This window comes from Ranitomeya imitator, chromosome 2 (assembly GCF_032444005.1).
Source record: "Ranitomeya imitator isolate aRanImi1 chromosome 2, aRanImi1.pri, whole genome shotgun sequence".
In the NCBI taxonomy this organism is placed as follows: domain Eukaryota; kingdom Metazoa; phylum Chordata; class Amphibia; order Anura; family Dendrobatidae; genus Ranitomeya; species Ranitomeya imitator.
The window spans coordinates 797,022,602-797,277,784 of record NC_091283.1 but is presented as its reverse complement, the minus strand read 5'-3'; the positions used below and the strand labels follow the sequence as shown (position 1 = coordinate 797,277,784).

Below are 255,183 nucleotides of genomic sequence, written 5' to 3'. Positions count from 1 at the left end.
TTCCTCTATTATTCCTCAGGAAATGTATTCATAAATTGGGGGTTACCATTCCTTTTGTCAAAGAGATGTATCTCTCCAGAATTTGGCATAAATTGGGCACAGTTGGAGTGTGTAGCGAGACGTGCATTCCCTCAACATCATGTTGTCAATTTATTCATAAATTTCTAAGGAACAATGTATCCAGAATTGTTATTTCATGTAGAATACAAGTTTTTGCTAAAACAGACAGGTCAGGAGTAGAGATGAGCAAATATTTCAATGTTCGGTTCGGATTATCATTGCCGAATTTGCAATATTCGCCGGTTAATTAGTCGAATATTCACCGAACATAACCGAACGCCATTCAGGTCAATGAGAGGCAAAAACAAAAGCATGCACAACACGTTATAACAGCCCCTAATGCTGCCAAAACACATCAAATTAGGGACAGATACCAGGAAAGTGGCCTCAATTCACCCACAGTACTAATTGTAGCATGGCACTGCAGCAATCAGCCAGGCATGAGGTATCGGGGTCTGGGACAGCATTTACAGCTTTCAGTTGAACGTCACAGTAAGACAAAGTGGGTGCGGGATCGGTGCAGGCCTCCTGTGCTGGGAGCCCTGATACCACATGCAATAGTTCATCCTGCTTTCATACTCAGCTACACTCAGGTGGCACAAATATATAAATTTCGTAGACTACTATTGTCAGAAAAATATAAGGATAGTAACCCGGGTAGTTGACTCCAAGGAAGTGGAGACCTGACGGTCTTGGGGCCTGCTGCTACAGGCAACACGCATGAAGGAGACCCAACCAGGAGTCTACACATTTACAAAAATTAGTGGCAGACACCAACAAAGTGGCACCATTGCAATAAAGTAGAATTAGTATAGTGGGAACCGACACCTCTTCCACTACAGCCAACCCAGCAGATGAAGACTGTAACGGGCAAGGTGGTGAAATCACTGTTCCTTATTCCTCTGAAAGTGTGGAAGGGGCGTAACTAGGTGGCCTCCCAAATCCCTACTCGGACAAGTGTCAGCAGGTGAAAACTGCGACCCAAGGAGGGACAAAGAGGTGGCAACAGGTCCTACTCCATGGCTGACCTACAGAAGGTGGCAGCTGACCCCCTACAGTGGGCAAGCTGCTATGGCCCGAACGAGGGATGAAAAATGCAGGAAAGCACTGTAGGGACTCTGGAACCACGGGTGCAGATGGGACCGGTTGAGGAACAGAGAAGAACTGGCAGGTGCGGGCTGGACCAGGTGTTAGACAGATGGGCACTGGCAGGTGCGATCTGGACCAGCTGATGGAGAGAAGAGCACAGACAGGTATGAGCAGATGGGCACAGACAGGTAAGAGCAGACAGGTACAGGGTAGACAAGTAGACAGGTGAACCTGGGGAACCTGACAACTAGCAAGCATGCAAGGCAAACTAACAACGTAGCTCAGGTACTTCCAAATTGGAGAAACCTTAAATAAAAGGTGTCGCCCAGCTATAGGTTGAGAATACCTTATGTTGATGCGGGCGATCTCTTTAAGAGGGAGGGAGCACACGCATGCACCCTCTAACCATAGTTCCCAGTCCTGCAACTTAACCTTGGTGGACACTGACACTTGGGGGTGAGATGAGGAGGTGGTGTGTGAGCGGGAGACACTGAATGTCCTGTCTGTTAGGTACAAGGAGATCCAGCAAAGGGCCAAGTCTTTAATGTCAACAGATCAGAAAGTCAGTAGTAAGAGGGAATGGTCCACTATGTCAAAGACAGATACCAGGTCCAGGAGAAGGACAAACTCGCATAACTCTCATTTGGCAGTTAGTAGGTCGTCGGTGACTTTAGTTAGAGCAGTTTCAGTGGAATGGTGCAGTCTGAAGTCAGATTGTAAGCCGTCAAAGAGGAAGCAAGAGGAGAGATGGGAGGACAGTTCAAAATGGACATGTTCCAGTAGTTTGGAGGCATAGTGAAGAAATGATATGGGATGATAGGTAGACACAGAGGATGGGTCAAGGGTGGGCTTTTTGAGGATGCGTGTGATCGAGAAATGTTTCAATCAGGATGGAAGACACCAGTTAGTGACAGGTTGAAGAGGTGGGTTAGGCTTGTGATGAAGACTGTGGTAAAGTTTGGAATGAGGTGGGACGTTATTGTGTCAAGTTCACAGGTGGTGAGGCAAAGTATTCAGCTGAGATGAGAGGAGAGGGAGGGGGAACTGGTGGATGCAGGAAAGAATTGAAAGTACTGAATAGCTGTTCAGGGTTGTGAGACAGGTATGATATGAGGGATAAGAAGTTGGTTTAATTTGCTGCAGTCAGAATTTGCACAGCATTTTTACAACTTTTGTTACTGGACAGGCAACTCCCCTCCCTTTCTTTGGCAGCTGTACAACGGTACTTTTTGTAGATGAGGGCCAGAAAGAACATGTGCTCCAGTAGATGGCAAGCGCTATAGCAAGGGGCCTCTGCTCCTCTTCCTCCACCTTAACATCACACACAGTACAGTCCTCAGTGGTGGCACCCCAATTACCCTTTTTTTTCCCACATCACAGCTCTCCAAGCACCTAACTGACTCTTGGGAACTAGAGATGGCTGAGTCTGTAGATTTCTTCACACATTGTATGCCATGGGCATAGGAATTGTACTCTAAAGATTCACAGAGTCAAGAGGAGGAAATCATCTGCACCGATGGCCAAATTTTTTCTCACTTTGATCCATGGCCGGACGAAGTTTTGTCCAAGCATAAACCAAACCTTCATCAACGTTAACCCCGTTGGGTGAAGGTGATCCATTTGTATCGAGACTCAGATATTTGAGGCGCCTGTGGACTGTACTGTGCTGTCAAGGCAGGAAGAGGAGGACGGTGACTCAGGGCGAGGAGTGGGAGTAGCTCAGCAGAGGAGGAGAAGGAAGACGAGTTACGTACACACAGAGTTATGCAACTATGACAACCAATGCATCCTGCGGCCCAACTCTGGCAGTGGACAGCAGCGTTCGCAGTTCTGCAGTTGGCTATCTTGGGTCTTTTTTTCAGACCGGCAATAATTGAAAAAATTGTCTTATCTGTCAACTTTTTTTTAAAAACAACCTAGTAGAGTAAAAAAAATGAAATAACTTCAGTACTACATGCATGACCTGACACATGCGCAATCAACATGCGTTAATCTGAGAATGTCACTGTGCTAAAATGCAGACTAGCAGGTCTCGCCAACCACCGTCCACCCCATCACTCGCATCTTCTGATTCTTCCTCACCAAGGCAAGTGTTGTCACACAGGTCTCCGGCTGAAGAACCTCCACTTGTTTACCCCCTACAGTTGGGGTGACTGAGAGCCTGTCAGCTGATGCGGAATTGGACATGCCTGCCACCATAGGGGTGGAGCCGAATAATCATTATTGTAATGAGCGGTACCATGTGACCGCTCAATACAGGAAGAAGGTGCCGGGGAACAGACGTGCAGGGACACCGTGCCAGGAGCAGGTAAGTATAACTCAGTGCGCGATATTCACCTACTCCCCGTTCCACCGTCGGCGCCATGGCGTCTTCTGCGTCCTCTGCAGTGACGCTCAGGTCAGAGGGCACGATGACGTGATTGGTGTGCGCTGCCCTCTGCCTGGACGTCAGTGCAGAGCACGGTGAAGACACAGCGGCAGTCGGTGGTGGAACGGGGAGCTGGTGAATATAGCAAGTGCCGGGGGCCTGAGAGGTGAGTATGTCATTTTTTATTATTTTAATCGCAGCATATGGGGTAAATGTCTGTATGGAGCATCTTATGGTGCCATGTGCAGCACTATATGGCGCAGGTGTCTGTATGGAGCATCTTATGGGGCCATGTGCAGCATTATATGGGGCAAATATCTGTATGGAGCATCTTATGGGACCATGTGCAGCATTATATGGGGCAAATATCTGTATGGGGCCATGTGCAGAATTATATGGGGCAAATATCTGTATGGAGCATCTTATGTGGCCATGTGCAGCATTATATGGGGCAATTATCTGTATGGAGCATCTTATGGGGCCATGTGCAGCATTATATGGGGCAAATATCTGTATGGGGCCATGTGCAGAATTATATGGGGCAAATATCTGTATGGAGCATCTTATGTGGCCATGTGCAGCATTATATGTGGCAAAAATCTGTATAGAGCATCTTATGGTGCCATGTGCAGCATTATATGGCGCAGGTGTCTGTATGGAGCATCTTATGTGGCCATGTGCAGCATTATTATTATTATTATTATTATACATTTTTATAGCGCCATTTATTCCATGGCGCTTTACATGTGAATACGGGGCAAATATAGACAAATACATTAAACATGAGCAGATAACAAGGCACACGAGTACATAAGGAGGGAGGACCCTGCCCGCGAGGGCTCACAGTCTGCAGGGGGTGGGTGAGGATACACTAGGAGAGGGAAGAGCTGGCTGTGCGGCTGTTCAGTAGGTTGAGGATCACTGCAGGCTGTAGGCTTGTCGGAAGAGATGAGTCTTCAGGTTCTTTTTGAAGGTTTCTATGGTAGGCGCAAGTCTGATGTGTTGGGGTAGAGAGTTCCAGAGTATGGGGGAAGCACGGGAGAAGTCTTGGATGCGGTTATGGGAAGAAGAGATGAGAGGGGAGTAGAGAAGGAGGTCTTGGGAGGATCGGAGGTCGCGTGTAGGTAGGTACCGGGAGACCATGTCACAGATGTATGGAGGAGACAGGTTGTGGATGGCTTTGTATGTCAGTGTGAGGGTTTTGAACTGGAGTCTCTGGGCGATAGGAAGCCAGTGAAGGGCTTGACACAGGGGAGAGGCTGGGGAATAGCGGGGGGACAGGTGGATTAGTCGGGAAGCAGAGTGTAGGATGGATTGGAGTGGTGCCAGAGTGCTAGAGGGGAGTCCAGAGAGTAGGAGGTTGCAGTAGTCGAGGCGGGAGATGATAAGGGCATGCACTAGCGTTTTTGCAGTGTTGCGGTCAAGGAAAGCACGGATCCGGGAAATATTTTTGAGTTTGAGACGACAGGAGGAGGCAAGGGCTTGGATATGTGGCTTGAAAGAGAGGGCAGAGTCGAGGATCACCCCGAGGCACCGGGCGTGTGGGACTGGGGATAGTGAGCAGCCATTGACATTGATGGATAGGTCTGGTGGAGGGGTAGAGTGAGATGGGGGAAAGATGATGAATTCTGTTTTGTCCATGTTCAGTTGTAGAAAGCGAGCAGAAAAGAAGGCTGAAATGGCAGACAGACAGTGCGGGATTTTGGTAAGCAAGGAGGAGAGGTCAGGTCCGGAGAGGTAGATCTGCGTGTCGTCAGCGTAGAGATGGTACTGCATACCGTGGGATTCTATGAGCTGTCCCAGGCCGAAAGTGTAGATGGAGAAGAGTAGGGGTCCTAGAACAGAGCCTTGAGGAACACCGACTGACAAGGGGCGAAGTGAGGAGGTGGTGTGGGGGAGGGAGACACTGAATGTTCGGTCTGTCAGATATGACGAGATCCAGGAAAGGGCCAAGTCTGTGATGCCAAGGGATGAGAGGATTTGTAGCAAAAGGGAGTGGTCTACAGTGTCAAAGGCAGAAGACAAGTCCAGGAGAAGGAGGACAGAGTAGTGTCGCTTGCTCCTGGCAGTTAGTAGGTCATTGGTGACTTTAGTTATGGCAGTTTCAGTTGAGTGATGGGAACGGAAGCCTGATTGTAACCGATCAAAGAGGGAGCAGGAGGAGAAGTGGGAGGACAGTTCAAGATGGACGTGTTGCTCCAGCAATTTGGAGGCATAAGGGAGAAGAGATATTGGGCGATAGCTAGACACAGAGGATGGGTCGAGGGAGGGCTTTTTGAGGATGGGTGTGATCTTGGCATGCTTGAAGGATGAGGGAAAGACACCTGTTGTGAGTGAGAGGTTGAAGAGGTGCGTTAGGGTTGGGATGAAGACCGTGGAAAGGTTAGGGATGAGGTGGGATGGGAGCGGGTCAAGCGTGCAGGTGGTGAGGTGTGATCTTGACAGGAGGGTGGAGAGCTGATCTTCTGTCATGGTGGAGAAGCTGGTTTTGGAGGAGCAGGGAGCATTATATGGGGCAATTATCTGTATAGAGCATCTTATGGGGCCATGTGCAGCATTATATGGGGCAAATATCTGTATGGGGCCATGTGCAGCATTATATGGGGCAAATATCTGTATGGAGCATCTTATGAGGCCATGTGCAGCATTATATGTGGCAAAAATCTGTATGGGGCCATGTGTAGCATTATATGGGGCAACTATCTGTATGGCGCTATGTGCAGCATTATATGGGGCAAATATCTGTATGGGGCATCTTATGGGGCCATGTGCAGCATTATATGGGGCAAATATCTGTATGGGGCCATGTGCAGCATTATATGGGGCAAATATCTGTATTGGGCCATGTGCAGCTTTATATGGGGCAAATATCTGTAAGGAGCATCTTATGGGGCTATGTGCAGCATTATATGGGACAAATATCTGTATGGAGCTTCTTATGGGGCCATAATCCACATTTGTGGAGCATTATACGGGGAAAATGTGTCCATGGAGCATCTTATGGGGCCATAATCAACATTTGTGCAACATTATATGGGGCATATTTTAATATGGGGCATCTTATGGAGCCCATCATAAATTGTATGGAGCATTATATGGGGCTCCTGATTCAATATGGATATTCAAAAACACTTAAACTACTGATGTCTCAATTAATTTTCCTTTTTTTTGGTATCTATTTTTATTTTTGAAATTTACCAGTAGCTGCTGCATTTTCCACCCTAAGCTTATACTCGAGTCATTAAGTTTTCCCATTTTTTTGTGGCAAAATTAGGGGGGTCGGCTTATACTCGGGTCGGCTTATACTCGAGTATATACGGTAGTTAATATTTGAGCATTTATTCATATGGTTATATTCATTTTTATATTTTTTAACATATTTATATTTTTTTATATTCAAAATAAGAAATATATTTTTTATACATCCTCCTGCCAATACCATCTACAGCTAACTTTCACCTGGCAATACCATCAACGATTAATTTCAACTTGCCCGCTGCTCCTAGCTTACTTCTGCCAGTGGGCTCTGGGTCCCCCGTTGCCAAGCATATCAGGTAATGTGTGCCACTCTGCCCTGCTACATTTTTGTCGCCTGGTTTGGATATCGGGTCATAGTACCAGCATTATATTATATATATTTCTCTGCCCATACTTATGGATTGATATCCTATATTATTGGAGTATGGTATGCTTTGGCTATGGGTGGGATCTTGGGCCCTTTGTTTTATGTACTATCGTTTGAGTTTCTTTGTCTCCATACTTGTGTCCTCTGTATCTGTTTTGGTATACTTTTTTAATGTATATAAATAAAGGTTATTTTTATGGGATTTATCTGCATTATATGTGGTGATCAGTACCATCTATGCCTAACTATCACCAGCGAATACTATTTACGGCTAATTTCTGCCTGCCAGTTCCATCGATGGCTAACTATCATCAGCCAGTACCAACAACGACTAACTTCCACCAGCCTGTACCATCAATGACTAACTTCCTCCTGCCTGCTCCATCTACACCTAAAGGTACCGTCACACTAAGCGACGCTGCAGCGATACCGACAACGATCCGGATCGCTGCAGCGTCGCTGTTTGGTCGCTGGAGAGCTGTCACACAGACAGCTCTCCAGCGACCAACGATGCCGGTAACCAGGGTAAACATCGGGTTACTAAGCGCAGGGCCGCGCTTAGTAACCCGATGTTTACCCTGGTTACCAGCGTAAAAGTAAAAAAAAAAAAACACTACATACTTACCTTCTGCTGTCTGTCCCCGGCACTGTGCTTTCCTGCACTGACTGTGAGCACAGCGGCCGGAAAGCAGAGCGGTGACGTCACCGCTCTGCTTTCCGGCCGCTGGGCTTACACAGGGCAGAGAAGCAGAGCGCCGAGGGACAGACAGCGGAAGGTAAGTATGTAGTGTTTGTTTTTTTTTACTTTTACGCTGGTAACCAGGGTAAACATCGGGTTACTAAGCGCGGCCCTGCGCTTAGTAACCCGATGTTTGCCCTGGTTACCAGCGAAGACATCGCTGAATCGTCGTCACACACGCCGATTCAGCGATGTCAGCAGGAAGTCCAGCGACAAAATAAAGTTCTGGACTTTCTGCAGCGACCGACGACATCACAGCAGGATTCTGATCGCTGCTGTGTGTCAAACTGAACGATATCGCTAGCCAGGACGCTGCAACGTCATGGATCGCTAGCGATATCGTTTAGTGTGACGATACCTTAACTACCACCAGCCAGTACCAACAACAACTAACTTCCACCAGCCACCTCAAACTACGCCTGTAAATACTGTAAATAAGAGATATATATTTTTATATTTTGTATATAGTGTAAATATTGTAAATACTGTAAATAAGAGATATATATTTTTATATTTTGTATATAGTGTATTCCAATTGTTAACACAACGGCTGATGTGTTAGGCTACTAATGTTGTGTGTCACAGCGCTCTGTGCGATTTGTTCAGCTCGTCCCCATACAGCGGTAACAGTGGTATTCTTCAGCGGTCTTAGTAATAAATTCATTGTCTTTCCCCCATCTCACGCGACCCCCCCCAACGAACCTATCCATTACAGTAAATGGCTGCCCACTCTCCCCAGTCCCACAAGCTCGCTGTCTCGAGGTAATCCTTGACACTGATCTCTCTTTCAAACCGCATATCCAAGCCCTTTCCACCTCCTGCCGCCTTCAACTCAAAAATATTTCACGGATCCGTACATTCCTAAACCAAGAATCTGCAAAAACCCTAGTGTATGCCCTCATCATCTCCCGCCTCAACTACTGTAACCTCCTGCTCTGTGGCCTCCCCTCTAACACTCTCGCACCCCTCCAATCTATTCTAAACTCTGCTGCCCGAATAATCCACCTGTCCCCCCGCTATTCCCCGGGCCTCTCCCCTCTGTCAATCCCTTCACTGGCTCCCCATTACCCAGAGACTCCAGTAAAAAAGCCTAAAGCTTGGTTCCCATTGCGTTAATGGGAAAGCGCTAATGGACAGCGTTGCACGGCGAAATTAATGCCGTGCAACGCGTCCGTTAGCGCGCCCATTCACAGCAATGGGAACGCGCAGCACTAGCGCGTGCCATGTTCGGCACGCGCTAGTGACGCACCGGTGTTTCCTGGCGCGCCGCAGACGCTGCTCGCAGCGTCCGAGGCGCGCCCGTGGTCCGTTCCCCGCTCTCGCAGATCAGGGATCTGCGAGAGCGGGGACGTTACCGCGACCCCGGGACGCGGCCACATTAAAAACATTGCGTTAGCGCAACCCGCTAGCGCTAGCGCTAAACGGGTTGCACTAAAGCAATGTGACCCTAGCCTAACCATGACATACAAAGCCATCCACAACCTGTCTCCTCCATACATCTGTGACCTCGTTTCCCGGTACTTTCCTGCACGCAACCTCTGATCCTCACAAGATCTCCTTCTCTACTCCCCTCTTATCTCCTCTTCCCACAATCGCATACAAGATTTCTCTCGCACATCACCCCTACTCTGCAACTCTCTACCACAACATATCAGACTCTGGCCTACCATCGAAACCTTCAAAAAGAACCTGAAGACCGACCTCTTCCGGCAAGCCTACAACCTGCAGTAATCACCGATCGACCAAACCACTGCACGACCAGCTCTACCCTCGCCTACTGTATCCTCACCCATCCCTTGTAGATTGTGAGCCCTCGCAGGCAGGGTCCTCTCTCCTACCTGTACCAGTTGTGACTTGTATTGTTCAAGATTATTGTACCTGTTTTTATTATGTATACCCCTCCTCAGATGTAAAGCGCCATGGAATAAATGGCACTATAACAATAAATAATAATAATAATAATAATAAATAATACTGCCGATCCCTATTGTTGCTTCCCTGTGAGCTACTCTCAACACAAAATTCCCAAAGCTCTTGCTCTCTGCTCCTGCCAGAGTTAAAGAGAAAAAGATTTCCGAGGGTAAGATAGGGTCATAGCAGATAAGGAGGAGTTACAGCCAAGGCGGTCGGCATGTGCTGCTCCATTCTAATGGGGATACATGTCCCGCGGCGTTGCCCCTACTACTGCTGCAAGTGAGCTAATCAGTTAGCTATACAGGACAATATCCTGTGTGTAATCGATCTTCCAGCATCTAACTAGATTGTGCTAAAACTATGTTGCGGTCTCAGGAGGCCCCATTTACTAATCAAAATCATATAGGCATAAAACTGTGTTGCAGTGAGAAACAAGAAGGCCACATTTCCTGTTAAAAATCGTTAGACCTATAAAAGATCAGCCAGGAGTCCCTATATGCTAATCCAAGTTGTTTGTGATAAAACTGTTGCAGTGAGGAATCAGGAGGACAGATTTCCTCTTAAAGATCGTAAGACCTAATATCGTGGCTCAGCCAGGAGGTCGTATTTGCTAATCCAAATCATTTGGGATAAAACTGTGTTGCAGTGAGGAATCGGAAGTATCGATGAGCAAATTTGTTCGGAAAACGTTCGCCAAACATAAATTCGGCACGAATATGGCACATTCAGATTCTTGATAGGATACACAAGCATTATTTTATAAAATTGTGAAAAATCGGAAACGTTCGGTAAAAAGTGAAGGAAAATATTTACATTGCCACAAAAGTATTTTCTGCACTTTAGCAACGATAATGGTGGTGTATCATGAACGTTTGGCACGTGTTTTGATGAGGAGAGGGGGTTGCAGAGCTCAGAGGGGCGACGTTCTTGTAAACAGTAATTTTTTTTTGTTTTTTCCTAACTGTATGTTCGCACATTGCAGCTAGCCAATCAGGGAGCAGGAAACATCCACAATGTCCTGACACAACAGCTTGTGTCATTGGCTGCTGAAATCATATGTCCCTCTCCATATAAAGAGCGGATATCTTGTCTTAGCGCCATTTTGACACTGTAACTGGCAGTGTTAGCAGCTAGATTTTTTTTTTTAACCGTAAATTTCTATTAAATTTTTCAAGTGTAAAGACTGAAAATAAGGATACAAAAATCCAAGCAAATATATTCAGAAATATTTTCTAGAGATTAAATTGCTCTAAATTAAAGGAGCTACAAGGCAAAACACAGTGCTATAGAGTAGTAGGGATCGCTCCCTCCAGTGGTGAAAAACCAAAATGCAAGATAATGCATTAAAAACTAAAATGTAGCTAGACTTTCTAGTAACGCTTTCGAATGGATATATTGGACACCACTGTATGCTAGCTCCAATGATTAAACCACCAAATAAAACTTATTAAGTTAACTACATACAGTGCCTTGTGAAAGTATTCAGCTCCCTGGAACTTTTCAACCTTTTCCCACATATCATGCTTCAAACATGAAGATACCAAATGTAAATTTTTGATGAAGATTCAACAAGTGGAACACAATTGTGAACTTGAATGAAATGTATTGGTTATTTTAAAGTTTGTGGAAATTCAAAAACTGAAAAGTGGGGCGTGCAATATTATTCGGCCCCTTTACTTTCAGTGCAGCAAACTCACTCCAGAAGATCCTTGTGGATCTCTGAATGATCCAATGTTGTCCTAAATGCCTAATGATGATAAATATAATCCACCTGTGTGTAATCAAGTCTCCGTATAATTGCACCTGCTCTGTGATAGTCTCAGGCTTCTGTTTGAAGCACAGAGAGCATCATGAAGACCAAGGAACACAACAGGCAGGTCCGTGATACTGTTGTGGAGAAGTTTAAAGCTGGATTTGGATACAAAATGATTTCCAAAACTTTAAATATCCCAAGGAGCACTGTGCAAGCAATCATATTGAAATGGAAGGACTTTCATACCACTGCAAATCTACCAAGACCCAGCCGTCCCTCTAAACTTTCATCTCAAACAAGGAAAAGACTGATCAGAGATGCAGCCAAGAGGTCCATGATCACTCTGGATAAACTGCAGAGATCTACAGCTGAGGTGGGACAGTCTGTCCATAGGACAACAATCAGTCGTACACTGCACAAATCTGGCCTTTATCGAAGAGTGGCAAGAAGAAAGCCATTTCTCAAAGATATCCATAAAAAGTGTCGTTTAAAGTTTGCAACAAGCCATCTGGAAGACACACCAAACATGGGGAAGAAGGTCCTCTGGTCAGATGAAACCAAAATCAAACTTTTTGGCAACAATACCAAACGATATGTTTGGTGTAAAGGCAACACAGCTCATCACCCTGAAAACACCATCCTCACTGTCAAACATGGTGGTGGCAGCATCATGGTTTGGGCCTGCTTTACTTCAGCATGGACAAGGAAGATGGTTAAAATTAATGGGATGATGGATGGAGCCAAACACAGGACCATTCTTGAAGAAAACCTGGTGAAGTCTGCAAAAGACCTGAGACTGGGACGGAGATTTATCTTCCAACAAGACAATGATCCCAAACATAAAGCAAAATCTACAATGGAATAGTTCACAAATAAACGTATACAGGTGTTAGAATGGCCATGTCAAAGTCCAGACCTCAATCCAATCGAGAATCTGTGGAAAGAGCTGAAAACTGCTGTTCACAAACGATCTCCATCAAACCTAACTGAGCTCCAGCTGTTTACCAAGGAAGAATGGGCAAGAATTTCAGTCTCTCAATATACAAAACTGATAGAGACATACCCCATGCGACTTGCAGCTGTAATCGCAGAAAAAGGTGGCGCAACAAAGTATTAAGTTAAAGGGGCCGAATAATATTGCACACCCCACTTTTCAGTTTTTGAATTTCCACAAAAAATATAAAATAACCAATAAATTTGGTTCAACTTCACAATTGTGTTCCACTTGTTGATTCTTCACCAAAAATTTACATTTGGTATCTTTATGCTTGAAGCATGATATGTGGGAAAAGGTTGAAAGGTTTCAGGGAGCCGAATACTTTTGCAAGGCATAGTATAAAAAGACAGGACAGGCACAAGGTAGGATGGGAGGGGGAAATGCACAAAACCTGTAGTAATAAGGGGAAAGAAGATGCTTAGGCACTATACTGAACCCAATAATAGTCCAAAGGGGCCAACACAATGTCAAACCTGTCCAAACGCGCATTCATCAAGGCCGTCATATATTCCATCCTACGAATGTCAGCTACTGTGGGTACGGAAAGTATTCAGACCTCTTTAAATGTTTCACTCTTTGTTTCATTGCATCCATTTGGTAAATTTTCTCATTAACCCCTTACCGGCATCGGACGTACTATACCGTCCGATGCCGGCTCCCCTGCTTTGATGCAGGGCTCCGCGGTGAGCCCGCACCAAAGCCGGGACATGTCAGCTGTTTTGAACAGCTGACATGTGCCCGTAATAGGCGCGGGCAGAATCGCGATCTGCCCGCACCTATTAACTAGTTAAATGCCGCTGTCAAACGCAGACAGCGGCATTTAACTACCGCTTCCGACCGGGCGGCCGGAAATGACGTCATCGCCGACCCCCGTCACATGATCGGGGGTCGGCGATGCTTGTGAATGGTAACCATAGACGTCCTTGAGACCTCTATGGTTACTGATTGCCCGTCGCTGTGAGCGCCACCCTGTGGTCGGCGCTCACAGCACACGTGCAATTCTGCTACATAGCAGCGATCAGCAGATCGCTGCTATGTAGCAGAGCCGATCGTGCTATGCCTGCTTCTAGCCTCTCATGGAGGCTATTGAAGCATGGCAAAAGTTAAAAAAAAAAGTTTAAAAAAATGTGAAAAAAATAAAAAAAACATAAAAGTTTAAATCACCCCCCTTTCGCCCCAATCAAAATAAATCAATAAAAAAAATCAAATCTACGCATATTTGGTATCGCCGCGCTCAGAATCGCCCGATCTATCAATTAAAAAAAAGTATTAACCTGATCGCTAAACAGCGTAGCGGGAAAAAAATTCGAAATGCCAGAATTAGGTTTTTTTGGTCGCCGCGACATTGCATTAAAATGCAATAACGGGCGATCAAAAGAACGTATCTGCACCGAAATGCTATCATTAAAAACGTCATCTCGGCACGCAAAAAATAAGCCCTCAACCGACCCCAGATGATGATGGAGACGCTACGTGTATCGGAAAATGGCGCAATTTTTTTTTTTTTTTAGCAAAGTTTGGAATTTTTTTTCACCACTTAGATAAAAAATAACCTAGTCATGTTTGGTGTCTATGAACCCGTACTGACCTGGAGAATCATAATGGCAGGTCAGTTTTAGCATTTAGTGAACCTAGCAAAAAAGCCAAACAAAAAACCAATGTGGGATTGCACTTTTTTGCAATTTCACCGCACTTGGAATTTTTTTCCCGTTTTCTAGTACACGACATGCTAAAACCAATGATGTCGTTCAAAAGTACAACTCGTCCTGCAAAAAATAAGCCCTCACATGGCCAAATTGACAGAAAAATAAAAAAGTTATGGGTCTGGGAAGGAGGGGAGCGAAAAACGAACACGGAAAAACGAAAAATCCCCCGGTCATGAAGGGGTTAATGTACACTCTGCACCCCATCTTGACTGAAAAAAACAGAATTGTAGAAATTTTTGCAAATTTATCAAAAAAGAAAAACTGAAATATCACATGGTCATACAGTTAGGGCCAGAAATATTTGGACAGTGACACAAGTTTTGTTATTTTAGCTGTTTACAAAAACATGTTCAGAAATACAATTATATATATAATATGGGCTGAAAGTGCACACTCCCAGCTGCAATATGATAGTTTCCACATCCAAATCGGAGAAAGGGTTTAGGAATCATAGCTCTGTAATGCATAGCGTCCTCTTTTTCAAGGGACCAAAAGTAATTGGACAATGGACTCTAAGGGCTGCAATTAACTCTGAAGGCGTCTCCCTCGTTAACCTGTAATCAATGAAGTAGTTAAAAGGTCAGGGGTGGATTCCAGGTGTGTGGTTTTGCATTTGGAAGCTGTTGCTGTGAGCAGACAACATGCGGTCAAAGGAACTCTCAATTGAGGTGAAGCAGAACATCCTGAGGCTGAAAAAAAAGAAAAAATCCATCAGAGAGATAGCAGACATGCTTGGAGTAGCAAAATCAACAGTTGGGTACATTCTGAGAAAAAAGGAATTGACTGGTGAGCTTGGGAACTCAAAAAGGCCTGGGCGTCCACGGATGACAACAGTGGTGGATGATCGCCGCATACTTAATTGGGGGAAGAAGAACCCGTTTACAACATCAACTGAAGTCCAGAACACTCTCAGTGAAGTAGGTGTATCTGTCTCTAAGTCAACAGTAAAGAGAAGACTCCATGACAGTAAATACAAAGGGTTCACATCTAGATGCAAACCATTCATCAATAACAAAAATAGACAGGCCAGAGTTAAATTTGCAGAAAAACACCTCAAGAAGCCAGCTCAGTTCTGGAAAAGTATTCTATGGACAGATGAGACAAAGATCAACCTGTACCAGAATGATGGGAAGAAAAAAGTTTGGAGAAGAAAGGGAACGGCACATGATCCAAGGCACACCACATCCTCTGTAAAACATGGTGGAGGCAACGTGATGGCATGGGCATGCATGGCTTTCAATGGCACTGGGTCACTTGTGTTTATTGATGACATAAGAGCAGACAAGAGTAGCCGGATGAATTCTGAAGTGTACCGGGATATACTTTCAGCCCAGATTCAGCCAAATGCTGCAAAGTTGATTGGACGGCGCTTCATAGTACAGATGGACAATGACCCCAAGCATACAGCCAAAGCTACCCAGGAGTTCATGAGTGCCAAAAAGTGGAACATTCTGCAATGGCCAAGTCAATCTCCAGATCTAAACCCAATTGAGCATGCATTTCACTTGCTCAAATCCAGACTTAAGACGGAAAGACCCACAAACAAGCAAGACCTGAAGGCTGCGGCTGTAAAGGTCTGGCAAAGCATTAAAAAGGAGGAAACCCAGCGTTTGGTGATGCCCATGGGTTCCAGACTTAAGGCAGTGATTGCCTCCAAAGGATTTGCAACAAAATATTGAAAATAAAAATATTTTGTTTGGGTTATGTTTATTTGTCCAATTACTTTTGACCTCCTAAAATGTGGAGTGTTTGTAAAGAAATGTATACAATTCCTACATTTTCTATCAGATATTTTTGTTCAACCCTTCAAATTAAACGTTACAATCTGCACTTGAATTCTGTTGTAGAGGTTTCATTTCAAATCCAATGTGGTGGCATGCAGAGCCCAAATCGCGAAAATTGTGTCACTGTCCAAATATTTCTGGCCCTAACTGTATGTATTCAGTCCCTTTGCTTAGACACTCGTAATTAAGTCACATGCTGTCCATTTCCTTGTGATCCTCCTTGAGATGGTTCTACTCCTTCATTGGAGTCCAGCTGTGTTTAATTAAACTGATAGGACTTGATTTGGAAAGGCGCACACCTGTCTGTATAAGACCTCACAACTCACAGTGCATGTCAGCCCAAATGAGAATCATGAGGTCAAAGGGCCCAAGGAGCTCAGAGACAGAATTGTGGCAAGGAACACATCTGGCCGAGGTTACAAAAGAATTTCTGAAGTACTCAAGGTTTATAAGAGCACAGTGGCCTCAATAATCCTTAAATGGAAGAAGTTTGGGACCACCAGAAGTCTTCCTAGACCTGGCTGTCCAGCCAAACTGAACAATCGTGGAAGAGCCTTGGTGAGAGAGGTAAAGAAGAACCCCAAGATCACTGTGGCTGAGCTCCAGAGATGCAGTAGGGAGATGGGAGAAAGATCCACAAAGTCAACTATCACTGCAGCCCTCCGCCAGTCAGGCCCTTTTGGCAGAGTGGCCAGACGGAAGCCTCTCCTCAGTGCAAGACATATGAAAGCCAGCATAGTTTACTAAAAAATACATGAAGGACTCGCAGACCATGTGAAATAAGATTCTCTGGTCTGATGAGATGAAGATGGAACTTTTTGGTGATAATTCTAAGCGGTATGTGTGGAGAAAACCAGGCACTGCTCATCACCTGCCCAATACAATCCCAACAGTGAAATATGGTGGTGGCAGCATCATGCTATGGTGTTTTTCAGCAGCAGGGACAGGACGACTGATTGCAATTGAAGGAAACATGAATGCGGCCAAGTACAGAGATATCCTGGATGAAAACCTCTTCCAGAGTGCTCTGGACCTCAGACTTGGCCGAAGGTTCACCTTCCAACAAGACAATGACCCTAAGCACAGAGCTAAAATAACAAAGGAACAACGCTGTGACCATTCTTGACTGGCCCAGCCAGAGCCCTGACCTAAACTCAATTGAGCATCTCTGGAGAGACCTGAAAATGGCTGTCCACCAATGTTCACCACCCACCCTGACGGAACTGGAGAGGATCTGCAAGGAAGAATGGCAGAGGATCCCCAAATCCAGTTGTGAAAAACTTGATGCATCATTCCCAAGAAGACTCATGGCTGTACTAGCTCAAAAGGTGCTTCTACTCAATACTGAGCAAAGGGTCTGACTACTTATGACCATGTGATATTTCATTTTTTTAAAATAAATTTGCAAAAATGTATATATTTCTTGTTTTTTTCAGTCAAGATGGGGTGCAGAGTGTACATTAATGAGAAAAAAATGAACTTTTATGAATTTACCAAATGGCTGCAATGAAACAATGAGTGAAAAATTTTAAGGGGTCTGAATACTTTCCGTACCCACTGTATTCTGTTCAGAAAATGTTGATGAGAAAGAGGGGGGGGGGGTCTGCTTCTAATGAAGAGTTATCAAACACCTTATTGTGGTAAGAATATGAAGTAATAATCTAGCAGAGTTCTTACCCATCCCTTTAGGGGGGATGTTTGGAAGATAAATAGCTGGGTCCAGTCCAACCTCCACAAAAAGGACCCTGCATATCAAAGCTTTCACCTCTTCCCAAAATCCGATGATCTCAGGACAAGACCAAAAGATATGGAATTGTGAGCCTACCTCTAAACCACAACGCCAACAAAGGTTTGAAAGTTAAGGATTTAATATGTGGAAGAGGTCCAGGGTGTGATACCAGAACATCATTATTTTGTACAGATTCTCCTTATAAAGAGTGCAGATAGAGGGCTTAGCCGCTTTTTCTCAAATGATCTGCCAATTTTGAGGTGATAGACCCCTCCCAAGAATAGACTCCCATCTGCTCATATATGGATGCTTTAACTGTTGGCCCTATGGGATAATTTTAAATTCTATAAATATCCGATATGAGACCTTTGGTCGATGGACCCCTTTTACATATCCTTTTGAAGTCAGTTGGTGTAGACACCTTCAACTGGCCAATTGAATGTTTAACTCCTTCATGACCTTGGGATTTTCCGCTTTTCCGTGTTCGTTTTTCACTCCCCTCCTTCCCAGAGCCATAACTTTTTTATGTTTCCGTCAATATGGCCATGTGAGGGCTTATATTTTGTGGGAGGAGTTGTACTTTTGAATAACATCATTGGTTTTACCATGTCGTGTGCTAGAAAACGGGACTGCGATCTCCAAGGTGCATTAATGTAAACAATGCCTGATTGCAGTGATCCCTGGTTGGAACGTGTGTTTCATTAAGGCGGATGTTGACGGCGCAGGTCGAGGCCCTAGCGGAGGTGGAGGAGGCAGAAGCACTCAAGGAACTATTACATACAGAGGTTTGTTCCGCATGCCCTGGGAAATCCAAGACTTGGTGTCTAGTGACTCATTGGTGTCTACTGATTTAGTTCTCCATCCCCTGGTGTGCACTAGTTTAGTTCTCCAACCCAAGGTGTTTAGTAGTTTAGTTCTCCAACCCCTGTTGCCTATTAGTTTAGTTCTCCATGTTTTGGTCTTTATTTCTTTCCTTCTGCAATCATAGCTGTTTACTAGTTTAGTTCTCCACCCCTGTTGTCTATTAGTTTAGTTCTCCATCTTATAGTGTGTAGTGGTTTATTTCTCTATCCCCAAGCACCCTGCAAGCCTTGGGCATTGCAAGATTTGTGAAGCAGCCCCTTCCCCAACTGCTTCCACAGTCACCCAGTGACCAGTCATCGAGATGTAACTTCCTTGTCTATGCTTCGTCATCCAGGTGTCAGAGTTGAAATGCACCTTGACAGACATTGAATTTTTCAGGCAATGGATAATGTTGTCTGCGACTTGCAGTTGTAGTGCAGGCACATCTTTCTTAGGCTAGGTTCACATTGCATTAGTGCAATCTGTTTAGCGCATACGCTAACGGAATGCGCTAACTAAATGTACAAAAAGGGATTGCGTTTAGCGATCCCGCTAGCGCAGTCGCCTGATCTGCGCTAGCAAGAACAGACCCCAAAACGCTGCAAGCAGCGTTTTAGGTCCATCAGAAAATAACGGGACATCGCTATCGCATGCCAAAAATGGCATACGTTAGCGATGCGTTAGATAAATTGCGGTCAACGGGTGCGCTAACGGACCCGTTACACTGCGTTAGTGGAGCTACATAACGGATTCAGTTAGCGGACTGCCACTAACGCAATGTGAACCTAGCCTTAGAAAAGTAATGGTGACTGGGCAACTGGTACTGGGGGACTGTGACGGCCATCAGCTTTCAGAAACCGTCTGTATCCACAAGGCTGAAAGGCTGCATTTCCGTGGTCAACAGATTGGAGTAGCCATGCAATAATCAAAGAAATCACAGGCCGTGAGTGATGCAGAAAAAAAGCTCTGTGATCTTTGTGGCGAACAGCTCTCGGCTGGCCCCTATAGTCCAGACAATGACACAATTGGGCGACGATCATCCTAGGAGGCCGCGGGCTGTTCACAATAATTAGTTCCCTGAAAAGTAATAGCATACGGCTTATCCACCTCCGGATTAAACCACATGGAATATATGTATATCCCACCGTACGATCACTGCTAACTCCACGATAACCAGACACTCTTTGCTGCCAACAACAATCCTGTTTTTAACCAAACCACATAAATACAGGCTGACTGGACCTCATTCTTCTTTTGAGGTCCCACATCAGGGTGTTCTATCTCCTCTCCCTCAGAGTAGCAGTCATATACTGGCCCCCATTCTTACCTGTTATGACCTGGTGGTCAGGACAATAATGGACCTGGTGGTTAAGAGCACACGGAATGACCTGATAGTTACTGATAATAAAGGACGAGCTCTGGGACGTGGGAGCTCTGCTGACCGCAATCCCTAATCCTATCAAACACATTAGAAATAGCCGTGGATTGCTCCTAACGCTTCCTATGCAACTCGGCACAGCCTATGGAACTAGCTAGCCCTGAAGATAGAAAAATAAAGCCTTCCTTGCCTCAGAGAAATTCCCCAAAGGAAAAGGCAGCCCCCCACATATAATGACTGTGAGTAAAGATGAAAATACAAACACAGAGATGAAATAGATTTAGCAAAGTGAGGCCCGACTTACTGAACAGACCGAGGATAGGAAAGGTTGCTTTGCGGTCAGCACAAAAACCTACAAAAAGACCACGCAGAGGGCGCAAAAAGGCGCTCCGCACCGACTCACGGTGCGGAGGCGCTCTCTTTGCGTCCCAGAGCTTCCAGCAAGCAAGACAACAATAAAAATAGCAAGCTGGACAGAAAAATAGCAAACTAAAGAAATACAAGCAGGAACTTAGCTTCTGCTGGGAAGACAGGTCACAAGAACGATCCAGGAGTGAACTAGACCAATACTGGAACATTGACAGGTGGCATGGAGCAAAGATCTAAGTGGAGTTAAATAGAGCAGCCAGCTAACGAATTAACCTCGTCACCTGTGGAAGGAAACTCAGAAACACCCACCAGAGGAAGTCCACGGACAGAACCAGCCGAAGTACCACTCATGACCACAGGAGGGAGCCCGACAACAGAATTCACAACAGTACCCCCCCCTTCAGGAGGGGTCACCGAACCCTCACCAGAGCCCCCAGGCCGACCAGGATGAGCCAAATGAAAGGCACGAACCAGATCGGCAGCATGAACATCAGAGGCAAAAACCCAGGAATTATCTTCCTGACCATAACCCTTCCACTTGACCAGGTACTGGAGTTTCCATCTCGAAACACGAGAATCCAAAATCTTCTCCACCACATACTCCAACTCCCCCTCAACCAACACCGGGGCAGGAGGATCAACGGATGGAACCACAGGCGCCACGTATCTCCGCAATAACGACCTATGGAACACATTATGGATGGCAAAAGAAGCAGGAAGGGCCAAACGAAATGACACAGGATTGATAACCTCAGAAATCTTATACGGACCAATGAAACGAGGCTTAAACTTAGGAGAGGAAACCTTCATAGGAACATAACGAGACGACAACCAAACCAAATCCCCAACACGAAGTCGGGGACCCACACAGCGCTGGCGGTTAGCGAAACGTTGAGCCTTCTCCTGGGACAATGTCAAATTGTCCACCACATGAGTCCAAATCTGCTGCAACCTATCCACCACAGTATCTACACCAGGACAGTCCGAAGACTCAACCTGCCCTGAAAAGAAATGAGGATGGAAACCAGAATTGCAGAAAAACGGCGAAACCAAAGTAGCCGAGCTGGCCCGATTATTAAGGGCGAACTCAGCCAACGGCAAAAAGGACACCCAATCATCCTGATCAGCAGAAACAAAGCATCTCAGATATGTTTCCAAAGTTTGATTAGTTCGTTCGGTTTGGCCATTTGTCTGAGGATGGAAAGCCGAGGAAAAAGACAAATCAATGCCCATCCTTGCACAAAAGGATCGCCAAAACCTCGAAACAAACTGGGAACCTCTGTCAGAAACGATGTTCTCCGGGATACCATGTAAACGAACCACATGCTGGAAAAATAATGGCACCAAATCAGAGGAGGAAGGCAATTTAGACAAAGGTGCCAAATGGACCATCTTAGAAAAGCGATCACAAACCACCCAAATGACCGACATCTTTTGAGAGACGGGGAGATCCGAAATAAAATCCATAGAAATATGCGTCCAGGGCCTCTTCGGGACCGGCAAGGGCAAAAGCAGCCCACTGGCACGAGAACAGCAGGGCTTAGCCCGAGCACAAGTCCCACAGGACTGCACAAAAGAACGCACATCCCGTGACAAAGACGGCCACCAAAAGGATCTAGCCACCAAATCTCTGGTACCAAAGATTCCAGGATGCCCAGCCAACACTGAACAATGAATCTCAGAGATAACTCTACTAGTCCATCTATCAGGGACAAACAGTTTCTCCGCCGGGCAACGGTCAGGTCTATCAGCCTGAAATTTTTGCAGCACCCGCCGCAAATCAGGGGAGATGGCAGACAAAATTACCCCCTCTTTGAGAATACCCGCCGGCTCAGGAACACCCGGAGAGTCAGGCACAAAACTCCTTGACAGGGCATCAGCCTTCACATTCTTAGAGCCCGGAAGGTACAAAACCACAAAATCAAAACGGGAGAAAAATAACGACCATCGAGCCTGTCTCGGATTCAACCATTTGGCAGACTCAAGATAAGTCAAATTCTTGTGATCTGTCAAGACTACCACGCGATGCTTGGCTCCTTCAAGCCAATTACGCCACTCCTCGAATGCCCACTTCATGGCCAACAACTCACGATTACCAACATAATAATTACGCTCAGCAGGCGTAAACTTTCTAGAAAAGAAAGCACATGGCTTCATCACCGAGCCATCAGAACTTCTTTGCGACAAAACAGCCCCTGCTCCAATCTCAGAAGCATCAACCTCAACCTGAAACGGGAGCGAAACATCTGGCTGGCACAACACAGGGGCAGAAGGAAAACGACGCTTCAACTCCTGAAAAGCCTCTACAGCTGCAGAAGACCAATTGACCACATCAGCACCCTTCTTGGTCAAATCAGTCAACGGTTTAGCAACAGTAGAAAAATTAGCGATGAAGCGACGATAAAAATTAGCAAAGCCCAGGAACTTTTGCAGGCTCTTCACAGATGTCGGCTGAGTCCAATCGTAAATGGCATGGACTTTAACAGGGTCCATCTCGATAGTAGAAGGGGAAAAAATGAACCCCAAAAATGAAACCTTCTGAACTCCAAAGAGACACTTTGACCCCTTCACAAACAAGGAATTCGCACGAAGGACCTGGAACACCATTCTGACCTGCTTCACATGAGACTCCCAATCATCCGAAAAGACCAAAATATCATCCAAATACACAATCAGGAATTTATCCAGGTACTCTCGGAAGATGTCATGCATAAAGGACTGAAATACTGATGGAGCATTGGAAAGCCCGAATGGCATAACCAGGTACTCAAAATGGCCCTCGGGTGTATTAAATGCTGTTTTCCATTCATCGCCTTGTTTAATACGCACAAGATTATACGCCCCTCGAAGATCTATCTTGGTGAACCAACTAGCCCCTTTAATACGAGCAAACAAATCAGACAGCAACGGCAAAGGATACTGAAATTTGACTGTAATTTTATTAAGAAGGCGGTAATCAATACAAGGTCTCAAAGAACCATCCTTCTTGGCCACAAAAAAGAACCCTGCTCCTAACGGTGATGACGACGGGCGAATATGGCCTTTCTCAAAGGATTCATTTATATAACTCCGCATAGCAGCGTGTTCTGGCACAGTTTAATTGAACAATCGGCCCTTAGGAAACTTACTACCAGGAATCAAATTAATTGCACAATCGCAATCTCTATGAGGAGGTAGGGCACTGGCTTTGGGCTCATCAAATACATCCCGATAATCCGACAAAAACTCTGGAACTTCAGAAGGAGTGGAAGACGAAATAGACAAAAATGGAACATCACCATGTACCCCCTGGCAACCCCAGCTGGACACAGACATAGATTTCCAGTCCAATACTGGATTATGAGCCTGTAGCCATGGCAACCCCAAAACGACCACATCATGCAGATTATGCAATACCAGAAAGCGGATATCCTCCTGATGTGCAGGAGCCATGCACATGGTCAATTGGGTCCAGTACTGAGGCTTATTCTTGGCCAAAGGCGTAGCATCAATTCCTCTCAAAGGAATAGGATACTGCAAGGGCTCCAAGAAAAAACCACAGCGCTTAGCATACTCCAAGTCCATCAAATTCAGGGCAGCGCCTGAATCCACAAATGCCATAACAGAATAGGATGACAAAGAGCAAATCAGAGTAACGGACAATAGAAATTTAGACTGTACCGTACCAATGGTGGCAGACCTAGCGAACCGCTTAGTGCACTTAGGACAATCGGAGATAGCATGAGTGGAATCACCACAGTAAAAACATAGCCCATTCCGACGTCTGTGTTCTTGCCGTTCAACTCTGGTCAAAGTCCTATCACATTGCATAGGCTCAGGCCCATGCTCAGATAGTACCGCCAAATGGTGCACAGCTTTACGCTCACGCAAGCGTCGATCGATCTGAATGGCCAAGGACATAGACTCATTCAGACCAGCAGGCATGGGAAATCCCACCATGACATCCTTAAGGGCTTCAGAGAGACCCTTTCTGAAGATTGCTGCCAGGGCACATTCATTCCACTGAGTGAGCACAGACCACTTTCTAAACTTCTGACAATATATCTCCGCTTCATCCTGACCCTGACACAGAGCCAGCAAGATTTTCTCTGCCTGATCCACTGAATTAGGTTCGTCATAAAGCAATCCAAGCGCCAGGAAAAACGCATCAACATCACGCAATGCCGGATCTCCTGGCGCAAGGGAAAATGCCCAGTCCTGAGGGTCACCATGTAACAAAGAAATAATGATCTTTACTTGTTGAACAGGGTCACCTGAGGAGCGAGGTTTCAAGGTAAGAAACAATTTACAATTATTTTTGAAATTCAAGAACTTAGATTTATCACCAAAAAACAAATCAGGAATTGGAATCCTAGGCTCTGACATCGGATTCTGAACCACAAAATCTTGAATGCTCTGTACCCTTGTAGTGAGATTATCCATCCAAGAGAACAGACCTTGAATGTCCATGTTTACACCTGTGTCCTGAACCACCCAGAGGTAAAGGGGAAAAGAGAGACAAAACACACTGCAAAGAAAAAAAAAATGGTCTCAGAACTTCTCTTATCCCTCTATTGAGATGCATTAGTACTTTGGGCCACCTGTACTGTTATGACCTGGTGGTCAGGACAATAATGGACCTCGTGGTTAAGAGCACACGGAATGACCTGATAGTTACTGATAATAAAGGACGAGCTCTGGGACGTGGGAGCTCTGCTGACCGCAATCCCTAATCCTATCAAACACACTAGAAATAGCCGTGGATTGCTCCTAACGATTCCTATGCAACTCGGCACAGCCTAAGGAACTAGCTAGCCCTGAAGATAGAAAAATAAAGCCTACCTTGCCTCAGAGAAATTCCCCAAAGGAAAAGGCAGCCCCCCACATATAATGACTGTGAGTAAAGATGAAAATACAAACACAGAGATGAAATAGATTTAGCAAAGTGAGGCCCGACTTACTGAACAGACCGAGGATAGGAAAGGTTGCTTTGCGGTCAGCACAAAAACCTACAAAAAGACCACGCAGAGGGCGCAAAAAGACGCTCCGCACCGACTCACGGTGCGGAGGCGCTCCCTCTGCGTCCCAGAGCTTCCAGCAAGCAAGACAACAATAAAAATAGCAAGCTGGACAGAAAAATAGCAAACCAAAGAAATACAAGCAGGAACTTAGCTTCTTCTGGGAAGACAGGTCACAAGAACGATCCAGTAGTGAACTAGACCAATACTGGAACATTGACAGGTGGCATGGAGCAAAGATCTAAGTGGAGTTAAATAGAGCAGCCAGCTAACGAATTAACCTCGTCACCTGTGGAAGGAAACTCAGAAACACCCACCAGAGGAAGTCCACGGACAGAACCAGCCGAAGTACCACTCATGCCCACAGGAGGGAGCCCGACAACAGAATTCACAACACTTACCCACCCACTTCCTTGACCACTTTTATGTGTTGTTGCCACACTTCATGTCCTCAGAATTGCCAACTCTTATCCTGGGAGACTTTAACAACCCCACCTCCCCAACTGCATCCCAGCTTCTATCTCTAGCCACGTCTTGTGACCTCTCACAACTGTCAACCTCTCAGACACACAAAGACGTTATGAAGGCCTTGTTTGTGCAAAAAAAAAAAAAAAAGAATGTAGAGTGTTACTGCATAAAGTTACCTCCAGATGTCACTATTGCTGCCCATAAAAAAAACCTTGATTTCCTGCAAGTGCTAGAATGAGATGGAATATACACTGCTGTATATAAAGTTGAGCAAGCACAACACAGTGGCGCAATATTCTTAACGGGTCCCGTTTTTTATGCCATTACACTTCCCATATGACTTTTGCTTTGTTTACATTGTAAATCTAGATCTCAATGTGTGCACCTCGAGGATGGTATAAAAACTTTTCTGGTACAAGGGACACCTTCTTATTAATTTCCAAGAACTATAACTTTTTAAAGGGATCTTTCTAAAGCTGGTTTCTTACATTTAGCAACAACGTGAAGGTTGCAGCCAATAAGTGGTTGCTGATTAGCTGCAGTGGTCCCTTAATTCTCTCCACCAATGTTAATGCCCTACAGTCCGGTGTGGGAAGCAGTTTTGAGTGCAGAGGAGGACTACTGGTCCAGGACTGGTGAGAAAAAGTTTTTATTTATCCATTACAATAACTTTTAAAGTACGGGACAACCCTTCTAATTCCTACATAGGCGTCACCCCTAAAGGTCATGTTTTATGTGGAACTTGTATTTTTTATGCCAATATTTTAGGAGACATGAATACCATGAAGGAAATGGGTGTGCCAAACCTTTTGATCAACCTCATTAGCAACCTTTACATCGAACAAGAAGCAACAGAACATGGCGACACAGCATGATTCAAAGTAGAGCGAGCCATCAGACAGGGCTGCATTCTGTCACCATTTCTCTTTAATTTATATGCATAAGCTATTTTCAGGAAGGCTGAACTTGCCAAAAAAGAAGAAGGAATCAAAATTGCTGGACGAATTATTAACAACCTTAAATACGCCGACGATATAACATTGATAGCAACAAGCGTAGATAGAATGAAGGACTTATTACGAAGTGTCAAGATGGAGAGTTTGAACATGGGACTCCTACTCAATACAAGGAAGACAAATATATTGACTGCTGCCAGATATGACTGGGACAAACTGGAAGTTGTAAAGGATTTCAACGTACTTAGCCAATGATCACTCAAGATGCGGCGATGACACCGCATGTCAATAGGAGAATAACTATGGACAAGGTCTTCAAATTGAGGAACATTTCACTGGTGATGAAGTTTGGTCTTTTCAGTAGTAACATACGGATGCGAAACCAGTACGATGAAAAAAAAACAGATAAAGAATCAACGCTTTCAAAATGTGGTGCTCGAGAAGGATGGTATAAATACCGTGGATGGCAAGAAGAACAAACAAATCAAGCCAGGCATGACACTCGAAGCAAGGGTCACCAAGGTACGACTTGCCTACTTTGGACCCAACATACGAAGAGAGCAATCACTGGAGAAAGACATCATGGTCAGAAGAATAGAAGGAACAAGGTGAAGAAGAAAACCAGCAACCTGATGGCTTGATACTATCAAGATTACGGTGGAGAAAACCCTGGTGGACCTACATAGGATTGCACAAAATCAATCTTCCTACAGATCGTTCATCCATCAAGTCGCCTTTCTGGCGCCATGGGAGTGATTCAGAAACGCTTCAGGTACAGTTTGCATTTAATGTAGTCTTGCTTTTAATACATTTAGGAGGCCATAATGGCACAGCGAATATAAAAAAAGTAGAGTAGGACTGCCCCATTATGAGAATGCCGTGACGTGGCAGGGTGGCTCAAAGAATTGATCAATTGTTTGCTAAATGTCTCATTTTGAAATACAGTTAGAAATCAATATGTGCATGTGCACTATATGTTTTGCGTTCTGACCATAAGCAGCGCTGGCTTCTCCCCTTTTTTATTTTAACATAAAAACTCCTTGTAGATGTTAACCCAAGACCCCAGCGCTGCAAGGTTACAGTGCTAACCAGTTTATCTTCCCACCTACTTGTTATCCATCTATCTCTACTCTTCTCTGACTCTATTAATCCCTTTCTGACATATAACGTACTATCCCGTCAAGGTGGTATGGGCCCGTATGACCACCGACGGGATAGTACATCATCACCGATCAGCCGCGCTCACAGGGGAGGTGCGGCCGATCGGGTCTGGGTGTCAGCTGACTATCACACCGCTCCTGGCACATCACGGACCGCTCCTGGCACATTAACCTCTGGAACTCTGCGATCAAACATGATCACAGCGTTCCGGCGGCATAGGGAAGCATTGCGCAGGCAGGGGACTCCCTGTGTGAAAACGTCATCTTGTTCCGCAAAAAAGAGCCGCCAAACAGCATCATCAGCAAAAAATTAAAAAGTTATAGTCCTCAGAATAAAGCGAAGCAAAAATAATTATTTTTTATATAAAATAGTTTTTATCGTATAAAAGCGCCAAAACATAAAAAAAGATATAAATGAGGTATCGCTGTAATCGTACTGACCCGAAAAATAAAACTGCTTTATCAATTTTACCAAACGTGGAACGGTATAAACGCCCCCTCACAAAAATCAGAATAAAAAGCGATCAAAAAATGGCACGTGCCCGAAAATGATACCAATAAAAACGTTAACTCGTCCTGCAAAAAACAAGACCTCACATGACTCTGTGTACCAAAATATGAAAAAATTATAGCTCTCAAAATGTGGAGATTCAAAAACATTTTTTTGCAATAAAAAGTGTCTTTTAGTGTGTGACAGCTGCCAATCATAAAAATTCGCCTAAAAAAACAGCTATAAATAGTAACTCAAACCCCTCTTCATCACCCCCTTAGTTATGGAAAAATAATAAAGTAAAAAAAAGTATTTATTTCCATTTTCCCGTTAGGGTTAGGGTTCAGGCTAAAGTTATGGTTAGGGTAGGGGCTAAAGTTAGCGATGGGGTTAGGGTTAGGGTTGGGGCTAAAGTTAGGGTTAGGGTTGGAGCTAAAGTTAGGGTTGGGGCTAAAGTTAGGGATGGGGCTAAAGTTAGGGATAGGGCTTGGGTTACATTTACCTGTGTGTCAGGGTTAGGGGTGTCGTTGGGGTTATGGTTGGGATTAGGGTTAGGGGTGTGTTGGAGTTAGGGGTGTGGTTAGGGTTGGGGTTTTGGGTGTGTTGGGGTTAGGGGTATGGTTGGGATTAGCATTAGGGGTGTGTTCGGGTTAGGGGTGTGGTTAGGGGTATGGTTAGGGTTGGGATTAGGTTTAGGAGTGTGTTTGGATTAGGGTTTCAGTTAGAATTGGGGGGTTTCCACTGTTTAGGCACATCAGGGGCACTCCAAATGCGACATGGTGTCCTATCTCAATTCCAGTTAATTTTGCATTGAAAAGTCAAATGGCGCTCGTTCCCTTCCAAGCTCTGCCATGCGCCCAAACAGTGGTTTACCCCCACATATGGGGTATCAGCGTACTCAGGACAAATTGGACAACTTTTGGGGTCCAATTTCTCCTGTTACCCATGGTAAAATAAAACATATTGGAGCAGAAGTAAATTTTTTGTGAAGAAAAGTTACATTTTTTGGTAAAAATTCCAAAAAGTCCTGTGAAACACCTGAAGGGTTAATAAACTTCTTGAATGTGGTTTTGAGCACCTTGAGGGGTGCAGTTTTAAAGAATGGTGTTACACTTGGGTATTTTCTATCATATAGACCCCTCAAAGTGACTTCAAATGTGATGTGGTCCCTAAAAAAAATGGTGATGTAAAGTAGACATGTGAGAAATGTTACTTATTAAGTATTTTGTGTGACATATCTCTGTGATTTAAGAGCATAAAAATTCAAAGTTGGAAAATTGCGAAATTTTCAAAATGTTTGCCAAATCTCTGTTTTTTTCACAAATAAATGCAGGTAATATCAAAGAAATTTTACCACTATCATGAAGTATAATATGTCACGAGAAAACAATGTCAGAACCATCATGATCCGTTGAAGCGTTCCAGAGTTATAACCTCATAAAGGGACAGTGGTCAGAATTGTAAAAATTGGCCCGGTCATTAACGTGCAAACCACCCTTGGGGTAAAGGGGTTAAGTCAAAGCTGTCAATCAAAGGAGGAGAGAGGAGATCGAGGGAAAACAAGTAGGTGGGAAGATGCACTCAAATGTATGGCCATGCCAAGGATGCACAGAGCACCTGTGCTTGGTTTGAACAGTCATTCTCTGCTAAAGCCTTTTAAGTTAAAACTGGTTTGGAGTTAACACCTGAAGGTCCATTCCATCTGAGATGTGTATGGCATAGTAACAGTATTTTCTAGATAGGTGTAAGTCTGAAAGGTGTAGGTTGATTTGCAGTGTAGAGAGGAGAAGATGCAGATCTTTCCATTGTAGTCAGGGAACAGCTGAGAATTTCACAAATCTCTCTTTTGTACAGTGCTTAATGGGACCTTCATTTTCCTGATCTGTGCCAGCCACACAGTGCTCCAAAATAACTGTATCAGACCCGGAACAGAGAGCAGAGGACAGAATTGTCTTTTCGAAAATATGGTTTTCTACACTATGAATACACGTGCATATACGTCGGTGTCCTTTCAGAAGCTCCACAGAAAGGCATTGTGGACTATGTATAGTCTCCGGGTCTTGGGTTGCCACTACTGGCCAAAGTGCTTCAGGTGCTAGACAGTTGCTATTCATATCTAGGGTGCTAGATATGAACCATTTTCCAATTAACACAAATAACCTATTAAACTACACCATGTTCCAAATTATTATGCAAATTGGATTTAAGTGTCATAAAGATTTGTTTTGTTGGTCAAATAAACTCTTGGATGGTATTGTGTCTCAGGGCTCAATGAATTACTGAAATCAATCTTAAACACATGTGATAATTAGTTTTCCAGGTGACTCTAATTAAAGAAAAACTAGTTAAAAATGATTTTCCACATTATTAAGCAGTCCACAGGTTTCAGGCAATATCGGAAATAAAAAGGATCTCTCTGCTGCTGAAAAGCGTTAAATAGTGCAATGCCTTGGACAAGGTATGAAAACATTAGATATTTCACGGAAACTTAAGACTGATCATCAAACTGTGAAGAGATTTGTGACTGAAACAGAGCACAGACAGAGTTCATGCAGATAAAGGCATAATGAGGAAGGTTTCTGCCAGACAAAATAGCATTACAAAGCAGCAAACAGTTATTTTAAGCTGCTGGTGCCTCTGGAGTCCCTCGAACCTCAAAGTATAGGCTTGAGGTGGAGCACAAACCTACTATTCGGCCTCCCCTAAACAGTGTTCACAAGCAGAAACAGTTGCAGTGGGCCCAGACATACATGAAGACTAATTTTCAAACAGTCTTGTTTACTGATGAGTGTCGAGCAACCCTGGATGGTCCAGATGGATGGAGTACTGGATGGTTGGTGGATGGCCACCATGTCCCAACAAGGCTGTGACGTCAGCAAGGATGTGGAGGAGTTATGTTTTGGGACAGAATCATGGGGAAACAGCTGGTAAGGCCCTTTAAGGTTCCTGAAGGTATGAAAATGACCTCTGCAAAGTATATAGAGTTTCTGACTGACAACTTTCTTCCATGGCATAAAAAGCAGAAACGTGCCTTCAGGAGCAAAATCATCTTCATGCATGACAATGCACCATCTCATGCTGCAAAGAATACCCCTGAGTAGGGTTGAGCGAAACGGATCGTTCATTTTCAAAAGTCGCCGACTTTTGGCAGAGTCGGGTTTCATGAAACCTGACCCGATCCCTGTGTGGGGTCGGCCATGCAGTACGCGACTTTTGCGCCAAAGTCGCGTTTCGTATGATGCGCTTGGTGCCATTTTTTCAGCCAATGAAGGAGCGTGGGCAGAGTGATGACATAGGTCTTAGGGGCGTGGACGCCTATCGTCATCTTGTCGCTTGTGCGCTGTAGCGATTTGAAATGTGTAACACCAGCTTTTCTGTTCAGGGACGGAGGAGAGAGAGACAGAGAGAGAGAGAGAGACAGAGAGAGAGAGAGAGAGAGAGAGAGAGAGAAAGAAAAAAACCATTGACTTTGCATTGGGTTCGTGTTTCGGTAGATCCCTGACTTTACGCCATAATCGGCCGATTTCACTCGACTCGACTTTAGAGATAGTCGGGTTTTGCGAAACCTGACTCGACCCTAAAAAAGTAAAAGTCGCTCAACCCTACCCCTGAGTCATTGGCTGCTATGGGCATAAAAGGAGATAAACTCATGGTGTGGCCACCATCTTCCCCTGACCTCAACCCTATAGAGAATCTTTGGAGTATCATCAAGCAAAAGATCTATGAGGGTGGGAGGCCGTTCACATCAAAACAGCAGCTCTGGGAGGCTATTCCGAATTCATGCAAAGAAATACAAGCAGAAACTCTCCAAAACTCACAAGTTCAATGGATGCAAGAACTGTGAAGGTGATATCAAAGAAGGGGTCCTAAGTTAACATGGAACTTGGCCTGTTAGGATGTGTTGGAGTTAAATAGCTTTTTTGTTCAGTGAATGTGACCTCCTAATGCTGCAAATTCCACAAATGAGCATTTTCAGTTCTCATATTTTCAGCATGTCACCATCTATCCCTAACCTGTACAACCTCCTCATCCTACTAGTACCCCAATGCTGCTGCCGTACAGTACAGACCAAAAGTTTGGACACACCTTCTCATTTAAAGATTTTTCTGTATTTTCATGACTGAGTATGAAAATTGTACATTCACACTGAAGGCATCAAAACTATGAATTAACACATGTGGAATTATATACTTAACAAAGAAGTGTGAAACAACTGAAATTATGTCTTATATTCTAGGTTCTTCAAAGTAGCCACCTTTTGCTTTGATGACTGCTTTGAGGTGAGGTGGGACGCCGGGTCAGCCGCAGGTAGATATGGCATTTGTCTCCTATAATTGTATATGCTTATTATGCTCACCATGGTCACACTGTTAGTATGCTTAGGCAACTCTGATATTGTTCAATAAGTATATGTGTGGCATTTGCTCCATATTGTGCGGCTATATATGCTTGTAGCAATCTGCACAACTTGGCTTCCCATTTCCTGTTTAGGTGCTTGTGCACTATGGCACTAGATATATGTTTTAATAATAAAGCTTTGATCTAATTAATCACTGGATCTCTTCATTTTATCGGCTGTCTGTATAATATAATGCACTCCCCATAGGCCTGTACAGTATAATGCACCCTCATAGGCAGCCAGTACAGTATAATGTACCCCCATAGGCAACCAGCATAGTATAATGCACCCCCTTAGGCAGACAGTACAGTATAATGCACCCCCATTAGGCAGCCAGTGCAATATAATGCATCCCCTTTAGGCAGTCTGTATAGTATAATGCATTCCCCATAGGTCTGTATAGTATAATGCACTCCCCATAGGTTTGTATAGTATAATGCACTCCCCATAGGTTTGTATAGTATAATGCCCTCCCCATAGGCCTGTACAGTATAATGCACCCTCATAGGCAGCCAGTACAGTATAATGCACCCCCATAGGCAACCAGTACAGTATAATGCACCCCCATAGGCAGACAGTACAGTATAATGCACCCCCATTAGGCAGCCAGTGCAATATAATGCATCCCCTTTAAGCAGTCTGTATAGTATAATGCACCCCCGTTAGGCAGCCAGAACAATATAATACACCCCCATTAGGCAGCCAGTATAGTATAATACACCCCCATTAGGCAGTCAGAATAGTATAATGCACCCCCATTAGGCAATCTGTATAGTATAATGCACCCACATTAGGCAGCCTGTACAGTATAATGCACCCCTATTAGGCAGCCTGTATAGTATAATACACCCCCATTAGGCAGCCAGTACAATATAATGCACCAACATTAGACAGCCAGTACAATATAATGCACCCGATAAAAAAAAAAAAAAAAAAATCCAATACTCACCTTTCTTCTCCCTTGAACCCGCGGTGCTCTGAGCGCCCGCACATCTCCGGACAGCGGGTGCCAAGTACTGACATAATCGCACCCTCTGTCAGTATCGGTGACATCAGACGCTGACAGGGGGATGATGTGAGAAGGAGTGTAACGCTCCATCTCTCATCAATGTGGTCAGCTGTATCGGCATCTAGCTGATACAGCTGACCCTGCGATGACAGGTGGGGGGCCCACTGCTGGCACCGGGCCCCCCGCCTCCTCAGGGGCCACATAGCTCTACCGCAGAGTGTAACTGTATCGGCACGCTGTGCATGCTGCACATCTCGTATCTTCACAGCATAGACAATTGCCTTCAGATGACCCCAAAGATAAAAGTCTAAGGGGGTCAGATTGGTAGACCTTGGTGGCCATTCAACTGGCCCAGAACGACCAATCCACTTTCCAGGAAACTGTTCATATAGGAATTCTCGGACCTGACAACCAAGATGGTGCATCACCACATACAGCTGCGGGGACTCGAACATATTAATCGAGGATGCTCAAGATACACAGATAACACCTGCGCATGTTCTGATAATACGATATCCGAGTACGTTCGCTCATCACTTTTGGTTACTAGCAGCACTCCCTATTAAAAGCATCACAGCTTGTAAACAACAAGTCTTTCAATTCTTGTTGCAGGAATTTTCATCCATCCAATTTTCATCCATTGTTGCTTGGAAAATTCTTCCAGTTCTGTGAAATTCCAAGATCGTCTTGCATTCACTGCATTTGTCTAGTCACAAATTTTCAGTGCTGTTAAGAACAGGGGACTGTGAGGTCCATTGTGAAACCTTCACCGTGCACCTTTTGAGGTAGTCTATTGTGGATTTTTACATGTTTTTAGGACCATTACCTATTTGTAGAATCTATGCTGTTTTCAACTTGAGCTTTTTTTTACAGATGGTGTTATGTTTGCATCAGGAATTAGTTGAAATTTCATTGAATTTATTCTTCCCTCTACCAAAATGTTCCCGTGCCATTGGTTGCAACACAACACAAAAAAACATGATTGATCCACCTCCATGCTTAATGGTTGGTGAGATGTTCTTTTCCTGAAATTATGTGCCCTTTTTCCTCCACACATACCTTTGATCATTGTGGCCAAAGAGCTCTTTTTTATCCTCCTTGGTCCACCGGACTTGTTTCCAAAATGCATCAGACTTGTTTAGATGTTTGATCAGAAAAATTTGAAAGCCATCCCAGCTCGTCACAGCGACCGTACTTGGGACAGTCCTAACTCCAATATTAAAAATCTTACTGTTTGTCAAGTGACATGCATATAGATAAGGGCTGAGAGCGACGGAGCCCAACTAGTGGACACAAAGCCAAGGGAGACCACATCAATAATGCCCAGCTCAAAAGAATGTCAGACCTTTATATCCACATGATGCAAACAGACAGAAAAAACAAAACAAAGGTAGGGATATAAACTGGTGTGCATGCAGCGTGTAAGCGCATGTTCACACTGGCCACTAAACAGAAAAAAATAAAGACAAAAACATGATTAATATCTTACAGTAAATAAATAGCATAGTGCATGAAAATAATGATATAATAATATACAGGACTTAGTTTTTTTATCAAAAATATGCAAAAGTCATCCTGCCTTATTTTCATTTAATTTTGACCAGGGGTTCCCAAACGTTTACATGCCACTGTAGATCAAACTTTTATTGACGGTCGTTTAAAGGGAACTTGTCACCTGAATTTGGCGGGACAGGTTTGCGGTCATATGGGCGGGGTTTTGGGGTGTTTGATTCACCCTTTCCTTACCCGCTGGCTGCATGCTGGCCGCAATATTGGGTTGAAGTTCATGTCCTCCGAAGTACACGCCTGCGCAAGGCGCAAGATTGCCTTGCGCAGGCGTGTACTTCGGAGGACACAGCATGAACTTCAACCCAATATTGCGGCCAGCATGCAGCCAGCGGGTAAGGAAAGGGTGAATCAAACACCCAAAAACCCCGCCCATATGACCGCAAACCTGTCCTGCCAAATTCAGATGACAGGCTCCCTTTAAATGTCTGTTGACCAAAGTAAATGATGCACAGTAAGTGATCTATACTAGATCGCTCAGTGTGTATAGGCTGCCATTGTTCTCAGTAGCTGTTTTCACAAAACAATACATTTTTTGTTCTTCATAAAAGATCATTTCACCCGATGAATGAGCATTTTGCTCGTTCATGGGATGATCAGCAGCCTGTTTACACGGCAAGATAATCATGAATCGAGCGTTTTTAAAAACACGACTATCTTGCAATATAAATGCCCCTTAACACTCTGGTGATGTGGGTACAGATTAGACCTTCAAAGGGCAGGTGTTTGGTATCTGGAAAAAGGGGTACAAGGTGGAGACTATACAATTGAGGCAAAGGGGCCACTGTATGGCCTGTGTACCCAATGGTCTCCATACCGGTGGTCTCTATGCATTTTGATAGCTCTTACTGACCTTTTATTTCTCCGGATATGAACACCTCTCACCTCTCAGCTTAGATTCCAGACTTCATGTCTCTTATAAGACTAAGCAGTGTAAGGAAGTTTATATAACGATTTGCCAGCTCTATAAAAAGCCTTGAATATTTATAAGCCTCTGCTACATTTTCATAATTTACTTTATACCAGTTTACATAGTCTGCTAACATAGCTAAATGCGGGCCTGACTGATCACATTTCCCTTGCATTAACTACCACACTGCAAATTCAATAAGGAACTTTCCACAAGACGCACTTACATCTCAGCGAACGTGTCCCAGAGTTTCCAGAAATAGATCCATCAAGCCGTGGATAGAAGCTGCTCCGAGGATCTTGGGCGAGAAGCTTCAGTCACATGAATGCTCCTCTGGAAAAAACACGTACTCGACAGGACATGACTGCGGTTTACAAACCATCTGCATTTATAGCACCTTTGCTATAGCAAGGATTGATCAACCATTTATCTGCTATCTGATATTCCCTTAGACCATATTTTCAGTGCTTAAAGGGGTTGTCCATCAAATGAAGAATATTTTTAACGGAGATGAACTGGTTTAAAAAAATAATTAAATAATAATACTCTGCCTCACCAATCCCCCACAGCTCTCCTTTCAATGGTTACAGGGTCCTTGCTGGTCTCTACTTCCTTGTCCAGTCTCAACCTACCAGAAATGGCCAGTAATGCCTTCTCAGCCAATCATCAGCCACAGCAGAGACCCGCTTCAGGCAGTGATTGGCTAAACAGGCATTTAAAAACTTTTTCGGTTTGTGAAGTAAAGTAGCAGAAAGTAGAGAAAGCATGGGAAATTGAGTTATGGACGATTGAGGATTAATGCTTTTATTTTTATAAACCAGTAAGAGGTTTTCGAAAAACAATTTTCATTTACTGGACAAGGCATTTAATATGATATGTCATACATGGGGTATTTCAAGGTACTTTTTCTTCTATATACAAAGGACAAATATACCAGTTTATACCCACCTTCGGATAGACTTTCTTAAACTGCAGACTCTGTCCACAGAACATACACACACGGATCAAATTATTAGCACCCTTCTGTTAAAGTGAGAAAAACCCACAATAGTCACTAAAATAACTTGAATCTGACAAAAGTAATTTTCAGACATTGCTTTTGAATTGTGGTTTAACAGAAAAAAACTGCTGAAAGTGGCCTAGACAAAAATGGCCTAGAAAATATTGAATATAATTTGACCATAGGGATATGTGGGACGCCCACCTGGGCCGTGGGGTACTCGGTACCGGGTCCAGTATTAAAGGGGATGTCACGGTGGCTGCGACCCGGTCCGTGGCCCTGGAGGCCCAATTTAAGGGGAATGTCTTTTAGGGGTTTTATGAATAAAGTTTATTGTTCGTGACGCCACCTGTGGTTCTCGGTCAGTAGGGACCGACGCCGCTTAAAGTGATCCTCTGGGTTGATGGTAGGGTGGCTAGATGGTGACGCTTCCCACAGGTGAAGCGGGGTCCCCAGGGCTTTCCAAGTGTATGGCAAGATGATGTAAGCCGATAAATGAGAAAAGAACGAGGACACAGGTTTGCAAAGTCTTTACCAAGTGCAGGGTAGCTGTGGTCCAGCCGGCTTAAAGGTAATAGGAGATCCCTCACCCAGGTGAGGTCCATAAGCCTTTCCTACTTGCGCTGTTTAGTTAGTTAGGTCCCTGCCGCTTGAAGCTCAGTGCAAGTCCCCTCTCTCCTGTCCTGAGACAGATGTCTGTACAATAGGCAGTTCGAGCCTGTTTATAGGGATTCTATCATGCCCCAGGCTCTAAAGTTACTGCTTCACCTCAGACTTGATGCAGGCAATTGACATACATTCTTATGCCTTCCAGTTCTGCTAAGTGTCATAGAGTCCCACTATAGCCTCGGGCTCCCGGTACCCGGTTCTGCGCTCTGGCTTCCAGGGTGTCCTTCCGCTGTTCCCCTGCTGAGCCTCTTCCTTCTCTATGCTTTTTCCCTCTAAGCTCCTCCACAATTCAACTTTTCTTCTGCTTCTCACTCTTTCCAGGGGTAGCAGCTCCCTCGTGGCTGCTCGGCCCCTACGTCTGCTCCAGATGTCCTTCTGCTCTCCTGGAGACCAACTGTCTCCCTCCACTGTCTCCCTCAGACTGGCTCACTCCTCCTCCAGACCAGAATATGTAAAGTGTAAGGAAGCTCCCCTGAATCCGGGTCCTGAGCTCCCCCTCCTGGCCTAGATTCAGATGTGTTGAATGCGAGTGCCTTACCTGATAGAGAATCTCCCTTGCCTCCAAGAGTGACATCACCCTCCCCGAAAGGAAGGCAACATCACTGCAACAGCTGGTTACCTGGGTGTTGCATATGTGCTATAGTAATCAGCATCACAGGTGTCTAAAAACTTGTCATTAGTCAGTCTGCCTATTTGAAGGGTGAAAAGTAGTCATTGTGCTATTTGGTATCATGGTGTGTACCAAACTGAACATGAAACAAAAAAGGTAAGAGAGTTGTCTCAGGAGATTAAAAAGAAAATTATAGCAAAACATGTTAAAGGTAAAGACTATATGACCATCTCCAAAAAGCTTGATACACGGTGACTCAGTGGTTAGCACTGCAGCCTGGAGTCCTGGGTTCAAATCCCACCAAGGACAACATCTGCAAGGAGTTTGTATGTTCTCCCCGTGTTTGCGTGGGTTTACCCAGGGTTCTCCAGTTTCCTCCCACATTCCAAAGACATACTGATAGGGAATTTAGATTGTGAGCCCCATCAGGGACAGCGATGATAATGTGTGCAAACTGTAAAGTGCTGCGGAATATGTTAGCGCTATATAAAGATTATTATTATTATGTTCCTGTTACCACAGTTGCATGTATTATTTAGAAGTTTAAAGTCTACAAGGCACCATCTTGGGTCCGGTATTATTCTACAGTGGTGACTTTTTTCACATCAAAACTCAACCAAAGGATAAGAAAAATAGATGTCATACAGCCGTAACACCAGAGCTCAAAATGTCTATAAGGCGCTTCTATGAGAAGAGGAGAGGGCAGCGGTGTTAAATTGTTCTTGTTTCATTGTTTTATTGCAAACAGCAGAAAGTTTCAAAATGTTGCTAAGAAACCAAATTTGCATGTATAATTTTGAACTCAGCTGTAAAACAGTGGCCATTGTGATGACATCAGAAAGCACTTGACATCATAGACATGACATCACAATTGGTTTAGACTGGGTAAAGTTCCATGCCAGAGCCTACTGGAGTCATTGGAGCCGGTCAGCTTGTCCAGGTAGGTCGCTCTTCCCTCAGGTCTCCAGGGATTTGCAGCTGCTAGACTGCTTGAACACATGTGGGGATTCCCTAGCAACCAGGCAACCCCCACATGTATTGAGGATGGCTAGCAGCCGTAGATCATGCAGCTGCCTCGACAAAAAACTAAATCTCCGAGGACTCACAAATACTCGGAGACCACCCAAGCATGCTCAGGAAAACCTGAGCAACGAGTATACTCGCTCATCGCTAATAAACGTGTTTGCCCCCATGTAATTGAAGCGATGGCCGGGGGACCACCACGGTGCAGGAAGACTACCGTACACAAAATGAGGTGCGAACAACAAAGGGTAGATTTATTGGAAGGCAAGGAATGAAGTGGATGAGGAAGATGCAAACAGGGGTATGCAATGGCAAAACATAATTTACAAGAGTTATATTCTTTAGCTTGTCCGTAAAATAGCACGGTGCTCCAACTATTACAGAATCAACATATGTCATACAAGTAAATGCAAACAAACAAATAATGATGCTACTCTACGTATAACCTCCCTGGCCTTTACTAAGCAGGCCACACGGCTCCCATGTTCTGACTATTGAAGCCTACACTAGGCCCTAACGTGCACAAAACAGGCACAAACTCACAGTGATGTTGGGGACTCAGATCCAAATCCAAACTGAAGAAAAGGACAGCGCTACACCGGATAGTGAAAAGCAGCTCACATATTTATTCTGCCTCCTGCGGCAACGTTTCGGTCTGACTCAGATCCAGTCCCGGGGGGCCCCCAAAAGTCTAGTACGGTGGTGCGCACTACTTTCTGCCAGCTCCGTCAAACGTGGTCTTTTCCTTGCTTCCGGGTCCTGGAGGTATTCCTGGAAACGGTTAATCCCTTTCTTAGTATCTTCGTGGCTTCTCAAACTCACACAGGACAGCCACTCTCGCTGCACATGGAAAAGTCTGTAAAATTTCACAAGTCCACAGGGGCGGATTATAAGAGGGTCAATATGGGCTGTAGCCCAGGGCCCAGTGGTGTGGGGGGTCCTGGGCTACCGCACAGATTGACCCTCTGATAATCCGCCCCTGAGTGTGGTGGTGAATGCCCGCTGCCCGCTGGCATTTGTGTCCCCAGACCCGGTGGGCAGAGAGAGGGGGCCCGCATTGGGCCCCGTCTCGTCTGCTCACCGGGCCCCTTCCGGCGTCGCACATGTCGCCGGCGTCTGACATCATTGTCAGTCGCCGGCAAGTGTAAGCTGCTGGAGGGAGCTCGCCGCTGGAGCGCCAGGTCAGGTGAGGAGACTCGTTTTTTTTTTTTTTTTTTGGTAAGCTAGCGGTGGACACACTGGGGGCAATGCTGGAGGACACACTGGGGCAATGCTGGAGACACTGGGGCAGATTGCTGGACACACTGGGGGCAATACTGGAGGACACACTGGGGCAGATTGGTGGACACACTGGGGCAGATGATTGCTGGAGACACTGGGGCAATGCTGGAGACACTGGGGCAGATTGCTGGACACACTGACGGCAATGCTGGACAGTTGGACATACTCGGGCAGATTCCTGGACAAACATTGGGGGCAATACTGGAGGACACACTGGGGCAGATTGCTGGACACACTGGGGCAGATGATTGCTGGAGACACTGGGGCAATGCTGGAGACACTGGGGCAATGCTGGAGACACTGGGGCAGATTGCTGGACACACTGACGGCAATGCTGGACATACTGGGGCAGATTGCTGGACACTGGGGGCAGATAATTGCTGGAGACACTGGGGCAATGCTGGAGACACTGGGGCAATGCTGGATACACTGGGGCAGATTGCTGGACACACTGGGGGCAGATGATTGCTTGAGACACTGGGGCAATGCTGGAGACACTGGGGCAATGCTGGAGACACTGGGGCAGATTGCTGGACACACTGGGGCAGATGATTGCTGGACACACTGGGGCAATGCTGGAGACACTGGGGCAGATTGCTGGACACACTGACGGCAATGCTGGACATACTGGGGCACATTGATGGACACACTGTGGGCAATGCTGGACAATTGGACATACTGGGGCAGATTGCTGGACATACTGGGGCAGATTGCTGGACACACTGGGGCAGATGATTGCTGGACACACTGGGGCAATGCTGGAGACACTGGGGCAATGCTGGAGACACTGGGGCAGATTGCTGGACACACTGACGGCAATGCTGGACATACTGGGGCAGATTGATGGACACACTGTGGGCAATGCTGGACAATTGTACATACTGGGGCAGATTGCTGGACATACTGGGGCAGATTGCTGGACACACTGGTGGTAATATGCTGGACACACTGGGGCAGATTGCTGGATACACTGTCTGGGGGCAATGCTGGACACTCTGGTGCAGATTGCTGGACACACTGTCTGGGGGCAATGCTGGACACACTGGGGCAATATGCTTAACATACTGGGGAAGATTGCTGGACACACTGGGGCAATGCTGGACACAATGGGGCAATATGCTGGAGTCGGACACACTGGGGGCAATGCTGGACACACTGGGGCAGATTGCTGGACACACTGGGGCAGACTGCTGGACACACTGGGGGCAGGACTGGAGGCATGGGCAGAATGTAGATGCGGGGCATGATTGGAAACACGGGGCAAAATGAAAGACATGGGGCAGGATTGGATCATGGGGCAGGATGGATACGATAGAGACAGATGGGACAGGATGGGGAGATCATATGGGGTAGAAATGTAGAATGGATACTCATGAGTGCAGGATGCGAGAACATATGGCTGGAGCCAGGAATGAGATAAACGGGGCCAGGATGGGGAATATTATTACCATAGGGGGTAATTAAGGGATATTATTACTGCAGTGATGTATTTATTTTATTTTTTGAGGACACTGTTTTAAATGGGGGGCGGTCCTGTTACTGTGCAGAGTGACACTATATCGCCTTTTTTTCTTCATGTGGTGTAATGTAGAAGTTATGAAAAATTAAGTAATGTGTTCTGCAAGCGGAGCTCGAGATAACTGTGTTATTTCCTGCAGAAACGAGTCCTGGCTGGAAGAAATGATGGCGGTCTGTGCTGGATGAAAGATGAAGGACTTCACCTAGAGACGTCACTGGTGAGTCAGTGTTACCTATACACCGACACTATACACTGTATACTATATGCAGAGGTCCTGTGTACAATGTCACCAGTGATCATGTATTACCTATACATTATATACAGAGCTCCTGTGTATAATACCACCAGTAATCTCTGTATTAAATCTACACAGACACTGCATACTAAGTACAGATCTCCTGTAAATACTGGCAGTTATGGTGATAGTATTGTGTTTTTTTTTTTTTTTATTACTGATCAGTATTGTAGAATTCAGTCACTATGTGGTGGTAATATGTGGTCTGGAAATGGTGTTGTGGTATTTGTCCCTTGTATGTGCTATTTGGTCACCAAGTGGTGGTAATATGTGGTCTTGACATGGTGCGGTGGTATTTGTTCCTTGTATGTGATATTATTTGATCACTGTGGTTGTAATTTTTAGTCTGGTCATGGTACGGTGGTATTTGTTCCTTGTATGTGATATTATTGGTCAAAATATACCTAAATTGTATTGCTGATTTTAACAAATATTTAATAGGTTACAGTAAAGTAGGGCCCGGCCATTTTTCTGGAATAATCTGGTTCGGGTATATCATGACCCCCGTCACATGACCCGGGGGGCCCACAGTGTCTGAACAGCCCGGGGCCCTGGCTACCCTTAATCCGCCCCTGGTCAACTCCATTACAGGCTGTGGGTCCTCTCTTGCAGAAAACAGCACAAAGTTCTCTCTGCAGCAGCTTCAGTTCACACACTCAGGCTCCACCCCCACCCTTTGCACAGTCCAGCTCATTCACAGTCTATTGCAGGGGAGAAGCAGAACATTCCAAAACACCAGACAAGGGGGTGCAGTCTCTTAAAGTGACAGCGTGTTCCTTACTGTCCATAACAGCACCACCCTCTTACATAATAATGCCCTCTGTCCTGGCTCCTTCTTGGAATAATCTCCCCAGTCCTGGGCCCCATGCTATAACATTTTTCCTCATCCTGGGCTCCTTCTTGGTATAATATCCCCATTCTGATATAATGTCCCATTGTGGTATAGTAACCCCCATTTTGGCATAGTGTTCCACATTCTGGTATAATATCTCTGATTTTTGTATAATGTCCCCATCCTGGTATAATGTTCCCCATTCTAGTATAATATTACCCATCCTGGTATAATGTACCCAATTCTTTTGTAATATTTTCCATGCTGGTATCCAGGTGAAATTGGCGTCGGCAGGCCCCCTCCTGTACGGGTTCAGTCGCAGATCATTACTCCCACAAGCCTAAGAGAAACTACAAATACCAGCCAGTCTGCAGATGTCAGTGTATACCAAAAGTTGTAGCAGTTTTGTTATGTTTTGGATAATAGGGAAGCAGACCTGTCCCCATACTGTGCTTTCGTTAAGAGAAGAGCATAGTTAGATGACAGATCTGCAAATAGAAGTTATTATCAGGAAAGTCAATAAAATGAATGAAAAAAAGCAGCAATAGTTGTCCTTTCAGTACAGACCTCTCCGGTGCCAACGTTCTGGTGGTCCCCCGTCAGGCTGATACTAGCTGCCCAATCCGTGTACAGCATATATCAGACATGGGCAGTGTGATCTCAGCCCGGTATATTAGACTCTGAAACGCTGCTGTGCTACCCGCTGTCAGACTAGTCTCCCGTGTGGCTTGGTCTCCAGCAGATTTTAAAGGCAAACAACCTGGCTACGATCATGCAGCCAGTGTCCAATAAGCGTTGCCCATGGATCGGACAGTATGGATCGGCTATCAGGTTCCCTTTAAACAGCAGGAGGCGAGTATGTTTCGCGCTTGGGAGATTTGAAGATATCCCCTTTTATGAGAACTGGTAAATAAATTATCTCGCACCCCACACTATACAGACCATAAGGGGGTGATTCCACAAAACATTGACATAAAACGATTTGGAAAGTCATAATATTTTTGAGCAACAATTTTGCACATCAGCTTGAAGACAAAGCTGGGGGAGAATTTGGGGTGGGATGGAGGGTTACCACACCCACTTGTCAAATTAATTAAAAGGCCAGAAATGCTGCTCCTAACATACGGAGGCGCGCCACAGAGAAGATGTGCAGAATTAATTAAGTGTCATGCCCCTCTTAATGAATTCAGTGCATTGTACTCCAGTGAGGGCTTCATTATCCCTGGTGTGTGCATCGGCAATCTTAATGAATTGGCCCCTTAGTATTTTTCAGAATGATCCTTCAACGAAAAAAAAAAAAGAACATGGCACTTCTATCTTGTGCGTCTGCTTCACTACATTTTTGCAGTGGGAATACATTTTGGCAATCTTTTCCTAAGCCTCTGCCAACTCCAGGAACATCACTATCTTCTGTGTCTCATGAAAAGAACTTTATGACCAAAACCAGATAAAAGTCTTCACATAATGAGATGAAAGGGAATCGGTCAGATACAATCAAGCCCTTTAATGTGTGAGAACACATGCTTTATATGACTAAGTATAAACGTGAGATTTGGCAGGAGACCGGGCGGTGCGCATCCTCGGCTCGCAGATGGGAAATGAGTCTTCTGGTTACTGCCGGCCCTGATCCAGCTGCACCGGGGGAACTCTTCAGATCATCACAAAGGTCTCATATAAAAGCAGTTTGGGCCTGTGGCCCTTTATCTGTGCACGGTGTAGTATCACTGTATCATGTTCATACTGGAGCATTGGTCTCACAAATGTCCCATTACTTCACTTTCAAGATGCTCATCGGTTCTCGACACAAGAAGCGAAGTGAACACCTCCATTCCCCTTATCTGAAATGATCTACACTACAATCCTGGAGGAAACCTGCAATAAGATCAGATATCATATTCTTTTCACAGTAATCCCCGATGAGCGCTATTCCCAAAATCACAGTGGTGGGACCTCCGTCTACACTTAATGGAAAAAAGCATTGGGACGCCTGGGCGTAAAATACCTTCATGATCGTTTATGGCATCTCAGCCATTAATCTGGAGGTGGTCCCAACTTTCCAGCTATAACAGTTTCCACTCTTCCGGGAAGGATTCCTACAAGATTTTGGAGGTGTCTGTGGTGGTGTACATTACACTATTCTGACACTTTGGCATTGTGCTTGGTGAGCTAAGGCTGCATGAAGCTGCATGGTCATGGGAACCCATGCCATGAAACTCAGGCATAAGTCATATGGCAAGGCTTATTAAAGGGTCGATATTCACTGTTAGGATTGCTACTTCAAATCGGTATTACTAAAGTTCTAGTCCTCTTCCTCTCTGAAGAGGCAATTTGTATATTTAATTTCCCAGAGGATCAATGCATGGTGCCTATAAGTCTCCTTAGACAGTCATGCCACTCTCCACAAAAAGAAATGTTACCCTTACATCTCAGTCATAAGCCTCTCGTTCAGCCAAATCAGATCTCATGCTTTGCACTAAGGAGGGGCAATACCTCAAAACACGTGTCCGCAGATTGAGATTCTGGTTTGACTTAGTCATGTGGCAAGGCTCGTTAAAGGGTCAGTATTGACTTGTAAGATTGCTACTTCCATTAGGTGGAACTAGAGTTCAAGTCCTCTTCCTCTCTGAAAAGGTAAGTTGCATTTGTAATTTTCAGGAGGATCAATGCATGGCCTAGAAGTCTCCTTACACTGGCATGTCAGGCACACCACACTCTACGAGGAAAAACGTTACCCCTTAGATCAGTGTTCCCCAACTCCGGTCCTCAAGAGCCACCAACAGGTCATGTTTTCAGGATTTCCTTAGTAAGGCACAGGTGATGGAATTATCACCTGTGCAATGCTAAGGAAATCCTGAAAACATGACCTGTTGGTGGCTCTTGAGGACCGGGGTTGGGGAATACTGCCTTAGATGAAACTCACAGGAATGGATTTTGTGCAGATGTTACTGTAACACCAGAGGAACTCTGCAGTTATGGAGTCAGCAGAGCATTGGTGACATTTCTGCCCTTCTGCTCTGTAACTTTACGGGGTCTCCAATTTGTAGCCAAAATAGAACCAGAAAGCAGAGATACATACTGTACCGCAATAGCCCCAGTTTCTGCAATTAGAACGAAATCTTAATTTTTTTTTTTTCATGTTAAGGTCAAGTCTAGAAGCAACTATTTTAAGACGTCTATACACAGCCAAAGCATCTATCCAATAGTGAACCGCTGACATCCCTCTAAGACATTGAGCAGCGATCATTTACACGTGACCTCCCTCCCATTACCTCATCGAGTTCATTTTATACTGGCGTGTGCGTACAACTTCAGATCAATGATTCCATAACCCCAAAGAGCTTACTCCAGTAACCGTAGAGCCCCCCGGGGGATAATCAGCTACTGATGGAAGGCAGACACTAGTAATGAATCACAGACGCGTCATGCTATCGCAGGATAAATTACATCCACAGCAGAACAGTCATCAGCCTTAAATGTCACCACAAGAAAACGACAGCGAAACGAACAAGGACTGATGGAAAATAATATAATAGCTGTTTTCTGGCGGTGAACAGTAAAAGCCATGATGTATTTTTTTCTTCTTAAAGGGAATCTGTCGGCAGTTTTTATTTTTACGACTTTGAAATCTGGAAGCAGCGGAATGTAGGGGGAGAGAGCCCGATTCCTGCGATGTGTTAATTACTGTGCTGTTGATAAAATCCGTTTTCTCTTCTGTAGATTTAACAGTGCTGTGAATGCTGAGCTGTGCATAACCCCGCCTACACCACTGATTGACAGCTTTCTCACAATGTACACAGGAAGCTGCCAACCAGTGGTGGTGGTGGGGTTACAAGATGAGCTGGACTGGCTGGCATGAGACACCCAGTCCTGCAGTGATCATCTCCTGCTGATAAAACCATACCTGTATGGAAATTACAGCAAGCTGTTGAGCAAGTGACACATCGCTGGAATCAAGCTCTCTGCCCCTACATTATGTTGCTAAAGATTCAATAGAAAAAAAACCTGCTGACCGATTAATTTGTATGTCAATAGAAATACTGTAGTCAATGCTACTCATACTCAGAATAGGCCCTCAGTTTCATATCTGCCCATCTACATAGGAGCCTCCTTGTTTCCCACTCTGTGTTCTATATTTAATAGATGCATAGAAGTGAAGAAACAAATGGGTTATTCTGCACCGCCGGGGAGAAAAATGAAGGAAGCCAATCCAATTTCAGGTGCTTTTGTCAACGCGTTTCAACGTATATAACTTCCTCATCAGGACAAATGGCAGCGCAGAATAACCCATTTGTTTCTCAGGTTCTATGCCTTATAAGTGATTCTGTTCACACAACCCATCCAGGAGAGCGCACTCGTGCATATCCTTCTAGTTACCCAGATAAGACCCTATTTGCGCTTTGTCTCCTCTCCAGTTTCTCTCTCTTGGATCTATATGTAATAAGAGTCAGAGTGATCCTTACAAGGGACAGGTTCCGACACGATGATGGACCCTCAGCAGAAGAAAAAAAAACACATTTGGCGGTGACTTGTATGACAAGGGTCTATGTGCCCATGTTCTTTATAGATGAATGGTGGGCAAAGCACATGTAAAATAATTTAAGGTGAGACCAAAAAACCTCTAGAGATCACACTTCTTCAGTCTAGTCCCCTTTCTTAGAAATTCACGTTGCCCTCATCACCAGCTGCGTAGGACAGGTGACCCTTGGTTTGCTATGGTGCACAAGTGACTGAAGTGATTATACACAGCCATAATCATGATGAAGACAAAAAGTGCAAAGTAACGGATTAGGAAAAAAAAAATTGGGAAAAGATAAAAGAAAAATAAAACTCCTGAGAGCTCAAAACCCAAGAAAAAAAAAAATGAGCATATATGTTATAGTAAGTATTAATAGTAGTGCATATAAATAATGGGGTAATTAGCTAACATTATTTTGTTAAAAAAAAGCTAGAAACCACGGGCAGGTGTCTGAACAGTTGGTCCCGGCCCTGCTCTGCCCTTATCTACCTTGGGGTTAGGGGACACTGGGTACATTTTTAATACTAGAGACAGGATAGGACCGTCCAGATCGGGTCACCTTGTCATGGTCGGATGGATTTGACACTTTTTTTTTAATCAAAATCGTGTTAACCAAGTACCCCTACCCCATGTTATTTACATGTACTATTAATGTTTACTTACTACAGGGTATTTGGCCATTTCACAGACAAAACCCAAGAAAAAAAAAATATGAGTAGTGTGAACGTGCTCATATTGCACGTATACCGACTTATGCTCCAGCTCATTTTTTTGGTTTTGCTGTAGTTTTTTTTGTAGGGAAGTCCATGATTTCTGAGCTAGGCAAGGGATCTTTATAGCTTCCCATGGGTAGGTGTCTGAACAGTCAGGTCCCTGTCCTGCTCTGCCTTCATCTGCATTGAGGTCAGGTGACAAGTTAAGGTTTTAACGCAAGAGACCTGATAAAACTGTCCCAACTGGGTAAACCTTGTCGTGGTGTGATGGTCATTACACATTTTTGATCAACACAGTGTTAGCTAAGTACTCTATGCTATTTACATGTACTATTAATATTTACTGCAGGGTATCTGCTCATTTGGGTTTTTTTTTCTTGGGTTTTATCTGGTAAATGACCACAGTGTGAACATGCTCCTACACATCGAGCTCCAGCTCATTTCTTTGGTTTTGACGTATTTCTCAAAAAATGCCTACGTCATTATTTTACTTTGTATATCATGAGTTATTATCCCTTACAATCCAAATCATCTGATCTTGGGTGATTGTTAGCATCTTTACAAAAGTAAAAAAAATTAACAAACAAGGATTTGGGCAGGGTGGTGGCTCAAATCCCACCAAGGACAACATCTGCACGGAGTGTGTAAGCTCTCCAACCCCCTCCTATAGACAGTCATGGAGCAAGTGGCTCAGGTCAGGAGACTTAGCAGTCAGACTAGGTCTTCCGATTCGACTCGAATCGCGTGAAACCGGCGTTAGGCCTATCTAAAGTTTTCCCAAAACTGGGACTCAGCTGTAATCAGTGGGGAAATCTAGGGAAAAATGTACATTTTTCCTGCAGAGCCACAATAGGGAAAATTAAGCATTACCCTATGCCCCATGAAATCAATGGTCTGGATGAGTAATTAAGTACATACATGGTCCTCTAATGGAGGAATAAGCATTTAAAGGGAATCTGCCCATATTAATAGGTTATGTATGTCCCAGGGGGTGACAGGTTCCCTTTAAAGTCGATCTTCATTCTGGCTAACAGATTAAGCCCCTGAATAAGGACAACCCCTTCATTTTCCGCCATTATTTAAGAACCCTCTTAAAGGGTATTTTCACAAAGGAGGTGACACATGAACCATTTTCCACACAAGTAGTTCAATAGAAGACAAAAGACATTTGAATTCATTTCTGGATTTCGCCAGGTTTTATTATTAGGCTCACAAACAAGTAACCCATGAAGTATGGGAATAAGTCTTTGTATTTTGCATTGGCTTTATTACACTCACCTTTGTGAGACTTCGCTCATTCTCTAGCCCTTATCTTATGTCATTACAATGGTATTTAGGAATTTTACTCAAAAGTGTTTTTGTTTTCAGCATTTATTAATCTTAAAGATAATGATGCTGGCCAAAGATATACAATAAAATATAGAAAACCTAATGGGTATAGGGTTCGTTGAATGTAACTAATGGCGGACAGCAACAAAAATAAGGATATAGCGGATTTCCCTTCTTTTGCATATTTTCAACTTTATGATGTGCAATGACTTCGTGTTTGCTGCCGCCAGATTATCACATAGCAGACATTACTAAAAATTACTCTGAATCACGATTCTCCAGTTCAGTATGATTACAGCGATAATAAACTAAGATTTTTTTTTTTCATTTGTTTAGTGTAGAAAAAAAAAGTCAGAAATTTGTAATAAAAAAAATTGAGGGGTTTATGTCACCATTTTTCAAGACACTTAGCTCGATCCACAACATTTGTTATTTTCTGCGTGAGGGCTTGTTTTTTGGTGTGACAAGCTGATTGTTTTATAGAGGGGGTGATGACAGAAAAATTTCAATTCTCCAGTTTTGATCTATTTTCTCACTCCAACGTTTACAGATCGGGTTACTTAATATTTATATTTTGAGAGATCAAAAAGGGATCGAGAGATTGGACTTCTATGAACGTGATGACACCAAATTTTTTCTCTTTTTTTTATTTAATTGGAGAAAACGATAGCGATTTGAACTTTTACATTTTTCTTTTAAATATCTTAAATAAAAAAGAAACCGACGGGAGCTGGTATGGGCGTGCAATGGCGAGTGTTCCATTTAAATGCTGCTGTCAATCTCTAACAGCCGCAACTTAAATGCCGGCTATTTAATATTTACTGAGCCCCTTCGCCCTTCCACACTTAATCACCCCCCGCAATCACGTACATGTGTATGATATTGCGCAAAGAGGTGAAAGTGGTTGAACACTACTATTAAAGTAGAACTTAATGGGCACAGAGTAGTGAAAATAAAAAGTGAACTCACCTCCTTGACCAAAGTTACTCCTTTGCACTTGGTACAGTGTTCCAAGCCAGTCGTCAGCATCCAGCTCCAGCACAGGGTGGGCGGAGGGGTTCCCATCACATTTCATCCAAACAGGAAGAACAAGTTATCTTCCTGTACAGATGGAATGTAAAGGCTGCAGCCAATCTGCGTTTACTGATTGGCAGCAGAGTCGTGTAACGCCAGTCCCTCCTCCTCACCAGATGGTGGTGACCAGTGGGGTTTACAGTATCGAGTGCAAAGGAGTATCTGCGGTTTGGAAAGAGAGTATAGATTTTTTTTTTTTTTTATTACTCTACCCTGGGCCCATTAGGTTTATCATTTTATAGTAGTGGATATCAGCCAAGCTTTCAAGTGATACCAGGCCCATTATTACTTGGGTGCAGCCCTGATTCATAATCAGGACGGAGCAAGAAAAAATGTCATCTTCCTGGTTCTGTGTACGAAGAAAAATTACAGTAAAAAAAACCCCACCATGTTAACAGTCATTGATTTCCCTTTGCAGATGCAGAAACTTTTTTTCATGTTATCACCTTTTCCCAATCACAGCCATTGTCATCTGTTCTTCTGTACAGTCTCCAGTGAGTCAATGGATAAAGGAGGTATTTACAGGAACTTTTCTTCATGTCATCACCTCCCTCGTTACCAACCAGGTAGATTTGCCTTTTGATACATATAGGTCACGTTCAGTATATGGTCAGAATTTTACATCAGTATTTGGAAGCCAAAATCAGGAGTGGGTGAAAAATGCAGAAGTCGTGACGTATTTTTATTCTTCTTTTCCTCCTGTTTCTGGATTACAAATACTGATGTAAAATACTGACCAAATATTGAATGTGTGAAAGTGAGTGGGTAGATAAACTGTTACCCATCTCATTTAGTATCTGAATAGCAGAGATTTTAGTTCTTTTTTAGTTCTGTGATTAGCGTATATATTGTTCTGACAGTGATCATGGTTAAAAGATTATGAATTAAGTTACTGAAGTGTTGTAAAAATTAATTTATTGATAAATACCATTGTAATCACAATAGATAAACTCCGGGAAGAGTCACAAAAAGTAGCATGAGATCCTCTAACTCTCAGCAGACAGAGGGTGGTCCCATATGGCTTAGTTGTATTGTAGTGAGCTACAGACCCTCTGAGAACTTGGAGAAGGACTAGTCTTTCTATTGCAAACGGTATTATTTGACGTCTGTGTAATGATTGTGCTCTAGCGATACGCCTACCTGAGATTGAAAGCGACTACTCTTGTCAGATAAGAAGAAGTAGAGACGAAGGTGCTAGTCGTAGTTTACAAAACCAGTCATTTTGCTTTTTGGGGGGAAACAAAACCTCTTATCTTACATTATTTACAATGAGGTGACCTAAATTTTACCACAGTGTTAATGAAGAGTACAAACCTAAAGCGAATGACGGCTGTTACATGTGAGCCCAAACATTCACAAATATGGCTACAGTAATATTAACAGCGACAAATGAGAAAGAATGCAAGAAAACAGGGTTGCAGCGCCCTAAAATACACTTATAGGCATCCAATGGAAGCATCTTTGCTCGTCACTTCCCGAAATCCTAATCCTTGTGACCACAACAAATATGGCTGTCCTGAGAACAGAGTGTAAAAAAAAAACAAGACCCAAAATGTATAATGTCAACGTTCCTGCCCAATGACATTGCTTTGGTCCATTAGGCAAGGTTAGCATCGCTAGCGAGCGCGGATACGGCTCCTTTCACACATGTCAGATAGAACTTATTAACTCATCTTGGAAATTTTTAGACGTGCATAATGTCCCGTCCATTAGATTTTCGAGTTCCTCTGTCAATAGAAAAGCAAGATATGTTTTATACAATAAATGCAACAGCATATGTGGGCAAGTTGCTTTTTGGCAACACCAACTGTTGGAATGTACCCACCCCCCCAAAACAAAAATAAAAAAAGGCATAAGTGGTACTTTCTTGGCTTCATATTTCTGTGGCTGTGATCTCTTCAAACTGAATCTCAGCAGCATGCAAGTCAAATTCATCAAGTTCCCTCGCCTCCAGCTCCAGAGAAAGCTGCTTAATGTCTCTCTCCAGCTCGCGGTTCTGTTGGTACATCTGGATGTAGTTGTGTTGTAACTGCTTTTGATATCGGATCACCTTCTCTTTTTCTTCTTGCCATATGCGTCGCTCTTCTTCAAAACTTTCGAATTGTTCCTGGTTTCTTCTCCTTTCGATCATCAAGGTCTCCCTTAATCTCTCCATGTACTGCTTTAGGCTCTGGAGGTTGTCAGAATTTTGACGCTGTGCTTTGGCTTCATCGCTTTCGTAAAGCAAGAATGGATCTTCCTTTTCGTAGCAGTGGCAAAGTCCATGTCGAAGACCGGCTACGGCGGCTTCTCGGAGACTAGCCACCTCCTGGTCCAGCTTACTGGCCTTCTCCCGCAGCAGTTCGGCCTCGTTTTTCTTGCGTTGCAGCTCATTCTCGCACACCTCTAACTCCAGCGTCTTCGTGTGAGCAGTGTCCTGAAGTTCCTGAACTTGTTCCTCGCTAATCTGAAGGTCAGATCGAGTGTCTCTCAGCTGGGAACGGAGCAGTATCATGTCATTCGATTTCTGAGACAGCTCAGCTTGAGAATCTTTCAGCTGTTGTTTAAGTAGAGAAATTTCACCCGATTTCTGACAAACCTAGAACAGAAAACATGACAGGTCAGCCATGGACCATCTGCGTCTCTTCCATTCAGGGATTTCGTTTTTATCAATACATATTTTAGGGGAATATGTATATTTTTTTCTGCAAATCTTGTTCTAGCTATACAATCTGAAAAAGAGGAATTCCCAGAATTAAAGGTTATAGCCTATGGATAGGACAGAGGATAACTTTCTAATCCATCTATGGATTGTTGAGAGCTTTCAATTCTGGGACTACCCCTTCAACATAATTATCATTTTTCTAGTATACTCTAAAATACTTATATAATTTTTCAATTAACTAAAGGGGTACTCTAGCAACTAAATTTATATCATAAATGTCCCACTCAATGGCCCGGTGTCTCCTGTTTCCCACTTTGTATGAGGAGCAAAAAGTCCCTTCCAGAGCAGATTTATAGGACACTGACTAAAGACCGTGACTATTGATCAACTGCTTCTGCACTTTCCTTAGACTTTCCTGAGAAGCGCTCCTGCTCGCCTCTCCTTTTACCCAACGTCAGGCCAGCGATGCGAGAAAACTAGCCCCTATTCTGCTGATGGTGGAGGTCCCAAGTGGTAAGCTGTTAGGCAACAATAGAGTATCCCATAAGTGTCCTGTCGACTGCCCACTGTATGTTTAACCTGTGTAGACCTGGTCCTTAGTACTGTTTTATAGTATATTGACGGTGCTACAATAGAAAAATATAATGCAAAGGTGAAAAAAAAAAGAAAAGGTCACCCAATCATTTTTTATGATATTAGAGGTACAGACTATAAAAAATAGTAATATAAAAAAAAACACAAAATAGGCCACACTTTAAGAGTAGCTTTACCCAAGAATCACTTAATTACAGTTACGGTAGTTACCCTAAAATAGTAACGAAACAAATAAAGTAAACAATGTTTTATTATTAATTAATAAAAATTAGATATACCGTATATTTATTTTTATTAATGAAAATAAGTAATCTACGGTACTTATTGAAGAAATCCACTCCTTTCTCCTCCTCGACTGATCTTTAAGCTGAAAATACTCCATTCACAGGTAAACTCTATCATCAGTGAATACAGACTTTCCAATTACTGAGATAGGAGATGACACTTGGTGCTCGTAAAGTTCTTTGGAGAATTATAACTGTCGTTTCAGCAGTAGAATGTCTGTGTCGGCCTCTAGCTCCTCCCCCTCCATAGAATTTAAAAGCACCAACTGTCATCTCCTATCTCAGTAATGGGAAAGTATGTCTTTAATGAACTGAGAGTGGATGACAAATCTAAGAGGAGAAAGAACAGCATTTCTCTGATAAAATATATGACAACGTTGCTTATTCTTGTGTGTAATATTGATTTATGAAATAAGGAAAACAATTATTTAACATAATTAATATAATTTAAGAGTAATGCTATATTGTTACCAGAAGGATCTAAAAAAAAGTTAGAATCGTTAAAACTAAAATGTCGCCTCAGTGCATAGTACAACCCTCATGTGTGGACTGACCATCATACCTCCCATTTGGTCTCCTCCAGTCGTGGCCCGAGCTCGGTTTGCTCTCTCTCGAATGAAGCGCAGCGTTTCTCCAGCAATTCCCTCTCCTGGAGAAGTTGGGAGAAATCCTCCTGCAGCTTTTTCTTCTCTTGCTGGAGCTGGAATATTTGGAGCTGCAGAACCTGCTGCACCCGCTGAGCCTTCTGAGAAGCCTGCTTCATTTTCAGGGCACAGCTTTGTCGGAGATCCTCCATTTCCAGCTCACATCGTTTTTGCTTTTCTTCATAAACCTGTTTGAGACAGAATATATAAAAATGTGTCTGAGCCATTAACTGGCAATTATCCTTGTTACTTATACCAGGAGACCAAGAGTTGAAGCCATGTACAGAAATACAGAATGAATATGTATAGATGTATAGCAACAGGTGCCATTTTTGGAGCCGTGGAGTCACCAATAAAACCTAAAAAGCAGCTGTTGGCTCGTAAAGGCCATTAAACACTCCATATGTATGGTCCGTGCGCGGATAGCACACATGGTGCCTGGTTACCCTAATTGCGCCTCCAAAAGGTGACATGTTACACATATGGTGGACCTGACCAGGGGTATCGAGCTCCTGGTCTCGTGTACAGAATTTAGCTTGTACTATTTCCCATACTTCTCTCACCATCAATCCCTGGAAAGCTTTGGTTACGTTCAGATTTGCGTTGTTGTGTGCTGCGTCGGCGACGCAACGCACACAAAAACGCATGCAAAACGCTGCGTTTTGAGACGCATGCGTTCATTTTTATAGCGCAAAAAAATGCAACAAGCAGCGTCCTCTGCGCCCTGAGGCTTGCGCCAAAAAAACGCAACAAAACGCATGTCCATGCGCCTCCCCGTGTTAAATATAGGGGCGCATGCGTCGCCGCAGTTGCGCCCGACGCACCGCAAATGTGAACGTAGCCTTTGTTGTATCACATATCATCCACACTAACTTGCTCTCAATGTTGACTCCTCAATTCTCTCTTTTTAGCGGCAAATCAAATGATAGCCCCTGCCTGGAGAAAAAAAGCACATCCCATTCCTGGACTTTTTTAGCCCGTAACTTTATGACCAGTGAGCAACTTACAAGTGTCCTGAATGACACTCAAACTATTGTTTGTTTTTTTAAGGTCTAGGTCCTGTAGATAACACATGCACATCCGTAATTGTTGAGAGCAAGTATGTCCTTTGACTAAAGATATAGCATAATACATCATATTCCTGTCTACTTCTGGTTCTTCTTTCTTCAACAAGCACTCCTCCTCCTTCTTCTCCTATCAAAAGTTGTATCCTCTTAATATATTGCAGTCATCACATTATATAGCACTGTGTACTTACAATTGCTCATTTTACCCTTCTACCAAGATAATTATTTTCTTTACCAATAGGTGTATGACATTGTGTGATTAAAAACTGATTAGCTGAATCCTTCTAAGCTCCATGTAGAAACAGGAGGTCAATTTTCCCTGCACGAGTCATAAGTCACTGCAAAAGTCCCTGAGGGGGAGAAGGGAGCAGCTGGGTCAGAAGTTGAACAGGGGAATAATTTTTGCAGGAAAAAAAAAAGAGACTTCCTCTTTCTACATAAAGCAGAGAAAATAAAAGAATTTACTGGGTAGAAAGGCAAAATGAGCAATTGCAAGTACACAGTGCTAAATAATATGATGAATGTAATAAATTAAGAGGATGAAAACTTTGATGGGAGGAGCGCTTCTTTAATTTTCACTTCCTCCCCCTCCCTTATTCCCCTGAACGTTCCCCTTTACATACCACCCCCAAGGCACCATTTTATCATTTTAGTTGTAATCATCCTGATGTTAGATGCCATTGTTTTTCTTGTGATCACTGCAACATATTTTGCATCAACTGCTGCTGTCATATGTTGTATTTCAACTTTGTTATATTGTTAAAAAACATAATTAAATATTTGAATGAGAAAATATGGATATACATATGTATATACATACACACACACGCACACACAAATATATATACACACACATAGACAGTGGGTAAAATAAGTATTGCCCTCAACCTTCATGGCCTGTATGCATGCTCACCGAACAGGACTCTATTGCTGAACAAAAAGCATGTTCAAGCACATTTACAGTTTGTTGAACAACATTTAGACAAGCCTGTGAAATACTGGGAGAATATAGTCTGGTCAGAGACCAAAATTGAACTCTTTGGATGCCATAATACACACCATGTTTGGAGGCCAAAAGACACTGCATATCAACCCAAAAACACCATACCCACAGTGAAAGTGGGAGGTAGAAACATCATGGTGTGGAGCTGTTTTTCAGCAAATGGCACTGACAAGCTTCATATGATTGAAGTATTGATGTATGGACAAATGTACTGAGACATTCTTGATAAATACCCACTGCCATCTACCAGGATGATGAAGATGAAACAAGGGTGGACATTTTCGCAAGACAATGATCCCAAACACACAGCCAAGGTAACACACAACTACTTTCAGAGAAAGAAAAATAGAGCTGATAGGATGGATCAGCCAATCACAGAACCTCAATCCAATAGAAAATTTATGGAAGGAACTAAAGCTCAGAGTTCATGGAAGGAGCCCATGGGACCTTCAGGATGTGAGTGTTTGTGTGAAAGAATGGGCCAAAATCACACCTGAGCAATGCATGCGACTAGTTTTGAACAGCTGACATGTTCCTCTAACAGCCGCAGGTGGAATCGCGAGCCACCCGTGGCTGTTAACCTGTTAAATGCCGGTCAATCTCTGACAGCGGCATTTAATGTGCGCTTACTGGAAGCGCATTGGAAATCACGTGATCGCGGGTCCCCGATGAGTCGGCATGAGAACCAGAGGTCTCCAGCAGACCTCTGTGATTGTCATTCATTGCTGGATTGCTATGAGCGCCACCTGGTGTTCGGCGCTCATAGCACGTGAGCATTTCTACTACATACAGGCAATCTGATCATCGCCTGTGTGCCTAGTCTCCCATGAATAGACTCCCAAGACTATTGAAGCAAATGAGAAGTTAAAAAAAATGTTTTTAAAAATATTGAAAAAAAAAACTAAAAGTTTAAATCACCTCTCTTTCGCCCCATTCAAAATAAAACAATAAAATAAAAATACACATATTTGGTATCACCGCATTCACAATCGCCTGATCTAGCAAGACATACAAAAGTATTAATTCGATCGGTAAACGGTGAAGCAAGTAAAAAAATCAAAATGCCAGAATTACGTTTTTTGGTCTCCGCAACATTGCATAAAAATGCAATAACGGGCAATCAAAAGATTGTATCCACACCAAAATGGTAACATTAAAAACGTCAGCTCGTCACACAAAAAAAAAGCCGTCACCCAGCACCAGATCACAAAAAATGGAGACCCTACGGGTTTCGGAAAATTACGCAATTTTTTTTAAACAAAACTTTGGATTTTTTTTTCAACACTTAAATAAAAAATAACCTATACATGTTTGGGGTCTATGAACCCGTAATGACCTGGAGAATCATAATGACTGGTCAGTTTTAGCATTTGGACAACATAGTAAAAAAAAAATCCAAAAAACAGTTGTGGAATTGCACTTATTTTTTGCTATTTCACCGTACTTGGAATTTTTTCCCCATTTTCAGTACACGATATGGTAAAACCAATGGTGTCGTTCAAAAGTACAACTCATCCCACAAAAAACAAGCCCTCACATGGCCATATTGACCGAAAAATCAAAAAGTTATGGAAATCCACTTGTACTAGACTTTGAGTTTTTGGAATATTTAGTGCCAAGAAGCAGATCAGATACCATTTTTGCTGCTAAATATTCAGATTTGTCATAAGTATAAAAGAATATAAAATATCAGTGGCTTCAATGGTTTAATTCCCAACCTGGCAAATAGCCGCCTCGTTTTCATCCAGATTTTCTTTCAGATGCTGTAGTTCCATCTCCCGGTCTTTTAACTTCTCCTCCAACTCTCTGATAAGAATCTCTTCATTGATGATGGGTGACCTATCACATGAGCCGCTATCTGACGACTGGTTTCCTCTTCCGCTTAATGAGCCAGTGCTTTTACTGGAAGAGGAGCGTCCACTGTCAGAGTTCGAAGGACGTGTCCGTGCTCGGGACACTCGCTCAGAAAAACCATTTATGTTACTGTGATTCTCTAAGTTAATGTGTCCCATGGACATGCTGACTGGCTCTAGCTGCTGACTGCAGCCCGTGCTATAAGTAGGAAGACTAGACAGAGAGTTCCGGCCAGAATCTGACATGGTCCCAGAGATGGAACTGTTCCTGCAGCTAAGAGAGTTGTGCTTGTCGGTCGTCCCCATTGAGTTGCCATTGAAAAGAAGGTGTAAACTTCCTTGGCTGTCAGATAAGTTAGGGCCTCCGTTCCTTTGGACAAGATATTGTAAAGAAGAGTTCCGTTTTTTCGGCACCACTGGTTTGAAAGCTGTTGGTTTTATCAAGGTCTTCTCAATGTTCTGCAAGAAAAAGTAGAATACAATATATATTTGATGGATCATGAATTAAACAATACAACAGCACACAATAGTTTCATCATTTTTAAGGTTACAATAGTTTCATCATTTTTTAAGGTTGAAGGTAGACATCAGTCCATTGAGTTCAACTTATAACCTAACATGCGAAATTAGAAAGTCCACGCAATGAAGATTGAAGGAGCCCAGTAGTGGTTGCCAATCACAATGATGGCCAAATTACACTCTTATCTTAGACATTTACACTCACTACCAATGGTAATGACAAAAGTACAATTATAATACCCAAACCAATGAATGCTATGATAGTAACTGAAAACCCTCATGACATGAATATTTGCCTACTGGTTTAGCTTGTCTGAAACCCCTGCATCAGTGCCATGGCAAACTGCATATTGTAATTATGTTACGAAATGGATTCTAAAATGTGGTGAAAGGCTGTGTATACTGTACTTTGGCACTGATTTTTTATTGTTCATTTGCTTCTTTTATGCAAAAATAGGCAACTTTCTAAATAGTCTTCATTAACTATTACTATACTTGTGCCACAGAAGAGTCCTTCACCTAGATAGCTGGTCTGCAAAATGTGACACAAATCTATCTGACAACTCTTTCTGCTTTCCCTGACCGCTCTCTCAGTGTTAGAGATAACAGAAGGAACAATTCGACTCTTCCTTTCCCGTATATCTGAAGAAAAAAATTAAAAAAAGTTCTCCTAACCTAAAGTTATCTGTGTGAGTCATCCAATCCAGAGATATCGGTCACTCAAGAATTGTTTGGTCTTCCTCTATTAATTATGAATTATGACTTTGGCTGGCCATGAACACAAGATCATTTTAGGAAAAAAATAGCTCATTTCCACCATTTGGGCCAGTCATTATCTTACAAGAGTACAAGAATATTCTCCCTGGCAAACAGCAGATTGCTTTTCTGCCATTTAGTAATCTGTCATTACAGACTACTAGACGTGACTGGTCAATTATGGCAGATTGTTTGCAACTTTGCATAAGCACATTCTGCTTTTCAAGCATTTTTTTTTTTAAAGGGAGCCTGAAAGCCAATACATCCTGTCCGAACCATGAGTTTCACCCATAGATGTTTGATACTGAAACGATGCAGCGCTTCAGAGAAAAACATTCTTTAAAAGCCGTAAGGGAGCAAGCCCCAAGGGTAACTAGTCGGAAAGGTGGATCCGTGATGGCTTCTCCCCACCCACTCCTATAGAGCGTCAGGTCTCTCCCGTGTAAAAAGAGAGACCTAACAGTCACTGACAATGGGCGAGGAGAGTATGTTTTTAAAGTATATTTTTCTCTAAAATGCCAGTGTTTCAGAGTCAAACAAACATGGCTGAAATCATACAGCCATTGTATGATCCTCGGACAGCATGAATCAGCTGTCAGGCTCCCTTTAAACCATGTTCCTGATCTGCCACTTTATTCTTTTTTGTCGGAAAGTGTGCGACTGATGGGCAGAGGTATGACAGACAAATGTCCAACTTTAGTATAGCCTCTGTAGAAGGTTTTAAATGTGTGTTTTGTTTCATTACAGGATCATTACAATGAGGTAGAAGTAGAGTGTAATCCCATCCTGGATCATATGATATTTCTGGGGAACATCTACAAATACACCATTATGTCTTGATTTTGAAAAATAAACATTACATCACTAGAGAGATAATATCACTTAAGAAGATTATGCATTAAGTATTTTTTTCCACTTCTAAAATGCCTTAAGGCCCCGTCACACATAGCGAGATCGCTAGCGAGATCGCTGCTGAGTCACAAGTTTTGTGACGCAACAGCGATCTCAGTAGCGATCTCGCTATGTGTGACACGTACCAGCGATCAGGCCCCTGCTGTGAGATCGCTGGTCGTGTCGGAATGGCCTGGACCTTTTTTTAATCGTTGAGGTCCCGCTGACATCGCTGAATCGGCGTGTGTGACGCCGATTCAGCGATGTCTTCGCTGGTAACCAGGGTAAACATCGGGTAACTTAGCGCAGGGCCGCGCTTAGTAACCCAATGTTTACCCTGGTTACCATCCTAAAAGTAAAAAAACAAACGCTACATACTTACCTATCGCTGTCTGTCCTCGGCGCTATGCTTCTCTGGTCTGGCTGTGAGCGCCGGGCAGCCGGAAAGCAGAGCGGTGACGTCACCGCTCTGCTTTCCGGCCGCTGTGCTCACAGCCAGACCAGAGAAGCAGAGCGCCGAGGACAGACAGCGATAGGTAAGTATGTAGCGTTTGTTTTTTTTACTTTAACGATGGTAACCAGGGTAAACATCGGGTTACTAAGCGCGGCCCTGCGCTTAGTTACCCGATGTTTACCCCGGTTACCGGGGACCTCGGGATCGTTGGTCGCTGGAGAGCTGTCTGTGTGACAGCTCTCCAGCGACCAAACAGCGACGCTGCAGCGATCCGGATCGTTGTCGGTATCGCTGCAGCGTCGCTATGTGTGACGGGGCCTTTAAAGTGCAACTAAATCTGAGACATAAATTGCCTAAGCCATTACTAAAAACTTTAGATATTTTACAATAAAAATAATATACGGAATATGTGTTGTGTAATTGACGGGGTCATTCTAGTGTTCTGTCTGCAAGTCCTATAAAACCATATGAATTTTATTAACGGAGGTTTTCAGCTTGGGACTCCACCATGGACACAGAGAAACCCAGGCCATCCATGTGTTGCATGGATGGCCATGAGCAGCTTGTAATACTATGGCGGTATAGCTGGAAGATCTTACAAAAGCAAAATTAGATCTCTACTATGTGTCCCGAGAGCTGGATTTTAAAGCAGTTGAACAAGAAGAGACTTTCCTCTTACCGGAAACATCATTCTATGTCATCAGCTATTGGAACAGAGTTGACCAAAAAGATTAGCATGATCCTGGTCCAGCGGCCAAGTCAATAGCCACCATACAAGAGCCTTCGCATGATCTTGATCCAGTGGCCCAGTCCGTAGCTACCAGACCAGAGCCTTAGCATGATCTTAGTCCAGTGGCCAAGTCTATAGCCATAAGACCAGAGTCTTCGCATGATCCTGGTCCAGTGGCCAAGTCCATAGCCACCAGACAATAGCCTTCGTATGATTTTGATCCAGTGGCCCAGTCTGTAGCTACCAGACCAAAGCCTTAGCATGATCTTAGTCCAGTGGCCAAGTCCATAGCCTCCAGACCAGAGCCTTCGCATGATCCTGGTCCAGTGGCCAAGTCCATAGCCACCAGACAATTGCCTTCGCATGATTTTGATCCAGTGGCCCAGTCCATAGCTACCAGACCAGAGCCTTAGCATGATCTTAGTCCAGTGGCCAAGTCCATAGCTACCAGACCAGAGCCTTACGAACCTCCTACTATATGTGGCATCTGTAAAGCATGCATGATGCTACATTGAACCTAATTAATAAGAGGCGTAAAGGACGAGGTTCATATCGATCTGGTCCAGAGACCATGGACTACTGACGCAGGCGCTCAGCTCTTATTGGAAGTATGTTGTACTTAATTTTTTACGGTCAGTGGCAGTTATTATTATTTTTAGTGATGCGGAACAGGAAGTTTTGCTTAGTGTGAACTACAAGGCAAAGTCTTGTATATATTTTGGGAGAGGTCAGTAATTATGAAATAAAAATATCTCAGCTAGCATATTAAGTTTTCGGTTTACCCTCAGATCCAACTCGACAGCACAGTTTTTAGACAAGATGTGTGTTTGGAAAGATGACCTCTGACAATTTGACAAACATAGCACACAAGGACTACACTCTTTAAAGCCACAGCAACTTCCTAAAGGTGGTATCGTATATATATTTAACTTGGCAGAGACAAGCAGGGTAGGAAAAAAAACAAAGTTATATGTCCTTGAATGACAACAAGAGATTCTCAGAAAAGTACTACACTGCCTAGTGGAGTCTCATGGCATATCGGTTGGGAGTTATTCCAATTTGATTAGTGCTCTGTGTTTAAAGTTACTCCAGGATGGATGTATTCATAAAATACCACTTAGGGTAAAATACCACTTGCGGATTTGGCTGCGGATCTGCAGCGGATTTGACGCTGCGGATCTGCAGCTGTTTTCCATGCGTTTTACAGTAGCATGTAAAGCTATGGAAAACCAAATCCGCTGTGCACATGCTGCGGAAAATACAGCGCAGATTTGCTGCGGATTATTTTTTGAAGCATGTCAATTCTTTGTGCAGATTCAATAGCGTTTTACACCTATTCCTTAATGGGAATCCGCAGGTGTAAAAAAGCAGGTGAAATCCGCAGCGCGGATTTTCCAGAGTCTGCGCAGAAAAACCTTAGGGTATGTGCACACGTCAGGATTTCTTGCAGAAATTTTCCTGACAAAAACCGGACATTTCTGCCAGAAATCCGCATGCGTTTTTACCGCGATTTTGACGCGTTTTTTCCCAAATGCATAGAATTGCAGGAAAAACGCAGAAAATCCGCAAAAATGATGAACATGCTAATTTTTTTTACCGCGATGCGTTTTTTTTTTTCGCGGATGCAAATGCATTCTAAATGATAGAATACATAATGTATGCGTTTTTAATGAGTTTTTATATCGTTTTTACCGTGAAAAACCGCGAAAAAACCTGAACGTGTGCACATAGCCTTAGACTGCAGTCGGAGGCCTCTTATACAGCTATATCAGATTTCTTACTTTGCACTGATGAGTTGCAAACACCCCGAAACACATGTCTGCAAACAGAGTATCTTGTGTGGATTTTATCCCAAGTCATGCGGCAAGGCTCATTAAAGCGAACATGTCAACAGGTTTTTGCTATGTAATCTGAAGTCAGCAGGAGATAAAGGCTGAAACACAGAATCCGGCAAAGCCCCTTCCCCATGTGATAAGCAGCTCACTGTCTATGGATTTTGGTAGTCCTCTACCTCTGTGAACTAATTTGCATATTTAATTTCCCAGAGGAGAATTGCATGGCCTATAAGTCTCCTTACGCTGATACATCAAGCATGTCACTCTCTCCACAAGGAGAGATGTTAACCCCTTAAACCCAAAAATGAAATACAAAACTTTAAGGCTATGCTCACACACAGAGTTTTTGTCTGCAGCCTAACCCCGCTCTCTTAGCAGTAAAAAGGCAACAAGTTTTATGGCATTTTGGGGGCTTTTTGGTGCAGACTACAGGTGTGATTTGTCTACAGCACATATTTAATAAAATAAGTTTTATTACCCCCAAAACACAGGAAAACCTGATTGCTGCCACGTTTTTTACACTTTCTCAATGCCTTCTATGGGTGAAAAAAACGATTCAAAAAAGCTGAATTGACATCCCTCACGCGGAGTGTGAACCTAGCCTAAAAATCAGAACCAAAAAACGTATAGCCGAAAGTGCCCAGACAGGTTAAGATAGACAATTTGGTGAAAAAGTGATGATTAGTATATATACATTTTCCACTTCTGGTTCTATTTTGAAGCCTAGGTAGAAAAATCCACATGCGAAACCTAACAGTTAGCCATGAATTATCTAGATTTATGGTAACTCATAGGTCTATCATAAAAATGTACCACAGGCAAAAAGATTCCTTACAAACGATACTTCTTTAGGCAGCGGAAGTGAACATTACCTTTTCTAGTTTGCCAGATACGGGAATAAGTTTTGGCGGAGGTCCTCTAATATTCCCATTGAGGGCCTTGTCTTCCCGCACATCATCCACATCACTGCAAGGACTATTGGGCGCTCTGGCTTCATGCCACTCCTCCTTAAAGTCCTCGTTGACATAGGTATAATTCCCATTGCTCCCAGAGGTAGCAGCACAAGTTTTCTTTGTAGGAAGCCCATTAAAAAGTGGGTCTTGGAAGTTACGATTACTTTTTAGGAGTCCTTCCTGCTGTTTAAAAAAGTTTGGCATGCTGGCAGGTTTACGTGGGCACTTGTTACTAAATTCAGACGCCTTGCATTGCTTGTCATGGTAAGGTCTTCCAGAAATAAGACTGCTTACACTTCCCATAGTGTTCTCGGAGTCTGGTGACCTTGAGCTTGGTTGGTCTTGGGGAATATCAACTTCAGGGTTCTGGTCAATGGACAGGGGAAGAGTCTGCACTACAGCCATTGTAGGTGTACTTGGAAGACGTAGGTCTACATAAGCAACCTGAAGAAAAAAAAAGGAGACAACAGAAGAAAAAGGTTACATTTTTTTCCTACTTCTCATTTCAAAGTATTAACTATCTCAAAGAAGTAGTCAACAGATAACCACTAAGCTTCGTTTCACACGGCTGGACACCATCTCTCCTTACATTCTTTTGGCCTGATGTTATTTTTCCACTTTCCAGGACACAGATCAAAGCACAGAAATGATGTTGCTCCTATTACACACAGGGGAGAGACCTGTCAATCATATGTAGCCATGACATTTCAGGGTACAAACATACCTGGCTGCAATTACACACCCAGGCTTGGATTTATGCTGCTATGGTTGGCGCATCAATCGCCCACTACGTTAGCAGAGGTGTGTTTTACGACGCGTCTCATCGAATTCTAATATTCTGTTTTGGTGAGAACAGAACTGGTTCTTATCAAAAATGCAAACAATAAACGAGAGACCATTATCTAAAAGACATTTTTTCTGCGCTACGTTACCAGAGGAAATGTGAAAATTCCAAAATAAGCAAGTGTGGAACATGCACATCAAACACTGAAGGGAACACGAACATGAAGGGTTAGATGATTGCTTAATAGGGGTTTGGCCCATTTTCAAATACTTTTGCCTGCTGACTCAATTCATTGAAAAAAAATCAAAAACACGCCTTACTTACCCTCCGTGGGACCAACACTGTGTCTCTGGGGCTGTTTCGGTGATTGTGAGTAGGCTGCAGAAGTTGCACCATGTCGACAGCACTGCAGCCAATCACAGAGATCAGTGGCTTGTGCCACCTACATTGGTAAGCAAAAACTGAGCCGGAAGGCACAAGTTTTGCGAAAGCAGAAAACCCCTTCAAATGGAACTTGTCACCTCCAAAAACATTTCCAACAGATATAGTGACAATCTCAGGGAAAAATTTTTAACGTCTTGGGTAGCGCTGCCTTACTGGAAGTGCTTACAGGAATTTGGGCGGTGCAGGGAACATTTATAGTCATCGCTCACTGTACAATGAGCACACTGTCATCGCTCCCCCTCCCTTGACTGACAGCCTGACCGGAGAATCGTAATAGTGTGTACAGTCCATTCATTCGGTACAGGACTGGTTGTCTCATGAGACATTTATGGCACATCCTGTGGATAGGTAACTCTTCTCCAACAACAAAGATGGGAAAAATAGGAATTATTATAGCTTTGGAACAAAAGCCTGTGTTCTTTATCTGTTACTACCACAGGTTTGGTAAAAAAAAAATCTAAATAAATAAAAAAGCCAAAGCTCTAGAAAACTAGCATAGAAAGACAGATAATATTGTCTAGTAGTAAACTATGCATCCCCTACATCAAAATTATGGTTTCCAACTGATGGACGGATAGTGTGGTCTACTACTCAAAAAATATATTAGTCCGCCAGTCCAAAGCTAGAAATATTTAGGTTTTAGTCGTTTCCTGCAAGCTGGATCTTGGTTAAATCTGAAATATTGAAGACATTACACGGATTCATGTAACCAGTAGGTGTTTTTTGACTTGTATTCTCTCTCTTGCATGTAACAATAGACATCCAGCCATATTTAGCAGCGAGAAATCGGACCTCAAAAAATGTTATCACTCTATAAAAGGTTGCAATACATATAAAGGAATGTGAACTGCAGATCAACAGTCAGACACCTCTATAAATCTCTTAACCAAACCGGAAAATTGGATTTCCAGAAATATCCTAGTTACCAGACTATGCAGTTGCTACAAGAGCCAAAGTAAATGGAAATAACTGAGCAGAAAAATTATCTAAAGAAGAAAGATTTATTAAGGGTCTAAAACCGGTCCATATAAAAAGAAACAATAATAGGTTACATAACCGGTAAATTTCCAGAGTTTTATATCTGCATAGGAAGATCTTCCATAGCCTGGGTTGCCTGTATGGATGGTGAACAGCCTTGAACACACTGCTGCTTTGCAGGAGTAGAGACAACAAATTAATGTCAATTAGCCGGACATCCAATTCCTGATGCTAAAGACTGCGGACCGTGGTATAAACACAAGTCTGACAGGTATTTTAGAACAACAAGGGGTGAATGACGGCCCTTTTTCCATTCATACGTGCACATCCATTTATCACTTGAGCAGAATTTCAATTAATTTTACTGATAACACTGGCACAATGTAAGCAACGTTTCAGGCCCTTCTTCAGGCTTTAGCTAGTTTCACTGAAAATACGCTTTCCCAACTCCATTCACGTGAGGGGAGAAAGTTATTGCCAGACACGTCTGGTGGCAGCTTATCATCTGAGGGAACTAAATAAGCATGGGGAATTTAATGGGAGAGAAAGTGCAGTGCTCAGCAGCAACTGATCAACCGATCAGTAGCGTAGTTCCGTTCTATACGTTGCTTACATTCAGCCCTGCTAGAGCCCATATTGGCTGACCAGGGGCCTGCCAGGAGTTGCACCCCCACTGATCTCAAATTGATGACCTACAGTAAAGACCAAAAGTTTGGACACACCTTCTCATTTAAAGATTTTTCTGTATTTTCATGACTATGAAAATTGTACATTCACACTGAAGGCATCAAACTTTTGGTCTGTACTGTATATATAGTTCTTCTTAATGTAAAGGTACCTTCACACTGAACGATATCGCTAGCGATCCGTGACGTTGCAGCGTCCTGGCTAGCGATATCGTTCAGTTTGACAGGCAGCAGCGATCAGGATCCTGCTGTGATATCGCTGGTCGGAGCAGAAAGTCCAGAACTTTATTTCGTCGCTGGACTCCCCGTAGACATCGCTGAATCGGCGTGTGTGACACCGATTCAGCGATGTCTTCACTGGTAACCAGGGTAAACATCGGGTTACTAAGCGCAGGGCCGCACTTAGTAACCCGATGTTTACCCTGGTTACCAGCGTAAACGTTAAAAAAAAAAAAAACACTACATACTTACCTTCCGGTGTCTGTCCCCCGGCGCTGTGCTTCTCTGCACTGTGAACGCCGGCCAGCCGGAAAGCACAGCGGTGACGTCACCGCTGTGCTTTCCGGCTGGCGCTCACAGTCAGTGCAGAGAAGCACAGCGCCGGGGGACAGACACCGGAAGGTAAGTATGTAGTGTTTTTTTTTTTTTTTTTTTACTTTTACGCTGGTAACCAGGGTAAACATCGGGTTACTAAGCGCGGCCCTGCGCTTAGTAACCCGATGTTTACCCTGGTTACCAGGGGACCGGCATCATTGGTCGCTGGAGAGCTGTCTATGTGACAGCTCTCCAGCGACCAAACAGCAACGCTGCAGCGATCGGGATCGTTATCTGGATCGCTGCAGCGTCGCTAAATGTGACGGGACCTTAAGTCCAGGACAACACCTTAAAAAAATAAGTTTATCAAGGCTTTTGCATTTTAATGTCCTATATATCTGCAGGTAAGAAATAGTTCTATATCATTTGTAAAATGATTCTTCCCATTACATTTTGGCTTTCGTCATCTGACATCTTGGCTATGCAGCTCAATGCATAAACCAGCAAGTACTGTAGAAACGTGTTCTCTATCCCAGGTCACCAAAATCTAATGTGTACAAGTTGTGACTCTTCGGAGCACTACTACTACTGTGCATGTGCATCTTACAAATCCTAAGGGGGCTCATTCACACGTCAGTTAGGCTAGCTTCATATTTGCGATTAAGTCCGCAGCGTATCATCCTCAACCGCAAATGCATGCAAAAATGCATGCAAATTTCTGATAACGCAGCATTTTTTATCCGCATCAGCTTACACATGATGTTAAAAAAAACGCAGCATTTGCATGCGTTTTTACATGTGTTTGCGCTTTTTATACGCATGCGTTTGATATTTCCAGGAGGGTGTGTTTTTAATGGGCGTGTCTAAATCAGTTCCTGGACATGCGCAGTCCGAAGTATGCAAGCACATCAAACGGATGCGTACGCAAAGATATGTGTACACATGCGTTCCCTTAGACAGTAATGCGTTTTTTTGCCGCATTCATTGCGCTAACAAGCGCATACGTTTCTAGGCGGCAAATTGATGCCTCTAAAACTACTACATGTAGCGTTTACCGCGCCAAGCCGCAGACAATGAAACGACGCATGCGTCGTCAAATGCGGCAAAACGTAACCAATCGCAGACACCTGCATCCCTAATGTTAAAGATAGGAACACCCGACGCATGTGGAAAATTGCGGCACAAACGCTGCGGACCCAACCGCAAATGTGAAACCAGCCTTATTCATGGACAAGTGCTATCCGGTTTTCTTTGCTCAAGGAAAGCACTTACACCTATCACAGTCTATGGGACCTTTCACGTGTCTGTGACTTTTTGCAGACTGAGTGGCCCGTGCAAAATTGTGGAGACCTGTTGGATATGGATCCGACTGTCAGGTCAATTAGACAATGAAAGTCTATGGGTCTGGGGAAAAAATTGGACAGTACTTGGAAGCCATCTGTGATAGATAGTGAGAAGGTGAAGAAACTTTTTTTTGTCATCAGAGAAGAAAAAATGATCAAACTCTGAAAATCACTTTTGAAAAACCAGTCCGCTTTTCACATACGTGAAAAAAACAAAATCTGAATGGGGCCTAAGGTACCTACTAGTTGATGAGCGAATATACTCGTTACTCGAGATTTCCCGAGCACGCTCAGATGTCCACAGAGTATTTTTTAGTGCACAGAGATTTAGTTTTCATCGCCGCAGCTGAATGATTTACAGCTACTAGCCAGCATAAGTACATGTGGGGGTTGCCTGGTTGATAGGGAATCCCCACATGTAATCAAGCTGGCTAAGAGATGTAAATCATTCAGCTGCTTTTGCGAAGAAAACTAAATCTCCGAGCACTAAAAAATACTCGGAGGACTCCCGTGCGTGCTTGGGAAATCTCGAGTAGCGAGTATATTCGCTCATCACTAGTACCTACTACTAGCTGGATACAATTCATGACCGATAGGCCTACATGACCTCTCTATAAAGAACTGGCAGGGACAAAAGTTAACTACAAACAAACCACAAATTCAACAAGATATGTGGGAATATGGTCGATCTTGATAGCGTCTGTGTCTACTTCCTGGAAAGCTGGAACATATCAGGTTGTAAAGTTCTATCGAAATCCAGTTGTATCCCGTCTCTTCTTCTTGGCCATTAATCTTCTTCATTAAACATTGAGCCGCTGTCTAACTTTTCCATCTGATTCCCTCACTAATCCCCCTCCGACTTCTCTCCTTTCATGTCTTCAGATTCCATGGTTCCTCTGACCTCACGGCTGCTTTGAATAGGGATTTATTTTCCCCCTTTTTTTTTCGTTTGTTACTGTCTTTTTGAATGTTGCCAGGAGTTCAAGAAGCCTTGCGTGACTAGCTCACAATTGTGGAAACACTAGACGCCAAGCCTTGCCTTCTACTAATGAAAACCTTTGCTGCCAATGACAGTGAGCTGAGAAATAACACAGCCTACTTCAACACAGAGCTCTTGATAGCAAACACCTGCCGATTGCTCCAAGGGCAACTGAGCCATTCTTCTCTTCTGTTCTCACCTCTGGAGCAAGGTCGCATAACACAAGCGAGGCGCTGATCCTGGGGCAAAACAAACAAGGGAGGGCATAGTACTCAACTACAATGTCATCTAGGAAGGTTGACTGTCTTTCTCAGGTTGCTACAGCAATATTCTTATTCTGCTCTATGAGGAGTCTAACTATAAGGTATTCAAACATATAGATCATTATTTATAATGTGTTCCCTACATTTTTGTTATTTGAAAAATGAACCCATAGTGGTTTTCATTTATTAAAAAAAAGGACCTTCTTACTACTATTCCATGCCTCTTAGCTTTCTCTTCTGGTTGGTGGCATCTGGTGACCACTACAACTTTCTAGGCCAGAAATGGTCATGTCGTCTGAGCTGTGGTCATGTGTCATCTGAGCTGGAAGAAACAGTCCACTATCTCGCTCTTCAAGTTTAGATAGCCCATAACCGCTGCAGCTAATGATTGGCTACACTGGTCATCTGACATCATCCGCTGAAAGAGGAAGCAAGGAGACTGGCAGTGAACAAGGGACGCAACACTGAGGAATTGCAGGGGTAAAGGTGGGTGAATGTGTTTTTTTTTTTTCAAGTATAGTACCTCAATAGGATTATTTTTAATATATTAAAAAGTAGTGGACAACCCCTTCAAGTTAGATTAGGGAAGAAGCTATCTGCATCTCCACACTCCCTCAAAGAGTAAATGATGTGTGGATCTAATGGGGTAAATTTTAGTTAACCGATCCTTTTAGAGGGGAAAATATTTGCCAATGATGGACTTTACTTCACTATATAACTAGTCAATGCTCAATTTAATATGCACAGTTACAAGCATACCCTAAAAAACACATTTCTTTAGCAGGGCTGTCAGAGGGAGCCCATTTTGGTGGAGTCGAAGTTGGTGTCATGGAAATTGAGGAGTCAGAGTCGAAGGTTTGGCTTACCAACTCCACAGCCCTGTTATTTAGTCTGGCCTTTCACCTTCCCTGTATCTCAATAGAATGTAAGCTTCCGAGCAGGGACCCTCACTCCTCTCCGTAGGTGTTGGACTATGTGAGCTTCGGAGCAGGGAGCCTCACTCCTCTCCGTAGGTGTTGGACTATGTGAGCTTCCGAGCAGGGACCCTCACTCCTCTCCGTAGGTGTTGGACTATGTGAGCTTCCGAGCAGGGACCCTCACTCCTCTCCGTAGGTGTTGGACTATGTGAGCTTCCGAGCAGGGACCCTCACTCCTCTCCGTAGGTGTTGGACTATGTGAGCTTCAGAGCAGGGAGCCTCACTCCTCTCCGTAGGTGTTGGACTATGTGTCACAGTGTAATGTCTTATCTTGTTTGCACAATTATCTGAAAGTGTTGCTGAATATGTTGGCACTATAGAAATAAAAATTATTATTATAGCTGTGACATCACCTATTCAGAGTGATGGATCATGTAATATCACCTGTGTATAAGAGTGTTACCTGTTATTGTAATCATGCCTGTGATGGTAATGAAACTTCTGAAAAGTCTTATGTGAAGAATAGTAAGTATGAATCTAAAATAGCCTTAGTGACCAGTGTGAAAGTAGTCAGATTACTATATTTTATGTATATTGTGACAGGGCAAAAAAAAAAACAATAGGTAGATTAAAAAAATATATATTTAACACAAAAACACGATTTAAACAATAGGTCATTTTCTGATGATACCTTCCCTTTAAATAGCTTATCCATAGCAGTAAATAGATTTGTGTCCTCTTCTGCAAAGTCAATCGGACCTATATTTCCAGGTATAATGGTTGGTAATCTATTGTGTTTTACACATTGATGATTGATCATATAACTGATGTTTTAAGGGGGTTTTACTTTATGCACTATTAGGTTAAAAGTGTAAGTTTATTTTTACACAACATATTGTCCCAACTGTAACCTGCCTTAAAAGGGCTTTAAAACACCAAAAAACATGGAACATATCCTCTACAATGTCAAAACGACTTTATGTGCATATGTTCCATCTTTTTCCTACTTCTTTTAATTGCTTTAATTCTCTTTAATCACTTGAGGCTTCGAAAGCCGTACAGAGGCTGAAAAGTGACCTACACATGCCTTCACGAGAAAAAGAAAGAAAAAAAAAAAAGGAGGCAGCAAAGGTGCCATAAGGCCACATTCACACGTTGAGCACTTGGTCAGTATTTGACATCAGGATTTGTAGCCAAAACCAGGAGTGGGTGATAAATACAGAACTGGTGCATATGTTTCTATTATACTTTTCCTCTAATTGTTCCACTCCTGGTTTTGGCATACAAATACTGATGCAAAATACTGACCAAATACTGGCCGTGGCCTAAAAGTCATCAAAGAAGACACTTTATGAAAAACACCTCTAGCTTTTTACTTGAGCTTTTTCCTATAGCAAAAATAATGAGGGTAGTCCGGCATCTAGAAGACATCCTCAGTCAGCTGCTGGACATAGTTGGATGGATTTTTACCGAACTGGAATAAAAGGTGCTCTTCTAATGGAAGGGTCCATCTGATGATGGATTGCATTTTTCCCCATTGTGGTTGTCCACCAGTTTATTCAAAACGGAAAAAAAACTACTAGTGATGAGCAAACGTTCTTGGATAAGGTGTAATCAGAGCATACTCAGGTGCTAACCGAGTGTCTTCGATCAATATGATTGAGACCCAGCGGCTGCATGTCTCGAAGTTGTTAGACAGCCGCAACACATGCAGGGATTGCCTAACAAACAGGCGCGGGATCTAGAACATATTTTTCGAGCACGTCGAAGTTAGCACACAATCATGCTCAGATAACACCTTATCCGAACACATTTGCTCATCACTATTCACTATTTGGAGAGCAACCAAATGTTGTATATTTATTACTGGGGTTTCAAGAAATTATCTTTCTATTGGACCTTTATATTTAAATTACATATTTGTCATTTGCATACAAGATGAGACAAAACAGAACCAATCTCCGGACCCCGGTCTTCACATTCACCATGTTATGGAGGTAGCTACTTCCAAAAACGAACGTCAGCATTTCTGGGAAAGGCTAATGTAGACACCAGAGTTACCGTATATTGATTTTTAATCTTTGTTAGACTTGTAGTAAGCAAGTGCCTACACATACTGTACATATTAAGCTTTTTTAAAAACAGTACTGATGAGTAAAGAGTGTTGCCAAGATTTACTATACACTTTTACCGTAACGTTCACTTTTTAATAAATGTAAATGCATGAGATTACATCAGCTTTTCACCTGTCATTTCCAGCTCTGAACCTTTTGAAGGATAACGCAAAGTGACATTTTGAGGATTCCCGCATTGCCCATATGGTGGTACCCTGCTGGCTATGTTCCCACAGAACCTTCTGGGATATGTTACCTCTGAGAGACGGAGGCATTTTCCAACAGGGCACTGATTATCCCACGCTTCTGCTCTAATAATTGCAAATTACAGTACAGTATACAAGTTCATATACTACATCATCACTCCTACTATGCTGGGTTATTCATTATGTGAATGTTTTATAGAGTTTTTATTTCGGTGAATAACTGTTGAACAAAAAAAATATAAATATATGATCCTCCAAATACTCTATGATGTAGAAGTAATTGGTCACAGGTCAGATCATGCCTAATTTCCATCTCCTTTTCTTTCCATCTGTTGTACAGAACAATGGCTATCATTCACACGTGTTGTTACAGGTGCGCTAGGCTAGCATTCAGGATAACATCTGCACTCCCATTAGCTGATTAGTGGCTACAAAGCCTTGGACCCGACGGGGGAAATCATGTATAAATTAATAAACATGCCATGTGATGTTCCCTGCAAAAATAGTCAACCCTTCCAAGCGTCATAGGAGAAAAATAACTGTGTTCTACAGTCATGCTCACCTTGTGCTTCCTGCTTTATCATTTCCTACAGCGCCACCATTCTCCCTCAGTTTCCTTCCGAAACAAGATTTAGGCAACAAGAGAACATCCCCAGCCCTTCCCCAACACCCAGCTGGATGAAAAATTTCCTGTCCTAACGCTAAGTCCTGCAATTGATACACACAAATGGATAAAAAAGGAAAAACTAGTTACCGTATATGGGTCCTATGGGATTTTCTCTTTGTTTACCTGTTCTGAAGCCACCCAACCAAGAAACCCTATATGTTTGCTGATTGTGAAGAGCATATGTAGATGTCCACTTGACAAAAAAAATGCTACCATCGTAGACCTTTTGGGGAAGTTCACAACATGTCTATTAACGGGTCAGTCCCAGAGAGAAGACCCACACCTATCTCCAAGCAAGCTGGACCTCTAGGTATGAAAATATTACTGGAGAGATCTCTATATTGACTCTCCTTACATTGATCAGCCATAACATAAGACCAGTATTGTCACCAAAATGGCTTTGTTCTATCAAGACATAGGGCCCAATTCATCAAGACTGGCATTGTTCACTTTGGTCTAGATGGTGGGGCGTATTGGGAGTCATAAGCTCCAGATTCATGAAGAAGTATGCACCTCCGTGTGCTACACCAGACATGTCATTCCAGTCAGGTACTGGAATGAGATTTCTGAAGTACAGAACGCCACCACTTGTGATGAATTAGACAAGCTGTGGCATCACGCCTCCTTCCCTCCACTCCTTGTAATGAATGACAGTCTGCTCTCCTGGTATTCATGTCTCACACTGCAGTAATGGGCAACCTCTTGATTTTCTCTTACTTTTCTTGTATGTAGAGAAACTATTCTTTCAGTGAAATATTTCATGCTTACATGTCTTAGCAGCAGCTGCCTGGCATTGGCAGCATTACATTGGCTGTACATCATCTCAGTACTTCCAAACATAGAGATACAAGAAATGCTGTGCTATGTGATGTGTGGGTTTCTAATCCATTAAAACACCATTTGGCAAAATTAAATGTGCGTTTAAAACCTGAGAACACAGCTTTTGAACAGGTCAAAGGTCTCAAAACAGTCTTCCGGGCCCTTATCCGGCTTGTAACACAGCTGGTGACCCAGACAGAGAAAACTGCTGCCTACGGTTCTCTGTAAGTGTATCATGTCCATACAAGATGCTATAAGGCAGGGGTGGGGAACCTCAGGCCCGCGGGCCATTTACGGCCCTGCTGATTCCAGGGACCCGCAGTGCTAGAGACGGCAGCTGTATTTTGCCAGCCCATTTCTTCTCTCTCTTTAAGCACGCGCACGCAATGGTCACTACTGAACGCCGAGGAAAGATTATGTCCTGGTAACAGAACCAGCATCAGGACGTACTTTGTGGGTGGAGTTAGTGAGCAATTTGTACGGCCCCCAAAGGACGGCCTAAATATCCAAATGGCCCTTGGAAGGAAAAAAAAGGAAAAAAAAATATTCCCCTCCCCTGCTATAAGGGATTAGTACATTATTCCTCTTGAATCAAACTTTGAAGATCTGTATATTACACATTTATAACTCTTGGAACTCATGTATATAAGGCTTAAATGTAGAAAGTCTTGTACCCTGTGGAGCCCTGGTAAACACCCCACTGTTTATGCCCTTTCACAAAAGCCCGTCACATATATTTGTAGGAAACAAGCAGCATTTGTGCTAATAATGCCATTCCAGAGACACACACAGTAAACCTGTGTGTCTTAATTGCTTTCACACCTCTCTACATGACTGTCTAGTGCTAACATTTACTACTCCAACTGTCTGATTGCTGGTGAAAGGCTATGTAAGAAGTGTCATGGCGTCAACAGGCACAACGTGCGAAAAAGGTGTGCCAAGTGCTCAGACGTGTCGGCGCACCCCAATGTCCATGCTGTAGGAAGGAACAGGGATTTACATGAGAACGGAGATACGTCAAAGGCCTCATTCATACAACAGTATTTTCCACATTCGAGAAAACCAGACCAATTTTTTTTGTCGGAATTTCTTGTACATGGAGAAAATACCAAAGTGTGAATAAGGCCTCATGTGTAATCCAGCCATAGAGCTGGAGGAAAAGGTCCGCATGGACTGCACACAGAACCCCAATAGGTAGAGTGCCAGAGAACATGACCTATTTTTTACAGGGTCTACATGCAAAAAAAAAAATTTACAGCACGCAGTATTCTTCAACGTTTTATGGACGAGAATAATGCACGTAATGTGAAGGCAGCTTCTGCATCCGTCAGCGATGCGAAAAAGTGCAAGGAACTGCACATTGGACCAGCCACAGATACAAAAGGCATACGGGACTGGCCCGTACGACAGTCTGAACCTGGCCATAACCAAACAGAAAAGACTCGGAACGGTCACCAGAATTGTCCACAAGGCCACACTATCAGTATATAATTTGGATGGTACAATCCCGGGCAACTAAAGTGAGATATAATGGCCAATAGGGCTAACATCCTATACTAGAGCCAATGATCGAGGACGGGAAATTGCAAACCAACCAGAAATTATTTCCCAGTTGTCATCGGTCACATCCGTCAGTATGTCAAGAGAAAATAGGAGGAGTTGTATTCCAGCATAATATCAGAGCATTGTTTTTAGTCCTCCATAATGAACCTATAAGGGCATCTGCCTTCAACTTCTGGCTCAGATTTGCTTTATTTGTGACCTACATGAATCAGGACGGCTCTTTAATATATTTATCTGCTGTTTATCACTACGAAAATCCATACCTAAAATGGGCATATAAATGGCCTCAAGACCCGCTATAAAAAAAAATTAAAATAAATAAAATAAAGACTTCTAAAAACAAACCTGCTCCGGTCGTTTCTCATGGAAAACATTCAAAACATTATGCAAGTCTAATTGACTAAAGGATGATAATGTTACGTGCCAACGTGTGGGGTATAAATAGCAGCAGGGATCTCAGACTGCAGAAATACATGTGAAAAACAAACAAAAAAAACAACAACCCTCCAAAAAAACAAGGTGTAAAAAATATCATCTTAAACCTTAGTTCCCCTGGTCTTATCACATATTGGCACACTGCGGCTAGTCATTCCAGAATCTGCTGGGCACACATTTGTATGGCCATTAATATATTTGATGTAACTGAATCACGTGTATTTTTAGCGTTGTTGGAGATGGATGTCCAGCAGCAACTGTGAAGTACCTAGAGCCCAATCTTATGCCAGCACTATAAGTGCTAGAACAACCACCTGTACTCAGCTTCAGAGCAGAGGTGTAATTGATGTAAAGCTCCGGGGCCTCAAAGTAACATCAGTACCAGGGGCCACATCCACCACTGGTGTCTTTCTACCTGGTATCTTCTATTCCTCCGGGCAGTGATCGTGTGCATTCATGATGACCACCCCATCCACTGTTAATGGGAGCAAGGTGGGACCCATAGAAGTGAATGGAGAGGTGGTCACACATGTGCACTTCTACTATACTGAGACCAGGGTTGACTTTTTATTTTTTTCTGGACAATTTATCGAAAAATCAGACAATATTTTTTTTACAAACACACTAGAAAACCATCATAAATCATTATAATTATGAGAGCTGCATGTCTACATCCCAATAGTCTGCTATGAAGACATTGGCTGAATTCACTGTAAACTGTTGAGTAAAAATAATCTGTACAAGTTCCTGCAGCTTCCAAAAAAATCACAGACATCTTAAATTTTTCTTACAAACAGGGCAAAAAAGTGACCTATTTTTACTGACTGTCCTGGAATTTCTAGACGGTTTGCAACCCTGATTTAGACTGCCGTTGTCATAATTAGTGTGGATGTGATAGGTTGGAGTCCCAGCAATAATGTATTGATCAGCAAGGCTGTGGGTAGGTGCAAAATGTTGGTGTAATAAGGAAGACGGACTAGGGACACGGACTAGGGAAGGGTTGCTGTCTCATAGCTGATAAGAGACGGACAAACACTTTCAATTCTCTCAGCCACTGACCCTAAAGCACCACATGTACCTTAGATGGACGATCTTTTGGGCCGGCAGCTACTTCTTCCATATACCGGAGCGCTCGCTACTGTGCTCTCTATGAAAAAGCTACTGCCAGACATCCCCGACGGTGGCTTTTCTCAGGGAATGTAAAAAGATCAGTAGTCTGAAAGTGCACATGCTGGATCATTATCTCCTCCGCCATCATTTGTTGGGTGTTGCCATACACATTAGACAGCCGGCCGAACCCATCATCGATATCGGCGAGTTCAGCCGACATTAGTCTACTGTATATGGCAGGCCACATACACATTAGATGAAAGTCAACTGAACCTCCCCGACCTTGGTGGACCATCCAACCACCTGATGAGTATGGAGGCCTCCTGACTCTTCCCTGACAGGCAAGAGAAAGATCGGGCAATTGGAATTTCAACATCTGATCATTTTGATGTTACTGGAAGTTGCTCCCCTTTATCCTCTCTCCCCATTGAAACAACATGAGCTGATCGCCCATTGTACTGGGGAGTCAGGATAGAGGACGGTCTGCTGAACAAGCATTTGGCCAGCAGCTATCTCATGTATGGCCAGCAGTTATCAACGCTTGGCAGAAAAAGCCCAGGCCTCAGCATTTCTGTAGAGCTTGTGAGGTTCAGAGAGGACGGGAAATAATAGCTCTGCTTTTGTCTCCAGATTTTTCGTTCTGCTGCCTGCATAAAGGAAAGGAAATACTAGCTGCACAACCTGACAGTGTCTGGATTTAACAAGCATTCACTCGGTATAGCAACACAGATTGAGCACAGTCAACACTTGCAAAAGTTTATTTCCCCCCACTGTGACGCAGTGGTAGAAATTTACTGCCGATTTAATGATGGCAGTGAAACAAACTAATGTCAAGTCTTCTGTAGGGTGGGCTAATACAGCACTACATGGAACGATCATGTTCCTCTGCACTATGTGGCGGCACGTGACATAATATGAATGCAGGGCGCTGTATGCTGCTGTACAAGCTCATGGCTCCGACACGTTCATGGATCCAACGGCTGCGGAAATTTTCATAAACATTTGTGAACGTCAATAGTAAATTATTTAAATAAGCCAATTCCTACATGTATTTCAGTGCTTCGAGTTCAGAAATGCAAAATGGTAAGCAAGTCAGTAATGGTAGGGGTTGCCAGGTGCTCCAAGACAGTAGCAAGGTCCTGCAGTAAGTGGTCTTTGGACGTTATGGTGGCAAGCACACCCTCATGGTCAAACCACGGCATAAATAGAATAAAAGGACCTCATCAAAATCAAGTAGGTCATTGATGGGGATAGATGTTAAAGGAGTTGTTCTACCTTGGACTTTTATGGAAGGTCCCACATGTATCTTCGGAAAGGGGGCCCATTTTGCACTGTCAACAATGGAGAACTGACGGCGCAAGCACATCTCTGTCTTCTCGCTTGTATGGGGGTTCCAAAAATGGCCGAGAAAGCAAAAATTTCCATTCGTGTGTGTGCATATGTATACATATTTAGTTTTATTTGTTTTAAACAGCGGCACGCATATGAGGCCATCTCTCCAGTTTGCCTGTCACATCATTAAAATTTCTCCTCCTTGAAATCATGTGGTAAATAAGAAATGGGGACCCCTATTTTAGTGATTGGCAGGGGTCCCAGTAGTGTGGTGTAAACAGGATTGTGGACGCAACAATGCAGACAATGAGAAAACAAAGGCAAATTAACCAACACTTATTTATTTAATTTATACAACAACTAAAGAGGTGACTATGGAACAATATCAATGAATATAAAAAAAACAACAAAAAATTATGAAAATACTGTAAATTTGACTACGCGGAATATTTATACAATACTAACCGCACACTCCTTTTCCTATTACAACTAAACACTAGTATCACCCGTTCTGCCGTTAAGCCGCAAGCCCCGGATCTAAGAGTCACTTTGCACACCCTTCTTGCTGGCCGGCTCCTTCTCCTGAAGCATGGTCCCGGTCCCTGGTCTTTGTACTGTAAGTCTACACTGGAGATTATAGCTCACAGGTACGTCCCTCTTCAGCGACCTGGTGGTCTTCCTTTCGGCTTGGCTCTGCTAACTCGGTGTGGTCTGCCAGCTCCGGGTCACCAAGTCTGGTCTCTTGGTTCCTTCACTTGGGTCTGATCTCTCTGTTCCTTTACTAAGATTTGCTCTCTCGTAATGGCGGCTATAAGCCAACTCCACGGCTCACACATCTGTTGTGCTACACGTCCAGGCATTGACTGCCCCTCTTCACCGCCCTCCCGAACCTTTTATAATTATTAACTGCACCACAGATACCACCTGACCTGGTGCTTCCTTCTACCTATCCCCCTCAGGAACCTTTTAAGTCATCTAAAAGTTCCTGCTGATGTGGCTCTACAATCTACAACAGTTTGTAGGAAAACCCCTTTACCATAGCAACTACAATACAAAGTATAAGTCAATGATAACTATATGCATTTTTTCTTACTTTTCTACATTTATTTTCGGATAGGATTAATAATCCAGAACACATATATACAACACACATAGTCGTACCCTTGGCTGCCTATTTCCACATGACTGAAGCGCTAGATTGAGTCACACAACAAATCCCACCTGATTGATCACAGATCACATTTCATTGCCTCAGGACAAAAAAAAAAAGAAAGTAACATAAGAAACACAAAAGTGAGAGAAAGTGACCAAGTGGAACATCCTTCCTCATAACTAATCTATAAACCTCTGTTACTTTTATGCACACACTCCATTAATCATGGTGGAAACAAGCTGTTTATGTGAAGCCACTCTTCCATATACAGCTATGGACGAGGCCCTTATATAGGTGTCCTCTTCTCCCGAGTGCACAGATCAGGGTTTTATTCCCAGACATTAAGAAGCACGAGCACATTAAAGGGGTTTAAAAAACTGTAATACTGTATAATGCATTCATCTTTCTAATATAGTCTGTATTTATAGTCTGTGTTCAATTTTATTACTATTTAAAAGATCTCTGTTTGTGGTCAGTGAATGGAAATTAATAATGTATTCCTGAGGTTACAAAGTGTAGGGATAAAAGGGCTAGGGCTCAGAGAAAAAACCTAATAGGGTCTAATCCAGTTAACATTTTAGAGAATAAAAAGATTATGTTAACCTGGTTAGATGGTGTTCACACAACAAGTTTCAAGTATAAAATCCCAGCTCCTGCAGGTCCAGGGGTCTTCAGACCAGATACATATGTAAATGAAGTAATGGTGGATGGTCTGTGCTGCTGGTAAGTGGAAACGCAAGTCCCGGTCACACAAAATAGATTTGCGGTTTTTATTTTGTAGACACGTTTCTAGGTTTACACGCTTCTTCTGGACAAAATACCATTAGATGTTTGTTTTTTTTATCCTGAAGAAGTATGTAAACTTCGAAACGCATTTTGTGCTTGTCACCTATTTTTCGCGTGGAACATCCACAATTCTTTTCTTTACAAAGTGTAGAGAGACTCCTCTGGCAGTGGCTTATCTGAGAAAAACGGGGAGGGGGACACTTGAATTTAACATGGTTGATCCTTCTTGTCCCCGATATCAGTGGGGTCAGGCTTTAATTTGATGTGGGGTCTTAAGAGGTGATAAAGGAGTTAAGGGGTTTGTTGTCCAGTGAAAACAAGTTATCATTAACTATCCATTGGATAGGTGATGAAGCGCTGATCAGCGAGGGTCCGACTGCTGGGACCGATTGAGATCCTGGGGTTCAAATCCCACCAAGAACAACATCTGCAAGGAGTTTGTATGTTCTTCCTGTATTTGCGTGGGTTTCCGCAGGGTTCTCCGGTATCCCCCCCCACACTCCAAAGACATCCTGATAGGAAATCTAGATTGAGAGCACCATTGGGGACAGGGATAATGTCTATAAAGCACTGTAGATTTTGATAACGCTACATAAGGCTAAGTTCACATTTGCGTACATCTGCGCTGCGTATCATCTGCATATGCAAATGAATGCCAAAACGCATGCAAACGCATGTTTACGCAGTGTTTTTTTTATATGCATCAGCTTATGCATGGCGGAAAAAAAACGCTGCATGTGCATGCGTTTGTGTGCCTGTGTTTGCGTTTTTTTATGCACACGCATTTGATATTTCCAGGAGGGCGTGTCTCAATCAGTTCCTGGACATGCGCAGTCCGAAGTACGCAAGCGCATCGAACGCATGCGTACACAAAGACATGATTACGCATGCGTTCCCATAGACAGTAATGCGCTTTTTAACGCACTTCTCCGCATGTGCATGCCTGCGCATTTTTAACTTAGTTTTCACACCTCCAAAAGTGGCCGGACCCCGCCGCACACCTCGAAACGATGCATGCGTACGCATCCGCAAGCAAACGCATGTCCATGCGCACATCATGTTAAAAGGATAGGTACGCATGCGGATGAAACACAGGGCGCACAGACACATGTGAAACCAGCCTAAGCAGATCGGTGTGGGTGCTAGTGATTGGACTTCCCCCATCAAAAAGTTATCACCTACTCCGTGGATAGGTGATAACTTGTTTTCACCAGGCAACATCTTTAGTGACTTGCCCTTTGCATCAGGAATATTGTTTTTTTTTCTCATCTTACATATTAAATATTAATATTCTGATCTTTTATAATATTATTTCTTTATTATCACTTTAGACAGAAATTCAATAATATTAGTAAGGTCTAATATGCGCATTAAAATGACACCACCCTTGGTGGACCGCCCATCCACCACGGCTGTGTACCATTGTACTGGCCTAAAAATAGCATTAAAGTAAAAGCAGATTGTTTGTATGCAAAGAGCTGCAAAAAAAAACAAAAAAACCCCATGCTGAAAATAACCCCCCCTAACTCCATGGCTACTCCTATAATAGCAGCACATACACAGGATTAATTACGCTCATGCTTGTGTAATGCAAATGATTCATGACCGGGTCACCTAAACCTAACACCAGCGGGTGATATCCATGTATACTCACTGCTAGACAAGTTGTTCCTGCGCCACAAAGAAGCAGCGCAAAGTAAAATCTCTTCAACTTATATAAGCAACAAGGCTGCGCTCTACGAAATATGATCTTGGTCCACAAATATGGGCCTCATGTGTCAAACAGTTCAGGTGCTGATAGCAGCTAGTTAACATCATGCATATGTGGATTATCAATGCCCGATCGTATTTTAATGTAATGCCAAACGGTAGGCGATCAGTTGAAAATCCAGGAAACTGCTTTAAATAGGGACCTGTCACCAGGTCAAAAGTGTCCAGTTTTTGAAATTATTTTATTTTCGCTGTTTCAGAGTATCATTTTTTACACCCCCATCTCTTCCCTGACTATGCGTTTCCAGAGATAAGGGCCTGTATATTTAGCACTTATTTTTATGGTCTTTAACATGGAGGTGTGGTGCACAGGGTCCTCTGGGGTGTGTCTCAGGGTCCCCTGGGGTGTGTCGCGCAGGGTCCCCTGGGGTGTGTCGCGCAGGGTCCCCTGGGGTGTGGCGCGCAGGGTCCCCTGGGGTGTGGCGCGCAGGGTCCCCTGGGGTGTGGCGCGCAGGGTCCCCTGGGGTGTGGCGCGCAGGGTCCTCTGGGATGTGTCTCAGGGTCCACTGGGGTGTGGCGCGCAGGGTCCCCTGGGGTGTGGCGCGCAGGGTCCCCTGGGGTGTGGCGCGCAGGGTCCCCTGGGGTGTGGCGCGCAGGGTCCTCTGGGATGTGTCTCAGGGTCCACTGGGGTGTGGCGCGCAGGGTCCCCTGGGGTGTGGCGCGCAGGGTCCCCTGGGGTGTGGCGCGCAGGGTCCCCTGGGGTGTGGCGCGCAGGGTCCTCTGGGGAGTGGCGCACAGGGTCCTCCGGGGTGTGGCGCGCAGGGTCCTCCGGGGTGTGTCTTTAGGCTGCTCTACATTATTACCCTGTGAACCACGCTCCCTCGCAAAGGCCATAAAAATTACCACTAAATATAAAAGGTCCATAGTTCTGGAACAATAGAGCAGATTTTAAAAAAATGGAATACTCTGTGAAGCAACAGGAAAAAAATACGTGCAAAAACTGGCCACTTTTGACCTGCAGACAGGTCCTCTTTGAAGGAGTATTCTCATATATCTATTTATTTACATACAAGCCAACTGTCCTGAATTTGCTGGATCTGTCCCATTCTTTTAGAAACATTCTTGGCATATTTGTAGGGTCCTGGGCGAAAATGGACAAGAATAATGAATCCTTAAAGAAGCCCTCCTCCTATCAAAGTTATTATCCTTTTAATATATTGCAGTCCTCATATTATATAGCACAATGTACTTAAAATTTCTTATTTTCCTTTCTACACAGTCAATTTTTTTCCATTAGGTCTATGACATCATCACGTGATTAAACACAGACTAACTGAATCCTTCTAAGTTCTATGTAGAATCTATGTAGAATCAGGAAGTCTCTTTTCTCTCCATGAGTCATCATTAGAACTACAATTCTACATCGCAGCAAACAAAATCCCTGGCAGGGGGGAGGAAATACGCAGCTGGGTCAGGCATTGAAAAGAAGCTGAGAGGAAATTGCAGAGATGTAGAATTGTAGTTCTAATGATGACTCATGCAAAAACTAGGAGGGAGGAGGAGGGCCTCTTTAAATTGCTAACACCGATGTATTTATCTATCCATCTAACCAAAACATTCTAATATATATGACTTCTCTCTCATATCGATCATTTATCTATCATGTCTACGTAATATTTAGCATCTAATATCTCTCTATCTATCAATCTGTCAAATGGCAGGCTTAATAGGATAAAAAACTGTACATTTTTAGAACATGAAATAAAGATTTTTGGGGCATAATTTGGGATATTAAACACTTTCATTTAGTCTCTGCAGCAGTAAAATACATGTGGCTATATAGAGATGGATGACGTTCCCTTTCCAGCAGTGCTGCAGTGAGTCATTATTATTATTTATTATTATTATTATACATTTTTATAGCGCCATTTATTCCAAGGTGAGGTGTCATCCTCACCCCTGGCTCTCATCCTTTCATCCTCAAGCATGGGGGTTTTTTTTGTTGTTTTTTTTCAGAGCCCTCATGTTGGGTCTGGGATAGAACAAAGTGGATGATTACAATCATGTCACATGGCTACTCAAATATCCCCAAATAACAGCACAACATGAAGCATAACAGCAGAGGAGCATGTCAGGTCTCAAAAAAAGGTGTCAGGAGACGGCTTCCTCCATTACAATAATGCAAGGTCAAGAAAAAAAAAAAAAGAATTGTTTTAGAAACAGGGAATTCCAGCAATCCCTGAGGTTCAGCTGCAAAACCAATCTGCAGAAATATCATTTGAGAGCATTCAGGGCCGGGACGTGGGGAGAGAGTCCGGTACATAACAGGAAATGTTCATCAAGACGCAGCAAGAGACTTCAACACACATTGTTTAAAATTTCAAATAAATACAATATAACGCGGTCAGCGTCGGACTGGAGCACCTTGGGCCCACCGGAGAAAATCATTCTTGGGCCCATCACGTAGCTACACAGAAATAAATACAAGACCACTAATTGTGCGGTAAAACACAATAATATCAGGGTATGAAATAAGGTAGTACAAATCTAAATGATATAGCAGGGGTTGGGGTAACCCACCTCATAGAATATAATGCAGCCCCCCCCCCCATAGAATATAATGTAGCCCCCCCATAGGGTATAATGCTGCTTCCGCCCCTTATAGAATATAATGTAGCCCCCACTGATGTCGATACAGCTGAATTTGAATGTGGCGTGTGCTATGGGGGGATCCCCTGGCGCCAGGCGGGCCCCCTGACTCACAGACCCCATAGCGGCCATGTGGTGTGCTGCTATTAGCGGCACGCCATTGTCCGGGGGCCTCTGAGGGAGCAGAGGCCCTAATCTGCCTGCCCCTAATGCTGGGAGGATAGTGGGCAGCTGCTGCAGGAATAGGCGGCTGCGGCTAACACTGCCCACGATTAATGTGAAATGAATATTCACTGCTCTCCACTTCCATGGGCGTGGGGAGCAGTGAACATTCATTTCTCTTTAGAAACACGCACAGGTTTTAGCTGCAGCAGCCAGCTTCTGCCACCTGTCACCTGCTGCTTCTCTGCTGCTCTACCGGCACCTGGCGCCCGACTCCTGGGCCACATAACAGCTCCAATGGACCCTTCCGTAAAAAGTAGCAATGTACGGTAATTGGATTTCTTTGGACATTGGCTCCACATTGCTCTCCAAAACGTATAATACACGTTTCCGCATTAGGCATGAGCTACATGGCAACTTGCCAAGAGAGCAGAATATGCCACTACTACATTACAATGGCATACAGCATCAGGGGCAGCAAGTCTTAAAAAAAAAAAAAAAAAAAAATCCAATTTTTTCCCCAACTTTTTGCAATTTGCCACTTACAGGTCGCAACGCAATCCCATACACTTGCATTAAGCGGCATACTTCAATCTTTGTCAGCGCAACTTGTGTCGCAGAAAACTCGTTGGGTTGCCCAAGTCTTATTTTTATGGCACTGCAATAATTATAAAACCCTGACATGACAAATTCCTCTCTGCTGCATCTGCCTATGCACATGTGATAGTCTCCCATCCAGCCCGCTGTAAAGTGCTGTTATTTTCCAGCGTTAATAACACGCATGAAAAGCCGCTCTTATTCTACTTTGACTTTCAGTCACTTTCATCAGTGACCTCAATACTGCAAAATAATGAACGCTGCAAACGTTTTATTCCCTGTGGCCATCTCAGACTACAGTAGCCTAATTAAAATCATACATGACCTCAAATATGGGATTTTTTTTTTTTCGTTACAGGGCAGATGTGAAAGTGTGTTATAAAAGGGAAGGCAGGAAATCGCTTTCCCACAAATCTGGCCATTGGTTTGGAGCAGAAAGGGCCTGGATAACATATAAATCTGATCCATTGCTGCACAGCAGCTCCGGGAACGTGCTTTGAACTAAATCGGCCATTGGCTGCGGCTGCCATCAAAAATAAAAATATGAAACAGGAGTCGAGGATTATTGATCCCACATGGCATCGAATGGACTCGCTGAACCATCATCATCCCAGGCTAATCTTATTTTACCAATTGCTTCCATTCTCTCATACACTTTCCAGTGACAGGAAGAAAGAGAAGAGATTATTTACAAATAACATTTCTATGTATTTGATAATAAAAGGTTCTAATAATAAACAGTCCAAGTATCTGCATGTATGTAACATAGTAACATAGTTAGTAAGGCCGAAAAAAGACATTTGTCCATCCAGTTCAGCCTATATTCCATCATAATAAATCCCCAGATCTACGTCCTTCTACAGAACCTAATAATTGTATGATACAATATTGTTCTGCTCCAGGAAGACATCCAGGCCTCTCTTGAACCCCTCGACTGAGTTCGCCATCACCACCTCCTCAGGCAAGCAATTCCAGATTCTCACTGTTGTATGTGCTGTTGTATGTTATGTATGTGCTGTTGTACGTTATGTATGTGCTGTTGTACGTTATGTATGTGCTGTTGTACGTTATGTATGTGCTGTTGCACGTTATGTATGTGCTGTTGTATGTTATGTATGTGCTGTTGCAGGTTATGTATGTGCTGTTGCATGTTATGTATGTGCTGTTGTATGTTATGCATGTGCTGTTGTATGTTATGTATGTGCTGTTGTATGTTATGTATGTGCTGTTGTACGTTATGTATGTACTGTTGTACGTTATGTATGTGCTGTTGTACGTTATGTATGTACTGTTGTACGTTATGTATGTGCTGTTGTATGTTATGTATGTGCTGTTGTACGTTATGTATGTGCTGTTGTACATTATGTATGTGCTGTTGTACGTTATGTATGTACTGTTGTACGTTATGTATGTGCTGTTGTACGTTATGTATGTACTGTTGTACGTTATGTATGTGCTGTTGTACGTTATGTATGTACTGTTGTACGTTATGTATGTGCTGTTGTATGTTATGTATGTGCTGTTGTATGTTATGTATGTGCTGTTGTACGTTATGTATGTGCTGTTGTACGTTATGTATGTACTGTTGTACGTTATATATGTGCTGTTGTACGTTATGTATGTGCTGTTGTACGTTATGTATGTACTGTTGTACGTTATGTATGTGCTGTTGTACGTTATGTATGTGCTGTTGTACCTTTCCGTCCTGATGGGTACAACTTGTCGCGGTGGGATGGCTTTTATCCTTTTTGCATCAAAATAGCGAAGTATGCTGTATTATCAAAATAGCGAAGTATGCTGTATTATTTACATGTCTTTGTACCAGTTACTGATTTACTTGCTGCAGGGTATACGCTCATTGTTGTTCTTTTTCTTGGGGTTTTGTCTATGAAATGACCACAGTGTGAACGTACTCTTACACTTCGCACATATGCCAGTTTATAGTCCAGCTCAGTTTTTTTAGATTGCGTGTATGCGCAGCCAAATCCTCCGAGACGACCATCCAACATTGCATTGGAAAGTGGTCTTCTAGGTGAGGGTGGTCTTCTCAAAGAATATTACCAGCAAAGAAATTACAAAGTGGAAATTAAAATCCGTCACAGGTCTGGAGAAGGTGGTCTTCTCAAAGGGTCGGTCTTTTGGAGAGATTTTCCTATATATGCATTGAGGCATACAAACAGGTGTTATGGACAAAGAGCTTACAATCTAATTGGCAGGTGTCGGTTTTCGAGACAAAAGAATCTCATATCCTGCAATCTAATCTGTGTAATCTGTCAGGCAGCGCTAATAACATTACATTGGTGATACAAAACAGCCTAATCTTCAGATACAATCTGCAACAGTGGATACACAGACCAGACACATGGCTGGAGGGGGGTAAAGGGAGATCCAACAAGTCACTTTTCCTTGACCTAGTATTTAGATTTAGGGTTAAAAACTTCGCCCTACGGGAAAGATAATCTAGCAGTGGCATTGATCTAGCCTGTCAGTGTGATATCATGAAGTGTAATCTTTACAGTGGCCAAATATATCAGGATATAACAATCATAAAGGGAAATGACCCACTCAGCTCTGCTACATCTGTTCTATTATCCACAAGTGCCCATCTAAAAGACACTCGGGATAGTCCATAGACCCCCTCATTCATACTCCCAATATTAGTTTTGGGATGAGCAAAATAGTCTCCTCTTATAAAGAAAGCGCTGGAACCTTAAACTCCGGGGTCCAGACTGGAAACTTGAGACATGAAAGTACTTTCTAATAAGTGATCTCCCAAGTACATATGTAAAGGAGTCACATTTTCCGAGCCCAGCTGTCGGAATGAGACTTTCTTTGTCTCATGGTTCTTTTTTTGTTTTCTTAAAAGCTGTGAAGTTTGTTTTAAAAAGAAAATAAAATAAAATAAAGAAAGTCTCAGTGTCAAAGATTCCGCCATAAATATCCGGAAAATCTGTGTCTGGAGATGGACAGGGAAAATGCAGACATTAGCGCAGACTGCAGGACACTACCCCCATTCAGTGCCATTCTGGCCACCCTGTGCATGCAATGTGCTCCTACCTTGCTTTTCTTCCTCCATGGTCTCCAAGATTTTGGAATTTATAGACTGCTCCCCAATGATCATGTACAGTGCTGTACGGTCTCCCCTATTAGCAGACACACTTTCCTCCAGATAGCAAAGTCTTTGGCTCAGGTTCTTGCTAAACTGATCAAGTTTGAAAATGCTGCTCTCCTCCCTCCCTGCTGTCTGACTCCCACCCCCATCCTCCTGTCAGGACTACCCCCTCCTCCATGGATTGACTGGATATCCAGCCCACTGCCTGGATCTGTCCCTTCAGTGGCCTCAGAGGAGAGAAAAGACAGACAGGCTACCAGGACTAGTCAGTGACCACCAACAGTCAGGCAACTGCAGCCCACAAATACAGCTTTTGTATCATTAGCTGACCCAAACAACTTCAGATCTGCACCAGCCGTATACGCACAATACCGCCCGGTGAGAAATGTGTGGCCAGCCATCAACTAAAGGACATTATAAGCTCAGAATCTAGTACAGACAGGGGCGCTAACATTTTTTTGCTTTTTTTTGCATGTATGCTTAAAATATTTTACAGCTTACAATGTACCGAACGACGGAAGATGATAAGTCTTTATATATACAGTACTGTGCAAAAAGTTTTATGCAGGTGTGAAAAAAATGCAGCAAAGTAAGGCTATGTTCACATGTCCAGTAGTCATCCTTTAGAACGGACTCAACAGCAATCCGTTCACAAAAAAAATTTGCACAACATGGGTGTTTGTCCGGCTTAAAAAAAAAATAAAAGGATTTCAAATGATTCATCTTCTTTTTTTTTTAACATTGAAGTCTATGGAAGACATTAATTAGCCGTCCTTTTCTGAAAAGGATTTGATTTTTGCCAACTGGATCAATTTCAAATGGAAGAAAACAGACGGCAATTTAACGAATGCTAAACCAAAAAACAAAAAAATTAGGTAATATCAACCTTTCTTAGACTGACAAAAAAGTTGTGGACAACTTTTTTTGTTAACAGATTGCTGCTATTCTAACGGATCATTACTGAACATGTGAATAAAGCTTAAGAATGCTTTAAAAAAATAAAGATTTGAGAGACCTAAGTGGTTGATACTTTTTAATGGCTAAGTGAAAAGATGGTAATTGCAAATTGCAAGCTTTCGAGACTACTCCGGTCCTTTCGTCAGGCATAGAAGAGACCTGAGTAGTCTCGAAAACTCAACTTAACACAAAGGTGGACGTTACAATTTTCCACAATGTCTTCGTATGTTGATACAGGAAAGAAATATATCTTGGTACCGTGTTAGCCAGTAGATAGAAAAATATTACATTAAAAGGTATCGACCACTGAGGACTCTCAATTCTAAATATTTTGGTATGTTGAAGTATTAATATTTCCTTTCACTGGAAGTAGAAGGCCAAGGATGAATCCTGAAGAACAACCGCATAGTGTTATTCCTCATCTCCAAACTTTACAGCTGGCGCAATGCAGTCGGGCAGGTGACGTTCTCCCGGCATTCACCAAACCCGAACTCGCCCATCAGACCCCAGATAAAGAAGTGTGATCCATCACTGCCCAGAACACACTTCCTCTGCTCCAGAATCCAGAGGCTTGGGATTGTGCTTTGTTTTGTAAGGCCACGAAGCCCCCTCCTCACAGCTTTTGTACCAAAGGGGTCTTCACGCTCCAGTTATTGATTCAGCAGTGTTCGGTGACTTTTATGCACTATTTACCTTCGCACTCGGCAATCCTGCTCTGTATCATTACGTGGCCTCTAGTTTGTGTGGTTGTTGTGGTTACGAAACGCTTCCACTTGTCATCAGCCGAGCTCAGTGACTGCCTGCAGCGGTCGACGTGATGAGGTCAACATGAAGTCAGAGCTGCAGCCCAAATCCTGAGACTAGAAAAACCGCAAGAGCCGGCGCCAGACCCAGAGGTTTTGTTAGATTACATGATATGAAATGTTTGGGGTCCCCTTTAATGATCAGTTAAAATGAAGGGGGACGGAGAAAACTCCACTGAAAGGGAAAAGCAATTAAATCATTGGATCCACCCAATTAATTAAGGAGGTGAATGTCTCTTCGTGCACATTTCGATTTGCTTATGCTCCACAAACTAAAATCTATGTCATCCAAAAACTGGCCACATCGTGTTTTAGAAAAATGGTGTTGTGGCCCAAAAAGAATAAAAAAGTTCAATTTTTGTTCAAATACTACATTTAGTTATTCTGTAAGGCAGGAAATCGTCAAAAAGCCCATGATAAATTCCCAAAAAAGAGGTCGTATCAGGAGGAGAACCTCTACAAATCTTCAGCACAGTGCAGGGAAAACAGTTGTTCAGGGAAATCGGTGTAAGGCTATGTTCACACATTGTGTTTTTGTTGCGTGTTTTTTACGCAGGCAGAACCTTCACTCTTGGCAGTAAAGAAACTGCATCCAAAAAGCATGTCTTGCTGCAAATCAGGCACATTTGTCTCTTGTGCATGCTGATAAAAGTTTAGTGCCCCCCAAAAAAAACATAATGCAACTTCCTGAGTTTTCTGCAACAAAAACGCAGCAAAATTTGATACCGGCGTTTCACTTTTTTTGCTGCATTTTTGCACTTTCTCATTGCTTTCTATGGATGAAAAAATGCTGCAACAATTCTGAAAGAAGTGACATGCTACAAAAAACGCTGACGTTTTCCATTTCTGAAAGCTCGTAGCTTTTGCTGGTACTGTAAAATGCAGCTTAAAATTTGCATGCAAAATATCAACATGTGAACACAGCCTAAATCCAACATGCTATAATACCATGATGGTGATTAAACGGCACTATCACTATAATAAGGGCTATTTTATGTAAGAATTAGTTGGAACATGCGATCATGTACATTATGGTTGTGCCAATACTGGCGCCTGGGAATAATTAAACTGCAAATGGAATTTACATATTTATTAGTGTTCATAGTTTAGCCTGGCATCTTAGCGGCTTAATGTTCCACTTATGTAATTGTAATTACCCTGCGTATTATGAAGGACGGCAGCGCTAGATAAATATTGATGAGAATAATGAATAACTGGGAGGATGTGCGGTCAGTTCTACTTACACAGCAGCGCGGTGATATTGCAGTGCTCGGCATTACAAGGTGTTTTTAACGGTCATGATTTCTTCTAGGTTAGGGTCACATATACGGAAAAAAAACTGCGCTAGAGATGGTTAGTGCTGCTGTGTCTCTGGCTGGGGGGCAGAATCCTGAAAACCATGAAAGGGTGAAATTCAGCCCCCAAACCAAAAGGCCCTTCCTTTTCATGTAACAACTTTTCAATCCAATCAGACCAATTATTCTTCGGTGGTTTGAAAAGTCTTTGTGAGGATCCTAGATGTCATTATCGTGGGAGGAGTGCGGTAATGTTATATGAACAATGCCCCTCAGGAAAGGTACGCAGATTAACTCCATTCCAGAAGTAAGGATGCTCCTTACAACCCGTGGAGAGGAGGGTCCCCCAGCTGATGAGCAGTCTCATTCTATTCTACCAAAGACTTTCTGAAGTTAAGGACTTGTCCACTACCTTTACTTAAAGTGATTGTCCACTACAAGGGTGCACACATGTCCACAGCAACCAATTACTGGCCTCAGGGGTCTTGTATCATACATGCACATATCTGCTCCAACCAATTACTGGCCTCAGGGGTCTTGTATCATACATGCACATATCTGCTCCAACCAATTACTGGCCTCAGGGGTCTTGTATCATACCTGGACATATCTGCTCCAACCATTACTGGCCTCAGGGGTCTTGTATCATACATGCACATGTCCTCACCAACCATTACTGGCCTCAGGGGTCTTGTATCATACATGCACATGTCCTCACCAACCATTACTGGCCTCAGGGGTCTTGTATCATACATGCACATGTCCTCACCAACCATTACTGGATCCAGGGCTCTTGTATCATACATGCACATGTCCTCTCCAACCATTACTGGCCTCAGGGGTCTTGAATCATACATGCACATATCTGCTCCAACCATTACTGGCTTCAGGGATCTTGTATCATACATGCACATGTCCTCACCAACCATTACTGGACCCAGGGCTCTTGTATCATACATGCACATGTCCTCTCCAACCATTACTGGCCTCAGGGGTCTTGAATCATACATGCACATATCTGCTCCAACCATTACTGGCTTCAGGGGTCTTGTATCATACATGCACATGTCCTCACCAACCATTACTGGCCTCAGGGGTCTTGTATCATACATGCACATGTCCTCACCAACCATTACTGGATCCAGGGCTCTTGTATCATACATGCACATGTCCTCTCCAACCATTACTGGCCTCAGGGGTCTTGAATCATACATGCACATATCTGCTCCAACCATTACTGGCTTCAGGGATCTTGAATCATACATGCACATGTCCTCACCAACCATTACTGGATCCAGGGCTCTTGTATCATACATGCACATGTCCTCTCCAACCATTACTGGCCTCAGGGGTCTTGAATCATACATGCACATATCTGCTCCAACCATTACTGGCTTCAGGGATCTTGTATCATACATGCACATGTCCTCACCAACCATTACTGGACCCAGGGCTCTTGTATCATACATGCACATATCTGCTCCAACCATTACTGGCTTCAGGGGTCTTGTATCGTACATTCACATGTCCTCACCAACCATTACTGGACCCAGGGCTCTTGTATCATACATGCACATGTCCTCACCAACCATTACTGGCCTCAGGGGTCTTCTATCATACATGCACATATCTGCTCCAACCATTACTGGCTTCAGGGGTCTTGTATCGTACATTCACATGTCCTCACCAACCATTACTGGACCCAGGGCTCTTGTATCATACATGCACATGTCCTCACCAACCATTACTGGCCTCAGGGGTCTTGTATCATACATGCACATGTCCTCACCAACCATTACTGGACCCAGGGCTCTTGTATCATACGCTCCAACCATTAGTGGCCTCAGGGGTCTTGTATCATACATGTACATGTTATCTCCAACCATTACTGGCCTCAGGGGTCTTGTATCATACATGCACATGTTCTCTCCAACCATTACTGGACCCAGGGCTCTTGTATCATACATGCACATGTCCTCACCAACCATTACTGGACCCAGGGCTCTTGTATCATACCTGCACATATCTGCTCCAACCATTACTGGCTTCAGGGGTCTTGTATCATACATGCACATGTCCTCTCCAACCATTACTGGCCCCAGGGGTCTTGTATCATACATGCACATGTTCGCTCCAACCATAACTGGCCCCAGGGCTCATGTATCATACATGCACATGTCCGCTCCAACCATTACTGGCCCCAGGGCTCTTGTATCATGTATGCACATGTTCGCTCCAACCATTACTGGACCCAGGGCTCTTGTATCATACATGCACATGTCCTCTCCAACCATTACTGACTCCAGGGCTCGTGTATCATACATGCACATGTTCTCTCCAACCATTACTGGCCCCAGGGCTCTTGTATCATACATGCACATGTCCTCTCCAACCATTACTGGCCTCAGGGGTCTTGTATCATACGTGCACATGTCCTCACCAACCATTACTGGCCTCAGGGGTCTTGTATCATACATGCACATGTCCTCTCCAACCATTACTGGCCTCAGGGGTCTTGTATCATACATGCACATGTCCTCTCCAACCATTACTGACCCCAGGGCTCATGTATCATACATGCACATGTTCTCTCCAACCATTACTGGACCCAGGGCTCGTGCATCATACATGCACATGTCCACTCCAACCATTACTGGCCTCAGGGCTCGTGTATCATACATGCACATGTCCTCTCCAACCATTACTGGCCCCAGGGATCGTGCATCATACATGCACACGTCCGATCCAAACATTACTGGCCTCAGGGCTCGTGTATCATACATGCCTATGTCCGCTCCAACCATTACTGACCCCAGGGGTCTTGTATCATACATGCACATGTCCGCTCCAACCATTACTGGCCTCAGGGCTCTTGTATCGTACATGCACATGTCCGCTCCAACCATTACTGGCCCCAGAGGTCTTGTATCATACATGCACATGTCCGCTCCAACCATTACTGGCCTCAGGGGTCTTGTATCATACATGCACATGTTCTCTCCAACCATTACTGGCCTCAGGGCTCTTGTATCATACATGCACATGTTCTCTCCAACCATTACTGGCCCCAGAGCATAGAAGATGGGTCGTAGCTGGGTCTCCCAGCTTGACAATGTCCCGAAACACACAGCCAGGGGAACTAAGGAGTGGCACCGTCAGAAGCATTTTAAGGACCTGGAGTGGCCTAGCCAGTCTCCAGACCTGAATTCAAAAGAAAATCTTTGGAGGGAGCTGAAACTAGATGTTGTCCAGCATCAGCCCCGAAGCCTGAAAGATCTGGAGAAGATCTGTGTGGAGGAGTGGGCCAAAATCCCTGCTGCAGTGTGTGCAAACTTGGTCAAGAACTACAGGAAACATCTGACCTCTGTAATTGCAAACAAAGGTTTCTGTAAGTTCTGTTTTTCTATTGTATTAAATACTTTTTTCCTGCAATAAAATGCAAATTAATTACGTAAAAATCATAAAAATCATACAATGTGATTTTATGTATGTTTTTTGTTAAGATTTTGTCTCTCACAGTTGAAGTGTACCTACGATAAAAATTACAGACCTCTACATTCTTTGTAGGTGGGAAAACTTGCAAAATCGTCAGTGTATCAAATACTTATTTTTCCCACTGTATAAAATGGGTTAAACTGTCTTCTATTGAAACTGATAAAGCTGGTTCCTATTGAACTCATATACAGCATTCATGAATATTCTTACAAAAATGGCTGCCTTGAGTGAACATGACAGGGAGTCTTCAGTGCTACGAAGAGGAAGCCCTTGACGTATGCATTATTCCAGACAGACCATATTCAATGTACGCCTTACCATACTGAATATTTTGAAAGACTCTTTCATTTACTTTTTATACAACATGAGGACAGTGCTGAAAAGTAAAAGAAAAAAAAAAGTTCTAAATGTGTATTGTCTTCGAAGATACTAGCCCACTTTATAAAATTATACTTAAAAAGATAAATGCAGACTAAATGGCCATCATTACATATCTGTAATTACACATCATGCCAAGATCTGTTATTATCTAATCTTCGCAGTGCGGTGGAGCTGTCACTTAACCACATTGCAAAACATCCATTATTCATGTGGCCTAAAATACAGGAACATATATTATATCCCTGAATGATCTCCATGCAGGCGAACAAATATCTCCTGCAGCTAGTCTCATGTTATTACTTTCACGTGTTTGCATAATCCCTTTCTACAATTTGTAGTCAGAATGAACAAAATACAATAGAAATCCTCCGCGGTGGCCATCGTTCTATAGCTAGCCATACATTCTAGATATAGTGACAACCATATACGTGAATATGCCATGTGATGCATCGTTAGGTTCCCCCAGACCATTACATGTGTAATATGGCGGCTCAATGTCAGCAAGACACAGACCAAGGTTCTAGAATTCTAGACACAATTTGTCACAAATTTTAGAACATCATTGTTGCTCTAGTTTGTACTTCGTAAATTAAGTGTATGCATGAATATGATCAACTTTGTAATATATCTTATCAGAGAAATCTGCTTCTTTCATCTACTGGATTGACCTTCCACTCTCAATTCATGAGTAAAATCTGTATTAATTGAAAACAGATTTCCTCATTACTGAGATAGGAGATGGCAGTTGGTGTTTTTAACCCCTTAGTGATCGCCAATACGTCTTTTAACTGACCTGAGATATAAGAGAATAGCCTCCCCATACAGGTGACAATCCAGCAGCTGTCGGCTGTCCACTATAGCTGACAACTTGCTGCATTAGCCACGATCAGTGTTTGCACCGTCCATATCTGTTTAACCCCTTAGATGCTGCTGTCAATATTGACTACATCATTATAAATGGTTAACAGACTGTGGGGGCTTCCTCTTTGTCCAAACTTGTGCCCTTAGATCATGATTTTGTGGTCCTGATGTTTGCCATGGCAATTCACGACCAAATAGCGGCCTTACAGTCTGACAGCTCTAGTAATCTGTTCAGAAGTTAGAGGCATTTAGGTGGTAAAAATACACATTTTCATTTTTGTCATACCACTTTGCATTAATTCCTGTAAAGCACCTGAAGGGTTAATAAACTTCCTGACAGCAGTTTTCAATATGTCTAGAGGTGCTGTTTTGAAAATGGTATCATGTTTGGGGGTTTCCCAATATATAGGACCCCTAAAGTCACTTCAAACATGGATAGGTCCCTAAAAAAATAAATTTTGTAAATTTCCTTGAAAAAAATGAAAAATTGCTGCTACATTTTTAAACCTCCTAAAATGCTAAAAAAATAAAAGAACATTTTACAAATGGTGCTGATGTAAAGCCGACATGTGGGAAATGTTATTTATTAATGTTTTCCTGTGGTATGACCATCTGGATTAGAGGGATAATCATTCAAATTTAGGAAATTGCTAATTTTTTAACATTTTTCTCAAATTTTTGATATTTTTAATAAATAAACACAAAACATATTGACCTACATTTACCATTACCATAAAGTATAATGTGTCACGAAAAAACAAATCTCAAAATCACTGGGATTTGTTGCAGCGTTGCAGAGTTATTACCAGATAAAGTGACATTGGTCAGATTTCAAAAATTTGGCTCCGTCACTAAGGGGTTAAAGTTCTATGGAGGGAGGAGCTAGAGGCCGACACTGACATCCTGCTGCAAATTCTCCAGTTCTCCATAGAATTTTTTATATAAATATTTCACCCCCGGAGTGGTATTAATTACTGTCTGATGTCTTCTGCTGTTCTCAGTGCCGCTTCGGACCTCTACTGATAATTGTCACTAGCTGGTTCGTTCCAATGTTCGTCGGCTGTACCAGAAGTCACAACTCAATGTGAGTCTATGACAGGCAGAACACAGCCAGAATGAGGGTCTCATAGACTTACATTGAGAGCTTGTGACCACTGTGACATCCATACAGTCAGGGGCTGCGGTCACAAGATGGCGGCGTGGGAACAGAGTGGTGTCAGGAAGAGCAGAAGATGGGGGAATTGTAATTATTTCACTACAGGAAGAGAACAGACATTAGTGATACCAGTCCGGGGGTGAAAAAAAAAACTGCAGAGTGGTGCTTTGAGGAAATATGAATTGGGCCAGAATAGCGGATTATAGCTTCCCACATTCATTTGCTTCAGTAAGGGTCTATTAAGACTGACCAACCATGGATGCTAAATGACTAACGGTTGGCTATACACAAATGAAATTCTGTACGCAAAGCACAATGGTTAATATTGTAGGGAGCACATCACCTTTTTCAATGTGCTACCGACAGCAATAATTTTAATGTCGGCATGAACGATCCAATTACCCAATTACTGAAACCTTGCTCACTCTTTGGGTTGTGTACAGTAGGCGACAACTGGCGAACGAGCGTTCGAACAAGCGCTTGTTCGCATTTATCAGTTGGTCTGAATCAGCGTTAAGTGTATGGCCTATTGGCACGGCAGTGCAGAGGCGAACATCCAAAAATCTGCCCATCAACATCGGACCAATGGCTGGAAGATTATGAAACAAAATTGTGAGACAATTGTTCATCGGGGATGGATGAGATTTGGCCGGATACAACTTAAAGCAGCATCTAGCCCTAGCCTAAAAGATTTGATTATGAGATCCAGTCCATCGTTGGCATGTATGCGAGTCGGACCGTAGGAAACATTGGCAGCACCCATCATTGCAGAAGGAATTTGGCTTAGCTATCTACCAGACGGAAGATATCATGGAAAAGATGGAATTGGCATTTTGACTTACAACATCTAATGATGACACGTGTCTATCTGGTAACATTTCTACAGCTTCCCAGAAAATGTCCTAACCTCCCTCCCATTTTCTATAAGTTATTGCTTCACCTGTCTTAGCACTGAAGAGGGGAGATGGAGAGAAGTAAAATACCGTAGATGCTTCAAAATTCCAGTCTATGAGAGTAATCTTAGAGACCTGCAAGCTGAAGAACCAAAAACTTGAGAGAATACTAGTGCCCGAACTTTCTTTTCATTGGTGGGTGGCCCAGCTTTCAGATCTGAACTGAGGAAGCCTTTTTGAATAGAATTGACCAAAAAGATGAGCAAAATCCTGGTCCTGTGACGACATCGGTAGCCTATGACTGCCGAAATAATGTCTGCGAACCTCCTCCTACAAGTCGACATCCTCCGGCTCCTTTTCTGATCCCTAGGCTGAGCGCAATGCCATGTGTGCAACAGGCCGCAATGGTGACATTGTGACACAGTTATCCAAAGAGAAGTCGGAGTTGTCAACAGGTAGGAAGATTGTGCGGCTCTTGTCAGGAAGCCACGGACTACCGTCATGGCCACCGGAACAGGATCTTGTGGTCTTTTAGCTCAGCTGTCCTTCGGAGTATCATATCCACATGACATGTCAGAAACATTACAAAACCAGAGGAAAACTTCAAAATCTAAAGACATAGGATCAAAATACAAATGCGGTTAGCCATCATCTTGATATAATTAAAAGAAGCTTAAAACGGATCCAGTGCACCTTTGCACAAACACGGTTTCAATATCCAGACCCTCAGAACCGTCCAATACTGAAGTTGTCCATTATCTGTAAATATGATAAAAAGCGCACTTGGCATTTACAGTTATGTGTGGGCAGCCAGGCTGTAACATTGCAATGCGGGGAGGAGAACAAAACATCAGATTCCAACAAGAAGAAAAAGTTAATTACTAGGGACAGAAGTTCATGGACGAGAAGGAGGCGATAAGGAAAATAATAATTACAGAAAAGAACTCCTGCATTAAAAACAGAAATTGTGTTGAAGGTCTTCAGTAAATGTTACATCCATACAGCCCTGAAGAACCCCTGTAACAACATGAGCGTTCATCCTAAATAAGCTTAAAAGGGATTTAACCATTTAAAAAAAACCTCTGTCCCCAGAAAAACAAAAACTGTGCCTTACTCACCCTCCCTGGGTTCAGCGCCGAGTCTCCACCCATTCTCCCATTGTGTGTTATTATCTAATGCCAACGTCACATCGACAGCCTTACAGCCAATAAATGAGCTCAGCGGCTCTGCCCGAGTTAATGACACCCATCACTGAGCTCACACATTTGCTAAAGTGCCGCAGACAAAAACAGACCCCAAGAGCAGCAGTGGAGGTTCAGTGAAGGACCTGGGGATGGTGAGTAATGCATTCTTTGTCTGTTTTTAGACAAACGCCAGCCGATGCACATGGTTTTTCCATAACCATAAAACCATATAGGCCTCATCAAGATATCAGTGATTTTTTCATACACAAAAACCAGTCCGAGTTTATCAGTGTTTGGGCAGTGTTTCAGATTTTTACCAAATACTTAAATCAGTGATTTTCTCGTATGAAAAAAATTAAGTAAATTGCAAAGCTTCTCCTATCTATTACAATATTAAAAACAAACTACAAACTACACACAGATTGCAATGGAAGCTACGAGTGATTTTCACAGATCCATAGACTTGTATGCATAATTTTGATTCATCACTTGGATCAAAAATGGACCTGTCTCTGTTTTTGTGGACACTACACACGAGCACGTGAACAGCCACATAGACTATAACAAGCACATATTCCATCTATGGAAACATGGAACATGTACGTGATTCATGGACGTCTGAATGAGGCCTGAAAAGTTGTCTAAAGATAAGGCAGTTGTTGCCTTATACAGTCATAGCCTAAAATGTTGGCACCCTTGAAATTGTTCCAAAAAAAAAAAGTATTTCTCCCAGAAAATTATTGCAATTGCGCATGTTTTGTTATACACATCTTTATTTCCTTTGTGTGTATTGGAGCAACACAAAAAAAATACACAAAACTCTAAAAATGGGCCGGACAATATTGTTGGCATTTTTCCAAAATTGTGGGTGAACAACAAGTAACAGGTCTGGGCAATATGAAAATCACACCTCAAATCAGAGAGAATGGGGAGAAGCTGACTCAACCTTTGCACTGTGTGTCTGTATGTGCCACACTAACCATGGAGAACAGAAAGAGGAGAAGAGAACTGTCTGAGGACTTGAGAACCAAAATTGTTGAACAATGTCAACAATCTCAAAGTTACAAGTCAATCTCCAGAGATCTTGATGTTCCTTTCTCCACGGTGCGCAACATAATCAAAAGTTTACAACCCATGGCACTGTAGCTTATCTCCCTGGACATGGACGGCAGAGAAAAATTGATGAAACGTTGCAACGCAGGATAGTCCAGATGTTAGATAGGCAACCTCAATCAAGTTCCAAAGAAATTCAAGCTGTCCTGCAGGATCAGAGTGCATCAGTGTCAGCGCAAACTATCCGTTGACATTTGAATAAAGTGAAACACTATGGCAGGAGACCCAAGAGGACACCACTGCTAACACAGACACATACAAAGCTAGAATGCAGTTTGCCAAAATGTACATGAATAAGCCAAAATCCTACTGGGAAGGTGTCTTTTGGACAGATGAGACCAAGATAAGAGTTTTTTAGTGAAGCACATCATTCTACTGTTTTATCGAAAACAGAAAAAACGGAATGAGGCCTACTAAGAAAAGAACACAGTACTTACAGTCAAATATGGTGGAAGTTCAAAGATGTTTTGGGGTTGTATTGCTGCCTCTGGCACTGGGTGACTTGGCTGTGCACAATGCATCATGAAATCTAAAAATTTCCAAAGGATTTTGGGGCGCAATATAGAGCCCAGTGTTAGAAAGCTGGGTTTGCATCCTAAGTCATGGATCTTTAAGTAGGAGAATGACCACAAACATACTGTTGGGAGAAGGCGCCTTCAAATATGAGAGACCTGGAGCAGTTACAAAAGAGTTGACCAAAATTCCAGTTGAGAGGTGTAAGAAGCTTGTTATATAAAGCAACTGAATGCATTTATTTATTCCAAAGGATGTGGAACCAAATATTAGGTTGAAGGTGCCAACAATCCAACAGTTTGTTCTCCCCATTTTTGGAGTTTTGTGTGAAATTATGTCCAATTTGCTTTTTTTTCAGTTTTTTTTGTGTTATTCCAATACCAACAAAGGAAATAAACATGTATAACAAAACATATATATGGTAATTGCAATAATTTTCTGGTACAAATACTTCATTTTCTGGAACAATTTCAAGGGTGCCAACACTTTCGGCCATGACTGTATACTGCCCCCATATTCGACTGGATTTTCCCATAATGAGACTTCATTTAGGAATTCAAAATTCTTTTGTCATATTAAAAGGTTATTTCTTCCCCAATCCACTTGCCCAAAAAAAGAAAAAGTTATCCCCCAAACATGGAATAGATAATACCTTGCTGATTGTTGCATGTCTGTTCGCTATGTTCCCCAGAATGGGATTCTGCCGCTCTATCCAGGGTGGAGCGGAGCCTCCACACCATCTGCTGTCTATGGAATTGACGAATGCAGTCTTGGCTAGTCCAATAAACAATAAATGGAACAGTGGCTACGCAATGAGCACCCCCCATTCAGGACAGAGCCGCAGAACCCCGTTCTCAAGATCATTGGGGTCCCAGTTGTCGGACCTCCAATGCTCAGTAAATTATCCCCTTTTGGGGATAGCTTGCTTTTTAGGGGCGTAACCCTATGTAGCATGAATATGTGCAAGAATGAGGCTCTGGTATAGATCTATGAGATGGAAAAGATTGCATTATCACAGATATTCTGCAGTCCAGCAAAACACTTCAGCCTGACACATGCACAGAGGTATGACTGTAGGGTCTAGGATCAGAAGAGGTCTAATAGTCGCTTTTCTAGATAAGGGAATACTGGGTTTATTTTCCTCATGTTGTGACATCACTGTCTCTATTATCCCTGTATTGTGTCATCACTGTGCTCCCTATCACTGTAATGTGACATCACTGTGTGTAATGTCCCTGAACTGTGCCACTACTGTTTCTGTTACCCCTGTATTGTGACATCACTGTTTCTATTATCCCTCTATTGTGACATCACTGTTTCTATTACCCCTGTATTGTGACATCACTGTTTCTATTACCCCTGTATTGTGACATCACTGTTTCTATTATCCCTGTATTGTGGCATCACTGTTTCTATTACCCCTGTATTGTGACATCACTGTTTCTATTACCCCTGTATTGTGACATCAGTGTTTCTATTACCCCTGTATTGTGACATCACGGTGCTCACTATCTCTGTAGTGTGACATCACTGTGTGTAATGTCCTTGTACTGTGCCATTACTGTTTCTATTACCCCTGTAATGTGACATCACTGTTTCTATAACCCCTGTATTGTGTCATCACTGTGCTCACTATCTCTGTATTGTGTCATCACTGTTTCTATAACCCCTGTATTGTGTCATCACTGTGCTCACTATCTCTGTATTGTGACATCACTGTTTCTATAACCCCTGTATTGTGTCATCACTGTGCTCACTATCTCTGTATTGTGTCATCACTGTTTCTATAACCCCTGTATTGTGTCATCACTGTGCTCACTATCTCTGTATTGTGACATCACTGTTTCTATAACCCCTGTATTGTGTCATCACTGTGCTCACTATCTCTGTATTGTGACATCACTGTTTCTATAACCCCTGTATTGTGTCATCACTGTGCTCACTATCTCTGTATTGTGACATCACTGTTTCTATAACCCCTGTATTGTGTCATCACTGTGCTCACTATCTCTGTATTGTGTCATCACTGTTTCTATAACCCCTGTATTGTGTCATCACGGTGCTCACTATCTCTGTATTGTGACATCACTGTTTCTATAACCCCTGTATTGTGTCATCACTGTGCTCACTATCTCTGTATTGTGTCATCACTGTTTCTATAACCCCTGTATTGTGTCATCACTGTGCTCACTATCTCTGTATTGTGACATCACTGTTTCTATAACCCCTGTATTGTGTCATCACTGTGCTCACTATCTCTGTATTGTGTCATCACTGTTTCTATAACCCCTGTATTGTGTCATCACTGTGCTCACTATCTCTGTATTGTGACATCACTGTTTCTATAACCCCTGTATTGTGTCATCACTGTGCTCACTATCTCTGTATTGTGTCATCACTGTTTCTATAACCCCTGTATTGTGTCATCACGGTGCTCACTATCTCTGTATTGTGACATCACTGTTTCTATAACCCCTGTATTGTGTCATCACTGTGCTCACTATCTCTGTATTGTGTCATCACTGTTTCTATAACCCCTGTATTGTGTCATCACTGTGCTCACTATCTCTGTATTGTGACATCACTGTTTCTATAACCCCTGTATTGTGTCATCACTGTGCTCACTATCTCTGTATTGTGTCATCACTGTTTCTATAACCCCTGTATTGTGTCATCACTGTGCTCACTATCTCTGTATTGTGTCATCACTGTTTCTATAACCCCTGTATTGTGTCATCACGGTGCTCACTATCTCTGTATTGTGTCATCACTGTTTCTATAACCCCTGTATTGTGACATCACTGTGCTCACTATCTCTGTATTGTGACATCACTGTTTCTATAACCCCTGTATTGTGACATCACTGTGCTCACTATCTCTGTATTGTGACATCACTGTTTCTATAACCCCTGTATTGTGTCATCACTGTGCTCACTATCTCTGTATTGTGTCATCACTGTTTCTATAACCCCTGTATTGTGTCATCACTGTGCTCACTATCTCTGTATTGTGTCATCACTGTTTCTATAACCCCTGTATTGTGTCATCACTGTGCTCACTATCTCTGTATTGTGTCATCACTGTTTCTATAACCCCTGTATTGTGACATCACTGTGCTCACTATCTCTGTATTGTGACATCACTGTTTCTATAACCCCTGTATTGTGACATCACTGTGCTCACTATCTCTGTATTGTGACATCACTGTTTCTATAACCCCTGTATTGTGTCATCACTGTGCTCACTATCTCTGTATTGTGTCATCACTGTTTCTATAACCCCTGTATTGTGACATCACGGTGCTCACTATCTCTGTATTGTGACATCACTGTTTCTATAACCCCTGTATTGTGTCATCACTGTGCTCACTATCTCTGTATTGTGACATCACTGTTTCTATAACCCCTGTATTGTGACATCACTGTGCTCACTATCTCTGTATTGTGTCATCACTGTTTCTATAACCCCTGTATTGTGACATCACTGTGCTCACTATCTCTGTATTGTGACATCACTGTTTCTATAACCCCTGTATTGTGACATCACTGTGCTCACTATCTCTGTATTGTGACATCACTGTTTCTATAACCCCTGTATTGTGTCATCGCTGTGCTCACTATCTCTGTATTGTGTCATCACTGTTTCTATAACCCCTGTATTGTGTCATCACTGTGCTCACTATCTCTGTATTGTGACATCACTGTTTCTATAACCCCTGTATTGTGTCATCACGGTGCTCACTATCTCTGTATTGTGACATCACTGTTTCTATAACCCCTGTATTGTCTCATCACTGTGCTCACTATCTCTGTATTGTGTCATCACTGTTTCTATAACCCCTGTATTGTGACATCACGGTGCTCACTATCTCTGTATTGTGTCATCACTGTTTCTATAACCCCTGTATTGTGTCATCGCTGTGCTCACTATCTCTGTATTGTGTCATCACTGTTTCTATAACCCCTGTATTGTGTCATCACGGTGCTCACTATCTCTGTATTGTGACATCACTGTTTCTATAACCCCTGTATTGTCTCATCACTGTGCTCACTATCTCTGTATTGTGTCATCACTGTTTCTATAACCCCTGTATTGTGACATCACGGTGCTCACTATCTCTGTATTGTGTCATCACTGTTTCTATAACCCCTGTATTGTGACATCACGGTGCTCACTATCTCTGTAGTGTGACATCACTGTGTGTAATGTCCTTGTACTGTGCCATTACTGTTTCTATTACCCCGGTATTGTGACATCACCGTGTGTAATGTCCCTGTACTGTGAAATCACCGCGTTCATTATCCTTTATTGCGCATTTTTAGTCTTCTCTCCTTTTTCGATGACAGCTGATAGTTAATGGGCTAGTAATTATCCCACACAACTGTAACTGCTCATCCCCTTTATGTCTCTGTTAGGTTGAATGGTTAACAATTCTTTACTGCCATTTCTTCATTGTATCATTTTCTGATAATCAGCCCCCTAATAAAGCCCTCATCATCACTGTCCTACAACTGTACAACACTTGCGGGAGAGTGAATCTTCATCCTCATTTATGGTCCTACACACCTCTATACAGTTTTGCCTTTGTAGACTTTAGTAAATCTGTGTGATGCCCCATGTGGTTGCAGGAAGGATAGCTACATTAGTTGGCATCCAACTTTCCTAAAAAGAGAAAAGAACTAAAAAGGTTGAAAAGAACTTGTACTCATTTCACAATTTACTAAGGTTTTGTTTTTTTAAATTTTTTAATTTTATTTTTTTTTATCCTATATGGACCGAGGAACACTATTAGTTTTTTTATACAGTTTCATCCCTGTACTTCCTATTAAAATTGATAATATACAATTAAAAAAAAAAAAAAAAAAAAAATCCCAGTGCAGTGATGTAGCAGACCCGAGTGAGCCTGGAAACGCTTTCTCAGGGCTGCGAGTCATTGGTTTTCCGTGCGGATGCAGCAGCAGGAACGCGTTCCATTCATCGGGGAGGCGACTTCAAAGCATGGCTGCCTGGACCGTGGTTGTGTTTATTGTCAGCTCCTTGGAGACAATGAAGATTTCCCAGGCTCTGCTGAGCTGAAAGGAAAGATTTATTTTCCAACCAGCACCAAATAATCACGGCCATTCATCTCTTCCCATTTTCAATTTAGACACTGCTGAGAAATAGAAAGCAGATGAAGGAAGGCGGCCTGGCAGCCTAAGACCTCGGTTTATGTGACCACTCCGGGCATTCATGGCTCACAATTTTTGGTTCACATGAAAGATTTCTTCGCCCTTTCCCCCTAAACACTCCCTGTTCCGTATAATAGACCATTTCATTGGAAGAAGTTACAGCTAATCTGTTCCTGCCACCAAATGAACCCGAAACCAGATATTGTAGCACATAATCTGGGCTTCACTGGAGCCGAGACCATCCTAGCGAAGGGACAGAACGCTATGTACAAGTACTTTCCTTTTTCTACATAACTTTCATGCACACACCTTCTAAAAGTTACAAACTAATTAAAAAAAAATGGAGAGGAAAGCAAGGTCTAGCAGAAAGTAAGCGAATATTCATCCCCCCAAAAATCAAGGGCTAGCAGAAAGTAAGCGAATATTCTTCCCCCCAAAAAATCTTAATTATATTGTAATCACAGTCATCGTTGACAGATAAATTATTCACAAATCAAATATATACTCAAGAAACCATAAACTGTCTGGACCATCCTGCCTCTGTAACTTGCCATCCACTTTTTTTGAGTGGGCAAATCCTCTTCATCAGCACTATAGGTGTTGGAACTTCCTTTTCCCTCACTTATTTTTTCAAAGGGTAAAAAAATATATTTATTTTAGAAAGCGATTTACATATTTTTTATATAATCAAATTAAATTAAGCGGTCTTAAAGTACAGTCACCATTTACAGGTCTATACGAGGACTTATAAACGGCCACTAGGTGGAGCTTAGCACATATGATTTTATTATTTGGCTCCTGGTAGGTGTAACATGAAGTTACTCTTGGCGGTGGCTGGAAACAGCCTTTTTTGGGGGGGGTTATAAATTAAACACAGTTTCTGTTGAAATAAAAGATATTTTCATTAACCAAATCAGCAAAAAACATTGGACTCTTGGCATCTTGAGGGTCATTACTTTCAATGGGGTCTTGTACCAAGCACGTACATAGCGATTCCCCACCGATAATGGGAGCTCAAGATGGTAAATGTTTTTTACAGTATGTTCATATTGCGTTTTCGAGGATGTACTGTAGAGGGAAAGAAATGGCGCACAATAGGGTGAACCTACTGAAGGAGAAAAAACATATTTTACAAATTGGTATTGCTCACATAAGAGGATATGGGATAAAAAGCCTTGTGGCTAGGAGAAAATTCCCAGAGAAAACTTACCAGTATGAAAAAAAAAAACTTTAAATATAGGCTGCGCACATTGATAAGAAATCCTTGCTGCTGTAGTAGTAGAAAACAGTTTAAAAATAAAAAATGAAACAACGCATTTAGATGTCGAACTGGCATCTTTTTCTAGTTCAAAAGAACAACTCAGTTCAGGGTCGCAACATGTTGTTAAATTTAAAAAAAACCTGTTTTACACTATTACACAGTTTTTTCTGGATAAGAATCCTTGGGTTTAAAAAAAAAATTGCTTAAAAACTACTTTAAGTACCGTATTTTTTTCTAACTCAAATAATTCCAAAGACAAATTTTTGAGTTTTTTTCAAGCTGAAATGGCACAAGTATCGAAGTGTTGCTTCGGTTTCTAGGTAGGTGAGGAAAAAACAGCACTATAGGTGCATTTTCCCTTTGAAATTAATGAGAAGCCTAATCAAAAAGTACTTGAAACGGCTTTTGATGTGCAGTTTGGAGCAGAATACTCTTCAAAATGCATGTAAAAAAATCAATGTGAACAAATCCATGGGCTGTTTAGTGTTGGTTTTATTAACACAATACTATGGTTTTTGCGTGTTTTTTTAAAGGGAATCTGTCACCCCCAAAATCGAGGGTGAGCTAAGCCCACCGGCATCAGGGGCTTATCTACAGTATTCTGTAATGCTGCAGATAAGCCCCTGATGTATCTTAAAAGATAAGAAAAAGAGGTTATATTATACTCACCCAGGGGCGGTCCCGGTCTGGTCCGATGGGTGTCGTGGTCCGATCCGGCGCCTCCCATCTTCATCAGATGACGTCCTCTTCTGGTTTTCACTCTGCGGCTCCGGCGTACTTTGTCTGTCCTGTTGAGGGTAGAGCAAAGTACTGCAGTGCGCAGGCGCCGGGAAAGGTCATAGAGGCCCAGCGCCTGCGCACTGCAGTACTTTGCTCTGCCCTCAACAGGGCACTTAAAGTACGCCTGCGCAGGAGCCACAGCGTGAAGACCAGAAGAGGACGTCATCCTATGATGATGGGAGGCCCCGGATCGGACCGCCCACCCAGGTGAGTATAATCTAACCTCTTTTTCTCATCTTTAGGTGTTTTCTGTATGTGGTATGTTCTGCTTTATTCACTACTAGTAGAATACCTGTGGCTTTACTCACGGAAAATATGTGAAATGTTTGGTTATGGTAGCTAAAGTAACATTTTCAGTGTCACCTGAAGGAGCTCACATCTCAGTAATGAAAACCGCCTCACAGGCAGACTAGTTGCCCATAGCAATCAGAGCTCAGCTTTCACTTTACCTCAGCAGCTTCAGTGATGAAAGCTCCCTGTATAGTAAGCAATAATGACAATCTTACTATGAGGCCTGACCAATATTGCTGCTCAGTAATGTTCCTCCATGTGCACAGGGTGCATCCCAGTGTGTTTGCATGCGGTGTGGTCCATGTGTGAGTGCGTGCGTGGGTGGTGTGCATGTGGTATTTGTGGGCTGGGGTTTGTGTTGTGGCATTTGTGTGGTGTTGTGCCCCTTTAGCAGTGACTCTTTGGCGCCGTCGCTATAATCCGTCCCTGTCAGTCACAACTGTTTTCCCCTCAGCACTTATACTTTCACCTTCACATTTCTCCATTATATGTATAGGGCCTAACTTTTTGGGCCCAAATCTCATCACGGGGGACGCTCGTGAGATTTAACGTGTGCAGTATTCTGCTCCTGTGGGTGGAGAGGGGGTGTGCCAAATTTCACCCAAATCGGGCGAGAACTGTGGATTTGTATAGGGCAGGCTACTACGGATTTTGAGTTTTATATATATAGATTCATGTTTCCAATATGTTGTCTAGCAGAAATGCCTCAACAACAGGGATTGTCCAAACAAACAGGCAATCCCTGCATGTGTTGTGGCCATTGAAGAGTTGCGAGACATGCAGCAGCGGGTACTCAAACATAGTATTCGAGCACACCGAGCATGCTCAGATAACACCTTATCCCGGCACGCTCGCTCATGACTAGTCCCTAATCGTCATACACAGAATTACACCATGATGGGCACCTTCTCCACCAATGGATAGGGCTTAGTTAAAAAAAAAAATGGCACTTTATATACGGTGCACACACAGAAGGGAACCATCTCCCAGGACACTACATCGAAGAATTTTGGCAGGATACACTATACATGAATGTGCAGTATATGATCCTTTTCCATGAGTCTTAGGACTGTCTTAGAACCGCAGAAGTCAGTGTTGTTTTCCTGCGATTAGTGAACACTTTCATCATTCTGTATTCTGCCAAGTCTGCTTTATGGAGGCACTTTCCACGCGCAGGCCATCATTCATCAAACATAAGTGGCACTGAGTCATTCCAGTGCCGGGTCTATTTATACGCTATCTGCCATAATGCGCCATGCTCAGATCACAAGCCAGGGGTTCACTCTCCCAGGTACTTTTCACCTCAACAATTTCATACAAAATCCGACATCTATTTCTCTCTATTCAGGTCATCAGGAACATAAAATACTCATTTTCCAGAACAAGTCATAAAATATAGCTTAAGGTCCGGATTCATCATTTGCGGGACTTTTCTTTTTTGACTTTTGTTTTTTGCTCTTGCTTCTTGCACCAAAATCATCAAAATAATTCAAGGAAGTTGCTTTTTTGTCATTTGCGAATTTCCACACAGAGTTATTTAAAATTGGTCTTCAACTGCACAAAAAAAAAAATAAGACAGATTTTCTACTCCTTGTTCTAGAGTACAACTGCAAAAAAAAAAACTGCGACATTTCGGAAAGGAGCAAATGATGAATTAGGCTAAAACACATGGATAACCAAAACTCAGGCCATAATGGTAGACAAAACATATAAATATAGAAAAAGAAAATAAGTGAAGATAACGTAAAGTCACAAATTTAACAATGAACAAATTGCCAACAAAAAGTCACCATTTTTACTTCAGAAAAAGGACGCAAACAAAGAGTGATGAATTAGGATCAATATGTCCATGTAGGCTGGACATAACCCACCAGTAAAGATGGACGGGAAAAGTAGTCTATTAGTAGGGTTCCCTAAATCTGGACATTCACCGACTTATGTTGGCCGAGCTCGCCAATGTCAACAGTCTAATGTCTATGGGGGTGTCAGCTGACTGATGGTCGGGAGAGATGTTGATTGGGCATGTTTGATTTCGACTGCTGAACGCATTGTTCTCCACAAGATGAGCCGCCGTCCGATGCGTCACCCAGCAGCTTTCTCATAGAGAACACAGGAGCACTCAACCAAACGAGCGCTCGTATGTATGGGAGCAATGGCAGAGATGGCTGAAGGCTGAACGAGCTCGTGTTTGAGGGGAGTCGGCTGAGATGGTTGTTCGCTGAACGAGCTCCTGTGTTCAGGAGACTGAGCAGAAATGGCTGTTGGCCAAACGAGTGCTCCTGTGTTCAGGGGAGTCGGCTGAGATGGCTGTTGGCTGAACGAGCTCCTGTGTTCAGGGGAGTCGGCTGAGATGGCTGTTGGCCAAACGAGTGCTCCTGTGTTCCGGGGAGTCAGCTGAGATGGCTGTTGGCTGAATGAGCTCCTGTGTTCAGGGAAGTCGGCTGAGATGGCTGTTGGCTGAACGAGCTCCTGTATTCAGGAGACTGAGCAGAAATGGCTGTTGGCCAAACAATCTTTCAGCCAACAGCCATGTAATGTGTATAGCCAGCTTAAGATAGGTCATCAATAGAAGACTGGTGGTGTCCAACAAGAGGCACTCCCACTAATCAAATGTCTACAAGGTGAAGAAAGTAATAGACGGTATCAAATATTCACAAGGTTAAAAGGAAAAAAAAAGAGAGTCATCCAACAAAAGAACCAAATTAGACCTGACGGGTACAAATAAAACACAGAAGTGAATATATATGGAGATTAGTAACCAATACTCTTTATCATAAACATATAATTAATCCGGTTGTTAATCAGAATAGGAGATGATCTGCAGTACCCTGCAGCAGCCATTAAAGTGAACCTGTCACCCCGAAAATCGCGGGTGAGGTAAGCCCACCAGCATCAGGGGCTTATCTGCAGCATTCTGTACTGCTGTAGATAAGCCCCCGATGTTACCTGAAAAAGGAGAAAAAGACGTTATATTATACTCACCCAGGGGCGGTCCCGCTGCTGGTCAGGTCGGATGTTCGTCTCCGGTCCGCTGCGGCGCCTCCCATCTTCATTACAAGACGTCCTCTTCTGATCTTCAGCCACGGCTCCGGCGCAGGCGTACTTTGCTCTGCCCTGTTGAGGGCAGAGGATAGTACTGCAGTGCGCAGGCGCCGGAAAGGTCAGAGGCCCGGCGCCTGCTCACTGCAGTACTTTGTCTGCTCTCAACAGGGCAGAGCAAAGTATGCCTGCGCCGGAGCCGTGGCTGAAGATCAGAAGAGGACGTCTTGTAATGAAGATGGGAGGCGCCGCAGCGGACCGGAGACGAACATCCGACCTGACCAGCAGCGGGACCGCCCCTGGGTGAGTATAATATAACGTCTTTTTCTCCTCTTTCAGGTAACATCGGGGCTTATCTACAGCATTACAGAATGCTGCAGATAAGCCCCTGATGCCGGTGGGCTTACCTCACCCGCGATTTTCGGGGTGACAGGTTCCCTTTAAACAGTGTATGGAGCTCCGGACATTGCTTGCATCCATTATATTGCTTAAAGAGAACCTGTCAGCAGGATTGTGCACAGTAACCTACAGACAGTGTCAGGTCGGCACCGTTATACTGATTACAATGATGCCTGGTGATGAAATCCGTCTTGTGGTTGTTGTTTAATCTTTATTTTCAGTTTTGAGTTAATGATATGCTTGTGCTCCGGGGTGGCCTGTAGGGTCTTCATGTGGTGCTCTGATTAGGTATTCATAATGAAGATTGCTGACAGGTCACTGCTCCCTCACTGACCTGCCCAAATAGCAGCTATCAGATCTCTACACACACTGATATCTGCTACTGCAGAGGTGCAGCAGGCACCATTTTCAAATGTATTTTTTTTCCTAGCCGAATAACAGCAAGAGCATGTATTATTGGGACATGAAACATTCAATGATGCTGCAGCGCAGGTGTCACGGCCGGCACCTGCCTGCAGAAGTTTTATTTTTTTTTATTAAGTATGCACAGATATTCATTATGCAAACTAGGGGGCAGGTCAGTGAGGGATCAGTGACCTGTCAGAAGCCAAACAGATTAATACCTAAGCAGAGCAGGACATGAAGACCCCCACAGGCCGCCCAGGAGCACGACCATACCATTAACTCAAAACTGAAAAGAAAGATTAAACAACAACCACAAGACGGATTTCATCACCAGGTATCATTGTAATCAGTATAACGGCGCCGACCTGACACTGTCTGTAGGATACTGTGCACAATCCTGCTGGCAGGTTCCCTTCAATGGTAAGTATTATTCCCGTGCTGTGATGTCACTTTGAGCATTTTCAAAGACCTCTATATTTTAGATGCAGTTTCTGCAGTGATAAATGGGGAGTGTTCCTCCGTCACATCAGAGGATATTTGCATCATAAAGTGCCATGTTTAGTTGGCGCCCTATTATAGGCTTTGCATCAGGGCCTATGTCTAAGCACAGGGACAGGGTATAAAACTTTGCACTTAGTTTCTGGCCTTTTTTTTTGTACATAAAGTTTGCAGACTACTTTATTATTATTAGCCAAAGTGTGTGCCTAATTACAAAACCAGGGGATAATCATTTCGGAAAATAATTCTCTGTACATCTATCAAGTCGCCATGGCTTGAGATCGATCCAAAGGCTGCAAAAAAAAACAAAACAAAAGAAAATCGAATACAAACTTATACACCTGCTTTATGTGTAATCCTGTGGTGTTCAGGTCAAGGATTCTTATATGTGAAGATGCTCAGAACGTTCCCTGCTTTGGCGCTGCACTGTCCATGCAGACCTAACTGACCCGATTATTACAATGGCCATCTGAATAGAACCCTGTCACCAACGTCCAGGCAATAATTTGTTATACCCGACTGTCCCCAGACATTAGGTGAGGCAACACAGAATATTGGAATCTCCTCTGATTGTTCGGTACACTCCAGTGCCGCTCTTTACACTTTGCTGTAAATATCTACCTAGAAGATAAAAAATATCTACAGAGCGAGAAAAAAAAAAAAGACACAAATCAGATTTCACGGATACCAGGAGAACATAGCGATGGATAGATAAGGAGGCGAGTAACCAGCACACTTTCTATCACATACAGGATTATATTTCATAACATCTTATACCGGGGAGATCTGTCCCAGATTTGATCAGCTTTCTGCCATTTTCTTGCCATCTGCGTATAAAGGGGCTTATACTGAAGATAATTATTTTCCAAGCTAAAACTCATTGGAAATATACATGTGAATGGTTTTGAGATTACAGGTTTATTTTAAGATCCGTAAAAACATCAGGAATTCTGTCATATAGATTTGTCTCTGTTTGCCTACATGTGCAATGCCATAGGGTACGGCTTACGGATGGGATGTAAACATCACTGTCAACAGGTGTGTAAAGTTGCGTCCATATGGGGGGCTTAACACACAGGAATCAGGGGGTCAATTCACCGCATGTCTGAATAAAAGGGTGTACATAGAGACAACTCATGCAGCTGAAAGAAAAAGGGGGCACAGTAAATCTCAAGCAGGCCATTCATTTTAGATAGCAAACAGGTATTTCTCCAGGACTCTCAAAAGCACAAGCACACTCAGCTCCGTAGAGCGTTTGGGTGGTCTAACTAGGGAAACGTACAGCTGTTTTAAATTTTCCTCCTAATTGCCCACCAAAAATGGTATCCAATACTACAGCAAGTCAGTTGGGTCTTGTCAATTTTATTTTGATCTCTTGGGGGGGGGGTTCATTTGATTGTTTGTACCCCCCTCACTTCCACAGCCATCTGCAGTTTAATCCCTCGTAACACTACTCAATCAGTGTAAAGGGGTATTGAGCTTCCACACTACCCTTTCCCAAGATTTCTGTTGGAGAGGAACAGGGACGTCTAAGTCCCAAACCCCATCTGAGAATGCCCCCTACTCTTCCATGTAACGCTCCTACGCCAACCTGGAACACCAACTTTAGCAAAGGGTTACACATACCCAACCTTCTGAAATGAGCTGTCCCAAATTTGGAGGAATGGTATCTTAAAAATCAGGACAGTCCTTGTAAGTTTGGTAGAGTTAGCAGGTATGGAGCCTCAGTGGTGATGTTGCATGTGAAGCATGTGACTGCTGGGGCCAATGACTGGCTGCAGCGGTCAGGGGACAAAATGTACAGAATGCCATTACTTATAGTTCATGAACTATAGACAATGGGGTCTAACAGGTGCAGTTTGTGTCTGTCATTTGATGGATCCATCTGCTGCATTAACAGAAATATTTTTACTTTTGTGAACATAGCCATTTACTACCCTGTAAGTGCCCAATAAAATCACTAGAGAGGCCAGTAACTGCTCCCAAATAAATGCTTTAACACCGCCAGGAAACAAAGTAACACTGAAAAGGTAAACAGTGTCTTGTGTATTATGGGGTGGTATTCATGGTGTAATATGGTTAGACCCAGATGTTCCTACATTGACCGCAGCAAATAACAACCCAGGCTTAGAACAAAGTAAGCAATGTCTACGTTTGCTGACAAATACCTGCCCTACATACTAGGTATATACTATATGGTATGCAGGAATAGCTGCATTGAGGTTTAAATCAACAGACGTTAAATTGACATCAAGCCCAGAGGTCAGGGAATTTCTCAGATTACGGTAGATGGAGCTTCATTTTGGGAATTACGTGTATTATGTCCCATAAAGTCAATGCAGGTTCTCAAAGTCAACACGTAATAAGCAGGTTTAGAAGATAAGTGGCTTTAAGCCCCTTTCACAATCAATGAAACAGATATAGTAAGATCAAAACACCAACATTTCCATATGTTCCATGCCGTATGTGGGAACTGAGGCGGTCATCATTTCCGGCACAGATCTCTTCTGTGAGGAGCCACCTGCTTATTAGTACAGCCTTCTTCATGGACTACAGAGAGATTCTGCTCTCAAACTGGCCACTGATGAAGGTGCAAGTGACCAGAAGTTGATTGATGGTTAAAACAATCAGTAACTCATGAATTTTTGCTATGTTAACACAGTCATACACATTTTAATCCAGACCTTTAAATCCCTGTTCTTACCATTTTCGGGCCACATGTTCATGACTCAATCAGGTATTCCGTCTGAACCATCCCACCCAAAAAAACATTCAGAAGCATCTTTGATAGAGGTCTTCATCATAATGAGGCATGTAGTCACTTGGTTTTCCGTCCTTGTTCTGGCAGTGTCCATCTTTTTTAGACACAGTAGATTACAAAGATGGACTCCTCTGAAACAGAGGCCAGAGGAAGCCAACTTGTACTTGTACAGTCAAGGGCCAAATCTCGTTTTCCAAAGCTTCAGTCTGAACCTCCAGAGGAGTCACGAACATCTGGCCGTAACGTGATGTGAATAAGGAAAAAAGAAAATGTGACTATATCTGTTCAATGACACCAAACAAAAGTAGGAAAGATCTTTCTGGGAATGTTCTGGGAGTATTTTGGGAATGTTACTTGCCAAAAAAAAAAATGTTTCGTGGACTAGTGAGTAGAAGATGAACATTTTTAACAAAGCCGACCTCTTTCCAGACATTGAAGATCACTCATCAGTCGGCTAAACCATCATTCGCTGTTCAGTTTCATTCAGAGAACAAACATTTTGATCAACTTTAAACTAATATGCTCATCCACTTTTGTTACTAAAGCTAAAAAAAGGAACATGTCCACCAAGTTCAACCTTTATTGGTTCTTAATAAACTATCGTTTTCTGCTTTCAACTTTCTTCTGCCCAAAAGCTTGTTCTAGCTAAAAGTAATGAAATTGGGCCCAGTGATGCCGCACCACCGCCGCTAGTCCGGTCTCTGTAGACAAAGCGGTGGTGATCTACAGCTCGAAGGTGATGGCAATGTAGATGGCAGGAGCCACTGATTGGCTGCAGTGCACGTGACAACTGCAGCCAATCAATCAAAAAAGCCCAGAGTAGTGGCAGAGAGGCAGAACTAAATCTGGAGAGAGTAAAGCTAATTTTATTATTTTTTTTGGCAATTTTATTTAAAGTCTAGGGGCAAAAAAAATGTTGAAAATGGAAAAACCCCTTTGCATGCATCTCTTATTATTTTTATTCTGCGCCCTAATCAAGATGTAATTTTACAAATGGGAGTGTTATATTTCAATCATGGTAGAATTTTTTTTACTCTGTTACCTCTCGGTAGCTGTATTATATGAATATGATTTTAATTAATGTTTTAGACACATGAAGGAAAAGTTGCAGAAGTTTCCGTAGTAGACACAGCTGGCGTAGAGACTTTCCCTTATGCTTGCATGTGGTATTTTCCTTTTCATAGGAGAAAGTATGTCTGCGGATGTCTTTCTGTGGATTACAAGGCATACGAGCGCAGAACAGGCTCATTACCGAGCACTATTCAGCCCACTCTGCTGGCTTGCAGACATAAAAGGCCATCACGATTGATGTTTGATGCTAATAAAAGTGATTAAATGGAGCAAGATAAAAAAGAAGTCGCTTATGTGTATCCATTAACGTGCACCTTCTTTTTTGCCTCTAAAATAAAGACATCACAAGATAATCCCTGCTGTCACTTACAAGCACCCGGCATGACAATATGATAACATCACCCTCATATTCCATATGTGCCGACGCATAATAGCACATGAATTGTGTATCAGCAGAAATGAAAGTGCAGACCCCATTATGGGCTCATGGTAATCACTGCTTTTAACAAATCAGCCCATCATGTCTGTGCAGCCCTGAAAATGACATTTATTGATCAGAGTTTTTTATTTTACAAGTGCATGAAATGAGCATTCACAGCAGTAGAACACTTATCGATAATATCTTAACCAGGGGGATAGGCATTTATGGGGCGAAGGAGACGGCTTCTGAGAACACTGATTGGACTATGTGAAATGCTGACTGATATTATAAAGTGGTGGGCAGATAGTAGCCCACAAGTAAAAATAAATTTTGGTGGGAACTTTACAGTTTTAACTAACATTTTAGGTATAATATATATATTTACATTGTATTAAACGGGTATTCTTTAGCGATGACTGAACGAACTCAGATAAGGTGTTATCTGAGCATGCTCGTGTGCTAACCCAGTGTCTTTAGCATGCTTGAATATTAACTCATTCGAATCCCCGCGGCTGCATGCCTCGCGGTTGTTCGACAGCCGCCACACATGCAGGGATTGCGTGTTTGTTAGGCAATCCCTGCATATCATTCAAGCACGCCAAAGACACTCGGTTAGCACACGAGCATGCTCAGATAACACCTTATCCAAGCACGTTCACTCATCACTAGTATTCATCTTTTCTTCATTTATGGCATATGCATACGTAACGTGGTAGGGTGGTAGCCATGGGCGAGGAACTCGTCTGATGCGTCCCGGCACATTACATGAAAGTGGGGGACCTGGCTGAGTTTGTGGACTTTCTACTCATCTCACGTACTTAGTCCTGTCTAGGCCCGTTACGTTCAAGAGTTATAAACTCTAGGTTTTGTCTGCTAGGCATCCTCTCTCAGAACCAGTCTCCGATCGATCACTCTATCTCTTAGTCACTTCTGCTCCGGATCTCGCCATCTCTTTCCATCGGTCTCCTCTCTCTTTAATCCGGCACTGCTCACATTGGATCTCAGGTCCTTTCACTACGCACTCCAGGCCGCATATGATTTCCTAATAGGAAATTGTCACTTTCCCTTCAACTCAGACCCTCACACTCTGGATCCCAAACATTAACTTTTACAGTCCATGCGGTCAACATACATACTATTAGTCAGGGGTGGACATATCACTGGTGCAACCTGTGCGGCCGCATACGGGCCCAAGAGGTATACATTAGAGTTCACATTGCATCGTATAACATTTCACAACAATAAACTTGTGTCTTTAAGGGGGAATGTGGGCAGCATGTCTTTCTTTATATAGAAGCGATAGCTGTTGGTACCAGATATGATAATACAATTAAAAGCAAAGCCACAGAAAGAGGAACTACAATTCCCTCAAAAATTCAACAGTTAACACAGCAAAAAACAGCGAAGCAATGGTATTTATCTGCTCAGGTCACAGAACTAGTTAGGATGCAGCAAACCCCCTTAATAAAGATGGAGGCAACACAGGTGCAAAATACTGATGAAACAACAACTCACAACCTATCAATTCATGGATGGGGTAATTGTTTAGCATTAAAATTGCACACAAAAAAGGCTTGCATTAGACAAATTATTATTATTATTTTTTTTTTTTTTTTTTGGGGGGGGGGGGAGGTTAATTCATTTTACTGTGGCTTTGCTTTTAATTAAGGGACTCGGGTTGAGGGCTTGCATATTTTGGCCAACATATTGACCAAAGAAGCACTCCTCCTCTCATCAACATTTTTATCTTTTAAATATGTTGCAATCATCATATTGTATAACACTCTGTACTTACAATTGCTCATTTTGCCTTTCTACCCAGCTAATTCTTCTTTTTTCCATTAGATCTATGACATCACATGATTAAAAACAGACTAGCTGAATCCTTCTAAGCTTTATGTAGATACAGGAGGTCAGTCTTCCCTGCATTAAGGTGTGTGTTCACTGCCCGGATTGACGGTGCTTTGGACGGAGTGGAAAACCCGCGCCGCCCCCTTCTGTATGCGTGGGGATTCTGAATGTGTTCATTGCACACATCCGAAATCGCCGCACCCCATACATAGGACCCTGCTATTTACCTTGCAGTGACTGAGCGTTGCCGGAAGGTAAACAGACTTGCTGTATTCTAAAAAGACGCATGTCTGTAAACGAAGGGCCGTCGGATGCGTGTTTCATAAAATCCCCTCCACTGTGCTGTAACAGCTGGACGCTGCAGTTGAACGCTGCAGTTGTTCACAGCGTTCAATCAGCAGCTAATCCGGATGTAATCTGGCCCATGAACACATACCCTTAAAGTCATAAGTCACTGCAAAAGTGCCTGGCAGAGGAAAGAGCAGCTGGGTCAGGAGATAAAGAGGGGAATCATAAATGCAGGAACAAGAGACTTCCTGTTTCTACAAGGAGCAAAGAAAGGAGATGAATACAATGGGTAGAAAGGCAAAATGAGCAATTGTAAGTACACAGTGCTATATAATATGATGATTGCAATATATTAAGAGGAAAAAAAGGAAAAGGTTGATGGGAGTTCTTCTTTAAGGGGGCTGGCTGCATCCTGATCGTGCACTAGTTCTGTGACCTGGCCAGGTAGATATTGTCGCTCTTCTTTTGCTGTGTAAACATCGTACATAACAAAAAAAAAATGTACATGGCAGCAATTTTTAAAGTGTTGCGATGACATTGGAGTAAAGAAAATTGTCTAATATGTCTAGCAAGCTGCACCAAATTTATTACACAACTAAAATTATTTGTATTGAAGCAAAAAAATAGCTCTTTCAGTGATCGGAATGAATTGCTAAATTTGATGATGGTGGTAGTAGTGGTGAAAAATGATAGGAGCTCCATTGTGGTTATTCCCATATTGATAAATGGGAATTGTCGGATAGTGGCTATAAATACAATCAATTTAGCAATTTACTGATTAATAAAATTTTCATCCGTTCTGGAGATATTAACACTTTTCTTTTAGTTAATAGCTTGTTGTCTCAGAGATAGACCATCGCTGCTCCAGAGTTTGCTGGCCGAGCTGGAAGTCACAACTCAACGCAAGTCTATGGGAGTGGAGCGCCCCCAGACACAGGGCCACGCGTTTTGGTACCGGGCCTCTCTGGTTCGGTTCTGAGGCTCTCACGGTGGCTAGACCCGGTCCGCGACCCTGCTAAGGGGCGTCCAATGAAAGTAGTGAAACAGTCTGTCAGGAGTTCGTGACGCCACCTGTGGTGTTCGGTCAGGGTGACCGATGCTGCTATGGGGTCCGCTGGGGTGATGGAATGGCAGCCGGATGGTATATCTTCCCACAGGTGAAGTATGTCCCCAGGGCTTCCCAGTAAGGTGGATGGTAATGGTGTGAAGTGCAGTCAATAATGAGGACACAAGGTTGCAGTCTCTTTACCTCTTTACTAAAGACTTCAGGATCCTCAATCCAGAGTACGTTTAACAGGGCTATCTGAGACCGGCCGGTCCGATGCACACATCCAGAGTTTCCCTCGCAGATGGAAATCGTTGCCTACCAATAGCGCCTGTGTGTTGTAGTCCTATCCTGCTGAGCATTCGGAATAGTCCTCACAACTGCTGTTCTCGTTCGTTCTCTACAGCTCTCTCTCTCGTTCTTTGGTTCCAGATGTTACTAGTTTCTAACGTCCCCCAGGTATGTTTTGGCTAGGACACCACCCGTATGACGGGAAGGCTTGGAGGTCTTCCGGGACCCTAGAGACGCCCCTCTCCCAATGTTGCCCCCTATGTCTTCGTAGGTGTAGTAAGGTAGACAGCCAGCCTATGACTAACTGTCCAGCGGAGTTTGAAGTAAGGCCTGAAGTCAGTTACTCCTACGGTGTTCCGGCCACCGACTACGCACCTCAGTAAGATGTTGCCTCTGTCTCTCACGGCACAACTCTTACTGGCTCTCCTTTGTGCTTGATCTCGTTTACACAATATCCTTCCCTTCGTGTCTCTTTCTTAGGATACCGCCGCAGGGTGTGCAGGCGCGGTTCCGTTACGTTCTGTTCTGTTCGCTAGGCACCTGCCAGGTTCCCACGCCTGACAGGGGCCCCCCTGTGCCTTCTCCCTGCAACACCCCCTGCCACGGGATGTTGCCTGGTTCCAACCCAGTCAGCTTCTGACTAACTTCCTCCCCAGCCCCTAGTTTTACCAGTGTGAGGAGTGGCCCAATAAATAAAGCCTTTTTCTCCCCCTAGTGGCCGGAGTGTGAAGTGTAATGTGTTCTAGTGATACCTGGTCAGGAGAACTCCTTAGTGCCATCAGACGTACCGCTGCTCCCCTTCGCGGCAGAGCGCTATACTGCAACGACCAGGTCTCTGGGGCGCTGCAGGAGCCAGAACGATGGTCTCGTAGACTAACACTGAGCTTGCGACTGTTACTGTACCTCTGACTACCAGTCAGCCAAAAGTTGCAGTCAAAAGATGGTGGTGTGGGACCAGTGCGGCGCCGGGAAGAGAAGAAGACGGCAACTGGCGAGTATAAAACTAGAGTCAGGGAACTTAGATTAGTAACACCAGTCCAGCTCTGAAATAAATAAAAAAAACGCTAAAGTGGAACTTTTAAGAAATTTCAAGAAAGCCTGCAAATTTTAAAGTAGCAAATAGAAGAAGTGCTCATTTTTACAAGCACTATCCAACAAAATCCATCTATTAAGATGAGACTAAACCTTTAATTGTGGTGACTGCTGCTGCCTCCTCTTCCTAAAAAGATCAGTTCTCAGAATCTGTGGGCTGAATTGCAGAGGAAATATATGGTTTCTTCAGAAGGTTGTACAATTAAATCTGAAATACTGGCGGACGAAGGATCCAGACCGGGACCAAAACCAGTTTGCTGGGTTCATATATCTTTCTTGACCAAGGAATAAAAGAAAAGCTTTAATAGTATGACCTTCCGAAAAAAAAAGATACATTTACTTCATCCCTCGAGGACAGTACGCACTAAATCATCATTTTTCCTCTGTAATTACCACTTAGGATACGTTCACATTTGCGTTGTGTGTTGTGTCGGCGACGCAACTCACAACGCACGCAAAAACGCATGCAAAATGCAACAAAACGCTGCGTTTTTTGACGCATGCGTTCATTTTTATAGCACAATAAAATGCAACAAGCAGCGTCCTCTGCGCCCTGACGCTTGCGCCCAAAAAACGCATGCGTCACAAAACGCATGTCCATGCGCCCCCCATGTTAAATATAGGGGCGCATGGAGCATTCGTCGCCGCGGTTGCGCCCGACGCACCGCAAATGTGAACGTAGCCTAACATTGGCACAATCTCCCCCAGAAATTAAAAAGGGTTTTCCACTACTTAGATATTGATGATTCATTCTTAGGATAGGAGATCAATATCAGATTGGTGAAAGTGCCGATTGTCGGACTATCACCAATCAGCTGTTTGCAGCTCTGATAAAGTCAGAACACCGCACAAATGTACACTGTGCAATGGCAGTCAGCAGGTGCAGCTCCTATAGATGTCAATATAAGCAGGGACTCTTTAAAATTCATGCTATATATAATGTGTATAAGTTTTGTACAGTGCTCACCTGTAAGAGAGACGTTCATTGTATTCTATGGCTCAGTACGATTATGGCATTTGCACATCTATATTCCGGCAGAACTCGAGTTGTGAACATCCAGTTTATGTACAACTCGTAGTTATGAACATAAGATGTAAAAAAAACAAAAAAAAAAACCCACCTAACTCACCTTCCTGACCGCCCCGCTTCTCCCCCTATTATTTCCACGGGTGCGTATGTCTCCTGCCTCATCACTATAGACCAGGCCTTTCATCCACATCCAGGCCTCGGAGGTTACGACGTTGTGATGTCAAGACAAACGCTGCGACCTTACGACATGACAACCAAGGCTTGGACGAGGCTGGAAGTCCAGGACTATAGTAAAGAGGCTGGAGAGTCAGCATGAGACAGTGGAAAGAAGAGGACCGGACAGCGAGCAGCCGGCGAAGGCAGTCATGAGGTATTAGGGGGCTTTTTGTTAGTTTGCTTTTCTTATCATTTGCTGGCTCGGTACCGGTTCTAAATTACATACAAATTAAACAAGCCCCAACACTGACAGGCAATGTATTGAGCTACGGTTGCCATTGTTAAGCCTTCCATTGACCTGACAATGCATAGCAAGAGCCACCACCCCCTGACTGTATCAAAGGGGAGGGGAAGGGTGATATGCTAACATAGGGCGCCCCACACATCTGTTAAATCTCTGAGATGCCACTGACGGCGACATCTAAGGCTACTTTCACACTTGCGCTGCGTGACGTACGTCGCAATGCGTCGTTTTGGAGAAAAACCGCATCCTGCAAAGTTGCCCGTAGGATGCGGTTTTTCTCCATAGACTTGCATTAGCGACGCATTGCAACGTATGGCCACACGTCGCATCCCTGGATGTGTCGTGTTTTGGCGGACACTCGGCACAAAAAAAGTTACATGTAACGTTTTTTTGTGCGTGGAGTCCACCATTTCCGACCGTGCATGCGCGGCCGGACCTCCGCCCCCCTCCTCCCCGGACATTACAATGGGGCAGCGGATGCGTTGAAAAACTGCATCCGCTGCCCTCGTTGTTCATTTTTCTCACAACGTGCGTCGGTACGTCGGGCCGACGCATGGCGACGGCCCCGTACCGACGCTAGTGTGAAAGTAGCCTAAGGAGTTAAACATCAGGGTCCAACATGGAGCTGAGCTGCTATGTTACACACAATATATTAAAGGATGTGACATTGTTTTTTTTTTATAGAAGGCAGACATGTTTTTGTTGCTGACCCTTTAAATTGTATATGGAAATTGTGAATAGAAAACCACAAAACCCTATGTACAACCAGGTCGATCTGTGTTTGGGTCCCGCATGAAGCAGCTCTTTATGCCCCTAGCAGCAGGAAGTCCCAGCAGTGCTGTAAATGCTGCAGTTTTCAACATACGATACTTTCCTAATGTTGGATTTTTTTCTTCGTTATTGTAATAATTCTAGGGCGCCACATGTGCCGCATACTGAATGAATGTAACTGAAAAGTAGACCATCAAGATTTGTGTGAGGTTTCATTTTTTTTAAAGAACAAACCTCGCCCGCAATGAAATACAATCTGCGTGAACTAGATTTCTCCCTTCTTAAATAAAACAAAAAGAAAATCAAACAGAGCTCGCCGGGTCATGCGGAAGGCGAGACTGGAGGTAAGTTAAGACTATAAATCCCCGAGTACAAAGTTAAAGGAAACAGAAGGGATAGGTAAATGCCGGTTTATTAATGGAAAACCTGTCAACCGTATTTGCTTTTTCTTCTTGCATGGCTGCCTTCCAATTAGCATTAGATTTAGAAGTAGTGTTTAGAGGAAGACACAGCGAACAAGGAAAGCCGTCCAAATGCAAAGGAGCCAGCGGAAAACCAGCAAGCTGCCAGGGACAACAATAAAAGGCGCTCACAGACGGTGCTGTGAATAAAAGCCCGACAAGGTCTCCAAAGGCCTTAGTTACAAAGTAAGATCCCCCCAAAAACCTATCAAAGCTGCAAAAAGGTCTTTATTAGGATCATTTTATAATTCCACATTTACTGGCGCGGCCGGACAGTTCCTTGGAAGCAGCTGCACACAAGCAGAGATAGATCTTGACTTTGGGGAGAAAGTCCATATTGTTCTTCAGATTTAGTGAAGTCCATCCGTTTCCGTACAGTCACTGGGGCAACACTTCGCTCTTTTTTTTTCTGTTCACAGAAGTCTCGGATCAGAAAAGCTTTCTCCCAGAACCATGTCCTTTGTTAGGTTAAGTCAAGTAATCAAGACCGGGGCTCCCGATGCCCTGTCCCCACCATTCACCCTATAGTGTTACAACATGGGACGGCTGGCCCTACGACCCCTCCGTCACTCTTCCTTTTCACATCTAGCCCTCATCCGAGATGCACTCGGCCAATATCCAATTCTCTTCCCAAGACACTTAAAGCACAAAGCGAAGGAAATGCCCAGTGCTTGAGCGGATGAAGAGACTTTCTCAATAGGACTCTTCAATTGAAAAGTTAAAGTGATTACAAAGAGAAATTACTAAATTATCACTAATTATAATGGTAATGCGACCAATTACCATGCTAATCGAGTGCCTGAATTTATATAGAATTGCAGCTATTGTAATAAGATTTTTGTTTTGTCAAGGCCCTTATAGACGAGCTGATGATCGGTAAAACGAGTGATCGTTGGAACGTAAGCTCCCAATTTAAAAATCGGTCCATGGAAAGACAACGGCAATCACCCACCGAACAAGCACAATGCTCATTGTATAAAACCATTTTTTTAATAAAAATGATTGTCTATATTTGCCTCGTACTCACATGTAAAGCGCCATGGAATAAATGGCGCTATAAAAATGTATAATAATAATAAATAATAATAATAATTGTCATCGGCAGCATACTGCCACAATGTGCTGCCGAGAATGTATATGGGGACAGTGGAATCATACTAGTGATCGTTCTGTCCCCATGACTGCTTGTCGGCCTGTGTAAAGAGGCGCTGAAAAACTTGAATATAGACGATCTGCACATTTTACTCACCTGGAATCGGCCACAGTAAACGGGCCAATACTTGTGAGCTCAAATTACTTGACAGTACTGGACGGTGCAGCACAGAAGACTCTTGATTAGAGTTGAGCGACCTTGACCTTTTTAGAGTCGAGCCGGGTTTCGCGAAACCCGACTATCTCAAAAGTCGGGTCGAGTGAAATCGGCCGATTATGACGTAAAGTCGGGATCGACCGAAACACGAAACCCAATGCAAGTCAATGGGGGAGCATAGTCGGCAGTGAGTGGGGGCCAGGAAAACACCTAGAGTGCCCATTTTAATGTCAAAACCATCCATTCTTCTTAATGAAGCTTGTCAAGCGTAATTTACCTTATAATAATTGGAAGGCATTTGAAATTGGGGGTCATTTGGCTAAAGTTGTGGTGGGTAGGGCTGGTTCAAGTAATTAGTGGGCCCAGGAAATCTGGACCACGTCACGGCAGTGGAGCAGGGAGAGGTAAGTATTTCAACTTTGCAAGTGCTGTGAACCTGAGCAAGCAGGGGGGGCCCACTCGTTGGCATTGGCACTGGCACAGGGCCCCTCAAAGTACAGCGGTGTGTTTGCACGGCGGGGGCGCCTCCCACCGGCAGCAACACTTTTGCGTACTATGAGAGGCCCTGTGCCAGTGACGTCGCCAACTAGTATTCCTCCCCCCCACCTGATGAAGGAACCTGCACTTTCATCTGCACCTTCCTCTTTGTCCCCGTGTAAGGTGGTATGGTATGCGGGAAGAGCAACCTGACTTTCAGCAGGGTCACAATGTTGTTGTGTAGCGTGCACGGGGAATGTTGCGTTATGGGTCAATGTACCAGCAGACTCATCTATCACTGGCTGGGCAATGGGCAGGATGAGGAGGAAACACAGATATAGGCCCAAAGAATAAAGTTGGCTAAATGCAGTTCAAAATTGGTAACACAGGAATAACCAGGGGGCATTGCAGTGGAGGACAACTGGAATGAGAGGCTGACACAGAGAGTAGGCCCAAATCAGTAAGTAGTCGAAATGCAGTTCAAAATTGGCAACCGTAGTAAACAGGCGGCACAGCTTTGTTCAGTGGAGGAGAACAGCAAGGAGTGGCAGACACCGATAGTAGGCCCCAACCCAACTAGTAGGCAAAATGCAGTCTAACATTTACAACTACTTAACGAGCGCCTGAAAACGGAATTTCAGGACAGGAAACCAGGAGAACAGCAAGGAGTGGCAGACACCGATAGTAGGCCCCAAACCAACTAGTACGCCAAATGCAGTTGTTCCGTTTAACCACAATTTAATGAGAGCCTGAAGATAGAAGTTCAGGAAAGGCAACCTGGAGAACACCTTGGAGTGGAACACACCATCTCTCTACACCCCATACCCAATTTGTAGGCCTAATGCAGTGTAGTTTCCAAGAACTACTAAACGAGAGCCGGAAGATCGAAGCTCAGGAAAGGCAACCTGGAGAACACCTTGGAGTGGAACACACCATCTCTCTACACCCCATACCCAATTTGTAGGCCTAATGCAGTGTAGTTTCCAACAACTACTAAACGAGAGCATGAAGATCGAAGCATTGGAGAGGAAACCTGGGGAACACCTTGGAGTGGAACACACCATCTCTCTACACCCCATACCCAATTTGTAGGCCTAATGCAGTGTAGTTTCCAAGAACTACTAAACGAGAGCCGGAAGATCGAAGCTCAGGAAAGGCAACCTGGAGAACACCTTGGAGTGGAACACACCATCTCTCTACACCCCATACCCAATTTGTAGGCCTAATGCAGTGTAGTTTCCAACAACTACTAAACGAGAGCATGAAGATCGAAGCATTGGCGAGGAAACCTGGGGAACACCTTGGAGTGGAACACACCATCTCTCTACGCCCCATACCCAATTTGTAGGCCTAATGCAGTGTAGTTTCCAACAACTACTAAACGAGAGCCGGAAGATCGAAGCTCAGGAAAGGCAACCTGGGGAACACCTTGGAGTGTAACAAACCCTCTCTCTACACCACGGAAGGGCTGATTCTTAGGAAGGAAGGCTGTCGGAAAGAAGCAGGGCGCGTCCGAGGGTGATTATATTCTTATTAGGTATATACTCACCCTCGGACGCGCCCTGCTTCTTTATTTGTAATGAATGTTTATTTGCAATGTGGTTTTGACTTACTCTATTTTTTTGGTAAATAATGATTTTATTATTTTCATTGTTTTGCATCTTCTTGGCAATAATATAAAGAAGACGCGACAGGACAACACTCGGTGGATGCCATATCTGTGTTTAAAATTGAAAAAACCTTTCAGTTAACTACTTGCAGGAGAAAGTTATTGTAGCTGGTGGCCATTTTTAGTACTGTACCAGATTTTTGTTGTATGTGTTTGTTTTTAATGTTAAAATGTCTGCATTTGATATCTCTCCAGTATTTTCTTTTTTATAAGCAAAATACTTATTTTTATTTTTTCTGATGTTGGCTCCAGGGGTACACGGGCAGCAGTGGTGTGGTCAGTGGAGGCCTAGTGAAAGGAGTGACCACAGACAGGCATCGAAGGCCTAAAATAATAACACATGGCTGTAGGCAATTTTAAATTGGTTCCAGGGGTACACGGGCAGCAGTGCCCTGGTCAGTGTAGTAGTAGTTGAAAGAATGGACCGCAGACAGGCATCGAAGGCCTAAAATAAAAAAATTGGGCTGGCTGTAGGCAATTTTAAATTGGTTCCAGGTGTACACGGGCAGCAGTGGTGTGGTCAGTGGAGGCCTAGTGGAAGGAGTGACCGCAGACAGGCATCGAAGGCCTAAAATAATAACACATGGCTGTAGGCAATTTTAAATTGGTTCCAGGGGTACACGGGCAGCAGTGGTGTGGTCAGTGGAGGCCTAGTGGAAGGAGTGACCGCAGACAGGCATCGAAGGCCTAAAATAATAACACATGGCTGTAGGCAATTTTAAATTGGTTCCAGGGGTACACGGGCAGCAGTGGTGTGGTCAGTGGAGGCCTAGTGGAAGGAGTGACCGCAGACAGGCATCGAAGGCCTAAAATAATAACACATGGCTGTAGGCAATTTTAAATTGGTTCCAGGGGTACACGGGCAGCAGTGGTGTGGTCAGTGGAGGCCTAGTGGAAGGAGTGACCACAGACAGGCATCGAAGGCCTAAAATAATAACACATGGCTGTAGGCAATTTTAAATTGGTTCCAGGGGTACACGGGCAGCAGTGCCCTGGTCAGTGTAGTAGTAGTTGAAAGAATGGACCGCAGACAGGCATCGAAGGCCTAAAATAAAAAAATTGGGCTGGCTGTAGGCAATTTTAAATTGATTCCAGGGGTACACGGGCAGCAGTGGTGTGGTCAGTGGAGGCCTAGTGGAAGGAGTGACCGCAGACAGGCATCGAAGGCCTAAAATAATAACACATGGCTGTAGGCAATTTTAAATTGGTTCCAGGGGTACACGGGCAGCAGTGCCCTGGTCAGTGTAGTAGTAGTTGAAAGAATGGACCGCAGACAGGCATCGAAGGCCTAAAATAAAAAAATTGGGCTGGCTGTAGGCAATTTTAAATTGGTTCCAGGTGTACACGGGCAGCAGTGGTGTGGTCAGTGGAGGCCTAGTGGAAGGAGTGACCGCAGACAGGCATCGAAGGCCTAAAATAATAACACATGGCTGTAGGCAAGTTTAAATTGGTTCCAGGGGTACACGGGCAGCAGTGGTGTGGTCAGTGGAGGCCTAGTGGAAGGAGTGACCGCAGACAGGCATCGAAGGCCTAAAATAATAACACATGGCTGTAGGCAATTTTAAATTGGTTCCAGGGGTACACGGGCAGCAGTGGTGTGGTCAGTGGAGGCCTAGTGGAAGGAGTGACCGCAGACAGGCATCGAAGGCCTAAAATAATAACACATGGCTGTAGGCAATTTTAAATTGGTTCCAGGGGTACACGGGCAGCAGTGGTGTGGTCAGTGGAGGCCTAGTGGAAGGAGTGACCGCAGACAGGCATCGAAGGCCTAAAATAATAACACATGGCTGTAGGCAATTTTAAATTGGTTCCAGGGGTACACGGGCAGCAGTGCCCTGGTCAGTGTAGTAGTAGTTGAAAGAATGGACCGCAGACAGGCATCGAAGGCCTAAAATAAAAAAATTGGGCTGGCTGTAGGCAATTTTAAATTGGTTCCAGGGGTACACGGGCAGCAGTGGTGTGGTCAATGGAGGCCTAGTGGAAGGAGTGACCACAGACAGGCATCGAAGGCCTAAAATAATAACACATGGCTGTAGGCAATTTTAAATTGGTTACAGGGGTACACGGGCAGCAGTGGTGTGGTCAGTGGAGGCCTAGTGGAAGGAGTGACCGCAGACAGGCATCGAAGGCCTAAAATAATAACACATGGCTGTAGGCAATTTTAAATTGGTTACAGGGGTACACGGGCAGCAGTGGTGTGGTCAGTGGAGGCCTAGTGGAAGGAGTGACCACAGACCACAGACAGGCATCGAAGGCCTAACATAACAAAAATGTCAATACAATGGTATTGTCAGTGGCAGGCATTGAAGGATGTCAGCGCATAGACTAAACATTGGTGGAGCTGTGAGATAATTTTGCAAGTGGTAGAGCACTGTTTGAGCTGGGGTGGGGGGAAACTGTCTTGTGGCCGGCGGTACAGGCCCAGGGCCCCTCATATTACAACGGTGTGTCTGACGTTGGGTGCGCACCACCACCGCCAGAGACACTTTATTGTACTAGGAGGGACCCAGTGGCAGTGCCGTCGACCAAAAGCGGGCTCACCCACCTCTTCAGACAAACTGCACTCTCACGGGTGCTGTCGCCAAGTGTCGATACCACGGCCCCGTGTGGGGAGTTTGGCCATTTAGTGAGGTGTAAACATGTCGTATGCTGGACAATCAGGTGCAGAAAATTACGAGATTGGAAAAGGCATTCAGAATAGTCCACAGGCAAGACCTTTTCATAGGAAAGCTAGGTGTCAGCCGGGCAAGGTGGGCCAAAAGATTTCGAAATCCAGTTGTGGTTCATTTTAATGAAGGTTAGATCATCTACATTTTGGGTAGCCAGACGAGTCCTTTTTTCTGTTAGTATTGAACCTGCAGCACTGAATACTCTTTCTGATAGGACACTAGCTGCCGGGCAAGCAAGCTCCTGCAATGCATATTCTGCCAATTCTGGCCAGGTTTCTAATTTTGATGCCCAGTAATCAAATGGGAATGACGGTTGAGGGAGAACATCGATAAGGGATGAAAAATAGTTTGTAACCATACTGGACAAATGTTGTCTCCTGTCACTTTGAATTGATGCTGCAGTACCTGTCCTGTCTGCGGTCATAGCAAAATCACTCCACAACCTGGTCAGAAAACCCCTCTGGCCAACGCCACTTCTGATTTCTGCCCCTCTAACTCCTCTGGTCTGCTGGCCCCTGCAGCTCGTGTGAGAACGATCACGGGCGCTGTGTGCAGGGAATGCCAGAAGCAAACGGTCAACAAGAGTTGATTGTTTGGTTGCTAATATTAGTTCCAAGTTCTCATGTGGCATTATATTTTGCAATTTGCCTTTATAGCGAGGATCAAGGAGGCAGGCCAACCAGTAATCGTCATCATTCATCATTTTAGTTATGCGTGTGTCCCTTTTGAGGATTTGTACTGTGTTTTTATGATACCTGAAGAAGGATATATACTGTATCCGAAACGCGTTGTATCTCTTCTATTTTAAGTTATGAAATAAAAAAATATGAAATATCATCTTTGAATGTGAGTCCTGGGAAGCGCTGCCATTCATGGGCTGGATGTGCTTTTCTTGAACTACTCATCCTGTGTGAGCCTTACTCTGGCTCTCTCACTTGGATCCACCCGAGGCAAGCTGCAAGCCCTGTATATTGAAAAGTATCTCAGAGGGAATTTGGAGGATACACGATCTAAAGCCATTTTAGTCTTTTATCAGGTGAGTGCATAAAATTGTGCACCCTTTAAAGACTATAATATTGTGTTTACGCACTTAGGGCGCCGCGATTTGTCTGTTCTTCTCTCCCAAACAGGGTTTTTTTGCCTTTTGAGGATACGTAAGGCATAATCCGCCATGTGGGCCAAAGTTCCAGTTCTCAAATCTGCGGTTGTGCTTGGTTGAGGGGCAGTTTCAGGCAAATCCACGTCACTTGTGTCCCTCAAAAAACCAGAACCCGGCCTTGCCGCGCCACCAATTTCCAGTGGCCCCGGAAAAGCTTCCTCATTAAAAATATAATCATCCCCATCATCCTCCTCGTCCTCCTCCTCCTCTTCGCCCGCTACCTCGTCCTGTACACTGCCCTGGCCAGACAATGGCTGACTGTCATCAAGGCTTTCCTCTTCCTCAGCTGCAGACGCCTGATCCTTTATGTGCGTCAAACTTTGCATCAGCAGACGCATTAGGGGGATGCTCATGCTTATTATGGCGTTGTCTGCACTAACCAGCCGTGTGCATTCCTCAAAACACTGAAGGACTTGACACATGTCTTGAATCTTCGACCACTGCACACCTGACAACTCCATGTCTGCCATCCTACTGCCTGCCCGTGTATGTGTATCCTCCCACAAAAACATAACAGCCCGCCTCTGTTCACACAGTCTCTGAAGCATGTGCAGTGTTGAGTTCCACCTTGTTGCAACGTCTATGATTAGGCGATGCTGGGGAAGGTTCAAAGAACGCTGATAGGTCTGCATACGGCTGGAGTGTACGGGCGAACGGCGGATATGTGAGCAAAGTCCACGCACTTTGAGGAGCAGGTCGGATAACCCCGGATAACTTTTCAGGAAGCACTGCACCACCAGGTTTAAGGTGTGAGCCAGGCAAGGAATGTGTTTCAGTTGGGAAAGGGAGATGGCAGCCATGAAATTCCTTCCGTTATCACTCACTACCTTGCCTGCCTCAAGATCTACAGTGCCCAGCCACGACTGCGTTTCTTTCTGCAAGAACTCGGACAGAACTTCCGCGGTGTGTCTGTTGTCGCCCAAACACTTCATAGCCAATACAGCCTGCTGACGTTTGCCAGTAGCTGCCCCATAATGGGAGACCTGGTGTGCAACAGTGGCAGATGCGGATGGAGTGGTTGTGCGACTGCAGTCTGTGGACGAGCTCTCGCTTCTGCAGGAGGACGAAGAGGAGGAGGAGGGGGTGCGAACGGCTACAGCCAATTGTTTCCTAGACCGTGGGCTAGGCAGAACTGTCCCAAACTTGCTGTCCCCTGTGGACCCTGCATCCACCACATTTACCCAGTGTGCCGTGATGGACACGTAACGTCCCTGGCCATGCCTACTGGTCCATGCATCTGTTGTCAGGTGCACCTTTGTGCTCACAGATTGCCTGAGTGCATGGACGATGCGCTCTTTAACATGCTGGTGGAGGGCTGGGATGGCTTTTCTGGAAAAAAAGTGTCGACTGGGTAGCTCGTAGCGTGGTACAGCGTAGTCCATCAGGGCTTTGAAAGCTTCGCTTTCAACTAACCGGTAGGGCATCATCTCTAACGAGATTAGTCTAGCTATGTGTGCGTTCAAACCCTGTGTACGCGGATGCGAGGCTAAGTACTTCCTTTTTCTAACCATAGTCTCATGTAGGGTGAGCTGGACTGGAGAGCTGGAGATCGTGGAACTAGCGGGGGTGCCGGTGGACATGGCAGACTGAGAGACGGTGGGAGATGGTATTGTTGCCACCGGTGCCCTAGATGCAGTGTTTCCTACTACGAAACTGGTGATTCCCTGACCCTGACGGCTTTGGCCTGGCAAAGAAACCTGCACAGATACTGCAGGTGGTGCGGAAAATGGTGGCCCTACACTGCCGGAAGGGATGTTGCGTTGCTGACTAGCTTCATTGGCCGAGGGTGCTACAACCTTAAGGGACGTTTGGTAGTTAGTCCAGGCTTGCAAATGCATGGTGGTTAAATGTCTATGCATGCAACTTGTATTGAGACTTTTCAGATTCTGTCCTCTGCTTAAGGTAGTTGAACATTTTTGACAGATGACTTTGCGCTGATCAATTGGATGTTGTTTAAAAAAATGCCAGACTGCACTCTTTCTAGCATCGGATACCTTTTCAGGCATTGCAGACTGAGCTTTAACCGGATGGCCACGCTGTCCTCCAACAGGTTTTGGCTTTGCCACGTGTTTTGGGCAAGATACGGGCCCGGCAGATGGAACCTGTTGCGATGTTGATGCCTGCTGCGGCCCCTCCTCCTCCGCTTCAGAACTGCTGCCGCCTGCACCCTGTTCCCCCAATGGCTGCCAATCGGGGTCAAGAACTGGGTCATCTATTACCTCTTCTTGTAGCTCGTGTGCAACTTCGTCTGTGTCACCGTGTCGGTCGGTGGTATAGCGTTCGTGATGGGGCAACATAGTCTCATCAGGGTCTGATTCTTGATCAGCACCCTGCGAGGGCAATGTTGTGGTCTGAGTCAAAGGACCAGCATAGTAGTCTGGCTGTGGCTGTGCATCAGTGCACTCCATGTCAGATTCAACTTGTAATGGGCATGGACTGTTAACTGCTTCACTTTCTAAGCCAGGGACGGTATGTGTAAAGAGCTCCATGGAGTAACCCGTTGTGTCGCCTGCTGCATTCTTCTCTGTTGTTGTTTTTGCTGAAGAGGACAAGGAAGCGACTTGTCCCTGACCGTGAACATCCACTAACGACGCGCTGCTTTGACATTTACCAGTTTCACGAGAGGAGGCAAAAGAGCTAGAGGCTGAGTCAGCAAGATAAGCCAAAACTTGCTCTTGCTGCTCCGGCTTTAAAAGCGGTTTTCCTACTCCCAGAAAAGGGAGCGTTCGAGGCCTTGTGTAGCCAGACGACGAACCTGGCTCCACAGCTCCAGACTTAGGTGCAATATTTTTTTTCCCACGACCAGCTGATGCTCCACCACTACCACTACCCTCATTACCAGCTGACAATGAACGCCCCCGGCCACGACCTCTTCCACCATACTTCCTCATTGTTTTAAAAACGTAAACAAACTAACGGTATTTGTTGCTGTCACACAAATTACACGGTGAGCTATAACTTCAGTATGATTTAGCTACCCCTTTACAGGTGAGTGAGACCACAACGAAAATCAGGCACAATGTTACACACTCTGTTGTTGGTGGCAACAAATGAGAGAGATGCCACACACGCAGGACTGTCACTGAAGCACAAATGTAAATATTAATCTCCCACTGATTTGATTTTTTTTTTTTTTTTCAGGGAGACTTTAGGAAAAAAAAATAGAATAAAATGATTTTTTCAGGAAGAATTTAGAAACCAAAGAAAATAAAATGATTTTTTCAGGGAGAATTTAGAAAACAAATAAAACAAAAAAAGGCTTTCTATGGCCCACTGAGTGAGAGATGACGCACACAGGAGTCAGGAGTGGCACACAAGCCCAGAGGCCAATATTTATCTCCCACTGATTGATGTAGTGATTTTTTCAGGTAGATTTTGGAACCCAAATCAAGCTAAAAAAAATAATAGGCTTTCTATGGCCCACAATTGGAGAGAGAGAGAGAGAGATGGCACACCCAGGAGTCAAGACTGGCACACAAGCAGAAAGGGCAATATTAATCTCCCACTGATTTGTTTTTGTTTTTTGTTTTTTCAGGGAGACTTTAGGAAAAAAAAAATAGAATAAAATCATTTTTTCAGGAAGAATTTAGAAACCAAATAAAATAAAATGATTTTTTCAGGGAGAATTTAGAAAACAAATAAAACAAAAAAAGGCTTTCTATGGCCCACTGAGTGAGAGATGACGCACACAGGAGTCAGGAGTGGCACACAAGCCCAGAGGCCAATATTTATCTCCCACTGATTGATGTAGTGATTTTTTCAGGTAGATTTTGGAACCCAAATCAAGCTAAAAAAAATAATAGGCTTTCTATGGCCCACAATTGGAGAGAGAGAGAGAGATGGCACACCCAGGAGTCAAGACTGGCACACAAGCAGAAAGGGCAATATTAATCTCCCACTGATTTGTTTTTTTTTTTTTTTTTTCAGGGAGACTTTAGGAAAAAAAAAATTGAATAAAATGATTTTTTCAGGAAGAATTTAGAAACCAAATAAAATAAAATGATTTTTTCAGGGAGAATTTAGAAAACAAATAAATCAAAAAAAGGCTTTCTATGGCCCACTGAGTGAGAGATGACGCACACAGGAGTCAGGAGTGGCACACAAGCCCAGAGGCCAATATTTATCTCCCACTGATTGATGTAGTGATTTTTTCAGGTAGATTTTGGAACCCAAATCAAGCTAAAAAAAATAATAGGCTTTCTATGGCCCACAATTGGAGAGAGAGAGAGAGATGGCACACCCAGGAGTCAAGACTGGCACACAAGCAGAAAGGGCAATATTAATCTCCCACTGATTTGTTTTTTTGTTTTTGTTTTTTCAGGGAGACTTTAGGAAAAAAAAAAATAGAATAAAATGATTTTTTCAGGAAGAATTTAGAAACCAAAGAAAATAAAATGATTTTTTCAGGGAGAATTTAGAAAACAAATAAAACAAAAAAAGGCTTTCTATGGCCCACTGAGTGAGAGATGACGCACACAGGAGTCAGGAGTGGCACACAAGCCCAGAGGCCAATATTTATCTCCCACTTTTTTTTTTTTTGTTCCAGGGAAAATTTATAAACCCAATAAAAAAAATAATAAATAGGCTTTCTATGGCCCACTATCTGAGAGACAGAGAGAGATGGCACGCTTAGGACTGGCACACAAGCCCAAAGGCCAATATTAATCTCCCTTTTTTTTTAAGGGAGAATTTATAAAACCAAAAAAAAAAAAAATAAATAGGCTTTCTATGGCCCACTATTTGTGAGAGAGAGATGGCACGCTTAGGACTGGCACACAAGCCCAAAGGCCAATATTAATCTCCCACTGATTGATTTATTGATTTTTTCAGGTAGAATTTAGAACCGAAATAAAGCAAAAAAAAAAAGGGCTTTCTATGGCCCACTGAGTGAGTGATGATGCACACAGGAGTCAGGAGTGGCACACAAGCCCTGAGGCCAATATTTTTCTCCCACTGATTGATGTAGTGATTTTTTCAGGTAGATTTTAGAACCAAAATCAAGCAAAAAAATAAATAGGCTTTCTATGGCCCACTGAGTGAGAGATGGCACAGACAGGGATGGCACTCTAGCAGAAATGTCAATCTTAGGCTATATTCACACTTAGCGGTTTTTACCGCGGAACCGCCGCGATTTTGATGCTGCGGGTCCGCAGCAGTTTCCATAGCGTTTACAGTAACATGTAAACCCTATGGAAACCGCAAACCGCTGTGCACATGCTGCAGGAAAAACCGCGCGGGAACGCAGCGGTTTACAACCCGCAGCATGTCACTTCTTTGTGCAGAATCGCTGCGATTCTGCACCCATAGGAATACATTGAACCGCTTACTTCCCGCATGGGGCTGTGCCCACGTTGCGGGAAGTAAGCGGATAATGTGCGGGTGGTACCCGGGGTGGAGGAGAGGAGACTCTCCTCCAGGCCCTGGGAACCATATTTGGGGTTAAAAAATAAAAAATCTGGTTATACTCACCCTCTGATGTCCTGATCCCTCGGCGCTGCACGCGGCCGTCCGGTCAGAGTTGCTGTGCGACCAGGACCTGCGGTGACGTCGCGGTCACATGACCGTGACGTCACGAAGGGTCCTTCTCTCACAGCATCTTAGGAACTGGACCGCCAGGTGCAGCGCCGAGGGATCGGGACATCAGAGGGTGAGTATAACCAATTTTTATTATTTTTAACATTACTATTGATGCTGCATATTGCTGCATATGCAGCATCAATAGTATAGGCGGAAACCCGCAGCGGAAAACGCGGAACAAACCGCGATAAATCTGCAGGGAGAACCGCAGTTGTTTTGCCCTGCAGATTTATCAAATCCGCTGCGGGAAAACCCGCAGGGACCCGACGCAAGGTGTGAACATAGCCTTAATCTCCCACAAAAAAAAAACAAAAAACAGGGAGTGTCCTTCAATTACTATCTCCCTGCAGTAATCTCAGCCAGGTATGGCAGGCAGCAATAAGGAGTGGACTGATGCACAAATTAAATAAAAAGTGTGGACAAACAAACAAGATAGCTGTGCAGAAAGGAAGGAACAAGAGGATTTGTGCTTTGAAAAAAGCAGTTGGTTTGCACAGCGGCGTACACACAGCAATGCAGCTATCAGGGAGCCTTCTAGGGCAGCCCAATGAGCTACAGCGCTGAGGAAAAAAAAATGTAGCTTCCACTGTCCCTGCACACAGAAAGTGGTGTTGGGCAGTGGAAATCGCTACAGCACAAGCGGTTTGGTGGTTAATGGACCCTGCCTAACGCTATCCCTGCTTCTGACGAAGCGGCAGCAACCTCTCCCTAAGCTCAGATCAGCAGCAGTAACATGGCGGTCGGCGGGGACGCCCCTTTATAGCCCCTGTGACGCCGCAGACAGCAAGCCAATCACTGCAATGCCCTTCTCTAAGATGGTGGGGACCAGGACCTATGTCATCACGCTGCCCACACTCTGCGTTTACCTTCATTGGCTGAGAAATGGCGCTTTTCGCGTCATTGAAACGCGACTTTGGCGCGAAAGTCGCGTACCGCATGGCCGACCCCGCACAGGGGTCGGATCGGGTTTCATGAAACCCGACTTTGCCAAAAGTCGGTGACTTTTGAAAATGAACGACCCGTTTCGCTCAACCCTACTCTTGATCATGTCCTACCAAGGGCACCAACAGAAGTTCTTCACATAAATCATGCTCCTTTTAAATGCCATATTTGAGTGTATGTATATATATATATATATATATATATATATATATATATATATATATATATATATATATATATATATATATATATATATATATATATTTTACACACACTTATTTTTATTATTTTTTATTTTTACTTTTTTTTTTACTTTACCTTAACTTATCCGGATTTACACATTCTGCTATAAATCTGCAGGTAGCATGCAGCAAAAATGTTGACTTTACCACTTTACCTTTACATTTACCACTATTTTACTAATCTGTAAAATAATCTGGCATACTGCAGATTTAACTATCCGTATCACAGGTCAGTTTCTGTTTTCCAATTAAATCTCATTCCACTGAAGATTTTCTGTTATACCAAGGTAACGTCAATTCCATCAACTGTGAACATACCCTATGATCACGCTCTCGCAGACTCCCTTTTTTTTTTTTTCCATGGATAGCCACGAGTTCATTGGCCACACCAGTCTTTTTCTGGGTAATCTTCAAGCCTTCTTTAATGGGAATATATAATCAATTTTTTTGCTACCCCATCTGAGAGAGGTAGAGATGTAGGAGCAGAGATACAGTTTCCAGTGATCTATCACTTACTGGGCTGCTTGCTGTAGCTGTGATAAAATCACTGTGTTCTCTGCTGTGGATCTAGCCATTCTCTAAATGCTGAGCTCTGTAAAACCCCGCCCACACCTCCGACTGGCAGCTGTGTACACTGTGCATAGGCAGAAAGCTGCCAATCGGTGGTGAGGGCGGGGTTATACAGGGCTTACATGGTAGCAGGTTTACCAGTCCTCTAGTGATAATCTGCTGTTGATAAAACTGAAATTTTACCAAACTACAGCAAGCAGTCTAATAATTGATACATCGCTGGAATCAGGGACTCAGTCCCTGCATCATGCTGCTCTCAAATTAGGTGGCAAAATCCTGGTGACAAATTCCTTTACATTTTTAAAACCACTAACTAGCATCTAAACATCAGCACATCACAGATCAGATCTTTGATGCTCGGCCCGTAGTGGAGGACTGGTTAGAAAACATAAGCCTATTTGATTTCCCAAACACTACATCGTTTTTTCTTTTTTTTACCGCTGCAAATGATCCATCAAAACAAACCAGATTACTTCTGAGCATGAAGTGGAAAGTTGCAATGATACGACCTGAAATAATATCATTTATTCATGAAAACATCCCCTGCTTCCTCCGCTGGTTACGTTCCAACCACAATAAAACCAAATTTATCATGTAGTAAAAGAGTTTACCGCCAGACGTGGGGCCTATCCAGCTCATTAGGACGTGTAGACAGAGAGCGCAAGAATGGATTCCGACCGACGGATTTATTAATAGATGTTTTAGACACGTTCTCAGCCTCCCAACATTTGCATCGTTCTGCCGGCCTGGATAGCGCGAGGCTCTAGTCTCCGAGTGCCGGGACGTGACCCCATTGCGGTTCTGCAAGGACTATTGTTTCTCACACGGCTATATGGGCATGAAGTGATTTATGAGTTCTGATATGGTTTTGCTGACAGTGGTTACTTGGTGTCTAATTTTATACTCACAAAAAAAGAAAAATGTGTCCTGCACTGTTAAGACTGGAAGAGCTTTCAGCGCTGAGCCGAATGTTTATGTTGCGAGCAGGAGAAAAAAAAAATCTGTTGAGAACATAACCTGGGGCGCTGCTGGTCAAGACGGATTTATGCTAACAATACAGCCATTCCCGCTGATTTTGTCAAGTCCAAAGGATGCTGCGCATTAACGTGATGGCATTTACATAGAACAGAGCCCTTAAATGAAGTTTACCATTGTGATACTAATGCTTCGAGGCTTAAGGGAAGTTATAAGTACGGAGTTACGCTAGGTAGCAAATGTAATTGTTGTGTGTGTTGGAAGGTGGAGGGGTTACCAAAGATCATCCAGGCCCCTCGATGTAACATTCGTTCCCACCATCAGTAAAGCCGCCGCTCTCAGGATTACTCCATTCTGCTATTCGGCCTGTATAGACTAAACTAGTCCAAGGCAGGTCCCTGACTAGTCCTATGCAGATCCCTAAGTAGCTACTCTCTGCCCAGCTCCACCTGACTGACAGGTCTCTCCCTATGTCTGTACATGACTGCATATACATAGGGGAAGACCTGTTAGTCAAAGGGATTGGGGCAGGGAGCAGTGACAGGGACCCGTCACTGACTAGTCAGGTTGGACACACATTTTGCAATGCCAGCCGGGGGCCATGTTTACACTGAAATGCCACTGTACCCCAATACTGCGACATGGGAGGGTGGATGGGAGCCGGAGTGTACACCCGCCGTCAACCGCTCCATTTAAATGTAGCTGTTAAAGATTAACAGCAGCATGTAAATGGTTGACAGCCAACGCTCAGCTGTTAGACACAGATGCTGGTTATGTAACATAGTCGACATCTGTGTCTATGTGTAGAGGGAGATCAGCTCCTGAGCTCACACTTGTGGACATCTACCCAGGGCATTAATGCACAAGATAATACTGGAAGGGGTTATAGGTGATCTGCCATGGTGACCTGGTGGTGTGACAACAGACCAAAAAGTAAATTATGAAAAAAAAAAAAAATTAAAGTGTATATGTGGATGGCAACTATTTTAAAGGAAAAATGTAAAGACTCAGTGACGCAGACATAATGGTGCTTAGAATAACATATGACATCTGTGTGTGAAGCAGGTGTGTAACCTGACATGCTGGAGCAGACTTGTAGCAACCAATCACAGCCCAGCTTCCAATTTACCAGAGCAATATAAAAAATGAAAGCTGAGCTGTGATTGGTTGCTATCGACAAAAAGAGGATGGGTTTCTTTTAGACAGTTTTGAGAAATGAGAACCATGATGGCCGCTCCTCTCCTGTTTACTTTTTGTGCCATTTTAGTATATACCTGCAACCTCAAAAATGCATTATATAGCAAAAATCAGAATATAAAATTAGCACAAAATACAGAGAGGAGAAAAAAAAAAAAAAAAAAACTTACAGATCCAGTCAGAATCTCTTTGGCAGTGCGACGACTCCAGATAGCGGCGTCTCCTTCAATGCATTGGAACCAAATCAGGCCTATAATGGAAGCGAAATAATGTATAAATGTCAAGAAGGAGAACAGTTTGAATAGGAAATAAAAGTCGAATTTATCACGAGGAACCTCTCTAGTGTTTAGGAGATGATTTGCCATTTTAGCCACCATAAACCTTAAAGGCCGCCAGGTTATAGGAGCTGCCACAAATCTGGAAGTTATTATGGAAAAAAGGCCATTTATAGCCACTATGGGACTATTGGTAGTGGTGTACCGCTAATGGGGGCAGGCCGAGGGGTGCTATGGGGTCTGTGAGTTGGGGGAGACAAAGCTGAAAGTCCCCACACCTTGCAATTAAACAATGTCCACCATAAATGTATGGACTTGTTGTACGGAGTGGGACGGCCAATTTACGCAGCAACTGCTGCGATTGGCACTGGCTCCGATCACGCAGCAGTTTAACCCCTGGCATGCAACTAGGGAATCTAAGGGGTTAGAGAAAGGAGAGGCTCCCTCTGACACCCCCATTCAGTACCCACAAGACAATCATGGGAACCAAATAGGTTGTCGGTATGGCAACCAGGAGCCCACGGGGTCCCAATTTGGACCTCTGCTATGAGACCCCAGGAGTTCTACGAACATCCATGGACAATGGGTGACAAATTCTAAAACATCTGAATTACTTTTTAAGCCCCATACGGCACAGGTGCACCCCTGCCCTCTTCCATTGTATGCAAAAGTCCCAGCAGCCTGTGAATTAAGGTCCATGTAGGCTGCACGGTTATTGAGAACGAGCGTTCTTCTCACTTCTCCATAATCGTGTAGTCTAAACAAGGCGCTGATCACCTGTTAGGTGAAATGATGGTTTGGTTTGCACAAAAAATTAAAAAATTGCCCACCAACATTTTTAGTGGTGGGCAGACGTTAATGTTGTGTATGATTAAGTGTAAATGGACTATTAGGCTTTGCAATACGAGAGTACAGGCAACATGTCTGCCAGACCAAAAACCCACTGTAGATTACAGAAGCAGTGTAGTAAGCGAGATTTCCAGAAATCACATCCACGCGCTGTGGAGAAAATCTGCAGAGTAAATTGGCTTGCGCAGGGAGTTTGCAATCCACAACCTGTCAATTTATGCTGCAGATTTTCACAGCGGGTTTTCTTCCTTGCAAAAGGGCATTCTGCTGTAATACGGAGGCATTTCTGAAGCAAAGTTTGGTGCAGATCTTACTTCAGGATCCATCTTGGATTTTCCATAGCAGTCCTTGTGGACATATCTTAAGACTTTGCTAGGAAAGAATCAGGTTACAACCAACCCATAGCCTAGCGCTTTGTAACTTGAGGTTCTGGAGCCCTATGTGAAATGTAACTTCTTACTATATAGGCTGCTCCGTCCTACAGACTTGTCTCCAAGTGACTCACTGACCGCCGGGTTCATTCTGCCTACAAATATCTGCAGGATTTATGCAAAATCTTGGCAAGGATCTCCGCTCTTTCTATGGGCATATCAAAATGCCTAACGTGCAGCCAAACTATTACTAAGCTCTGGCCCTTACATGGGTGACGGGTGCAGAAATCATTAAGAACTTCTCAGAATCTCACAGTCTAATTCCAACCAGGGCCGGTTTTAGATAAACTGGGGCTACTGGGCAAAAGTTTAAAGTGGGGCCCCAAATGCTCACCTATTGCACCATCGCACAAACATCTACGGTACGTTGAGGTGACATGCGCTGAGTTCCGGCACTTAAACAAGTGCGATCGACAATATTGAACTCCTTCGGTAATTGACTGACCTCTGACCTCTTTACCCAGTGTGAGCAAGAACGATGGGGACAGAAGAACAAATCAGTAAGGCTAGGTTCACATTGCGTTAGTGGGTGTCCGCTAACGGAATCCGTTACATGGCGCAATTAACGCTGTGTAACGGATCCGTTAGCGCACCCATTGACCGCAATGTAACTAACGCATCGCTAACGTATGCCTTTTTTGGCATGCGTCAGCGATGTCCCGTTATTTTCGGAAGGACCTCGAACGCTGCTTACAGTGTTCAGGGTCCGTTCTTTGCTAGCGCAGATCGGTCATCTGCGCTAGCGGGATCGCTAAACGCAATCCCTTTTTGGACATTGCGTTAGCGCATTCCGTTAGTATATGCGCTAAACGGATTGCACTAACGCAATGTGAACATAGCCTAACAGATAAATCTGTCCCCATACAGCATCATATTATCAGCAGCATATCTGCAATCGCCCGATGATGAGCATCCCATCCGTGCTATTGGTGTTTGTGGATGCTGAACAAACCGTATGTGGCATGTGTTTATTAATATATATATATATTACACGCACACACCACGTGTGTGTGTGCGCGTGCTACGCACACACACACACACACTTACATACAGACGCATGCATACACAGAGCACATGCTGTACATACTGAGACATAGTATAATGGCCGCCACACAGCGCTCCACACAGGATCATGGACTCCTCACAAACCTTCACACTGTACAATTCCTTGCATGCAGTGCAATGGACCCCACATAGTCCTTCATAAAGTATATAAGGCTCACATGTAACCCTGCATATACTATAATGGCCACTACTTAGCCTTCCAAAAATTATAATGGCCCTCCAGATAGTACTCCAAATATTATGAGCCCCGCATAGCCCTCTAAATACTATAACGGTTCCCACATTGATTTCCATATAATATAATATAATGGGCCCCACATGGTCTTCCATATAGTATAATGCACAGCCCATAGTCCTCCATATAGTGTAGTGCACTCCTCATAGCCCTACATATGATATAATGCACACCCCGTAGTCCTGCATACAGTACATTAGTATAACGCAGACACCATAGTCCTCCATAGAGTATTATGGCCACCACAATGTACTCACTGATTTAAAGCAGAGGGGAAATAGGGAGAGGTGAGTATTCTATTACCTGTCATGTGCACTACATGTGTTGTCACATGGTGTCCTGTATGATGCCAAAGTGACTTATTAATTTCTAGAAATTATACATACGAGATCCCCAATAATTATGAGGACGGAGGTCACAAAGTCACCAATCATGCAGAGGACTTTAGGTCACTCATTTTCGGGATAGGTGGGGTCTCAGAAGACTACACCCAGTGATAACACATTTATTATCTGTGTAAGGCCAGAGTCACACTACAGCGAGATACGGCCGAGTCTCACTGGTTAAAACCAAGCTCTGGCACCGACACTCCGGAGCGTGCGGCTCCATGTATTGCTGTGCGGCCGCACGCTCCGCTCTGGAGTGCCGGTGCCAGAGCTTGGTTTTAACCAGTGAGACTCGGCCGTATCTTGCTGTGTGTGATCCCGGCCTAAAATGCTGTCTATTAGATAACCCCTTTAATGTTACATTACTGAATAATAATAATAAAAAATACTGAAAAATAAAAATAGCTAACTTAAAAAAAATAATAATAAAAAGTATATATATACATATACACACACACATATATAGTTTTGCAGATTGAATGAAAACTATTTAAATAAAATATTACCATATAGAACATAGATTGTGACTTTGGTAAACTAAACCTAAATATTACATGGACCCTGTAAGATTAACCAGGAAGCAAGTGCCATCTAGTGGTTCTGCAAATTCTAACATGCTAATGAAAAATGGACATAAAACGCTGAAAAAAAGGCATTGTAAATCTTTGTGTAGATACATTATCATAATCCTACAATATGCTGTAACACCATATAATATCCTAAAGCTTGTTGCTAATGAGGTGCATGTTTTGACAATGAAGATCAATGCTATTAACATGGATTTAAAGCGGCAGAGTGTAAATATTCTGGAATAATATTAGTAACTGCGAGTGCTAGTGACTTTTTTCTATATACAGGCAGTGTAAAGTCACTGCAGTGCTGATAAATCTGCGTTTTAGGCCATTCTTTCATTGTGTATTTTGCTTTATATTTTGCACTATGTCCCTGCCCTCCAGTAAAATACAATGTATAGTCATAAATATACACATAAAACATAGCGTCATAAGCCATTTGCTATACATCTCTCCATAAATTGCTCAGTCACAATCCAAGCATAGCTGGTTCTATTTTATTATGTAAAATGAGCCCATAGCATAGCCATGAACCAAATCTGAACCGTCGCACCTGCTCTACATAAACACGGATCCTCAAATCTGCCTGCGCCCCAAGGTAGCGTTCTCAAGCATTTCTAAATTCTTCTTTTTAATTCTCGTCCGTGACCTCAGCACATTGCAGTATATTAAAGGACTACAACAACATCCATATGTGACTGAACTTGCCTTGGGAATAAATACTTTACCTTGGAGCCACTGATTGCTCTGAAATTACCGTAGCTAAATATGGAGGCGATTTTCACTAGAAACCGCTGAACATAAAATGTACGACCGAGTCCTGTGCAGGGAGCAATATGGCAGTACATGCAGTACTCCGAGCCATAGGCGCTCCCGTAAATGGACTATTATGTTTCTAATGTAGTCTCCCCACCATCCACATGATTGGAAGGTGTTTTTTGTTGGATTCATACATCATATTTATTTTTTTAAAGTCTTCAGAAACAGTGTAAACATTCATTTTGGGAATTTTGGAAACGTTTTTCCTTTCCTTAAAAAGTTTTGAAGAAATCTAAAGGGGTTGTCCAATCCAAACCGATAAGTATGCAGTCACTCAGTGTAATTTTCCCACTGTGCGATGCATGATTCGCCGGTTTCTGAGCCAGGGCCGGAGGGCATGTAGGAGTTATACATACTCCCGGGCTGCGAGCGTGGTATCTCTCTCCATACACTTGTATAAATCCTATTAAGAGTTTTGCTCAGGCCCTAAAGGGGACCCTTTTAGGAATGAGCAGATAGTGAGCACAATGATTAACATTTCTGCCTTTCAGCCCTTAAGCTGAGGCCACAAGATGTAACTGGCTGCGTGGCAGACTCTCCACCCACACAAGATGGGCAATGATGGCACCATTGTGTACAGAAAAAAAAAATCAGCTATTGGCTGCTGTGGTGAGCAGAGTTTTGGTTACGTCCGGCCAGCCACAGCTTTTGGTCTCGTGGTAAATGCTATAAGGGAAACAACGCTAATCATTGAGCACTGTGTGTGCATCATACAATTTGCTTATGCGCTTGAGTCTCGCTGGTGGGACACATAGCAGCAAGTACTCAAGCCCCCGAAGTTTATAGTTTAACGCACATCTGTGCCATCTCCTTCCGGTCGAGAGACACTGTTTGTGTCATGATTCCACCCCTCAGCATGTCTTGGATGCAGTTACTGATGGCTCCGCCGTCCAATCTGGTGCAGGAGCGTGCTGAAGCTGTCAGTACTTTAATTGACAGCGCAGTCATCCAGTCTGGTGCAAGGAAGTACTGAGCTATCTGTTTTGAATGACAGCTTGACTGTCCAATTTGAGACTAGTAGGTGCTGACTGTCTCCAGGTGTTCATTGTTCCATATGATTGCCAGGCTACTTATCTGGGCTGTTACTCCCAGACCTCTACCAGACATACATTCATCTTTTGTGTGGTTTGTCTCTCTGTGCCTTGTGCTCTATTTGTCTTTCATTACCTGACCTTGGACCTCGTTCTGACCATCCGTCTGTTTAACCCCTTTGCTCTGATCCGCCATCTTCTTGGCATTTTGACCCTGGACAGTTACCTGACTACGCCTTCTTCTCTTCCTTCTGTTTAGGATATACCCTCCCGGCTTTTGACCTCAGACTTCTTGACTATCCCGACTAATGGCTTGTCCGTGAGAAGTGACTCAGCGTCACAGTTTGCAGCCAATCTCTACTGTGGCTGATAAGAGGGGAGTCTTGGACAAAGTTTTTGGCTATTTTGAAGCCAATGATTGCTACAACTATTTTATACCTTAATTAGGCTCCTTTTTTGGCAATCAGGTTTTGATTGCAGATGTAACCAAGACTTTACAATCCTATGGTCAAGGAACCATCATTCATGATCATCAATCATATCTGGTAGCTCGATAGAGAAGAGTATGAGCTGAGTCTGCAGCCGTATTAAGACAAAGATGAACGTCTTTTTAAATAGCAGACAGCGCATCATCCATTACCCCGATGCAGTCCAGATGGTTCCCGTTACCAGGCGCAGGATTACTGATTGTATAACTTAATTTTACACTCAGATCTGAAGTCATCGGGTCGCCATAATGAAAAAGAATCAAACGCTGCTCATTCAGTTTCCAGCCACTCTGAGCAATTCTGGAGGGAAAAGGACCCTCCTCTTCAAAAGGCTGCGAGACATTCACTAGACTCGTGTAGGGATGGAGAGGAACATTAAGTAAGACTCAGAAGTAACATCTGTTATTAATAACACAGTCTAATAGTCTGCAGAGCCGGGACCTTCATTTATTACAACCATCAGCAGGAAACTAAAATAATTAAATAGGAAAATAACCAACAGAGAAAAAAAAGAAAAAGAAAAGAGGTTCCAGTTTACTCCGGTCCCTGCGAACAACTAGACAGGAAAAATGGTGCCTGGGACTTCTCCAGACGGGATCACTTACATCGTATTGAAGTGAAGGACAGCATCCAATCCAGGTGAAGACAAGAAACACTTTATTGTGCCATATGTGCAACGTTTCAACCTCAGGGGGTCTTTGTCAAGCATACATAATGATCAATATGACGGCCTTATATAGGAAGTAGATCACCACCACCTGGCAGGTCCGCCCACAAAATTTACATATATATTAGCTGGTGATCATAATGACAATAAAAAATGTGTAAACTGTGTGACATACATAGTTAAAAATACATTACAGTATTACTACAATCCCCTATTGTGGATAATACCTTTCATAATCATCATAGCAAGCACATGTAAAAGGTCGAAAATAAACAAACAACATTGCCTGTCATATCCAAGCCTATCAGCAGGCTCAAGGGGGCCATTATATACGTGAGCTGCCTATCACCCCGGGCTTGTATCACATCACTCATGGTGGACCAATCAATACCTAAGGTGAAGATCCAATCTGGGGCACCGGTACATCACCAGCCCCACGCAGTAGAGCCAATCCAGGCTCCATATCTGCTTACCTGGAAACACCTCCCAGGCTAATCACAACACCTCACGTCCGTGGCATCCAGGTTCCCCACTAGAGGCAAGAGTCCTGGAACCAGTGCGCACTGCGTGGGGCTGGTGATGTACCGGTGCCCCAGATTGGATCTTCACCTTAGGTATTGATTGGTCCACCATGAGTGATGTGATACAAGCCCGGGGTGATAGGCAGCTCACGTATATAATGGCCCCCTTGAGCCTGCTGATAGGCTTGGATATGACAGGCAATGTTGTTTGTTTATTTTCGACCTTTTACATGTGCTTGCTATGATGATTATGAAAGGTATTATCCACAATAGGGGATTGTAGTAATACTGTAATGTATTTTTAACTATGTATGTTACACAGTTTACACATTTTTTATTGTCATTATGATCACCAGCTAATATATATGTAAATTTTGTGGGCGGACCTGCCAGGTGGTGGTGATCTACTTCCTATATAAGGCCGTCATATTGATCATTATGTATGCTTGACAAAGACCCCCTGAGGTTGAAACGTTGCACATATGGCACAATAAAGTGTTTCTTGTCTTCACCTGGATTGGATGCTGTCCTTCACTTCAATACGTTGGTATGTACCTCTCCACTTGGGTCCTGTGGAGTTAGGACGAGCAACCATTTTATGCTGCAGTAGTGCTGTCGGCCGCCATTGCATTATTTGGGATCACTTACATGTCCGTTAACATCTAGGTGTAAAATATTGATGAGTTATTTATCACCATGTTTAAAAGAGTTTGAGAATACTATGTAATAAATGGTTGGGGCCCCCTGTTCTGAGCAGAATACACCTACTGGGGGGGGGCATACAGGTTATAACTGTGCACCATGTGGCTGATAATTTATTTTAGCTGCCCATCCAAAAACCAAATTGAAAAACTGTGGCGATCACGTAAAATTACGTGGTTTTCAGCATAACACTTAAGCTGCATTCACACTGCAAGATAATCGAGAACAAGCATTCTTAAAAACGTTGTATGATTATCTGGTGGTGTAAACAGGCTGCCATTTGCACAGTACAAAAGATCATCGCTCTTGGTGGTTCATCATCCTGCTTATTCAGGACTCACACCGTCAGGAACTATATCAGCCTCTGTGCACTCAGCAATCTCTTACAGATCACTCAGCGCACATCGCTTAGGGTACCGTCACACAGTGGCACTTTTGTCGCTACGACGGTACGATTCGTGACGTTCCAGCGATATCCACATGATATCGCTGTGTCTGACACGCAGCAGCGATCAGGGATCCTGCTGAGAATCGTACGTCGTAGCAGATCGTTTGGAACATTCTTTCGTCGCTGGATCTCCCGCTGTCATCGCTAGATCGGTGTGTGTGACACCGATCTAGCGATGCGTTCGCTTGTAACCAGGGTAAACATCGGGTTACTAAGTGCAGGGCCGCGCTTAGTAACCCGATGTTTACCCTGGTTACCAGTGTAAATAAAAAACAAAAAAAACAAACAGTACATACTTACATTCCGGTGTCCGTCAGGTCCCTTGCCGTCTGCTTCCCGCACTCACTGACTGCCGGCCGTAAAGTGAAAGCAGAGCACAGCGGTGACGTCACCGGTGTGCTGTGCTTTCACTTTACGGCCGGCAGTCAGTGAGTGCGGGAAGCAGACAGCAAGGGACAGACACTGGAATGCAAGTATGTACTGTTTGTTTTTTTTACGCTGGTAACCAGGGTAAACATCGGGTTAGTAAGCGCGGTCCTGCGCTTAGTAACCCGATGTTTACCCTGGTTACCCGGGGACCTCGGCATCGTTGGTCGCTGGAGAGCTGTCTGTGTGACAGCTCTCCAGCGACTACACTACGACTTACCAACGATCACGGCCAGGTCGTATCGCTGATCGTGATCGTTGGTAAATCGTATAGTGTGACGGTACCCTTACATTTTCTGCCTGTGTAAACAGGCAATTAAACAAGGTTTACCGATCAGCAATAATGTTGTGCCACTGGTTGCTCGTGTGAGTGGACCCTTAATAATCTTAATAATAATAATCTTTATTTTTACATAGTGCTAACATATTCCGCAGTGCTTTACAGTTTGCACACATTATCATCACTGTCCCCATTGGGGCTCACAATCTAAATTCCCTATCAGTATGTCTTTGGAATGTGGGAGGAAACCAGAGAACCCGGAGGAAACCCACGCAAACACGAGGAGAACATACAAACTCCTTGCAGATGTTGTCCAAGGTGGGATTTGAACACAGGACTCCAGCGCTGCAAGGCTGCAGTGCTAACCACTGAGCCACCGTGCTTAACAGGTACCGGCAGAGAGGATGAGTTTTAACTTAATCCCTTCCACTTACCGCATTTCTTTTTTTTTCGTGCGGAAAAAATTTGTTGCGTTTTTTTTATTTTTTTAAATCCGCAGCATGTCAATTTTTGTTCTAGAAACCCTCTTAATTTTTGCAGATTTTACCCATTCATATGGGGACCATAAATTCACAGGCATGATTAGGGAAGAGAAGAATAGGAAATATATATTGCAACATCTGAGATAAGTTGCAGTCAGAGATTTACTTCACTTTCGCGCTCCGGTGTTCAGAGCATGCATGTGTATGAAGGAATCAGGAGAGAGACGATGTATTAGTTCCCAAAATTCAATAAATAGCACATTATTTCCTGTGCCCTTTTTAGCCAAAAATTGAACAGATCAACCCCTGTAACAAGCTGCCATTTTATAGGGCAGCATATTTACTTGATGGATCCATTATCAATCAAGCATGAGCTTATGGATGGAGAAATATAACTCTATACTCTATTATAGGCCCTAAAACTTTAGGGGAGCCTAGCTTATAACTGCATTTCAAGAACGGCCCCATTATAAATAATATCGGCTGTGTGATGCCCCACATGCCCTGTGGTGGCGCTGCAGAATTTGCGGCCCGGTTGGCCAATAGATTACAGTTGACCACTGGAGGTCCCAGCTGTAAGAGACCATATCAGCTGCCTGGGGGACTTATTGAACAAAATAGAAATTAAGGGGAACAATTAATTTAACTCAATAACAACCAAGGCCCCTAAGGCTACTTTCACACTAGCGTCGTACGACGCACGTCGCAATGTGTCGTTTTGCAGAAAAAACGCATCCTACAAAGTTGTTTGCAGGATGCGTTTTTTCTCCATAGGCTTGTATTAGCGACGCATTGCCACACGTCGCAACTGTCGTGCAACGGTTGCGTCGTGTTGTGGCGGACCGTTGGCACCAAAAAACGTTGCTTGTAACGTTTTTTGGTGCGTTGTGTCGGCCATTTCCGACCGCGCATGCGCGGCCGGAACTCCGCCCGCTCCTCCCCGGAGCTCACAATGGGGCAGCGGATGCGTTGTAATAATGCATCCGCTGCCCCCGTTGTGCTGCATTGGCACAGGATGCGTCGGTACGTCAGCCCGACGGGCCGACGCTAGTGTGAAAGTAGCCTAATTTATGCTTGGCCCTAGGTTTTACACACACACCATTGTAAGTTTTCAGTGCATGGCCGAAGTTCCTAAAATTTAACAAAAGCAGGTCCGGTCCCGCAGGGACTCTGGATAGAAGACAGAAGCAGTTTATTGTAAAAATAAAGCGATAAAGAAAAAAAAAATGTAAAGATCACTTTGGGTACAAAATAAAATATAAATATTTATAAAACATCTGTAAAATATAAAAATTACCTGCTCTAAAAAAAAAAAAAACACGAAAAATATCTGATTTAAAAAAAATAAAATAAATTTTACTAAATAAAAATACTGTACACATATTAGGTATCCACACAACTGTAACAATCTTAAGAATTCATAAAACATTTTATTTGGTGTGAAACAAGGAAGTTAAAAAAAAAAAAAAAATCGAACAAAAAAAAAAATAGCTTTTTTAATTTTTACAATTGCACCGCAAAAAAAAAACCCATAACATTTATCAAGTAATTATAAGGAAGTCATCATCGGAAAATGATCTATTGTTTAACTCAGGTTTTTGTGCTACACTTGGTTTTAAAAATATGTTGGCAATTTTCTTGATTTCATATCAAAATATTTATTGTAAAAAAAAAAAAAATAAAAAAGACGTTATCTTGCAATTTCCACACTGGCCGACGGGCCCTTCTATGTCCCATACTTCCTGGCCTTTCATGAAGAGCAGGCTCCTTTATCAGAAGAGGCAGGACTGGAATTACTGGTATAAGCTGTATATAGCGGTGTCAACAAAGGATCCACCAATCACAATAGTCTGTCACAGCTCCCACTGTTTCCTCTCCCCTCACAATGACCTTTTCACACACTCATCAAATGTTTCAATACAAAAAAGTAAGGTCAGAGTCTGTTCATTGTGGCTAATGTACATGTGTTGTTTCCTGAAACAAAAGGAAGTCTAAATAAAATTAAAAAAAACAACCCAGTGGCCGGTGTGAAAATTACAAGGTTTTTAATTCCTATTAAATTTTTTATATGATATGTTTAAAAAAAATGCCAATAATTAAAAAATAAATATATTTAAAGACAAAAATCAGATATAATCAATAGTTTTTTTTTATAGCTTCCTTTTAAGACACCTTCAGGCTTGGGCAATAAGTTTTGTCACATTTAAAAAGTGAAAGCAGGAAGTGCAGCCATATTTGTTGTCACTTTAACATTACATTTTAGAAATACAACACTTTCATGCAGCAATATAAGGAGGCGTCTCATCTCACTCCTTAGGAAACAAGAGTTTTTACCTAAAACTCAATTCATGCGATCAAGTAACCGAAAAAAGACCGCTGACCCTTCCCAAGTTGTAACTGAGGACCGTCAACCTGAGTAACTAGGAATTATATCATTCCAAGCTACTCGAAAAAGTTGTAATAGTGCTTGTGTTTTCAAATCGGATCCAGATTTCAGGGAGAGGCAGCGGAGGAGGGGGAGGTAATTGAAGCCTCCAGTGCCCACCCTTCCTGCAAGTATCCAGATGTTTCTGCTACATCATTCACAGAATTCTTTCCATTGAATTATTCTCCTAGACTAGGACTGTTAATTAAATGTGGCCGAGTATAGAAAACCTCCCTTCCATCAAAATATGACAACTACAAAGTGTTAAAAACGTTCCGTCAAGACGGGAAGGATCAGGAGAAGCCAAAGCCAGGCATCTGGGCAGGTCAATGGAAGGTCTTCTCCACAGTCTGGGCTACAAAACGAGACATTTTAGGGCACTGTCTGGGTACGTTATTCAGTAGATGTAACACTGCTACGGTATGTGTGTGAGACATATCCAGAGTCAGATTAGGTGCACCAGAAGGTTTCTATATGAAAAAAAGACTGTGGTCCATTTTGGTCCAGCTGAGATAAATCCCATCCAAAGCTCAAGAATAGCAAACTACTTTTTGGTCTATTGGAACGCCCGTCAGGGCCGTGGGGTACTCGGTACCAGGTCCGGTACTTAAAAGGATGTGCCACGGCGGCAATGACCCGGTCCGTGGCCCTGGTCGCCAATGTTAAAGGAAAGGTCTTTAAAGCGGTTTGTAAACTAATAAAAGTGTGTGACGCCACCTGTGGTACTCTGTCAGGGGTGACCGCCGCTGCTTAATGGGGTCCGCTGGGGCGATGTTATGGCAGCTGGGATTGTATGGCTTCCCACAGATGAAGCTGGGTCCCCAGGGCTCCCGGTGTAATAGGGACAGGTGGTAGATGGTGTAGAAAGAAACAGAGGACACAAGTTGCAGTCTCTTTACCTCTTTACTGTAGAGTTCAGGCAACCGCAGTCCAGGGTACCGGATCACAGGTGCTGGTATGGTCCGGCCGGCTTGGAGGCGAATCTGGAATCCCCCTATCCAGGTGAGGTTGGAAGCCTTCCTTCTAGCGCTGTGTTGTAGTCCGTTGCTGCCTTAAGCCTCTCACAAGGTCCTCACGTTCTCTCTGTCCCCCTTTAGGTAGGACACTACCCGCATGACAGGTAACTTGAGCCTTTTTACAGGATCTCTATCACGACCCCGGCTCTATCTCCTACTGTGTCTTTGGGTGTTAATGGTGGACAGGTAACTTGCAATCTGCTGTCCGCCGGTTTCTGCCGTGGGGCATGAAGTCACCCCCACAACCTCGGTCTTCCGGCTACCAGTATCTGCGCTTCAGCGTGGAGGAAGCTCAGTCGCAGCTTCTCTCTCCAGCTCTTCACTCTCCTTTGCTCCTTCCTCCTTCACGTTCTCTACAAACTGTTCCGTCCCTTCTTTCCTTTCCAGGAGCTGCAGCACCTCACGTGGCTGCACGGCCCCGCTGTCTTCCTGACTGCCTTATTCCTCTCTCCTCACTGCTCTGTGACAGACTGCTCTCTTTCCCTGTCTCGGACAGACTAACTCTCCCTCCAGCCACAATATATTTTATATATATATATATATATATATATATATATATATATATACCGTATATACTCGAGTATAAGCCGAGATTTTCAGCCCAAATTTTTGGGCTGAAAGTGCCCCTCTCGGCTTATACTCGAGTCAAGGTGGGTGGCAGGGCGAGGGCGCTGAGGCATACTTACCTGCTTCCAGCGATCCTGGTGCTCCCCGCCTGTCCCACGGTCTTCTGTGCTGCAGCTCTTCCGCTCTTCAGCGGTCACGTGGGACCGCTCATTAGAGAAATGAATAGACGGCTCCACCTCCCATAGGGGTGGAGCCGCCTATTCATTTCTCTAATCAGCGGTGCCGGTGACCACTGATAGAGGAAGAAGCTGCGGCACCGAAGACAGCTGTGCGGGAGAAGGAGCCGGACGCCGGGAGCAGGTAAGTATCGCATATCCACCTGTCCACGTTCCAGCCGCCGGGCGCCGCTCCATCTTCCCGGCGCCGCTGCATCTTCCCGGCGTCGCTCCGCTCTGACTGTTCAGGTCAGAGGGCGCGATGACGTACTAGTGTGCGCGGCGCCCTCTGCCTGATCAGTCAGTGCGCAGAGACGCTGGGACCGGACGCTGGGAGCTGCAAGCAAGAGAGGTGAGTATGGCTTTTTTTTTTTTATTGCAGCGGCAGCAGCGGCACAGATTTATGTGGAGCATCTATGGGGAAATATGAACGGTGCAGAGCATATAGGGCACAGCTATGGGGCAGTATGAACGGTGCAGAGCACTATATGGCACAGCTATGGGGCAGTATGAACGGTGCAGAGCACTATATGGCACAGCTATGGGGCAGTATGAACGGTGCAGAGCATTATATGGTACAGCTATGGGGCAGTATGAACGGTGCAGAGCACTATATGGCACAGCTATGGGGAAATATGAACGGTGCAGAGCACTATATGGCACAGCTATGGGGAAATAATGAACGGTGCAGAGCACTATATAGCACAGCTATGGGGCAATAATGAACGGTGCAGAGCACTATATAGCACAGTTATGGGGCAATAATGAACGGTGCAGAGCACTATACGGCACAGCTATGGGGAAATAATGAACGGTGCAGAGCACTATATGGCACAGCTATGGGGAAATAATGATCTATTTTTATTTTTGAAATTCACCGGTAACACGCTGCATTTCCACCCTAGGCTTATACTCAAGTCAATAAGTTTTCCCAGTTTTTTGTGGCAAAATTAGGGGGGTCGGCTTATATATATAGGAGCCACCCACAAGCTGGATCAGAGCTCCCCCTTCTGGCCTGGAGTAAGAACATGTTGCATGTTTGTGATAGGGATCCTTCCTCACTTCTAAGCATGACATCTCTCTCCCCATGAGGAAAGCAATGCCACTGTAACAACAGGTTACCTGGGGTGTTACACTATCAATTTTACATATTACTGTATGCAAATTACCGCTCATCCAAAAGGATGAAAACAGTTTCTCTACTGCCACCTATAGGTAGATATCATGTATGTCAATATCTGATCTATAAAACAGTCCTAAAGTGGTTGACCAGTAAATAAGAACTATTTATCAAAGGGCTAAAAGAAAAAAATAACAGTAGCAATACACCAACTCAATACGTCAACTCTTGTTCCAACACTACTCTCAGCTTGATCCCATCTTTACAGACACAGGAAATGGCAGTAAATTCTCAGCCAATCACTATGCGGGTCGGGTCACCACTGCAGACATTTCCTGTCATTTTAGGTATGCCAAGACTAGACTAGAAAGGATGGGCCAGCAGGGATTGGGTAAAAGTGCTGGGGTGACAGCTGTGCGATGGTCAGTGTTATCTGCAGAAACTGTTTTTTTCTATGAACGTCACCCAAGCCAGACACTTTAGTTATATTTTAGGCACTTTCATGTTAGACAGATTTACATGGTAGCCTCAGGGCTGTGGAGTTGGAGTTGTCAAGTTGGTGTCCATTTTGGTAGAGTCGGTATAAAATGGACCGAGTGATTCCAGAAATATATAATAAATTGGATGCAGTAGTTCAATGTAGATTGTGGTGTAAATGGTTATATAAGAATTTGGGAAAGTTATAAAATGTCCTATAAATATCCATTCTGTTCCTCATATCAGCTCTTAAGGTAGCATCACACTTAGCGACGCTGCAGCGATATAGACAACGATGCCGATCGCTGCAGTGTCGCTGTTTCGTCGCTGGAGAGCTGTCACACAGACAGCTCTGCAGCAACCAACGATGCCGAAGTCCCCGGGTAACCAGGGTAAACATCGGGTTACTAAGTGCAGGGCCGCGCTTAGTAACCCGATGTTTACCCTGGTTACCATTGTAAATGTAAAAAAAAAAAAAACACTACATACTTACATTCCGGTGTCTGTCGCGTCCCCCGGCGTCAGCTTCCCTGCACTGTGTAAGCGCCGGCCGTAAAGCAGAGCGGTGACGTCACCGCTGTGCTCTGCTTTACTGCCGGCCGGCGCTGACACAGTGCAGGGAGGCGGACGCCGGGGACGTGACAGACACAGGAATGTGAGTATGTAGTGTTTTTTTTTTTTTTACATTTACAATGGTAATCAGGGTAAATATCGGGTTACTAAGCGCGGCCCTGCGCTTAGTAACCCGATGTTTACCCTGGTTACAAGTGAACACATCGCTGGATCGGCGTCACACACGCCGATTCAGCGATGTCTGCGGGAGATCCAGCGACGAAATAAAGTTCCAGACTTTCAGCTCCGACCAGCGATGTCACAGCAGGATCCTGATTGCTGCTGCCTGTCAAACACAACGATATCGCTATCCAGGACGCTGCAACGTCACGGATCGCTATCATTATCGTTCTAAAGTTGCTCAGTGTGAAGGTACCTTTAGTTGAGCTGAATCTGTGCTGCACTTTATGTACATGCTCAGTAGTGACCAGTGCTGTGGAGTCGGAGTCGGGAGTCAGGGAAATTGAAGAGTCGGAGGTTTGGTTTACCGACTCCATAGCCCTGGTAGCCACCTATAGGTGGCACTAGACAACGGATAATTTGTATACTCTTTTCCCCCAGGGAACATTGCCCATTTAATCAGTATGTCTGCTTGATCTCTACAAGTAGAAACAGTATCTGCTAGAGTGTTATATATCACTGATTTTTTTTTTTTTTACCATTTCTTAAGGGTTTTTTCAATTGGGTACATGAGCAGACCCACCTAAAAAAAAAAAAAAGGTAAAGGTCTGTGCAGATGCCCTGAAGTGAAAGGGTACAACTTTGTAGCGCCTAGATATACTTCTTCTGATATGGGCACATTGAAGAATTTTCATATGCATCACAGACAAGCAATCATTATCTTATTTACAACCAAATTAATCAAAATTACAAATATGAGTCAATGGATTTGTGAAAAAATGAACAAACGGCACATGAATACAGTTTGTGTTTCAACTGAATGCTATCCGTCTTTTACTGTTTAAAGAGAATCTGCCAGTGCGATCAACCTTCCTAAGCCATCTATATGGGAATGTAGGTCACAGGAAGATGAATAAAACGATAATTTGATATCGGTGATCCGATGTCTTATTCGAGAGAAATCCACATTTTTCTTATATGTAAATGAGCTGCTAAGATCTATGGGCCGGACATAGATCTCCCTGAGAATCTGCCTCCAGAGCTTATTTTATATAAAAAGGGGGCATTACGAGTGTGAGACATGTAACTAACCCAGGACAGTAGAACTGAACTTTGTCTCAAAACAAACATTAGCAGCTGCAGCTCTCACAGCTCTGCTGTATTGTAACAACAACATTACAAACCTGGCTGCCTGTGAGATGGAAGCTGAAGCGGAGAGGAAGCTGCAGATATGTCAGTTAAGGAAGATTCTGATGGCCGTATAACGTGGACAAGGATCGCAACGCAGTGCTCAACCTGGCCGGTGACCCTCCTGACCAGAATGTGACAACATGTATCTCTATGCAGCGGTCACACTCTGATCAGGAGAGCAGATGGCCAGTCCGAGCATTGTGTTGCATGCCTCGTCCATGTTATACGGCCGACTGAATCTTCCCTTGTAATCACACACAGCTCTGCAGTGAGATCAGGACAGCAAAGAGTGGACATCACATTGGTAACTCCCCGATTTATTTAAAATAACCACTGGAGGCAGATTCTTGGGGAGATCTATGTTCGGCCCATAGATCTTAACAGCTCATTTACATATATGGCAAACGTGAATTTCTCTGGAATAAGACGTCGGACCACAGATATCAAGTTGTCATTTTATTCAGCTTCCTATGACCTACATGCCCATATAGATGGCTTAGGAGGGTTGATCCTACTGACAACTTCCCTTTAATAGGTAAGAGAAGTTGGATTTTTTTCTTTCCTATATGAGGAAAAATGGATGCCATGCTTATGGTAAAAAACGGACACGCGGGCCAAAAATGGGTGAAACTGGATCCTGCACACTGATGAGAAACAGCTGTTTTCCTCCCATACATACAAAGACTCAGATGTCTGAATGAGGCCGACAAGATGAAGACCTCAAAAAAGGGTCCCCCCTCCGAATTCACTAATAAGAGTAAAAATATATTTTTCTTCCCCCAAAAATTGGACATACAGAGTTTAACACACGCTGCTCTCTACCTGAAGGTCACGACCATATGTCAATTAGAGCAGATAATTGGCTCCATATGTTCTTCCTTTTCCCTCATGTGCCATTTCTGAGTGTAGTTTTATGTGAAATCCATCTTTAATTACAGCTCGGCCATTTCAATGCACATTTACAACGCTGGCTCCTAACATTCAGCATAACATTCACCCTCCCTGCTCGCTGCTTATATAATATTGCTGATGCCTAGAGCCATAACATTGTGGTCAACCAATTTCAAATGTTGTAATATTCTGTGAGCCGAATGTGTTTAAATGAGGATTATAATACGCTGTATAAAAAAAAATCTTCAATAGGAGCTCAAAATACAAGAAAATATTCACTTCCCAGCTACACGAATATAATATATCAAGCTTCTACTAACAGTGAGTGGAATGTTATTAAGTAGAATGAGTCATTAGAAAATGACCTATTTATATTAAGTTTTTGTATTCCATGTAAAAATGGCAATTTTTTCCCATATCACAATTTTTAATAAAAAAATTTGAAATGCTGGATTTTTACACTGGCCGGTGGGGTTCCTTTAGACTCTAATTTCTTGTTTCAGGAAATACACATGTACATTAGCAGCAATAAACATACCCTGACCATAGCCTTTGAATTGAAGCCTCTAATGAGCGTGTGTAAATGTTATTATGGAGTAAGGGGAAGCAGGGTCAGATGTGACATCACCTACCATATTTGATGAATTCGGAATCATTTTTTCTCATTCTGAGAATCAAATAATTTTGCCCCTTTTTTTTCCTAATACATATGGCTCTATTTTTATATTCTGTTTTTCTTTATATTTTTTGCCAAATTCAGGGAAGAAAAAGAGAAATACGTGGTCTATTTTTGTTTGTTTCTTTCTTTTTTTTTTGTTTAGGACCAAAGGTCTGCTATAAAAATAAATCATCTAAAATTATGTTGTCATTTCCGTAAATGGGGGGTGGGACTATATACACCAATTCGGATTATCTGTTTTGTTTTTTTTGTTTTTTTTTGACTAATTATTTTTTTCTAGCTTTCAAGTTTTTTTTTCACACATTGTGCCCCTCCCCCCACGTTGTAAAAAACCTTTGGAAAGAATTGTAACTTATTAATACATTAATCTTCATACATTCTTTTTATTGCCAATTCCCCCTGTAACTGAGCTGGTATCGTATCCCCAGTTACAGGGAAAATACAGACTCCTGTCTGCATAGCAAAGCTGATGAAAGTTTCTTCCCTAGGTCCCAATAGGTCTTGCTCCTTCCCTCCACCCAGCAATCACATTGTCACAAGCCATGAGCGCTTCCTACCCTGTATACACAAGAACTTGTTCAGCGTTGTGTACACAGTGATCAATAAGGCAAACATGATAAATCATCTCGGCCTTCTCTGTGGGGAGTCGGCTGCGTGCCACAGCCAGCTTTCTGCCCCTGCAGCTGCACAATTGCCTGCCAACTGCTTACTCTGAACTGACATTTTAGAATGGCAGTGCAGGGTAAAGTGGACCGCCGGGATGTTAAAGTCTATGCACTGTGGAGAAACGGTTAAGAAACATAAAATACTATAAGAGGTGCCCAAACAGCTCAGAAAGTGATAAGACCGACAACTAGAACTCTTCATTCCTAGACATACATGCATGTTCTGCTCAGTTGAATCTGCATGTTTTCCGATGGAGAGAGGTAAAAAAAACAGCTGCCAAGCACCTCTGGCGGCAGCTCATCTCCTGGCAAAATTAAAGAACAGAGTATGCCCCAACTTTCTTTGGTCCGGCGTCACCTGTCGAGTAGGAGAGTAAGGAGGTTGCCAAACACATTAGATAGGCACAAAACTTAAGAAATGGCGCCATCTGTCGAGTTCTATGAAAAATTAGAGCTGGAATTTACCGTAATTGGTGCTGCTAAACCAAGATCAGCAAAGTATATGCTGCATCCTGAAGTCAAGGCACTATATATACACATATACATGAGCTTATTCTGTGATGGGTTATTTATAGATGCATGGTCCAAGGAGACCAATATGTTCACATTCTTCTGATATAAATAAACTGAGAAATTAACAAGACAGATTTCCCCTGGGGTTTCATCTATGATTTTTCCCCCTGCTGTCAGTATCACTTTTAAAGTCAGTTTACTTGGTGCCGTGAGAAATGTCACTTGGTACAAGGCTGCGTCTGATATTCTCCATGCTTTAGAAAAGACAATAAAACAGATAGAGAAAACATACAAACATCACATGGGCTAGATCCCACCCACTTGTCTGCCTTTATAATGACATGCACTCATTTATGCAGAGTTTCCATCCAACATTTTTCCCGTTCCGGAATAGCAATGGAAAACGGATATAGACACAGACCCCCGAATCGTATGTATTCATCCAGACTCTTCAAAGAGCCAGATCAGAGAGTGCTAAATGTTGCATCCTTCAATCAGGAATATCTGCTTTATACAACCCATGACAAAAATTATGGAATCACCGGCCTTGGAGGATGTTTATTCAGTTGTTTCATTTTGTAGAAAAAAAAGTGGATCACAGACATGGCACAAAGCTAAAGTCATTTCAAATGGCAACTTTCTGGCTTTAAGAAACACTAAAAGAAATCAAGAACAAAAAATGTGGTAGTCAGTAATGATTACTTTTTTAACCAAGCATAGGGGAGAAATTATGGAATCACTCAATTCTGAGAAAAAATTATGGAATCACCCTGAAAATTTTCATACCCAAAAATAACACCTGCATCAAATTAGATCTGCTCGTTAGTCTGCATCTAAAAAGGAGTGATCACACCTTGGAGAGCTGTTGCACCAAGTGGACTGACATGAATCATGGCTCCAACACGACAGATGTCAATTGAAACAAAGGAGAGGATTATCAAACTTTTAAGAGAGGGAAAATCATCACGCAATGTTGCAAAAGATGTAGGTTGTTCACAGTCAGCTGTGTCTAAAATCTGGACCAAATACAAACAACATGGGAAGGTTGTTAAAGGCAAACATACTGGTAGACCAAGGAAGACGTCAAAGCGTCAAGACCGGAAACTTCAAGCAATATGTCTCCAAAACAGGAAATGCACAACAAAACAAATGAGGAACAAATGGGAGGAAACTGGAGTCAACGTCTGTGACCGAACTGTAAGAAACCGCCTAAAGGAAATGGGATTTACATACAGAAAAACTAAACGAAAGCCATCATTAACACCTAAACAGAAAAAACAAGGTTACAATGGGCTAAGGAAAAGCAATCGTGGACTGTGGATGACTGGATGAAAGTCATATTCAGTGATGAATCGCGAATCTGCATTGGGCAAGGTGATTATGCTGGAACTTTTGTTTGGTGCCGTTCCAATGAGATTTATAAAGATGACTACCTGAAGAGAACAGGCAAATTTCCACAGTCATTGAAGATATGGGGCTGCATGTCAGGTAAAGGCACTGGGGAGATGGCTGTCATTACATCTTCAATAAATGCACAACTTTATGTTGATATTTTGGACACTTTTCTTAACACATCAATTGAAAGGATGTTTGGGGATGAAGAAATCATTTTTCAAGATGATAATGCATCCTGCCATAGAGCAGAAACTGCAAACATTCCTTGAAAAAAGACACATGAGGTCAATGTCATGGCCTGCAAATAGTCCGGATCTCAATCCAATTGAAAATCTTTGATGGAAGTTGAAGAAAATGGTCCATGACAAGGCTCCAACCTGCAAAGCGGATCTGGCAACAGCAATCAGAGAAAGTTGGAGCCAGATTGATGAGGAGTCCTGTGTGACACTCATTAAGTCCATGCCTCAGAGACTGCAAGCTGTTATAAAAGCCAGAGGTGGTGCAACAAAATACTAGTGATGTTTTGGAGTGTTTTTTTGTTTGTTTGTTTTTCGTGATTCCATAATTTTTTCCTCATGATTGAGTGATTCCATAATTTTTCCCTATGCTTGGTTAAAAAAGTAACCATTACTGACTACCACATTTTTTGTTCTTGATTTCTTTTAGTGTTTCTTAAAGCCAGAAAGTTGCCATTTGAAATGACTTTAGTTTTGTGTCTATGATCTGCTTTTTTTCTACAAAATTAGACAACTGAATGAAAATCCTCCAAGGCCGGTGATTCCATAATTTTTGCCAGGGGTTGTAGTAGAAACTGGTGGAAAAGATGGAGGAAAACTGAACGGATGCCGTTTTGACATCAGTTTTAAATAGATAGGATATAGACGGCCCAGTCATATGGAAACCTAGACTAACCACTCACTGAATTTTCGTATTTTTACATGGTAAAGCTAAACATTATATAAATAAGAAAATATAATAATCATTACTAGTGATGAGCGAACGTGCTCGAATAAGGTGTTATCTGAGCGTCTTCGGAGTGCTCGAAAAATATGTTTGAGTCCCCGCGGCTGCAGGTGTCCCAGCTGTTCAACAGCCGCAACACATGTAGGGATTAGCTGTTTGTTAGGCAACCCCAGCATGTGTTGCGCCTGTTGAACAGCTCTGAGATCTGCAGCCGTGGGGACTCGAACACTTTTTTCGAACACGCCAAAGACACTCAGAACACAAGCATGCTCAGATAACACCTTATCCAAGCAAATTCGCTCATCACTAATTATTACCCTAATCTATTCTTAAAGGGGTCTCCCGAAAGTGTGTTGATTGGGCATGGCAATAATGTCCTATTGGTAAGGTCCGATCATGCATGATAATGGTGCAGAGAAGGCGCTATAGCAGACACATAATTATCATGAATATGCTATACTGAATCGACCACCCTGATGAAGGGAACAGTGGACCAGTAAGATTAACATTCTTGTAAGACACCCTTCAAAGGATTCTTCCATCACTTTAATATTGATGGATTGTCCTTAGAATACATCACCTATATTAGATCAGACAGGGTCCAACTTATAGCCCCCCTGCCATTCTGCTGAACATCCCCTTTATAGTTTACCACAAGTGCGCCATATTTTACAGTGGCGGTACCTGGTACTGCAGCTCGGTACACCTGCAATACTAGGCACAGCTACTGCCAGAAGCAGAGCGCTCTAAACTGGAGTAGAGCTTGATATCTGCATCCTTTGGGAAGCCGGGAATTTAATATACACCGATCTACTATTGATAAGAGTGCCTGAAGGAGAAACCAATAATTTGATCCATTATATACATAGGCGTCTGATATTATTGGCACTAAGGCCTAAAAATAGTGGTGGAAATGTGAATATTCACTTTTGTGAGGACCAAGATGAACATTTAAGGTCTTACAAAACAAAGTGTTAGTACCAAGATTTAGTTTGCAAATTCATCATTTATCCCCCATGTGGCTAATTCAGTGTTCAGGATGCATCGTTTATTTCACAAATTCTACCTACAGTTAAAAAAAAAAAATACATAATAAAAATTGCATCCGGCTAATTTAAACTATTGTTCCTCCTTGTGGCAGGAGATGAGAGGCATGGCTTCTGTGGCGTACCGCTCAGGAATGCAATTATATAGTAGATGAACCTGTAATTAGTCACACAATGGCATCTTTGGGCCATGTAGGATGTGAGCAGATTCCATTACAGAGAAGGTAAAACTCGCTGTCCCCTCCATGACTCCGCTCTCCGCAGCATCCTAAAGGTATATGGAAATCCTGCAGAATAATCCACGGGGCAGAAACTCCAGTGGGGCGGATCGGGTACGGAACAGTACGGATTCCCGTACATTTTACTACAAAAGGTGAAACCTGCAGAGACATCAGTAGTACGAAGAGATAAACTACAGATTATTATCGTATATACTCGAGTATAAAGGTATGTGCACACGTTGCGGATTTGGCTGCGCATCCGTAGCGGATTTGGCCGTACGGATCTGCAGCAGTTTTCCATGCGGTGTACAGTACCATGTAAACCCATGGAAAACCAAATCCGCAGTGCACATGCTGCGGAAAATTCAGCACGGAAACGCAGCGGTCTATTTTCCGCAGCATGTCAATTCTTTGTGCGGATTCTGCAGAGTTTTACACCTGTTCAATAATTGGAATCTGCAAGTGTACAAACGCACGCAAAATCCGCGTAAAAAACCCCACAAAATCTGCAGATAATCCGCGGGTAAAACGCAGAGCGTTTTACCTGCAGATTCTGTAGAAGCCGTGAGGAAAAATCCGCAATGGAATCCACAACGTGTGCACTGCACATAGCCTAAAGCTGACCCAAGTATAAGCCGAGACCCCTACTTTTGCCACAAAAAACTGGGAAAAACCTAAAGGTGGGAAATGCAGCAGCTACTGGTAAGTTTTAAAAATAAAGATACCAATAAAAGTAAAATTAATTGAGACATCAGTAGGTTAAGTGTTTTTGAATATCCATATTGAATCAGGAGCCCCATATAATGCTCCATATAGTTCATGATGGGCCCCATAAGATGTTCCATACAAAATACGCCCCATATAATGCGGCATAAAAGGTTAATGATGGCCCCATAAGATGCTCAATAGAATAGTATGCCCCATATGCTGCTCCATAAAGGTTGATGGGCCCATAAGATGCTCCATAGAATATTATGCCCCATATAATGCTGCATAAAGGTTGATGGCCCCATAAGATGCTCCATATGCCCCGTATGCTGCTGCTGCGATTTAAAAAAAAAAAAAAAAGACATTCACCTCTCGTCGCTGGGAGCCAGGAGCCGGTGTCACCGCTGGCTCAGGCCCCCGACACATGCGATATTCACCTGTCCCTGTTCCACCGCCAAGCGACCTGTGTCTTCCGGGTCTCTGCAGTGACTGTTCAGGCAGAGGGCTCACACTAACCACGTCATCGCGCCCTCTGACCTGAATGTCACAGCCAGAGGATGTGAAAGACAGAGCTCGGCGGTGGAATGAGGACAGGTGAATATCGCATGGCTCACCCTCCCCCGTCATACTCACCCCCTCCTGGCGCGGTCTCTCTGATGGTCTCCGGCGCGCACCGGCAGCTTGTTCCTGTGTTCAGCGGTCAGATGGTACTACTCATTAAAGTAATGAATATGCGCTCCACGACTATGGGAGTGGAGTCGCGTCCATATTCATTAATTTAATAAGCGGTACAATGTGACCGCTGAACACAGGAAGAGCTGCGGGCGCCGGAGACCAGAAGCAGGGAAGTGCAGAGACTATGCCGGGAGCAGGTGAGTATGATGTGACAGCCGCCACTCCTGCCGCTCCCCCTTCCCCGCCAACCCCCTGGGACAATAACTCGAGTATAAGCCGAGAGGGGCACTTTTAGCCTAAAAAAAAAATGGGCTGAAAATCTCGGCTTATACTCGAGTATATACGGTAATCCCCCACGGTCAATTTTTGCTGCAGATTTTCTCTGCTGCATGTGGATGAAAATCTCACTGACAATGCCAGTACCGTAGCGTATTAGTAAAGTATTAACTCAGCAAAAAAAGAGATTACGTGATACGAGACGTGTAAAATTATGTAGGAATGTTTCAATATATCAATTTAAAGTGTTACTCCAGCCAAAAATTAGAGCCTCATCCCAATGTCTCTGTCATGGGTCTTTTTCCAACGCCCAACTGTTTCTTCTCCAGACAGCTCTTGCCGTTAGCACCATGATGTGTGTATAATGTCTTTGTGGCAGACTGACTTCCCAGTCACCAGCATATTCGATGACTACTCCTACTTCCTCTACACATTCGATTATGGTGCCCTGCTCTGCTGAACAGTTCCTGAATACTAGCCATAATATGCACCTTAGATGGTTCAGAAGAACATGGCGGACCACTTCCAAAAACAGTGCCACTCATGTCTACAGACTGTGTGTAATCATCTATCAATCACTTCAATGGAGCGAATCTACAAAACTACACACAAAATGAATTTATGGGAGTTTTGTTTTTATTTTTTCAAACAAGGCAGCCATGTTTTTCTTGTCCTGTACAACCCTCTTAGTAAATCATTTGGTCCAATGGTAATCTAATGTGTATGGAGGACTTGGTGTAGCAAAACATCAGCCATGATGACATTCACGCCCTTCTTTCCCTTGATGTCAACTTTAGAAGAGTCGAGAGGCCCCAATAAATATCAGATAGTCCGTCAATCCCACCAACTTGGAGAGTTTTGTCAACTTTGCTCTCATGTGTGTAAGCACCTTTAAACAAGTTGTCCACTGCTTAGACAACTCCTTCTCACACTCCTATAAAATAGAAAAGCCTATACTCACCTCCCGTGGCGGAGCTGTTCCCGCGGTATCTGCACTCGCCCTCCCTAGGTTTCCCGAGCTGTTGTGGTGACACGTGACCTCGGTGCTCAATCAGTGGTGGAGTCACTGTTTCCGCCTTCTGTCAAACTGAACATGAAGAGGAAGTCAGAGATCAGCTGCAGCTCGGTAACGGCGCCGTCACGGGAGGAGAGTATAGGTCTTTTTTATTTTATTGGGACCAAACATATAGCTCAAGAAGGGGTTGTTCTACAGTGGACAGCCCTTTTAAGTCCTCCATACTCATTAGTCTAATGTCACCCAACCCAGGATGGGCCAACAGTCTAAAGTGTAGGGGGCACCTGTCTCTTCCCCACAATGATGTTTGAAGAGATAAACATCTGGAATGTCGGCTTTTGGACTACCAATCCCTTTGCTCTCGGGGAGATAAGCTGTCGCTAAAAGATCCTCAGCGTCCCCCTGGAAAAGAGCACAAGACCTCTCTGCAGAGCAAGTGCTGCCGAGTATGGAGGATTTGGGGAAAAAGCTGCCAGACGATCGACTGAGCCGATGGTTTGGCGAGCAGTTATTTCTTATAGGGCTCCTTAGATTCTATCCATATCAATACCGGTTCACTTACAAATGGATTTTTTATGTGCCGCAAACCCATTGACTTAGGATAAGCGTCTTTTCAGTGGCTAACACATTTCCACAGAGAGAACATTCTGTACATGAATGGAAAGCTTTCTCCATAGATCACCTATAACCATGAGGTGTCATGGCTTGAGAACACACACACTGGAAGCCACACACCATTGTTTGTACGAGCTAAAGTTTGTTTGACCTAGAACATAAGCTATAAAGTCCGGTGAGAAAAGCAAGATCCTAGAAAACAGGTCCATCATTCTACCTTTCCCCAGCCGGCCAGATTTATGGGCCATGGTACTTACTTCACGAGGATTCCACAGCGCTGAGGCAATGTTAAATAAATGGAAGATAAAAAACACCCGGTAGGAATGTACAGAGAATGCAGTGTGTATACGGTATATACTGGCCGCACTATGGTTCCCGTGCAGCCAGCAGCAGACATCCCTTACTTGGTCATGAATAGGGCCTTTTAGCACTCCATGCTCCGGCATAGCCAACATGTTATTTTCCAAGGATGGACAGCATACATTCCTTTTTCCTATAACCCACGCCAGCATTGAGAGACATAGAAAAAAATATCACTTACAGCTAAAAAACAAGATATTATTCCTCTACTGCATCTCAGTACTTTACCTTACCTTAACTTTTGTAAGGCATTTTTTTTAAAGCAAAAAAATATATAAATGAAGCAATAAAAAAAATAGGCCACTGACAACCAATATAGCCGATGCTTCAACTCTGTTAAAGGGAATCTGTCAGCAGGTTTTTGCTACCTCACCTGAGAGGAGCATGATGTAGGCAAAGAGACCCCAAATCCAACGATGTATCACATAGATTCCTGGGTGCAGCGGTTCTCACACAAAAAGATCTTTTAGATTTAGCAGTGCAGCAGAGCTGAGAAAGCTAGCCCAGCCCACATCAGGCTCTGTACATAGACCATGAGCTGCTTATCACAGTAGGGGGCGGAGTCGGACAAGTGCCAGCAAGTCACCGTACTGATAATCACCAGATGATAAACCCTTAATTGTAAGTAAACAGTACACAGCTTGACATGTGACACATCGTTGAATTCTGTGTTATAACCTCATGCTGTCCTCAGATTACATCTCAAAAATCTGCTGACGGATTCCCTTTAACTTATTAAATATTATTCAAAAGCTATATCAATGGCACCTGCCAAGAAGAAGAATATATTAGGGCAAAAAGTGAACAGTCAGTTCTTAAAGTTGATGTTTAGGAAGCAAGAACCTCTGAAACAACTGTATTCCAATGGAGGTTCTAGTTTGGCTTTATATACCAAGTCACGTGGCAAGGGTCTTTATAGAATCGCTACGCCCATTAGGTGGCACTAGAGTTCCTGCCCTCTACCATGGTGAAGTCTATGTGCAAAGATTACATGATAAATACACAAAATGCAGCCGGTTCTTATGGTTACAGAAGGGAAAGCTTGGGGGGCATCAGCTGGCAACAAAAACCAATGACCCCTGAGACTCCAATTCTAGATGCACAGAGCATAAGTAATGTGTAAGTATCTAATAATGCTCATCAGGGCAGCGCGCGCAACATATGTCTCTCCAGCACATCTATCAGGCGGCACTATACGGAGCAGATACAGCCGCTCTCCCAAAACAAGAAAGGTCATTTTACCACAAAAAATCAATCACAGAGGGGGAATCAGGAGTCATGTTTGTAAATTACTTCCATAAACGGGAACATTGTAGATTTAATACTAAGGATTACTACATCAATGTTCTCTCTAATCTCTTTATGTAGCTGCATCGCTTTAGATCAATCTTTCCCCTAGTTTTATGCAGGGCTGAAAATTACTGCCAGTGTTATCGAAGATTGTTTTCCACAAGACCCAGGCTCCAGAGTGATAAAGCGAACAATAATTAAAAGGGGTTGTCCACTTTCTTCTACAGAGAGCGCCACAACTGTCCACAGGGTGTGTTTGGTATTGCAAGCTCAGCCATATTCACTTAAAGGGAACCCGTCATCAGTATTTGAGCCAAGAACAAATGGCACCACCTTTAACTGCTCCTGTTGTGCATCCCACCAACAAATGTGTCTATTAACTCCTGACTCCGCCTGTATACACCCAAAAATACCATTAGATATGCTCCCAGGCTGTATGTAAATAAGGGTGGTCCGGTCCGATGGGCATCCTCGCTTTGGCATCGGTCCCTCCTCTCTGTTACTAATTGCATCCTCCTGCTTTGATTGATGTGGACGTGTCATCCACATTGAAAACCGAGATATCGCGCCTGCGCAGCATGCTCACAGGAGCATAGAACAGCACAGAGCTGAGAAAGCTAACCCCGCCCACACCACAGCTAACCCCGCCCACAGCAGGCTCCGTATGTACATTGTCTATGAACAGTGAGCTGCTTATCTTTACATGAGGGGGCGGAGTTGAATGAGTGCAGCTAGCCATTTAGTCACAGCAATGATGATGTCCTACTGATAAAACTTGCAGAGTAGGTAAACAACAGAACTCAGCAGGACACTTGACACATCAGTGAGTTCAGTGTTTTAACCCCTGCCTCATGAAGTCCTAAGGTTACATAGCAAAAAAATCTACTGACCGATTCCTTTTAACATAGAAATCAGTAAGTGGTCTTGTAAACTATTAATATTTGCTGCTCTTAAAAAAATGTATATAATATATATTACAAAAAAAAAGTCAAGAGTATTCTGGATGACACTGATGATTCTTTTTATATGGTTGTGTGAATTTAGGGCTAAAACAGAGATTTCCACGTCTCACATGTGGCATCAATAAACCGCTTCCCTATGGGTGAAAAACTGACAATTGTTACAAGACTTCTTGAAATTCTTGAAATAGTCACCCAAAACCTTTTTCCTCATTGATTTAACTGATTACTGAAGTGGAATATCGATGAAACTATGACAAATGCTTCAAAATATGTAAAGTCTAAAATTCCAAAAATATCATTGTAGTCGTAGTCTGATGAGTACACATGAATGGCCAGTGCGAGTCCACAAGGCAGCATAAAACAAGAACTAGATCAGAACAGCGCTGAAAGGATCGAGGTCCGATAGGAGATACGGCCACCACCTTTCAGGGCTGATATACAGCATTCTATAATTCTGTATATCTGCCCCAACCCAACCTGAAGGAGAAGAAAAATACCTTTTATTATACTCACCTGCGGGGTGGAGTGCTCCGGTCGGAGGGGTGTCACTGGTCTTCGTCTGGCGCCTCTCCCTTCTTCTTGCGATGCCGCCCTCCTTGCATACATATTCCAACTAGACATGCTCGGCCTTGCACAATACAAGTGAATTGAGTGAAATCAGAAACGACTAGTCGGAATGTGGCCGGAATTATGCAAATTGCACATTTCCAATCACATGACGGCCCAATCTCTGTGTCTACACCAGAAAATCCTGACAGGGTGCAGTACCTGGCCACGGCCATTACATACTTGATAGTTGTGCTGCTCCAAAACTGATCACATCCATCCAATGGGGGTGAAAGGTGTCACACCCCCAGAGATCGTGTATTAACAAACTATCATAAGATTAGGCAATCAATGCAAAAAGTTAGAAACAAACACTAAGTCCCCTTTAAATGGGTTATTTTTCTGCCAATAAATGAGTGGCAATCACATAATTCTACGTTCACGCATTGCAGTTTTGCAAACCTGCTCTCTTGGCAGGAAAGAAGCAGTTTTGTTTTTTTTTTGTTTTTTGAAAATCAACTTTTGCTGCTTTTTTTTTTGCTGCGGTTTTCATGCTCATACAGTTTACGGCCTGTTGTTGCTGAGTTTTAAGCTACAAAACCGCAGAAAAACCCGATACTTGTGTTTTCTTTCTGCACTTTCTCATTGCTTTGTATGGGTGAAAAACTGCTGCAAAAACGCTGAAAGAAGTGACAAGCTGTAGTTTTCAAAAACGCAGCAGAATTCCAAATCAGTCAGGAAAAACGTGATTGCGCATTTGATAAACATTGTCCAGAAGTCGACCTTATTTTTGGCCCATCTAAATGGGGGGGGGGGAAAAGCAATGATTTTTTTGCCAAGATCAAAATTATTGTTATCGGCAGCACATTGGCGAAGACATGCTGCCGATAACCTGATATTTTACGAGTACAGAACAATCGTAGTAACAATTAGTAACAATCAGAAGTTTACAGTGGTCACTATACACACTCATTACACAAGAACAAACTTCAAAGAGGACAAGAGACGCAAATGGTTTGTATACAAGCAGATCTAATGTAACATGGAATGTTCGCTTATTTTCCAGCCAAGGGGGAAACAATCAGCAGGGATCGCCTCTGTTTATTTTCCTTAATGTGGGCAGAGCACTTTGCATAGTGCAGAGAATGAAAGCGGGTGGGGGTCTCCCTCAAGACAAAGGTCTGTTCTGTAGTATTTGGACACACCTTACCCTCCACCTGAGCGCACCCCTTCATCTCAGAAATCCCTAACTGACCTTGTGCTTCAATACACAAAGCAATATAGTCTGGCTGATAAGTAGTGTAAACTTCAGTGAGGACTGCACAATGGTGTCCATGTGGAGATAATGTGACTACAGAGATGTAGTCTAATAATCTTATCATTATGAAGTGGGGAAAAACCAAAAAGAAATAGCGCCACAGAGTGTCACGTATTGCAGATCATACTCAATGAAAGAAGCCTGTCCAGACCCAAAGTTATAAGATATGGTACATGGGGTGTATGCAGGGCTGGACTGGCCATCTGCCAAATGCCAGAAGGGCCTGTCTGGTCATGGGCCGCCTTGTCTTCTACGTTGTTAACAGAATCGGTGTTCTCAAGAAACCCATACTGTTAAGAGTTGTGACAGAGCACAAAGTAGCTGACTCCGTCACGTACCCCAGCAGGCCACAGGTATCATTAGAAATATTGGTCTTGTAGTAAATCTTGCTTTCCTCCATCCAGGGTAATATTAGTAATGTAGCCCATCTGGTTCTTGGGGACGGGGACAGCATGGGGCTGTGTGATTTCAAATGCCAGGGCTGAATTTCTGCCCCACTCCGTACTTGGGTGTACGTGAATTCTCATAGCTACAGTCATGGCCAAATAAGAATAAATAAGTGCAATTAATTGCTTCCTATCACCATCAACAAGCTTCTTACAGTTCTCAGCTGGAATTTTTGAGCACTCTTCCTTTTCAAACTCTCGGTCTCTCATATCCGAAGGCGCCTTCTTCCAACAGCAACTTTAAGATCTTTCCACAGGTGTTCAATGGGATTTAGATCCAGACTCCTTCCTGGCCACGTCAAAACTCTCCAGAGCTTTGTTTCCACCTATTTCTGGGTGCTTCTTGAAGTATGTTTGGGGTCATTGTCCTACTGGAAGACCCATGAACTAGGAAACAAACAGCTTTCTGACATTGGGCACTATACTGCGACCCAAAATATGGTTGTCAATCTTCAGATTCCATGGTGCCTTGCACAGAGTCAAAGAACCCAGTGCCAGAGGCAGCAAAACAACCTCAAAACATCTTTGAACATCCACCATATTTGACTGCAAGTACTGGATTCTTTTCTTTGTAGGCCTCATTCTTTTTTAGGTAAACAGTAGAAAGACGTGCTTAACCAAAAAGCTCTATGTTGGTCTCATCTGTCCACAAGACCCTCTCCCAAAAGGATTTTGGCTTACGTACATTTTGGCACTCTGCAGTATAGCTGTTTTATGTGTGTGTCAGCAGTGGGATCCTCCTGGGTCTCCTGACATAACGTTTCATTTAATTAAATTTATTCCATGGTGTTTTACATGTGAGGAGGGGCAAACATAAAAAAAAAAATGTTGACGGATAGTTCCCACTGACACCGATGACTCCGAGCCTGTAGGATAGCTTGAATTTCTTTGGAAGTTTTGGGGCTGCTTATCCACCATCCTGCGTTGTAACCAGGGGCGGACATATCATTGGTGCAACCTGTGCAGCCGCACAGGGGCCCAAGGGGTAAGGGGGCCCATTTCAACCTCCAAAGCAGGTGCAATTTTGCACTTTTAGGAGCTCTTGGGCTGCAAAGGGCCTATATATTGTTCTTGCACAGAGGCCCTTTTCTATCTGTGTCCACCAGTGGTTGTAACCTTTCATCAATTTTTCTCTGCCATCTATGTCCAGGGAGATTAGCTACAGTTCTATGTGTTGTAAGCTTCTTGATTATGTTGCGCACCATGGACAAAGGAACATCAATATCTCTGTTGATGGACTTCTAACATCGAGATTGTTGATATTTTTCAATAATTTTGGTTCTCAAGTCCTCAGACAGTTCTCTTGTCCTCTTTCTGTTCTCCATGCTTAGTGTGGCACACACAGAAACACAATACAAAGATTGAGTTAACTTATCCCCTTTTTATCCGGTTTCAGGTGTACCGTATATACTCGAGTATAAGCCGAGATTTTCAGCCCACTTTTTTGGGCTGAAAGTCCCCCTCTCGGCTTATAATTGAGTCATACCCAGGGGTCGGCAGGGGAGGGGGAGCGGGGGCTGTCTAATTATACTCACCTGCTCCCGGCGCGGTCCCTGCATATCCCTGGCGCCCCAGCTTCTTCCTGTACTGAGCAGTCCCATGGTACCGCTCATTACAATAATGAATATGCGGCTCCACCTCCCGCCATAGAGGTGGAGTGGCATATTCATTACTATAATGAGCTGTAACGGTGACCGCTCAATACAGGAAGAAGCTGCCTGTGTCGGGGAAGCAGGGACTGCACCGCACCAGGAGCAGGTGAGTACAACGGGGAGGGAAGTGCTGCGCGATATTCACCTGCTCCTCGTTCCGGCGCCGCTCCGTCTTCAGCGTCTTCTGCAGTGACGCTCAAGTCAGAGGGTGCGGTGACGTGGTTAGTGCGTGCCCCTCTGCCTGAACGTTAGTGCAGAAGACGCTGAAGATGGAGCGGCGCCCAGAACGAAGAGCAGGTGAATATTGAAAGTGCTGGGGGCCTGAGCGACGGAGAGGTGAGTATTTGATTTTTTTTTTTATCGCAGCAACAGCAAATGGGGCAAGTGTGTTATGATCTGGTGGCCTAGGAGCAGCATGAGACGTACTCTGGAGAAGGTGGTACCTGTACTGACCGCAAACCCTGAACTTAGCAGCGCAACTAGAAGTAGCCGTGGGGGGTACCTAACACTCCCTAGACCCCTCGACACAGCCTAAGAACTAACTTCCCCTAAAGACAGAAACGGGAAAACTATCTTGACTCAGAGAAAATCCCCAAAGGATAGACAGCCCCCCACAAATATTGACTGTGAGAGGAGAGGGAAATAACATACGCAGACATGAAATCAGGATTTAGCATAGGAGGCCATACTAGGTAAAAAGAAAGAATAGGACAGAGTACTATGCGGTCAGTATTAAAACACTAGAAAATATCCACCACAGAAAATACAAATCACCACATCTGACTAAAGACATGGAGGGTATATCTGCATCTCCAGAGACACAGCTTGGCTGCAAAAATCCTTCACAGACAAAGTTGGACAAGACAAAACATGAAAATGCACTGAACTATAAGGCCCACAGCATATGGACAGCAAAAACAAAGCCAGGACTTATCTTTGTTGAAAAGCACAGCAAACAGGAGAGACCAGTAAGAGATGTGGATCCTCCAAAAACAATGGACAACTGGCACTGACTAAAGGATCAAGCAGGACTAAATAGCTGAGTCCAAATTGCAAAAAGTGAACACACCTGATAAATGCTGCGATCCAAAGACAGCAGCACTACCACTCATAACCACCGGAGGGAGCCCAAGAGCAGAATTCACAACACAAGTGTCTGTATGGAGCATCTATGGGGCCATAACGTTTGTGCAGCACTATATGGGGCAAGTGTCTGTATGGGGCCATAACGTTTGTGCAGCACTATATGGGGCAAGTGTCTGTATGGGGCCATAATCAACATTTGTGCAGCACTATATTGGGCAAATATCTTTATGGAGCATCTTATGGAGCCATAATCAACATTTGTGCAGCATTATATTGGGCAAATATGTCTATGGAGCATCTTATGGGGCCATTATTAACCTTTATGCAGGATTATATGGGGCATATTTTAATATGGAGCATCTTATGGGGCCATTATTAACCTTTATGCAGGATTATATGGGGCATATTTTAATATGGAGCATCTTATGGGGCCATCATAACCTTCATGGAGCATTATATGGGGCTCCTGATTCAATATGGATATTCAAAAACACTTAACCTACTGATGTCTCAATTAATTTTACTTTTATTGCTATCTATTTTTACTTTTGACATTTACCGGTAGCTGCTGCATTTCCCACCCTAGGCTTATACTCGAGTCATTAAGTTTTCCCAGTTGTTTGTGGCAAAATTAGGGGGGGGTCGGCTTACACTCGGGTCGGCTTATACTCGAGTATATACGGTAATTTCCATGTTGCCCACACCTGTTACTTGCCAGAGGTGAGTGTGAATGAACATCACATGCTTGAAACATTGTCGTTTACCCACAATTTTGGAAAGGTGCCAACAAATTTGTCTGGCCCATTTTTGAGGCTTTATGTAAAGTTATGTACAATTTGCTTTTTTTTGTTCCAAAATACAAAAAGGAAATAAATATGCGTATAACAAAACACGTGCAACTGCAATAATTTTCTGAGAGATTTACTTCATTTTTGGAACAATTTCAAGGGTGCCAACACTTTTGGCCTTGACTCTATTTAGTAAGTATAGTTATTTTTAGGATTTGGGGTGTTATATTCAGCCAAACACATATCAGCCATCTGTGCTATGTGTACGGCGGGCCAGTTAACCATCCTAACACCCATCTTAAAGCGGACCATACACACAGACTAAGGTTGTACTAAATAGACGATTTCAACCAAATAGATACCGTAGTTTGTAGTATGGTTTTTAGGTGGCAAGCAATTGACTTTTCGGCTATGAACGATGGTAGTTGTCCAAAAAGCTCGATCGGGCATGTGTGATATTTTCAAGCAACTATCGTCCATGGCATAATGTGTTTGTCCTGATCTTCAGAAACCTTATTTCATTAACGCCACTATACTGATTATAGAATGTTTTGTTCACTACTAGTAATGAGCGAACGTGCTCAGATAAGGAGTTATCTGAGCATGATCGGATGCTAACAGAGCGTCTTTGGCGTGTTCGAATAATATGTTCAAGTCCTCATATATTAGATCATCAGTTGGGCCCACCAAAATCAGAGGTTCAGCTGTAATATGTACGATCTATGGTCATATGGCTTTTTAGTACATATACTGCCGTGAATATATAGAATCTATAGGCATGATGCAATCCAAAAATGCGGAGATGCCCCTTAAGGGCCATACACATCAGATCAATTCAGGGCTGCCACTAGAAATTTTGGGGCCCCATACTGGCAAAATTTTCGGGGCCCCCTTGAAACTCCGCCCAGGCTCCACCCCAGCCCCGCCTCCAGGCTCCACCCCACGAACTGTCCACAGTCCCACCGCTCTCTCTTGGAAAATCTCCACTTCTCACCTATCACACATTAACAGTTCCCATCACCAGATCACACATATAGCCGGCAGCTTTTGTTTTGGCAAAAAGATTTTTTAAGCCGCCACCATAACACGGTAGACACTTTTGGCCGGGCCCTACTCTACTGTAACCTACTAAATATTTGTTGAAATATGCAATACAATTTAGGTATATTTTTATTTATTTTTAAATTTTTAAAATGACCTATAATATCACATACAAGGAACAAATACCACAGCACTATGACCAGATGACATACAGTTAGGGCCAGAAATATTTGGACAGTGACACAAGTTTTGTTATTTTAGCTGTTTACAAAAACATGTTCAGAAATACAATTATATATGTAATATGGGCTGAAAGTGCACACTCCCAGCTGCAATATGATAGTTTCCACATCCAAATCGGAGAAAGGGTTTAGGAATCATAGCTCTGTAATGCATAGCGTCCTCTTTTTCAAGGGACCAAAAGTAATTGGACAATGGACTCTAAGGGCTGCAATTAACTCTGAAGGCGTCTCCCTCGTTAACCTGTAATCAATGAAGTAGTTAAAAGGTCAGGGGTGGATTCCAGGTGTGTGGTTTTGCATTTGGAAGCTGTTGCTGGGAGCAGACAACATGCGGTCAAAGGAACTCTCAATTGAGGTGAAGCAGAACATCCTGAGGCTGAAAAAAAAGAAAAAATCCATCAGAGAGATAGCAGACATGCTTGGAGTAGCAAAATCAACAGTTGGGTACATTCTGAGAAAAAAGGAATTGACTGGTGAGCTTGGGAACTCAAAAAGGCCTGGGCGTCCACGGATGACAACAGTGGTGGATGATCGCCGCATACTTAATTTGGTGAAGAAGAACCCGTTCACAACATCAACTGAAGTCCAGAACACTCTCAGTGAAGTAGGTGTATCTGTCTCTAAGTCAACAGTAAAGAGAAGACTCCATGACAGTAAATACAAAGGGTTCACATCTAGATGCAAACCATTCATCAATACCAAAAATAGACAGGCCAGAGTTAAATTTGCAGAAAAACACCTCAAGAAGCCAGCTCAGTTCTGGAAAAGTATTCTATGGACAGATGAGACAAAGATCAACCTGTACCAGAATGATGGGAAGAAAAAAGTTTGGAGAAGAAAGGGAACGGCACATGATCCAAGGCACACCACATCCTCTGTAAAACATGGTGGAGGCAACGTGATGGCATGGGCATGCATGGCTTTCAATGGCACTGGGTCACTTGTGTTTATTGATGACATAAGAGCAGACAAGAGTAGCCGGATGAATTCTGAAGTGTACCGGGATATACTTTCAGCCCAGATTCAGCCAAATGCTGCAAAGTTGATTGGACGGCGCTTCATAGTACAGATGGACAATGACCCCAAGCATACAGCCAAAGCTACCCAGGAGTTCATGAGTGCCAAAAAGTGGAACATTCTGCAATGGCCAAGTCAATCTCCAGATCTAAACCCAATTGAGCATGCATTTCACTTGCTCAAATCCAGACTTAAGACGGAAAGACCCACAAATAAGCAAGACCTGAAGGCTGCGGCTGTAAAGGCCTGGCAAAGCATTAAGAAGGAGGAAACCCAGCGTTTGGTGATGTTCATGGGTTCCAGACTTAAGGCAGTGATTGCCTCCAAAGGATTTGCAACAAAATATTGAAAATAAAAATATTTTGTTTGGGTTATGTTTATTTGTCCAATTACTTTTGACCTCCTAAAATGTGGAGTGTTTGTAAAGAAATGTGTACAATTCCTACATTTTCTATCAGATATTTTTGTTCAACCCTTCAAATTAAACGTTACAATCTGCACTTGAATTCTGTTGTAGAGGTTTCATTTCAAATCCAATGTGGTGGCATGCAGAGCCCAACTCGCGAAAATTGTGTCACTGTCCAAATATTTCTGGCCCTAACTGTATTACCACCACAGTGATCGAATAATATAAAATACAAGGAACAAATACCGCTACACCATGACCAGACCGCATATAACCACAAATGACTGAATACTACAATACTGATCAGTAATAAATAAAAAAAACACAATACTATCACCATCAGTGCCATTATACACAGGAGATCTGTAATTAGTAAGCAGTGTCTGTGTAGGTAATACAGTGATCACCGGTGACATTATACACAGGAGCTCTGTATATAATGTATAGGTAATACAGTGATCACTGGTGACATTGTACACAGGACCTCTGTATATAGTATACAGTGTATAGTGTCAGTGTATAGGTAACACTGACTCACCAGTGACGTCTCTAGGTGAAGTCCTTCATCTTTCATCCAGCACAGACCGCCATCACTTCATCCAGCCAGTACTCGTCTCTGCAGGAAATAAAACAGTTATCTCGAGTTCCGCTTGTAGAACACATTACTTAATTTTCCCAACTTCTACATTACACCACATGAAGAAGGCAACATAGTATCACTCTACACAGTAACAGGACCTCCCCCCCATTTAAAACAGTATACTCAAAAAATAAAATAAATACATCACTGCAATAATAATATCCCTTAATTAGCCCCTATGGTAATATTCGCCATCCTAGCCCCCGTGTGTCTCATTCCAGGCTCCAGCCATATGTTCTCCCATCCTGCCCTCATGGGTATCCATTCTGCCCCATATGATCTCCCCATCCTGCCCATCTGTCTCCATCGTATCCATCCTGCCCCATCTGTCTCCAATCTTGCCCCATCTGTCTCCATTCTGCCCCATATGATCTCCCCATCCTGCCCCATCTGTCTCCATCGTATCCATCCTGCCCCATCTGTCTCCAATCTTGCCCCATCTGTCTCCATTCTGCCCCATCTGTTTCCAATCCTGCCCCATCTGTGTCCAGCACTCTGCCCCATCTGTGTCCAATCCTGCCCCATCTGTGTCCAGCACTCTGCCCAGTCTGTGTGCAATCCTGCCCCATCTGTGTCCAGCACTCTGCCCCATCTGTTTCCAATCCTGCCTCATCTCTGTCCAGCACTCTGCCCCATCCCTGTCCAGCACTCTGCCCCATCTCTGTCCAGCACTCTGCCCCATCCCTGTCCAGCACTCTGCCCCATCCCTGTCCAGCACTCTGCCCCATCCCTGTCCAGCACTCTGCCCCATCCCTGTCCAGCACTCTGCCCCATCCCTGTCCAGCACTCTGCCCCATCCCTGTCCAGCACTCTGCCCCATCCCTGTCCAGCACTCTGCCCCATCCCTGTCCAGCACTCTGCCCCATCCCTGTCCAGCACTCTGCCCCATCTCTGTCCAGCACTCTGCCCCATCTCTGTCCAGCACTCTGCCCCATCTCTGTCCAGCACTCTGCCCCATCTCTGTCCAGCACTCTGCCCCATCTCTGTCCAGCACTCTGCCCCATCTCTGTCCAGCACTCTGCCCCATCTCTGTCCAGCACTCTGCCCCATCTCTGTCCAGCACTCTGCCCCATCTCTGTCCAGCACTCTGCCCCATCTCTGTCCAGCACTCTGCCCCATCTCTGTCCAGCACTCTGCCCCATCTCTGTCCAGCACTCTGCCCCATCTCTGTCCAGCACTCTGCCCCATCTCTGTCCAGCACTCTGCCCCATCTCTGTCCAGCACTCTGCCCCATCTCTGTCCAGCACTCTGCCCCATCTCTGTCCAGCACTCTGCCCAGCACTCTGCCCCCCCGCGTCCAGCTTTACTGCCCCCCGGCCCCCACCCTGTGTCCAGCTTTACTGCCCCCCGGCCCCCACCCTGTGTCCAGCTTTACTGCCCCCCGGCCCCCACCCTGTGTCCAGCTTTACTGCCCCCCGGCCCCCACCCTGTGTCCAGCTTTACTGCCCCCCGGCCCCCACCCTGTGTCCAGCTTTACTGCCCCCGGGCCCCCACCCTGTGTCCAGCTTTACTGCCCCCCGGCCCCCACCCTGTGTCCAGCTATACTGCCCCCCGGCCCCCACCCTGTGTCCAGCTTTACTGCCCCCCGGCCCCCACCCTGTGTCCAGCTATACTGCCCCCCGGCCCCCACCCTGTGTCCAGCTTTACTGCCCCCCGGCCCCCACCCTGTGTCCAGCTTTACTGCCCCCCGGCCCCCACCCTGTGTCCAGCTTTACTGCCCCCCGGCCCCCACCCTGTGTCCAGCTTTACTGCCCCCGGGCCCCCACCCTGTGTCCAGCTTTACTGCCCCCCGGCCCCCACCCTGTGTCCAGCTTTACTGCCCCCCGGCCCCCACCCTGTGTCCAGCTTTACTGCCCCCCGGCCCCCACCCTGTGTCCAGCTTTACTGCCCCCCGGCCCCCACCCTGTGTCCAGCTTTACTGCCCCCCGGCCCCCACCCTGTGTCCAGCTTTACTGCCCCCGGGCCCCCACCCTGTGTCCAGCTTTACTGCCCCCGGGCCCCCACCCTGTGTCCAGCTTTACTGCCCCCGGGCCCCCACCCTGTGTCCAGCTTTACTGCCCCCCGGCCCCCACCCTGTGTCCAGCTTTACTGCCCCCGGGCCCCCACCCTGTGTCCAGCTTTACTGCCCCCGGGCCCCCACCCTGTGTCCAGCTTTACTGCCCCCCGGCCCCCACCCTGTGTCCAGCTTTACTGCCCTGGGCCCCCACCCTGTGTCCAGCTTTACTGCCCCCCGGCCCCCACCCTGTGTCCAGCTTTACTGCCCCCGGGCCCCCACCCTGTGTCCAGCTTTACTGCCCCCCGGCCCCCACCCTGTGTCCAGCTTTACTGCCCCCGGGCCCCCACCCTGTGTCCAGCTTTACTGCCCCCGGGCCCCCACCCTGTGTCCAGCTTTACTGCCCCCCGGCCCCCACCCTGTGTCCAGCTTTACTGCCCCCGGGCCCCCACCCTGTGTCCAGCTTTACTGCCCCCCGGCCCCCACCCTGTGTCCAGCTTTACTGCCCCCCGGCCCCCACCCTGTGTCCAGCTTTACTGCCCCCGGGCCCCCACCCTGTGTTAAGCTTTACTGCCCCCCGGCCCCCACCCTGTGTCCAGCTTTACTGCCCCCGGGCCCCCACCCTGTGTCCAGCTTTACTGCCCCCGGGCCCCCACCCTGTGTCCAGCTTTACTGCCCCCCGGCCCCCACCCTGTGTCCAGCTTTACTGCCCCGGGCCCCCACCCTGTGTCCAGCTTTACTGCCCCCGGGCCCCCACCCTGTGTCCAGCTTTACTGCCCCCCGGCCCCCACCCTGTGTCCAGCTTTACTGCCCCCCGGCCCCCACCCTGTGTCCAGCTTTACTGCCCTGGGCACCCCCCCCACCCCACCCCCCCACCCCCTCCGCACGTCAATAGCGTACAGCTGTAGCACCGGCCGCCGCTAAGGGCCCGGTTCAGCCTGCGGCTGCCGGTAGGGGCCCGGTGAGCAGGTAAGAGGGCCCCCTCTGCTCACCGGGCCCCATACGCCAGTCACGGCTGTAATGCCCTGATGGCGGCCCTGGATCAATTCAAGCTGAACCAATCAACTATCTCATATAGAATGGATCATTATGTCTAATATTTTCATCCTGAAAGATCATGGACCACCACCTAGTTGTCCAAGAGCGACTTAGGGCCTCCCAAACACAGAATGAAGTCACCCAAATCTATAGATACTGTCAGGAACAGTCAACTGTTTAATGCTTATGGGGCCTACTGACTCTTCCCCGAAAAATGATATGGGGCGAGATAAATGTTGGGCAGTTTAAAGCGCAATCCTTTTGTTCTCCATTCGACCTTTTGAAAATCTACGAGAGTTTGGCAGAGCCGAAAGTTCATGTGTATGGAGGAGTCTGAAGAGATAGCGGACCGCTGATTGAGCACTCGGCCGTCGGATTCTGTGTGTTTGGGGGCCTTTCCTCCCTTCTCTAGATTGAGCTCAGCCAGTGTTCCTGTATAGGGGTCGGGGGGAGTCCCTGGCTGCAATCTATAGGCCGTAAGATGACTGTTGTCTATAGGCATTGCCTGAATACTTAGAGTTATCAGCATGCGTTGCCCAATACGCAACCTGGATATTCATCTCCAAACAAGCTCTAGGGCAATTCTTCCTCCAAATCCACCGTGCTCACATTACAGGCTGCTCGGAAATGGCCCCTGACGTTGCTGAATTTTTTTGCTTTCTTAAAACCTGTAACCCATTACTGTGAGTTAGGCGCTCTGACACAAAGTCTCCTTTGTATAAAACTGTACAGAAATAGAAAGCTGGATTTTCACGGTGTTCCAGGTTTATGGCTCTGCGCAGAGTTCAGAGGTGCAAAGCAGCAGAAATAAGCAGGTGCTGGGAACTCACAAGGGGCCAAAGTATGTAAGAAACGGGCGGAAAGCAGGAAAAGTCCAGCTGGGTACGGAATACAGATCGCATTATAGGAGAACATATTTTATATCTATTTTAATGTCAAGCCTGCAGATTGATATAACAGATTACAGCAGTAAGTGGTATCGACATCACCTAGAGGGAACTTTTTTGTGTTTTTTCTGAAGACAAACGTTGTACTGACACTCGTCCAACAATAAAAATTATACCTAGCCGATGTGACAGTTATTAGAAATTTGGTGTCAGGGCTCGTGTACATGGCCGTCTTTTCAATCCGAGTGCGACTGATTCAACAAAACATTGGATCCCACTAAACCAATGTTAGGCTATTTTTACACTTACCGTGTTTTTTGCGGCCCGTTATTGCAGGCCTTTTTTGCGGGCCGTAATGCCGCAATTTTCAGTCTGCCACAATAACGGACGGTAAAAAACTTGTACATCGCCGTTTTTCGGGTTCCCAATACTATAGCAAAAGTATTGGGGGAAAAAACGGAAGTCCGTAAAACCGGAATTCACGGTGCACCGCAAAAACAACCCTCTGTTGTTTTTGAGGCCCCATTGATTTATAATGGGGGCCGTGTCCGTAAGCCATGAAAAAGATTGAGCAGGCTCGATCTTTTTTCACGGCCATACGGCGCACGACGGAATTATTGTGGCCCGTTTCTGCGGCCCCATAGAAATCTATTGGGGCCACCAAAACGGGCTGCAAAATCATGGCAAGTGTAAAAGAATCCTAAGTGTATGGTGTTGTGCACGTCAGATTTTTTTTCCCCAGAAAAACGCCAGTCTGAGCGAAAAAATAAAAATTGCTGCATGCCTGAGTTGGATCTCATATTCGGATCCCACTGGGCCATGCAAATCAATGAGTGCGTGGAAACATCTGAGTGCACCTGTACAGCTATACAATGACTACCAATAAGAAGCATTTAGAGTTTACATTGATTAAATCCAAATTCTTAAAAAATTGCCGTAATCCTCCGTTCTAAACTTTTGTTTTAGACCAGAGCTGCATTCACAATTCTGCCGATTGTTAAAAGCCTATTCTCTGATCTGCTATAATGCAGATAGGGGGAAAAGCAGTGGAGTTTTATCATCTTTATGGAGACTTCAGTGTTGCTTATTGTAAAGTTGCTCCATTGTCATAGGCAATGACTTTGGCTCCTGCAGAATGGTAGGAGTATGGAGAATGAATAAGAAGGGGAGGAATCTGCATTAAACTACATGGGGAGGTATCCCTAAACTCTGACCAAATGCAGAATTTTATTTTTTTAAGGCTGCCATACATATTAGACGAATGTAGGAAGACAGACCATCAGACCATGTAATATGGTAGGAAGTATGGTGGTATCACAACTCTCCCCCAATACAATGTCGGAGAAAGGATCGGACATCTTGGTGCCTGATCCTTTGCCCTAGCTTGCACTCTCTGGCAGCTCTCTACTGATAACACCAGTAGGCATAGCTCTGCGTGGGTGGTGCTAAGGTATTTCCATTATCATGGACATTATTAAAGTGTATTTTAAAAAATGAAATTGCTTCAATTATACAAATGGAAACGCTTGGAAATGGAATAGTAGGATTGTATTCTGCCTCTGAAACCCGTTCCTGAGCCGGCTCTACAATTTCCATTCACCAGCAGCGCTCTACATGACTTGCACATGCTCAGAACACACATATTGACTAAAATCAGTTTTATTCACCTAAATGCATCTATTAGGAGACAAAAAGGCTATAGGATGACAGCTTGTTAATAAAACCTAGCAGAAAAAATGATTTGTAGCCCCAATTACATGCATATGAGCAGGAAATAAAAAAAATTGTCCAGAAAGGTGGACAATCCTAAAACTACATAATATTTTTAATTAAAATTGAAAGTAGTTTTCATTTTGAAAAAGACATTTTATCATAAGGCTATGTTCACACATTACGCTTTTGCAACTTTTTTTTTTATTCCGCGTTTGAGCTGCTTACAAAAAAGCAGGTTTTGCTTAGTTTTTGCTGCGTTTTTGTCACGTTATATTTATCTCTAGTGCATGCTGATAAATTTAGAGCATAAAAAAAATCTGAATCAACTTCATCAGGCTTTGGCACCAAAAACGCAGTAAAACCTGCTACCTGCATTTTTTTCCGTCATTTTTTGCACCACCCATTGCTTTCAACGGGTGAAAAACACAGAAAGAAGTGACATGCTGCATTTTGCAAAAACAAAAGAGTCAGGAGAAAAAAAAACCAAGCTGCGTGCATGAGATTTCTGAAATCTCATTGACTTTGCTGGTACTGTGAAACACAGCTGGAAATTTGCATTAAAAAAAGTGGAAAAAAAACCTGCTGCAAAAACGCAACGTGTGAACACAGCCTAAGGGTGGTCAGAGTGATATAATACAGACACACTATTTTTATTTATTTTTTTTTTTTTAAATACTCTAGAAAGAAAGACTTTTGGAGAACTGGGGCAACAAGGGAATAGATAAGGTGGGTATTGCTCCTTTCAGATTTTTTCCATTTAATATCAGCAATTTGTATACCCCTTTAAGGGGTTTTGTAGTGATGGTAAAACTTCTTTAAAGTAGGTATTTCTTTTAATTAGAATACTGATATCCGGGCTGTATATATATGTACTTTCTACTATTAAAGGGATTATCCAAGACCCAATGGCCTATCAACAAGATACAGTAGGTCCTCAATATGAGGTCGATGAGCATCGGACACCTGGGACCTTAACGAGTCGAAAATGACTCCAGCAGAATGTAAGCAACGTAGGGAGTGAATCGCAGCAGCTGACGAATATTGTGCATTCACTCCCGTTCACTTGAATAGGAGATAAAGTGCAATATTTAGCAGCAACCACTAAGCAATGTATGGGGGTTGTTGCGTTTCGCCCTGCACATTGCATCATCCTCCTAGAGCAGTTTTCAACTGATCGGTGAGAGTTCCGGGTGTCGGACGCCCACCAATCTCACATTTCTGACCTTTCCAATGGAAAGATAATCCTGGAAGTTCCTTTAGTGATATGATAAAGGCACAGGGGAAAGCCAATGATTCTAATGTAAATGAACGTCCTGTAGGACTGGTCCTGCCAGACCGGCCTGTTGTTCTGTGCAACCTGCACAGAGCTAATAATCTACCATTGTAATCTGCTACAAGGTGGTTTCTTGTGAATCCTCCCAATCCATTCACTGAGACATGAATATGAGGCTCCCAACAAAGCAAACAAATTCCTCCAACCGTATCTAGAAACGAAAAAAGAATCTACTTTGCAAAGACTTGGAAATTAGGATATGAAAGTATATCAATTAGGATATAAAAGTGGAAAATGCACAACACCTTATTAATGGGCCCAGGGAAGTAAAAAAAAATTATATTCACCTATCGGATTGGTGTTCCTCTTACGTACTTGGTGCAGAGTCCCTTGGTGGTCTACCGAGGATGGAGGAGAGCTGCCGGTCTTTGAGGGAAATCATTTTTTCCCACCTCCCTGGGCTCAATAGTTTTGTTATAGGCTCTACAGGGTTTGTGCCCGAGAGTTTCATTCTGCGCGGTCCTCTACTTCCGGACTCAGACATAAGCATCCTTATTAGTGATGAGCGAGTATACTCACTACTCAGGTGGTCTCCGAGTATTTTTTAGTGCTCGGAGATTTAGTTTTCCTTGTCGCAGCTGGATGATTTACAGCTGCTAGCCACGCTGAGTACATGTGGGGGTTGCCTGGTTGCTAGAGAATCCCCACATGTAATCAAGCTGTCTTGTAGCCGCAAATCATGCAGCTGCGGCAAGGAAAACGAAATCTCCGAGCAGTCATAAATATTTGGAGGTCACCCGAGCATGCTCGGGAAAACCCGAGCAGCGAGTACACTCGCTCATCACTAATCCTTACCCCATCGTCTACATAAATATCTGAGAGCTGCGAGCTTTATCCCTGGTACACCCAAATATTGAGGAAATGGATCACCTGTTTAGCACCCCAGAAAGGATGATATGAGGTAAAGAAGAGGCCATACATAAGTGATGGCTTCTCTTTGGTAGCACTTCCAAATTGACATCCAGATATAAAAGTGACCCCACAAATTGCAATGAAGACAGGAGAACATGTGTGGTAGCCTTCTGTTTGGTGTGCCTAACATGGGAGCAGGGAACCCCATTACCCCGAGAGGTGAGGCACCACTTTTGGAGAACTCATTAAAAAGGGTTGTCCAGCACATCTCACGTCCACATCAGGCATGAAGAGACTTCGGTCTATGGGACACTTTTCAGGTAATGTGCAGTTATATTAGAAGATGGCCATCACGTCAACAGCTTTTCTCAGCACCTAATTCAGAGGTAAGAGGCGCAGCTCTAGACCCTGGACACCTACCTCGTCTGGAAAGTATGCTCGGTGACTTCTGTGACTCCCATAGAAGTGAACAAAGAGCAGTCACCTCTTTATTATTCAGGCTCAATGAAGGCCCAAGGTCTACTTTACTTACGTTACACAGTGGTATCAGGGTTAGGAGAACTCCCATTCTGGAGAAGCCATAACTATCTAAGTTGAAATATCCATTTAAATTGGAACAGGTCAGCAGAAAATAACTGCTCAAGCCAAGCACTCGAGGTAAGCGCACCCTTGGCATGACCGACAGTTTAGTCCACCTTTCTACTTACTTGTTTTGTATCCATCTCTGCCCCCTCTTGCTTGATTGACAGCTCCGTCTTTACAAGATTCAGAAAAGGGTGGAGGTAGATGGAAAACAAATAGAGGGGAAGGCGGACTGAATTCCTTGACCACGACAATGGTCCGCCGGCGCCTGTTTGATTTGAACAGTCATTTTGTGCTGGCAAATTTCATTTAACCCACCATGACCAGTATAAATTAGTGGTACATTTAATATTATGTGTGCATAGTGATGGAGCAGACTGCATCATCCTCTGGTCACTTTACTCCGAGACGTTTTATCAGTGACTGACAGAAATACGATAGCAGATTAGTCATGCATTAAATGCAGAGTCAGCAGTTCCCTTGTTGCCAGCTGTCACTTGTTCATGAGCGTCGTGAATTTGAGAGTCACTGATCATCACAGCTCAACGCTCTCGTTATTCTATCTGCATTATGGCTGCAGAACAAGGAAGACGCCAGACTAAAAAGTGTTTGAGGGATCTTATAAAACACAAATAAGCTGCTGAGGATGACTGGCCCTCCACTGCAGAGCAGTAACAAGGCTGGAACAAGTCATTGTTGGATGCTCCCTTTTGTAAAGCTTAGCTGCATAGTCTGAAAACTACATCCAAATCACGGAGAGAAACATAAAAAATAAAAATTTGTGCATTCCATAAAATTCGAAATTCATGAAGTTGTCACGGTAGTGTCGAGAGACCAGACTACAGTACATGCATTGCAGTCTGATCTAGAACCAATTTGTATGGACAACTGAATGCCCCCTAAGTTAGAACCTTTGGAACCGAGTAAGAAAGTGTTGGTAATTTGAAGCTTGTCTGAGAAATATTAAAACGTTACAGAAGTCTCGATGAAGGTCCACCAAGATAATATAGCCATCGGCCAAACCACTGTGACAAGTTCATGTTTAGCCCTCAGTGGAGGGAGTGAGATAAGGCTACGTTCACATTAGCGTTTTGCGCGTTTGCGTCGGGTGACGCAGCGGCGACGCATGCGTCATGCGCCCCTATATTTAACATGGGGGACGCATGGACATGCGTTGTGCTGCGTTGTGCGACGCATGCGTTTTTTTTGCCGCAAGCGTCGGACGCAGAAAACGCAACAAGTTGCATTTTTCTTGCGTCCAAATTTTGGCAAAAAAGGATGCATGCGTCACAAAACGCAGCGTTTTTGCGTGCGTTTTTATTTGCGTTGTGTCGCCGACGCAGCGGCCCACAACGCAAATGTGAACGTAGCCTTAGTGACTGATTTTCATACAGTTTCTGTAAAAGATTTTTTTTTATCACCGGCTTTTCGGGTCTCACAAAAAAAAAAAGGTATGACTGCCAGGGGAACACGTGTCTATCTATACAGCCATTCTGCTACTTCCACATGTCAAATTTATACCGAATTACATCACAGATTTCCTCCTTTTCAATATAGAAAGTGAAATTGGAGTGAAACTGAGGTGAATTTTGCAGCAGATTTCCCATTAATTAATTTTTTTATCTAAAATATTTCCAGCATGGTCATATGTCATACAAATCGAAGACTTGATGCCGACATTAACATTTTTTAAGTGACATACTGTTGTACAAGTCACTTGCTGCATTACCGTTGTCACATAACGATCATGCCGGAATGCAGTAAAATACAGATTTACAGAGTCACTACGTGACGGACTCACCTCTATCGGCTGTGCAGAGCGACAATCATGCCACTGACTCATGGACTGGAAAGAAACTTGTTCCATACAGAAACACAAACAGCTGGAACCAGAATGTTTTATGCAGAGGGATCTCCACCCAGACACAGACTTGTCATGCTCCTTATTAGCGGTGCTCAGCTTACTGTACAGGTGACTGGACCCCAGGTCTGCACACACCCGCTCTCGTACAAGGGACCTGTACTTACAGTACTCATTTTTCTGGCAGTTTTGCCATGGTCTTTACAAAATTACAATATTTATTAAATCTCCATTTTAACAAAAGTGACGAAAAACCTTCATAAAAAGCAATACATTTAAAAACATTGTTAGGGTATGCGCACATATTAAGTATTTGGTGCGAAAATTTCTGCACCGCTTCTGAATCTCTTTGCAGGAAAAACTTTGTGTAAAATAGGCGCTATTTTATTACATTTTTGGAGCAGATTTTTCCCCACTCATTAGCATGACTGAAATCTGCAACTCAAAAATAAGCACCGTCTGCACAAGACTTCGGGTATGTGCACACGTTCAGGTTTTTTCGTTTTTTTTAGCCTTTTTTGCGCGATAAAAACGCATTAGAAAACACCTACATATGCATCCTATCATTTAGAATGCATTCTGCAATTTTTGGGCACATGATGCGTTTTTTCCACACAAAAAACGCATTGCGGTAAAAAAAAAAAAAGCAGCATGTTCATAAATTTTGTGGATTTTCAGCGTTTTTCTCGCTATTCTATGCATTTGGAAAAAACGCAAGAAAAAACGCATCAAAACCGCAAAAAAAAAAAAATGCGAAAAAAAACGCATTCGGATTTCTGGCAGAAATGTCAGGTTTTTGTCATGAAAATTTCTGCCAGAAATCCTGACGTGTGCACATACCCTTCAAGATTCTCACTCACTTTGCTGGCATCAGGAAGCCCTTCAGGGTTTGTGACAAATCTCTATCATGTGTATGCATGTGAAAGCATCCACTATGTATTTCCTATGAGTAGAGGGCTTTTCGGTCTCTTTCGTCCCGCTACATTTAGCCCAACTTGGGTCTCTCCCTAAGGTGGCTAGCATGTATGTATCGCTTGCTCACCGAGCCCCACTCCATACAGCCAACCAATTCCAGCCCTGTGCTGATGAGGGCCTAAAGCCCGAAACACGTGTCCATAGGTAGGAATTGGTTGGCTGTGTAAATTTAGAAACTAATCCGCAGCATTGCACGCTTGGCGGTTCCAAGCGCTGTGGATTAGACTGGGGTGGAAAGATGATTTGCATAGCTCCGCCTACTGCAAAGGATTCTGGGTAAACCTGCTATTCTTTTTATTATGCTGCTTGCAAGTACTTTCCGTTTTAGGAAAGCATCCACTATGTATTTCCTTTAAGTAGAGGGCTTTTCGGTCTCTTTCGTCCCGCTACATTTAGCCCAACTTGGGTCTCTCCCTAAGGTGGCTAGCATATATGTATCATGTGTATAGGCCCTGTAGTCTTTGTGCAGAATTTATGAAGAGAAGACTGAGCAGCAACTACTACTAGGACAACCCCTACTTGATCAAAATGTTTTGCGTAGATAAAATTATAAAGACTATACTCACCTCCTGTGCCGGACTTCCTCTTCCTGCTCAATTCGACAGTGAGGCGGGGACTGTTAGGCCAGCGCTGAAGGGTGCCAGCGTCACAAGTCACAACAACACGGGAGCCCCGGGAGTCGGCGTACCGACACTGCGGGAACGGCGCCGGTACGGGAGAGGAGTGCAACCCTTATTGTTTAATGGGGGACCAAGCGTGGTGTATGAGAAGAAGTTGTCCAAGTAGTGCACATAACCTTGAAAGGGTTTTCTGGGAATAACATTTTCACTCCCGTTTGGTTTCTGCTCCATTGAAATAATAAGCTCAGACGTTAATCACAGTCACCAAGTTCAGGTTCTCCACTGCTGCCCCGGTCTCTACTGACAGGCTGCAGCGGTGACAGCATGAACTGCCGAGCACAGGGACATGAGCTGTAGTTGTGATATCATCACAGTAGGCTGTCAACAAAGACCGGGGTAACAAAACAAATTCATCACTGGTCCCACGGAGGGTATGTATTACTTTAAAGGGGTTCTCTCAGCACACTTTGGCTTCTGCCAGGTTAAATGGACTTTTTCAGCTCAGAATAACTGTTCAAGCCAGGGGCAAGTGCTCGGGGCCAATCATTTACATACACCTTGTTTTCTCTCCACTCCTCTTCTTTTGTGATCGACATCTCTGATTTCATAAAGCCAAAGAAGTGACGGAAATAGAAGGAAAACAAGTAGGTGGGACGGAGCACTTAAATGACAGGCCCCGCCGTGAAGCACCGAGCGCCTGGACTTGGAGGCAACAGTTATTCTGTGCTGACAGAGACCCGGCAGAAACAAAAGTGGAGGGAAAAGTTATTCCCAGAAAGCCTCCACTATATGTACTTACTTATACAGGCTCTGTTGAAGTTGGAATTATCATAGATTCCGATATTTGTGCTTTAGTGCCTCACAAGCTCCACCTCAACGTTCATGAACATATCAGGATGGCTCTGTTGTGCTCAGATCTTGTTTTTTCATTCTTCCAGAAGTTCGCCCTGATAGAACACCTCCAGTACGTGCCACGGTAAAGGCATACAGTGGGATACATTCGGTGGCATGTAAAAGTTTGTGCACCCTAGTCAAAATTACTGTTATTGTGAACAGTTAAGCAAATTGAAGATTAAATTATCTGTGAAAGGCCTAAAGCTAAACACGTTGTCCACTAATTGGACATCTTGACTATGATAGTAACACACTGGCGCTAAGAAAAGGGGCACCGAAGCTGCTGATACCAAACAGATAAATCAAGACAAAAAGGTCCTTAAATAATTGGTAAGCCCATATTCAAGGGGCAACACTTCATTTCTAAATAAACTACAAAACCATATTCTTTATGCACCAAATTCACTAATAGGTGCAAAAGAAAAATTTAGAAGTGACAACAAATACCCAACAGATGTTGTGCCGCCTCTGTTACTGGTAAAAAATTACAGAAAATTAAAAGTATCGCGCTAAGAGCAATAATTTGTGTCGTACTGGCTGTCAACCATGGGCTACATCATCCAAGGAGACTGATAAACTAACAGATTAATGATAGTAGTAATATGCTGTTAGTAGTGGTCTCCTATATTAAATGATGAACACTTGCTTGTCTGTGAGTTCCCCGAGTCTCAATAGTGGGACGCTGTCCCAATCAGTCAGTAGACCGTGGGTACTGTCGTACTATTATTAGTCTATTAGTTTATCAGTCTTGTTGGTTGATGTAGCCCATGTTTGACAGCCAGTACAACACAAATTATTGCTCTTAGCGTGATACCTTTTAATTGGACATCTTCTTCTCATACCCCATGTAGGTATCTCTGAACAGTAGATAGAACGCAATTCCAGTTTGCTAAGGGTACCGTCACACTATAACATTTCGATCGCTACGACGGTACGATTCGTGACGTTCCAGCGATATCGTTACGATATCGCTGTGTCTGACACGCAGCAGCGATCAGGGATCCTGCTGAGAATCGTACGTCGTAGCAGATCGTATGGAACTTTCTTTCATCGCTGGATCTCCCGCTGTCATCGCTAGATCGGTGTGTGTGACACCGATCTAGCGATGCGATCCAGCGATGCGTTCGCTTGTAACCAGGGTAAACATCGGGTAACTAAGCGCAGGACCGCGCTTAGTTACCTGATGTTTACCCTGGTTACAAGCGTTAAACTAAAAAAAAAAAAACAGCACATACTTACATTCTGGTGTCCGTCAGGTCCCTTGCCGTCTCAGCTTCCCGCACTGTGACTGCCGGCCGTAAAATGAAAGCAGAGCACAGCAACTGTGCTTTCACTTTCACTTTACGGCCGGCAGTCACTGAGTGCGGGAAGCAGACTGCAAGGGACCTGACGGACACCAGAATGTAAGTATGTGCTGTTTGTTTTTTTTTAGTTTAACGCTTGTAACCAGGGTAAACATCGGGTAACTAAGCGCGGTCCTGCGCTTAGTTACCCGATGTTTACCCTGGTTACCCAGGGACCTCGGCATCTTGGTCGCTGGAGAGCGGTCTGTGTGACAGCTCCCCAGCGACCACACTACGATTTACCTACGATCACGGCCAGGTCATATCGCTGGTCGTGATCGTAGGTAAATCGTATAGTGTGACGGTACCCTTAATCTCTCTGAAGGTCTTTTGCAGTCAAGCAGGGGTTCTGATTTCCCTCTCTAGCAATCCTACGAGCAGCTCTCACTGAAATTTTGCTTTGTCTTCCAGACCTTATCTTGACCTCCATTGTTCCTGTTAACTGCCATTTCTTATTTACATTTCGAACTGAGGAAAGGGCAACTTGAAAACGCTTTGCTATCTTCTTATAGTCTTCTCCTGCTTCGTGGGCCTCCACCATTTTCAGAGTGCTGGGTAGCTGCTTAGAAGAACTCATGGCTGCTGATTTTTGGCACAAGGTTAGCGGAGGCTGGGTTTTTATAAAGCTGGGAAATTCGCATCACCTTTCTTTTCGTAACGATGATGGTGAACAAGCCATAATCCTAACAGACTAATTAAGGTCTGAAACCTTGGTCAAAATTTTCTGAGGACACAAGTCTCCAAGGGTGCCCAAACTTTTGCATTGGCCCATTTTCCTTTTTGTATTTTTTAAAATGGGAAAAAAAATGACTACATTTATTTTGTGTGCCTACAATACAAATGAAACGTGTCATTTTTAACTTTAGGCCTTTTACAGATCATTTCATCTTCAACTTGCTTCACTGTTCACAATAACAGTCATTTTGATCAGAGGTGCCCAAACTTTTACATGCCACTGTACATCGCCCATTGATTGCCATTGTAAACAAATGTTAATAGTCTTGCGACAGCTGGATGAGCAGCGCACGCGAGGGTAATCTCTATCTCATGATCAGTCTGAAGGGCATTTGAGCCAACAAATACAAAGCGATTCCCATAGTTCACACAGACGGCGCACCTGTAACTACGGCCTTGGGAGCAGATCTTGGCATCGTGTGCGGTAGGTTACATAATCACTTCATTAAGAACATTTTATAGTCACACCCTGAGCTGTAACATGAGGGTTCGGAAATCAGGCAGCACCTAAGTATAAATACCACCGAAGGCCGAACCTTCCCAATCACACAGCACACTCATGTCCTTTACACGTCTTGCACAATATCCATTAATGACAGCCAACAGGTCAGCTTAGTGGCAGTCCCAGATCTTACAACGTAGGATGACCTTTCTTCAACTATTTTAATACAGAACGAAATTTCAGACCCAGAAATTAAATTCCCTTGTTGGAAATGCCTCCTTTAAAAAAAAAGCCAAAAAAAAGGATTCGGCAATCGACCCTCCAGGGTGGATCCGAATTCAAGCCTCAGGCTCAAGTTCTGTATTATGGGAGGATTTTTTTGCCACAGATTTATTGCAGAAATTTGTGAGACTGAAAATCAATTCCATTCATCTGAATGGGGTTGTTAAGCAGAAAAGACGCATTCAGAGGAATAGGACAGTCGTAGAAATGTCCTCTAATGCAGATAGGCAAATTGCGTTTGCACTGCGGAAGGGGGAAATTTGCAGTAAAATTAGTGACCATTGGGCATTGGCTGGATCTTGTCCGCTGCCCAATATGCACTGGAACTGGTCCCCCAATACATCTGTCATTGGCTAGATCCTGTCCGCTGTCCAATATGCACAGAAACTGGTCCCCAATACATCTGTCATTGGCTGGATCCTGTCTGGTGCCCAATATGCACTGGAACTGGTCCCCCAATACATCTGTCATTGGCTGGGTCTTGTCCAGTGCCCAATATGCACTGGAACTGTTCCCCCAATACATCCGTCATTGGCTGGATCCTGTCTGGTGCCCAATATGCACTGGAATTGTTCCCCCAATACATCCGTCATTGGCTGGATCTTGTCCAGTGCCCAATATGCACTGGAACTGGTCCCCCAATACATCTGTCATTGGCTGGGTCTTGTCCAGTGCCCAATATGCACTGGAACTGTTCCCCCAATACATCCGTCATTGGCTGGATCTTGTCTGGTGCCCAATATGCACTGGAACTGTTCCCCCAATACATCCGTCATTGGCTGGATCCTGTCCGCTGCCCAATATGCACAGGAACTGGTCCCCCAATACATCTGTCATTGGCTGGATCCTGTCTGGTGCCCAAAATGCACTGGAACTGGTCCCCCAATACATCTGTCATTGGCTGGATCCTGTCTGGTGCCCAAAATGCACTGGAACTGGTCCCCCAATACATCTGTCATTGGCTGGATCCTGTCTGGTGCCCAATATGCACTGGAACTGGTCCCCCAATACATCGGTCATTGGCTGGGTCTTGTCCGGTGCCCAGTATGCTCTGGAACTAGTCCCCCAATACATTCGTTTTTCACACACCAGTTGCACACAGATGCTTGGTATACCTCCTACAGGGAACCCTCCTTCCATCTTCTGCAAAATAGACATCCGTGTGGGTATAGAGTAAAGATGCAATACTTTCCTACCCAGGCACACCACTTAAAGTGTACCTGTCCTTTCACAAATATGTCGAAAAATATGGTCTTGCTGTTTTCAACCCAACACTGTGAAAATACCAGTCTGTTATGTGATGATTTTCCTGCTCTGAAGCTTGATATTCTCTCCTTTTCAGCGATGGGTGTCTCTTAAATTATCATTCTACCATTACTATAAGAACTGGAACTTCTTTACCCCGACGTCGCAGCATGCCTTGCTACTGCCATTGTCCAGTGCTGTCTTCTGAATGGATAGTGTGCCTCTCTCTTAGGTCTGTGTGCAGTTTAGTGGACAGAAGATGAGAAGCAGAGTGACCGAAATCCACCCACTTCCCGTAATCCGTCTTGGTGTCGAATTCTGCACTGCATATTATATAGAAGGGAGATGCCTCGTGGTCGCACTTTGCAGTGATTTCTTTTTAGGGTAAGACAACATACAGTAATTCTGAAAGATAATTTGCAGCTTATTTATTACATATTTTTTCCAATAAGATCAAGTTTTATGAAAGTAGAGTTATTTCATTGGGGCTTCAGTATTGTCCCCTCCTGCGGACAATTTCAAAGAAGAGTTCCAAAAAGTGCAGAAGTCATTTGTCAACCACTGATCAGACCTACGACCTTTCCAGGTTTAGCAAAGAAAGGAAAATCCATACTACCTGTTCAATGTTTAAGCAGAGGCTCAAAGAAAAGTTATGTGATTCATTCCACAGCCGCAGCTTCCCCGACCCAAGCGCAACAGCCTCATAGAATATATGACACTGGCATGCTCAAGACTCATGGCCAGTAAGTCTGTGCACTGCGGTTCGACCATCCAAGATAGGGCCAATTTGCACCAACGTCTGCATGAGCCCTTAAGTGTTTTATCTTTCAAAAATGCTGGATTCACAGCAACACTGCACACTTCTGCTTTATAATGTCCATTGCGCTGCTGTTTCTGTGTTTCAGAGAGAGATTACAGCAGGATTGACCATCCGATGTTTGTGGCGACGACACATAAATCAAATAATATCATTTGTTATGCTTTTTTATACAGCATCATCATACTCCACAGAGCTTTATAGACATCATCATCACTGTCCCCATTGGGGCTCATTATCTAAATTCTTTATCATTATGTCTTTGAAGTGTGGGAAGAAATCAGAGAAATCCACACACACAGGGAGAACATACAAACTCCTTGCAGATGTTGTCCTTGGTGGGATTTGAACCCAGGACGCAAACGCAGAAAAGCAACAGTGCTAACCACTGAGCCACCGTACTGGATTTCAACCTTTCCGGACCTATAATTTTTGTGAAATATGTGACTTCTAGTATTTCTGGTATCCACCATTCATATGAATAGCAAAAAGGGAAATCTGGATAGCGATCAGCTGAAATTTTATAGATTTCTATGAAAGTTAACTATGATCAGTAGTGAGGAGCAAACCATTAAAAAGTGCGATAGTGCGAGTGAGCACCAAGAAAGTGATGGCTGCTCTACTTTCTGAATTTCCTCCTTCTCATATACCAATATACAGTAAGCATTTATTGCTGCCATTAAGAATAAGAGCATCGATATTCTGCATATTGGGATATGAGATTCTATTTAGCATCCCAAACCTAAGGAATCAGCAATGAATACTTTGATGAATAGTGATGGCAAACCATCTAGTATCGCGGCCCCAGGCGACGGCCTCTCTTAATGGCTCCACATCCTGGCAGTTTCCCTCTACTTTAAAAGCATTTACGATGATGAGTTGCCAATAGCTGTGAAGTTGCATTTACAGCTAAGAAAAACTTTCAACCAAAGGACGGTCACATAACCGGCCCAGGGGTATATGGGGACAAAGTGGACTATTATCAACCCCAGGTTAAAAGGCTGCAATGAAAAAATATATATGTATGTATTATATATGGAACATGATCGTTTCTGAATTAAAAGTAATAATAAATAAACCAGGTTGATGACCCATAATTTTTAGCTCAGATTACTCCAAACGCTGACGGACCTAAGCAAGCACAGAATAGAATAATGCCGTAATCCAGCACCCATACAAATGTGTGGAGCTTTATATACTTCCCTATGCACCATATGGCGGCACACAGGGGCTTTTACTTTCAGATTCATATGGAATCTGTTGGAAAATAAATTGAGGTTTGTTTAGAGCGGAGACTATGTCCATAATCTGGTGGCATGTACAAGATCTGTAAACTTTCTTGGAGGAAAGAGTTTGCAAATTTAGGGGTTCTACCAAAACCTTCTGGAAATTAAGGATTTCTGCTGATTTTTTTTCTGTCTTGGTAGATGGAGACAGAGACGTTGAGGGAGGGGAGAATTGGAGCAAAGCAGGCACAGAATCAGTTTGGAGAGGGCACGGGCTGCAAGACGTCCGGATGTCAACTTCAAAGACTTCAATAGTGCTGCAGGTGTGCTGCGCTGCTGCAAGGTATGACGTAAGAAGGATCCAAGGACTACTGTAAAATGGCTGCAGTTTTATTTTCAACATGTTTTTAACTATCCCAAACTTCTTTAACAAGAGAAACTATGGAAAGTTTCTGTGGTTTCTCCTGATGAAGAAATTTTGGATACTTCGAAACGCGTTGAGAATTAAAACCGCAACTATTTTGGATATTTCTTATTTCATACCAACCAGCAGCGCGTTTTTTTTCTCAACTTCTGCACGTGTTCTAGAAGGCATTACCACATGTACGGACTCTGTACTGGTATAACTTACAGACCCGCAGATATCTTATATATCACCATATGGTGTCTCCAGTAGGCACTTCATTCTTTCACATGTGCAATACTTGTCTAGAAGGGGAGAATTTCTCATCCAAAAGAACACGTGACATTTTTTCTCCTAAATCTGTATATGACTATGTAAGAAAAAATGGCCACCTAGAAAATTCAGGGTGCCGTATTATATACAGCATGGCTGTGTGTACTAGGGACGTCATGTGGTGTGTAACCCGACTGTTGTGTGACTGCGGTGACCTGATACCTGAGTATTGTCATTCTCATCCAGACTAATTATACACCACATGCTCATCCAACAGCACTTACCCTTTAGTGAGAGTTCTGCAAGACTATCAGACTAATATACAGGTCCTTCTCAAAAAATTAGCATATAGTGTTAAATTTCATTATTTACCATAATGTAATGATTACAATTAAACTTTCATATATTATAGATTCATTATCCACCAACTGAAATTTGTCAGGTCTTTTATTGTTTTAATACTGATGATTTTGGCATACAACTCCTGATAACCCAAAAAACCTGTCTCAATAAATTAGCATATCAAGAAAAGGTTCTCTAAACGACCTATTACCCTAATCTTCTGAATCAACTAATTAACTCTAAACACATGCAAAAGATACCTGAGGCTTTTATAAACTCCCTGCCTGGTTCATTACTCAAAACCCCCATCATGGGTAAAGGTACCTTCACACATAACGATATTGTTAACGATATCGTTGCTATTTGTGACGTAGCAACGATATCGTTAATGAAATCGTTATGTGTGACAGCGACCAACGATCAGGCCCCTGCTGGGAGATCGTTGGTCGCTGAATAAAGTCCAGAACTTTATTTCGTCGCTGGACTCCCTGGAGACATCGCTGGATCGGCGTGTGTGACACCGATCCAGCGATGTCTTCACTGGTAACCAGGGTAAACATCGGGTAACTAAGCGCAGGGCCGCGCTTAGTAACCCGATGTTTACCCTGGTTACCATGCTAAAAGTAAAAAAAAACAAACAGTACATACTTACCTACAGCCGTCTGTCCTCCAGCGCTGTGCTCTGCACTCCTCCTGTACTGGCTGTGAGCCGGAAAGCAGAGCGGTGACGTCACCGATCTGCTTTCCGGCTCCCAGACAGTACAGGAGGAGAGCAGAGAAGCAGAGCGCAGCGCTGGAGGACAGACGGCTGTAGGTAAGTATCTAGTGTTTGTTTTTTTTTACTTTTAGCATGGTAACCAGGGTAAACATCGGGTTACTAAGCGCGGCCCTGCGCTTAGTTACCCGATGTTTACCCTGGTTACCGGCATCGTTGGTCGCTGGAGAGCGGTCTGTGTGACAGCTCTCCAGCGACCAAACAGCGACGCTGCAGCGATTCGGATCGTTGTCGGTATCGCTGCAGCGTCGCTAAATGTGAAGGGGCCTTAAGACTAGCGACCTGACAGATGTCAAGAAGGCCATCATTGACACCCTCAAGCAAGAGGGTAAGACCTAGAAAGAAATTTCTCAACAAATAGGCTGTTCCCAGAGTGCTGTATCAAGGCACCTCAATGGTAAGTCTGTTGGAAGGAAACAATGTGGCAGAAAACGCTGTACAACGAGAAGAGGAGACCGGACCCTGAGGAAGACTGTGGAGAAGGACCGATTCCAGACCTTGGGGAACCTGAGGAAGCAATGGACTGAGTCTGGTGTGGAAACATCCAGAGCCACCGTGCACAGGCGTGTGCAGAAAATGGGCTACAGGTGCCGCATTCCCCAGGTAAAGCCACTTTTGAACCATAAACAGCGGCAGAGGCGCCTGACCTGGGCTACAGAGAAGCAGCACTGGACTGTTGCTAAGTGGTCCCAAGTACTTTTTTCTGCTGAAAGCAAATTTTGCATGTCATTTGGAAATCAATGTGCCAGAGTCTGGAGGAAGACTGGGGAGAAGGAAATGCCAAAATGCCTGAAGTCCAGTGTCAAGTACCCACAGTCAGTGATGGTGTGGGGTGCCATGTCAGCTGCTGGTGTTGGTCCACTGTGTTTCATCAAGGGCAGGGTCAATGCAGCTAGCTATCAGGAGATTTTGGAGCACTTCATGCTTCCATCGGCTGAAATGCTTTATGGAGATGAAGATTTCATTTTTCAGCACGACCTGGCACCTGCTCACAGTGCCAAAACCACTGGTAAATGGTTTACTGACCATGGTATTACTGTGCTCAATTGGCCTGCCAACTCTCCTGACCTGAACCCCATAGAGAATCTGTGGGATATTGTGAAGAGAAAGTTGAGAGTCGCAAGACCCAACACTCTGGATGAGCTTAAGGCCGCTATTGAAGCTGTTATGGCTGGCAATCAGGCAACACAGCGTGCAGTAATCAGCGCACATACAGAGATCTGGCAATAACCAAAAACAATAGGACGAGCTCTGAGACGTGGAATCTCTGTAGACTGCAGTACCTGATCTATCCTCACACAACTATAAGCAGCAGTGGATTGCGCCTAACAACTACCTATGCAACTCGGCACTGCCTGAGGAGCTGACTAGCCTGAAGATAGAAATACAAGCCTGACTTACCTCAGAGAAATACCCCAAAGGAATAGGCAGCCCCCCACATATAATGACTGTTAGCAAGATGAAAAGACAAACGTAGGAATGAAATAGATTCAGCAAAGTGAGGCCCGATATTCTAGACAGAGCGAGGATAGCAAAGAGAACTATGCAGTCTACAAAAAACCCTAAAACGAAAACCACGCAAAGGGGCAAAAAGACCCACCGTGCCGAACTAACAGCACGGCGGTGCACCCCTCTGCTTCTCAGAACTTCCAGCAAAAGACAATAGCAAGCTGGACAGAAAAAAACAGAAAACAAACTAGAAGCACTTATCTAGCAGAGCAGCAGGCCCAAGGAAAGATGCAGTAGCTCAGATCCAACACTGGAACATTGAAAAGGAGCAAGGAAGACAGACTCAGGTGGAGCTAAATAGCAAGGCAGCCAACGAGCTCACCAAAACACGTGAGGGAGGAAGCCCAGAGACTGCAATACCACTTGTGACCACAGAAGTGAACTCAGCCACAGAATTCACAACAGTACCCCCCCCTTGAGGAGGGGTCACCGAACCCTCACCAGAACCCCCAGGCCGACCAGGATGAGCCACATGAAAGGCACGAACAAGATCTGGGGCATGGACATCAGAGGCAAAAACCCAGGAATTATCTTCCTGAGCATAACCCTTCCATTTGACCAGATACTGGAGTTTCCGTCTAGAGACACGAGAATCCAAAATCTTCTCCACAATATACTCCAATTCCCCCTCCACCAAAACAGGGGCAGGAGGCTCCACAGATGGAACCATAGGTGCCACGTATCTCCTCAACAACGACCTATGGAATACATTATGTATGGAAAAGGAGTCTGGGAGGGTCAGACGAAAAGACACCGGATTGAGAATCTCAGAAATCCTATACGGACCAATAAAACGAGGTTTAAATTTAGGAGAGGAAACCTTCATAGGAATATGACGAGAAGATAACCAAACCAAATCCCCAACACGAAGTCGGGGTCCCACACGGCGTCTGCGATTAGCGAAAAGCTGAGCCTTCTCCTGGGACAAGGTCAAATTGTCCACTACCTGAGTCCAGATCTGCTGCAACCTGTCCACCACAGAATCCACACCAGGACAGTCCGAAGACTCAACCTGTCCTGAAGAGAAACGAGGATGGAACCCAGAATTGCAGAAAAATGGAGAGACCAAGGTAGCCGAGCTGGCCCGATTATTAAGGGCGAACTCAGCCAACGGCAAAAATGACACCCAATCATCCTGGTCAGCGGAAACAAAACATCTCAGATATGTTTCCAAGGTCTGATTGGTTCGTTCGGTCTGGCCATTAGTCTGAGGATGGAAGGCCGAGGAGAAAGATAGGTCAATGCCCATCCTACCACAAAAGGCTCGCCAGAACCTCGAGACAAACTGGGAACCTCTGTCAGAAACAATATTCTCAGGAATGCCATGTAAACGAACCACATGCTGGAAGAACAAAGGCACCAAATCAGAGGAGGAAGGCAATTTAACCAAGGGCACCAGATGGACCATTTTAGAAAAGCGATCACAGACCACCCAAATGACCGACATTTTTTGAGAAACGGGAAGGTCAGAAATGAAATCCATCGAAATATGTGTCCAAGGCCTCTTCGGGACCGGCAAGGGCAAAAGCAACCCACTGGCACGTGAACAGCAGGGCTTAGCCCTAGCACAAATTCCACAGGACTGCACAAAAGCACGCACATCCCGTGACAGAGATGGCCACCAGAAGGATCTAGCAACCAACTCCCTGGTACCAAAGATTCCTGGATGACCGGCCAGCACCGAACAATGAAGTTCAGAGATAACTTTACTAGTCCACCTATCAGGGACGAACAGTTTCTCGGCCGGACAACGATCAGGTTTATTAGCCTGAAATTTCTGCAACACTCTCCGCAAATCAGGGGAGATGGCAGACACAATGACTCCTTCCTTGAGGATACTCGCCGGCTCAGATAACCCCGGAGAGTCGGGCACAAAACTCCTAGACAGAGCATCCGCCTTCACATTTTTAGAGCCCGGAAGGTATGAAATCACAAAATCAAAACGAGCAAAAAATAACGACCAACGGGCCTGTCTAGGATTCAAGCGCTTGGCAGACTCGAGATAAGTCAAGTTCTTATGATCAGTCAATACCACCACGCGATGCTTAGCACCCTCAAGCCAATGACGCCACTCCTCGAATGCCCACTTCATGGCCAGCAACTCTCGGTTGCCCACATCATAATTACGCTCAGCAGCAGAAAATTTCCTGGAAAAGAAAGCACATGGTTTGAACACTGAGCAACCAGAACCTCTCTGTGACAAAACCGCCCCTGCACCAATCTCAGAAGCATCAACCTCGACCTGGAACGGAAGAGAAACATCAGGTTGACACAACACAGGGGCACAGCAAAAACGACGCTTCAACTCCTGAAAAGCTTCCACGGCAGCAGAAGACCAATTAACCAAATCAGCACCCTTCTTGGTCAAATCGGTCAATGGTCTGGCAATGCTAGAAAAATTACAGATGAAGCGACGATAAAAATTAGCAAAGCCCAGGAATTTCTGCAGACTTTTTAGAGATGTCGGCTGAGTCCAATCCTGGATGGCCTGAACCTTAACCGGATCCATCTCGATAGTAGAAGGGGAAAAGATGAACCCCAAAAATGAAACTTTCTGCACACCGAAGAGACACTTTGATCCCTTCACGAACAAGGAATTAGCACGCAGTACCTGGAAAACCATTCTGACTTGCTTCACATGAGACTCCCAATCATCTGAGAAGATCAAAATGTCATCCAAGTAAACAATCAAGAATTTATCCAGATACTCACGGAAAATGTCATGCATAAAAGACTGAAAAACAGATGGAGCATTGGCAAGTCCGAACGGCATCACCAGATACTCAAAATGACCCTCGGGCGTATTAAATGCCGTTTTCCATTCATCTCCCTGCCTGATTCTCACCAGATTATACGCACCACGAAGATCAATCTTAGTAAACCAACTAGCCCCCTTAATCCGAGCAAACAAGTCAGAAATCAATGGCAAGGGATACTGAAACTTAACAGTGATCTTATTAAGAAGGCGGTAATCAATACACGGTCTTAGCGAACCATCCTTCTTGGCTACAAAAAAGAACCCTGCTCCCAATGGTGACGACGATGGGCGAATATGTCCCTTCTCCAGGGACTCCTTCACATAACTGCGCATAGCGGTGTGTTCAGGTACGGACAAATTAAATAAACGACCCTTAGGGAATTTACTACCAGGAATCAAATCGATAGCACAATCACAATTCCTATGCGGAGGTAGGGCATCAGACTTGGACTCTTCAAATACATCCTGAAAGTCCGACAAGAACTCTGGGATGTCAGAAGGAATGGATGACGAAATAGACAAAAATGGAACATCACCATGTACTCCCTGACAACCCCAGCTGGTTACCGACATAGAGTTCCAATCCAATACTGGATTATGGGTTTGTAGCCATGGCAACCCCAACACGACCACATCATGCAAATTATGCAGTACCAGAAAGCGAATAACTTCCTGATGTGCAGGAGCCATGCACATGGTCAGCTGGGCCCAGTACTGAGGCTTATTCTTGGCCAAAGGTGTAGCATCAATTCCTCTCAACGGAATAGGACACCGCAAAGGCTCCAAGAAAAATCCACAACGTTTAGCATAATCCAAATCCATCAGATTCAGGGCAGCGCCTGAATCCACAAACGCCATGACAGAATACGATGACAAAGAGCACATTAAGGTAATGGACAAAAGGAATTTGGACTGTACAGTACCAATAACGGCAGAGCTATCGAACCGCCTAGTGCGTTTAGGACAATTAGAAATAGCATGAGTAGAATCACCACAATAGAAACACAGTCTGTTCAGACGTCTGTGTTCTTGCCGTTCTACTTTAGTCATAGTCCTGTCGCACTGCATAGGCTCAGGTTTACTCTCAGGCAGTACCGCCAGATGGTGCACAGATTTACGCTCGCGCAAGCGACGACCGATCTGAATGGCCAAGGACATAGACTCATTCAAACCAGCAGGCATAGGAAATCCCACCATTACATCCTTAAGAGCTTCAGAGAGACCCTTTCTGAACAAAGCCGCTAGTGCAGATTCATTCCACAGAGTGAGTACTGACCATTTCCTAAATTTCTGACAATATACTTCTAGATCATCCTGACCCTGGCATAAAGCCAGCAGATTTTGCTCAGCCTGATCCACTGAATTAGGCTCATCGTAAAGCAATCCCAGCGCCTGGAAAAATGCATCAACATTACTCAATGCAGAATCTCCTGGTGCAAGAGAAAACGCCCAGTCCTGTGGGTCGCCGCGCAAAAAAGAAATAATAATCAAAACCTGTTGAATAGGATTACCAGAAGAATGAGGTTTCAAGGCCAAAAATAGCTTACAATTATTTCTGAAGCTCAGGAACTTAGTTCTGTCACCAAAAAACAAATCAGGAATCGGAATTCTTGGTTCTAGCATCGATTTCTGATCAATAGTATCTTGAATCTTTTGTACATTTACAACGAGATTATCCATTGAGGAGCACAGAGCCTGAATATCCATGTCCACAGCTGTGTCCTGAAGCACTCTAATGTCTAGGGGAAAAAAAAGACTGAAGACAGAGCTAAGAAAAAAAAATGATGTCAGGATTTCTTTTTTCCCTCTATTGGGAATCATTGGTGGGGCTCCTTGTACTGTTATGGCTGGCAATCAGGCAACACAGCGTGCAGTAATCAGCGCACATACAGAGATCTGGCAATAACCAAAAACAATAGGACGAGCTCTGAGACGTGGAATCTCTGTAGACTGCAGTACCTGATCTATCCTCACACAACTATAAGCAGCAGTGGATTGCGCCTAACAACTACCTATGCAACTCGGCACTGCCTGAGGAGCTGACTAGCCTGAAGATAGAAATACAAGCCTGACTTACCTCAGAGAAATACCCCAAAGGAATAGGCAGCCCCCCACATATAATGACTGTTAGCAAGATGAAAAGACAAACGTAGGAATGAAATAGATTCAGCAAAGTGAGGCCCAATATTCTAGACAGAGCGAGGATAGCAAAGAGAACTATGCAGTCTACAAAAAACCCTAAAACGAAAACCACGCAAAGGGGCAAAAAGACCCACCGTGCCGAACTAACAGCACGGCGGTGCACCCCTCTGCTTCTCAGAACTTCCAGCAAAAGACAATAGCAAGCTGGACAGAAAAAAACAGAAAACAAACTAGAAGCACTTATCTAGCAGAGCAGCAGGCCCAAGGAAAGATGCAGTAGCTCAGATCCAACACTGGAACATTGAAAAGGAGCAAGGAAGACAGACTCAGGTGGAGCTAAATAGCAAGGCAGCCAACGAGCTCACCAAAACACCTGAGGGAGGAAGCCCAGAGACTGCAATACCACTTGTGACCACAGAAGTGAACTCAGCCACAGAATTCACAACATGAAGCATCCTGGGCCTCCATAACATCTCAGCAGTGTCACAGGCTGATTGCCTCCATGCCACGCCGCATTGAAGCAGTCATTTCTGCCAAAGGATTCCCGACCAAGTATTGAGTGCATAACTGAACATTATTATTTGATGGTTTTTTTGTTTGTTATTAAAAAACACTTTTATTTGATTGGATGGGTGAAATATGCTAATTTATTGAGACAGGTTTTTTGGGTTATCAGGAGTTGTATGCCAAAATCATCAGTATTAAAACAATAAAAGACCTGACAAATTTCAGTTGGTGGATAATGAATCTATAATATATGAAAGTTTAATTGTAATCATTACATTATGGTAAATAATGAAATTTAACACTATATGCTAATTTTTTGAGAAGGACCTGTAATTCTACTAGACTTTGTGGTAAGATTATAAAGTTAAAAGTGTACCTGTGCTTTTAAACAAAACCTATAGAATTGTCTTGCTGCACTCATCTCACACACAAAGTTTGGTGTAAAAACTTAAGGTACCGTCACACTAGGCGATATCGCTAGCGATCCGTGACGTTGCAGCGTCCTCGCTAGCGATATCGTCCAGTGTGACAGGCAGCAGCGATCAGGCCCCTGCTGTGCTGTCGCTGGTCGGGGAAGAAAGTCCAGAACTTTGTTTCGTCGCTGGATCTCCCCGCAGACATCGCTGAATCGGCGTGTGTGACACCGATTCAGCGATGTCTTCACTGGTAACCAGGGTAAACATCGGGTAACTAAGCGCAGGGCCGCGCTTAGTAACCCGATGTTTACCCTGGTTACCATCGTTAAAGTAAAAAAACAACCGCTACATACTTACCTACCGCTGTCTGTCCCCGGCGCTGTGCTCTGCACTCCTCCTGTACTGGCTGTGAGCGCCGGGCAGCCGGAAAGCAGAGCGGTGACGTCACCGCTCTGCTTTCCGGCCGCTGTGCTCACAGCCAGACCAGAGAAGCAGAGCGCCGAGGACAGACAGCGGTAGGTAAGTATGTAGCGTTTGTTTTTTTACTTTAACGATGGTAACCAGGGTAAACATCGGGTTACTAAGCGCGGCCCTGCGCTTAGTAACCCGATGTTTACCCTGGTTACCGGCATCGTTGGTCGCTGGAGAGCTGTCTGTGTGACAGCTCTCCAGCGACCAAACAGCGACGCTGCAGCGATCCGGATCGTTGTCGGTATCGCTGCAGCGTCGCTTAGTGTGACGGTACCTTTAGTATATTATGTTCAGGTACTGTCTTGATTCATAGACCTTATTAATTGCCAATCCTTTTAAAAAGGAGTGGTGCCTCTTCATCAGCTTTCTTCCAGCACAATAGGTGCTGGAACTTCCTTTTCCATACATTGTCTTTGTTAGGGCTCACTCACATGAGCGCATAACACGGCAGAGTGCTATCCAATGTTTTATCAGATAGCACTAGGACCAAATGTTTTACTACGTGGCAGTGCAGATGTGTTATATACTATGAGCCCATGAGAAAAAAATAAATAAATTGCAGCATGCTGCGAATGACTCCACAATTTGGATCATGTGCGCCTATTCAACTCTATAGGTGCATGACTGCACTCGGATACCATCCAATATATGCTGACACCTACAATGGAGAAATTAAGTTCTCCATCTTCTCCACACCCGATAACACTCGGACCACAGTCTGAGTCAAGTGTTATTAGCAAAATCGATCTGATTCTCTCGCATGAGACAATCTCCGATCGCTTATTGCTTCATACCCAGGAGAACAGAAGCAGAGGGATAAAGGCCAATCACACTTTTTGTAATCCTTCTTTGAGTCTGTTCGGTTACACTAAACAGGCGGTGGACAAAAAGTCACTGTGTGAACACGCTTAATATTTCCAGATTTTTTTCTACAGCAGAACAGTGTTTCCATAAAAAAAAAAACAAAGTGTAAAATAAGCATGTTTGTGCCTCGCTTTTAATTGTGTTTTTTCCCCATTCACTTGAAAGGGGGAAAATTCTGAAAGAAAAAACAATAATGGTTCAAATCTGCGAGGAAGAATAAGCAGTGTGTGCATAAGATTTCAGAGAGCTATTCTATTTGATGGTAATGTACAATGTTAATTTTTGTCTGTGGGAAAAAAGCAGCATGTGAACAAACCCTTAGGCTGCCGTCACACTAGCAGTATTTGGTCAGTATTTTACATCAGTATTTGTAGCCAAAACCAGGAGTGGGTGATAAATGCAGAAGTGGTGACTTATTCGTCAGAGGGAAAGTATAATAGAAACATTTGCACCACTTCTGCATTTATCACCCTCTTCTGGTTTTGGCTCACAAATACTGAGGTAAAAAACTTACCTAATACTCAATGTGTGCATGTGAACAGAGCCTTAGGAGGACTTTTCACCAGCATGTTGTGGAAATATTAAGTTGTAAAGTTTAAAGGGCCACTGTCACCCCCTCCAGCCGTTATAAACTAAAAGAGCCACCTTGTAATGCTGCATTCTAACAAGGTGGCTCTTTTAGTTTTTGGTGCATGTATTCCCAAAATAAAGCATTTTATTACTTCTCCAAAATACCTGTCTTTCGCCAGGGAGGCAGGTCCTCACCCCCCTGCTTGAAACGCCACACTGCCGTCACTCAAATATTCAGGGGCTCCGGGCACCGCCCCCTCCGCGCTGTTTTCGCATGAAATCCGGCGCCTGCACTGTGTACTACTGTGTGGGGCAGGCACAGTTAGCTCTGGCCGTCTGACGTCACAGCCAGGCTTGCAGACTGCGCCTGTGCTGGCAGTGCGGCCACCCACCTTGGGAATCCCAGCCCCGCAGTGTGTTATGCATTATGCACAGTGCGGGGCTGGGATTCATAGGCAGGGCGGTCGCACAGGCGCAGTCTGCAAGCCTGGCTGGGACGTCAGATGGCCAGAGCTCACTGCGCCTGCCCCACACAGTAGTACACAGCGCAGGCGCCGGATTTCAAGCGAAAACAGCGTGGAGGGGGCGGCGCCCGGAGCCCCTGAATATTTGAGTGACGGCAGTGTGGCGTTTCAAGCAGGGGGGTGAGGACCTGCCTCCCTGGCGAAAGACAGGAATTTTGTAGAAGTAACAAAACGCTTTATTTTGGGAATACATGCACCAAAAACTAAAAGAGCATTACTGCTGCACCAGGTGGCTCTTTTAGTTTATAACGGCTGGAGGGGGTGACAGTGGCCCTTTAAGGCTAAGTTCACATTAGCGTTGCGCCGCTGTTGCGTCGGCGACGCAGCGGCGACGCGCCCCTATGTTTAACATAGGGGACGCGTGCGTCTTTTTGTTTGCGTTTTTCGCCGTGTGCGTCGTTTCCGACGCTACAAGTTGCATTTTCTGTGCGTCCGATTTTGGTCAAAAACGACGCACGCGTCGCAAAACGCGCGCGTTTTTGCGCGCGTTTGCGCGCGTTTTTCGATGCGTCGCGCGTTGCGTCGCCGACGCAGGGCGGCGCAACGCTAGTGTGAACGTACCCTAAGGTCTAATTATTAGAGATTCTTCTCCGAGGGTGTGTACTTTCCCCTGCTTGACGTTGACCAATCATAAGCAGGAGGTGTTATGCAGGGGATAAGGAAGAAAACAACCCAAGAGTTCAGAAGAACATGCCTTCTCCTGTGGGATGTAATGGTAGACAGCCCTGATCTCTGCAGCAACTTTGTAGTATAGAGCAGAGCTGACAGTCATTAAAAACACCTCATCTCACAGCAGTCAGTGTGAGGGGCGATACAGCAGAGCTTACAACCACCCCTGCAGCTCTCCTCTCACAGCACTGTAAGTTCTGCTGTATCCCCCCACACTGACTGCTGTGAGGTGAAAGCTATAAGAGGCACTTGTCATGACACTCAGCTCTGCGCTTTACTACAACTGTAGCTGCAGAGATCAAGGCAGTCGTTACATGTCTCACAGAAGAAGGTATGTTCACTGTTCGTATGACCTGATCTCTGGTACCGTCCCCTTGAACTTATAAAATATAACCTAAACTTTACAAAGATAATATCTCCCCAAAGGAGAGGAGAAATTACAAAATAAATGAAAAAAACAAACAAACCTTTTATTCAGTTCTGCAGCCTCTTTTCCATGATGTGACCATGCTCAAACTAATGGAAAGTCCTCGTGAAATCCTCCATCCAGATAAGACTAAAGGCCGAACCGACCGACAGTCTCCTGAATATGGGGGGCTCCTGACAACAATAGGAGGAGATAAGAATCCGGCACGATACTGCGTATGGGGGGCTCGGGAGAGAACCGTTTACAGCCATCTAATATACATGAGGGCTTTAAGAGCAGCACCATGTCTCCTGTCAGTTGATGATTTCTTATTCTTCTCTCAATTGTGCAGCCATGTTGGCCCCCATATAAATGAAGAATATTATCATCAGACCTCCTTTGCCCAAGGTATGAGAATATATACCGTACTTGTATTAATTGTTTTTTTTTCAGAAACGGAAAAATCATCTAAATGATAAGTGATGGATCAGTAAGAGAAACATGGCCAACTTCATAGACACGTGCGTCCCGTATGTGACCACAGAGACCTACCAAGCAGAGGTTAATGGCCACGAATCACAGACTCAAAGACACGGATGTCACTTTTAGCTGTTGGGCCACATGTCAACCATTCAAACAGCGGAAAACATATTTCCTATAGATTAGACCAGGGAGAACTGTAGCCTATGGGTCACCTCCGGCCCTCTGTCCGATGGGCTGAAAACCCTGGCCGCATGATATGGCCGCCCTCACCCTAATTTCACCACTATCGGCATGCTGAGGATGAAGATAACGGTGAATACAATGGCGGAGGATGGAGCCGCCGACTCCTTCCACTAATCAGGGTGTGCGACGTCACTACATAGCGGGACTGCATGTATGGCCTCATGCTGTGAATACGGGGGCTGTGTAGGGGCTCATACTGTGTATAAGGGGACTCATCATGTACATAGGGGGACTTCATCTATGGCCTCATGCTGTGAATACGGGGGCTGTGTAGGGGCTCATACTGTGTATAAGGGGACTCATCATGTACATAGGGGGACTTCATCTATGGCCTCATGCTGTGTATACGGGGGCTGTGTAGGGGCTCATGCTGTGTATACGGGGGCTGTGTAGGGGCTCATACTGTGTATACGGGGACTCATCATGTACATAGGGGAACTTCATCTATGGCCGCATGCTGTGTATACGGGGGCTGTGTAGGGGCGCATGCTGTGTATACGGGGGCTGTGTAGGGGCTCATACTGTGTATAAGGGGACTCATCATGTACATAGGGGGACTTCATCTATGGCTTGATGCTGTGTATACGGGGGCTGTGTAGGGGCTCATGCTGTGTATACGGGGGCTGTGTAGGGGCTCATACTGTGTATAAGGGGACTCATCATGTACATAGGGGGACTTCATCTATGGCCTCATGCTGTGTATACGGGGGCTGTGTAGGGGCTCATGCTGTGTATACGGGGGCTGTGTAGGGGCTACAACTGTATATAGGGGGCTCATCATGTACATAGGGGGACTTCATCTATGGCCTCATGAGGTGTATAAGGGGGTGTGTAGGGGCTCATACTGTGTATAAGGGGACTGTGTGGGGCTCCAACTGTATATAGGGGGCTCATCATATACATAGGGGGACTCACCTATGGCCTCATGCTGTGTATAAGGGGGCTGTGTAGGGGGATCACACTGTATATAGGGGGACTGTGTACGGGCTCAAACTATATACGGGGGACTGCGTGTTTGGCTTCATGCTATATATAGGGGCTGCATTCTTGGCCTCAAATAAAGGGGCACATACAGGGGAGGGTCAGCATAGTTACTTTGGGGCAATATTAAATCATACAATATAAAACAATTATACGTTAATATTAATATTGAGTAGAATTAATTTCTTCCTTTTGGTTCGGCACCCCATGGCAGTCACGGTCTCACATGTGGCCCCTTGGGAAAATTAATCCCCTACCCTTATTATAGAGGAACAGTCTTAATTCAGCAAAAATCCTAACGATTGACTCCACTTTCATCAATTGCCTCAGTCACAGCGACCGTCCTATATATTTGGGCAGATCACGGCCGCCAGGGATCGGATCCCCCGGAGAGCTGCCTCGATCACCGCCCCTGCGGTCGGATTGGCGCAGTGATCTCCCTGATCCATTCCCACGATCACCACTAAACGCGCACCGCTCCCAGGGGCTTCTCCCAACTTTGCAAATGACAAGCTCGGAGACTTGGCTCTGGCCACAACACGCGGGTCGCCTCGTCGTACAATATGTGGAAATTATAGGCGGTTTGTTCACTTTGCAACATAACTATAATTTATGGGACGTATTCGCCAGGGGTTGTTAGAATTGTTAGAAAAGTATAAAACAAAAATTAATTCAAGATTTTTAAATGCATATTTGATCCTGTGCATCCTATAAAGCTGCTGCAGAACCTCTTGGAATGCAAAGATTATCAAAAGTTAGTCTCAAACTGCTGTGATCTATGCTCCACAATGGGAGCAGGGCACTTTAAATCTGTCCCCCCTCCTCTGCCCGCGTCCAGCTGCATCTCATACACAGTGCCAGCCACAAAGTGCAGCATGGAGTGAAGTGCCTACCTGGTAGGAGGGCAGCGCCAGCCGGGCAGCCCGGGCTCCGGGATAATCCAGCAAGTCTCCCGCAGAGTCCCCGGGACCTCACACTCTCCCCGTCTGCTCTATGGTAGCACTGCTGCTGGGACAGTCACACGGACAACCCCCTGCCTCCTCCCCACTGGCTGCAGCACAGGACGCGCCCCCTGCCGTCAGCCGCTCCACACTGGGCCTGGGAGCGCGGAGGGGCCCGCCAGGGACTGCGCGACGGACGACCAGGCCGGAATACGGGGCTAAAGTGCACTGACTACATAACTGTGCCCCGGGCACAACACAGCACTGACCGGGGAGGGCACAGAGCAAGGCGGGCACAGTACTGACCAGGGAGGGCACAGCACAGAGCAAGGAGGGCACAGTACTGACCGGGAAGGGCACAGCACAGAGCAAGGAGGGAACAGTACTGACCAGGAATGGCACAGAGCAAGGAGGGCACAGTACTGACCAGGGAGGGCACAGCACAGAGCAAGGAGGGAACAGTACTGACCAGGGAGGGCACAGCACAGAGCAAGGAGGGAACAGTACTGACCAGGAATGGCACAGAGCAAGGAGGGCACAGTACTGACCTGGGAGGGCACAGAGCAAGGAGGGCACAGTACTGACCTGGGAGGGCACAGAGCAAGGAGGGCACAGTACTGACCAGGAATGGCACAGAGCAAGGAGGGCACAGTACTGACCTGAGAGGGCACAGAGCAAGGAGGGCACAGTACTGACCTGGGAGGGCACAGAGCAAGGAGGGCACAGTACTGACCGGGGAGAGCACAGAGTAAGGAGGGCACAGTACTGACCGGGGAGGGCACAGCACAGAGCAAGGAGGGCACAGTACTGACCTGGGAGGGCACAGCACAGAGCAAGGAGGGCACAGCACAGAGCAAGGAGGGCACAGCACTGACCAAGGAGGGCACAGCACTGACTTGGGAGGGCACAGCACAGAGCAAGGAGGGCACAGTACTGACCGGGGAGGGCACAGCACAGAGCAAGGAGGGCACAGTACTGACCGGGGAGGGCACAGCACAGAGCAAGGAGGGCGCAGTACTGACCGGGGAGGGCACAGCACAGAGCAAGGAGGGCACAGCACTGACCTGAGAGGGCACAGAGCAAGGAGGGCACAGCACTGACCTGGGAGGGCACAGAGCAAGGAGGGCACAGTACTGACCTGGCAGGGCATAGCACAGAGCAAAGCGAGCACAGCACTGACTGACCGGGAATGGCACAGAGCAAGGAGGGCACAGTACTGACCGGGGAGGGCACAGAGCAAGGAGGGCACAGCACAGAGCAAGGAGGGCACACTACTGACCGGGGAGGGCACTGACCTGGCAGGGCACAGCACTGACCGGGAATGGCATAGCACTGACCGGGTAGGGTAGAGACCAAGGAGGGCACAGCACTGACCGGGTACGGCTGAGACCAAGGAGGGCACAGCCCTGACCGGGAATGGCACAGAGCAAGGAGGGCACAGTACTGACCGGGGAGGGCACAGCATTGACCGCGAATGGCACAGCACAGAGCAAGGAGGGCACAGCACTGACCGGGAATGGCACAGAGCAAGGAGGGCACAGCACTGACTGGGGAGGGCACAGCACTGACCGGGAATGGCATAGCACTGACCGGGTAGGGTAGAGACCAAGGAGGGCACAGCACTGACCGGGTACGGCTGAGACCAAGGAGGGCACAGCCCTGACCGGGGAGGGCACAGTACTGACCGGGGAAGGTACAGAGCAAGGAGGGCACAGCATTGACTGGGGAGGGCACAGAGCTCTTAGGAGAGCACAGCACTGACTGAGGAGGGCACAGTACTGACCGGGGAGGGCACAGAGCAAGGAGGGCATAGCATTGACTGGGGAGGACACAGAGCTCTTAGAGCACAGCACTGACTGAGGAGGGCACAGTACTGACTGGGGAGCGCACAGAGCAAAGAGGGCACAGCACTGACTGGGGAGGGCATAGAGCAAGGAGGGCATAGCACTGACCAAGGAGGGCACAACACTGACCGAAGAAGAAATAGCACAGACAAGGAGAGCAGAAAATCGGGGAGGGCACAGCACTGACCAAAGAGAGCACTGATCATGCAGAGCACAGCACTGACCAAGGAGGATCAGAGAAGGCACTGATTGTGCAGAGCAAGGTGGGAACGGCGCTGACCAAGGAGGACTCAGACCTGGGAGGGCACTGCACTGACCAGGGAGGGCACATCATAGACCAAAGAGAGCACTAATCGTGCACAGCACTGACCAGAGATGGCACAGCACAGACCAAGGAGGGTGTCATGGGAATACCGCGACATAGAGGGGTCAGAAGATCGCGGCATCCGGTTTCACGAACGCCTGCACTGCTTAGGCTATGTTCACATTTGCGTTGTTGGGCGCAGCGTCGTCGACGCAACCCACAACGCATATACACAACGCTGCGTTTTTTGACGCATGCGTTGACATAAACTAGTAATGTTCATGAATTTTGGCGCAGGAAAAACGCTACAAGTAGCGTCGTCCGTGCCTTGTCTGGTGCGTCAAATTGACACATGCGTTGTAAAACGCAATACAACGCATACCGGCGCATGTCCATGCGCCCCCCATGTTAAAGATAGGATCGCATGACGTATGCGTCGACGACGCTGCGCCCAACAACGCAAATGTGAACGTAGCCTTAGAAGTACTTCACCATCGTATTAAACTGTGCAGTTGTTTTTTCCGTTGCCCCTCTGCTATGTTTGTTATTCTCTGGCACTTAGAAATTGCCAGTGTTAGTTCTTGCTGCCTGGTTTGGAGTAAGAGGTGGAGTTTGTGGTTGGAGTTGGCGTATGGAGATTGTTCAGGAGATTTTTGCTTGTCGTTTTGTTTGTGTTTACATCTTTATGCTCTCCTATTTAGTTTTTCCTTCCTTTTACTCCCCTGTGTTCCACTCTGCTGTTTGGTGAATGTATTTTGTATGATTGTTATTTTTATTTATCCCTCCTATTTGTCCATCTATCCTATACAGTTGGTCTTCCCACCTCCATGGGTGAGGGAGGGGACATATAAGGGTAGATATAGGAGCATAGCAAGGCACAGGGTCTCCACCTTCAGAAGTAATCTGGGGGGACAGGGATAGACTAGGGCGCCCCTAGTTCAAGGGACCTGGTTAGTGCCCACGGTCCCAAGGCATTGCGTGACAGAGGGCAGAGCACTGACCGGGGAGCCTACAGAAATCGCAGCATGCACTACTGTCATCCAGAGTGAGTGCCGACACCGCGGGAACGGAGCCAGCATGGGAGGTGAGTATAGGTTGTTTTATTTTATTGGGGCCAGATATTTAGATCAAGAAGGGGTTGACCTAGTAGTGGACAACCTCTTTAAGTTTTTGTTTTTTTTTTACTTTTCCTCGACAACTTTGCTTATCCAATTGTTTTAGATTGAGACAGATTCATGAACTGCAGCTTTAACCAAATGTTGCATTTTTGGTGTCTGCCCGCATTAAGGTTTCTGGTGGAGTTTTCATTTTTGGTTTTGCAACAAATTCATAAATCGCATGCGCCATTTTTAAAAATGTTGTCAGTGAATACAAGACAAAGAAAAAGTGACTTTAATAAATTTCAAATGATATAGCAAGGATATTATTTTTTGATGATCTCATGGTTTTGGAAGTGTTTCTGCTCCAAAAACTCAGGGTGAACACGCGAGCATATAAAAATCATTCCGAGTTTAATCCAGATATTTTTTCCTCACTTGTCATCTGTGTGCAGTCTGTTCTACAGAACCAGACCGTGTACAGTTTTGTATGTTACAGTATTGCAATGTATCCATTCAAAAATTGTATGCTGTATGTAGCCACAGTTTTATTTTATTTTTTTTGCACCCATAGATTTGAATGGGCAAATCACATCCGATTTCCGGAAAAAAAAACACAAAAAACTAGTGCATGCTGTGATTTAATTTTTTGTTTCACCCGCAGATTCAGTCAGTGAAAAAGTTGGGCCATCTGCACGGCCCCATTGAATAACACTCAAACCGAAAATACAGTAATGTGAAGGAACCCTGAAAGGTTCAATTACCACACAATGGGTCCGACACATCATTTGCATTTTTTAAAGTCACTTTTTTTTCTTTCATCCTGTGGTATTCGCTGACATTCATCAAATTAGCGCACACAAGAGGGGAACTAGAGGACATTTGTGACAAAATTGACCACTGTTTAAAAAGTTGCAAATGATGAATCACATGAAAACATCTGGAAACCCTAAAGCCTGCCCACAATGGCGAACTAAAAACAACACCAACAACTGGCAAACATATAAAACATATTTAAAAAGGGAGGAAAATGGAAATATAAATTTGGTAAAAACTCACGAGAAAACAGGCACAAATTCAATAATGGGGCCCATTGTGATTGTTTTGCAATTTATGTCAATAGTTCCATCCATCATCAATTGGTTATGATTAGTGATGAGCGGACGTGCTCAGAGAAGGTGTTATCTGAGCATGCTCAGGTGCTAAACGAGTGACTTCGGCGTGCTCGAAAAATATGTTCTGAGTCCCTGCGCCTGCATGTCTCGCTGCTGTCCAACATCCGCAACACAGGCAGGGATTCCCTAACAAACCGGCAATTCCTGCATGAGTTGCGGCTGTCTAACAGTCCTGAGACGTGCAGCCGAGGGGACTCGAACATATTCGAGCACGCCGAAGTCACTCGGTATAACAGCTCATCACTAGCTTAAACTTTGCAGAACGTTAACATTCACAAATGATGGATGTGACTGGTTCACAGCGCAGCTGTACGTGCTTGTCCGGACAGGTGCAGGAGCGGCCTGTTATTTACATGCACTAATTTGCTCAGACTAGCGCATGCTGCGATCTTTTACATGTCTGTAATGGTACGCTTATCTGCATCCATGTTCAGCTTGGATCTTCGCCTCGCCACATACAGTAAGCCTAGGGTCACACATCAGGCGTTTGATGCATCTTGAAAGTCATCAAAGCTTTCAAATGGATTATTACAAGTTGGTTGTAAATTAATCTTATTGTTAATGGTTGTGCAGTCACTAACAATAAGCAAAGAATTGACATTCGGTATCCAGCAATCAATGTGGGAGCCGCTGAGCTTGTCATTACTAGCGCCCCCCAGTGGGCGAGTAGCGGGCGTTACGCGGAAGCTTACTTTTAAGATTTCTCATGCGTTGTACAATTTCTCTTGTTTCATCGGCACCCTGCAATCACGTGACGGGGGCTCCGATATAGTTATGGAATACCAGTCTTGTCAAATCTGTCCCTTAATGTCAATGAAATTGACACTCTCGCCAGCAACAAGACAACTGCCATCCACAAATAGATTGATAACTGCTTCTGGTGACCAAAATACACCTTTTTTTTTTGTAAAATTAAATTTTTTTGTGAAATTTTGTATAAGACACGGCAAAATTGCTTTCCTTTGCTGAGATTTCGCCAAATATGGTAAAAAATGCATATTGGCAAAGTTATGTGAATACAGACTTAATCCCTTCCCGACCTCCGCCGTACTATTACTGCGGAGGTCGGGTCCCCTGCTTTGATGCGGGCACCGGCGGTGAGCCCACCTCAAAGCCGGGACATGTCAGCTGTTTTGTACAGCTGACATGTGCCCGCAATAGCAGCGGGTGAAATCGCGATTCACCTGCCGCTATTAACCGATTAAATGCCGCTGTCAAACGCTGACAGCGGCATTTAACCGGCGCTTCCGGCCGCGCAGCCGGAAATGATCACATCGCCGACCCCCGTCACATGATCGGGGTCAGCGATACGTCAGGATGGTAACCATAGAGGTCCTTGAGACCTCTATGGTTACTGATGCCGGCCTGCTGTGAGCGCCACATTTGATGATAGCTGCTATGTAGCAGAGCCGATCGAGTTATGCCAGCTTCTAGCCTCCCATGGAGGCTATTGAAGCATGGCAAAAGTAAAAAAAAAATATGAAAGTTTAAATCGCCCCCCTTTCACCCCATTCAAAATAAAACAATAAAAAAAATCAAACCTACACATATTTGGTATCACCGCGTTCAGAATCACCCGATCTATCAATAAAAAAAAGGATTAACCTGATCGCTAAATGCCGTAGCGAGAAAAAAATTAGAAACGCCAGAATTACGTTTTTTGGGTCGCCGCGACATTGCATTCAAATGTAATAACAGGCGATCAAAAGAGCATATCTGCACCAAAATGGTATCATTAAAAACGCCAGCTCGGCATGCAAAAAATAAGCTCTCACCCGACCCCAGATCACGAAAAATGGAGACGCTACGGGTACTGGAAAATTGCGCAATTTATTTATATTTTTTTTTATTTTTTTTTTAGCAAAGTTTAGATTTTTTTTTACCACTTAGATAAAACGTAACCTAGACATGTTTGGTGTCTGTGAACTCGTAATGACCTGGAGAATCATAATGGCAGGTCAGTTTTAGCATTTAGTGAATCTAGCAAAAAAGCCAACCAAAAAAAGTGTGGAATTACACTTTTTTTTGCAATTTCACCGCACTTGGAATTTTTTTCCCGTTTTCTAGTACACGACATGCTGAAACCTATGATGTCGTTGAAAAGTGCAACTTGTCCCGCAAAAAATAAGCCCTCACATGGCCATATTGACGGAAAAATAAAAAAGTTATAGCTCTGGGAAGGAGGGGACCAAAAAACGAGAACGCAAAAACGGAAAAAGGCAAGGTCATGAAGGGGTTAAAGGAGTAGTGCCAAGTTTGGAAATTACCCAATATCCATTGGATAGGGCAGAGGCAGACATATGGTGCAACCTGGGAAACAACAGAGGCTCAAAAGTTAAGGGGGCCAATTTCCAACTCCAAAGCAGCACATAAAGGAGTACATTATTAGGAACTATTGGACTGCAAAGGGCCCATATGCAGAGGTGTATCTAGTTTTAATGGCACCCTGGGCGAGAATTTAGTTTGTCACCCCCTCAAGCAGTTGGAGTAGGTGTCATGTGACCAATCATTCATATGGGATTTGCACACTTAGTCACATGCCAACTAGCTGCTCTTTATAATTCTCGCACTGTTCCGTGAAAAGCTGAGATGGAAGAAAAGCTAGTTGTCACTCTAGGTGACTGCAGGCTTCTGAATTCTCGCAGCGCATGTACTTCACAGTTTTACAATTCTCCCTTGCAAGAGTGGATGATCATATGAACATAATTATGAGATTTGCCTAAATTTTAACTAGACGTGTCCTGCTTTGCTCAATTCATTTTCATTGAGCGAGGCCATGCATGTCTAGTCAGCACGTGACCACATGTATGCAAATCGCACACTTGTGGTTTCGTGACCTCTCTCACCGCCAGTACCAGAGAATCTTGACAGCGTGCAGTGCACGCTGTGAGAATTCAGAAGTCTGCAGTCATATAGAATGACTGCCAACTCATCACAAATTTGGACAACCCCTTTAATGTTTAATGTACCTAATATAAAAAGTAACCCATAACTTGTCAGACGGCACAACACTTTATTAACATAGCCATGTATTACGTAATCTTACACATTATGGATTGCAACATGTACAGGATCAGAACCAATAACGGCAGAACAATCCATTACCAGAACCACCATCATTACAGGAATACATCACCAGGACTACAATCAGTACAGGAATGCATCACCAAAGCTACCATTAGTACATGAATATATCACCAGAACACCTATCAGTACATGAATTCAGCACCACAACCACCATCAGTACATTATAAATCAATTGTAATGTCAGGTCAGACACATATGCATTTGTATCACATGAACCTATAACTTCCAGTACGTCCTTAATAATGATAAGGAGATGCTGGGAGTTGTTCCTATCAGTCGTCATAAGACTGCAGACCATACAGGAACAACAGTATTGATGAGAATTTGTATCAGGACACGTTCCCACGTTCAATATTTGGTCAGTATTTTACCTCAGTATTTGTAAGCCAAAACCAAGAGTGGAACAATCAGAGGAATAGTATAATAGAAACATATGCACCACTTCTGTATTTTTCACCGACTCCTGATTTTAGCTTACAAATATTGACCGAAAACTGAAGGTGGGAACGTGGCCTCACAAACAATTTCGTACTTTCAGGTACCTTATAGATAATGTTGTCTCTCTTTGGAGTTGTTCGCTTTCTTTTCATCTTGCTTAGACGCCATTATGACTTTTCACAGCCACAGCTCGTCTCTGCAGGCTTCCATCTTCCTCGGTCTTGTGCAGCACATCCCCACATAATGCCTTAAAAATATCAGTGTCATTATAGTGCTCCAGAATAAAAAATATCTGCCCTATGCTGTGCCGCTGAATAAGTATTTGCTCTTCATTGTGTTCCATGCACAAAATATGACACACACTGTCCCTCTTATGGCACATGCCCTCCACACTACCCTCTGGGCCCCATCTTCACACTGTCCTCTTACTCTGTGTCCCCACATACTGTCCAGTCTCTATACTGTGCTTCCTCATCACATTCCCCCCTCCTCAGCATACTGTCCCCTCCTTGCTGTGGCCTGCCACTGTCACCCCAAACCTCTCCCCCAGTCTCACTCACTACCCAGACTCTATTCTGTGCCCCCTCACATTTTTCTCATCCCATACTGTCTCACACTATTTCCCTCAATAGTCTACTGACACATCCCCCTGCTCCCCATACTGTTTCTGCACCCATCCCCCCTCGCTCTCCATAGTGTCCGCACCCATCCTCCCTCCCCATATGGTGTCCTCAACTTTACTCCTTTGTCCCCATAATGTCCTCAAATTTATCCCCCCTCACTCCCCATACTGTCTTAACCAATCCCTCCCTCAATCCTTATACTGTGTTATCACCCATTTCCCCTTTGCTTCGCATACTGTCCTCAGATTATTTCCCCACCTGTTCGCTCATCATACACTCCCCCCTTGCTCATACTGTGTCTACACCAATACCCCCTTGCTCCTCTGTGCACGCATACATTCCCCTATCCTCTCTCCCCATACTGTGTTCTCAAATTTCTTACCCTTTCCCTAATTACAATAATTATTCTCTGTCTTCAGCTCCATTGGAGCACTTACTATACCAAACTTCTGCCATCTATGTGGCGATGAGGATGAACGTCAGCAGTGTCATCATATGACCTGATCTCACTGCTGACGTCGCCCTGATCCCGAAGTGCTGGTGGTTAGGGTTTCAATTGTACTCACGCCTGAAAGACATGAGTACAATTGATCACTGGGAGGTGGCGCGCTACACCTTCTCTCAGCTGGCTATCAGCTTGACAGCTGGCTCAAAGAACTGACTCGCACTACAGGAGATGACAAAATGCTGCCTCTGGGGATACGCCTAGGACCGCCGCATCAGGTGGCCCAACTGCATCCTCCTGCCGGCTGAGCCTGCCCCCAGCTAGATTCACCTCTGCCATATGTTGTTTTTGCCTCGGGGCCCTCTACTGTCTCTGTAAGCCCCAGGAATAGGAGATAACTTTCTGACAGCTGAACCCCTACTGATCTTGAGAACTCTTCAGATCCCCATGTGAATGGAACGGGTGGTTGAGCATGCACATCTCTGCTCCATTCATCCTGTATAGAAGTGCCGACTGACTCGCTATACATGCACCGTTCTTGTGGCACAATTTTTTTTTGTTTGAACTCAGAGTTTCTACTGGTGAACCACATTAAATGATTTCCTTCACCTATCACGTCACAAAACCACTGCAGTTTGCAGTGGTTTTGTCTCACAGTCCTAGCTGCATTGCACAGTATAATTACGTCTATGGTCACCCTTCAGCTAATGATTCAGATGGCCCCTTCCTGAATGTCTTGTAATTTGTGCTTTGTTCAGCAACACTATAAGTAAAATTGCAAATTGACAATCCATCTATGCCTAAATGTGGGCTTGGCTTCTATTCATAAGGTGCATTTTGTTTGTTTAAGGTCATAAAAAGGCACTAATAATGTTCAGAAAATGGTCTAAAATAGCCTTTTTTGAGGCCTAAAATATCTGGTGAATGGTCGACTTAAATAGTACTGAACAGGAAAGTTCAATTTTAGTTCATGTTTACTTCTGAGTATCATGTAACGTCTTTCAGATGCAAATAAGGTGCTCTGTGCTATGTGAACTGCACTATTCTACAAAAAACACCTTATAAGCCAACTAGAAAAAAAATACAGTAGGCTGTATTTTTAAAGTATTTTTTAACCTTGGAAATACACTCTTTAGCAAAGGTGTTTTGCCACGACAGACCTCGTACAAACAGCCATATAACTGATTTGAGTCTTGATCTCTATTGTGCCATAATAAATAGAAGTCCATGGGGCCATTATGTTAAGTCATTGTCCAAACAAATTGCAGCTCAAATAATCTGTTCTGTGAACTTAAGTATTTTTATAATTTACCATACATCTCTTATAAATTATGCACCTCTTCTGGTCACTTTAGCTGCTAGATTTTTTTCTTTAACTTCCGATGATGTTTAGCTTGAAACCCCATTGTGCCAAGTGTGGGCTTCAGCAGAATATCATCAGTGATGTAAGTTTTTGTATCAAGAAAACCCCTTACCATTACATGTTGTCAGCAATGGCACCACATAGAAGAGAAATGTCACAAGACCTGAGCAACAAAACAATTTATTTACACATCAAGGTTGAAGGCTACAAGGAATTCAGAAAAGCTTTACTTATCAGTCAGAATACTGTAACCAAAGTGATATAAAATATAATCAAGATGGAATTGCACCCATCTCACAGAGACATCCAGACTGACCACGAAAGTCAACATCTAAACAAAAATATCTTCTGAAAAGGTTTGAAGAAAATTGACATGTAAGTTAACTGCAGTTGGCAAGAATGGAGGAGAAAGCCAAATCAGAGTGAATATTTCCAGTGACACAATACAGCATATTCTGCAAAGGAATGGCATGTGCGAGTGTCTGCACGGCAATAGATTTTAGCTGAACAGGTTTACTGCGACAGGAGCCAGAAGACCGCAGCATCTGACTTTTACTCCTGCATTAGAAGCACTTCACCTTCATGTTAAATGGTATAAATTTGTTTTTAGCAGTGCAGGGGTTAATCTGCCCAGTTGAGAGCTCCTGAAAGCTTTCCTGCATTAAGGCTCTCAGCTGTTCACTGTTAGCCACTCCCATCTTCTATATAATCTGGGCCTTGGCTAGCACTCATTTTCAGAGCAGCTTTTGCTGCATGGCTGGAGGTTGGTGGTTGTTGGAGATGTTTGGTGGATTTATCTGTGACTATTGATAGGTTTTGAGTGTGTGATAATTCCCTTCTACTTTTGGTTTAATCCCAACCTCCACTAGCCGGAGTTTACCTCTTGTTTATGTGTGTATATTTGTTTGGTATTTTCCTTTATCAGTGTTCATATTACCTTGTTAGTCTGGTTGGTGTATTACAGTACACTACTACTCCCCTCTTCTGTGGGTGGGGGAAGGGAACAGACTGAGGGCAGATTCAAGAGCTAAGGCAAGGTATGTGGCCTTGGAGTCTTCACTGTTATGACCTGGTGGTCAGGACAATAATGGACCTGGTGGTTAAGAGCACACAGAATGACCTGATAGTTACTGATAATAAAGGACGAGCTCTGGGACGTGGGAACTCTGCTGACCGCAATCCCTAAACCTATCAACCACACTAGAAATAGCCGTGGATTGCGCCTAACGCTCCCTATGCAACTCGGCACAGCCTAAGAAACTAGCTAGCCCTGAAGATAGAAAAATAAAGCCTACCTTGCCTCAGAGAAATTCCCCAAAGGAAAAGGCAGCCCCCCACATGTAATGACTGTGAGTAAAGATGAAAATACAAACACAGAGATTAAATAGATTAAGCAAAGTGAGGCCCGACTTACTGAACAGACCGAGGATAGGAAAGATTACTTTGCGGTCAGCACAAAAACCTACAAAAAGACCACGCAGAGGGCGCAAAAAGACCCTCCGCACCGACTCACGGTGCAGAGGCGCTCCCTCTGCGTCCCAGAGCTTCCAGCAAGCAAGACAACAAATTAAATAGCAAGCTGGACAGAAAAATAGCAAACCAAAGAAATACAAGCTGGAACTTAGCTTCTGATGGGAAGACAGGTCACAAGAACGATCCAGGAGTGAACTAGACCAATACTGGAACATTGACAGGTGGCCTGGAGCAAAGATCTAAGTGGAGTTAAATAGAGCAGCAGCTAACGAATTAACCTCGTCACCTGTGAAAGGAAACTCAGAAACACCCACCAGAGGAAGTCCATGGACAGAACCAGCCGAAGTACCATTCATGACCACAGGAGGGAGCCTGACAACAGAATTCACAACACTTCACCATCAGAAGTAATCCAGAGAACAGGGTGAGCTATGGTGCCCCTAGCGTTAAAAACAGGGAAGAAGCCCCTGGTCCAGGGAAACCTGAAAACAGTCGTGACACACGGTCAGTAAACTGACAGGATCCTCTTGCACCTGGTGCCTGGACCAGCTCATCGGGCCAAATAAGCCAGTAAGGGCATTAAAACCATGATGGCGGCCCTGAGGATGAACATCAAAGGAACATCACAATGTAGATTTGTGAGAAAGATATTCCAGAATTATGTTACAAGCAATACAATGATTTACTAAAACCTCATGTTAATTTGACTCATGACATACCTGACAGATGTGTCACTTGTAAGTAAAACCCGCTTTAATTTTAGGGAAACCCTTTGCTATTATTAGCAGATGTAAAGGAGCTCCATCGGTGACCCACATGTTGCAATCCAACTATTGAGCATCTCTGCAAAAGACAAAATCAGTGAGTAATTGGATTACCGTACCAGATGAACATATTGTTCTGGCACATTTCTTCATATGTTTTGGCCAATAAGTCCTTGTCGGTGTAATGGCAGTCATACATATTAGATTAAAATTGCCTCATAGTTTAACAGAATTATGCTTCTTCGCAGGAGTCTACTGGTTTAACTGTTTTTTTGTCTATGTGTAGTTAAAACCTTTGGTTGCATCTGAAATGAAGCCAGTATATCTCAGTTAAAAGGAATCTGTCACATCAAAATTCGCCTATAAGCTGCGGCCACCGCCATTAGGGGCTTATCTACAGCATTCTGTAATGCTGTAGATAAGCCCCCAATGTAACCTGCACAGGCGTACTTTGACTGCCCTGTTGAGGGCAGAGTTAAGTACTGCAGTGCGCAAGCGCCGGGCCTCTCTGACCTTTCCAGGCGCCTGCGCACTGCAGTACTTTGCTCTGCCCTCAATAGGGCTGACAAAGTACGCCTGCGCCTGAGCCGCGGCAGTAAGAAAAGAAGAGGACATCATCGTATGAAGATGGGAGGCCCCGAGACCGGACCGTGATGCCCATTGGACCGGACCGCCCCTGGGTGAGTATAATATAACCTGTTTTTCTTATCTTGCAGGTTACATTGGGGGCTTATCTACAACATTACAGAATGCTGTATATAAGCCCCTGATGGCGGTGGCCTTAGCTTATTGGCAATTTTTGGGGTGACAGATTCCCTTTAAGCGCAGAAATTTGACTTGCATAAATTTTATGTCTCTAGTGGTGTCCAGAAGAGATTTAAGTTAGCATTTGCTCTTCTGTTCAGTTTTTTTTTCCAAAAATTTCAAGAAAGGTTGGAGTGCAGAAACTACTTGCAAAAAAGCAATGTGCAAAAGTGCAAAAAAAGTGTAAACATACCAAAGATATGAGTCAATATAGAAAATGTGAAATTGTAATGCTAAAAAATAAATAATATAAAGTGAATAAATGCAAAAAAGATATATGATCAAGCTGAGGGCTATCAAATTGAAATAGAATAATGTAGATATATAAATCTACATGCTATATATAAAATGCGCCACGGAGCAAGATCAAAAGAACAGTGATATGTACCTTGTACTATTGAGGGTAAAATCTAATTCAGGGTAAAATAGTATAAATATGTGCCAATGTCCTACATATAAAATGCACCACAGAACAAGTTCTAGAAAAATCAGTGATATATACCTTATGTGTCCGCCACTACCAAGTACAGCACAGAAACGCAGTCTAAAACCTTCTGAAGCATCAGGTTCCCCTATATGCCGGACTTGGGCCAGATTGGTCCAGTCGTTTGGGCATGCATAAGAACAGACATAAAAAATTCATTATATTCTATTTTAAAGAGTGTTCCCTTTTTTATTTTTCTCCAAACTGAAAGAGAGATGACCATGTTCTAAATTTATGGGTCTGTTTAGTACTGGCAGCGTATTTAATTGCATTTAAGTTTGAGCTTTTCAAGTATTAATATTTTTGATTTGCAGCTCAGATATTGTTACCACTTCCATTTTCTCAAGGTCATCCCAAAAATTCCTTATATCCTTTTCGATGCGGTAGAGAAGTCTTGATTAAGGGTGCAGCAATGTATGAAGCACCAAATTCATAATTTAGTGCAGCTTCCATGTGCTAGCGTAAGAAATGGACTCAAGCCAGGGACTGATAAAACTAAACATCTGTCGTTATTTGTGCCACTTTTGTCGTGCAAATTTGACCACATTTTCTTCTGGCTTAACTACTCCTACCTTTAAAAAAAATTAAAAAAAGTCACCTGAGCTGGCCAAGACTTGTGTAAAAATGCCAAAAGCTTTCAAATTTTTGAGCTCCGAGTTACGCAAACATTTTCAGATCTTCAAACAGATGGACATCAGGATTCCAGCATAATGGCCGTAATTTGTGGTGGTCTTTAAGCAAGGGGTTGTTCTGACAAGTTTATAGTTCACCTATTTAAAGAGTACGAGGTTGAACAAACCATTGATAAAATAACCTTTCTAATGACGAGCATCACATTTTATGGATCGCACACTCCCCATTAAAATATCACTGCCTATTTAGATCCACCTGTAATTTAGATGAGGTCATGGTCATCTTATAAAACATTTGTCTGTCTCATATTTGTGGATTCATCATCGAAGAATTAATGAAAGCTGCAGCAATACATTAAATGGGACACAGAACTGATGTCCAAAGCATCTTACAGGCAGCGTTACGTAACCAGCGAGGGGCAAGCGACCGGCATGAGAGAGCGGTGCAGGCGGTCGGATTATCTGCTATTACATTACGGAAGATTAAATGGTCTCGGGATGGCAGGACGAACACAATGTGATTATGGAAAGTAACAGAGTCCTGGAAATATAGTAACGCAGTTCTAAATACCATTTATAGACCTGTGTATACAGTATTTCTACGTCACCGTCTCTAAGGTCTCATGATATAAATAAATCTGTAAGAACACACTGAATTCTCACCTAGATAACATGCTAGTTACTGCAGCAAAGAAGGATTAGTGCGTTGTATGGCACTAGAAACAAAGTTCCGCATTATGCACGTCGCATCCCACGGGCAATAACGATGCTGTCACTGGGGATACAAACTGGAAGACTGTCAGAAGCTCTGCACCATTTTTATGGAGCATATTTGTCCCACTTTTAGAAACTTGTAGTGCCTCTTGGCACTTTTTTTTTAAAGTGGCTAGAAAATAGTTGATGTTTAGCGGGAGGAGGCACGGTCAACCATGACCAAACAAGTTTACCATGATATATGCAAGAAATTGGCGCAAATGAAATCGGAGTATGTGTGCATGCTCCTACCAGACAGAGATTTCAACTTATGGCGCAAGGACAGCCAAATATATATCTTTTTTTTTTTCAGAGATGTGTTGGGGGTGATTCATCAAGATAAATTCTGGTTTTCATGACTTAGGCTTTGTGCACACGATGCGGTTTTTGCTGCGGATCCGCAGCGGATTTCCATGCGGTGTACAGTACAATGTTAATCTATGGAAAACAAAAACCGCAGTGCACATGCGGAAAATTCCGCGCGGAAACGCTGCGGAAAAAAAGAAGTAGCATGTCACTTTCTGCGGATTCCGCAGCGGTTTTCAACCTGCACCAATAGGATAGTGCAGTTGAAAATCCGCAGAAGAAACCGCGTGAAAATCCGCAGTGAAAACCGCAACGTGTGCACATACCCTTAGAGTAGGGTTGAGCGACCTTGACTTTTTTAGGGTCGAGTCGGGTTTCGCGAAACCCGACTATCTCAAAAGTCGAGTTGAGTGAAATCGGCCGACTGTGGCGAAAAGTCGAGGATCGACCGAAACACGAAACCCAATGCAAAGTCAATGGGATTATTTTTTTTTTCTCTCTCTCTCCCTCTCTCTCTCTCTCTCTCTCTCTCTCTCTCTCTCTCTCTCTCTCTCTCCCCCTCCACCCCTGAACTGAAAAGCTAGTGTTACACATTGCAAATCGCTACAGCGCAAAAGCGACAACATAGCGATATGCGTCCACGCCCCTAAGACCTATGTCATCACTCTGCCCACGCTCCTTCATTGGCTGAAAAAATGGCGCCAAGCGTGTCATACGAAACGCGACTTTAGCGCGAAAGTCGCGGTCGCGTACCGCATGGCCGACCCCACACAGGGATCGGGACGGGTTTCATGAAACCCGACTTTGCCAAAAGTCGGCGACTTTTGAAAATGAACGATCCGTTTCGCTCAACCCTACCTTAGAGTATATGTAGCATATGTTTTAGACACTTTCTGTGCCTTCTAAGAGAAAGTGACACGAAAAGAGACATCTAGTAGCGGATAGGGGGCATATCCTAAAATGTGACGTTGGGGGCCAAATTTTCAAGTTTCTGGCACAAAGTAAACCGACTTATAGTTTGTGTATATTTAGCCCCCCCAGCATTTTGTATGGCACCAATGAAGGCGCTGGAGTAAAACGTGTTAAATTTCTTAAGAGGAGCGTGACTATAAAGAAAAATCCTGGGGGGTGTGAGGGGCACCATATGTAAACACAAGGAAGAGTGCACAAAAACTGATGTCAAAAGTAAACAGTTTATAAAAAAGTACACCAGGGGGATTAGTCTTGACACATCCAAAAATATAAGAAATAAGTTTTTATTGGTATCAAAAATGGCATGTTAGGGAAAGACATAAGATAAAACGGCATAAGTAAATGCATAGACACTAATTAGCAGTGATTGATAAAGCCACAAAAATCTTATTGGGCTCAATGTATACACAGCTAAGAACTTAATATGCATCTGAGATAGAACCAAACTCCAATATCATAACATCTAAGGTTGCAAAGAGGTTAAACTTCCAATGATGTTCACTTTAGAACTCCCATTATGCCAAGTACTGGCTTTAGCAGAACCTCATCAGTGATGTCAGTTTGAGGATTCTCCTTTTTTTTTTTTTTTGCCGAGGCCCGATGAACATTAGACTAACATTTATTGCCATCTGCCTCAGTCAGAAATCTACGTCATCTGGGGGCAGACGTACATCTGTAATTTTCACCACTTTGGGCATAACTTATGATGAATTTGTTGGGTGTTTTTGGCCACTCCCTATCCAGTATGAGGTCCACCTACTTTTGAAAAAGTGGGTGGAGCTGGACAAGTTTCTTAATTAAAAAAAAGTCAAATTTTGTGGGGAAAAAACTTTGCAACATTTTAAGCAAGCAGTTTTATTCCAGAATTCTGGCAACAATTACTTAATGAATTTATGCCCTTAGATTAGACTGCTTAAGATGTCCCAGCTTTTTCAAACAGCATGAATCTCAAACAACTGTCTAGTCTAAAAGCCGATTAAGGGCAGAGTCAGACGGCCATATAAATCGGAGTGAGGTCAGAATACAGTGCACAGACTGGCTGGCGGCTCTAAGGACCCAAGCATGACAGCTGCATAGAAACACATGAAGCTGTCACGCTCAGGTTTGTGAGAACTGCCAGCTAGTCCATGCACTGTGTTCCGATCTCGCTCTGATTCATTCGGCTACCTGACTGCGCCCTTACATTTTCTGATCAGCGGCAGTTCAATGGCCTTACGTTAGTGCGATTATTCTGTGCTTGTGGAATATCATCGCTTTTGGCAGGATATTTCACAAGCCCTGTGCCATCTAATCGGGCAGAGCCACTGAGCTCACTTATCCTCTGCAGCACTGTTTCAAATAAGACACTGGGAGCAACTTCAAAGTCTCAGTTGTGGACCCGTTTGTTTTTTTAACAAAGTGCGCCTAGAGATAGGTATTTTCCAAAACCGGAAATCCCTTTAACTTTGCAGTGTCTAAAAACTGTATGTCCGATAATTGACTATGTATCTTCTCCACATAGAAGTCTAAAGTGAGATGTGGCATGTGAACACCTACTACACTGCTCAAAAAAATAAAGGGAACACTAGCATCCCACATCCTAGATATCACTGAATTTTATATTCCAGTTGTGGAATGTGTTGAGGACAATAAAACCTAAAAATGATCAACGTAAATCACAACTAATATCCCACGGAGGTCTGAAGTTGGAATGATGCTCAAAATAAAGGTGGAAAATGATGTTACAGGCTGATCCAACTTCAGTGGAAATGCCTCAAGACAAGGAAATGATGCTCAGTAGTGTGTGGCCTCCAAGTTCTTGTATGATCTCCCTACAATGCCTGGGCATGCTCCTGATGAGGTGGCAGATGGTCTCCTGAGGGATCTCCTCCCAGACCTGGACGAAAGCATCCGCCAACTCCTGGACAGTCTGTGGTGCAACGTGACGTTGGATGGTGGGAGACGTGATGTCCCAGATGTGTTCAAGTGGACTCAGGTCTGGGGAACGGGCGGGCCAGTCCATAGCTTCAATGCCTTCATCTTGCAGGAGCTGCTGACACACTCCAGCCACATGAAGTCTGGCATTGTCCTGCATTAGGAGGAACCCAGGGCCAACCACACCAGCATATGGTCTCACAAGGGGTCTGAGGATCTCATCTCAGTACTTAATGGCAGTCAGGCTACCTCTGGCAAGCACACGGAGGGCTGTGTGGTCCTCCAAAGAAATGCCACCCCACACCATTACTGACCCACTGCCAAACTGTTCATGCTGAAGGATGTGGCAGGCAGCAGATCGTTCTCCACAGCATCTCCAGACTCTGTCACATGTGCTGAGTGTGAACCTACTTTCAACTGTGAAGCGCACAGGGCGCCAGTGGCTAATTTGCCAATCCTGGTGTTCTGTGGCAAATGACAAGCGTTCTGCACGGTGTTGGGGTGTTGGGCTGTTAGCACAACCCCCATCTGTGGACATCGGGCACTCAGACCATCCTCATGGAGTCGGTTTCTAACCATTTGTGCAGACACATGCACATTTGGGGCCTGCTGGAGGTCATTTTGCAGGGCTCTAGCTGTGCTCCTCCTATTCCTCCTTGCACAAAGGCTGATGTACCGGTCCTGCTTCTGGGTTGTTGCCCTCCTACGGCCCCCTCCACATCTCCTGGTGTACTGGCCTGTCTCCTGGTAGCGCCTCCAGCCTCTAGACACTACGCTGACAGACACAGCAAACCTTGTGCCATCCTGGATGAGCTGCACTACCTGAGCCACTTGTGTGGGTTGTAGAGTCCGTCTCATGCTACCACGAGTGTGAAAGCACAACCAACATTCTAAAGTGACCAAAACATCAGCCAGAAAGCATTGGTACTGAGATGTGGTCTGTGGTCCCCAGCTGCAGAACCACTCCTTTATTGAGTGTGTCTTGATAATTGCCAATAATTTCCTTTTTGTACAGCATGTGAAATTGATTGTCAGTGTTGCTTCCTAAGTGGACAGTTTGATTTCACAGAAATTTGAATTACTTGAGTTATATTCTGTTGTTAAATGTTCCCTTTATTTTTTTGAGCAGTGTATTTTATATATACAGTAAATGTATAAAACTTTCAAGAACCTGGAAAAAAACAAAACGATCCTCCTCCAAAAAAAGAAATAAAAATCTACCGTGTGTGGCTTCCGCTAATACAGTATACATATTATTATTATTATTATTTATTTATATAGCACCATTGATTCCATGGTGCTGTACATGAGAAGGGGTTACATACAAGTTACAGATATCACTTACAGTAAACAAACTAACAATGACTGACTGATACAGAGGGGCGAGGACCCTGCCCTTGCGGGCTTACATTCTACATATTCTCTCGCATCCTGCGCTGTTTATTTTATGATGGTTTCTTAGAATAATATTATTGCTTGTTACATTGTAGTGTTTAGTCAGAGACTGATAACTACAGTCAGTAACAATACAGTAAAGGAAAGGAGCGGTAGGAAGAGGTAAGGTGATTCAGCTGGAAAAGTAATGGGTCACCACATTTAGATTCCTCCACCTAGATGAGTAATTTTGTTGTTATTTCTTGATTTACTTTTGTCTGCTTGCTTTGGGTTTTATTACAATACAATGGATTATCCTTGTACTTTCTAGTTTACATTTTTTATTATATTTTGGTAGATCAGGTAGACTTAAACTCTAGAAAAAAAAAACATGGCCTGTGCCTGGGAACAAGTGGTCCTGCACAAGCCCCTGAGTTTAGTATCCCCTTGTATCCCCCCACCATTAATTACACTCCTCTCACACAGACAAACACCAAGCACATGTCACACACACTATGCCGGCCTCTGAACACTGCTCCCCATTCGCCTTGTTATCTTTATCTTTGTCTCCTTAAGGCCAAGTTCAAACAACCATGTTTTTGGTCTTATTAATGTCTGTGAAAAAAACTGAGACCTCTCGGACCAATGTTATGCAATTGGGCTGCTCCGATGCGGTTTTGTTTTTGTTTTTATGGACAGAATCTGCGCATGAAAAAATTGCAGCACGCACGAGCGTCTTAAGTATATCGGATGAGACTCTTCTATTGTAGTCGGTGGGTGCACACAAGATATAACCCATAGGGATCAACCGTAGCATTCCATTTTACGGATAGATTGCAATTGTAGTAACTGCTGATGTAGCTATAGGCACTAGATTTTGTGATGGGACGTTAATCCAGAGAACTAGTCTATGCCGTATATGAAGTCAAGAAGGAATTTTTCCCATAATATTGAACCATTAGTGTCCATTCCGTGAGTTTTTTTTGCCTTCTTCTGGATCAACATGTTAGGCTATGGGTTGAACTAGATCAGTATTTAACAAACTCCAGTCCTCACGGACCCGAACAGGTCATATTTTCAGGATTTCCATAACGCTGCCCAAGTGAGAGTACTCCTGATACTTCCATCACCTGTGCAATACTAAGGAAATCCTGGAAACATGATCTGTCGGGGTCCGTGAGGACTGGAGTTTGGGAAACACTGCACTAGATGGACTTAAGTCAACCTTAAGGCTATGTGCACATGTGCACACGTTGCAGATTATTTGCGTTTTTTTAGCGTTTTTGCGCTATAAAAACTCTATAAAACCGCAAATAATCTGCATACATTAAGCATCCCATCATTTATAATGGAATCCGCAATTTCTGTGCACATGATGTGCGTTTTTCCGCATGAAAAACGCATTGCGGAAAAATAATGAACCTGTTCATTAATTTTGCGTTTTTTTTAGCGGATTTCCCACTGTCTAATGCATTGGGAAATGTCTGGGAAAAACCGCGCAAAAAACGCTCAAAAACCGCATCAAAAACGCGCAAAAACCGCACAAAAAAAACGCATGCAGACTTCATGCGGAAATCTGGCAGAAATGTCCGGATTTCCACAGGAATTTTCTGCATGAATTCCTGAACGTGTGCACATAGCCTAAGGGTATGTGCACACGTCAGGATTTCTTGCAGAAAATTCCTGAAGAAAAACGGACATTTTCTGCAAGAAATCCACATGCGTTTTTAGCACGTTTTTCTCGCATTTTTGATACGTTTTTTGTGCATTTTTTTGCGTCTCTTTGCGGAGCTTCCCAATGCTTTAAATAGCGGGAAAAACGCGAAAAATCCGCAAAATTAATGAACATGCGTTTTTTACCACGATGCTTTTTTGTGTGGAAAAAAACGCATCATGTGCACAAAAATTGCAGAATGCATTATAATTGATGAGATGCATATGTATGCGTTTTTTATGCGTTTTTATAGCGAAAAAAACGCAACGTGTGCACAGCCTGAAAACTATAAAACTATGATATACAAAAACGGATGCAATATAGAATGCAAACAAAGACAATTGAGATGAATATCGACCATTTTTTCTGGATGAAATGTGGACAATTTTTTTTGATGCTCATGTGAACTTAGCCTTACATATTGTAGCTAAGAGCCCCCAAATGGCTATACCTTCCTCCCTCCGATTCAGTCTTCCGTGTTTTTGCATGAGTTCTATCTCTACTTTTCAAGGGTAGCACTTGTACCCATAAAGGCTCATGCAGACTTCAGTGATTTTTGTCATACGCCAAAAAAACGATCTAAGTTTCATCTGTGTTTGTGATCAGAGTATCATTAGAGTTTGGGCAGTTTTTATATTATTCAGAGTTCCATCAGTTTTTCTTCGATGAAATAAAGACAAAAACTGATGGATGTTGCTCAGGCTTCTCCTGGCGAACAGTCTGAGAAAAACGGACATCACACAGATGACATCTGAGTACTGTCTAATTTTTCATTTTTGTTTTGCGAGTTTGGTTTGACACTTGGATCAATATCGGGCAAGTCTCCTTGCTTTTCTGCAGACCACTTGGTCCGAAAAAAAAACATCAAACATGTAAACTACCCCATAAACTATCATGTCTACGAGTGATATTTGTGAAAAATACATACAGTCATGGCCTAAAGTGTTGGCACCCTTGAAATTGTCCCAGAAATGGAATAATTTTTCCAAGATAGTTTTTGCAATTTCACGTGTTTTCTTATACACATGTTTATTTGTTTGGGTGGATTGGAACAGGACAAAAATAAATAGGAAAAAAAAGTAAAATTAGACATAATTTCAAATAAAAACCCTAAAATTGTACAAGAAAATAACTGTCGTAATAAGATGTATAACTATGTGCTTAATTCTAAAACTCTGGGCAAAACCGTCAATGAAAAAGACCTGGGTGTATGGGTGGATGACAAACTCACATTTAGTGGCCAGTGTCAGGCAGCTGCTACAAAGGCAAATAAAATAATGGGATGCATTAAAAGAGGCATAGATGCTCATGAGGAGAACATAATTTTACCTCCATACAAGTCACTAGTTCGACCACACTTAGAATACTGTGCACAGTTCTGGTCTCCGGTGTATAAGAAAGACATAGCTGAACTGGAGCGGGTGCAGAGAAGAGCGACCAAGGTTATTAGAGGACTGGGGGGTCTGCAATACCAAGATAGGTTATTACACTTGGGGCTATTTAGTTTGGAAAAATGAAGACTAAGGGGTGATCTTATTTTAATGTATAAATATATGAGGGGACAGTACAAAGACCTTTCTGATGATCTTTTTAATCATAGACCTGAGACAGGGACAAGGGGGCATCCTCTACGTCTGGAGGAAAGAAGGTTTAAGCATAATAACAGACGCGGATTCTTTACTGTAAGAGCAGTGAGACAATGGAACTCTCTGCTGTATGATGTTGTAATGAGTGATTCATTACTTAAATTTAAGAGGGGACTGGATACATTTCTGGAAAAGTATAATGTTACAGGTTATATATACTAGATTCCTTGATAGGGCGTTGATCCAGAGAACTAGTCTGATTGCCGTATGTGGAGTCAGGAAGGAATTTTTTTGCCTTCCTCTGGATCAACATGTTAGGGCATGTTAGGTTAGGCTATGGGTTGAACAAGATTGACTTAAAGTCTTCATTCAACCTTCATTCAACCTTAATAACTATGTACTATGTACTATGAATGAGCTCGTATATATTTTGTATTTCATTTGACTTAACTCCTTTCCGACATCGGGTGTAAATGCCAATGTCGGACTCCCTCCTTTTGATGTGGGTTCTGGCGCTGAGCCCACATCTTTCTTGCACATGTCAGCTATTTTGAGCAGCTGACATGTGCCTCTAAGGCCGGCGTCACACTCAGCGTAAGACAATACGGTCCGTATATTACGGCCGTAATACGCTGAAAAGTCCCCAAAATAGTGGTCCGTAGCTCCTCCGTAGGCAGGGTGTATCAGCGTATTTTGCGCATGGCATCCTCCGTATGTAATCCGTATGGCATCCGTACTGCGTGTTTTTCTCGCAGGCTTGCAAAACCGACATACGGCTATACAAGGGATCCATGTGTTAAAAAAAACAACATATATACTGTCTATATATATACATATATGTGTCAGTAGACACATATATGTATATATATTATTACTTCATACAGCGCTAGATAGCTTTAAAGCCGGTAATTCAATTGCCGGCTTTTGCTATCTCTGTTGAGAGTTCTGTTTTTGGGCTCCCTCTAGTGGTTACTGATGGTACTGGGTGACTTCTGTTCTCTGCGGTCTCTGGTGTCCACCTGTTCCATCAGGTTATGGGAGTTTCCTATTTAACCTGGCTTTTTTGTCATTTCCTCGCCGGCTATCAATGTAATCAGCGTGTCTTTTTACCTCTGCTCCCTGCGTCTGTTATCTTCAGGACAAGCTAAGTTTTGATTTTCCTGTTCCACGTTTTGCTTAATTTTTGTCTTAGTCCAGCTTGCAGATATGTGATTCCTTGCTGCTGGTTGCTCTAGTGGGCTGAAATTACTCCTCATGTTCCATGAGTTGGCACATGAGTTCAAGTAATTTCAGGATGGTTTTTTGAAGGGTTTTTCGCTGACCGCGCAGTTCACTTTTGTATCCTCTGCTATCTAGCTTTAGCGGGCCTCATTTTTGCTGATTCTATTTTCATAACTACGCATGTGCTTTCCTCTCATTTCACCGTTATTACATGTGGGGGGCTGCTATTTCTGTGGGGTGTTTCTCTGGAGGCAAGTGAGGTCTGTGTTTCTTCTAATAGGGGAAGTTAATCCTTCGGCTGGCGCGAGACGTCTAGGAATCATCGTAGGCACGTTCCCCGGCTACTGCTAGTTGTGTGTTTAGGTTCAGGATCGCGGTCAGCTCAGGTTCCATCACCCTAGAGCTTGTTTTGTTTTTGTGCTTGTCCTTTTGTGATCCCCTGCCATTGGGATCAGGACAGTATAGCCGGCCCAAAAAAATTGGTCATCGTTTTGGCTGAAGTAGGAGGAAAAGTAGTCTGAGGAAGTTTTTTTTTTTTTTTTTTTTCCCCTCCTCAGTGTTTGCTGCCTAGCCTTAATTGCAGCTTGGCTGCTTCTTTCCTCCTCTTAATCCTTGAATGGCTCTGACCTCAGCTGTTTATCATGGACGTCCAGAGTTTGGCTTCCAGCCTGAATAATCTTGCTGCTAAGGTTCAAAATATACAAGATTTTGTTGTACATACGCCTATGTCTGAACCTAGAATTCCTATCCCAGAGTTTTTTTCTGGAGATAGATCTAGTTTTCTGAATTTTAGGAACAATTGCAAGTTGTTTCTTTCCTTGAAATCTCGCTTCTCTGGAGACCCTGCTCAGCAGGTCAAGATTGTTATATCTTTTCTGCGGGGTGACCCTCAGAATTGGGCATTTGCATTGGCACCAGGGGATCCTGCGTTGCTCAATGTGGATGCGTTTTTTCTGGCATTGGGTTTGCTCTATGAGGAACCTAACCTAGAGATTCAGGTTGAAAAAGCTTTATTGGCTCTCTCTCAGGGGCAAGATGAAGCAGAAATATATTGTCAGAAATTTCGGAAATGGTCGGTGCTTACTCAGTGGAATGAGTGCGCTCTGGCTGCAAAATTCAGAGATGGCCTTTCTGAGGCCATTAAAGATGTTATGGTGGGGTTCCCGGCGCCTACAGGTCTGAATGAGTCCATGACTATGGCTATTCAGATTGATCGGCGTTTACGGGAGCGCAAACCTGTGCACCATTTGGCGGTGTCTTCTGAACAGGCACCTGAGATAATGCAATGTGATAGAATTCAGTCCAGAAGTGAACGGCAAAATTATAGGCGGAAAAATGGATTGTGTTTTTATTGTGGTGATTCAGCTCATGTTATATCAGCATGCTCTAAACGCACAAAAAAGGTTGATAAGTCTGTTGCCATTGGTACTTTACAGTCTAAGTTCATTCTGTCTGTGACTCTGATTTGTTCATTATCATCCATTTCCGTCGATGCCTATGTGGATTCAGGCGCTGCCCTGAGTCTTATGGATTGGTCATTTGCCAATCGCTGTGGGTTTAGTCTGGAACCTCTGGAAGTTCCTATTCCTTTGAAAGGAATTGACTCTACACCTTTGGCTATGAATAAACCTCAGTACTGGACACAAGTGACCATGCGTATGACTCCCGTTCATCAGGAGGTGATTCGCTTCCTGGTACTGTATAATTTACATGATGTCTTAGTGCTTCGTCTGCCATGGTTACAAACTCATAACCCAGTCCTGGACTGGAAAACAATGTCTGTGTTAAGCTGGGGATGTCAGGGGGTTCATGATGATGCATCTCCGATTTCTATCGCTTCATCTACTCCTTCTGAGGTTCCGGTATTTTTGTCTGATTATCGGGAGGTTTTTGAGGAGCCTAAGCTCAGTTCGCTTCCTCCTCACAGGGATTGCGATTGTGCTATATATTTGATTCCTGGCAGTAAATTCCCTAAAGGTCGTTTGTTCAATCTGTCAGTGCCAGAGCATGCTGCTATGTGGAATTATGTTAAGGAGTCTTTGGAAAAGGGACATATCCGTCCATCTTCGTCCCCTTTGGGAGCAGGTTTTTTTTTCGGGGCCAAAAAAGATCGTTCCTTGAGGCCTTGCATAGATTATAGTCTTTTGAATAAGATTACAGTCAAATATCAGTATCCTTTGCCATTGTTGACTGATTTGTTCGCTCGCATTAAGGGGGCTAAATGGTTCACTAAGATTGATCTTCGGGGTGCGTATAATCTTGTGCGGATAAGGCAGGGTGATGAGTGGAAAACCGCATTTAATACGCCTGAGGGCCATTTCGAGTATTTGGTGATGCCTTTTGGACTTTCTAATGCTCCTTCTGTCTTCCAGTCTTTTATGCACGATATTTTCCGTGAATATCTGGATAAATTTATTATCGTGTATTTGGATGATGTTTTGGTTTTTTCTGATGACTGGGAGTCTCATGTTCAGCAGGTCAGGAAGGTGTTTCAGGTCCTGCGGGCCAATTCTTTGTTTGTAAAGGGTTCTAAATGTCTCTTTGGAGTCCAGAAGATTTCTTTTTTGGGGTATATTTTTTCCCCTTCTACTATTGAGATGGATCCCGTCAAGGTTCAGGCTATTTGTGACTGGACGCAGCCTACATCTTGTAAGTATTCGGACAGAAATCCGAGAGTGGACCCTCTGGGTCGTGACTCTAGAGCCCCGGGGGTCGAGCGGACCAGATGGAATCACCCCCTATACAGGGAGTGTTAGGAGCAGGACCTCGGGGGAATGGAGACACAACAGCTAGAGCCAAAGGGACGACCCAAAATAAAGAAGGAAACCACAGGCTATAAGGATGGCATGGAATAATAGGAAAACAAGACTTAACTGAAAGAATGTCTGGAACACGGAACGGCAGGACTCAGCAGGAACACGGACCGGCAGGATACAACAGGAACACGGACTGGCGGGATACAGCAGGAACACGGACAGGCAGGATACAGCAGGAACACGGGCTGGCAGGACACAGCAGGAACACGGACTGGCAGGATACAGCAGGAACACGGACTGGCAGAATACAGCAGGAACACGGACAGGCAGGATACAGCAGGAACACGGACTGGCAGAATACAGCTGGAACACGGACTGGGAGGATACAGCAGGAACACGGACTGGCAGGATACAGCAGGAACACGGACTGGCAGGATACAACAGGAACACGGACTGGCAGGATACAGAGACAAAGCAAGGACTGGGCTGAGAAAAGACACTGGTACAGGGGAGCCTAGGGCATAGGGACACTGACGGCAGACAGTGCACCTACAAAGCAAAGGCGTCTTACCTAGGAAGACGCCGGGAAGAAATACCCGATGGGCGCCGCCATGTTGGGGCAGAGTCACCGGGTCGTGACCTCCCAGAAGGCTCAGCGACGTGGGAGACGCGACCGCGCATGCGCGAAGAGACCAGACGCCGAGAGCCGGCGAAGGAGGAGGCAGAGCGGCGCGGGACAGGATCGTGAGCGCGCCGAGGGATGGGAGAAGCCGGGTAAGTATGTGCGGGCGTGACAGTACCCCCCTCCTTAGTCCCCCTCCTTTTAAGGCTAGAAAGGAATCTTTTCATGATAAGGGGAGCGTTGATGTTCTCTCGGGGCTCCCAGGACCTCTCCTCAGGGCCAAATCCCTCCCAATCAATCAAAAAATAAGTTTTACCCCTAACTACTTTTTTGGCAAGAATATCTTTAACATTAAAGATTCCATCAGAAGTACAGAGCTGAGGAGAGGAAGAGGTAGCGGAGTGAAAACAATTAAAGACTGCGGGTTTAAGAAGAGACACATGGAAGGCATTGGGGATGCGCAAAGAGGCAGGTAGCTTCAACTTATAAGAGACATCATTAATGCGACTCAAGATAGGAAAAGGACCAATGTAGCGAGGACCCAGTTTGTAAGAGGGAATTTTAAGCTTGATATAGCGAGAGGAGAGCCAAACTTTATCACCCGGAGAATATGGCGGAGCATCCAAACGCTTCTTGTCAGCAAACCTTTTCATATTAAGGCTAGCTTTCTCAAGAGCCACTTTGGTCTCATTCCAAATCGTAGAGAATTCCCGGGACAAGAAATCCGCTGCCGGTACCCCCGAGGAAAGAGAAACAGGAAGAGGAATGTTCGGATGTTGACCATAGACTACGAAAAAGGGAGATTTGGAGGAAGACTCGCTGGGAAGATTGTTGTAACAGAATTCAGCCCAAGGGAGAAGAGAGACCCAGTCATCTTGGTGTGCATTGGTGAAGTGTCGCAGATATGTAGTCAGAACTTGATTAACTCGCTCCACTTGTCCGTTGGACTGAGGGTGATAGGCGGAAGAGAAGTCCAAGTTAACCTTTAATAGACTGCAGAGAGCTCTCCAAAAACGTGAGGTAAATTGTACTCCACGGTCTGAGACAATATGATGTGGAAAACCATGAAGACGGAAGACTTGGTGTAAAAAGATCTTTGCCAACTCAGGAGCGGAAGGCAGACCAGGCAAAGCGATGAAGTGAGCCATTTTAGAGAACCGATCTACAACAACCAAGATGACAGAGCAATTCAAGGAAGAAGGTAGATCAGTGATGAAGTCCATAGCGATATGACTCCATGGAACGGAAGGCACAGGCAGAGGATGCAGGAGACCGGAGGGAAGCTGCCTAGGGACTTTATTTTTAGCACAAGAAGGACAAGAAGCGATGAATTTGGTGACGTCTTGACGGAGAGATGGCCACCAGTAGTGCCGAGAGATAAGAGACAGTGTCTTCTTGACTCCTACATGTCCTGCAATTTTGGAGGAGTGACCCCAACGTAAAACTCTCTCCTTGTCTTGATTAGCCACAAGAGTCTTGCCAGGAGGAGTAGGAATCACTCTTAGAGGAGCAAGAGTGACGATCCTCGCAGGATCAATGATGTGAGCCGGAGAATCCTCCATGTCCTGAGGTTGAAAGGATCTCGAAAGAGCATCTGCTTTGACATTCTTATTTCCAGGTCGGAAATGAAGTTCAAACTCAAATCGTCCGAAGAATAAAGACCATCTGGCTTATCGTGGATTTAGTCTTTGGGCAGACTGAATATAGGCCAGATTCTTGTGGTCAGTGTAAATGATGAATGGATGAAGAGACCCTTCAAGAAGATAACGCCATTCTTCCAAGGCTAGCTTGATAGCCAATAGCTCCTTATCCCCTATAGAGTAGTTACGCTCAGGAGCGGAAAAAGTTTTAGAAAAGAAACCACAGGTCACCAAACGTCCGGACGAAGATCTTTGCAAAAGTACTGCTCCAGCTCCAATAGAAGATGCGTCGACCTCAAGGACAAACGGTCTATTAGCATCAGGACGATGAAGCACAGGGGCCGTAGCGAAACTTTGTTTAAGGGACAAAAAAGACTCTTCAGCCTCAGGGGTCCAAAGGCTGGAATTGACTCCCTTGCGAACTAGGGCAGAGATAGGCTTGGTCATGGAAGAAAAATGAGGAATAAATTGTCTATAGTAGTTGGCAAAGCCAAGAAAACGTTGGATTGCTTTTGTTCCAAGAGGACGAGGCCAATTCAGGACAGCAGAAACCTTCTCTGGATCCATCTCTAAGCCAGATCTTGAGACAATATACCCAAGGAAGGGAAGAGAGGACTGTTCAAAGACGCACTTTTCAATCTTAGCGAACAGATGATTCTCTCTTAGCCTTTGCAGGACTCGGCGGACATCTCGCCTGTGAGTGGAGAGATCCGGAGAGAAGATGAGGATGTCGTCAAGGTAAACCACGACTGAGGAGTAGAGAAGATCCCGAAATACATCGTTCACAAATTCCTGGAAAACCGCGGGGGCGTTGCAGAGACCAAACGGCATAACCAAGTATTCGTAGTGACCGTCACGAGTATTGAAGGCGGTCTTCCACTCATCGCCTGCACGAATACGAACCAGATTGTATGCGCCACGTAGATCTAATTTGGTAAAGATTTGCGCACCCCGAAGACGGTCGAAGAGTTCCGGAATGAGTGGCAGAGGATATTTGTTCTTCACCGTGATGTTGTTTAGGCCTCGATAATCAATGCAGGGACGGAGGGAACCGTCTTTCTTCTTCACGAAAAAAAACCCTGCTCCGGCCGGAGAAGAAGACTTGCGGATGAAACCTTTAGCAAGATTTTCTTGAATGTACTCAGACATAGCTTGAGTCTCAGCAGGAGAGAGAGGATAGATTCTGCCCCTGGGCGGGTTAGTTCCAGGCACGAGATCTATGGGACAATCATAGAGACGGTGAGGCGGAAGCTCCTCAGCCTCCTTCTTGTTGAAGACATCAGAAAAAGCGCTGTAGACAGAGGGTAAGGCGGGAAAGGAAGAAGAAGGAGAAGAATTAGAGGAATATCCCACAGGATGCACCGGCATCAGACAACGTTCCCGACAAAGCTCACCCCAGCGCAAGATATTACCATTGCGCCAATCTAAAATGGGCTCGTGGCTCCGTAACCAAGGAAGACCTAAGAGCATAGGATGAGACAGACCCGCTAAAACATAAAATGCAATTCTCTCCTTGTGCAGAGCCCCAACCTGAAGTTCCACCTCAAGTGTCACTTGAGTAATGGTCTCCTGTAAAGGTTTACCATCCACAGATGCTAGAATCACAGGAGCCTCTAAGGTTCTGACTGGAACGGAGAATTTCAAAACCTCTTCCAACCTAATAAAATTCCCTGCAGCGCCCGAATCCACATACGCATCCAGAGAAACGCCCTTGCCCGCAATATGCAAAAGAACGGACAAAGTAAGGGGTTGAGAGGAATCACACACACCTAGGGAGGCCTCTCTTACCTGACCTAGGCGGAGGAGTTTTCCGGACGTTCAGGGCAAGAGCGCAATAAATGAGCAGCACTTCCGCAGTAAAAACATAACCCCTGAGTGCGCCTCTCTTTACGACGTTGTTCGGACATTTTAAGACGGTCCACTTGCATAGGTTCCGGTGCGGACGCCTGAGAGGAGGTTCTAGGCTGTGGACTGAGTGGCTTACGGGTGGCAGAAGAAGGACGAAGAGACCTCCGCTCGCGAGCGCGTTCTTGGAACCGAAGGTCAATACGGGTCGCTAAGGAAATTAATTCCTCCAAAACCGTAGGGGTGTCCCGACTAGCTAACTCATCCTTTATGCGCCCAGAGAGACCCCGCCAGAAAGCACCCACCAACGCCTCATTGTTCCAGCCCAAGTCAGAGGAGAGGGTGCGGAACTGAATAGCGTACTGGCCTACGGATAACGATCCCTGATGGAGAGAGAATAGGGCTTCAGTTGTAGAGGCCAGTCGTCCAGGTTCGTCAAAGACAAGACGGAAAGTCTCCAAAAATTCAGACAACCGGGAGACTAGGGGATCGTCTCGCTCCCAGAGTGGATTAACCCATGCCAAGGCGTCACCCTCTAGATGGGAAATCAAAAACGCAACTTTGGACCGATCCGTCGGGTAATGCTGGGGCAGAAGCTCAAAGTGAAGACGGCATTGGTTTAGAAATCCTCGGCAGGACTTAGGATCCCCATTGTACCGAGGCGGTTTAGCCAAGCGGGGTGGAGGGTGGGAAGCAGGAGCAGACGTAGAAGCGGCTGTCTGGATGGAAAGCAGCCGATCGTCAATAGAAGACATATAACTAAGTATATGGGCCTGGGTGTCACGCTGCTGAGCTAACTCTTGCTGTAAGCCAATGAGTAGAGCGGCGTTGCCAGGATCGGAGGACTGGAGCGTGGACAAACGAGAATCCATAGCCTTCATAAAGGACATCATACGGGACTGATTCTCCCGCAAAAAGAGTAGCTCTTTTTGCGTAGCAGAGGCCCCAGCGGGGTCCATGGCCTTTGCTTCCTGTAAGTATTCGGACAGAAATCCGAGAGTGGACCCTCTGGGTCGTGACTCTAGAGCCCCCGGGGTCGAGCGGACCAGATGGAATCACCCCCTATACAGGGAGTGTTAGGAGCAGGACCTCGGGGGAATGGAGACACAACAGCTAGAGCCAAAGGGACGACCCAAAATAAAGAAGGAAACCACAGGCTATAAGGATGGCATGGAATAATAGGAAAACAAGACTTAACTGAAAGAATGTCTGGAACATGGAACGGCAGGACTCAGCAGGAACACGGACCGGCAGGATACAACAGGAACACGGACTGGCGGGATACAGCAGGAACACGGACAGGCAGGATACAGCAGGAACACGGGCTGGCAGGACACAGCAGGAACACGGACTGGCAGGATACAGCAGGAACACGGACTGGCAGAATACAGCAGGAACACGGACAGGCAGGATACAGCAGGAACACGGACTGGCAGAATACAGCAGGAACACGGACTGGGAGGATACAGCAGGAACACGGACTGGCAGGATACAGCAGGAACACGGACTGGCAGGATACAACAGGAACACGGACTGGCAGGATACAGAGACAAAGCAAGGACTGGGCTGAGAAAAGACACTGGTACAGGGAAGCCTAGGGCATAGGGACACTGACGGCAGACAGTGCACCTACAAAGCAAAGGCGTCTTACCTAGGAAGACGCCGGGAAGAAATACCCGATGGGCGCCGCCATGTTGGGGCGGAGCCACCGGGTCGCGACCTCCCAGAAGGCTCAGCGACGGGGGAGACGCGACCGCGCATGCGCGAAGAGACCAGACGCCGAGAGCCTGCGAAGGAGGAGGCAGAGCGGCGCGGGACAGGATCGTGAGCGCGCCGAGGGATGGGAGAAGCCGGGTAAGTATGTGCGGGCGTGACACATCTCTTAAGAGTCTACAGAAGTTCTTGGGCTTTGCTAATTTTTATCGTCGCTTCATAACTAATTTTTCTAGTGTTGTTAAGCCTTTGACGGATTTGACTAAGAAGGGTGCTGATGTTACTGATTGGTCTCCTGCGGCTGTGGAGGCCTTTCAGGAACTTAAGCGCCGGTTTTCTTCTGCTCCTGTGTTGCGTCAGCCAGATACGTCGCTTCCTTTTCAGGTTGAGGTTGATGCTTCCGAGATCGGAGCGGGGGCGGTTTTGTCACAGAGAAGCTCCGATGGCTCAGTGATGAAGCCATGTGCGTTCTTTTCTAGAAAATTTTCGCCCGCTGAACGGAATTATGATGTTGGTAATCGGGAGCTTTTGGCCATGAAGTGGGCTTTTGAGGAGTGGCGTCATTGGCTTGAGGGTGCTAGACATCGTGTGGTGGTCTTGACTGATCACAAAAATCTGATGTACCTTGAGTCTGCCAATCGTCTGAATCCTAGACAGGCTCGTTGGTCACTGTTTTTCTCCCGTTTCAATTTTGTGGTTTCATACCTGCCAGGTTCAAAGAATGTGAAGGCGGATGCTCTTTCTAGGAGTTTTGTGCCTGACTCCCCTGGAAATTCTGAGCCCACTGGTATCCTTAGGGATGGGGTGATTTTGTCGGCTGTCTCCCCAGACTTGCGACGTGCTTTGCAGGAGTTTCAGGCGGATAAACCTGATCGTTGTCCGCCGGAAAGACTGTTTGTTCCGGATAATTGGACCAGTAGAGTCATCTCCGAGGTCCATTCTTCTGTGTTGGCAGGTCATCCTGGAATATTTGGTACTAGAGACTTGGTGGCCAGGTCTTTTTGGTGGCCTTCCTTGTCGAGGGATGTGCGTTCTTTCGTGCAGTCTTGTGGAGTTTGCGCTCGGGCTAAGCCTTGCTGTTCTCGCGCCAGTGGATTGTTGTCACCTTTGCCTATCCCGAAGAGGCCTTGGACGCACATTTCCATGGACTTTATTTCGGATCTAACCTGTCTCTCAAAAAATGTCCGTCATATGGGTTGTGTGTGACCGCTTTTCTAAGATGGTTCATCTGGTACCCTTGCCTAAGTTACCTTCCTCCTCTGAGTTGGTCCCTCTGTTTTTTCAAAACGTGGTCCGTTTGCATGGCATTCCGGAGAACATCGTTTCTGACAGGGGATCCCAGTTTGTGTCTAGATTTTGGCGGACGTTCTGTGCTAAGATGGGCATTGATTTGTCCTTTTCGTCTGCATTCCATCCTCAGACGAATGGCCAGACGGAACGAACTAATCAGACTTTAGAAACTTATTTAAGGTGTTTTGTTTCTGCTGATCAAGATGACTGGGTTTCCTTTTTGCCGCTTGCCGAGTTTGCCCTTAATAATCGGGCTAGTTCTGCTACCTTGGTTTCTCCTTTCTTTTGTAATTCGGGGTTTCATCCTCGTTTTTCCTCTGGTCAGGTGGAGCCTTCTGATTGTCCTGGAGTGGACATGGTGGTGGATAGGTTGCATCAGATTTGGAGTCATGTGGTGGACAATTTGAAGTTGTCCCAGGAGAGGGCTCAGCAGTTTGCTAATCGCCGTCGCCGCGTGGGTCCTTGACTTTTTGTTGGGGACTTGGTGTGGTTGTCTTCTCGTTTTCTTCCTATGAAGGTCTCTTCTCCTAAGTTCAAGCCTCGGTTCATCGGTCCCTATAGGATCTTGGAAATTCTTAACCCTGTGTCGTTTCGTTTGGATCTCCCGACATCGTTTGCTATTCATAATGTGTTCCATCGGTCGTTGTTACGGAAGTATGAGGTACCTGTTGTTCCTTCGCTTGAGCCTCCTGCTCCGGTGCTGGTGGAGAGTGAATTGGAGTATGTTGTGGAGAAGATCTTGGATTCTCGTGTTTCCAGACGGAAACTCCAGTATTTGGTCAAGTGGAAGGGTTATGGTCAGGAGGATAATTCTTGGGTGATTGCCTCTGATGTTCATGCTGCCGAATTGGTCCGTGCTTTTCATAGGGCTCATCCTGGTCGCCCTGGTGGTTCTCGTGAGGGTTCGGTGACCCCTCCTCAAGGGGGGGGTACTGTTGTGAGTTCTGTTTTTGGGCTCCCTCTGGTGGTTACTGATGGTACTGGGTGACTTGTGTTCTCTGCGGTCTCTGGTGTCCACCTGTTTCATCAGGTTATGGGAGTTTCCTATTTAACCTGGCTTTTTTGTCATTTCCTCGCCGGCTATCAATGTAATCAGCGTGTCTTTTTACCTCTGCTCCCTGAGTCTGTTATCTTCAGGACAAGCTAAGTTTTGATTTTCCTGTTCCACGTTTTGCTTAATTTTTGTCTTAGTCCAGCTTGCAGATATGTGATTCCTTGCTGCTGGTTGCTCTAGTGGGCTGAAATTACTCCTCATGTTCCATGAGTTGGCACATGAGTTGAAGTAATTTCAGGATGGTTTTTTGAAGGGTTTTTCGCTGACCGCGCAGTTCACTTTTGTATCCTCTGCTATCTAGCTTTAGCGGGCCTCATTTTTGCTGATTCTATTTTCATAACTACGCATGTGCTTTCCTCTCATTTCACCGTTATTACATGTGGGGGGCTGCTATTTCTGTGGGGTGTTTCTCTGGAGGCAAGTGAGGTCTGTGTTTCTTCTAATAGGGGAAGTTAATCCTTCGGCTGGCGCGAGACATCTAGGAATCATCGTAGGCACGTTCCCCGGCTACTGCTAGTTGTGTGTTTAGGTTCAGGATCGCGGTCAGCTCAGGTTGCATCACCCTAGAGCTTGTTTTGTTTTTGTGCTTGTCCTTTTGTGATCCCCTGCCATTGGGATCAGGACATATCTCCTTCCAAAACCCGACATGATTTGAGACATGGTTTACATACGGTAAACCATGTCATATCACCTTTTTTTTTGCATATTCCACACTACTAATGTTAGTATGCAAAATTTGGCCGTTCTAGCTCTTAAATTAAAGGGTTAAATGGCGGAAAAAATTGGCGTGGGCTCCCGCACAATTTTCTCCGCCAGAGTAGTAAAGCCAGTGACTGAGGGCAGATATTAATAGCCTGGAGAGGGTCCACGGTTTTTGCCCCCCCCCTGGCTAAAAACATCTGCCCCCAGCCACCCCAGAAAAGTCACATCTGTAAGATGCGCCTATTCTGGCACTTGGCCACTCTCTTCCCATTCCCGTGTAGCGGTGGGATATGGGGTAATGAAGGGTTAATGCCACCTTGCTATTGTAAGGTGACATTAAGCCAAATCTATTATTCATTCAGTATCCATTATTAATCCAATACTAATAAAGGGTTAAAAAAACACAAACTTATTATTAAAAATTATTTTAATGAAATAAAAACAAAGGTTGTTGTAATAATTTATTCTACACTCAATCCACTCACTGAAGACCCTCGCTCTGTAACAAAAAAATAAAAATAAACCAACAATATACATACCTTCCGAAGATCTGTAACGTCCCACGATGTAAATCCATCTGAAGGGGTTAAAATATTTTGCAGCCAGGAGCTCTGTTAATGCAGCGCTGCTCCTGGCTGCAAAACCCTGGGGAATGAAGGTAAAGTAGGTCAATGACCTATATTTACCTTCATTTGCGGTGAGGCGCCCTCTGCTGGTTGTTCCTGGAGCGTGGGAACTTTCATGAGATCATGGAGAATGGAGACTCTATGGGTATCGTAAAATAGCACAATTTTTTTTTTTTTACAAACTTGGAATTTTTTTTCACATCTTAGGCTACTTTCACACTAGCGTCGGGCAGAGATTCTGACGCTAGCGTTTAACGCATTGCACAACGGAGGCAGCGGATGCATTTCTCCGGCGCATCCGCTGCCCCATTGTAAGGTGCGGGGAGGTGGGGGCGGAGTTCCAGCCGCGCATGCGCGGTCGGAAAAAGCGGTCCGTCAGGAGCAAAAAACGTTACATGTAGCGTTTTTTGCTCCCGGCGGTCCGCAGAAGCACGACGCATCCGTCGCACGACGGATGCGAAGTGTGGCAATCCATCGCAATGCGTCGTCAATTCAAGTCTATGGGGAAAAAACGCATCCTGCAAGCACTTTTGCAGGATGCGTTTTTTCTGCAAAACGACGCATTGCGGCGGATTGCAGTTAACGCTAGTGTGAAAGTAGCCTTACATAAAAAAGAGGCAGGTCAGTTTTATTATTTAGTAAAAATGGTTAAAAAAAACTGGGATTTCACACTTTTTGCAATTTCACCACACTTGGAATTTTTATCCCATTTTCTAGTGCACTACGTGGTAATACCAATGCTGTTTTTCAAAAGTACAACTCGTCCCGCAAAAAAAAAGTCCTCATATGGCCATTTTGACCAAAAAATAAAAAAGCTATGGCTCTGGGAAGAAGGGGAGCAAAAAATGAACATGCAAATCCAAAAAAAGCTCTGGTCCTTAAGCGGTTAAAGGGAAGCTATCATCAGAATGGCCAAAACTTTTAGGCTATGTGCTCACATTGCAGAAATGCTGCTGAAATGTCTGCAGCATTTCCGCAACTCCCTGCCACGGGTAAAACGCATGCGGAATTCACATGCGTTTTCCCACAAAACACTAGCGTTTTTAGCTTGAAGAATGCTTGCGCTTTTACAAGCGATTTGAAACATCGCTTGGAAAAGTGATTGACAGGTTGGTCACTCTTGTCAAGCATAGTGCTTGACAAGTGTGACCAACTTTTTACTATTGATGCTGCCTATTTAGCATCAATACTAGTAAAAGAATGTTAAAAATAATTAAAAAAAATATGGTTTTATTCACCTTCCGACGGCCCCTGATCTCCTCAGCGGCGCTCCCGGTACGTTCCGTTCCCAGGGATGCTGTGCGCGAAGGACCTTTGTGACGTCACAGTCGCGTGACCGCGCGGTCATCTTAAGTGATTCGCGCAATGCATCCCTGGGAATGGAAGCTGCCGCGTGCACTGCTGAGAGGCGGGAGGACTCCGGGGGCCATCGGAAGGTAAGTATTTTTTATTTTAATTCTTTTTCTTTATAGGTATACTAGATTGTGGCCCGATTCTAACGCATCGGGTATTCTAGAATATGCATGTCCCCGTAGTATATGGACAATGACGATTCCAGAATTCGCGGCAGACTGTGCTCGTCGCTGATTGGTTGAGGCAACCTTTATGACATCATCGTCGCCATGGCAACCATTATGACATCTACGTCGATACTGTGCCCGTTGCTGATTGCAATCAGAGATGCGGGATGTCTAAGTCCGTTATGACATCATCGTCGCTGTGCCCGTCGCTGATTGGTCGAGGCCTGGTGGCCTCGACCAATCAGAGACGCGGGATTTCCAGGACAGACAGACAGACAGACAGACAGACGGAAAAACCCTTAGACAATTATATATATAGACTAGATTGTGGCCCGATTCTAACGCATCGGGTATTCTAGAATATGCATGTCCCCGTAGTATATGGACAATGATGATTCCAGAATTCGCGGCAGACTGTGCCCGTCGCTGATTGGTCGAGGCAACCTTTATGACATCATCGTCGCCATGGCAACCATTATGACATCATCGTC

The 255,183-nt window shown here is 44.2% G+C and overlaps 1 protein-coding gene across 4 annotated transcripts; it reads right to left on the bottom strand.

Annotated features, from left to right (window-relative positions):
• Positions 1-50,568: 50,568 nt before the first annotated feature.
• On the bottom strand, positions 50,569-216,653 carry LZTS2 (leucine zipper tumor suppressor 2). Of its 4 annotated transcripts, XM_069753733.1 has the most exons (7): positions 216,504-216,610; positions 213,965-214,097; positions 143,731-143,810; positions 65,317-65,841; positions 59,125-59,718; positions 55,255-55,524; positions 50,569-53,748 (listed from the first exon to the last, which is right to left on the bottom strand). In XM_069753733.1, the coding sequence occupies exons 4-7, from the start codon at positions 65,800-65,802 to the stop codon at positions 53,044-53,046; spliced, it is 2,055 nt and encodes a 684-aa protein (XP_069609834.1). In that variant the 5' UTR covers positions 65,803-65,841; positions 143,731-143,810; positions 213,965-214,097; positions 216,504-216,610; the 3' UTR covers positions 50,569-53,043. The 4 variants fall into 4 exon arrangements, with proteins under 4 accessions (XP_069609834.1, XP_069609833.1, XP_069609838.1 ...); XM_069753732.1 differs by lacking the exon at positions 213,965-214,097 and having other exon boundaries at positions 216,504-216,653; XM_069753737.1 differs by lacking the exons at positions 143,731-143,810; positions 213,965-214,097.
• Positions 216,654-255,183: the final 38,530 nt, after the last annotated feature.

Bases quoted from the DNA above. Each gene is read 5' to 3' on its own strand.
- LZTS2 (XM_069753732.1), bottom strand. From the start codon at position 65,802: ATGGCTGTAGTGCAGACTCTTCCCCTGTCCATTGACCAGAACCCTGAA. The intron at 59,719-65,316 runs GTAATGTTCACT...TTTTTCTTGCAG, and splicing joins TATCTGGCAAACTAGAAAAG to AACATTGAGAAGACCTTGAT. The intron at 55,525-59,124 runs GTTGGGAATTAA...TGTCTCAAACAG, and splicing joins ACGAGGCGGCTATTTGCCAG to GTTTATGAAGAAAAGCAAAA.